The sequence below is a fragment of the Lagenorhynchus albirostris genome, chromosome 7 (genome assembly GCF_949774975.1).
Source record: "Lagenorhynchus albirostris chromosome 7, mLagAlb1.1, whole genome shotgun sequence".
In the NCBI taxonomy this organism is placed as follows: domain Eukaryota; kingdom Metazoa; phylum Chordata; class Mammalia; order Artiodactyla; family Delphinidae; genus Lagenorhynchus; species Lagenorhynchus albirostris.
The window spans coordinates 112,707,456-112,933,501 of NC_083101.1; the positions used below are offsets into that span (position 1 = coordinate 112,707,456).

Here is a 226,046-nt window from a genome sequence, read left to right on the forward strand (position 1 = left end):
AGCTAACCTCCCAACACATAGAGCCATTTTATGTACGGTTACATGAGCAGGTAGAAAGATAGGGATGCTCACGCACGTGGTTACAACACCATACGCTGGTTTGGGGGACGGGTGGATACAGATAAGAAGGAGAAGATGAGTTTTGGTGGTACTGCCCCACTCTGACTCATTTCTATTGCTCTGCACACAGTCCTTACAATCTGGGTTAATTGACTGCGGAGGCGCCAGCTGTTTAGATACATTAATCGAGAAAGATGGCTACTGGGAGACAGTGAGAGGTAAGAGTCCGTAGATCCACTGCCCCAGCTGAGGAGGCCGGGCCGGAACCAGCAGCAGCAGGCAGGACGGGTGACAAGCACGTTCAGGAAAGTATCTGTGCAGACAGAGGTCCAAGGGAAGTGTAAGACGACATCCACAGGTGACGCTTATTTACCAAAGGCGGGTGAGGGGCTGGGGAGCAGGCGGGGAAGAGTCGGGTGTGAGAGGCCAGCGTCGGAGGTCAAGGACGCTCAGACTCAGGGGCGGCTCTCAGCAAAGAATCAGGTCCTGGGAGACGGGTCTGGAGCTCAGAGCAGGAAGGGCGCCGACAGAGCAGGGCTGTGGATCGTCCCCCTCTCCCCGTCCCCTAACCCCTCCGACTTCCAACCCTCACCATGAGAGATTTGGGCAGCTTCTGGTGCCAAGAGAAAGAGAAGAAAGACAAAAACAAAAAAGCTAAACGCAAGACTTAAAACATAGAATTCTGATGTTATTAAGAAAAAGTGCTCCTAAATACCTCAGTGTAAAACAATCATGTCAAAACCAAAAACGGAGCTACCCTCTGACCCAGCCATCCCACTCCTGGACATCTACCCAGAGAAAACCAAAACCTGAAAAGGCACATGCTCGCCAATGTTCACTGCAGCAGTATTCACAACAGCCAAGACATGGAAACAACCTAAATGTGCACTGACAGAGGAATGGATAAAGAAGATGTGGCACATATATACAGTGGAATACTACTCAGCCATTAAAAAGAATGAAATAATGCCATTTGCAGCTACATGGATGGACCTAGAGATGATCACACTAAGTGAAGTAAGTCAGACAGAGAAAGACAAATACCATATGGTATCACTCATATGTGGAATCTAAAAAAATGATACAAAGGAACTTAATTACAGAACAGAAATAGACTAGAAAACAAAGCTGTGCTTACCAAAGGGGAAGGGTGGGGAGGGATAAATCAGGAGTTTGGGATTAACAGATACACGCTACTGTATATAAAATAGATAAACAATAAGTCCTACCATACAGCACACGGAAATATATTCAATACCCTGTTTTACAATGGGAAAAAATATGAAGAAGTATATATAAATATGTATATATACACACATACACATATAGTATATATTTATGTAACTGAACCACTTCCCTGCACACCAGAAACCGACACAACACTGTAAATCAACTATACTTCTATAATAAAAAAATAAATAAAAAAAATAGAATAATCACGTCAACAGTATTACGACTGATAAGACTGCTGAAGCTTTACTGAGCTCTTACTAAGTGCCACGTAAGTACACCAGGTGCTTCAAATGTCTTCTGTCTTTTAAGCTTCACAGCAACCTGCGAGGTCGGTACCGTTATCTCCATTTTCCAGATGATGAAACTAACTCTGACAGAGGCTAAAGAACTTCCTTGAAGTCACATAAGTAAACATTTCCAAAGCCCTCGAATCCAAGTCTGTCTGAGGCCACGGTCCTAACTATTCTGTGTGTACAATTACTGATATTTGTAGTGACGGCCTGGAGTCATCTGTAAATGTTAATCTCTGATTTTTTTTAACGTTTTTATTGGAGTATAATTACTTTACAGTGGTGTGTTAGTTGCTGCTTTATAACGAAGTGAATCAGCTATACGTATACATATGTCCCCATATCTCTTCCCTCTTGTGGCTCCCTCCCTCCCACCCTCCCTATCCCACCCCTCTAGCTGGTCACACAGCACCGAGCTGATCTCCCTGTGCTATGCGGCTGCTTCCCACTAGCTATCTATTTTACATTTGGTAGAAAAATATGGAACGCTTCACGAATTTGCGTGTCATCCTTGCACAGGGGCCATGCTAATCTTCTCCGTATCGTTCCAATTTTAGTATATGCGCTGACGAAGCAAGCACTCTCTGATGTGTTTTATTTCAAAAATCAGGGAAAGGTATAGTATCTCTCAAATATTTTCTTCCAGATAAAAGTTGGTTTTCCAGAGTGACCCAGTTTTCCAGAATTCTGGATAGCTGAAGCTTTAACTGTACTTTGCAGCTTCTTACAAAATTTCAGTAATTACATCTGTACAAATTGGTTGCAATCAAGTTGGAAGTAACATTTTCATGAAATGCTATAAGATATATTGGTTGTAAATTCTGAGTCCTATGTAAGTTCTAGCTATTGCATTTCCTCACACGCATCAATTTTAAAAAGGCTTTTAAATGTTTTTGGCAGAATCTTTTTTCAAAATCATACTTCAATATGGACTTTTTCTTGGCAATCCATGAGATTTCCTGGAAGTTCCTACTGAGTACACTTACTGTATAAACATAGAACTTGATTTCCCAGTAAAAGCATCAACCACCTGCAAATGCCAATAGGTTTTATAAGCAATTTGCAGCCTCTGAGTAAGGCCATCCTCCTTTTTCCATATTTTTTCTAATGCTTGGAGTATGGGCCACAGAACTCTTGGAAAGACTATGTTCAAATTCTTTCTTGCTTTAAGACCTCCCCACCTTTTGACTAAACATTGCTTCATTTTCCTGGAGTAAAGAATCTGACTGAAAATCTCTAGTCAGCTTACCTGATCACATTTCCCCCAATATGTCAGTGTAGCAGTAACTGCTGTGAACATCTAACCTTTCCTGAACCCGTGGCACATTCGTACAACCACACCTAACAGTGTATACAGTTCCTTTTCATTTATCAAAAGAAAGAATCCTTGGGGAATAAAGATTTGACAGCTACTGTTACAAGATAATTGTAATACTTAAAAAAAAGAGAGAAAGAGAGATGAGACAGATGGTGTACGCTGGAGACATGTGGAAGTTTGCTTGAAAAAGAGCTTCAGAAATTCAATTGACACTGAAAAGAAATTATGCAAATCGTCATTTTTGCATAAAAGCATCATGGAAAACAGGGAAATTATGTTAATCTTTAGTCTTCCACAATCTTGTCAAAGAGAGAGAATGTCAAGTGGACTGACACCCTCTTGCTGTCCTATTTTTTAAAAAGCTCTGTACCCACTCATTTTTTCTTATTTATTTATTTATTTATTGGAGCCACTCGTTTTGAATCACAAGGAAAAGAGATTAAATTGAGTGAGATGATTAAGAACATCTTCTGTTTTGCCATGCTGAGGTCTAATTCATTAATATCAACCCTTAATACATTTCAGAAGCGTTATTCAGTACTTTTATTATACATTACATAATAATTTACATGGGCAGTGTTTGTAATAAATTTATTAGGTATTTCATCAGATTAACCTATGTGGCATTAAAGGATGATGGAAAGTTAATTTTTAAAATTATGTTTATTACTTAAAAAAAAGATTTTCCCATTGCCCTTTTAAACTTTATATGCTTGCCTGATTCACACATTACCCAGAATTTTAAAAAAAGGAAGAACGTGTACAAGACGCTATGAGGACAGAAGTTCTAAGGAGCAACGTGAAATGTTGGGGTGAAAATTCTGGCACTGTAGGTCGAGGGGACTGAGGCACAGAAAATTAGCGAGGAATCTGATTTCAGCGAAAGGAGGAAAATCACTTACTGAATTCAGGCAAGTTTTCAGAAGAACAGGTTTGATGCGTAGCACCATTAGTATCTGGTGTCATGATAGTTATGCTTTCAAGAACACGAATAGGGCTTCCCTGGTGGCGCAGTGGTTAAGAATCCGCCTGCCAATGCGGGGGACACAGGTTTGAGCCCTGGTGTGGGAAGATCCCACATGCCTCAGAACAACTAAGCCTGTGCGCCACAACTACTGAAGCCTGCGCGCCTAGAGCCCGTGCTCCGTAACGAGAGAAGCCACCGCAATGAGAAGCCCACGCACCCCAACAAAGAGTAGCCCCCGCTCACCACACCTAGAGTAAGCCTGCGCACAGCAATGAAGACTCAACACAGCCAAAAATAAATAAATTAATAAATAAATTAAAAAGAACATGAATAAACACGTTTATTTAGCGGCAAGAAAGAGGGAAGGTGACGTGTTAGCTGTAGACAAAAGAAAATGTTATGATGGGATCATTTCTGCTTATTTCGAGATCACAGAATATAGGCTGTGTTTGAGTGTGCATGTGAATTAGGGAGAGTAAATGGAGAAAGGCCCATCTTTCACCCAATATTATAATGAAAACAGAAACATGGGTCATACATTATGAATCTCCCGTGAATTCATGCTTGTGTGTGTGTGTGTGTGTGTGTGTGTGTTTAAGCTGGCCTATTTAAATGCCATTAGAAAAGTCAACATTTATATTTACTTTGAACAGAGAAAAAGAAGTCTGAAAATTGATAAACAACCTTTAATATATAAAGATGGGTTGCCAAGAAAGATGACAGGATTTCATTTCCTGGAGATGGTGAGATAAAGTGATGCATATTCTCTACTGGTTTGGGCTGGGCAAAGACTGCTTAGAAGCAAAAAGACCACTTCAAGGTTTAAACTTTTAAATTGAGAATGGAGCTTGACAAGAGAAAGTATTTTTCATAGAGAGGAAGACATCCTATTACATTTTCTTCCCAGAGGTTACGTTTATCTTTGAACTTGGGTCAGCAGTATATTAGAGCACCCAGTGCTCCTATGTGCTTTCATACAAGTTTCCTAGTATAGGCAGCGGGACCTCCTGAGGCTTGATATGGGTGACCCTGGTCCACATTTGGGTCCTGGGGTAACTCGGGGCCAGCCATGTGTATTTCTCTGGGAAAGCTAATCCTCTGGCTCCCTTTTAAACTGATATTCTTTTTTTTTTTTTTAATTTTTATTTATTTATTTTTGGCCGTGTTGGGTCTTCGTTGCTGCGCATGGGCTTTCTCTAGTTGCGGCGAGCAGGGGCTGCTCTTCGTTGTGGTGCACAGGCTTCTCATTGCGGTGGCTTCTCTTGTTGCAGAGCACGGGCTCTAGGCGCGCGGGCTTCATTAGTTGTGGCATGCAGGCTCAGTAGTTGTGGATCGTGGGCTCTAGAGCACAGGCTCAGTAGTTGTGGTGCACAGGCTTCGTTGCTCCGCGGCATGTGGGATCTTCCCGGACCAGGGCTGGAACCCGTGTCCCCTGCATTGGCAGGCGGATTCGTAACCACTGCGCCACCAGGGAAGTCCCTAAACTGGTATTCTTTATAAATCTGTGCAGTGTTTATTAAGAGGAGAGGCTGAGCCCCGGGTGGTGGGGTGGGCAGGAAGGGGGGGCCAACCAGAATGAAGGAAGGTTGCAACACGCAGGGTCTCTCCTGTTGCCCCAGCAAACCAGCAATGGCTGGAGCTCCCATATCCTTCCTTGGTTTTTTTAACGAAAGCCCAGACGGCCCTCGATGGACTAGCTTCTCTAGTCAGCTCTGGGCGACTAGGTTAGCCTTTCCTAAATTGTGGTCCCAGCATCACTATGTGAGAATCACCTGATTCCTCAACCCATGCTGGACCTACCGAGGGAGTGTCTCTAGGTACGAGGCTGGGACATCTGCATTTTTAATGAGCTCTGCAGGTGATTCTGGCCGCACTACACCTCAGGACCCACTCCCTGAAGGCTGGGTTAGAATCAGAGGCACTTAGAGAGCCCCAGCTCCCCCAGGTATTTGGCTGTCAAGCGCCTCCTCAGACGTGCAACCCTGTTTCAGGGATGATGGAGGAAGATGCGGTTCTACACCCACGCCTCGGTCTTGCTCCCCAGCACCCACTCTGATTGAGCTGAAGTCCCCAGGGAGGGCCTATAAATATTCCATCTGCTCAGACTTTTTGCCAGACAGTGGAGTTTGCACCACCTTCCCACTACTGAGACCAAAATACCTCCTCTGGGCTTGCCTTCCTTGAGCTGCTAAGAGCCCTGTTTCTGACAACTCCAGTGCCCCAGGACCACTTGCCTTTTTCCATGGGGATTCCACTGCCCTTAGATGTCCTTTATGCAATTAGGATGGAGATAAATGTTTAATGCTGGAAAGAACCTTAGAGATAATCTAATCTACTCCATGGTTCTGTGGAACAGATGCAAACAGATACACAGAAAAAGAAGCAGGGAACAAAATTCTGAGTCCTCACAACGTGCTAGAAATGTGCTGTGCTAGATTTTCAACCAGTTTTGTCATCAATATTTTTTTTGCAACAAACTTTCGAAGGATGGCATCATATCCATTTGTTACAGATACAGAAGTCGAAACTCAGAAAAGTAAAGAACTTTGCAAAGTTGTTCAGTTAACAGGTAGTAGATCCAGGGTTGAATCCAGGTTCTAAAGAAAAGAACAATATTAGCTATCATTTATGAAGCACTTACCATGTGTTGGGCATAGTTCCAAGCACTGTATTTTTACTAACTTATGTAATACTGCCACAAAAACCTTGAGGTAGGGAGGAGTATTATGCCCCCTTTCCCGGGGGACGCAGGCCCAGAAACTTGCCTGGGGACACCCTGTTAGTAGATGGGGGAGCCCTGACTCTAGTGGTCTATCCAGAATCAAGTAATCAGGGAAGGTAGTTATTGCCCGGATAGGAGATCAACAGACCTGAAGTAATGATTGGGAGGAAGGGACAGATCTGGGAACCCCTTCTGACGATCTCTGGATCACCTGTCTGGATGGGAGGTGTGGGGAGGAGTGAAGACAGCGCTCCCTTTTCTTGCCTCCTCGGGGAACTAAGTCAATGGTGACACCATTAGCTGAGACCCAGAACAAAGATAAACCAGCATCACATTTATGTTCTGGGTTACATAGCTGGCATCTGGCTACTTCTACAGCTTCCCTGTGAAACATAAGAAGAAGAATCACCTGTCCTCATTTTCTACCTAAAAATGTATTGACTGATCGATGATAAGAACCACTCAGTGGAATTTGGAGCACTGTCTGCCTGATTTCCTATCCATAGGGCCGTGAAGTAGTAAGCGAATTTGTAGCTTTGGGATGGCAGTACGTACAATCCCTTACTCGATTCACTCGTAGTTGAGAATTATCCTCTGGCCGCCACTGTGAGTTGCTGTCAAGGATCCCATGGTGACGAAGACAGCCCCGGTCCTCTTCAGGGAGCTTGTGTTCAGGTGAGGGAGATAGGCAATAAGAAAGGAATGAAAGCTTAGCCTGTGAAAAGTACTATACAGATAACGGGGGTGACGTGGTACAGAACTTGCTAGCCCAGGGACCGGGTGACGTGGGGACTTGTCAGACGTGAAAGGCGTCTGAGGTTTACTCCACGTGTGATGGGAAGCAATTGAGGAGTTTTCAGCGAGGCGCTGACGGGATGTTGTGCACGTTTTGCGCTTCCTCTGAATGTCACTATATCCAGGGCAGGCTGTGAAGGCGGGATTGGAGGCAGAGAGGCTGGTGAGGAGGGGCAGAGGCCAAGGTCGGTGACAGCTGAAAGAAACGTGCAGAGATGACAAAGTAAGTGGGTAGAAACTGAAATATATCTGGGGGTGTAGCAGGCAGACCTGTTGATGGAGAGCGGTGGAGAGGAAAAGGGAGAAATCACGATGACCCCTGGGTTCCTGGTTTAAACGCTGGATAAGTAAATCGTGCTGCTATTTACCAATATTGTGGCAACTGGACGAGGAATTAGTTGTTCTTTCTTTTTTTTGCGGTACGCGGGCCTGTCACTGTTGTGGCCTCTCCCGTTGTGGAGCACAGGCTCCGGACGCGCAGGCTCAGCGGCCGTGACTCACGGGCCCAGCCGCTCCGCGGCACGTGGGATCTTCCCGGACCGGGGCACGAACCCGTGTCCCCTGCATCGGCAGGCGGACTCTCAACTACTGCGCCACCAGGGAGGCCCTTTTTTTTTTTTTTTGAATTAGTTTTTTTTTTCAGTAATAAATATTTATTATGAATCAAATCAAGTTACTTTTAACAAATACGTCTTACAAGCTTTTCTTTTTTAAAATATTTGTTTATTTTTGGCTGCATCGGATCTTAGTTGTGGCACACGGGATCTTTCATTGTGGCATGCGGGCTTCTCTCTAGTTGTGGCTCACGTGCTCAGTATTTGTGGCACAGGAGCTTAGTTGCCCCACGGCATGTGGGATCTTAATTCCCGGACCAGTGATCGAACCCGTGTCCCCTGCATTGGAAAGAGGATTCTTAACCACTGGACCACCAGGGAAGTCCCTACGAGCTTTTTGTTTAACCACAAAACTTAAAATCAAGTGTGCAATTGCTGGGAAATCGAACAAATATTTGTTGTTGAAAAAGTTATGTAGTTTTTTCAATTTGTCATTAAATATCAATAAACATAGATAAGAATTGTTAACACAGTAATAATAAACAGGTCAAGTACAGCTTTGCCTCACCTGGATGCTTTCCAAAGTGTCTCTTTGGTTATTAGGTTCTTGTGGAATTACTGAAACAAAAATGTTTTATAACTTTCTTTTGTTTAACTTTCTGAGGTGGTAACTAATGGTACACAATTCTTGATTTCTTAATGTATTTATGTTGGAAGAATTAGTTTATGCCTTTTTAATGTTTCTCATCACACATCATTGCATTTTCATTCATTTTAATTTTAAAGAAGGCTGGTTATAAGTTGAGGCTTCTAATATTTTTATTGAAGTATAGTTGATGTGCAACATATAAGTTACAGGTGTACAATATAGTGATTCACAGTTTTTAAAGGTTATACTCCATTTATAGTTATTATAAAATACTGGGTATATTCCCTGTGTTGTACAAGGTATCCTTGCAGCTTATTTTATACCTAATAGTTTGTACCTCTTAATCCCCTACCCCTGTCTTGCCTCTCTCTGCTTCACTCTCCCCACGGGTAACCACTAGTTTGTTCTCTGTGTCAGCGAGTCTGTTTCTTTTTCATTATATCCACTAGTTTGCTGTATTTTTTAGATTCCACATATAAGTGATATCATGCAGTATTTGTCTTTCTGCATTATTTCATTCTTTTTATGGCTGAGTAATATTCCATTATATATATTCCTATATATATTGTAATATATAATATTAGATTAATATTCCATTATATACAATGTATAATATATGTTATAATATATTATATTAGTATTCCATTATATATATATATATACATATATATATCACATCCTCTTTATCCATTCATCTGTCAGTGGACACTTAGGTTGCCTCCATGTCTTGGCTATTGTAAATAGTGCTGCTATGAACATTGGGGTGCATGAACCTTTTCTAATTAGGGTTTTCATTTTTACCATTTTTTTTGGATAAATACCCAGGCATGGAATTGCTGGGTCATATGGTAGTTCTATTTTTAGTGTTTTGAGAAACCTCCATACTGTTTGCCACAGCGGCTACACCATTATACATTCCCACCAACAGTGTAGGAGGGTTGGAGGAGGAATTAGTTTTGAAGGTAGCTGATCATCAGACACACGTATGTATACGTATGTGCAAGCACGGTACCAGAGCTTACCAAAAAGCACTCTGGACTGGGAACTGAAAAGTCTGATTTGTGTCAGAACGTCATCACTACGAGCAATAACTTCTCGACACCTCATTATTTCCCGTCTGCAACATGGGGATGATTATATCTGTCTTCACCGCTTCAGAGGGTTGCTGAGAAGATAAATGAGATAGCGTTTAGGGAAGCACTTTGAAGTCTTGGTTGGACAAGAGCTGTATAAATCCAAGCTACCATTATCATGTCAGGGTGTGTTTATTTTTCATGTATCTGCTCAAAGTCACAGGGGCCATGAATATATCATGTGTACATTCTTTCCTTCAGGTTCAGTTCCCAGAAATGGTCAGGTGAACATGTTTTTCTTTCCCCAACTCTCCCTTCGGCTGTAGTATTCTCTCGACAGTATTCTGCAGTTATTAGTGTTGTTGAAAACTTTTTAAAGACCCTGGGAAGAAAGGATTTGGCCCAGTATAACTTTTCCCAGGTAATTCTTGGCTGATAAAGATAATGATGATACCTTCCTTTAAGAGAGATGTACAGGTTACAAAGAACAAGTGCACTGTCTCATAGAATCCTCAACAACAGTCTAAGAAAGGTATGATTTTTTTTCACCATTTGACAGAGGAAAGATGACTCAAGAAGTTCAAGTAATTTGCCTAAAACTTCACTGGACAGTTGGAGTAATTAAAGCTAATCAAAGCGTTGCATTCTAAAAAATAGAGTGAATGAGCAGCGGGGATGTTGAAAGAACTGAGCCACGTCCCAGGTGACATTCGTCAGAGCTTCTTCCATCCCGGAACCCTGGACGCAGTCTCCAGGTCTTTGATAATGGGTGCGCGACTAGGCTTTTTCTGGTCCGGAGTTTCAAAAGCTGGACCATTCCACCCAGGACCTTGTGTACTCTTCTCTACATACAAACAAGCAACCAAAATAAGACCAAAATAAAGTAAAATTGTCCCTTGGTCTCCAGAGTCATTACCTGGTTAACTGTCAGCTTTCCCTTGGAGGACACAAAGAGCATTCAGGTTTGCTTGAGGTGACCTGTGAAAGAGGTCCTTGGGATGGTGGGGAGAAAACTGGACTTGGAATCCAGACATGAGGCTGAGTCTTGGTCCAACGTGGCTTACTGTGATGAGTGAACCTATTTGAGTTTGGGTTTTAATAAGTGTAAATGGCATAGAATAATGTTTATCTGTTTAATGTTTATCTGTTTACTGACCTTCCAATCTGTTTACTGACCTTCCAATCTGTTTACTGACCTTCCAATCTGTTTACTGACCTTCCAATCAGCCTCCCCTTCAGGCGCGCAGTTGCAGGTGCAGAAGTTTATGGGCTAAGCAGTCACTTTCAGAGTGACTTGTTGGTGGATTACTGGATTAAAAATGCTCTATTCTGATCATTTCTTCCTTTGTCTTTCTCAACTCAAATGCATGTGTATTTGCTCACTTCTTTTTTTAATCAATGTTTTTAAATTGGAGTATAGTTGATTTACAACGTGGTGTTAATTCTCCTGTACAGCAAAGTGATTCAGTTATACATATATATTTTTTTCATATTCCTTTCCATTCTGGTTTATCACAGGATATTGAATATAGTTCTCTGTGCTATACAGTAGGACCTTGTTGTTTATCCATTCTCTCTATATGTATTTGCTCACTTCTAATGGAGGGGAAGTGGGCTATCCTTTCTGGTACTCATACAGTAGGGCTGTGCACATAGTCATCCATTAGCACAAAGCTAAAGAGGGAAGATGGACAGAGTTGCAGTGGGGACTAGATGACCGCATCTCCAGCGTTGAGCAGGTGACTGCACACAGTGAGGGAGAGATAGCTGTGGTGTCACAGCGGGTCCTTACTCAGGTGATTCTCCTTTGTCTGCACTGGTTTCGCTGTGGCCCTGGCTGGAGACTAGACGCTCATCAACTCCCTTCAAATGGTCAGGCTGGTTAGAGGTCGGCCATTGGTTTCTCGAAAAGGCGTATCTGTCACCCTTTCTCCTTATTTTCTGCACACCTTTGAGGAGGGTATTTGGGAAAACTTTTTGTTATGTGGATTGCAAATGCAAATAAAATGACAATTTTGAGATCAATGACAAATTTTTAACTTGTTTTACCTCTAAACTGAGGCTGAGAAACAAACCCCCAAACCTGTGGACAACGTGTTTTTCCAAAGGACCTTTAGGTTTACAGGTGTGTGCCTGGCTTTACAGGTGTGTGCGGGGGGCCCCCCAGAGGCCGCGGGGCTGGTTCGGGCCACACGGGCCCCGGGCCAGGCTGACCCCCGGGTCCCGGGCGGGTAGGACGGGCCTCCGGGCCGGGCGTCCCGTCGACCCCGCCTTCCGGGTCCTGGGCCGGGTCCCGAGGCTCGCGCCCGGGTCTGTGTCCGGGGTACCTGGTGGCACCCGCTCCTATGCGGGCAGCGCGTCCCCACTCGGCCGCGCTCCCAGCCTCGGCGGCGGCCTCTCAGGTCCCCTCCCCCGTGCCCCCGGGACCTACCCTGGACCCCGGCAGCGCCCGGGCGCGGGAGGCGGGCGGCCGGCCGGCCTGCCTCCCCAGCCCGCCCTCCTCCTGCTCAGTCTCTGCTCTCCGCCCTCCTCCTCCTCCCCTGCTCCTCCCCCTCCTTTCCCCTCCCCTCCCCTCCTTTCCCCTCCCCTCCCCTCCTTTCCCCGCCCCTCCCCTCCCTCCTCGCCCCTCCCATCCCTTCCCTCCTTGCCCCTCCCTCCTCGCCCCTCCCCTCCTCCTCCCTCGGGCCCGGCAGGCGGCGGCGGGAGCGCGCAGGCAGCGAGCGGAGCTCGGTGCGGCCGCGGCGTCTGAGGCCGGTGAGCGGGAGAGCGCGGGGCGTGCGGACAAAGAGGGCGCCGCGCGGAGGTAGGACCTGCCCCCGGCCCCGAGTCCCCGGGCCCCCGCCCCCCCGGGGCCGGGTTAGAGCGGAGCTGGGCGGCCCGGCCCGGCCCGGGTCACTGCGGCGGCGGCGCGCGCCCGGTCGCGCGGCGGGAGGACCTGGCGACGCTGGCTGCGGGCGGTCCTGAGCTCCCGAAACTTCCCATGGGCGCGGGCGGCGGCCAGGCGGCGGGGGGACCCACCCGGCCCTGCCGGCCCTGGCCCGGGGTTTAGGCGGACGGCCCCCTGCACCAGCCCCGGCGAGCGTCTACGCGGGCGGCTCCCGGCACCAGCCCCGGGGTGTCTGCGCGGGCGGCTCCCGGCACCAGCCCCGGCGTGTCTGCGCGGGCGGCCCCCGCCCCTGGCTGCGGGCGCGTCTACACCGACGGCCAGGCACCTGGACCGGCGTCCACGCGGGCCCGCAGTACCTGCGGCGAGCAGAGGGGCGGTCTGACCCCGCCCCGCCGTCAGGGGCAGCAGTTCCTGCCGACCTCCACAACGCCACCCGGTTCCCCTGGACACGTCCGCACTGAACTGGGGGTAGGGGAGAGCGGTGCAGGCTCTGGTTTGAACGCTCTTTTCCTGAATGGCCCCATTTTCGTATTAAGCCCTCGGTTCTCAGTCCAGCATTCCATTCTCAAATTCTTTGGGTGATAATTTTGCCAGATTTTCTGAATGGGATTAACACAGGCCGTTCAGAAATCGTTTCTGAGTTTGGCAACCGCTGCCCTGATGGGTGCTGTTATATTTGAGCTGCTTTCAGGACCGTCTTTAGCGTGTTGTTTAGAATTGTGAACCTTCGTCTCGTTTTGGTTGGGCAGGATTAAACAGTTCTATTTTTAAGAGCAGCGAAGAAACATATGTATTTAATATTGGGACCATGTGCCACAGAAATCACATGAGGTGCGGTTTCTTAACCACCAGAGTGGCTTAAATACTGAGAACTTGGGATTGAAAAGGAATTTCAGGTGGAGGAAACGTTCATTTGCCACTTTCACCTTCTCAGGTGAGTTGAGTTTACTAAGGCAGCAGATTTCACTTTGAGAGCCGAAGAAATTATGTTCTTATTACGTTTCATAAATCCTATTTATGGGAAGAGTCCTGAATAGTACTTGGTAGCTCTTTCTGCACGCTGAACTAGATACCTTTACGGACTCATTTTGAATTGCTTAGAAAGCCTATTTCGACGCTGGAGTTCAGGCCCCATGTTCCAGAGCAAGGCTACGCTCTTCAGAGGCAGTACTTTTGTGTGCTTTTTGGTTCCTGGCTCTCCTCTGCACCTTTCCCCCAGACGATCACACTTTTCTGTCTTTTCTTCCTCTGCCCCGGTGCCCCCAGAGCAGCGTCTGACATGGATGTTACATGAGCCACTCTCAGGGTCGCGTGGAGCGTCTCCCTCGGTGAACTAGAGGAAGATGGATGAGTCGGCCCTTCTGGACCTTCTGGAGTGTCCCGTGTGTCTGGAGCGGCTCGACGTCTCTGCCAGGGTCCTGCCTTGTCAGCACACGTTCTGCAAACGGTGTCTGCTGGGCATCGTCGGTTCCCGCAACGAACTCAGATGCCCCGAGTGCCGGACTCTGGTTGGCGCGGGCGTGGAGCAGCTTCCAAGCAACATCCTGCTGGTCAGACTGCTGGATGGCATCAAGCAGAGGCCCTGGAAACCCGGCCCTGCGGGGGGCAGTGGCACCAACTGCACCAACGCCTCGAGGGCTCAGAGCAGCGCTGTGGCCAATTGTAGCTCGAAAGATCCACCTTGCCCCCAGGGTGGACAGCAGCCTCGGGCGCAAGCCTGGAGCCCCCCGGTGAGGGTGAGTAGCCTGAAGAGGCGGTGCGGTGGGTGACGGTACTGATGGCCGGTGTGTGTTCTTTAGTCTTTGGATATTTTCTAAATCAGCTCATGGCTAAAGGAGTCACGTTACTGGAACAGATAGGAGGAATGAGATTGGATATAAATAATTTTTCTTGTTTTTAAAATTCTCTCCCAGATGGTGGGCCTCTATTACGTTTTAAGATAAATCTTGGGAAACAGTAGCAATTATTCAATGAAATCTAAAATACAGAAGTTTTTTATGCCGAGTTTAAAATGGAAATTTGGTGCGGTTTTACCTTTTTGATGGCGTTGGGAGAGCCATGAGTATGTATGTATGTGCGCGTGTATGTAGACATGTTATAAATATGTGTGTGGGTAGATCACAAGTAGGACATCGAGCTTTAATTTTTAAGTGGCTTGGAGCCATTCTGTTGGTTTTATGAATGCACAGCACAGAATTTTCTGGTTGGAGGAGTTCTTAACAAATCATGGCCACAGGTAGCAGAGTTTTGTTGCTGTAGCAACAAAACGTCATTGAGAGCCATGCTAAGACAGCAGAGGATGTAGCTTTATGTTGGGTTTTATAGGGAGTGAAACGAAATGTTTCCATCAGAAAGATTTTTCTTGGGTTTTGGGTTTGGGCTGAAATAATTTGAAGTGAGGCTAAATATCTGGGCAGTTACCACGACTGAAATTTCTAGAAGGTAAGGTATTTTGAAGAAATGTAAATTATGTTGCCGGTGACGGCACCCCGTGAAGGCATGCTTTTCTCATTTTTGTAAACCTGAAAAGTAGTTGTGGACATTCGATAATTAAAGCAGTTTCAATTTTGTCGGAAGAAACAATCTTGATAATTGGCCAAACTGAGAGAATCCATTTTTAAAGAACAGTTAATCTGGATGAGAATTCTTTTTTCAAATATTCGTTGTAAACACTCAAAACTGACTTTTTTCATGTGAGGTAGGAATAACCCTTTGGGATGGCATTAACCAGTGTAAATTCACAGATGTGGCCCTCTGGGGGCTGTAGGGAATGACTACCTTCTAACCATTCCTTTCCTTTCTTCTCAAGTTTATCTTTTACAAATGATGTATTTACATCACTAGATGCAGAGTACGCAAAGTGTTTTAATTGCTGGAAAACAGTTTTATCCCCAGGCTCTCAGGTTTCTTTTGGGTCATATTTAATTTTTTTTTTTTAAAGTTAGTGAGAACTTTGGGTTCTGGAGGTTTTCTTTGCTTATTTGAAGCCCCCTAGTTTTGAAATTGGTCTGCTTACAGCGTTTTCTTAGATTGCCTTCTTTTAATGGAGTTTACACGATTAGTATCTGTGGCCTCATGAATATTTCAACCTCAGAACCATCGTTTCTGAGACACCCGACCTAGGTCTGCTTCGCTTAATTAGGGGGTAGATTTGCTTCCTTGGAGGGATTTTGTTTCCTTGTTAATTAGACTGGAGAGGCCCAGCTTCTGGCTGTGAATAGAAGTGTCTCAGTTGTTGACACGTTGCCTTACCTGTTGTGAGGAATGTGGTGAATGTTTGATTACTGATAAAAAGGAATTTAAGAAGAGGGCTCAAGCATTCAGCTCAGTGTCCTTTGGATTTTAAGTTTTCTTTCTGATGTGGAAACTGACAGTGTGATGTTGGAATGTTCATTTATTTGAACTGCTAATCTCCCAAGGTTGAGCTTCACATTTCTTAGGTACATTATTCTATGATTTTGATGATGTCAGTATTATTTTTCTGGCTGATATGATTTTCCTGATTTACTTTATGTTTCTTCTTTGGCATGAGAAAAATTACTTGCCAAGAAGCTCAGTTGAGCTTGAGCCTTATAATTTGGATAAAGTAGTTGAGGCCAGTAAAAGCAGGAGATGATCATGTCTGTTACTGTGGGAGGGCGGGGGGCACAGAGAGTGGAGGACAAGACAATGAACAGACAAAATTATTTAGTAATGTGGGTTGATGCAGATGCTGTAATTCTTGTCAAAAGCACTTCTTTTCCCCCCAAGTCTAAAATAATTTCTCATTAGCAATTACTGGTACCTTCTACTTTGAAATATTCAAAACAACCAGGGCTACACAAACAGCCCAAGGACCTGAAAGATATATACATTTCAGAAAACGCTCCTCTTAGTTTTTACTTTATTTTATTTTAAAAATTTATTTTATCGAAGTATGGTTGATTTACAATGTTGTGTTAGTTTCAGGTGTACAGCAAAGTGATTCAGTTATACATACATATATATATATACACATGCTTTTTCAGATTCTTTTCCATTATGGTTTATCCCAGGATACTGAATTAGTTCCCTGTGCTCTATAGTAGGACCTTGTTGTTTATCCATTCTATATGTAATAGTTTGCATCTGCGAATCCCAAACTAGAAAATGCTTCTTTTAAAAGTGAGACCCATGGAGTTGTCAGCCAGCCCCTGAAGTGTCCCCTGGGTGAATGACATCATAAATCCTAGATCCTCAGCTCTTCTGACTCGACCCGGGGGTGTGAGAGCCTGTTCCCACGTGTGGTGGAAGCCAGTGCTGATACCACGTGGGATGTGCTGTTTGGTTATTGGTTATGTTCCGCGTTCCGTTAGATCGTGGCCATGTGGCTTCCTCATGCGTGTACCTCAGGGAGACTGGGTGTTATCAGCAGATACGAACATTTCCAACGTGTGACACACATCTTGTTCCCAGAATTTTAGTGTTTCCTGCCTCATAGGAAGGAAGAAATGGAAGAGTGTTGGGTCGGCGTCACCACTGGAAACCACCAGCTCTTTACGCCAAGTAAAGAATCCCTGCTGGTTTGGCGCCAAAGTGGACCAGTGGGACGAGGTGCAGGGAGCGGGTGGCTGCAGATACTTGCTTCCATGGGCTGAAAAATACCTGCAGAAGGTGGATTTTATATATATAAGTATGTGCAGAGTTCGATGTGGACATGTTTGATTAATCCCTATAGAATTGTGACCTAATGGAATAAATTTCTGCTTTCTAGCTGTGGCTCCACTGGTTCCAGGTCTGATACCTGTGCGTGTATCTGTCTGTCTAGGTGCTGATACTTAATGATTTCACACTGCTGCTCCCTCAGAGCGAGCATTTTCAGCAAACACTGATCATATGACCCCTGATTTACACTGACTTGCACTTGTATTCTTTCCTTTATCTAGCAAATATTTATCAAGCACTTACTAGGTACCAGGCACTGCCCTAGCTGCTGGATAGATAGTGCTGGGCAAACCAGACGCAGATTCTGCTTATGAACCTGTGTGTCTGGTGGGAGAGACACACCTGTAATAGCATGATAACAGTACAGGTAGGTCATTACAGGTGCTAAGTGTTAGGCTGGGAGCTGGGGAGATGATAGGCGAGGGCCTGGTTTAGTGCGTGTGTGTGTGTCTGTCTGTCTTCAAAAGCTGCTTCAGGCCGAGGCATTTGAACTGAGGTCTTAAGGGTGAAATGGTATTAATTAGTTGAGAGGGGTTGGCGGGGAAAGGGGCAGAGTATTCCAGAGGTCCTGACCTACGGCCGGATGAGGCAGAGCTCCCAGGAAGAAACAAGGACAGTGAGAGAACAAAGCGAGGGAGGGGCTAGTGACCTAAGAGGAGGCCTCTGGTGCAGCGCTGGGCCGGGAGCCACCCAGGACCGCGTGGCCATACTGGTCAGTGCCCTGCCCTTGGGGCCGGAAGGAAGGGTCCTTGGGACCGAGATGGCCATCGGGCTCAGGACATGCCTGGAGCGTGCCTCAGAGGCCTGGGGGACGGGGAAAGAAGAGGGGCACAGGGGAGCTTTCCTCCCTGCTGCTTTCATTTCTCCATAGTGCCAGCGCCCTCTCTCCCCGCAGCTGACTGTTAGGGGCTGAAATGTGTCCCCCCAGGCTCATAGGTTGAAGTCCTGGCCCCCAGGTCTTCAGTGTGAGGCTGCGCTCAGGAGTGGCACCTTCGAAGAGGTGCTTAAGGTGAAGGCAGCTTACGCGGGTGCGTCCTAATCCACAGTCTGGCGTCCTCCTAAGAGGAGGTCAGGACGCAGAGCCGGGTAGAGGGGACACGGCCAGCCCTCTGCACGCCGAGGAGAGAGGCCTCGGGGGTAGCCAGACCCGTCGACACCTCGGTCTCAGGCGCGCAGCCTCCAGAATGATGAGATAAACGCCTGTTGTTCAGTTGGCCGGCCTGTGCAGCCCCAGTGCCGCCCGTGGATGGGCTCCTGCGGGTCAGCCCCGCGTGGCCTCGGTCCCCTTGGTCCCCTGCGCGCTGGCAGGGCTGGGCCTACAGGCCTGTGGGAGGGCGGGGTCAGGCCTCTGCGCCCTTGGGTGCTGAGTCACCTCGAGTGGACCTTCAGCCCCTGCCAGCCCCACTGGTGGAGCCTGGCCGGCTGGACTGGCGGGGTCCAGGAGCCGGAGGAGGGCGGGGAATGGGGGGAGGGGGAGGGGCTAACGCCGTGGGGCGGGGCCGCGGTCGAGCGTGCGCGTCGGGGAGAGTGGGCGAGCATGCAAGAAACAGCACGCAAGAAACAGCAAGCAAGGCAGCAGGTGGTGAGGCCCCGAACTGTGCGGTGAGATACAGGATCGGGCCTGTGATGAGGGTCGTGGAGGAGGTGGGCGAGAGTGGGCAGGACCCGCTTCCCCTGGCCAGGGGTGGCTGTCAGGGCACAGCGGGGACCATCCCTCCTGGACCCAGGAAGCAAGACTTCCAGGTAGTGGTTTGGACCGAGGGAGAGGTTTTGATGTTTCCCGGTGGCCGAGTCTAAATAGAAAAAGGTGTTTGTTTTTGCCAAACACTGTGTTGCAGACATTCTTGACCTCTTCTTATTTATTCATCGTGTCATCCTTGACCCCTGCTCAGTCCTCCTGTCCACCTCAACCCTGACCGCTCCCTTGTTCCTGAGTCAGGCCTGCATGGAGGCTCAGGGCTGGGATGGGCAGGGAGCCTGTGTACAACAGGAAAATGCTGAATGAGTTTTCTTTGTATCACATTTGTATCTTGTGACTGTTACCGTGTAAATCTCAGACAACCCTCCGCAGCTAAGGAGTATTGTTATTTAAAAAATGTTCAAAATGTAAATTGCAAAATGAGTTCCTAAAAACATTCTGGCTGTAAAAACGTTCGCCACTTTGGAAGTATAATGTGTGTCCTTCTGTGTCTCTTCTTATGTGTTTATATGTGTATGCATCTGGTTGTTTTGATTCCTGACATAAGTGGGATTCCGTACTCTGCATATCTGATGACTAGAATATATCTGGGGAATCTTGTCATGGCTCAGCACATCCACCTACCTCGTTAAAAAGAAAACACCTGTTTATTGAGTTATACTATACCTACGGAAGAGTGCACGAATTGTGAGTGTACAACTCACTGAATTATCATGCTCCATGCTTTTTAAATGAGTGTATACTGTTTTTCTCTCCATTAAAAAAATTAAAGGTAATATGTGCTCATAGTAAGAAATTTGTGGTAGAGAAGGATGTAAAGGGGAAAATCAAGGCTTCTAATCTGTCTGTCCCTAATCTCCAGAGGTGAGCACTGTGCAGAGGTTTTTTTGTGTGTTCCCCCCCCCCCCCAGGAAAAAACTGAATAGAAATAGGATCGTGTTATACGTGCTATTCTGCAATTTGAGGTTTTCTCTGAAATGGCGTCTCTCTCAGAGCTTCCCGTCTGCTCTCGTTGCTGGTCAGGAAGGTATCCTCGTTTTATGGATGAGGGAGGGGTAGCTGGAAAGGCCTAGAAACTCGTGCAAGGCCCCCCGCTGTCAGGATGGAGCCGGCCACCACCCCAGGCCTGTCTGCTCCCTGCTTCGCCCCCTTAACCGTGTCCCCCTCGTCCTCGCGCTGCTGCGGCCCTGGAAGCTTTCCTCAGTGTAACTAGCGGGGCTAGTTACAGCCACCGTCCCTGGTGCCTGTTTTGTTCTGATAAAAAGGGGCAGGCGGCCCCCGTGCCATGGAGGTCGGTGGGCCCAGCCCTTCCCCGGTGTGGCTGGCACGCTGGGAGGTGTGGAGGTCCGGGTTGTGTTGGCCGCTGCTCGGCTGCTCTGGGCTCCGTTTCCCACCCCCTCCCCCACGCCACGCGGGCTTCTCACTGTTGTGGCCCCTCCCGTTGCGGAGCACAGGCTCCGGACGCGCAGGCTCAGCGGCCATGGCTCACGGGCCCAGCTGCTCCGCGGCACGCGGGATCCTCCCGGACCGGGGCACGAGCCCGTGTCCCCTGCGTCGGCAGGCGGACTCTCAACCACTGCGCCACCAGGGAAGCCTTGGGCTCCGTTTCTTCACAGGAACGCAGAACTGGAGGGCCCGAGGCTCCACGCGGGGCCCGGGGCCAGGATTGCTGAGTTTGGTTCACCCGTGACTCTTAAGAACTTTGTGGTGCCTGGCCCATAGGACACACTCAGGAGAGGTTTGTTGAACGTGTATTAGTTTCCTGTGGTCGCTGTAACGAAGCGCCCCCGGCCGGTGGTTGAGAACAACAGAAGTTCTGGGGCCAGAGTCTGAAATCCAGGTGTCGGCAGAGCTGTGGCCTCCGCTGGCTTCTGGGGGCTCCCGGCACACCCCGCTGTCCTCGGCTTGTGGACGCACCCCTCCCGTCCCTGTCTCCTCTTCACAGGGCCTTCTGCCCGTGTGTCTGCGTCCCCATCTCCCCCCCACAGCCGGGCGGGCGCGGGGTGCACGGTATTGGGGGTCCCGTGCGCCCCTGGTGGAGCCACTGCACGCCGCGCCCAGGATGGCGAGGACTCGGGTGCCACTCGGGCGTGGGTCAGGCGGGCTCTGCGCAGCAGCACAGCGTCCTGGGCAGCACACCTTACCCTCGAAGCAGCCTTGCTGCTGAGGCACCCTCACTGTGGAACTCAGGCTTCATCCTCCCGAGCTTTTGTCATAAAGACTGCGTATATCTCCTCATTTTTTTCTAACCTTCGAGACTTCTGAGAGCCGTGATGCTAAAGAGAGAACCTGTGAGCTCCAAGCACCCTGTGCGCGGCCCCGCCATGCTTGCCCTTGGCCGAGCCTGTGCCCTGTCCGGAGGATGGAGTGCTGGCCTCTTGAAGACTGGCAGACATGCAGCTGCAGACACAGCTGCATCAAGGACGGCCCGTGAGTGGGCTCCTCCTGGTAGTGGGGAAGGGGACGGAGGTGCCGGTCCATGTGGTTGGCGGTAGCAGTTAAGGAGTAGATGATTTGTCTTGTGGAACGTGGAAGAGGGTAGCAGTAAGCAGGCTGTGCAAGTGAATTACGTTGCAGTAAACATAGCGCAGAAAGGCAAGGCCTGCCAAGTTTGAACTTTCTTCTCTTAGCCTAAGGAAGTAAAAATTCCTCCAAGTATTTTTTGCAAGGACAGAAATCCTTTCGAAACACTCTGTGTTCACTGTTTATAATTCAGCAATGAATGAACAGGGGTGAATTTTCATTATTTTAAAATGTAGTGAGAACTGCCCAGGATGAAATGCGGGTTTGCTGTAGGGACTCCATCCCTGGGTGTAATTCATGTGAAGGACCCCCCTCCTTCCCCACAAATAATCCAGCAGCGACGGAGCAGAGCCTCAGTGTGGGTACCAGCAGCCCTGGCATCGGTGTAAGTTTCCTGGAAGGGTGTTTGGACACCAAGGATGAACATTAGATTTCTTACGAGGGGATTAAATTCCTGTAGAGCTAAGAAATCTTCTAACACTCTTCATTATATAACTGCTTGGTTTTTAAACATATATCTTTAAAGAACTTTTAAAAAGTTCTTTAACACGTTAAACACATGGATTAAACAATGTATGTAATAAATGAAACCTCAGAGCTTACATTTTTATTTGTCAGCTCATTTGAAGGGACATTTAGTTAGCGGACGTCTCAGTTTTTTTCTCCCATGGTTGAGTTTGTCTTTTAAACAAACACACTCTTTGATATATTATTTCCGGCATTTCATATGTTTTTAACCTTTTCTCCCCCGCAGCTGAGCACAATTGAAGTGCTTAAGTCTTTCAGGCTAAATACGTTACCACTTTTGGTCAGTCTAATTACCTTCATTCCGTATTACGTATTTCATAGTATGTAATACCATTAGCATTTTCATTTTTCTGTTTTCTACTTATTTTTATGCCAAGTCCATAATATCAGAAGACACGGAAACCCCAAACTCTTGTCATACAAAGGTAGTGATTTTGTTGAAACCGAAGTGTTGGTTGAAGGTCGTCATCAGGTGACGGTGTGAAATATTTGCCCAAGAAAGCCCAGCTGTGGCACGAAAAGCTCTGGTCTCGCTGACCGAGGTGCGAGAATGTAGGAAGTGTGACTTGAGGACCACTTGCGTGGTGGTGAAGTGATGGAGCCTTGGTGTTAGTCCTGGCCTGGTGACTTGCAGCCAATGGTTTCTGTTCCATAGGCAGGCGTTTCCCCTTCTCTAAAACGAGGGATTTCTGTATCTGAGTTCCTGTGCGGCCCTGGAAATTCGGGCACGATCGCCCAAGCCAGGGCCAGCTCTGGCCGTGAGCTTTTAGGACAGACTGAGGCTGGTGTCTGGGTATCGTCTGGGTGCGGTGACCTGCAGTGTGCCTCTGAGTCACCCCGGGACACCGGCATCTCCTCGGTGTCCCCTGGAGGCCCTGCCTGCCACAGGGACCTTCAGACGGACGGTAGGGTCGGCCAGGCTTTCAGCAGGAAGGTGGGGGCAGCTAAGAGCCCGACTTGGGGCTGGTTTGCTCGCTGGGCCTCCTGGGCGGAACGACCTCCCCCTGTTCCGCCCGCAGCGTCATCCCGCTGCCTGAGGCCCCCTACAGCTGGGGACAGGGTGTCCCCATGTCCAGGGATGCTGCCCTTTCGAGGGGCCTGAGCCCATCTCACCGCCGTGCCGTCCCACTCTGACCGGGAGCTGGCGGGCGGCGTATTTTTGCCTAATGCGGGTGGGAAGCAGCTGAGCTTCTCTGGGGTCGCACAAGCCTGGGCAGAGGAGGGCAGTGACTGTGGACTGGATCCTGCACACAGGGACACGTGGGGTGGGAGTGGGGAGGGATGCTGTTGATAGTTTGCAGAGTCCACGGGAGGCATCGGGGACCGTCTGGGGCAGCGGGGGCTTCATCCGGGGTGGGGAGATGTCCCAGAAAACGGAGCCTCCTTCAGATGGGTCAGGGGGGACTCAGGAGCTGAGCCTTCCTCTGAACGATCGCTCCTTTCTGAGCGCTGGAGAGCAGGCCATGGGGCAGAACAGGCAGGGGGTTTGGCACCAGGCAGACTCCCCTCTGCTCCTTGCTACCTGCGAGGCTCTGCACCTTCCTTAGCCCAGCGTCATTCGTGGAGCCGTGAGGGTCCGCCCTCCAGTGCCTGGGACCTGGGACGCTCAGATGCCGGTCCTCTTTCCAGAAGTGAGAGCTTGGAGTGCCCTCTGTCAGTTACGTGGTGCCGTCAACCTTGTGTGCGCGTGTGCGTGTGCACGCGCGCGTGCATGCTGGTGGAGTCTGGTGATTCAATCAACTGACATTTGTAATGTGCACGTCATCAGGCATTTTGTTCTGTTTTAAACAGGCAGCTTAAACTTTAGGTGCACAAGCTGTTCATGAGTTAGTGACTGCGAGTGATGCCAAGTATGGTTTCGTCCAGGTTCTGCCACTGGCTGGGTGTGACCCTGGGCCTGGGCTGTGAAAGGAGCTGGGGCCCTCACGTCTCTCCTCCTGCTTCTGTGGCCCCAGTGGCCGTGGGACTCCTTGTGTGCTGGCCAGCCGTGGCCGTGGCTGTTTCCTCTCCCTCCCTCCCTATCTCTCTTTTTGATGATGTGGGGGAAATAATAGCTGAAATAATTTAAAATACTTATCTTTTGACTTTGTTCTTTGGCATTGTTTTGAAAAGCCTTAGATTCCTAAGACTTCTGTAAGAAAGACTAGGTGTGCTTTGTAGTTTGGTTCTAATTTTTAAAAACTGGTGTTAGGAAAGATTACAGTGGCCTCACAAGGGTCCTTTAATGGATGCTGGACGTAGAATGTGTGTTTTATTCCTTGCGGCCGATTTTTGTTTACCCCTCTCTCCCTTGCCCTCCCCTCCTTCCAGAGCACCCCCGTGATGTTTTTAGATAGACACTCTGGTTAATCTGTCCATGTTTTGGTTCTTTTTATATCTCCTGCCTAGAGCGGCTGATCACTTGTTTATGTGACTAGACCCATCTCTGGCTAAATAAGTACATTTGTGTAGCTGGTAACTTTCTGATGAATTTTGAAAATGCAGCAACAGTGAAGAGCCTTGCAGTGCTTCCACTTTTAATAAGTCTGGATTTTTTTTTTTTTTAAATGGAGCTTCTATTTATAGTTAAAATATTCACTTCCTGCCTTTGTAGGGTAAGAAAGGACACTGAGTGAACATTTTATGAAGATCATGTACTGTATTTTAAAGTCTCTGGAGAAGGACATTTCAAACCTTGTTGACAACTTACTCCAGACGCACGCTCTTCGTAGCCAGGAAGTTCTTTTTTTTTTTTTTTGTATCAAATACGAATCCCTGTCGTTGCAGTTTAATCCCATTCCTCTCGTCCCGTCCCCAATGGGAAAGACGTGCTCCTAACCATCCCTTATCTGGCCTAAACACTGCACTTCCTTTACGTGTCCTCTTAGGACCTGTTTCCTAATGTTTTGATCGTTTTAGTCGCTCTGCTTTGGATGCCCGCCAGCTTCTGCTCGTGCTTGGGTTCCGGTCCAGAGGAGCCCTGAGTCTGGTCAAGAAGTTCTGGGTAGAATAGAGCCTCGCGCTGTGGAAGGACTATCACGTGACCCTCCTGAGTGCTGTGCTCCTTGTATATCTTTAAAAATAACTCACTGCGTTGCTGATTCATGCTTCGCCTGGACCCTCAGATTTTCTCTTCCTGAAAGTTTGGTTTTCTCCCATCTCTTATTTGAGCCCTTAGTTTTGAGTACCTTCGTAATTAAACCACCTCTTGTTTCTGTAATCCTCACGGTGGAGTCAGTAACCATCCATGGGAACTGAAACCTGTCCATCCCAAATGCTGTTTCTGTAATAGAGAATTATCATATGTGGACCCTTGATCTTAAACACATACTTAACTTGTTTATTCCATTTATTTGGAGGATTCTCTGCTCTCATTTGGTATTTGTTCTCTAATTCATGATTTTTTTTTAGCTTTGTCTCCTGTACCAAGTTGTACGTTACTTGAGAGCGGGAATCTTGTGTCTTGTGTCTCTTTTTTGTCCTTTACTGTTGAAAACGTAGTGGGTGTTCATTTCAGGAACTACATCTTGATGGGCTTGACAGCTCAGATTCCAGAACCCCAGGTCCACTGGACCGACCCTTTTGTCTTCATCAGAGAAAGACCTCACCACACGTATCCCTCTGGTGCCCTGAATTGTGTTCATTCTCCATGATCTAAGACAGCTATGAGTGTTACCAGAGGTTGGGGAAACTTCACTGTCATCAGATCCTCTGTGGAAGGTGGCCCTCGCAACCTTTGCGTCACCCCCACCATGGTGGTCTAGAAATAATGTTTCCTAGTTTTTTAGAAAGAATGTTCTGCTGAATTGAATCAAAAGTCTTATGAAAGTTAAAATATGTGATCTGTTATCTCTCACCCCCGACACATTGTCACTCTGACACAGAGGAAAAGGAAGTGGATCTAATAGGAATTAGCTAGCAATGATGGTGTTGATCTTTACCAAACACCTTCTTTATTTTTTTTTAAATTTTATTGAAGTATAGTCGATTTATAATGTGTTAATTTCTGCCGTACAGCAGAGTGATTTAGTTATACATATATACATTCTTTTTCATATTCTTTCCCATTATGGTTTATCACAGGATATTGGATATAGTTCCCTGTGCTCTACAGTGGGACCTTGTTGTTTATCCATCCTATATGTAATAGTTTGCATCTGCTAATCCCAAACTCCCAGTCCATCCCTCCCCCACCATCCCTCCCGCTTGGCAACCACAAGTCTGTTCTCTGTGTCTGTGAGTCTGTTTCCGTTTTGTAGATAAGTTCATTTGTGTCGTACTTTAGATGCCACGTGTAAGTGATATCATACGGTGTTTGTCTTTTTCTGACTTTGATTAGTATGATAATCTCTAGGTCCATCCATGTTGCTGCAAATGGCATTATTTCATTCTTTTTTATGGCTGAGTAATATTCCAGCCTATATATGGACCACATCTTCTTTATCCATTCATCTGTCAGTGGATACTTAGGTTGCTTTCATGTCTTGGCTATTGTAAATAGTGCTGCTGTGAACATAGGGTACGTGTATCTTTTAGAATGATAGTTTTGTCTGGGTATATAGCCAAGAGTGGGATTGCTGGGTCATATGGCAACTCTAGTTTTAGTTTTTTGAGGAACCTCCATACTGTTCTCCATAGTAACTGCACCAATTTACATTCCCACCAACAGTGTAGGAGGGTTCCCTTTTCTCCACACCCTCTCCAGCATTTGTTATTTGTAGACATTTTGATGACGGTGATTCTGACTGGTGTGAGGTGATACCTCACTGTAGTTTTTTTTTTTTTTTTTTGCGGTACACGGGCCTCTCACTGCTGTGGCCTCTCCCGTTGCGGAGCACAGGCTCCAGATGTGCAGGCTCAGCGGCCATGGCTCACGGGCCCAGCCACTCCGCGGTACGTGGGATCTTCCCAGACCGGGGCACGAACCCGTGTCCCCTGCATCGGCAGGCAGATTCCGAACCACTGTGCCACCAGGGAAGCCCCTCACTGTAGTTTTGATTTGCATTTCTCCAATAATTATCGATGTTGAGCATCTTTTCATGTGCCTTTTGGCCATCTGTACGTCTTCTTTGGAGAAATGTCTGTTTAGGTCTTCTGCCCATTTTTCGATTGGATTCTTTGTTTGTTTTTTTGTTATTGAATTGTATGAGCTGTTTGTATATTTTGGAAATTCAGCCCTTGTGGGTCGCATCATTTGCACATATTTTCTCCCAGTCCATAGAGTTGTCTTTTTCTTTTGCTTATGGTTTCCTTTGCTGTGCAACAGCTTATAAATTTGGTGAGGCCCCATTCGTTTATTTTTGCTTTTATTTCTGTTGCCTTTGGAGGCTGACCTAGGAAAACGTTGGTATGATTTATGTCAGAGAATGTTTTGCCTTTGTTCTCTTCTAGGGGTTTCATGGTATCTTGTCTTCTGTTTAAATCTTTAAGCCATTTTGAGTTTATTTTTGCACACGGTGTGAGGGAGTGTTCTAACTTCACTGAGTTACATGTGGCTGTCCAGCTTCCTAACAGCACATGCTGAAGTACCAAACACCTTCTGATTGCTCTGCTTGCAAGTCTGCTGTTGGAGTGAAAATATTACCTGTAATCAAGGCCTCGGTTTTGGTGCAGGTGATGGAGATACTGAGTAATTCCTGTGGTCGGCACTCCTGCGGATGGCAGGAAGCACAGGTGATGATGTGGGTAGCAATGAATGGCACCTCCACACCCTAAATCCCACGAGAGGCATCATGCACGGTCAAAATTAAATTAAAATTCCTGAAAATGAAGCAGAAAGGGGCAGTTAGAAGAATAAAGTAACCCCAGGGGACACTTTCCAGTTCTTGAATCCTAAGCCGGCTCTGGTTCAGATACCTGCAAGGATGAGTCCCTGTGATTGTGCATGTGTCAGATATTTAACTACAATGCGTGGAAATACCTTGAGTTGCTATCACCTCTGTCAGGAGACTGAGCTGTGTGATACTCACAAATAAGTAGCACTACATCGACCCAACATTTCATTGTAGTTAAGAGAGTGGTCCATCTTGAGGAGCAGCCAGCCCATCAGACAGGCTCGGTAATCTCAGAGATGCTTCGCACGGCAGATTCTGGGCGTGCTGTACATGGAGAGTTTTCTGTCAAAGGAGCGTGATGCTCCATCCATGTTTATTATGCAAATTCGCATGTGTTGCTAGGTTTATTTAAGTTTCTTCTTTGTGAGCCTAGCTTTCTTTACTTCCTGGACTGAGAGGCAAGTTTATTTTTCACATTAACCTGATATGTAAATTTCTCACCCCTCTGCTGGCGGCTCTTTTCTCCTTCCAATAGTGGCATCAGGTCCGGGTCTGGGCAGGGAGTCCTGGCATTAACAGCTGGCTGGTGTCTTATCTCTCTTTAGCTGCAGCCCTGCTGCGGTCCACCCATCCCTTCTGTAACTGGGGTGTGTTGGCCAGGGTGGGATCTGTTCAACATGCCTTACATATAAATGTTGGAGTTTCAGAAGGTATGGAAACAGGTTGTGTATTGCTCGTTCTATACACATTTTTTCCTCTGTTACTGGATTGAAAGGTCACAATTTCATGGAAGTTACCAGACACATTGGTAACTTAAGCCAAAGAGTAGAATAGGTGAATTAAAGACAGATTGAGGCCAAGACTGATTTTCAGTTTGATACTTAGTATCAGTTTTTCTAGTCAATTGAGTGTTATCTGACAAGTATGCAGCATTCCCAGTTATTGGCAGCTATGTCCTGATAAGGCAATCTGCAAAGCTGGGAGAAGTTAGATCACAACTATCTATCAGTAACTTCAGGGCGAAAATAGTAGCAGTCGTAGTTCCACGGCAAAGTCAACTTTAAACGGTCTGATATCACTTTAAGAGCTGATCCTATGCAGTAATGTGCGTGGGATTCAAGAGAGTAAATTCTTGACTACCTGACCTTGGGGGAAAAATATGTAGCAAGATGTTTTGTGATCTTGAAAGTGAAGTAATACTTCAGCAACTTGGTGTTCTGTTGGTTGCATCTAGGCGAGCCATGACTGAATGCGTTCTGTGCTCCAAGAACTTGTTTTGCATCGATATCCCTATCTGAAAAAGGGAGCAGTGATAACATTTCATACGCTGGAAAACTCAACGTGCCCTAAAATGTGAAAATGCAGGCCTTCCTTTTATATACTAAGTACAACCTAAAACACCAGCTTAATTGCCTTCCTTCCACATTTCACGTGGACAGGAAACCAGAGTCCTGACCCTGGAGACGTACAGTGTGTCCGTTACAGTCTCTGACTGATAAATACACTTACCTGGCACAAACACATGATCAAAGGTGACCTGAACAATAATATATAGTTTTGATTAATGAATATGCTGGGCTTTCTTTTAAGGTTTGAACAAAGAATGATGTAACACACAGTTTTGTTAATAAAATAAACAGAGGTTAAAGACTGGAGCTGTTTCTAGCAGACTGTGCAGCCCTAAATCATTCAAGAGCAATGAAGCAGTTTTCTGGACAGATTGTGTTTCCTTATGAAGGAAGGAAGCCACCTTTGTTCTGAGTCCCTGGCGCATACCTTACAGGTGAGGTCACCCTGCGTACCTGATACCCCTTTCCTTTCAGGCACGCAGGGGAGCCACGGCCCCTCCCCACGCCTTCCAGCTCTCACAGTCCACAGAGCAAGGCTTACGTGTACCTGTCCATTAAAGGCTTTTGAAGGACGAAAGCCAACCCCAGGGGCTACGTGAACCATGAATGGACAATAAAAGACAGTGTGCTTCTGTTTTTCAAATAGCCTGTTTAAGGACAAAAGAGCTATTCACTCCTACATGACTTTCACGTAGTTACAGTGAAGGAGGGGAGGATGGTCCTTGTGTTTTGTGCTTGATTTTAAGGCTGCTCCACTGAGACTATTTGAAACAACACTTGTCAGTTTTTCAGACTAATAAAGTCGCCGAGGCATGTGTGCTAATACGTCTCCATGTCTTGTTTCTTTAGCAAGAGGTGAATTGAAGAAGTGGGTCGCCACCCCCTGCGAGATCTGAGGGTGAAAGCGTTTAGAGCGTCAGATGAAGCTCTAACTGTTGAAATCGCCTCCCAACTCGCCCTCCTGCCTCGCCGGGTCCCCTGGGGTCCCTGGTGTTTCCGTCAGCGTGACGTGATGCCTGTTGTTCAGAACTGCAGGATGGTTACACGGAAGCCGTGTACCCGAGCCCCGCCCTTCCCGCCACGTTGTCTTTGCCGCTTACTTTGCTCCAGCCACGCAAGCTTGCTTTCTTGCCGTTTATTACATCACCAAGGCCTGGGGCCTTATCACCTGCTCTTTGCCCTCCCTGGAGGGCAGGGCTGCCTTCACCTGCATCTCAGCGTGGCCCGCTCCCTTTCTGCAGTTTGCTGTCTTCCTCAGAAGGTCCTCTCTGACCGCCGTATCCACCAAAGCCCCTCAGCCTCCTCCTGTCACTCTGCTGGCTTTGCCCTGCTTAATTTTTCTTTGTGGCACTTAGGTCCGTTTAAAATCATGGATTACTTACTTGTTTGTTCTTTCCCTTAAATAGACAGTAAGCTCCGTGAGGGCCAGGACTTTGATTCATTTTATTTCTGTCTGTATCCCCGGCAGCTAGAACGCTGCCTGGCCCTCGGTAAAGGCCCTCGGTAAAGAATTTGTTAAATTAAGAACTTGGTGAATGAGTTTTACTTGAAGTATGTTAGTCTCCACCACTCCGCAGATGTCATGCTGAAAAAATGTGGCAAATGGGAAAATGATCGTGAATCATTGAGATGTTTTAAGTTGGAACCGAGAACTTCTACAGATGAGTACATTAAAGTGTCATGTTTGCTTATTTGGCCGTTCATTTTGCATTGTTCTGTTTTATGAGGATAAATGTGGAACGGTTTAAAAAATAATCTTGCTGTGAGCCCTTTTGTTCAACCCAAGAGGTGAGCAACGTGATTTCAGACTAGCGCGGCGCCTCTGCTTTTAGCTTTTGGAAATGAACACGCGCCCTGTATCACTGACAGAGCGCTTCAGCACTCCTTCTGTTGAAGCTCCCAGAATAATGAGAGCACAGAGAGGAACATGGTCTTTTTCATATATTTCTGCAAATCCTGGGCTTCACATACTCTTGCGAGGAGGAGTGACATTGTTTTCTGTACCTACAGCTGTTTAAGGAGTGGGTGGAAACACCTAGTCATCTTCGGCTGTGTCGTGACTCCGGCATATATATCCCTCCTGTGATGCAGTGGGGATGCAAATTCGTTCTAAGATAGCCTGTACTTTCCTTTACAGAATACCCCAGCTGAACGGGGCGTTGGTTCCTGTCAGTTCCTGTCAGGAGCCCCTTTCCTGTTCAGAATCTGGTCGAGGCTGTGTTTGTTACACGCAGGACTCACTGGGGCATCCTGCGTGGTCCCTCGTGTGTCACCAGGGACCACACCAGACCCCACGTGCTTCCTCGGCTCACCGCCTGGGAGGTCGCCGCCTGCTGGAAACTGATTTTTCCCGTCGCTGCCCAGGCGCTCCCAGGAGGGGAACGGGTCTTTGTACTTCTCACTCCCGGAGAATTCTGTGCTTTCCCACGTATTGGCGCACGGTCCGTCTCCACATAGATTTCAAGGATGTCCAGAAACGGTTCCAGGCGGTTCTCCAAGGTCACTGTGAGGCGGCAGCAGGTCACGCTGGGGGGACCGTTGGTGTCCCATCCGGGGGACCGCGGCCCCTGCTGGGTGCGTGGCTGCAGGACCGCGTGGCTGGCTCTCTGTCCCGTTCCCGCTCCCGTGGTCAGCTGCAGGGTGTGCGGAACCCACAGCAAGGGCGTGAGCCTCGTTGGCCTCAGATCCCGTGGGCAGAAGCCCCTCTGTAGTGACAGCCCGTGCTGTGCCCCGCGTGGATCGCCGTCCTTTGTTGGAGTGTGGCCGCCTCGGGAGCTTAGACTTCAGCGCAGATCAGGTGAGCTGTGACCGCTCGCACCTTCAGGCCTGCCGTGCGGGGCTGGTCACTGGTGGTCACTGCGGCTGGGCGGGCGCACCTCCGGCATGGCTGTGGACGCTGCCCTCCGGCATCGGTCCCTTCACAGATGCTGATTCGGGAGGAACCCCCAGCTGGTCCCACCACCTCTCCTTCCCGCAGCCGTCAAGCTTGCTTTTTCTCTTTTCCATCTTGCGATCTCCAGCTCCAGTATCTCAGCCTTTGTCCTCAGTCATCACCTTTTCACAATTTTCCCAATCAGCCAGCCCATCGCACCCGACTCTGTTAAATGGCCCTTGGAGTCCTTTTTTTCTTTTTAGATTAAAAAAAATGTTTTGTACTATTTTTAAAGGTTACTTTCAATTTATAGTAATCACAGAGTATTGGATCTATTCCCCGTTTTGTACATACATCCTTGAGCCTGTCTTACACCCAGTAGTTTGTACCTCCCCTCCCCCTACATAGCCCTTCCCCACTCCCACTGGTAACCGCTGGTTTGTCCTCTATGTCTGTGAGTCTGCTTCTTTTTTGTTATATTCACTACTTTGTTGTGTTTTCCTTAATGTCTTTTTTAAAGTGAACTACTTTTGACTGGGGGTAGAAAAATCTGTGGAGAATAAAGCACGTGGTAAGAGGCAGCTTTCTTGATACTTTAATTTTCCTGTGAAATGGAACTTTGTCTTATTTATTTATTTATTTATTTAATTTATTATGGCTGCGTTGGGTCTTCATTGCTGTGCGCGGGCTTTCTCTAGTTGCGGCGAGTGGGAGCTACTCTTCGTTGCAGTGTTTGGGCTTCTCATTGCAATGGCTTCTCTGGTTGCGGAGCACAGGCTCTAGGCGCGCGGGCTGCAGTAGTTGTGGCACATGGGCTCAGTAGTTGTGGCGCGCAGGCTCTAGAGCACAGGCTCAGTAGTTGTCGTGCATGGGCTTAGTTGCTCCACGGCATGTGGGATCTTCCCGGACCAGGGCTCGAACCCTGGTCCCCTGCATTGGCAGGTGGACTCTTAACCACTGCGCCACCAGGGAGGTCCTAGAACTTTGTCTTCTTTCACCTTCCTTTCTAGGTGGAGAGCTATGAGATTATTCATGTTTTTCACCAGCAGTCTTGCAAGATGGTCATACTTCCCAGGGAATTATTTTATAATAGTGTTCAAAATTTGAATTGGCTTTTAGTTTCAGAGTAGAGTAATTGCTGGTTAAATGACTTGCATTAGTGGATCAGACCCAGTTAATGCACGTGTGTGCCTCTCTTAAAATAAAAGTTGAAAAATTGAATTTGTTCCTTGATAATTTGATCTGTAGGAAGTGGGGAACAAAGGATTCCAAACAGGGCTTTTAAAATCAGTTCTAATTAATTGCGTGTGCAGTTGCATCGGTGGAGATGGTGAGGCAATTAGTCTAATTATGTTTAAAATAACAGTTGCATGCCTCAACAGACGTCACACCCGCAGGCCTGCCTATCTTTTTCTACTTTCTCCTTTAGGCATGTGGTGGATTTTTTGGCCATTAAGCATGACCTCGTCAGAGTCTGTGGAGCAGAACAGAGTGACAGGCTGCAGAAGGGCAGGGTCACAGACTGCCCCCCCAGCTCCGCGATAACACCTGCTCAGCACACTTAGGTGGGAAGACTGAGACGTGCTGGGGACCATTTTTGTTCTCAAGCTGCTACCGCCCCCCACCAACCAAATCTTATTTTTGGAAGGCTGAGCTCTCTCTGAAATATTTTTCTCATGCTCCAATTTGGAGTAAACTATAGCTGAGTCCTGTTCTGCACACAATGAAATGATTTGAGTTTCAGAGTAGAACTTGAATAAGTAGCACCTTGCCTGACAACCTACCCTTAGCATGAAAGAGAGCTGCAGGCCAGGGGGAGGGGCCAGGGGAGGGGCCACCTGGCTTGTGAAGTCCTCTAATACCCGCCAGGTCTTCAACTAGTGCAGCTACAACGGATGTGACACCCCTGACAAAACTGTTTTTCTTTTCGACATAAGCAGTTGGTGTTTGCACAGGAGAATGAACCAGAGATGTTTTCCCTGCCTTTTCATTAAAAGCTAACAGGAGCGCTTTTCTCTTCCGTAGATTCAGTTTTATGGGAAGAAGTATCGAAGGTGGTCTTCTGTAAATCCTCCCCTATTGCCCTTCCTTTGGTTTCTGGTAGCTTTAAAAATGATTTGTAAATTACACGTTCGTTTTACAGGATATCCTGCCGTTCCTTACAAGACTACAGTCTTTATTACCGACCTACCACAGCGATTTTGCTTTTCCTTTCAGCTGCATTTGCTGTATTTCTGACCGTGTTATTTGTTGCAGAAACTGGGGCTTGACTCTCATTGCTCCAGTTATGACTGGATTGTGCGGTTTTCTCCATGTAGGTTTCCTCCTGCAAGAATGGGATCTTGAGGGTAGATGGCTGATGGTGTTAGGCCAGTTGGACCTTTGTTTTCTGACTGTTTTTGCTAATCCTGGTGTAAGAAGACAAGCATACTTCCTCTGTGGCTGTCAGAATGCAGTGGATGTAGGTGAGCGATAGACAAATTTAGATGGAGACATTAACACGGACATTTGACTATGTAGATCATCGGGCAGTGAGCCTTGTGCGCGAGCATTAGGGCCTTTGTTCATGGTTCATCCACAGACACAGGCCTTAACTCTGAGTGGATCCGTTCAGAGGTGACAGTTACATTCTCCTTCCTTCTTGGAGGTGACTCTGTCAGAGTGTTGTTGTTTGAGAAGTTTATTCTTCCTTTAATCTTTGAAACAAAACCACTCTTCTTAACATGGTAAGCATAAGCACATTCCTTTAAAATCTAGGCCAGTCTAGGAATTTGGTTTGTAGTAAAGCAAAAGATAAATGTGTTCTTTTAAACGGATGTTCGACGCCTAGTCACGCTGTCATTATGCTGGAGTATCTGCTCACAGAATACGGGTTGTTGACTGTAGCGTATTCACCTGTGTGTTGTGTCATCTCTATACGTGTATACACGTCTACGTAGTCATCTCTGTATGTGTATCCCGCGTGTTGTATAACCTTTAATAAACACTGGGTAACTCACATTTTTGCTTTGTTATAATATCAGTACCTTTTTCATGCACAGCCTTATTTACTATCCTTTTTGTTTCCTATTAATAAACTGTTAAATGATAGTACAATTTAAAGACATTAAAGGAGTTAGCAGGTTATAAAAACGGAACTGAAAACCACGGGTTAAGTTTAGAAAAGCTTATCACTGGGGTTGCCATTGTGTCTTGGTCAAATATGTGCAACTCAAAAAAAATCATTATTTTGTCCTCTGTATTATTTTATTAGACAGCCTTCCCATATTCTATCTTAAATATTGTCTTAAATATTCCCATATGCATTTTGGTGTTGTTTGTCTTTCCCCTTCAAGTCATTCTGGTTATAGTTAGATGAATTTAAATGATTAACTTGTGGTCTGAGAGAATTTAGATTGATTGACGTTCTGGCATTGGGAGTATAGTTGAATTCTTGAATTCACAAAAAAGAAGATGTATTGTGAAACTGCAGAATTGGGTAGAAAGAGATCGGCTGTGTAGTGGCTTTAAAAAAAAACTGGGAAGAGCTTTTACAAAAGCAGCAGGAAGTTCTTACTGAATCAGCACTAGGCCATTGTGTGGAGGGGTTTGCAGGTTTCTAATTAAGCCACTGAATACACAGTCCTCAATTCACATGGAAAACTTTGAAAATGGTGGTGCGGCTCCTGTCCAGTTTGTGTGTTTGTGTAGAGCAGCTGCATGTAATGACTTGATAGTGAAAATTCGAAGGAAAAAAAAGGTAACATACGTGGAAACAGCAAGAAAATTTGAAATAGAGTGTCTTAAAACAAAACAGTAGGACAAGCACCCAAAAGTCACTCCGTGTAATTTCGAGATCAGACAAAGGGATGGCCAGAGCATGATGGGAGCGTGTAGAAGCCTGTTGCTAAATCACAGACGAGCAGGAGTGCGGTTCAGAACCTCCCTTACTACTCTGTTGCCCTGGAGACAGACTTCACATGTCAACTCCGGTAACGCCAGGGTAGCTCTCCTTGTCTGCAGTTATTTGAGTGAAAATCTGAATTTGTGATTTGAAAATAGGAGTTGACCGTATTCGGTGCAACAAATTACATTTGTGGCTGGGTGGAGATTTCCAGTAGGTTCTCAGTCATCTTGCGGAAAATAATGACATCTAGGATCAGAAATAAAATCTGATTCTAAAGAGTTCCAATAGGAAAGCGTGGTGCATGAAAGCAAGACTTCCTGAAAACCCAGGGCAGAGGCTGCCGAGGCTGATTTAAATGTCAGGCATCCTCTCACTTTGTAGCGGAATGAGGTAACTGGAGAATGGAGATAACAAAATTAATAGTCAGGGGAGTGCTGAAAATATTGTTAAAGGTGAAAATGAGAGACTTAGCCTGGAACGATCAAGATCGCATGCAGATGTAATTTTAAATGATTCCTTAGAGGAGGTGAGCTTTCCTGCATTCCTCACTCTGTCTGCTGTGCCTTGCCTTCTGGTGTTGTGCTGTAGTTGCGGTGAAAATGACATTTCACAGATTTTCCTTGAAAAACACTCATCCAAGTGTTTAAGAAGTGTCAAATGAAAAAAAAAATCACGGAGTTGAAGCCTGGACAGACAGCTCTAATGGAAATGAATTGTCTTCCCTGCGGTGCTATTTTTCGAGACCACCTGCATCAGAAACACCAGGGTGCTTATTAAAAATGCAGATTCCTAGTCCCCCCTCCTCCCCCAAGAACCACTGGTTTCGGTTTCCTGGGGCCGGCCCTCGGGAATCTGTATTTTGAACAAGTTCTTGTGCTAATGGTTGAGGAAAACACTTCCAAGAGGTAAACGCAGATCTTAGCTATTAAGACACAGAGATTGAATATTTTCAAATCTCTCTTAACTTTGGAAAATTCTGGAAGTGGTATTGCATCCTAAAAACATTGCTTGATAGAAATGATTATGCGGAGGCTAGAACTTGGGTCACTGCACGAGCGAGGTGTCTGTGTGGGGAGGAGAGTTTTCATAGAAAGCAGTTGTGTGTTTGGGACTAAATCACAGATCAGATTAATGATCGAAATGGCTTCAGCAGAGTATTTCCCCTTTGGGGACAGTGGCAGAGTCACTTATCATTATAATTTTTACTCCTCTGTTTAAAAAAAAGTCTTCTAATTCAACTAGAAAAAATATATATAAATATATGTATACATATATATATATATATATATTTTTTTTTTGGCCACACTGCATGGCTTGTGGGATCTTAGTTCCCTGGCTAGGGATCGAACCTGTGCCCCTTGCAGTGGAAGTGCAAAGTCTTAACCACTAGACTGCCAGGGAAGTCCTTCAACTAGAAAAATATTTGATTAAGCATCACATCCCTTCCTGTCCCACCAAAGGAGCCTATTTATAATATTTGGGGCCTGTAAGTATTATTGTTTATATGTAAAATTTTCAGATTTCATTGGAAATATTGAAGTGAAATGTCATCTTATATTTTTTTAAAACATTTTTTGATGCTACGCCTTCTGCTGTTTTAATTACCCGGTCGCGAGTTTAGGGAGCGGCCATAAGGGCAGAGGACCGGGTTGGCTCTGCAGGGCGCCGAGGGCCTGCGGAGGGAAGCTGACCTCACGTCCCCGGTCCAGGTGCCCGAATGACACTCCAGTGGGGTCTCGGCCCCAGCTTTTAGAAGGGTAGCCACGTTCTCCTTTTGGTTTGGGTGCATTTCTGGAGCCGCTGACCTTGGATCCCACCCTGGGGCCTGCTGGCTTTCTCTGTGTCTGTGCGTGGAGCTCAGGTGCCCATGTGGGCGGCAGGCCTGCACCAAAGCACATCTCCTTGCTCAGGTGCGTTCGAACCCTTCCTCACCTCTGAGGCCCTTACTGCAGGGGATGGTAATTTAAAGCACAAACGGCACCCCTACAAGATAAGGCCAAACGATCCTACGTAGAAGTGGGGCTGAAGTTCGCTGCCTGTGCCGAAGGGCGTGTTTGTCGAAGCAAATCTGTTCAAGCCCCTTCCAGGTGTATCCAGCCTGCACTTCCTATATTAATTGGAAGGTTTAAACTTAGGTCCGTTTCACATAGACTTGAGCCGTTGGCATAGCTTTAAATTTTTTAGCCCCTAGTAAACATTTCAGAAGGGCTTCACTCTCTTCTGAGGCCTCCCTGCAGTGAGAAGGATGCTAGGGCAGTGTTCAGTTAGGCCTGGACCGTTTACCGAGCGAGCGCTGTGCGCCGGCAGCGTAGGCAGGAAAGGAATAACGCAGGTTGGCATCCCAAGTTGGAGACAGTTTCTGAAACCACTTCCTTAAATAATTGAGTGAAACTGAGTTCATTGTAAAGCATGTTGAGAAGTATTCATTGACTTTCAGAAAGTTGACCATCTTAAGATTCCGGGAGTAGGTGTCCCAGTGTCCACTTGGAGTGTCTGTGCTCTGTGATGCTGACTGTCAGACTTCTTTATTTTTATTTTTTTAAATTTTTATTGAAAAAAATTTTTTTTTTGATGTGGACCGTTTTTAAAGTCTTTATTGAATTTGTTACAATATTGCTTCTGTTTTATGTTTTGGTTTTTTGGCCGCAAGGCGTGTGGGATCTTAGCTCCCTGACCAGGGATTGAACCCACACCCCCTGCGTTGGAAGGCGAAGTCTTAACTACTGGACCACCAGGGAAGTCCCTTCGTTATTATTATTTTTTTAAATTATTTATTTATGGCTGTGTTGGGTCTTCATTTCTGTGCAAGGGCATTCTCTAGTGGTGGCAAGCGGGGGCCACTCTTCATCGCGGTACGCGGGCCTCTCACTGCTGCGGCCTCTCCCGTCGCGGAGCACAGGCTCCAGACGCGCAGGCTCAGCGGCCCAGTTGCTTTGCGACATGTGGGATCTTCCCGGACCAGGGCTTGAACCCATGTCCCCTGCATTGGCAGGCTGACTCCCAACCACTGTGCCACTAGTGAAGCCCCCCTTCATTATTATTATTATTATTATTTTTTACGGTACACGGGCCTCTCACTGTTGTGGCCTCTCCTGTTGCAGAGCACAGGCTCCGGATGCACAGGCTCAGCGGCCATGGCTCACGGGCCCAGCCGCTCCGCGGCATGTGGGGTCTTCCCGGACCGGGGCACGAACCCGTGTCCCCTGCATCGGGAGGCGGACTCTCAACCACTGCGCCACCAGGGAAGCCCCCCCTTCATTATTTTTAAAGAAAAGTTTTTCACTGATGGGTCTCGTGTTATATTATGATTTGCAGTTAATTAATTGCAGTTCTCCCGAGTATTTTAAAAGATTATACTTACTTCATTGAGGTAGAAATATTTGGTAACGAGGCAGACGTTGCTAACGCTGGAGCGGTTGAAAGTTTTAAACCTTAGACGACGCCGTTTCATTTCTTCGAGAAGCCTGTGAACAGCTGTTTGGTGCAAGTGCACGTTAGCCTGTTGCCTGGCTCCAGGGCTGCTCCTGGCACTTCTTTGTTTTGTGTTCTGAACAACGTGTGTGGCTCCGAGCTCACCCTGCTAACCTCCTGTTCGTTCCCCTACGCCCTGCCCCTTGGGCATCAGCTTCTGTCTGCACGTCGCTTGCACACCTGGCCTGCAGGATACCCCTCATGGTTGAACAGAGATGTGTGACCTCGACAAAAACATCCCTTTGTACAGAGCAGGTCGATTGGTTAACCTTCCTTATTGGTGGAGTCGTGGCCGAAAGAGCAACCCACCTATGGTTTGAAAAGGCAAAAATTCCGCTTGAGGAGGGAAGTAGGTAGGCAAAAGATCATCAGAGCATTACTGAGGTGAGCCAGGTGTCTCTGGTATGGTCTTGTGTTTAGGAACTGGCCAAAGTCAGGCTTGGTCTGTAGATGTATGTGGTCAGAACAGACTTTTCGTTTTAATGGACTAACCACCAAAACTTAAAATTCTGGATGTCCATGAAAATGTATTTTTTTCTGGAGAGAGGGCCCCTGAACTTCCCCCGGGCTGTCCCAGGGCTCCACAGCCAGACCGTGCACGGGTCTTGCTGTCCCCTGGGTAAGGCTGCGGGGTGCCCACCCTTTGCGGTCTCAGCACTGATTCCTCACAGGGCGAAGCCTGCATCTGACCTTTGTCCTCACTACCTTCTTCCTGTGGCCGGCCTCTCCCCTTGATTTGTCCAGCACCATCTGTAACTCGCCACCAGCGAGCTCCCCAGATTTCATGGCTCTGCCCGTGACTCAGCTGGTGGACCTCCCACCAGCCACATTCAGGGCCTTGTCATCCAGATCTGCACTTAAACAATGTGTGCGGGGGGGTGGGGAATACAGTGGGAGATTGGGCTGACATATACACACCACCATGTATAAGATAGATAACTAATAAGGCCCTACTGTACGGCACAGGGGACTCTACTCAGTGCTCTGCAGTGGCCTATGTGGGAAAAGAATCTAAAAAAGGGCAGATACATGTATATGTATAACTGGTTCACTTTGCTGTACAGCAGAAACCAGCACAACATCGTAAATCAACTATACTCCAAGAAAAGTTTTTAAAAAATATGTGAAGCTCCACATACACATTTTATCACGCCAGTCCCCTGACTAGGTTAGTTTTCAGTAGCGTGAGATACTTTTCAGTATGTAAATGTGGTTCTTCTCTCTATGTTTAAGAAAGTCTCCCTCTGTTTTCTTCACCGAAATTACGTCTCGTAAAGCCTTCAGAACCTTGCGTTTGTAACAAGCTGGGGGTTGCTGTGGGCGACCTCCCGTGGGTATGGACAATGGTTTCCGCCCTCGAAAGCAGTTTTACTCTTCTCCCAGGTAAATAAAGAGCACCTGGAGAGAATGGCCTTTGGAAGATTATGCTCCTCGAAAGGTTCCCTGACGGTAAGCGCGATCCTCTCCCTGCCTGTCACCTTTCCTGTGTGTCTAGGAACCTCCGCCGCTGGTTCCCCGTCACGTCACTCCTCCTCTGTCTGCCGGTTCTGTCCCCGCCTCCTTGACCTCAGGAGACATTAATTACTGGGCGTGTCACACAGCCAGCTGGCACCACACTCGGGCTCCTGGTGAATCTCTAGTTGGCCGGCGGACTGTCTGCTCACTGAGAAGGGGATGTGTGTGTATTTCTGTTTGTTTCTATGCGTGTTATTGGCAGAGGGTGAGGCTGGTTAAATGCAGTCCTCTCTCTCCTGCTTTCTTTCTTTTTCCATCACTTTGTACCAGAGGACATCATGGGTGTTATTATTTAGTTTTTTTTTCTTAGTTGTTTATTTATTTACTTTTTTTAAAAAATTGCGGTATAGTTGACGTACAACATTATGTAAGTTACAGGTAGGTGTACAATATAGTTATTCACAATTTTTAAAGGTCATACTCCACTTATAGTTTTAAAAATATTGATTATATTCCCCATGTTGTACAGTATATCCTTGTAGCTTTTTTTTTTTTTTTTTTTTTTTTTTTTTTGCTGTACGCGGGCCTCTCACTGTTGTGGCCCCTCCCGTTGCGGAGCACAGGCTCCGGACACGCAGGCTCAGCGGCCATGGCTCACGGGCCCAGCCCCTCCGTGGCATGTGGGATCTTCCCGGACCGGGGCACGAACCCGTGTCCCCTGCATCGGCAGGCGGACTCTCAACCACTGCGCCACCAGGGAGGCCCCTTGTAGCTTATTTTATACATAATAGTTTGTACCTCTTAATCCCCTACTCCCGTACTGCCCCTCCCCCTTCCCTCTCCCCAGTGGTAACCACTAGTTTGTTCTCAGTATCTCTGAGTCTGCTTCTTTTTGCTTTATTCACTAGTTGTATTTTTTAGATTCCACATGTAAGTGAAACCATACAGTATTTGTCTTTCTCTGTCTGACTTATTTCACTTAGCATAATGCCCTCCAGGCCCATCCATGTTGCTGCAAGTGGCGTTATTTTCACCTTTTTAATGGCTGAGTAATATTCCATCGTGTATATATGTACCACATCTTCTTTATCCATTCTTCTGTTGATAGACATTTAGGTTGCTTCCACATCTTGGCATCTGTAGATAGTGCTGCTGTGAACATGGGCATGCATGTATCTTTTCTAATTAGTGTTTTCATTTTTTTCTGATCTATGCCCAGGAGTGGAATTGCTGGGTTGTTTGGCAGTTCTGTTTTTAGTGTTTTGAGAAAACTCCGTACGGTCAGTGAGTTATTTGTTAGCGTCTGAGTCTGTGTATTTATCGTTTCCTTCTTAGAATAGTCGGGAGCAGTACGTATATCTGTCCATCCCTTCTTGTGGCGTGAAGCCCCTCGACCCTGGCGGTGAGGTGGCCGGCGTGCGGGAGGGGTTAGGGTGGACAGCGGGTGCCAACCGCACCGGGTGGGTTCCGGGTCTTCACGCGTGTGAGCCTGCATGATTCTCACTGCAGCACCGGGGGGTGGTCGCTGTTACATCTCGGTTTCAGGGGTAAGGAAGTAGACACGGAGAGTTGAGTGGCCAGGTAAGGGTCCCTCAGCTGATGAGGGCGTGTGTCACTGAGGGCGGGTTAGGCTGTGGCTGGTGACAGACGGCCCTGCAGTCTGAGGGGCCCCCGTGACCCACACTCGGTGCTCACTTGTGCCGTGTGCCCAGCGTGCGGTCCTCTGAGCCCCGGCACCGTGGAGGCTCCGTCTCAGCTCTGCTTTCAGGAGGGGGCTGGGCGGCGGGCTCTGGCTTCCAAAGCATCTCCCACCTGACCCCCGGAAGTGACACATTTCCCTCCTGCTCACATTCTGTTGTGCAGACCCTTGCTGGGCCCTGACCCAGGTTGAAGGCGGCGGGAGGTGCATCCTGCAGGGAGCAGCGGGGTCTGTGAGCAGCCTCGGGACGAGCCTGGTTGGGGACCCAGCCTCTGCCGCAGCGCAGTGGCCACAGCCGTGGGGAGTGCATGGCAGGTGGCCTAACGCGCGTGGTGTCCGCGGCATTTTGTCGCTTACGGTGCAGAGGACGTGTCTTTGAAAGAGATTAAGTAAAATCCCCTTACAGTGTGCTCATTATCATGTGTTTTGTAGTTATGAATATGGCATGCTTTTATACGAGAGGCGGAGGAGCAGGACAGGCAGGAGGGTGGATTCAGGACTGAAGTGCCAGCTCTGTTGTGGATTTCCTGTGTGACCTTGGGTGAGTTACTTAACCACTCTGTGCTTCGATTGCCTCCTGTTAAAATGGGAATAGCAGTAGCACCTGTCAAATAGAGTTACTGTATCATTTATAAGAGAGTGGGGGGCTTCCCTGGTGGCGCAGTGGTTGAGAGTCCGCCTGCCGATGCAGGGGGCGCGGGTTCGTGCCCCGGTCCGGGAAGATCCCACGTGCCGCGGAGCGGCTGGGCCCGTGAGCCATGGCCGCTGAGCCTGCGCGTCCGGAGCCTGTGCTCCGCAACGGGAGAGGCCACAACGGTGAGAGGCCCGCGTACCGCAAAAAAACAAAAAACAAAAAAAACAGAGTGGGTATTGCCGTTAGAATAGCAGGTATGGAATTCATAGTAAATATTGAGTCAATGGCAGCTACTACCTTTAACTGTGAATTTCGTCGTGCCGCAGAGTAAAGGACGTCTCTAGAAACTTAACTCTAAGCAAAACAGACAGATGGCCAGGTTGGTCTGTCAGGGTATCGCTCTGTTGTCATGAAAGCCAGGTTGTCCTGATGCTTGGTGTCAGCAGTGTTTATAAATTTCCATTTGTGTTCAAGAACCAGCGAAGTGTTGCTGCATCGTGTTTCCCACGGTAGGGTTACAGGTGGTATCCTATTTCAAGAATATCAACATTAAAGAACTTGTTGATTTAGTTATTAAATACACTTATACCTAGCAAATCAGTGAATGAAAATGCAGATGTGTAAACCTAAGTGAGAAGTCTGGTGTGTAAGCTCTGGAGCAGAGGTCATCAGTGGAGTGGTCTCGACCCCCAGCAACGTCCGGCAGTGTCTGGACCTATGTTGACCTGGATGGGGGACGTGGGGCTGGCATCTAGTGGGTAGAGGCCAGAAATGCTGCTGAACATCCTACCATGCACAGGACAAGACCCCGCCCTAGATGATTATTCAGCCTAAAATGCCAGCCGTGCCAAGGATGAGAAACCTGACCGAGAGGTAGAAGTCTGTTCACGTGGATGGCTTTCATAGGAAGAGCCCTCCGGGTCCGGTGGGATCCCGTGCAGTCAAGGCCATTGTAACCCCCTACTGGAGACAGTAGGGGTCCGTCTCCAGACGCGTTGGGTGCTCGTCCTAGCAAGGCTGGTCCGTGAGAAGTCTGCTGTCGGAAGTGCGCTGATTCATCCTCCGTGAAGGCGGTGATCAGGATGTCTCTGTTTAGATGCAGTACAGGCTCTCCACCCAAACCCACGCTCTCTGACTGCTGTGGCCCTGTATTGGGAGAGTTGTGTGTAGTTTGCGCCCTGTGAGAGCTCGAAGCTTGCACTGCTTGGCCTGGGATCGTTCTCGATCGGGGCTTCTCAACTGCGAACCGCTGGCATTTTGGGTCCTTTTGGGTGGGTCTGTTCTGTGCATCGTAGGGTACTTACTTAGCAGCATCCCTGAAACCTCCCCACCAGACGCCAGCAGCAGCCCCCTCCCCAAACCCCTCCACCTGACCACGAGGGACCTAAAACATTGGAAGTGCGCCCCGTGGAGGCCCAGTTCCGGAGTGCTTTGGGTGAGGACGCTGCTTTTCCAGGGGTGCTTAGGTGGACTAAGTGGACAGGTTTGGCGGAGTGAGGTAAGAACGGAAAAACAACAGCAGCAGCAAGCGGGAGTCCTTTTCAGTTTGGGGGTCACTTAGGATCAGGGTGGCAGGTGAGGGATATCTCAGGGCACGGGATGGGTAAGCAGGTGGTACTTAACAGGGATGGAAGAGTTGAAGTCCTGCGTTAATTATTTTTTTTTTTTTTTGCTGTACACGGGCCTCTCACCGTTGTGGCCTCTCCCGTTGCGGAGCACAGGCTCCGGACGCGCAGGCTCAGCAGCCATGGCTCACGAGCCCAGCCGCTCCGCGGCACGTGGCATCCTCCCAGACCGGGGCACGAACCCGTGTCCCCTGCATCGGCAGGCGGACTCCCAACCACTGTGCCACCAGGGAGGCCCCTGCATTAATTATTTGATGGGCATGAATCTTATTTGAGGGTTTGAGCACATCACCGGAGAAGGGTAAAAATCTCTAGTAGCAGCCGGCTTTCAGGGCTCAAGCACAGTTTTCCCAGATTTACTACATCAGCTTCATTTGGTGAAGCTGTGATGTGTGTGCCCTGCTGTTTCAATCAGAAGGCATCTGATCCCAGGTCGGTTCATTTGCCCTGGTCACGCCAGGGACGAGATGTGACCAAAGGCGGCCTTTGATCTGACCTTCGAGGGGTGCAGAGGAGGGGCCGGTGGCAGGAGGAGACCTGGATTCAGGGCCGTCTCCGCCGTTGTTCCAGCGTTTTTGTGTGACCTGGGGCGAGGCCGTGACCTAGCTGAGGCTCAGTGTCCCACATTGAAGGGCGTGAGGATGCCCAGTAGGGCTTCCGCTATTGGAGCCTGTGAAAACCATGATGCTCTATGACTTGGTCTACCATTTTTCCTACTTCCTTTATTTTACTGTCCACGTTGCTACAGTGATCTTTTCCAAACGCGAACGTGAGCACTAAGGCCTCTGCTTGAATCTCTCAGGCCCTCTACTGGGTAGAGCACAGAGCCTCACCGTGTTGGCCCTGTCCACAGGCTGCAGCGTTGCTGTCCACTTACCTTCTCCCCTCGCTGGCCCTCACTCGTGCCCTCCCCAGCCGGCCAGCACTTAGAACAGATGCTCAGCACCCTCCCTCCCCTTGTCCACCTGACGAGCTCCCCGGCCTCGGGCCCCTCCCCTTAGCAACGCAGCCAGGCCTGCCTTTTTGCCAATAGTCAGTCCTATGTTTTGGATATATTTCCATTCTAGAATTTTTTAAACTGTTGAAAAAAATTTTTTTCATTTTTTTCTCCTTCTATACTAATAGGTTTTTAAAGACAGGACCTGATACTTATATATCTTTACATTTCTCGTGTCAAACAGTGCCCGACAGGTATTGGGTATTTGGTGAATAAAGCTGAAGGAATCAGTAATTGAAGAGAGATGGTCCAGGCAGACGTAGAAAAAGCCATCAGTTGTTCAGGACTCTGATGGGAACAGAAGTGGGAGTCGGTGCTTATGGGTCATCGGAGGAGAAGTATCCTGTCACGGCTTTGGGGAAAAGCTAATCTTCACAATTTAGGATCTTGAGTGGGGGAGAGATGTATTCTCCTTTGTGTTTGCGAATAACAAATTTGGGGCAACAAGCGTGGTCAGCCAGAGTGTCGTGAAATCAGCAGTAATGTCGTAACAGGGCACGTTGGCTGAATGCCCGTGTGCTGGTGCTGTTCTCAGCATCTGCATCTTTTAACCCAGGGCCCTTTCCTCTCCCGTTTGTTCATGAAGAAACGTGGATGCCGGAAGGTGAGCAGCCCAGGGCACGCAGCTTGTGTGCAGAGCTGGGATCCTGCCCAGGCCACGACCTTGTGGTCTTTATGCTGTATCTTAGCATCTCTCAGAGCAGGTCGCTCATTGACCAAAGACAGTGTTTTTTAACCTGTTGAGCCTAGCGTATTGTTTCTACTCAATGACTATAAACTTAAAGAAGTAGAACTCATTTATGGAATTTTTTAAAAAGGGAGAGTCACTAATATTTGAACAGCTAATAGTTTAAGATTAAAGGTGAGATTTTTAGTTTAGATTGAAATAGTTCTAGACTTTTATTGAAAAACGGTGAGAACCACTTAAAAGCAATTCCCCATCCCTTCAAAATTAACCTCAGCTTATTTGAATTGAATATTCTTTTTTTTTTTCTGGTACGCGGGCCTCTCACCGCCGCGGCCCCCTCTCCCGTTGCGGAGCACAGGCTCCGGACGCGCAGGCTTAGCGACCATGGCTCACAGGCCCAGCCGCTCCATGGCATGTGGGATCCTCCCGGACCGGGGCACAAACCCGTGTCGCCTGCATCGGCAGGCGGACTCTCAACCACAGTGCCACCAGGGAAACCCGAATATTCTTTTTGATTAACTCCGTGGATGAAGAAGAAAACCTTTGGAATGCCTTTTACGAATCCGTTGCTTATATATAGTGGATGAAACATCCATGGCTGTATTTGAGGACCAGCATTTTGAGTAAGATACATTTTGACTATTTATAGACATGGTATGGTTTGTTTAGACAGGGATCATTTAAAGTCATATTGAGTTAAACATTGTTTCTTTTAAATGACCCATGCATATAAATACCATTAGAGGCTACAGTACATTTTCACAGTTGTGTTGTTTCAAGTAAATCCTTTTTTTTTTTTTTAAACTTTTGGCTGTGTTGGGTCTTCATTGTTGTGTGCGGGCTTTCTCTAGTTGCGGTGAGTGGGGGCTACTCTTCGTTGCAGTTTGCGGGCTTCTCACTGCGGTGGCCTCTGGTTGCAGAGCACGGGCTCTAGGCGTGCAGGCTTCAGTAGTTGTGATGCATGGGATTAGTTGCTCCGCGGCATGTGGGATCTTCCCGGACCAGGGCTCGAACACATGTCCCCTGCATTGGCAGGCAGATTCCTAACCACTGTGCCACCAGGGAAGCCCTCAAGTAAATCTTAATCCTAGCTGCAATATGTCATTGATTGTACATTTGATATTTGCAAATAGATCCCATAAACTCTTGGGCTAAGCTGGGGCTGGTTTTGTTCCCACTTGTGATGAGGCTGCTCTGAGTGCTCAGTGAGTGATGCCCTGTGCAGATGTTCTCATTCCCCGGAGGTTCACAGGGGCGTTGGGAAAACTTTCTGAGAACAGTGAGGTTGAACACTTAGAGCTTTCAGTGCTTTGGGACTTGTAAATTTTAAACAGTTAATGTGCATTGGTGACCCTCTAAAAGAGGATAATGTATACATCCTTTCCCAAACACATGTGACCACAGAAGAGGTTTTTTTTTTGTTTTTTGGGGGTTTTGTTGTTTTTTGAGATATACCAATTTATATTTCCAAGTGTTCCAAGGAACACAGTCAATTTGGGGAACAAAAAGGTCATGTATTTTAGAATAAATTATTATTAAAATTGCTCTTTAGAAGATTCAGAAACTGTTCCTCTGATCATTATTTAAAGAAAGTGGCCAGCAGAAGTATTTGAGAATTGAATTGAGTTTGACGAAAGTATTCTTAATTAAATTCACATATTTGTTCTATGCAAGCCTCTTCACTTAATAAAAAAAAAAGAATTGTAAAGATGAGTCCATGTTCCCACAACTGAGGTTGGAATTAAAATGTCATGTTTTATTTTTATTGGAAAGCAGTGACAGTTGAGACAGAGTTCAGATATCTTTGGTTAACTGAATGGAGACCTTGAGAGTTTCTGGAAAAACTCACTCTTTTGAGACACAGTAAAATTAACTTAATAGGAGTGTAGCCATAGGTCAACCTGACTGTAGCAGAATGAATTATACCTCCAGGAGCCTTTGGATCTCTTTTGGAATAAGCCCTTTGAAATGGGCTTATAGGAGGCATCAGACTCTCCAGGAACCTGAAACAGCTCTTTGGTGGGGCTTTGTTGCTTTTATTATTTTTTACATAAAGATAGTTTCTGGTTTGTACTCTAGGAGCCATCTGAAATTTCTTTCAAGAACAGATTTCTTTAAAAAAATAAAGCTTTAACACTACCAAGTTCTACAGATGTTTGTAGAATTGTTCAGCAGAGTCGGTCAAGAACTCATAATTGGAGCAGGAACATCCAAAGAGAGAGGGAGAGAGGGAGAGAGGGAGTGTGTGTGTGTGTGTGTGTGTGTGTGTGGGGGCAATATGTCTGTGTGTCTCTATGAAAAAAATAAAATGGTATGTGTACTAGTACATTATTACAAATTGTGGGGGGCCAGAGCGATGGCCCCCTTCCCCCTCAGTCCTGGGACTGGGGAGCATGCTGTCACATGGCAGAGGGGAAGTAGGGCACAGATGGGATTAAGGTTGCTGCTCAGCTGACCTTGAGGTGAGGAGATGACCTGGGAGTGCCCAGATGGGTCCGGTGGGGTCCAAGGGCCTTTCAAAGGAGGAGAGAAGCAGAGAAGGGCAGAGTGATGCCGCGTGAGAAGGGCTCAGCTTTTGCTGCAACTTTGAGGTGGAGGAAAGACCCATAAACCAAGGAGCGTGGGTGACCTCCGTACGGGGGCACAAGCCAGAGGATGGTTCTTCCCTGGAGCCTTCAGAGAGGAGTGCAGTCCTGTCCACACTTGAGTTTAGCCCAGCGAGACCCAGTTTGGACTTCTGACCTCGGAACTGTTAAGACGATCAATTTGGATGGTTTTAACCCATGAAGTTTGTATTAATTTGTTACCGTAGCCCCAGGAAACTAATACGCATGCGAACTGTGATCTGTTTAGGTTGACTTCCTGTATTTGAAGATCACCTGGTTTTACAGCCAGTGTTTTCTGGTGCAGATTTTTTAGTTCTTATAGAAGATGTGCATTTAGAATATGTGTTCAGTGGTGATCTGCTTACTCCTCCTGGGAACACTTAAAAAGTGACGCAGTGTAACGACTTGTTGAAGAAAAGTAAGAATTGAAAATGTATCCTGTTATTTCCATAGGAAATAAAATCCTTGATAAAGTTCAGATCAGCTGCTTGGGATTCAGAGTCACTTCATGACTCCAGGATTTATAGAGTTCCCTTCATTCCCTCTTGCGAACTACCTTTTAAAAAGTTTTCCTTGTGAGTGGCCTGAATTGAAGCATTTGGGGATGCGGGAGATTCTGCTCCAGAATCCTGGACGCTATGTTTGCCTGCGGGAAATTCCATTGTAGCCACCCTTGCCCTTTGACATTCCCCTGAAAGTGGCCGGGCTTATCTTGACGGCACTGCTCTGCTGCCTGGGCATCCGAGGTCTCTGTTCTCAAGGTGTTTCCACCGGCGGAGAGTAATTACCATCAGTGTGTGGTACAGCGAGATGAGTAGTGCAGAGATGCCGAGGGACCCCCAAGGACCCCAGCTACCCCCGGCAAATGTTGTTTCACAGTATAAAGTGCTCGTTCGGATTTTAAAAGAAACACTGTGTTGCTGTGCTCCGTTACAAGTCGTAAAGCATAAATTCCAACTTGACACACCTGTTAAGAAACCCATTTACTTTTGTCCCCATTGGTGGTCTCCTTGAATCATTTTACTGTGTACCTAGCAGTGAAAGATGGAATATTTGGTGACAGATACATTTTATTCAAGAGGAACATTTTTAAATTATGTGAAATAGGGAATAGTTCTTTGCTTCTCATGTGCCATTTCACATCTATTTAGTGTTTAATACATTGAGTTTTTTGAAAATAGATTATTGATCGATGTTTTAGTCTAGTGAGTTTTTAACTTCCTATTCCTGTTAACATTTTGTAATTGGAATTAATGGAACTACCAATTCTTTTTTTATGTGTTTGTAAAACCAGTTTGGTGATTGAGGTGTGTACCACTTAGATTTAGAATTAAGGGTAACTAATGCTATTTTAACTCATTCAGTTTGTTACCCAGTCACAGTTATTATAAGGCTTTACCTTCATGACAGTTTCGGTGCACTGAATAAATATAGTTATAGTTATATCATTCAGTTTGTTACCCAGTCACAGTTATTATAAGGCTTTACCTTCATGACAGTTTCGGTGCACTGAATAAATATAGTTATGAAGATACACTTTCATTATCTGCAGTAGTTTCCTGTTAAATTGATGGTGTGTCATGGCCAAATATTTAGAAAGATTCTGACCTAAAGCTTTTTGTTGTTGCTTTGTGCTGTTTCTGTACCTCCCTTTGGGGAGGGAAGGATGGTTAAATGAAGCCAGCATGAGCTATGATTTATTATCTCATTAAGTACTTAATTCATCTCGGTATTCTGTTCTCTCTTGCCTTTTTTTTTTTTTTAATGAAGCATCATCGAAATTTTCTTGCTTGTAGCATCTTAGGTGTTTTGCTTTTCACTGCTATGGAATGGGGGTGTTTCGGTGATCAGGAAAAACCTTGAGAGACACGACAACTATGGTGGAAAGCAGAATCCTTTCGATTTATGAATTTGAAGCTGAATTGTAATGTCAAGTGATCGTGAAAAACAAACCCAGTAGGAGTTTAACTTAATTTCAGAAACAAAATATACTCTTTTATGTTCAGCGTGTTCTGCCTTATCTGGAAGCTGCTTCTTCATTCACTTAACACAGGTAATTAACCACCCACCTCTTTCCTTTGCATTAAACGCACAAAACGAGACAAGCGTTGAGTCCCAGCCTGGCCTGTTCTGATGTCGTTACTGGGATAGTGGCCGTCAGGATGCTCTCTCCCCGCTTGGTGGTGACGTTCAGAGTACGCTGCTGGCTGTCTTCTTTGTCTCGTCCCTTAGATGCATCGCCCCGAGGGTCCGTCTCTCCTTAACACTGGGGTCTTCCCTCTAAGCTCCTCGAGTTCATTCTCACACGACCTCTCCCCCGCCCTGCCCCTCCCTCAAGCTACTCCCGCCCCTTACTCCCTTCCTTTGACAAGCGCTGCCCCTCACCGGCGTCCCCCTCCAGGTGTCCCTCACCTGCGTCCCCCTCCAGGCACACAGCTTGCTTCCTGAGGCTCCTCTGCCTCCTCCCGTGACAGCCTTCAAGCCCAGGTTTTCTCTGCCGACCCCCCCAGGTGGTGACATCAGTCTGTGGCTTCAGTGGGGGCCGCCTTGCTGATGGCCGAGCGGTGAGCCTCTCCTCTGCCTGGGCTCTGGGCCCACGTCCAGCTGACTCTCCTGCTGGGGAGGCGTCTGGCCGAGGTGCCTGACGCTGAAGCTGGACGCGCTGCCCTTCTTCTCCTTCTCCGGGTCGGCTAGTTCGTGGCCTGTCACCCTGTGTCCCCGGGGGAGTCTGGGCGGCGGGCATCACCCCACGGCCTGTCTAGGTGACATCTCGCCCCCAGCCCCCCGGGGCTGCTGCACCTGGGCTCCCTCTGCGGTCTGTCCTCGTCCCTGCGCGGCGCGCGCACTGTGCTGGGGTCTCTGCTGAGGGGGTGATCTACCCTGGCACCTGAGGAAGGCCACCACGTGGCCCAGGCCGGCCCCGAGGGACTCAGGGCTCCAGCCTCCTCTTTGATGTCCCCTCTTCAACGCTCTGCCCCAGGCAGTCTCTGCTGGCCCTTTCTTCATGATCCCCCCCGCCCCTTGCTACTCTCCAGCACCCCTGGCATGCCCACCCTGTCCAGGCTGTCGTAACCCCCGATGACTGCAGTGTCCTGAACCTCGTCACCCCAGGCTGCTTTCTCCTCCCAGAGTCAGGTCCTCGAGCAGCAGACAGAGATGTCTTCTAAGATAAGCTTCTGGCCACAGCTCTAGAGGACAGACAGTGTGCTCTTTCCTCTGCTCCCAGCACTGCAGGCCTCGCCCAGAACGAAATCGCACCGACTCTTCATGACGGCAAAGACACATGGGATCTGGCCGTCGGTTCTCAGGGGCGGCTCTGCCCCTTCCTGTCCCTGCAGCGGTGTTTGGCACGAGGGTGGTTCTCTGATGGTTACAGGGATAGTCCTGTGGGCTTCCAGTGCCTCAGGGCCCACGATGCTGAGCGGGACAGGACCACCCTCTCCTACCCCAGTGACAGCAGTGCCCTTGCTGGGAAAGCGCACCCCTCTGCTTGCCTTTGCCGTGGCTTCTGTCTCCCGTCCTTTCGCTTGTTCTTCCCCAGCCTCCCGGGTCCCCCGAGGCTCCTGCCGCCCTCCTGCTCCGGGCCTCTGCACGTGCTCTCCCATTCTTCCTTCCTCTGCCTGAGTCACGTCTCTCACTTGGTTCGGGTCTCTGCTCACGTGTCACCTCCTCCTTGGTCCTCTTGCAGAGTCCCCCCAGCATCACTGCGCCTTTACTCTGCTTTGTCTTTCCTCTTGGTACCCCTCACGACCTGTCGTGAGCTTTTGTGTTTGCCCGCGGGTCTGTCTACCCATCTCCTGCCCTGGAGAACAAGCGTGTGAGCGCGGCGCCTGCCGGTCGAGTTCGTGGTGCACCCCGTCCCCCGCCAGAAGGCGCCGTGACCGCCTAGTGCCCGTGACCTGCACTGACGCGTCCTTTCCAGAGGGGCGCTGTGGGGCGGGTGTGGACGCGGCCGCTCTCGCCCCTGCTGGCTGCACCTGTTCCGGCGCTCCGTCAGCACCTCCACTTCCCGCCGTCTTTCGGGGGCCCTTGCCGCTGTGCCGTGTCCGATCTGGCGGCTCCTGAGAGCGCTCCTGGGCCTTTATCTGCCTACCCCGTCCCCCGTCACTTGAGTAGGTGCCCTTCCGTGTCTTCCTGGAGGAGAGGCCCCCCCGAGGTGTGGGCCGGGAAGTGTGCATATGGCGGGGACCCGGGCCACCCGCAGGGACCTAGGAGGCCACGTCGTGGGTGCCTCCCCCATGGGGGCTGCGGCTGCGCAGGCCGGCGGGCGCGTGGGGCACCTGGTAACCCACACGTGTCGGGCGCGCCGTCCACACCGCGTGCGTCCTGGGGCGCTGCCCACACCCACAGGACCAGGGGTGCCGTCCACACCGCGCGTGTCCTGGGGCGCCACCCACACCCACAGGACCAGGGGTGCCGTCCACACCGCGTGCATCCAGGGGCGTCGCCCACACCCACAGGACCAGGGGTGCCGTCCACACCGCGTGCATCCGGGGGCGCCGTCCCGCCCATTTGGGTTCTAGGTCAGCCCGCGCAGAACTTGGCTGTGCAGACCAATTTCTCAGCAGAGGTTGTGAGTTAGGGGTATGGTGGGGAGCAGGACGGATCTCGGGGAATTAACCCGTAAAAGGTAAAGAGTCGCAAAGTAGAGAGTTGTTAACCCCAGTTCTCTCTCACTTTTAGTTGTAAAATGCAGTTTAGAAGGTGAAAGATTAACAAGGGAAGCAGTAAATGGACCGAATTTTATCCTCAGATTACGATTCCACTTTTATTGAAGCAGACTTTGTTTTTATTTTGTTCCGGTATTTATCTAACGATGTTGTTAATTTGGATTTAAGCTCTATTATCTTAAATTCCTGTTAGGAAGGTGTCAAAATATACAGAACAACCAACGACTTATAATTTGAAAACAGGTAATAATCGTCGCTGATCTTATGTTGCAGAATGTTTTGCCTGAGAGGGAAACAAGTCAGCCTTAAACACCAAACAGATGGATCGGATATATGTTATTATCACACTTCATAACGTCACATGGAGGAGCTAGTGGCGTGTCCTTTGGGTGGAGGAAGGGAGGAAGGCTTACTTGTAGAAGGACGGATTGTACAGTTTATTATATTGTGGTCTGATTATCCAGTAAGCACTATGGTTATGCTTTAGCTTAGCAATTTAGTGTATGTGCTCTACAAAGACTCAGGATCCCTTTAATAAAAAGCTATTGGAGTTGTAGAATGTAGATACTATGTGTGTGATGAAACATAAAATTCATGGCAAATTTTAGGGAGGAAAAAATGAAGTGTTATGTCATCTTGGATTTAACAACTATGCTCTTTATTTTATTTTTTTTTTTTTGCGGTACACGGGCCTCTCACTGCTGTGGCCTCTCCCGTCGCGGAGCACAGGCTCCGGACGCGCGGGCTCAGCGGCCATGGCTCACGGGCCCAGCTGCTCCACGGCATGTGGGATCTTCCCGGACCGGGGCATGAACCCGTGTCCCCTGCATCGGCAGGCGGACTCTCAGCCACTGCGCCACCAGGGAAGCCCAGCTATGCTCTTTTAAAAAATATCTATTTATTCATTCTAGTTTCATTGAGATATAATGCACATAGAGCACTGTATAAGTTTAAGGGGTACAGCATAATGATTTGACTTACATACATCGTGAAATGATTATCACAGTAAGTTTAGTGAATGCCCATCTCATATAGATTAAAAAAAAATTTTTTTTGTCCCTTCTGTGAGAACTCTTAGGATTTACTTTCTTAACAACTTTCATATAGAACATACAGCAGTGTTGATTATATTAATCACGGGGTACATTACATCCCTAGTACTTCTTATAACTGAAAGTTTATACCTTTTGACCACCTTCATCCAATTCCCCCCTCCCTCCACCTCCACCTCTGATAACAGCAAATCTGATCTCTTTTTCTGAGTTTGTTTATATGTTTTTGAAGTATAATTGGCCCATAACACTCTGTTAGTTCAAGGTATACAATATAGTAATTCAATATTTATGGGTATTTCAAAATGGTCACCATGCTCCAACAGCTACATTCTGTTATTATAAGACGTAATTGTAGATTGTGAGGTACATTACCAAGAGTATAGTCTTTTTAGGCTGAAATGAAATGCTGTTGTGGAGAAGGTTATAGCCTACTGCATGTATTGGGCCAAATCTTCTTTTCCAATGTCAATGTTTTCTAAATTTCCCCAGAACAGAGGTTAGTATAATGGATTATGGTAAAGCTTACGTTATACATGATTTTTCTTTGATGGAGATCAAAACCAGCAATCTGGGCAGCTTTTGAGTTTTGTTTTTGAAGCCTTCAGGGGGCTTCCACCGAGTCTGCAGCGTAAGGACTCAGCTGGTTCACTGTTTATCCCACTTTGTTGAAAAGACTGATTTTTTGTGTGTGTTTGGAGGCTTCTTGAAGTTCTGTTTATAAACATTGCCAGGAGCAGAGAGTTAGGAATCTTCCACTCGAAAGAAAAATGACAAAAGGAAAAAAATCATGTCTTGACTTGCTATGGTTTGGTGCCCCTTGTCTCATCCTGATGCCACTGCGACCACTCCAGGTCCCCCGAGGCGTGGAATGGGTGTTGTCAGCAAGTTGGAAGCTGTGTAAAAGGCAGCGTATGCCTCTCATTTCTGACGAACCGCTCGGGGCCCTTTGGAATTTACAGTTAAGTTGTGTGTAAACCATTTTGACACGTGACGTTCTAATTTAACTAAACTTTGAACTGAACCAGAATTGTCTGTCTGTTAAACTCCTGCCTTGAAGGCGCATTTTACATGTGACTGACCTTTGACCTCATTCATTTTCACAATAATGAGCCTCTGCCGTGACTTCCTCGTGAAGCGTATGGATGGTAGACTGTTTCTCCAGTTGCATTTTCACGGAAAGTCACGTTGCCTGTGTGCCACCCACCCCTACGTGATAGGGGGCTGATGGCGTGGTCAGGCGGGTGTGCGTGACGGTGAGCTCGGAGCCGTGTGGTCAGCCGTCTGGCTGCGGAGTCCAGTGTCGTGGAAGCGACTCGCCCTGCAGCTGGGTGCCCAGGTGCCCAGACTGCTGGACGGTGGGCCAGACCTTGAATTGTTAAAATCTCCAAAGGCCACACAGTGGCCACTCTTGAAGCCGAGCAGGTGTCCCCTGTTCCTCAAGCCACCCATGCCAAAACGTGCGTTCCAGAAGTACTAGAAAAAGGAAATTTATCTCGTGGAAGAGAGGATCACACAGAAGTTCACTGGGCCCATTCATGGCTGACCAAGGAAAGCTCGTATAAATGTTTACTCCCAGAACTTGTCAAGTGACATGTATTCAGAATGAAAAGTCTTCCTGTGAAGAGGCAGCCAGCTTTGGGCGTTCTTCTTCCCGTTACAAGGAGTTCGTAGTAAAGACAGAAAATTGTGTCAATTTCAGTCTCATTATTAAAACAGTCAAAATCATGTGCAGTCTAGAACACAAGCTATTTCGTGGCTTAGGTTTCTCTAGTTGTAGACAGGCAGGGAGGCATACTGGCAGACGGACGGTTCACTCGGAGTTGAGGTAATTTTGGTATCTCTTTAATGTATTAATGAAAAGTTCCTCTTTTTCCTTTCCTCCCTTCTGCTTTTCCCCGAGTTTAGATTAGCACAAGCTGATTTGAATTGATTACATGGGTGTTGATTGTTTAAAAAAAATCCAAAACTATCCCAGTATCATTTTTGTCACTGAGACACAATTAAAATCTCGGAATAAAAGGCATGACATTTAGGTGAGCGGAATGCTTTTACACAGGGTGACAAGTAAATCATTGATTCTGGTGATTGCTGGCTTGATAAGAGAACATAGAGGAGCACAAACGAAGAAATATTCCCACCTTCAACGCTTATAAGCCCCTGGTTTCCGCAGCAGGAAATGCAGGGACCTGGCTCTGGGTCAGGGGGCAGCTGTGTCCCGGGTCCCCCGCCCGCAGTGGACACAGGGAGCAGAAGACAGTGGACACAGGGGAGGGAACGCAAGCTGCCCTTGCTCACATCCTTCCAGTACTTGGCGAGGGCTGTCCGGGGAGAATAGGTTCGTTTTTAGCAGGCAGCGTTGGGTAGCCTTGAACTCAGGCAGTGGCTCCTCTGCTTGACATTGGTGGGAAAGAAGGTATCTTCATGGATGAATATTTGTCAGAGTGTTGTTTATGACGTCAGATAACAGAACCGTTTTTCTTTTTGTAATTTTTATGAAGTCTTTCCTTAAACGCATCATGCGCTCCCTTCACTGGTTGGACAAAAACTGCACAGCGTGGACGGCCCTCCCCCGAGGGTTTGGGACCCCGCCCTGTGCTCCCTGTGGCTCCAGGCCTCCACCCAGCTCGGACTCTGTCTCCTCTTCCACGTTGTTATCCTTGCACCTGTCAGATACGCCTTCTAATCTCGTATGCGTTGAGAAATCAGGTAGCTGGGTTTACTGTGAGTTCTCTGCTGCGTAAGGAAGGTTATGAAGGAGTGTGCGTCTGGGGGCTCTGTGGTGCGTGCTCTTTGGGTGGAGGAATCACGCTTCTGTGCTCAAGGCTGTGTGTTACAGGGTGGATCTGTCCAAAGTCTGATTTCTAAATGCTCTAAATTACTGTGTACTTTTTAAGGCACCTTGGAAGAACAGTTAACCCCTAATTAGCCTGAGCAAAATCTACTAGATTACTTACACCTTTTATTCTTACATAATTCCTCCCATTAATAAATTTATGTATTTATTAGGCACTCTACTACCTACTTTGCATGCCTACAAACACATCCCAGTATTGGCTTCAGCCAGCTCTCATTAGGTAGTTAACGCTGCTCTCATTCCCTGATGAACAATAAGTGACCTGGGATTCTCTGCATTTTGGTCGTGGGGGGGGTGGTCCTCTCTGGTCCCTGCCTGTGTCAGAGTGGCTGCAGCCACATCCCCAGGCTCTCAGTCCCAGCTCCAGGGAAATGGTGAGGGGTTTCCAGGTCAGGCTGGTGAATTTCATGGGGGGGAGGGGCACGTGTTTTATATAAATGTGTGTATGTATGTTTATTATGTATACGTATATGTATGTATATGTATAAGTATGTATGTACACACACATTTGAAGTAAAGATGGCTGCATCGAACTTGATTCTGATGCAAATCCTGGCTACCGCGTATTCTCCATAGGGGTAAAGGCATTCATACTTGAATTAATTTCTTGTTGGAAGTTCAATCTGCAGATTATTCTTGCACTGCAGTGATTTGAGGGATTATAGGAATTTCCCAGGGTAATTGAAGAGACCCAGTATTTTTCTTTCTTTTTTTTTCTTAAATTTATTTATTTATTGGCTACGTTGGGTCTTCATTGCTGTGCTCGGGCTTTTTCTAGTTGCGGCAAGCGGGGGCTACCCTTTGTTGCTGTGTGCGGGCTTCTCACTGCGGTGGCTTCTCTTGTTGTGGAGCACAGGCTCTAGGCTCATGGGTTGTGACACGCAGGCTCAGTAGTTGTGGCTCGCAGGCTCTAGAGCGCAGGCTCAGTAGCGGTGGTGCACGGGCTTAGTTGCTCTGCGGCATGTGGGATCTTCCCGGACCAGGGCTTGAACCCGTGTCCCCTGCATTGGCAGGCGGATTCTTAACCACTGCGTCACCAGGGAAGTCCCGAGACCCAGTATTTTTGACCAATGATGATAGAAAGCATTCTTTTCCCTCAGTTTTGAAACATTTCTTTTTATTGCAATAAAATATATGTAACATAAAATATACCATTTTAAGTGTAGAGTTCTCACGCATTAAGTCCATTCATGGTGTTGTGTATCCATCTGCAGAACTCCTCTTCCCCGCAAACAGTCACCCCCTGCTCTGCCCCCCCGCTCCCCGCTACCAGGTCAGTGTTTTATTCCTCACTGTCAATCACATCCGGTCTTATCCAGCACAGCCCTGGTTAGTGCCCAACCAGATGCCCTCCAGGTCTGGGTTCGCTTTCTGTCTCTGGTGCTGCTTTCCTTCCAGCCTCCCCTGAGCTCTGACTAGTGTCTAGGCCCCTTCGCTGATGACTTCCTGACTCGGTCAGCCATCACCTACCCTGCTCCTGTCTTTCCGATTCACCGCCTGGTGACGGACACTCCTGATGGTGCCGCTTTGTCGGGTCATCTGTCTGTTGCCCAGCAGTTAGCGTTCGTGTTTGCCTCCAGCTTTGAGACTTCTCCCAGGCTGCTCTGTTTTTCCTACAGCTGCCTGTACTGGCCTTGGTCCTGACCTGCCTGCCCAGCTCATGGTGGGTGACCAAGGCCTCCCGACCATGTAAGAAATGACATCAGGCAGATTTAAAATTTGACCCTGGGAAGTCTACTGTTCAAGGCACTAAATGGCATATTACTGTGTCATAATATATAACATTGAAAAATGGAATACCAAATGTATTTCATTTACCAAAAATCTAAATAGCAGGAAAAGTACTGAAGACGATGAACTGCTTTTCTAAAAATAATTTTTGAGTTAGCAATTAATGGATAATACAAAAGCGATGGAAGAATAATTCCCATTAAGAAATTCGACAAGGTGCTGAAGAAATCTGTACTAACCCAGGTTATGAAGATACTTTCCTATGTTGCTGTATTGCTGTTTATTGCTGTGTAACAAACGACCACTAAAGCTGATGTCTTAAAGCAAGAGTTTATCATTTCTCCTGGTTCTCGGGTTGGCTGGGCTCGGCTGGGTGGTTCTATACCCCGTGTGCTGTCTGTGGGCGTCACCCTGTAGGCTGCATTCAGCTGGGAGCCTGGCTGGGGCTGGGAAGTCCACGATGACCCCCGCCTCCCATCTGGCCCCTCTCCACATGGCCTCCCAATCTATTCCAGCTCCTTTACACTGTGACAGTACCCCAAGACAGTTTTTATTAACATTTAATTCTAAGATTTTAAAAACTTTATTCCAAAGTTGATTTAATTACTTTACTAGTAAGTCTTTTAAAGAAATAGTTAACTACACCCAAATAATTGTTTAATTGTTATATTTAGTTTACGTGTGTGTGTATCTAGTAGATGAGAGAAAAGAAATTTTGCTTGGAATAGCTAGGCAGTTATACTGTGTTGTACATGTAGATGTAATTTTCAAATGACTTGCCTTCAAGACATATTCTTCATATATTAGAGTGTAACATGACTCTTTGATATGAAAACATGAGGAGAAAGCATTTCTTGATTCTGAACAGATATGATGGTCATTGCATAGATCTTATTTACACTCAACAACAACAACAAAATGAGTAAGGACAGTTATAGAAAAATTTATATGAAAAAATATAATATTTCAAAAATGAGAGAAAGCAGTTAAAAATAGCTGGATGTCTTTAATTCAGGAATTGTGGAGAGGAATGCTAAACTAACTTTTTAAATGCTTAAACCTCTTCATTGTGGAAAGGAATGCTAAACTAACTTTTTAAATGCTTAAACCTCTTCATTGTAAACAGTATAATTTCCAATTTTCCTAAACCTTATACAGAATATGGATTTTTAAAGGATTCTTTAGTTATTTGCCTGGCTTAGAAATAAAGATTTAGACACATTGTTAGCCTACACTACATATACTACATTACTTGACTATTAGAAAACAAGTGATTATCCTGCATATTCAATCATAAATCTGTGAATTTGGTGTTCCTGAGAGAAATAAAATGCAACTTCCATAACAAACAAAAATGATGTCACTGAATAGGCAGTCTGAATAGGGCTGTATCTATTAAAGAAATTTAATCAGTAATTAGCAACATTCCAAAACAGAAAGCAGCATGCTCAGATGGGTTGACTGGCGAATTCTACCAAATATTTAAGGAAGAAATATCAACTCCCCACAGTCTCTCTTTTTTTTTTAACATCTTTATTGGAGTATAATTGCTTTACAATGGTGTGTTAGTTTCTGCTTTATAACAGAGTGAAATCAGCTATACATATACGTATATCTGCATATCTCCTCCTTCTTGCGTCTGCCTCCCACCCTCCCTATCCCCACCCCGCTAGGTGGTCACAAAGCACCGAGCTGATCTCTCCACAGTCTCTTTAAGAAGATAAAATATTTTCTAACTCATTCTACAAGGCCAGAACTACCCTAACATCCAAATCAGGCAAAGACATCACAAGAAAAGAAAACTACAGACCAATATTTCTCAGGAACATAGATGTAAAAACCTTCAACAGAATATCAATATTAGCATATTGAATCCAACAGTGTATAGGATGAATTATACACCATGATCAAGTGGGATTTATCCTAGGTATGCAAGTCTGGTTCAACATTCAAAAGTGAATTAATGTAATCTGTCACATCAACAAGCTAAAGAAAAGAAAAATGCCATGATTATCAGTATATGCAGCAAAAACATTTGACAACATTCAATACCCATTCATGATAAAAGCTCTTATTAAACTAGGAATAGTGAGAAACGTCTTCAACTTGATAATTGCCTACAAAACCGCTACAGCTAACATCATACTTAATGGTGAGAAACTCAAATCTTTCCCACTAAGTTCAGGTACAAGGCAAGGATGTGCTCTCTCACCACTCCTTTTCAACATCATACTGGAAGTCCTTGCTCATGCAGTAAGACGAGAAAAGGAAATAAGAGGTATACAGATTGGGAAGGAAGAAATAAAACTGTCTTGGTTTGCAGATGCCATGATGGTTTATGTAGAAAATTCTAAAGAATTGGTGAAAAAACTCCTAGAACTAATAAGCAATTGTAGTAAGATTGCAAATACAAAATTAATTTACAGAAGTCAGTTGCTTTCCTACATGCTAGCAACCAAGAAGGGGAATTTTAAATTAAAAACACGATACTGTTTACATTATCACCTCCAAAAATGAAATATGTGTAAATCTAACAAAATATGTGCAAGATCCATTTGAAGAAAACTACAACACTCCGATGAAAGAAATCAAAGAAGAACTTAAATGGAGAGATAGTCCATGTTCATGGATAGGAAAACTCAATATTGCCAGGATATCAGGTCTTCCCAACTTGATCTCTAAATTTAATGCAGTCCCATTCACAATCCCACCAAGTTATTTTGTGGATATCAACAAACCGATTCCAAGGTATGCATGAAAGGCAAAAGAATCCAGAAGAGCCAACACAACATAGAAGAACAAAAAAGTTGAAGGAATGATGCTACCTGACTTCAAGACTTAATATAAAGCTACAGTAACCAAGTCAGGGTGGTATTCACAAAAGAACAGACAAATTGATCAATGGAACAGAATGGAAGGCTCAGAAATAGACCCACCTAAATATAGTCAACTGATCTGTGACATAGGAGCAAGGACAATACAATGGAGCAAAGATAGTCTTTTTGACAAAAGGTGCTAGAATAACTGGACAACAACAGGCAGTGAAATGAACCTAGACACAGACCTCACACTGTTCATAAAAATTTACTAAAAATGGATCATAGACCTAAATATAAAATGTAAAATTATAAAACTCCTAGAAGATAACATAGGAGAAAATCTAGGTGACCTTGGATCTGATGATGAGTTTTTTAGATACAAAACCAAAGGCATGACCCATGAAGGAAAAACTGATAAGCTGGACTTCACTAAAATTTAAAATTTGTTCTGCAAAAGACACTATCCAGAGAGTAGGAAGAAAAACCACAGGCTGGGAGCTAATATTTGCAAAGACGTATCTGATAAAGGACTGTTATCCAAAATTTGCAAGAACTCTTAAAACTCAACAATAAGAAAGTAAACAGCAAGGGGTAAAGGGAGTTAAGTGTATAGTGACAGATGAAAACTGAACTTTTGGTGGCAAGCGTGCTGTAGTGTACACAAAATTTGAAATATAATTTATGTGATACTTACATAATGTTTTAAACCAATGATGCCTCAATAAAAAAAGAGAAAACCCTGTTAAAACTGGGCAAAAGACCTGAACAGACACCTCATTAAAGAAGATACACAGATGGCAAATAAGCATATAAAAAATGCTCCACATCATATGTCAGCAGGGAAATGCAAATTAAGACAACGAGACACCACTACACACCTATTAGAATGGCCAGAATCTGGAACACTGACAACACCATCCATAACCTACTGAGGAAGTGGAGCAACAGGAACTCCCATTCAGTGCTGGGGGGATGCAGAATGGTGCTGCCATTGGAAGACACTTTGGTTGTGTCTTTGGTTGTGGAAGACACAGCTGCTTAACAAAACTAAACATACTCTTAGCAGGCGGTCCAGCACTTGTGCTCCAGGTGAGTCAAAACGTATTTTCACACAGATGTGTATAGCAGCTTTATTTATAATTACCCAAACTTGGAAGGAACCTTCAGTAGGTGATTGGATAAATGGTGGTCCATCCAGACAGTGGAATATTATTCAGCACTAAAAAGAAATGAGCTATCAAGCTATAAAAAGACATGCAGGAATCTTAAAATTCGTATTACTAAGGGAAAGAAGCCAATCTGAAAAAGCTGCATATTGTATCATTCCAACCATATGACATTCTGGAAAAGGCAAAACTATGGTGACAGTAAAAAGATCAGTGGTTGCCAGGAGTTATGGGGGAGGGGTGAGGGAGTTCTGGGGCAGTGAATCTATACTCTGCATGAGACTGTAACAGTGGGTGTCATTATACATTTGTCAGAACCCACAGGACGCTCAACAAGGCGGGACACTAACGCAGACTTTGGACTTCGGGTGACCTAGGTGTGTCACTGTAGGTTCGTTGATTGTAACAGGTGTACCCCTCTGGTCAGGGTTGTTGATAGTGGGCGCTGTGCGTGTGGGGGGCAGGGTTATATGGGAACTCTCATACTTCGGCTTAACTGCTTTTGGGGACCTAAAACTGCTCTAAAAGGCAAAGTCTATTTAAAAGGAAAAAAATAGAAGGAAATGATGGAAAAAAATAAAGATATCTGCGTAAATATTAAAAAGAGTACTGAACTTATTGTGTCATTCTGTTGTATCAGACTAGAAATCTTTCCTTTTTCTTCAGTAATGATTAAACATTTCAGAGGCTATTTTAGAAACGAGATAATGAAGGTATCACAGAAACATTTATTTCTCTGCAGTGCTATTCGCAAAAGGCTACGTCGTGGTATGAATGGTGGAAAGATTAATTAGCTACATTTGGGAAAAAGTATCTAAAACTGGATTTTTGCCACTTTTCTTGCATTTTCGGCATTAGGATGTAAAATGTAAGTTAATACCACTTTGAAAAGCCCCATCTGTGAGTGGAGTCAGAGGGGTAGCCATCCAGATGGTGGCTTTGGGTGGCGTCAGCACGATTTTGTGCCCGTTTCCTCAGCATCTGACAGATTCTCTGATATACATGGAAATAAAACTTCTGAACGCTTTTGTCTACCAACCACACAGATAGGTTTATACATTCGTTGTCTAGCCTATAACTGTCCATGGTGCTCTGTACCTTTAGCTATGAAACATGCTGTGGACGCACACAAGGCCGACATTGAAATCGAGGTAACTTGCTAAGACGGGTTTGACCTACTTCCTCATCCGCCGCAGACCCGGCTGATGTGGTACCCAGCCTGTTCTGATTCTCCAGTGAATGATGGCGGCATGGCGACCTTGGACTTAGTTCCTTAGAGAATGGGTTGACTTACCAAACCTGCTCCATTGTGGACAGTAGTAGAGACTTTTTTTTAAGCAATGCATAGATTTTAATAATTTTTCTTTGAAAAAATTATTTTTAATTGAAGTATAGTTGCTGTACAATATCATATAAGTTACAGGTGTACAATCTAGTGATTCACAGTTTTTAAAGGTTATACTCCATTTATAGTTATTGTAAAGTATTGGCTGTATTCCCCTTGTTGTACAGGATATCCTTGCAGCTTATTTTATACCTAATAGCTTGTATCTCATAATCCCCTACCCTTATTTTGCCCCTCCCCCCACTGGTAACCACTAGTTTGTTCTCTGTGTCTGTGAGTCTGCTTCTTTTTTGTTATATTCACTGCTTGTAGTTTTTAGATTAGTGGAGACTTTTTATGGGGCTTAGGAATAAGGATGTAAGTTTTTCGTCTTTTGTTCTTATTTGCAGTGTCTTGTGAAAATAATTCTGTTTTGATGAACATAGTGGTTTTTCTTTTTTTTTCTTTGAGAGTGTAACATTGAAGCAGCATAAAAAATAAAATAATAATTATGCAAAGTTGTGCATGTTATTATGAAAAGAAATGTTTTTCATAAACTACTTAGGCAAATGCAGTTTTATTTCAATAGGCTTAAAAAGTTTTTTTAAACACCCTATTAGGCTTACATCTTTTTTGGAAATAACAAACTGAATTCTGCATAATGTTTCTTTATCATTTATAAAATTAGCATTGCTTCATTATTTGCCTCATATTATGCATAATCATAGGTTGAAAGGTATCTAGACAATGAGGGAAGCGGTCACACAAAACATTTTGCCTTAGTGTGAATTAGAAGGTGAAGCTTGCAGTTTTCAGATGCAAATGATCCTCTGGTAAGAAGATGGAAATAAGGTCGAAGGCAAACACAGGCGGAGGAGCAGGAAGGGGAAGAAGAGGGAGGCGAAGGGTAAAAAGGCAGAGAGGCCCGAGGGAAAGCCTGGAACCCTCCTGCCCGCCCGCCAGCCCGGTGTGTTACATACAATCTTATCTACCTTAGTGTCTCCATTTTGCAGGTAAGGAAATTTGAGTACTTCACGTCACAGTGTTGAGTCAGGATTTGAACACATCTGATTTCCTTTTTCTAGTAATCGTGGCTGACTCATCATGGGCCAAGCTTGTTATTGAAACCACTACAATTACAGGCGCCACATGGTCCCTGTCCTCGCTCAGCTTGAATCCCAGTGGGGAGGGTGGACTAGTGACTGCACGGTGACCTGCAGGGCAATACGTGCTGTAGACAGGGGAGTGCGTGAGGGGGTTCAGGGTGGCAGCACCTCAAACAGACCTGGCATCAGGGAAGACTTCTTGGAGGAGGGGGCTTCTTTTTGAGAACCGAAGGACTAAGGCAAAGACAGCTCTCCACTTCGGAGTTCATTTTTATTTTGTTTGGTGTGGTTTCCGTCTTTCTCCATTTCTATTATTATTTTTTTTTCCAACTCCTCCTTATTTTCCAGCCACAGAAACCAGAGTCTTGAGGAAGTTCTGATACCGTTATTCACGCCTAGGGGTTCGTGCACGGTGGGGCTCACAGCCTACGTCTGGGCTCTGTCCCTGCAATTACATGTGACTCACAACTAATGTCCGGGGCTCTCTAGGAGCTGGCTCGCAGCTGCAGGCCCTACGTTGGACACTGATTCGAGTCTGACTGTCACCTCATTTTGTCCTTGGGTTGTCAGGACACAGCGGACTTGGTGTAGCTAAGGTGGCCGATTGTCATTTACTGGGCCTTCAGGTGTGTGTATTAAATAGGAATGAAACATAAGTGTTTACTGAATCATTAGGAAGGAAACATTTGACTTGATAGCAACATTTCCCAAGTTTTGTTAAAACTCACATAAAATACATCATGTGTATGTTTTTTAGAAACCTTTGTGTTTGTCTTCCTAAAAAGAGGTGTAGCTTTATGCTGTGCAGATTGCTTTTTCATCCTTTTTTTCTCTGCCCAGTGATAACTGCTTCCTTGGTAGAGAGTTTCTTGAGGAATACAGTAAAAGTGGGCGGAGAGTGAGGCCCAGTGGGCTCCATGGGCACAAAGGATGGATGGAATTCCGGGTCAAGCCAGGGTGGGTGGGAAGGCAAAGGTCATTTCAACTCTGGGCAGAAACTGCTAGTACTTGGGGTCAGACAGCGGGGCGTGGGTGAAGGAGGGTTAGTGAAGGAAGGTGGTTTCCTTTTAGGAGAAAAGCCCAAACTGGACGCCTTGAATTAGCACGTCTGAGCTCGGTCTGGGCATTTCTAGACCCGCTTCCTCTGCTGGAGAAGGTGCCACTTGCTCTGTGGTGCAGGAGGGCCCGGCCGGCAGGCCAGAGGTGCCACTCGGCTTGGTTTGGGCCCTGCCACGCCTGCCCGCTCCTCTCCGGTGCAGGGTCCCCCCCGTGGTGTGGCCACTAGGTCTGCGATCTGAGTCCAAGCCACACAGGCTGGGCGCTCCCGGGGATCCCTCTGGAGGGTGGCATGCGTGTCAGCGGCCCTCTCCTGCGCCTCCGTGGGTCCTGGCGGTAGAGGAGCGGTTAAAGAAGGGGGAGCTGTCTGAAGCGGCGTCCTCCACCGGGTGGCTTGTGCAGGAGCTCCGATGACCTCGTGTGTGGACAGAGCCCCAGCTTCTCAGCCTCCCTGGGCGCATATTGGTTCCAAGGCCAGAGGCGATCCTGAAAGGTTGGAGTGTATCGTGATGACTTGGTTTAAAATGTGGGAACCCTGGTGTAATACCCAGAAGCCAGCAGATGCCGTGTCTTTGGATAACTGCCCGTCCGCTTTGTCCCTGCCCTGTGTGTGTCTGCAGCTCGGTGCGTCTCCTGCACACCCAGCGTCCTGAGAGCTTGGGAAGGGGGTTCGCAGTATAACCTGCCTTCACTGCGCAGGGCAATTGCTTGGCCCAGGTGCGTTTTGACTTCATTTTTTAAATTTGATTGAATCCTATGAGCAGTCTTTTTGGACCTTAGACTCTAGGTCAGTGTTGGTCGGGCCTCGGGTGAGGACAGGTTGCGAAATTATTGCAAGAGGTCATGAATCCAGTGGACCTTCCAGCGTCCCTTGTGGCCAGAATCATGTGTGATGCAAAAGGGTATCATTTTCAGGTAACTGGAAGTGTGGTGTCACTTACGTCAGTTAGTGTCTCCTAGGTTTGGTCATGTTTCCTCCACGTTCTCTTCAAGGGGGGTATTCAGGGCCCTCTGCAGATCCGCTGTTGCAAATGCCTGGAAGGACTGATTGATCTGAGAGAGTTCGGGCGCGGTGCCTCTCAGGCTGCTGCATTGGCTGCCTTCCAGGTCCTGTCACTATTTATTCCATTTAGAAACATGAATTAAAAATTTATTTATTGTTCTTGTGTTGGTGGTGAGGGCAAGACCCAGTTGTAAAAGGCCCCAAGTGGGCTGGAATTGCTTTTTCAGGGGCTTTTTCGCCAAAGCGGATTTGAGAACTCCTGTGACTGTGGTTTGCTTGTTTTCCCAAGTCGGGTGTGTGTGTGCATGTGTGTGTGCGTGTGTGTGTTTTGTTAAGAAATTCTTCACATATTCCTGGTGTTATCTTTCCTTTTCTTGAGTCAGAAAACTTTCGCTGAGTGTCAGTGTGGTGTGTTGGCAAATTTCAAGAAGGGGGAAGAGCGCAATTTATGAGTCCAGTTAGGGATGCCACCGGGCTCCTCCAAGAGTTCCTGGCTGTGTTACTAAGTGAAAAAATATGCTGGGAGATTTTTCTGACAGGTGAGTATTTGTCAACACTTTAATGAGGTCAGATGGTTTAACAACAACCCCAGAAGGATGTGCTCAGCGCCTCCGTGTGCCCCTCTGTGCAGGGCAGTACATTTGACAGGCCTGGAAATGGGCCTGCATTTTGGGGTGATTTGATCTTAGTTTTGCAAAATCAGAGTTATTAATATAAAAGAGATAGCACATGGGGGAGTTAGCCATGCTTCTTACTGCCTTATCAGTGGGATTACAGAAATATAAATTAGTTTTTGTGATAGGACTCTGACAAGTCATTTCTTTTTCTCCAAGGTCATCCATGTGGTGTTAATTTTGACCTGATTCATAGGTCCTCTGATACCCTCCACACAGAGTGTGTGTAAAACAGCCGGACTTACTGGCATTCACTTGCAGCTCTTGCCAACAAAGAAATGCTGTGTACTAAATTTGAATCTGGTTTCAAAACAAATGTCAACATTTTCAAACGCTGGATTTACTGGAACGTAAATAGTGCATTTAATGAAGCCATTTCTCCCGACTCCCCCCTTATTCTGTCAGCATATCAGGTAACTGCACGAATTTCCATTTTAATATGTGATTCCCATCTCTCCTTCGTTCCCTGATTCCTGATTGGCACAGAGAAAGGAAACCCAGCCCTGTTATAAAGGCTTTTCATCATCAAATCAACTTCTCAGTATTACAGATTACTTCGGATTTCAGAAACGAGATAAGCATGGAGCCCAGACTCTTCAAAGGGGGAGGTTGATATCTGACAGCTTGGCAAGATACAGTCTTTTAAGAAAAAAAAAAAGAAATTAAAAAAAAAATTTATTTATTTATTTGGCTGTGCCGGGTCTCGGTTGCAGCAGCATGTGGAATCTTAGTTCCCTGACCGGGGATCGAACCCGGGCCCCCTGTGTTGGGAGCACGGAGTCTTCCCCAGTGGACCGCCAGGGCGGGCCCCAGATGCAGTCTTATTTGTGTAAGTTAGGTGTGTGCTCAGTGCCCATCTTCAAACTCGAATTGTTGTTAGCGTATGTGCAGGGCTAAACTTGGCTTATTTGGGTACATTTTTAGGTGTGGATTTGTTGGAAGAAAGAGACAGTGTTTTATGGTGAAAACTAGCTGGTTTGATTTTGAAGTTGTGAAGCCTTCGACAGAGAATAGGGTGATTTAATGAGATGATGTGCTCGGAGTTTTGTTGAATTAGTGTGATTAAAGAAGATGCGCACCTCAAGATTAAAAGACGCTCCAGCACTCAAGACCTTTAGGAAGGCGAACGGGGAGCAGTGTTACAGTCTTTGGAAGCGAATTCCTTCTTGTCTCAGATTTGATGTGGGATTTATTTTGGCTTATTCAGCTCACTCAACAGTCCCCCAGGACGTTTTACTTACCTTTGAGTTGCTGTTTCCTCGGGGTTTAAATTAGGGAAAAGTCAGTCAGAATGAGGGAGAGAGTAGGGATTGGTATTTTTTGAATCCTTCTCTGTGCCACGATCATGCCAGGCACTTTCTTCATAGTAGTCTGTTGGGATAAAAACAGTTTTAATTCCTGTTTTGCAAAAAGTAAGTGCTCCAGGTCACACAGCCCTGTTTTGCACCCGGTCTGTGTTCTTTCTTCTGTCATGTGCTCGTAAGTGTGTGATTTCATAGCATCCCTGGTCCCTGCTTCCTCTCAGGGAGTTTGGAGGGCAAATCAGAAGAGCTGTCTCTTGACTAGAATGAAGAAGAAGAAAGAGGATTATTCAGTCATTCATTCAACACGTATTTTTATATGCCAGATACTGTTCTAGGTGTATCCTCAACCAAACAGGCTTCCGTTCTTTTATATCATTTAGCTACAATTTACCCATTTTTAGACCATAATTCTTATCTCTGGTGGAGGTTGCTAAACAACTAGAGAACAGCACTAGGATGTTTTTATTTTGAGGGAACTACAGACAGCAAAATGTTTTGAGTGTTGAGTTAATACCCTGTGTTGCACTTTCTGTGTCCAGTAACTATGTTACTATGTGGTATTGGAAAGTATTCAACCACAGCATTCCTTCAGGTGTGTTCTGTGGGTATTTGGTCAAATACAAATAGTTTCTTTCCTGCAGAACGTATTCGAGCCCTTAATACACTCATGTGGGTTGTCAGTCTCACGCAGTATTGCCAAGCTTATTTGACCATGAACGCTTTTTTTCTTTCTTTCTTTTTTTTCTGCAGTATGTGAGCCTCTCACTGTTGTGGCCTCTCCCGTTACGGAGCACAGGCTCCGGACGCGCAGGCTCAGCGGCCATGGCTCACGGGCCCAGCCGCTCTGCGGCATGTGGGATCTTCCCGGACCGGGGCACGAACCCGTGTCCCCTGCATCGGCAGGCGGACTCCCAACCACGGCACCACCAGGGAAGCCCAACCCTTTTTTTCTAAGAGTTTCTAGCCCAAACATTGTTCAGGAGAACTCGCATTACTGTCTAGATACAGAATGCTATGTTTTCCTCCTGTAATTTTTTTTTCCTTCCCTGCTCAGAAGGCACACAATTGTGTCTTTCAAAGTTCTTTTTATTGAAGACCACCTCAGTGTTTCTAATTTTTAAATTTTTCTTGGAGCGTAGTTGATTTACAATGTTGTGTTAGTTGCAGGTGTACAGCAAAGCGAATCAGTTATCCGTATACATATATCCACTTTTTTAAAGATTCTTTTCCCATATAGGTCTTTACAGAGTATTTGAGTAGAGTTCCCTGTGCTGTACAGTAGGTCCTTATTAGTTATCTGTTTTACATATACTGGTACGTATATGTCAATCCCAGTCTCCCAGTTTATCCCTCCCCTCCCTTCCCCCAGGTAACCATAGGTTTGTTTTCTGTGTCTGTGACTCTACTTCTGTTTTGTAAATAAGTTCATTTTTATCACTTTTTTTTTGATTCCACATATAAGCGATATCATATGGTATTTGTCTTTCCCCCGCGTTTCTAATGGTAAATTTATTAAGCTTTACTTTAGGTGCACAGATTAAGTATCTGATGACAAATGTATCTAAGAAACGTAAACTGCTTCTCCACTTGTCATGAAGTTGCCTGGTAAAATTATGATGTTATTTCTTTAGAAATAGGCACTTCCACAGGCCTGGAATTAACGGATACTTTGGTTTCTAAAGGTAGATATTTACTTCCATTGTGTTTTCAGAGGTTCAGACAGTTGTCCCTGTGCCTCAAACCCAAATAATAATTATAAGCTGGCTGCAAGCTGAAGACTTTTGTTCAATTTAAATTCCCTTCCGAAAAGAACCACATCCCCTCCTTCGGAGGAGATGGTAAATTGAAATAGTCCTGTCCACCCTGGACTCCATTCTCGTCCACACAGAGGCTCACTGTTTCAGTTATAAACCTGTGCTCTATTTGCCTGGATGTGTGGACACAGGAGAAGATGGGGCCCAGAACCAAGGTCGATCTCATCCCAGGAGCCAGCCTCCTGCCGAAGAGGTGCACGTTAAACTGAAGAAGTTGGGGGGAAAACAGCCTTTGTTGTGGCCACAGCACACGCACGGCCCTCCCCCTTCCCGGCCCCTGGGCACTGGGTGGTGCAGACCAGGCACACAATGGATATCTCCTGAGTGACTGAACCCGTAGCTTCCTGTTTAATTCTGTATCTGGAGGTCAGAGATCCCTGAAAGTTCCGGGGAGCTCAAGGTGGCCTCTGACTTAAGTGGACATTTGCCAGGCGCTGTGCTGTGTCTCCTTTATATCATCTCATTTAATTCTCAGAGCAATCCAATGAGGTCCTTGGCCATTTTACAGATGGGTAAACGGAGGCTGGAGACCATTGGATGCTGTGCCCGAGGCCGGTGTCTCAGAGCCGGGGGAGCTCGGGTACACATCCAGGAGCTGGCTTCTTCTGCTTACAACTTCAGGGTTCTGGGCTACTGGGTTTCTTCTTGCTTCGGTGGGGATGGTAGGTGGGGTTTCGGTGTTAAGACCTTCTCCCTAGAACTTTAAATAGTAACCCTCGTATTTACATTGGAAGGAGTAAAATCAACGTAGGATTTGACGGGGGTCGGGGGGAACGGGGGAGTCGGGGCTGCCGGAGGGACTCAGCTGTGTTTTCTCTGTGACGTCGCAGGAAGTTACCATGGCAACGATGATGGTGTTATGAATGCAGAACTATAACCTCGAGCGGGAAATTAGCAACCTAAGGAGACAGAGGCTGAGGAAAAGCAAACAAATTCAGCAACATGAGGTCTAAATGCTTGCCGCTTTCAGCTTTCCTGAGACACCCGTGTGAAATGATTCTTTTCACTCTCCCTGGTTTTGTTACTACTTTCAGAACTTGATGAAAGTAAAATAATTCCCATGTGTGCGTATGTGTTTTTAGTTTAGCAGATACTGGTGTCTTTCTTTGTTTGTTTTTTTTTTTGGATCCTTCCTGCCCAGCCCCCTCTAATCCCTTCTTGAAGATATTCCCAGTGGAGATAAACTGTTTCCTGGAGTTTTGTTTTTTTTTTAATTTTTTAAAAATTAAATTAATTTTTTTATACAGCAGGTTCTTATTAGTCATCCATTTTATACACATCAGTGTATACATGTCAATCCCAATCTCCCAATTCATCCTGGGTTTTGCATCACCGAATTCCCTGTGGAGTAGTTAGCCTGGGTATTTGTTAATTGCTAATGCTGATTCTGGCAATTGGAGGGAAGAGGTTCATTCAAGAAAACATTCTTTTCCCAGTAGAAACTTGAATTCCAAATTCTGATGTTCCTGTCGCTGTTCAGTAAATGTAATCCTTTCCAGAAAATGCTTCTTTCAGAAACATTGGTCATACGCCTTAAATCTTGTCATAGAAAAGTTTTTTAGATCGCTGGGAATTGGAGGTGGTGAGAGTTCACCGCCTACTTTGTGTGTGTTTGGAATCCTCGCGTGCTCTGTCTCTAACCAGCCCTGTGTCTGCCTGGCTCCAGGGCACCCTGGAGATGTCTGTTCTCTTCTGCTGCCCTTTTACTGTGAAGGGAGCCTCACCGTGGTTCTGGCCCCTGAAGCTCTAGAACCTTGTCAGCTGACTGACTTGCGTTCGTACCACAAATTCGTGTGGGATCAGAAGTATCTTTCTCCCTAGTCTGTTCTGGGATCTGAAGTGTTTTCCTAATCTGTGATTAGGAAGAGACTAGTGAGTAGAAGTGGAGCTTTCTTTTAAATAAAAGAGGATTTAAAATGACGAAAGAAGTACGTAGAGAGTTGAATTGGTCACAGGTGTAAGTGCCTGTCATCAGATGATGGTAACACATGATACCCAGGAGAGACCTTAAGGTGTATGTGTTATGAAACTTGTGTATATGATGAACCTCCTCTGTTGAATTGTCAGAGTGTGTGACCAGTACGAGTGAGAGGTGATGTGTGTTCTTTCACTGCCCCATTCCTCTACCAGGTTGTGTTTATTATTCACTCGTCTTGTAAAAATAGAGTTGTATAAAATTTAGTACACAATTTGGTAAAGACCAAATTAGTACAAGTAGTTTCGAAGAAATGGAAATACACTAGTCATAATGTGTTTTTTTCACTCAGTATTGTGTTTCTTATTCATCCATGTTGTTGTGAACTGTGGTTCATTCTCACTAATCTGTAAATTTCCTTTCCAGTCTTTAGTTTTCACTTGTGGGTTATTTAGAAATGGTAAAAATTTTTTCCAAGTATAGGTATTTCAAATGTATCCATGTATTACTGACTTTTACCTTAATTGGTTTGTGATTAGGGGACATGGTCTGTATAATAACTAATCTTGAAATCAGCTAATCTTGAGAGTTGTTCTGTGGCTTGGCACATACAAAGTTTTTGAAAACGTTTATGTGAAAATGATGTGTACTCTTATTATTGAGTGTACTACCTGTGTTTACTACATTGAACATGTCTTGGGATCTCCTACCCAATGATGGGTTTATTAGTTTCTCCTGTGTTTTTATTAAATTTTATATCTACATAATTGAGGCAACTTTAATAAATATACAATATATAGATTTGTTATACCTTCCAGTTAATTTTTTGTCATTATGTAGAGGCTCTCTTTTTTTATTGAAGTATGATTGACTTACAATATTACATTAGTTTCAGATGTACAACATAGTGATTCATTATTTTTATACATTACAAAATGATCACCATGATAAGTCTAGTTACCATCTGTCACCACACAAAACTACGACAATATTATTGACTGTATTCTGTATATTACATGCTGTATATTACATCCCCATGACTTAACTTATTTTATAACTGAAAGTTTGTACCTCTTAATCTTACTCACCTATTTCACTCATCCCCTGCCACTCATCCCATCTGGCAACCACCAGTTTGTTCTCTGTATCTATGAGTCTGTTTCTGTTTTGTATGTTTGTTCATTTTTGTTTTTTAGTTTCCACATGTAAGTGAAATCACACAGTATTTGTCCTTCTCTGTCTGACTTATTTCAGTTAGTATAATGCCCTCCAAGTCCATCCATGTTGCTGCCTGTAGCAAAATTTAATTCTCTCTTATGGCTGAGTAGTATTTCATGTTATATTTATATACACATACATACGTATATGTATATCTCTCCACAACTTCTTTATCCATTCGTCTGTTGATGGACACTTGGGTTGTTTCCATATCTTGGCTATTGTAAATAGTGCTGCTATGAACATTGGGGTACATGTATCTTTTCAAATTAATGTTTTTGTTTTTTTCACATCTGTGCCAGGAGTGAAATTGCTGGCTCATATAGTAGTTCTGTTTTGAATTTCTTGAGGAACCTCCATACTGTTCTCCACAGTGGCTGCACCAATTTACATCCCCACCAACAGTGCAGGAGGGTTCCCTTTTCTCCACACCCTCTCCAGCACTTGTTTTTTTGATGATAGTATTTTGACAGGTGTGGTGTCTCAGTGTGGTTTTTTTTTTTTTTTTTTTTTGCGGTACTTGGGCCTCTCACTGCTGTGGCCTCTCCCGTTGCGGAGCACAGGCTCCGGACGCACAGGCTCAGCGGCCATGGCTCACGGGCCCAGCCAATCCGCGGCATGTGGGATCTTCCCAGACCGGGGCACGAACCCGTGTCCCCTGCATCGGCAGGTGGACGCTCAACCACTGCGCCACCAGGGAAGCCCTCAGTGTGGTTTTGATTTGCAGTTCCCTGACGATTAGTGATGTGGAGCATCTTTGCGTGTGTCTGTTGGCTGTTTGTCTTTTTTCTGGGAAGATGTATATTCAGGGTCTCAGCCAGTTTTTCAATTGGGTTGTTTGTTTTTGGATGTTGAGTTGTATGAGTTTTGTACATTCTGGATATTAACCCCTCATCAGGTATATCAGTTGCAAATATCTTCTCCTATTTAGTAGGCAGCCTTTTTTTTTTTCCTGTTCATGGTTTCCTTTGCTGTGCAAAAGCTTTTTAGGTTGATTTAGTCCCATTTGTTTATTTTTGCTTTTGTTTCCGTTGCCTGAGGAGACATATTCAAAAAAATATTGCTAAGACCAATGTCAGAGAGAATGCTGTCTATGTTTTCTTCTAGGAGTTTCATGGTTTCAGGTCTTACATTTAAATCTTTCATCCATATTCAGTTTATTTTTGTGTTTGGTGTGAGAAAGTAGTTCAGACTGATTCTTTTGTGTGTAGTTGTCCAGTTTTTCCAACACCATTTATTAAAGAGGTTGTCTTTTCCCCATTGTATATTCTCACCTACTTTGTCACAGATTAATTGACCATTTGTGTATGGATTTATTTCTGGATTCTCTATTCTGTTCCATTGATCTATGTGTCTGTTTTTTGCCAGTACCATACTGTTTTGATTTCTGTACGTTTGTAGTATAATTTGAAGTCAGGGAGTATGATACCTCCAGCTTTGTTCTTTTTCAAGATTGTTTTGGCTATTTGCAGTCTTTTGTGTTTCCATACAGGTTATTAGAATTATTTGTTCTAGTTCTTTGCAAAATGCCATGGGTGTTTTGGTGGGGATGGCATTGAATCTGCAGATTGCATTGGGTAGTATGGACATTTTAACAATATTATTTCTTCCGATCCATGAACACAGTATATCGTTCCATCTGTTTGTGTCATCTTTGGTTCCTTTCAACAAAATCTTAAAGTTATCTGAGTACAAGTTTTTTTCTTTTTACCTCCTTAGTTAGATTTATTCCTAGGTATTTTATTCTTTTTGATGTAGTTGTAAATGGGATTGTTTTCTTAATTTCTCTCTGATAATTTGTTGTTAGTGTATAGAAACAGCTGACTTCTGTATATTAATTTTGTGTCCTGCAACTTTACTGAACTCATTTATTCTAATAGTTTTTTTGGTGGCATCTTGAGGTCTTTATATAGTATCGTGTCATCTAAAAAGTGACAGTTTTACTTCTTCCTTTTCAATTTGGATTCCTTTTATTTTTTAATTTTGTTTTAGTTTTTGTCTGATTGCTGTGGCTAGAACCTCCAATACTATGTTAAATAGAAGTGGTGAGAGTGGGGCTTCCTTGTCTTGTTCCCCATCTTAGAGGAAATACTTACAGCTTTTCACTATTGAGTATGATGTAAGCTGTGGGTTTGTCGTATATGGCCTTTATTATGTTGAGGTATGTTCCCTCTACCCCCACTTTGTTGAGAGTTTTTGTCATAAATGGATGTTGAATTTTGTCAAATGCTTTTTCCACATGTATTTACATAATCATGCTTTTTATTCTTCAGTTTGTTAATGTGGTATATCACCTTGATTGATTTGCCAGTACTGAACCAACCTTGCATCCCTGGGATAAATGACACTTAATTGTATGATCCTTTTAATGTTTTGTTGGATTCGGTTCGCTAGTAATTTTTTGAGGATTTTTGCATCTATATTCATCAGTGCTATTGGCCTGTAATTTTCTTTTTTTGTGGGGACTTTGTCTGGATTTGTTATCATGGTGATACTGGCCTTATGGAATGATTTCAGAAGTGTTCCTTCCTCTGCAATTTTTTGGAATAGTTTCAGAAGGATAGATGTTAACTCTTCCTTAAATGTTTGGTAGAATTCACCTGTGAAGCCATCTGCACTTTTGTTTGTTGGGAGTTTTGTTTGTTTTATTTTGTTTTTTATACTACTGATCTAGTTTCATTACTGGTGGTTTGTTCATCTTTTCTATTTCTTCCTGATTCTTTCTTGGGAGATTATATGTTTCTAGGAATTCATCCTTTTCTCTTCTGTTACTCATTTTCTGGGGTGTATGATTGTTCTAATAGTCTTTTATGATACTCTGTATTTCTGTGGTATTAGTTGTAGCTCCTCCTTTTTCATTTCTGGTTTTATTGATTTGAGCCCTCTCTCTTTTTCTGATACACACTAAAGGTATATTATTTTTGTTTATCTTTTCAAAGAAGCAGCTCTTAGCTTCATCAGTCTTTTCCTTTTTAAAACATCTCCATTTTACTTATTTCTGCTCTGATCTTAATTCTTTGCTTCCACTAACTTTGGTGGTTTATTGTTGTTGGTCTTCTTCTGATTCCTTTAGTTGTAAGGTTAGATTGTTTACTTGAGATATTTCTCGTTTCCTGAGTTGGCTTATGTCACTAGAAGTTTCCCTCTTAGAACTGTTGTCACTGCAACCCACAGAGTTTAGAACATCGTGTTTCCAGGTTTTTGAAAATTTCCTCTTAGATTTCTTCGGTGACCACCTGGTTGTTTAGTAGGATGTTGTTTAGCCTCCAGGTGTTTGTGTTTTTTGCAGTTTTCTTCTTGCATTTGATTTCTAGTCTCATGGCGTTTGTGGTGGGAAAAGATTCTTGATATGATTTCAATTTCCTTAAATTTATTGAGGCTTGTATTGTGGCCTAGCATGTGATCTATCCTGGAGATTGTTCCATGTGCGCTTGAAAAGAATGTGCGTTCTTCTCCTTTTGGATGGAATGTTCTATATATATCCATTAAGCTGATCTGATGTAATATGTCATTTAAGGCCAGTCTTTCCTTATTGATTTTCTGTCTGGATGACCTATCCACTGATGGAAGTTGGGTGTTAAAATCCCCTACTATTGTTGTGATTCTGTCAGTTTCTCCCTTTATGTTTGTTAATATTTGATTTGTGTATTTAGGTGCTCCTATGTTGGGTGCATATATGTATTTGTAATTGCTATATATTGTTGAATGGATCTCTTTATCATTATGTAATGTTCTTCTTTATCTTTTGACAGTCTGTGGGGTTTTTTTTGGCGGGGGTGTTTGGCCTCACCAAGTGGCATGCGGGATGGGATCTAAGTTCTCTGACCAGGATCAAACCTGTGCCCACTGCAGTGGAAGCGCAGAGTCTTAACCACTGGACCACCAGGGAAGTCCCTTTGCAGTCTTTGTTTTAAAGTCTATTTTGTCTGCTATAAGTAAGCTACCCCAGATTTCTTTTTGTTTCTATTTGCATGGAATACCTTTTTCCATCCCCGGACTTTCAGTCTGTGTTTGTCTTTAGCTCTGAAGTGAGTCTCTTGTAGGCTGCATATATGCTGTGTCTTTTGATTGCAACATTTAGTCCATTTACATTTAAAATAATTATTGATAGGTATGTACTTATTGCAATTTCATTGATTCTTTATTGGTTGTTCTTATAATTTTTTGTTCCTTTCTTATTTTGTTCTTTTCACTTATGATTTGCAGACAGTCATTAGTGTTATGTTTGGATTCCTTACTCTTTTTTCTACCTGTATCTATTATAGGTTTTTGGTTTGAGGTTACCATGAGATTCACATAAAACAACATATACATAAATTTAAGTTGATGATCTCTTATGTTCGAACACATTGTAACAATACTGCATTTTACTTCCCCTACCCATGTTTTTGACATCACATTTTCCATCTTTTTGTTTTGTATATCCCTTAACTACTTATTGTGGATATAGATGATTTTACTGTTTTTGTCTTTAACGTTCCTACTAGCTTTATATTGGCTGAGCTACTACCTTTACTGTATGTTTGTCTTTACCAATAGATTTTTTTTCCCTATTGTAATTCTTTCCTACTTAGAGAAGTCATATTTGTAGTTCTTTTCTACTTAGAGAAGTCCCTTTAACATTTCTTGGAAAGCTGATTTAGTGGCACTGAACTCTTTTAGCTTTTGCTTGTCTGTAAAACTCCTTATCTCTCCTTCAAATCTGAATGATCGCCTTGCCAGATAGAACTGCAAACTCCTGGTCTGCAAAGTTTCTGCTGAAAAGTCAGCTGATGGTCTTATGGGAGTTTGCTTGTACGTAACTAGTTGCTTTTCACTTGTTGCTTTTAAGATTCTGTGTTTAATTTTCACAATTTTTACTATAGTGTGTCTTGGTGTGGTCCTCTTTGGATTCATCTTGTTTGAGATTCTCTGTGCTTCTTGGACCTGGATGTCTCTTTCCTTTCCCAGGTTATGGAAGTTTTTAGCTATTATTTTTTCAAAAAAGTTCTCTGCCCTTTTCTGTCTGTCTTCTCTTTCTGGGACCACTATAATGCAGATGTTAGTATGAATGATGTTGTCCTAGAGGTCTCTTAAACTATCATTGTTTAAAGAAAATCTTTTTTCTTTTTTCTCTTCAGCTTGGGTGATTTCCACTACTCTTGTCTTACAGTTGGCTGATGTGTTCCTCTGTATCATCTAATCTACTGTTGATTCTTTCCAGTGTATTTTTTCTTTCAGTTATTGTATTCTTCAGCTCTGTTTGGTTCTTATTTATATTTTTTAACTTTTTATTAAATTTCTCACTGTGTTCATCCATTCTCCTCTTGTGTTTGTTGAGCATTTTATGATTATTACCTTGAACTCTTTATAAGGTAGATTTCTTCTCTTTGTTTAGTTGTTTTTCAAGGGTTTTGTCTTGTTCCTTCCTTTGGAAATACTCCTCTTTCTCCTCATTTTGCCTTTGTTTATTTCTGTGCGTTCAGTAGGTCAGTTAGTATCAGACTTGCTTTCTGGGAACATTTTTTTTTTCTTGAAGTGCCTCCTTTAGAAGCTCTAGTGGATAGAACTCTACTAGTCATAAATAATCTCACATTTTGTCTGTGTGACTATGTCTTTTTTTTCTCTTATACTTTTAATTCTAGGTTTGAAGTGTGGGTTGATGGCTTTTTTTTTCTTTCTTCCTTTTTTTTTTTTTTTAAGCACTTTAAAGATATTTCCACTAACTTTTGGTCTCCATTGTTTCTGTTTGGGTGGAAATTTGTTTTCAGCCTAATTCTTATTCCTTTGTTATATGTTCTACCTTTTTTTCACTTTTAAATCTTATCTTGTGTTTGATGTTCTCCAATTTCATTATAATGTGTCTAGGCGTGATTTCTTTTTATTTATCCTCTTCTTTTATTTCAATGAAAAGAAATAAGGAATTTAAAAAGGAAAAAATATATCTTTGTGATGAGAACTCATAGGATTTACTCTCTTAACAACTTTCCTGTTTATCGTCTGACAGTGATGGCTATAGTCATCACGTTGTACATTAATCTCTAGCAGTTATTTATGTTATAACTGGAAGTTTTTACCTTTTGGTGACCTTCCTCAAATTGCAGTCTTCCCCCACCCCCAAGTCTCCACCTTTGGTAACCACATGTCAGATATCTTTTTCTAGGAGTTTGGTTTTTGTTTTTAATTCCACATATAAGTGAGACCGTGTAGTATTTGTCTTTGACTTATTTCACTTATATGAGCATAATGCCTTCAGGCTCCATCCATGTTGTAGCTTATGGTAGGATTTCCTCATTTTTTTATGGCTGAATAATATTACTCTGTGTGCGTGTGTATGTGTTCTCGTAACTTATTTATCTACGCATCAGTCAGGGAACTCTTAGGTTGTTTCCATGTCTTGGCTATTGTAAACCATGCTGAAATGAACCTTAGGGTTCAGCTGTCTTCTAGAGTTAAGGTTTTTGTTTCCTTTGGGTTTATGTCCAGAAGTGGAATTTCTGGATCATACGATAATTCTATATTTAATTTTTCGAGGATCCTCTATACTGTTTTCCATAGTGACTGCACCAGTTTACAATCCCACCAGTAGTGCATAAGGATTCCCTTTTCTCCAAGCCCTCACCAGCATGTAAAATGATGGCCATTTTAACAGGTTAGGTGATACCTTACTGTGGTTTTAATTTGCACTTCCCTAATTATTAGTGGCAGTGAGCATCTTTTCATGTAGCTATTGGCCTTTCATATATCTTCTTTGGAGAAATGTCTGTTTAGGTCCGTTGCCCATTTTTAAATTGGGTTGTATGTTTTTGGCTATTGTTTTATGTTTTCTTTATATATTCTGGATATTAACTCCATATCAGATATATAGCTTGCAAGTCTTTTCTTCCCATTCTATAGGTTGGTTTTTCGCTTTGCTGATGGTTTCTTTTGCTGTGCAGAAGCTTTTTAGTTTGATATAGTTCCACGTGTTCATTTTTTATTTTGTTGCTTGTGCTTTAGGTGTTGTATCCAAAAAATCACCAAGACCCATGTCAAGGAGCTTATGAGTTTCATGGTGACAGTCTTACATTTTCATGTTTAATCCATTTTGAGTTAATTTTTGTGAGTGGTGTAAGATAATGGGTCCAGCTTCATTCTTTTATATGTGAATATCTAATTATCCTAGCACCATTTGTTGGAGAGATTGTCTTTTCTCTATTGAATGTTCTTGGCTCTTTTGTCAAATATCAGTTGACTGGGTACGATTAGGCTTATGTCTAGGCTCCTAATTCTGTTCCCTTGGTCCATTTCTCTCTTTTTATGCCAGTAGCATATTGTTTGATGACTAGCTTTATACTGTAACTTGAAATCGGGAAGTATGATGCCTCCTGGTTTGTTCTTCTTTCTCAGGGTTTCTTTGTCTTTGGGGTCTTTTGTGATTCCATATAAACTTTAGGAATTTTTTTCTACTTCTGTAAAAAATGGCATTGGAATCTTGATAGAGATTGCATTGAATCTATAAGTGGCTTTTGGTAGTATTGACATTTTAACAGTATTAATTCTTCCAATCCTACTTATTCTCTTTAATATTCATTTTTGCATACTCTATATTTACTTATACATTTATAAAGATTTATACAAATTGGATGATCTAAAAAAGGTCAATTTAAAATTTCTTTCCATAGGGAATGCATTATTTCTAATAACACAGATTTCTTTCCAAATATTGTACAAATCAGGTTGCATGTGTTGGTATGTATATGTGTGTGTGTGTGTGTGTGTGTGTGTGTGTGTGTGTATATATATATTACATTGAATATGATATTAAAAGTAGGGGCAAAAACAAATACATGTATTTTTGGGACATGTACAAAGGTGTGTAATTTTAGATACACATTTATATTGACCAGCCCTATGGAAAATTACAGCATATAAAGAGTTAAGAACTTGGTGTTTTAATACTCTGCTATTTGTAGACCTATATGCATTGCAGAAGGAGAACACTAATATTAATATAACTAAGGATGTTACATATGTATAAAAGTATTCATTTGCTGGTGGTCTAAAAATGAGGCCTTTCATTTGTGGTTTAAAGTGATGAAAACTTGACAGTCAATTTTTGATTATAGAAAGCAAATGAAAGCGGGGGACAGAGGACCTTGTTTTTAACCTTTCCATTAGGTAATTTAACTTTTTCTCCAGTTCAAAAATATTGCCAGAAAGAGTGGAAAATCTTATCTGATGCAGTAACTTTGGGCCATTTGATTTTTCTAAACCACTATTATGGAACATTTTTATTTTTCCTTCAAAGGAGAACTTTCTCATTTTGAGGTGTCAGTTTTTATTTAGCAGTTCCAGCAGGCAAATCAGCTGTAGTTTTCTTACACAGCAAAGAAAACTGTTGGAACTTTTAATATTTTTCTCTTCCTCGGTGTCCTATAGTCAGGAGTTAACTTTTATTCATATTTTAAAAGGATATAATACTATTCTAACCAAGAGGTGCTAGAAAAGTTTCATCATTTATTTGTGGAAAGAGTACCAAGTCTGTGATTTTAATATAAAATGTTAATAATTTCATTTATATTTAAAGGATTATTATGCCCTTCCAAATTCAGTTTGTTTTATAAAACATAAATACAAGCACAGTTATTATGCAGTGGGCCTTCGTGTAATTAAAAGCAAAAGTTACAGAATTACAGATGATTTTTTCTTTTCCTTTTGTTGTTTTTCTTTTTTTGTTTTTTACTTTCTTGGTTCTGGAGACTAAAAGTCCCAGGTCAAGGTGTGGGCAGCGTTGGTTTCCTGAGAGCCGCTCTCCTTGGCTTGTGGGTGCCACCTTTCATGGCCTTCATGTGGTCTTCCCCTCTGTGTCTTCTTATTTTTTTGCGGTACGCGGGCCTCTCACTGCTGTGGCCTCTCCCGTGGTGGAGCACAGGCTGCGGACGCGCAGGTTCAGCAGCCATGGCTCACGGGCCCAGCCGCTCCGCGGCATGTGGGATCCTCCCGGACCGGGGCATGAACCCGCGTCCCCTGCATCGGCAGGCGGACTCCCAACCACTGTGCCACGAGGGAAGCCCTCTGTGTCTTCTTTTACTTGACTTTTGTTTACTTTTGAGTGTTTCTTTTTCAGTACTTTTAGAATAAAATGGTGGAAACTATTTTAAGGACTTTAAATAGTTGATAATAACGTCTTGTTGAGTAAGACTAAAGTTGGATAAAACTACAGTTGAGAATAAATATCTTGTTAGATAGAACTAAAGCAATCGTAGGCAAATTCATGGGTGAATGTATGGGTTGGCTTTGAGGAGATATAGTAAAGGATCAGCTTGTTAAAATAAAACACAGGTCTAGGGCAGTGGGCTGGGTAAGTTGGGTTAACCCTCTTGCTAAGGAAGACTAGGAAAGCAAATTAAAATATAACTTGTTGTTGGAGCAGCAAGATGTCTTTCAGTAGGTGCATGGAGAAATAAACTCTGGTACTGCAGGTGTTAGAATATTGTTCCGTGCTGAAAAGGAACAGGCTCTCAAGCCATGAAAAGACAGAGAGGAATCTTAAATGCATATAGCTACATGAAAGAAGCCAATCTGAAAAAGCTACTTACTGTATGATTTCAAGTCTATGACACTCTAGAAAAGGCAAAACTATGGAGAGAGTATAGAGATCAGTGTTTGTCAGAGTATAGAGATCAGTGTTTGTCAGTGTTTGTCAGGTGGGGAAAGGATAGGTGGAGCACAGAGGATTTTTCAGGCAGTGAAAATAGTCTGTATGATAGTATGATGGTGGATACACGTCATTGTACGTTTATCCAAGCCCACAGAATATACAGCACCAAGACTGAACCTTAATGTAGACTGTGGACCTTGCATGATTATGACGTGTTCACCTAGATTCATCAGTTGTAACACGTATCACTCTGGTGCGGGACGTTGATCATGGGGAGGCTGTATACGTGTGTAGGGGTGGAGGGCATTTGGGAATTCTCTGTACCTTCCTCTCAATTTTGGTGTGAACCTAAAACTTCTCTTTTGAAAAATTGTCTTTAAATTAAAAAAGTATTCTACTTAGAGGCATTGGGGAGGTTATAAGATAGTGAAGAATTATGGGGCCAGGATCAGGGAGGATGGAGGCCCAGCTTCAAATGACCTCTTTCCCTGAAATGAGATGGAGGTGATTCCAGAGTACTAGTCCCATAGGTGTCCAGCAAAAACAAGCTTAAATCCCCTTTGGAAGAATATAATATTACCCTAACCCTCAAATTATTTCTACTAACAATTTGCCAAAAACAACATCTGACAATCAGAAATAAACACTGGATGAGGAAGGAAACATTAGCACAACACAGGAAAACAATAGCAGTGGAAAGATGCAGAGAAGCGTCACAAATTGGTGTCGTGAGAAACAGACTTCAAAATTATTACATTCACTATTTTCGAGGAAAGAAAAGAATTCAGGGGAACTGGAAAGCATAAATAAGAACCAAATGAAAACTCCAGAACTGCAAATTACAATAACCCAAAGAACTCAGAGGTTAGTTTGTCTTTTTTTTTTTTTTTTGCGGTTCGCGGGCCTCTCACTGTTGTGGCCTCTCCCGTTGCGGAGCACAGGCTCCGGACGCGCAGGCTCAGCGGCCATGGCTCACGGGCCCAGCCGCTCCGCGGCATGTGGGATCCTCCCGGACTGGGTCACCGACCCGTGTCCCCTGCATCAGCAGGCGGACTCTCAACCACTGCGCCATCAGGGAAGCCCCTAAGTAACATTTTTAAAAGCACCACAGAGCCATCGTGTTTAAGGATGCAGACTTAGGTAAGAGGCAGGATGGTGGATGCCTTTAGGAAAGATGGGGGAGCTGGTTGTTACTAGGATCAGGGGGAGGCTTCCAGTCCTGACAGGGTCTGTCACTTGACCTGGTGGTGCTCTGTGAGTGTTTCCCTTTGTGGTAAATCTTTGAACTGCATCTCTTGTTTTGCACATGTTTCTGCAGATGATTTCTTTCACAACAAAACGGTTAAAATACACACTCAGTCATACTTGAATTATACAGAAAATATTTTAGATGGAGGACTGTCTTGATTTCATTTTCTCCGAGTGTGTCTGTCTTTCTTTTAATATTTTGGAGATTCTCTTGGGACAGGTTTTCAGGGGCTCTTGTGCTCGCTGCCAGGAGTCGGCCTGTCCCCTGGTCCACTTTACAGCTCTGGCCTGAATATGAACAAAATGCACATCCCTTAGGTTGCCTTAGCACAGCGGATAAAGATTTTTAAAAAGAGGATTTTACCAAACATCCAGGGAGGAGAGGGCAGGAAAAAAAAAACCCAGTAACATCAAAGGAACATAAACCTGGAAAAGACTCTTTCATTCAGACTTCCAATCCTGCAGCAGCTGATTTATTCCCAAAGCTCGTGGGCTGTCCTCTTCCATCACTGAGCGGGTGTCTGTTAACTTCTAAACAGAGACCTTGTCCTCCGTCCAGTCCCCAGGCCCAGGAACCTTCTCTTCCGGTGACGGGCAGGCCGTGGGGAGACCTTTCCACCTCCCCGTGTGCACGGCGGGATGTGCTCGCTGACAGGGCCCACGCTGTAATGATCACTCAGCCACACCAGCAGGCGCAGCACCCTTAGTAGCGGGGCAAAGTCTGTCTGTCCCAGAGGGAACAGTTCTGAATGACAGCTTTAACTTGCAGACTTAATATTTCTGTATACTGAAGCGGAACCTAGCAGCTCTGGAATAGCTACCGGCACTTCCTTATGTGAAAAGAAAAGATATTCCCGGGGGAGGAGTCCTCGTGTTTGGTCTGCTGGAGGCTGACACCGTGTTCCTGCTGAAACTTAAACCTGAATGCGGCTGGGGGAGCACAGCGGCAATCCGTAGCCTCGGGTGCTTTGCATGTTCGTCCTTGCTTCAGCCTAACAACAGGAGCGAAGAAGCTCAGAGAGGTTGAGCGGTTTGTCTGAGAGCAAACAGCTAACTAAGCTTGGTGGAGGGGGTCCACGGCTCGTTCTTCCTCTACGCGCCCCACTTTCTCTGAAGGTACAGGGAGATACTGGTTTTATTTTTAACCTGGGGTATTGTGCTGATGGCCCTTGAAACAGAAAATCTGTGACTCGAAAGGTCCGTAGAAGAGAGGCTGGTAGGGGAGCCGTAGTGTACATGCCGTGACCGAGTCCTCCCCCTGCCCGGATGCTGCCTTGTCTGGCTTTGCAGCCAGAGCTGTGATGGGCGGGGAGCTCATGCTGGATCCCTGGCTCTGCCCGCTTGGCCCCATGTGGGGACCAGCTCTGTAAAGGAGGGGCTTTCATGGGACTGAATACCAGCAGAGTATCAGCCCCGGGTGCTCCAGGCCGCGCTGCTCTACCACGTACCTGATTGCAGAGAGCCTCTCCTGAGTTGATTTAAGTGGTTTGTGGAGGGCGTTGCGTTCATTGTTGTGATCAATGGTCACTTTATTCTGAGGGCCCTTGAGTGTTGCATCAGTGGAAACAGAATTGAGAAAAGCACAGAGTGCTTAGACGGTTGGCAGAGCTTCCACTTGAACCGGTAAGAGTCTCTTCAGAATAACTCCTTAAGCCAAAGCTGTCTTTACGAGAATGAGACAATTTCAGTGTCTTCCCAGAAGTTTTCATTTGTGTGTGTATGTATAATTTTTTTTCTTTTCCAGTTTGTAATTTGTTGAAAATGTCAAGGTAGCTGCATAATTCCATTGAAAAAGTCAGTTACAAGTGATACATTGATAAAGGATTTCCCTACTGATGCAGCCACCAAAATATTGGAGGAGAAAATAACCTGTGTTTCACACTCCTTGCTGAAAGATTGATGCACACACTAGTGTGTGTATGTGTCCATCCCAGTCTCCCAGTTTATTCCCAGCCCTCCCCCCCGCCCGCTTCCCCCCCTGGCAACCGTAAGTTTGTTTTCTACATCTGTGACTCTGTTCTGTAAACAAGTTCATTTGTACCATTTTTTTTAGATTCCACATATAAGTGATATCATATGATCTTTATCTTTTTCTGTCTGACCTACTTGACTAAGCATGACCATCTCTAGGTCCATCCATGTTGTTGCAAATAGCATTATCTCATTCTTTTTTATGGCTGCGTAATATTCCATCATATGTATGTATCCCATCTTCTTTAGATGATTAGTTTTCAGTAAGATCTTGACTGCTTTGTTATTGCTGGATACAGTATATGAAATGTATTCTCATGAAAAAGGAAATAAGCTTAAACATATTGCTTGTCAACCAGAAGAGAGAGCGAAAGAGATTGTCATAAAATAAAACTGTGTGAAACAAGCTAATTTAAACTTTAACCAGAAACTAGAACAGTAGTTGCTAGTAGTTCTCATAGTTAAAGAAATACCGAAAAGAATCCTTTAATGTAAAAGAGAGACCTTGAGATTTTAAAGAGAATCTTAATTTACCCTGGAGTGGAGAGGGTGTATAAACCAAATGTAAAGAACAGATTATTTATTGATAGGAGAGCATATTTTAATAGTCAAGAAAACGTACCTGTGGAAATACTATTTTTATTAGTAACACTGGTATTTTCTAAAGCATGTTTTGGAATATATAAAGATAAAGGGTTCCTTTTAAAATTGTAAGTGCAGTTTTCATTATTTCTTCAGCCTAAAGGAACAGGATACTTGATAATAGAATGAGAAAGAAAATAGAATATGATATACACAGTCATTTCATAGTCAGTCTTTGAGAAGAAATAAGTTCAGTGTTATAAAGAGAGATACCTAAACTGCACAGATGCCTCGCAGTGAGTCGGGCATTCCCAGCGCTCTCTCTTAGGGTAAGCACTCGGGAAATAGGGCCATCAGGACCCGTGCTGGAAGGGGGAATCGTTGCTTTATTTGCACTAAGTTTTCTGTATAACCTCCAGATCCCGACATCTCTCAGCTCTGTGCTCTTTCCTTCCTAGTTACAGAAAACGGCTGGAGTTCCCATCCCATGGAGTTTGGGCGGCCCAGTATGTGACTCGTTTCTGAGGCTCCGAGGAGTAGGTGGGTGGAGGGCCCGTGTGGCCCTTCTCTGGCCTCTGTGGCCTTGGACCCCTGCTCCCGTTTGGCCCTGACTGTCTTGTCCCGTCTCCGTCTCCCCAGCCGTGCCGGCGTCCCTCTCTCAGCCACACTGCCTCAAGCAGGGGAAAGCATCCCCTCTCCTTCCTTCCCAAAGTACCACTTGTCCCAGAGCTGTTGTGTAACAGACTCTGCTGAGGGCTCGGGGATACAGGAGGCTCAGTTGGAAGCCAGCTTAGAACAGACTCCTGGAACCTCGGGCTGGAGGCTGTGACCCTGGTGTTGGACTCATTCCCCCCCTGATCCCCACCTTGACCCGTCCTTCCCTAACTCTGGGCCTCGTCCTGCCCTCCCTCCCCCAGTCCCCCCCCCCCCCTCCCGGGTGAGCAGCGCCTGGCCTGCGTCCTCTGACCGCTATGTGGATGCCAGCTCTTTATTCATCCCTCTTGTTTCCTTTCCACACCAGCTTGGAGAATGGGGGTCAGCGGGTAGTAATCACCTTTCAGTTAATTTTCCTAGAAGAAAAGAACGATGCTCCCTGAGAGTCATAGTTCATTTCTGTGCCTCTAAAGAGGTCAGCTGAGACTATGACTCACTTTAAAATTTTTAGAATTCTTTCTCTCCAGCATATCTAGAATATTCCATTTCCTCCCGGCCCTATCTCTCCTGGGATTTGTTGCTCCCCAGCTGTGGGCTCCCACCTGGAGAGGCCGTGTCTTCTTTTTTTTTTTTTTTTTTTTTTTTTTGCGGTATGCAGGCCTCTCACTGCTGCGGCCTCTCCTGTTGTGGAGCACAGGCTCCGGACGCGCAGACTCAGCGGCCATGGCTCATAGGCCCAGCCGCTCCGCGGCATGTGGGATCTTCCCGGACCGGGGCACGAACCCGTGTCCCCTGCATCGGCAGGCAGACTCTCAACCACTGCGCCACCAGGGAAGCCCGAGGCCATGTCTTCTTCATCCATCATTTTATCTGCAGAGTTCAGCATGAGGCTGGGCACCCAGTGAACACTTGCGGGATGAGTGAGAAATATGAAAGAACAGCTTCTTTATATGTAGGAAAGGAAATCTTGAAATTCCTACCCAGGCTTGTCCCTTTCAGTTGAAACATCATCGTAGGAAGCAGATAACACAAACAACGCACTTAAAAAATGTTTGGAATAGGGAGGCTTTTATCTTGGTGGTCCTGCAACATTGCTGTTTGAAAACTAGGAGCCACCAAGATGTTGAGTCAGGAAGTAAAAGCCTTTATCTTGAAGATAATCCCTCGCGTGTGTGATCTTGTCCACCGCTGTGCGTTTTCTGCTGGTTTAGTTGGAGGAGGTGCTTTCCGAGCTGTAATTTAGTGCACACCCCGGGACACAGACCCTGTCTTGGCATATTCCCTGTGGAGCCAGCGTGCGAAAAATAGAATGGCCTCCCAGTCCGGGTGATTGGGAAGTTAGGGATCCTTTCTGGACCAGCCTCATCATCCAGAGATAGGCATCTCCTCCTCAGTGGCCCACAGGTCATGAGTGGTGGCTGTGGATTGATGGTGAAGGTCGGGAACCTTCGCTCTCTTCAGGATGGCCTCATGTTGTTAAATTTGAATGAATGGCTCAAAAGGAGCAGAAGAGCTCCCTTGCGTGAGGCCAGGGAGGTGAAGAAGTTGTGATGGGGGTGAAGCCCAGGTCTAACGCCCACCACTCGCAGCCTGCGTGGGTTCCCCTACAGGCCTCACTGTCTGGTTTTCTAGAATCTTCCAGGTCAGACCTGTGTCAGTATGTGCATGTGTGAGGTGCCGATGGAGCTGGAAACACGTTAAAATCTAGGGTTGAATGCAGCGCGTTGCTGTGACGCGTCCAGCAGACAGTTGCTGGGAAGACGCAGGTGGCCTGCGGGAGAGCCCCTGCTCCAGCACGTGGGTCTGGGAGGCGGGCTGGGGGTGATGGTCCACCTGCTCGTGGGGCTCCCGGGTCTGGGGCCTCCGGGCATGGCTTTCTGTGTGTCACCAAGGGCTGTGCTCGGGCTTTGGGCCCCTCACCCCACACCTCAGGTCTCAGATTTGGGGAGAAGGAGTGACAGGAGCTAATACTGCTTTTTGAATGAATTTTTTTTTTATTTGGACATGCTGAGAAGTATTTTAAGTGAATGAAAATATCCACATATTTATTAATAACTTTCCTCAGTGCATTAACTTGCCTTGTCATTTCTTTCTTTCTTTCTTTCTTTTTTAACATCTTTATTGGAGTATAATTGCTTTACAATGGTGTGTTAGTTTCTGCTTTATAACAAAGTGAATCAGTTATACATATACATACGTTCCCATATCTCCTCCCTCTTGCATCTCTCTCCCTCCCACCCTCCCTATCCCACCCCTCTAGGTGGTCACAAAGCACCGAGCTGATCTCCCCGTGCTATGCGGCTGCTTCCCACTAGCTATCTGTTTTACATTTGGTAGTGTGTATATGTCCATGCCACTCTCTCACTTCGTCCTAACTTACCCTTCCCCCCTCACCGTGTCCTCAAGTCCATTCTCTAGTAGGTCTGTGTCTTTATTCCTGTCTTACCCCTAGGTTCTTCATGACATTCTTTTTCTTAGATTCCATATACATGTGTTAGCATACGGTATTTGTTTTTCTCTTTCGGACTTACTTCACTCTGTATGACAGATTCTAGGTCCATTCACCTCACTACAAATAACTCAATTTCGTTTCTTTTTATGGCTGAGTAATATTCCATTGTATATATGTGCCACATCTTCTTTATCGATGCATCTGTCGATGGACACTTAGGTTGCTTCCATGTCCTGGCTGTTGTAAATAGAGCTGCAATGAACATTTTGGTACATGACTCTTTTTGAATTACGGTTTTCTCAGGGTATATGCCCAGTAGTGGGACTGCTGGGTCATATGGTAGTTCTATTTGTAGTTTTTTAAGGAACCTCCATACTGTTCTCCATAGTGGTTGTATCAATTCACATTCCCACCAGCAGTGCAAGAGGGTTCCCTTTTCTCCACACCCTCTCCAGCATTTATTGTTTCTAGATTTTTTGATGATGGCCATTCTGACTGGTGTGAGATGATATCTCATTGTAGTTTTGATTTGCATTTCCTTAATGATTAATGATGTTGAGCATCCTTCCATGTGTTTGTTGGCAGTCAGTATATCTTCTCTGGAGAAATGTCTAGTTAGATCTTCTGCCCATTTTTGGATCGGGTTGTTAATACTGCTTTTAACAACAAACAACCCTTCCTGTGAGCCCTGCTAATGGAGAAAACCTGTCAGCTTGAGGTTTGTACTCATCAATTGGTGATTTTACAGAAATGAAACATCCCTTTTCTACATACCTCTTCTCTTGGCCAAGGCTTCCAACACACAGTCATGTCCTAACTCATTTGTTTCTTGTTGACGTCAAAAAAAATTTTCCACAGTTATTAGAAAGTCTCGAAAAACCCTGCTAAAAGTCACCTTTCTCCTTTCCTTTTATGGTAGAAAAAAGCAGTGCCTTGCCTACTGACCTGTGTCGCAGTGTGATGTCTTTAAGGAGGTGGACGGGCCATCTGAGGCCTGGATCACTGCCTCTTCTCCGTCCTTCTGAAGCAAGAAAGGAGTGGGGTTGTTAACGGGGACCCAAATCAGTCACTTGTGTTCAGGAGAAACCTTTCCCGTAAGTCCTTTGTAAGTCATGTTAGACCAGGACTGCACCTAAAGATCCCAAATGAATCTGTGATAGAAACTAATAAAGTGTCTCCTATATTGCAAACTGTGGAGGTTGGTTTTTCTGTTATGTTAGTTTCCATTCTCTCAAAGTCTCCGTCATCGTATTTTTGAGGAATGTTGAACTTTAAGGTAATGTTAGGAAATTAAGAATACTTTGGAAGAGAGAATGTTTTGGCATTCTTAATTATCTGTGTGTTGAAACATGGTCATGCTACTTGGGTCCTCATGTCTAAGCACTTGCTCCAGAAGTGATTTTCTTGGTCAGCCTCTTTTGTAAATGATTGTGTTTTACCTGATTTGAACATGAAAATCAGGTGTATCTAACAAATCAGTTGTAATAACGTATTATCTTTCTTTTAATTGATAGAGCAATGCACAAGTAACTTTAAAATTATTAAATTGATTGTATTCAGTCAAGGATATGTAGTGTATATGGTTTCCTTTGCTGTGCAAAAGCTTTTAAGTTTAATTAGGTCCCGTTTGTGTACTTGCTTTTGTTTCCATTACTCTAGGAGGTGGATCCAAAAAAATATTGCTTCAATTTATGTCAGAGTGTTCTGCCTATGTTTTCCTCTAAGAGTTTTATAGTATTGGGTCTCACATTTAGGTCTGTAAGCCATTTTGAGTTTATTTTTGTTTTTGATGTTAGAGATTGTTCTAATTTCATTCTTTTACACGTAGCTGTCCAGTTTTCCCAGCACCACTTATTGAAGAAATTGTCTTTTCTCCATTGTATATTCTTGCCTCCTTTGTCGTAGATTAATTGACCATAGGTTTGTGGGTTTATTTCTGGGCTTTCTATCCTGTTCCATTGAGCTATGTGTCTGTTTTTGTGCCAGTACCATACTGTTTTGATTACTGTAGTTTTGTAGTATAGTCTGAAGTCAGGGAGTGTGATTCCTCCAGCTCCATTCTTCTTTCTCAAGATTGTTTTTGCTATTCGGGGTCTTCTGTGTTTCCATACAAATTTTAAAATTATTTGTTCTAGTTCTGTGAAGAATGGTAATTTGATAGGGATTGCATTGAATCTGTAGATTGCCTTGGATAGTATGGTCATTTTAACAATATTGATTCTTCCAATCCAAGAACACAGTGTATCTTTCCATCTTTTTGTGTGATCTTCGGTTTTGTTCATCAGCAACTTATAGTTTTTGGAGTATGGGTCTTTTGCCTCTGCAGGAAACCGTAAACAAAATGAAAAGACAACCCGCAGAATGGGTTGGAATGGGAGGAATATTTGCAAATGATACGACCAACAAGGGATTAATTTCCAAAATATACAAACATCTCATACAACTGAAAAACAAAAAAACAAACAACCCAATCAAAAATGGACAGAAGACCTAAATAGACACTTCTCTGAAGAAGACATATAGATGGCCAACAAGTACATGAAAAGGATGCTCAACATCACTAATTATTACAGAAATGCAAATCAAAACTACAATGAGGTATCACCTCACACTGGTCAGAATGGCCATCAGTAAAAAGTCTGCAAATAACAAATGCTGGAGAGGGTGTGGGGAAAAAGGAACCCTCTTGCACTGTTGGTGGGAATGTCTGTTGGTACAGTCACTATGGAGAACAGTATGGAGGTTCCTTAAAAACTAAAAATAGAGTTACCATATGACCCAGCCATCCCACTCCTGTGCATATATCTGGAGAAAACCATAATTTGAAAAGATACATGCACCCCAGTGTTCATTGCAGCAGTATTTATAGTAGCTAGGACATGGAAGCAACCTAAATGTCCATCGACAGAGGAATGGATAAAGAAGGTGTGGTACATATATACCATGGAATATCACTCAGCCATAAAAAAGAATGAAGTGCCATTTGCAGCAACATACATGGATCTAGAGGTTATCAGACTAAGTGAAGTCAGACAGAGAAAGACAAATGTCATATGATATCACTTGTATGTGGAATCTAAAAGAAAATGATACAAATGAACTTATTTACAAAACAGAAATAGACTCACAGACATAAACAGACTTCTGGTTACCAAAGGAAAAGGGTGGGGAGGGCTAAATTAGGATTTGGGGATTAACATATACACATTTACTATACATAAAATAGGTAACCAACAAAGACCTACTGCATAGCACAGGGAACTATATTCAATATCTTGTAATAACCTATAATGGGAAAAGAACCTGAAAAAAGAATATATATAATGTGTATAACTGAATCACTTTACTGTATACCTGAAACTAACACAACATTGCAAATCAACCATACTTCCAAAAAAAACTTTAAAAAGGATGTGTAGTGTAAATGTGGCAGATGTTTGGATTTTCTGGAATAGTCTTCCATTTCAAATATTCTATTTCATTCTCCCACAGAAACTCCATTTATTCATTCAACAGAAATGGTTTGAATATTTGCATCATGCCAGGCACAGCTCTGGGCTGGGGATACAGCGATAGATAAAACAAATATGGTCCCTCTCCTCCTTCTTTTAATAGGCGAGGCACAGTAGACAGCAAAAATAGATATGTCACAGAGTATCGTAGGTGTATAGATAGACATGCAGTGGAATGTGAGTACCGTAGAGAAAATTGAGGCCCAGTAAGAGGATTTGGAGAGTGGTGGGGGTGTAAATATCAGACCAATTTTGTCAGACCGTGGAGCTTAATTTTGAGTTTGAAAAACTTGGTCAGGAAGATGGCTGGAGAGCTGAATGGAGAGATGGCCTCAGTCAGGCCCCAAGGCCACTTGCAGGAAGGGCCGACCAGCTGGGTGGCCTTGAGGTCCCCGGGGTCGTGGTCTCATGCTGGTCTCCGTCCCCTCTTCTTCAGCACCACAGTCATAGAAGAATGGGAGTGAGTGGACCACAGCCGCAGAGTTTTGAAAGGACCGAGTGGGCAAGGGCGTGGGTGTGAGGGCGCACGGTTTCAGTGATGCAGGAAGGATGATGGTTCTGGAGCTGCTAAACAGACTGTGCCCTTTGTTATCAGGACTGCAGTGTGTGCTTGAAAGTGTGTTAACAGGGTAGATCTCATATGAAGTTGTCCTACCACGATAAAATGAAATTAAGAACAAAAATTGGGGGAATTCCCTGGTGGTCCAGTGGTTAGGACTCGGTGCTTTAACTTCCAGGACTGGGGTTCGATCCCTGGTTGGGGAATTAAGATCCTGCAAGCTGTGCGGCACGGCCAAAAAAAATAAAATAAAATGAAAATCATCAACTTGAGATCTCTGTTTAAAAAAAGAATAAAAATTGAATGACATAAGTAGTTAAATTTACGAGAGTATGGTAGATAGTTGTCCACATGCTATAGATGGAAGAGAGCTGGGACGAGGACTCTTACACACTCAGACATCGTCAAGGTGCCTCAGATTTCACCATTAGTTTAACTTCTTTGGTACGTAAAAGATCTCATTAATCTTGATTAATGAGTTCTCTATTAAAAGGTTTGTCTAAAGGGAATGCTTGTGAAAAGAATTTTGGATGTGGGACACAGGTAGGGAGCAGGGAGAAGACGGTGTACCAGGCAAATCAGGGAGGAAAGAAAGAGGATGAATTTCCCGGAAAGGCCATTATTTTCCTTGTGGCTCCCAGGATGGAGCCGGGGCCACAGCGCTGTTTCTGCCCTTGCCTGGAGCAACTCAGGAGGGTCTGGCCCAGCCTGGAAGGCTCCACGTAGTAGGGGTTTGTGGCTGAATTGCAGCAGGGTAGGAAAGACACTGCACTTGTGTTTCTTCTGTAAAACGAGAGGAGTAGAAGAGGTGATCTCTGAACCCCCTCCCAGATAAGAGGGGTACGGGACCATGGTCCCAGACAGCTGTAAAGAAGCACCCCGCGTCCCCGTGGGAGGACTGAGCCCTCCTGCACAGGGTGTGCTTTCCCTGAGCCCCTTGGGTGGGCTCCTTTCAGACTTGATTGACTTCACCCGGGAAAGAGCTCAGCTTCCTCTGTTTCCTGGAGTGAGCGTGTGATTAAGGACAGAGGCAGGGTTGTGGGCAGGTGAGACTCGAGCTGGTGAGGAGAATGCCCATGGGTGCCCGAGTCATTGGAAGATTTGTTTAAATTGTTTGTTGAGATTAGAGATTAAGAGATTGAGGAATAAAAGTGCCTGAAAGCATTGGGTTTCAGTTGTTTTGGGGGAGGGGGCAGTGGTTCTGTTAAAATTGACTGAGGGGAAGAGTCACGTGTCTGAGTTTGCTTCGAATGCGCACGAATCTGATGTAAATTAGTATTTTTCACGATCGCACAGTGTATTTGAGGTGCTTTTGCTGAATCTTATTCACTTGAGTAGGCAACAACCAAAGGCTGAACCAAGTAAATAAAAACAAAACAAAGGGGGTCGGGGAGAGGCTGGGGGCTGGACCATGTGGGTCCAAAGAGCCCCAAGCCACCTGGCGCCCTCTGACTCTGCTTGGAGGCTCTGACCTGGGCAGTGGTTGGTAGCGTCCCCAGTTGTGCGGTGTGTGGAGTGCCCTGCACGGGTGCTGGCTGGTTGGGCGATGCCCACAGCTCAGCGGTGGAGGCTCAGTACTTACACGAGCGGGATTTGGGACTCGAGCCTTTGGAGGTCTGGTTGGCATGCTTTTCTCCTCCGCAGGTGTTCAGTTTGATTCTTTTCCTCCCCCTGCTTTATTCTGCGTGGACAACCCCGTCCCAGACCGAGCTGCACTGGGTTGGATGTTGAAAGGAAAGGACCACTTGTGGCCACCTGGGCGCTCTGCTCGGCCGGCCGTGCAGGGGCTGCAGCCAGGGGGCGTGCAGGCTGTCTCTGCGTGCCGGTGACGTGTCTTCCGGAGCCGTGCCTTCCTCTGAGACGCCGATTGCAGACTGGAGTCGAAGGGCTTTGCCTTCAAGAAGTGATCTGTAGTCACCACCAAGGCTTCTGATGTGACTCAGCGGGAGGGATATGTTTTAGGAAAAAATACAGAGTTCTGACAAGATGCTTTTTGGAAAGTCCAACCAGCCGTTTCAAGTAGAGCACTGTAAAATCTATTCAGAGTAAATTGTATTTCACTTGGAAGCAAATGTAGTTCCAAGAATGAGCTCAAGCAAACAGGGAATGGCCTTGCCCAGCGTCTGTGCGGGGCTGTCTTTGGCCTGGGCCCCCTGCAGTCTGCTCTCCCGGCCCGAGCCGTGCAGTGCTGCCCCGTTATCCTTGTGGGACCCGAGCACAGACGGGAAGTTCCGCACAGGCGGACGTGATGTGAGGCCGGGCCTGTCCCCTGTGGCCTTGGACCTCGGACTGGCCCGGGGATGCGAGTGGTGGCTCTGGATTCGCGTGGTGAGTTAGTTTCCTAGGGCTCCTGTAACAAATCACCACAGACCTAGTGGCTTAAAGCAACACAGATGGATGTTCTTACAGTTTGGTAGGTCCGAGGCCCCGTGAGTCTCCCTGGGCCGACACTGCAGTGGCGGCAAGGCTGGGCGCTCTCCGGATGCTCCCAGAGAGTTTCCTGCCGCTTCCACTGTCTGGAGGCCACGTGGGCCTGGACCGGGACCCTCCTCCACCTTCCCAGCTCGCGACGGGGCAGCCTGTACATCAGCGTCCACAGCGTCAGGGCTCACCCTGAGCACGGCTGCCTCTGACTCCCATCGCAGCCGGGGTGCTTCTGATTCTAAGTACCCTGTGATTACATTCAGCCCGCTCAGTCCAGGGTTAAGCACCCCGTCTGAAGGCTCTTAACTGCATCACACTTGCCAAGTGTCTTTGGCCCCATAAAATCACATCTTCTTGGGTTGTAGGGTCCTGGCTTTGGCACTGATCAGCTGCGTGATGTTGAGATGAGCGTCACCTTTTTTGTCTTGACGTGCCAGAGATGGGCTAAATAATCTTGCAGGTTCCTTCCAGCCCCAGCACCCTGTGATTCTGTGTCTCAAAACAGGGGTCAGGCTCAGTGTTTCTAAAATTTGTTTAACTCTCAAGGACCCCGTCTGTGAGAACCAAGGCTTTAGCTTTAGCACCTTTACGTAGCAACTTAGTATCTGTCTGGATGTGTGTTCAGCCCATACGTACACACGGAATGCTTTCTATTCAGTCACGCAGGGAACTGTATCAGTGAACTATATGTTTAGGGTTTTTCCTCTGTCTTCCCACCCCTTACCTCCGTGGAAACCGGTCTCCATGTATGTAAGCAACTTGAAAATACAGAGTTATTTTAAAACATTTGAATATTTTTTAAATAGTAGATTACACAGTTAACACAGTTAAAATGTGCCTCATTATAAAATTGTTAGCATGTAAAATAGCTTATATTGGAGTAATCCTCTTAGTGATATGGACATATACAGTGGATTATGAATGTTCTTTCATGTTTATTTCATAAACTTTCCTTGCATTTACAGATTTATCGTTCGTTAAGATCAGTGTGGAGATCTTTCAGTGCTTGATTTTATGACTCTGTTTCTGTCCTTGCAAATGCTGTCTTTTGTTTTGTTTATATCTCCTTATTTAATTAGAGGATGAAAAATGTCTCCTTGGTCCAAGTAGGTGTTTATAAAGATCTGTAGCGTACAGGCTGAGGAAATCTTTAATAAAAGATCCGTTTTCCAAAAGAATGTGAAATGGGAGGACAAAGAGGTGAGCAAATGCGCCTTATGAGAACACCTGTGTCCACCAGGTGGCTGGTGCAGGGTGACAGAGGACGGCTGACATCCCTTGTCTCATAATAAGTAAACGAGAGACGCGCGCTGTACTTAGACGTGGCTGGTTGTCCTTTCCAGTGTACCTGGCTCACACCACTGTGAAGAGTTGGAAAAACGACCAGTGTTCTTTTTTGTGGGCTTGGAGTAGATGTTTGGATGGAAAAGGAGGCGTGTCTTGTTGAAGAATAGTGCTGCGAGGGGCCCAGAGCGCATTCAGGGCAGGATGCTGACGAGCAGGCAGCCTCCACCTGAGCCCTCACCTGAGTCCTTGCTGCTGACCAGGAGCCGCTGCTGGGAATATCCTTCCTTCCACTGCCCGTGAGCTTGGCCCATCGTGATGTCCCTTTGTTGTTCTAGTTTTAGGCCTGGGAACTATAAGGAATATCTTATTATAAAGAATAAGTCTAGGGCTTCCCTGGTGGTGCAGTGGTTGAGGGTCCACCTGCCGATGCAGGGGACATGGGTTCGTGCCCCGGTCCGGGAAGATCCCACATGCCGCGGAGCGGCTGGGCCCGTGAGCCATGGCCGCTGAGCCTGCGCGTCCGGAGCTTGTGCTCCGCAGCGGGAGAGGCCACAACAGTGAGAGGCCCGCGTACCGCAAAAAAAAAAAAAAAAAAGAATAATATTGCTCTGTTGCATCAAATGGTCGAGTTTTTAAAAGCTCCGTCCTGATGTGAGCGTGAGCTTTGAGGTGGAACCGCACCAGTCACCAGGGTGCGGCCTTGGTTTCTGCAGCCATTCAGCGGGAGTAGTAGTGATTCCTGCCTCGCTGGCTGTTGTGCGGGTGAGTGTGTGCACCGCCCGTTGTCAGTGCTCAACTACTCCTGTTGTCATCTCCCCTTTCTACTTGTTTTCCCCTAGTTAAGTCCTTCTAACATGATTTCTAGACCATTCTTGTGTGTTCAGAGATCATGTTCCTAATATTCCCGTTAAACCAGGATACACAGAACCAGCAAGGTCCCCCGTGCCATCGATGAGTCAGTCATGGAAGGACTGTCCCTCCCCGGTTGTCACCAGCATCGCACTCATGCAGACTAATGTCCTGATTAGCATCTCCATGGTACTGGTGGCTTATTTTGAACTTGCTGACAGCAAAGCCCTTGAGTCTTTTTCATTCAGTCTGCTGTTCAGGCAGGTCTTCTGTAGTTCCCTGTACCTGTGCGAGTGGTTTTAAACGATGAAGTACACAAATTTGCGTTCGTTCTAGTAAAAACAGTTGCTTGGTTTGGCCCATATCGATCATGGGTGAAAATCTTTCTGTCGTAGCGTATTGGCTGGCCCTCCCTGCTAGGTGTGTGTTGCAACAGATCCATCACACACTCAGCACCTCCATTCAGAGCGTCGATACAGATGCTGGCCACCCCAGAGGATGGGCAGGCGCAGGGCTCTGGGGCACACCTCAGCATTCTCCATCCAGGTTTCTTTCTGACGACTCATTCATTCATTTCACCAGTGTCTTCCTCTGTTCAGGCTGCTGTAACGAAGTACCACAGACTGGGTGGCTTCCACAACAATTCTGGAGGCTGGGGGTTCTGGTAGATTCCATCCTTGGCGGGAACAGAGTCTTCCTGGCTTGCAGATGGCTGCCTTCGTGCTGCTCACGTGACCTTCTTGGTGCCCACGTGTGGGGAGAGGAAGAGGAGGCAGGCTCTCTGGCATCTCCTCTTATAAGAGCACTAATCCCATCACGGGAACTCCACCCTCGTGACCTCATCCAAACCTGTCACCTCCCAAAGGCCCCTCCTCCAGATACCATCACACTGGGCATGAGGGCTTCAGCACATGAATTTTGAGGAGGACACAAGCGTTTTGTTCACAAAAGCCAGCGTGCACCAAGTGCCCACAGCTTGCCTGGTACGGACACAGGCCTGCCATCCTACCTCGAACAAGACAACACGCTGTCTTTAGAGCTTACTAGCCGGTAGGTGACTAAGCAGTGCAGCTTGAGGCGTGATGAATGCGGGGCGGGTGGAAGGAGCCAGGGGAGATGGGGGCAGGAGGGCTCCCCTGCAGTGCCCTGTGGGAGACCCAGATGGTCTGGGGTGGGCGGGGGAAGATGCAGGCACTCAGGAGGCGGGGCAGAAGAGCCTGGGAGGTGTCAGGCCGGAGCCGGAGCCAGAGGGGGCTGGGGAGAGCCAGAGAGGTGAGCAGGGCCGGGTGTGGAAAGCGTCCTGGTGGGAAGGAGTTTGTATGTTGTTTTCAGCGGGAGGGAGGGAACCCTTGGGGAGGCCACGAGGCAAGACAGCCTGGGCCGCAGGCTCCAGGGGCTCGGGAGTGGCCGTTAGAGCGAGGGTCGTCTTGGCTCAGGCCGGTGGCCCTGGGAGGGGTGCCGAGCACACCGGCCTGGGATGGAGTCTGAGGGCAGAGCCCCGGGCTTGCTGATGAGTGGGCAGTCGGGGACAGGAGCAGAGGCGTCGTGGTGAAGCATCTTTGGGCCCGAGCAGCTCAGGGAGCCCAGGCGGGAAACACTGGTGGGATCAGGTGTTGGAAGCAGGCGGAGAGCAAGGGGTCTCCCTGCAAACCTGGGGGCACCTGTTAGACACTCAACAGGGAGACGGGAGAGGCAGGCGCCCAGGGAGAGGTTGTGGCCGAGGTCGTGTTGGGGAGACATCAGTGTATAAACCAGCAGGTCTTGGCCGTCTACATGAGAACCATTATGGAGCTTTAAAAGAACCGACACTTCGGACCCAGTCCTGGAGATTTTTATTAAATTGGTTTGGGATGGGACCTGAAGCAACTTTAAAAGAAGGAAAATAACTTTCTACTTGATCCTAATATACAGTCAAGGTTGGTTGGTAACAGCAGATATACGTGGTTTTAGAAGGCAACGGGTGAGATCACCTTGGAGTGAACTTAGAAAAGATTGGGCTCGGAGCAGCTGAGGAAGGAGAAGCAGCACAGGAGGCTGGGAAGGAGCCTGACCCGGATTCCCCCGCCCCGTGGGGAGCATCGTTCCTGGACCTGCAACCCAGCACCGCCTGGGAGCTGCCAGCCCCACGCAGCCAGAGTGACAGCAGCGCTCGGTGGCGGCCGAGCCAGGGGGGTGCTCGCTAACGTCTGCAAAGCACCAGGTTTTATTTATTGTGTTATCGGGTGTGAGCCCAGGCCCCATTGCTCTGTCTCTGTGTCTGTCTTTCTCTCTCTGTATATATATGCGTATATACACATACGCATACTCATATATATGTATATATGAAGTGTACACAGCATATCAGTAACATTCCCACTTTGCCCCCTCGTCATTCAGGCTCTATGTCTCATAATAAATACAGACTTTTTAGTTTGCTGTCCTAAGTTCCTTGATGGGTATAAAAAAGGAGCACATGTATACCGTAAGTCCAATTGTTTAAGGAAAGAAAAGGACCTAAACTGTATCCGCAGCCATGCTCCTTGCTTCTTTACAAGAACTTGAATGCGCTTATCAGTGTGATTTCACCCTGAGACCCAGGAGAGATTAAAATGAAGTGTGATGCGTGTCCTTGCAGTCAGATCAGTGATGATGGTGTGCTAGGACTGCTCTTACGTTTCCAGAAGGCTTTGTGAGAAAATAATGGCTTTATTTTAAACATAGAGAAATCTCGTCTCTCTGGTGAATCAAGTTTTTGTGACGGTGGTTCTAAGAATTCTTACTCTGTCAGCTTGCTAACTACCACCCTCCCCCACCCCGACCCCGCTGTTTGAAAGTAGCTTGTCAGTGAGTAGATAGATACCCGGTCGTCAGGAACACAGTTTGATTTCTTAAGTTCACACAAGAAGTAGGTATTTTTGAAGGTGACACGTCAGGTGACCGTCACGTATTTCACCGGTTCAGTAAACTAACCCTTTTTCATTTGAGGGAAGGTATGGATATTTAGGTTTTTATTTTCTCCAAAGCTGACATGTTTAACTCTGCTGCATCTCAGGGTCACCATCAACTAGACACATTCTCGGGGCGAAATCATGCTGATTAGCGCATCCAAGTTCTTGTGAAGAAGTGAGCGAGGTTGTGGAGATAATTTAGGTCCCCTCCCCCTTCTTCTAAACTATTGGACTTACTGTATACATTTACTCCTTTTTTGTATTCGTAAAGGAACTTAGCCCAGCAAACCAACAAGTCTGTATTTGTCATGAGATAGAGCCTGAACGACAAGGGGGCAAAGTGGGGACGTTACTGATGTTCTGCTGATACTGCATTGAGGTATGAGAGTCGATTATTTATGCGACTGAATATCCTTATCAGTGAGGGGCGGGCCTGGGGCTGGCAGTGGGGGCGGGTGGCGGTATTTAGGGTTTACGTAGCTTTTCTTCTTTTCATTTCCTTTTAAAGGCTACATGTGTTGGGGAAGAAAAATATAGGGGCACACTGCATTCCTTTTTCTTATGCCTTTTATTTTTTTATTCATGGTAGAAAATAGGCAACCACACAGAAGAGTCTAAAATAAAAAATACAAGTGTCTATCCTTTCATAGCTAGTCCAGCTTCCAAGAGGTAGGTGCATACACTGTTTTCTCTTCTGTAGTGCTTTTTTTTTGGCGGTATGCGGGCCTCTCACTGTTGTGGCCTCTCCCGTTGCGGAGCACAGGCTCCGGATGCGCAGGCTCAGCGGCCATGGCTCACGGGCCCAGCCGCTCCGTGGCACGTGGGATCTTCCTGCACCGGGGCACGAACCCGTGTCCCCTGCGTCGGCAGGCGGACGCTCAACCACTGCGCCACCAGGGAAGCCCTTCTGTAGTGCTTTTGCTGGTTACCTTTACAACCTCAGATAATGTTTCCATTTCTCGATTGCTTAGCCTTAGTATCAATTCCAGATACCCAGAGATAAAATTTAGATTTCTTCTTCCACCTCCCACCTCCTCTTCCACAACTCCTGGTTTTTGTTCAGCATATGACTTTTTGTATTATCAGAGTTTATAACATTCCCTTCTGTAGCTATAATTAATTCTTCTTTGCTGTGTCTGGAGATGGATTACAAAACAACAGCATTTGCGGTATTGCGATTATATAACCATCCATCACTGCAGTGGGTCTGAATCCGTGAGGGAGGACACGTAACCTGTGTCAGGGGTCCTGCCCCACCGCGGTGGGATGGGTCCAGCTCCTGAGTCCGGTGGGTCCTCTTTACATTTGTTTTCCATCTTTGGTCATGCGGGGCTGTCACGTTTCTTGCATCACATGTCATCTCTTAGGAGTCTTCTGTTGGACGGTGGATCCGAGGGGTCGGATGGGAGGTACCTCTTCCAGTAATTTTTTTTTTTTCATTTGAAATGCACAGGGCATAAACCTTCTGAGATTCTGTGTGTTCAAAGATGTCTCTGTTTTGTCCACACATACAAGTAACAGGTTAGCTCGCTGAGATTTTCTAAATCATGTTCCCTTAGAAGTTTAAAGGCATTGCTCTGCTGTCCTCTTTTATCCAGTACTGCTGCCAGGAAGTCAGACTTTAGTTCTGCCACGATAAACTCTTTTGCCCTGAGTCTTTTAGAATTTTTTCCATATCTTTGAAGTCCCGAAGTGCTATAAGCTGTGTCTGAGTATGAATCTTTTTCTTTCTTTCTTTCTTTTTCTTTTTTTTTTTTTTTTGCGGTACGCGGGCCTCTCACTGCTGTGGCCTCTCCTGTTGCGGAGCCCAGGCTCCGGATGCGCAGGCCCAGTGGCCATGGCTCACAGGCCCAGCCGCTCCACGGCATGTGGGATCTTCCCGGACCAGGGCATGAACCCATATCCCCTGCATCGGCAGGCGGACTCTCAACCACTGTGCCACCAGGGAAGCCCTGAGTATGAATCTTTGTTACCCTTACTAATCCTGCTCGGTACTTTGTGAAACTGTTGTAGCTGAGATCTTGGGGTGTCTTCAGTGCATGAAAAACATTTTTCCATTCCTGTATTTCTTTCCTGATGCTCCTTCCCCTTATTGCCTGTCTTCCTTCTTTGTGGATACGGGGCTTTGTAGAGCTCCCTTTCATCTCTCCTAGCCCCCCTCCCTTTGTCTGGGGACATAGCCTTGACTCCACAAGGAGGGCCATCATCTTGGCTGTTAGCCCTGCCGTATGCATTTTTCACTCCAGCCAGTGAAACTTTTCTGATATCACTTGCTTTCATTCTTCTCGAAGTTCCTAAAATTTTCTGGTATGCTAATGGATGTTCTCCCTCTTTTTTTAGAACTGCTATAGTTTATTTAAAGAAAAACAACTCTTAGTAAATTCAGTATGACCTTGGTGGGAGGCCAGTAAGGCAACTAAATGCATGTGTTTAGCCACCACTGCACACCACTGATTTACGACGTCTCTTCCTTGCCTGGATCAGGTAAATTAACCACGAATACAAGCAGGCGCCCGTCTCGCTGCCCTGAACTTTTGTGTGGTTGGTACGTATCAGCAGATACCACCCAGGCTGTCCCACTAACTTCCACCGCAGAGTTCCTGGTTGTAGGACACCCGACGCACGCTGCCGCCTTGGACACAGTGTGCGGGGTGGCGGCAGGTGAGGGAACGTCCTCTTCTCTCTTAGGTTTGTGTGGCAGGTGGGAAGGGGTGCCTGGAGGAGGGAGGGACCTAGTCATTTCAGTAAATACGCTTACTGTGAATAGGGCCCAGTGCTGGACTCTGCAGGTGACTCAGAAAGGCATCAGAGACCATCCCTACCCTCAAGGCGTTTTCAGTCTCTGTACTGTTATCAGTTAAGATCTCAAATGCATATTTTAAAGGTGCAGTAAAGCCAATAGAGAACTATAGGCAAAACCCTGTGGGGTCTGGACGGAGAATATACATCTGTATTAAGGAATAAGGAAGAGGTTGGACAGTGTGGTATTTGAGTTGTGTGTTGCAAGGTGCATAGGCTTCTGACAAGTGGTCTGTGGAAGAGAGCTCCTTAGGTGGAGAGAATGTTGGAAAAAAGTCCCAGGGCTTGGGAAAGAGAGACCATATTAGGGGAACTAGAGGGTCTCTAGTTTGGTTAGAATACTGGATACTTGTTGAGAAGGAGGGTGAGGTATTTGAGATAATCGTTTGGGGTCTCAAGTGCCAAAGAGAGGGGTTTGAACTGAGTTTGCTAGAAAGGGAATTAGAAAAAGGCTGATCAGACAGGTAATCTGATAAAAGCTATTCTTTAAGACGATTAATCTGGTGGATCTCTGTAGGATGGAGTGAAATCTAACGGGTTAATTTGGGGCAGCCGATGTGAAGGTGAGACCTGGCCCTGACCTCAAGGGGCTCGCGGCCTGGTGGACGTGAAAACCTGGTTGCTTTGCCCAAAGAAACATTTAGTTAAACAACTTTTGAAAGAGCATATAGATGTATAAAATAGATTGTGTGTGTATATATATATATATATACACACACACACACACTATATATATATAGAAGTTAATCACTGCTATACAGTAAAAATCAACTATGCGTCAGTAAGATAAATTAGAAAAACATATAGATGTAGTATATTACATTAATAGATTTTTAACTATAATTAATCTGTCGCCATAGCCATCTCTAATGATCAAGTTTCTCATTATCTTAAATTATCTATTTTTATGAATACAGTTAGAATGATCTGTTATGTTTTTATGCCATATATATTAAATGCTTATTACAAGTAGTTTTGCTTAATTTTATATTCACTGCTAGATGTTTAATCATCTAGAAATATAAAAAATTATATATCTATTGATTAATGGTTCATTTTGGTTAAAAATACCTGTAATTCATATCCTACTGTTTAGTTATTTAGAAAAAGAAGAGTTAGATTTGGGCTTGTCAGGAGTGTCTTAGTTAGTAAATCTTTCCCCTTAGGTTTCTCTTATTTCTTATTTTTGGAGATCAATATACTTGAATTGGATTACTGGGGGGGGGGTTTCTTCTTTTTTTGAGGGAGCGTCAGTAAAATTGCTTGTTTTGGATATTTCTTTTCCTCTTACATAGTCAGGTATTTGGAGAAAGTAGGGAATAAAGGCAGTTACTGTTTTTCAGTAACACTCATTTTACTCACAGAACATCCTCAAGTATTTTTCAAGCATCTTTTTACAACAGACTTAGTCAAAGGTGAAAGAGCTTAGCGGAAAGGGCCGTAAGATTGTACTTTTAATGCTTTTTGAAAGCCAGAATCCCGAAGCGTATGCGCCTAGGTAGGGTTTGTGTGTTTGCTGTTTAAAGACCTTGACTGCGCCCTCTGGGTTCACAGGGTCAGCCCTCTGTCCTGATCATAGATGGTTTCCTAGTGAGAGGGTGTCCGTGCTCTGTGATTACACGCCGTCTTTACGCTGCATCGGCCATCAGAGCGGTCCTTTGGAGAGCAGTGACGGAGACACGCAGGTTACGTGTTGCGGCCCACGGCCGAGCCGCCTCTGCTTTCCTGTGAGCTGGACCCTGGGGCGTTGAGGCCCCTGCACTTGGGTCCTGCAGCTCCTTCACATTCCCAGATGTCTTCTTTCCACACGTGTCCTCGGTGTCACCCTCCTGCAGCTCATCTCCCTCCTCATCCCGGAGATTCCGCCCCTAAAAAACAAACAGAGACAGAAACTTCAGGAATAAAAGCAGCCTTTCGAATGATCTGGTGGCTCAGAAGTCATAGAGATCCTAAGTCATCATCTCTTCCGTTGCCTTTGGGCAGAACCCACCTCGTGAGAAGGTCAGAGTTTTCAGAGTCTCCAGTGACGGAGGTGTCATAACCCATTGCAATATTTAACAGCCACTCTTTCATCCCACTTAAATAATGCATGCATCCGTGTTAGCCTGTGTGTTTTCTTCAGTGAATACGGAGCTGACTCACTCTCCCTGTGTGAGACTTTTCTGTTGTATTGGAAGACCGACTGCCCCATGGATACATCTCAGCTTCTGCAGCTCGTTTGTCATAGTATTTTCAAATATTATGTATAGAGAATAGTTGAGGGACTTCCCTGGTGGCGCAGTGGTTAAGAATCCTCCTGCCAATGCAGGGGACACAGGTTCGATCCCTGGTCCGGGAAGATCCCACATGCCGCGTTGCAACTAAGCCCGTGCGGCACAACTACTGAGCCTCTGCTCTAGAGCCCGTGAGCCACAACTACTGAGCCCTGTTGTCACAACTACTGAGCCTGCGCTCTAGAGCCCATGAGCCACTACTGAGCCCACGCACCTAGAGCCCATGCTCCACAACAAGAGAAGCCGCTGTAATGAGAAGCCCGCGCACTGCAACGAAGAGTAGCCCCCGCTCGCCGCAACGAGAGAAAGCCCACGCACGGCAACGAAGACCCAACGCAGCCACAAATAAATGAATAAAATAAGTAAATTTATAGGAAAAAAAAAGAAGAATAGTTGAGATGTAGGCAAAATCATCTGTATCTGTCTCTCCCCACCGAGAACCCTGCAGTTGTGTGTTCCTTTTGTTTGTGGGATTCAGGCTGGATCCCTAGTTGATGGGTTCCTAGCCGTCTGGTGAGAGGCCCCCAGTGCTGGTGTGGGATCAGATGACAGTGGACACTTACTTCCGTGCCTCGGTGATGGGTTTCCTTCCCGCTGGGCCCCGATCTCCGTTTTTGAACCGGGTTTCTTGTTTTCCCAGTTTTGCCGTTCTCTTGATGGCCGGGGTGGCTTGTCACTCACTGTGACGCTAGTGTGGTTTTTCCTCCACGTGCGTACATCGCCACGTGTCTGGCACGTGTGGTCATCTCTAAGGTCTTCCCTCAGTGCCGCCACTGGTTATTTTTAAACATTTTAATATTGAGGTAAAATTTACATTATGTGAATTACAGTGTGGAAATCCTTAAGTGTGGAATTACTGAGTTGTAACACATGTCCACGCCTGGATAACCAACATCCCTGTCAAGGTATATAGAATACATCTGTAATCTCAGGGATTTCCTCATGCCCTGTGAGGATTTATTTCCAGTACATGAGCTTTACCTGTTGTGGAAATCATGTAGATGTAATTTGTATATGTTTATTCTGATACATGTTTATTCTGATTTCCCACGTGTACACATCAGTACGTTGTTCTTTATTTATCTACTTTAAATAGCTGAGGAGTCCAGTGCCCATCTCCCGCAGATGGACGTTTGGGTTTTCGCTTTGGGGTGTTGTGAATAGTTCCGCAGGGAGCATTTCTGTGTGGCTCTGTATGTGGACATGTCTTCATTTCTTGCATTAACACCCAGCGCTGGAATTGTTGGGTTGTGAGTAGGTGTGTTTGTAACTTTATAAGAAGCGGTCGAGCAGTTTTCCGGAGTGGTTGTACCATTTTAGACTCAACCTGTGTGAGTTGTTCATTCTGTGATATTGACAGCATTTTCTGTTGTCAGTCTTTTTCATTTTAATCGCTCTGATGGGTGTGAAATACGATCTCCTTCTAGTTTTATTTTATATTTCCCGGATGACTAAGGATGTTGAGTGCCTGTCTACTTCCTTTTCGACGTGTCTGCTCAAATCTTTTGCCTGTTTTTCAATTGGGTTTGTTGGTTGTTGTTTATTTGCAGTTCTTTATATTTCCGAATTGAGGTCCTTTGTCATGTATATGTATTATAAATATTTCCCCCTATATGTAGCATGCATTTTTATTTTCTGAATTGTCTTTTTTGATGAACAGAATTTTTCGGTTTTGATGAAGTTCAATTTATAAAGTTTTATGGTTAGTTAAGATTTGTGGGGGGAGGTGAGGGAGGTCTGCCTCATCACTAAGATAGTATCCTGTGTGTTCTCCTAGAAAACTGATACAGTTTTAGATTTTACATTTGATTCTGGGATCCATCTCAAGTTATTTTTTGTATGTGATGGTGAGGTAGGGGTCAAGATGCCTTTTTCCTCCACGGGCTGCTAAGTGTTCCAGATCCATTGTTGAAAAGACTTGCTTTTCCCCAGTTGAATTGCCTTGACACTTTTGTCTAATTGTCCATATATGTGTGGCTCTATTCCAGTGTTGTTTCATTTCTGAAACTATGAACTGTCTTTCACATTTGATGTCATGTTTAAATTATGTGAGCATCTCTCTCCACTGCATCAATGAAAACATTGGACACAAACATCTAAACCAGGCAGTTGAACTAGAGGTCTCACCTGACCTTCCCGTTTAGTATGAAAACCTGCTCCTACCCCCGCCCTGCCATGTTTCTGGCTCTCCCTACCTCCCTGGGTTTCTGTGATGGTTGGATGGGGGCTCTGCAGAGCCCATCATGCAGGACCGTTCTTCCCCACGACTCCAGTGGCAGGTGGGAGGTTCAGGCAGGGCTGGGGCACGGGCCTTGCCAGGAATCTAGCTGTCTTCCAAATAGATAGAAAGTTGACTTTTTACCGGGAAGTGTCCCTCATGCTGCCATGAATCCTCAAGATGGCAGCTCAAGTTACTGCAGCAAATTTTCCCAGTAAATTTTCCTGCTCTCTGCAAAATATTATCATAATTATTAAATGTGATGAAACAGAGAAACTAATATTCAGAGCAATGAGTGACATGAATTTCCTGCATTTTAGTTCAGTGACTGTATTCTCAAGAGCTCTCTGCCCTTGGAAACATCCATAAGATTTGTTTTCTTTAATGGTTTGTCTGTCAGTTGTACACTCCCGGTTTAAAGGCCACCCAAGCAAAAGAAGCTGTATATCAGCTGTGTGACTGTTTGCTTATAACCACCAAAAGAGTCTGTAAGGAAGATACTTGTTTGCTGTGGTGTGCTGCAGACTTTGCTTCACGTTTTTCAAATGCCAGCAATTCACTCAGTCCAAAGCCCTCAGCTGCCCTCTTCCAGGGCATATCGCGTTTTTAGCCATGTTTCTAGCACACACTGAAGTGGACACCAGTGAGCGGTAGTGGCTCACGCTTCTCCAGGTTCTCCTCGTGCACCTCGGTGTGCCAGGCTCCCCGGCAGCCCCAGGGGACGGGGAGTGACAAGCCTCCTTCCTCCTGCTGTTCCCCTGTATCTACCTCGTACTGTGCCCCAGAGAAGGTGCTAAGAACAGTCCGCAAGGGTGGGTAGCTGTCCCCAAGCAATACGACGCACGCGTGGAGGCGTGTGGTCCGTGTGTTCACCGCTGGTGAGCCCGACCCACTGTAGAATCGCCTTATTAAGCGGCTTTTCCTTTGGCTGTGGTCTTTCCCACTTTGCCGTCCACACTGCAGCACTCAGCCCACTAGCGATGACGTTCATTTGTTCATGTATTCGTCCAGCAGGGATGTAATCGCAGGCACTGAGCTGGGTGCTCATGATGAGAGATGGCCATGCAGCTCCGGTGCACAGGTGTTGCGCTCTCGTGGGGACCAGGCTGTGAGCCGAGTGATGGGTGGATGTGAGAACCGTGTGCCCGGGCGCGGGATGAGCAGCCCCTTCTCCAGACGAGGGGCAGGGGGTGTCCTCCCCACGGAGGCCGCACCCGCTCTGGTCCTAAAGCAGGCGTGGCTTCTGCGTCTGGGAAACGGTCTGTCCTGTTGACCTGCACCCTGAACTTGGTCTTATTTACATCTGATTCCAAACAACAGAGGCATCCGTCCCAGACAGAAAACTGTAAGTGGGAGAAACCCGACCTCCTTGTCAACTAAGCGCGTGTCCAGGGGCTGGGGGCCCTCTGGGTAGGAAGGTGGGGTTGCGGGGGGCTGCCCTGTGGCCTTCGGTGGAGGGCTGTCTCAGTCCGTTCGGGCCGCTCTCATAAAATACCACAGACCGGGCAGCTTGTAAACAACAGAAATGATTTCTCGCTGTTCCAGCGGCTGGGAAGTCCAGGATCGGGTGTCTGGTGGAGGCCCCCTCCTGGGTCCACAGCTGGTACCTCTCACTGTGTCCTCACAGGGCAAAAGGGATGAGGGATTTCTCTGGGCCTCTTTCATTAGGGCACTGATCCCACTCTCGAGGGCTCCACCCTCTTGACCTAAGCACCCACCTCTACACCATGACCTCTACACCATCGCCTCTACACCGTCACCTTTGGGGGGACGCAGACAGGCAGACAGTAGCCAGGAGGCGTGGCACGTTTGAGGCCGGAGGTGATGAAAGCAGACTGCTTCGCTTGCTGAGGGTGGAAAATATGACGTGAAAGCATCCAAAAGGAGGTCCGTGAAAGTCATGGTGTAGCATGTTAATCTGATTGAAGAGGGTAACCGGGATCATCTTCAGATTCCAGAGACACAGGCGGTGTGGCCAGGCCCACGCTTCCAGAACTGCTCCCGCTGCTGCTGTTGTGGCCCTTTGGTTCTCTTTTCCCCTCTCTAATTCTTAGGGTTTTAATTTTTATTTATTTATTTATGCTTTATTTTTATTTTTTTTTGCAGTACACAGGCCTCTCAGTGCTGCGGCCTCTCCCGTTGCAGAGCACAGGCTCTGGACGCGCAGGCTCAGTGGCCATGGCTCACGGGCCCAGCCGCTCCACAGCATGTGGGATCCTCCCAGACCGGGGCACGAACCCATGTCCCCTGCATCGGCAGGCAGACTCTAAACCACTGCGCCACCAGGGAAGCCCTCTTAGGGTTTTTAATCCCCTAAATACAGGTCTTTCCCTTTGGCCTCCGTCTTCCCTATAGCACTGCCTATGACACTGTGCTCTGGACAAGGCTCTCCTGGACAAGTAGGAGAGGGGACGGGGGGGTGGGCCTGACTGCACCCCACACAGATGTATTTATTGATCCTCAGTATTATGATTCCTGGAGAAACAGTTAGCAGAGTCTCACATCAGTTTTTCTTAAGTTTGGAAAACTCTTCTCTTCACTTTCTCCCCGGATGTTTGAACATAATTACTTGACTCGAACTAACTTTGTTATGTCTTTATATTTAGTTAAGTACTGGTTAAGTAGCCAGTTCTGTGTCATCATTCGAGTCTGTAGCAGCGAGAGTGCAGTCCAGGGAAATTGGTGAGAAAGCTGCTGCTTCGTCTCCTCTCTTTTTACCTTTAGTTTATTTTTTTTTCCGTCTCTCTCTCTCTCTCTCTCCGACCCTTCCCTACAACGTTAATGCCACTAAAACAAGGCTGGAAAGTGTCCCCGGCTGCTTGCTTGCTCAAGAGATGCTCTGGGAGGAGAGGAGTGTGGGAACGCGGGAGGGGTGTGAGGAAGAGGAAGGGGGAGGGTGGTAGGAGGAGGGGCGGCCGCGTGCCACAGAAGCAGGCAGGCTAGCCTGGGCAGCCCTGTTCCATGGTGGGTGGAGGGGCCAGGTCTGGGCAGAGGAGACGATTGGAGGCAGGGAAGGGGACACTGGCCCAGCAGAATAAGGACAAACAAAGAATAAACGCGAGTGAAAAAAAACATAGTTTTCGGGGCTTCCCTGGTGGCGCAGTGGTTAGGAATCTGCCTGCCAATGCAGGGGACACGGGTTCGATCCCTGGTTCAGGAGGATCCCACATGCTGCAGAGCGGCTGGGCCCGTGTGCCACAACTACTGAGCCTGCACTCTAGAGCCGGTGCTCCGCGACGAGAGAGGCCACCGCAATGAGAGGTCCGCGCACGGCAATGAAGAGTAGCCCCCGCTCACCGCAACTAACAAAGAAACCCCTCGCGCATCCACGAAGACCCAACGCAGCCAAAAAAATAAAATTAATAAAAAAAAAAAAAACATAGTTTTCTTCATTTCTGTCTATACGCAGCGGCTGTCCTCCAAGTGCTGGTAGATACGGTTGAAGTCAGTCTGATGAGAAAATGTTACGTGGCAAATGGAGGTGGAGGCTTAAGAAAGTGATCAGATCAAAATGCCCCGGCAGAGTGCCGTCCACATAGAAATAATAAAGGAAAGAGCAAGTCAAATGATGGGCTTTTGTGGGATTATGGCATTCACAGCTCCTTCTGCTGTTGCCTTGGAAAAATACCTTGTAATATTCATCTTGGATGTTTGTTATATTGAAGTGGAAACATTTCAAGTTATGATCAAGTCATATTTGAGTGGTAATCCAACCCAGAGATTCTGAGAACAGCACTTAAGACTTATTCACTATTAAAGAATCAGTATTTTAATGAAATGCTGTTATGTCCAGAGAGATATTTCACTTTGTGGGGGGTAGGGAAAAGCCAACATGTATTTTGTGTACAAGGACCATTTAAACAATCTTTTCCTAAACCATTTTGCTACCTGTTACTCTGTGCAGTGCTTAGTGCTTCCTATCTGGTTATCTCTTTGGGCCTCAGTTCTTTCTGGAAAGTTTTTGAAAGTCAAGTTGCAACCAGCCAGAGTTTATGCCAATTGAAATACAGCTAAACTATTAAATTATACACATTTTATGGCTTTCCGGTGACAAGCATATCTTCTAGATGTTCTTTTTAGTAGGTCTTTGAATCTTTTTTTACTTAATGGAGCAGTAAGAAACGCATGAAGGAATTTGAATTTAGAGAGGCTGTCTTGCGTGTGTATCTGGGCACTGGCATTTAGCGTCTGTAAAATCAATTGGCAGTGAATGTTTTATTTACCTCTTAGGATCTCAGCTAGATCATCAAGCAGCGCTCTGCCAGAGATATTGGAATACAGTCGATGGTACGGAGATGGAGTGGAAAGCAGTGAATCAGAAGTATTTGCGTGCCGGTCTCATGAGGATTTTAATGCCCTGTAAAATACCTGTGCATACAATGGGGAAGCAAAAATTACTGGAAAAGTAGAAACTGGCGTACTGGCATAGTTACTCTTTTGTACACCAGCGAAATAGTCACTGTTTACCGAAACGTTATCACACCTCAAGTTGCCTGAACTGCGCAGCTCTTTGCCGAGGCCTGATTGGCAGCTGCAGGGCGAGGTTGGCCGCAGTGCCGGGCTCTCTGCAGCCTCTTGGCTTCTGAGCCTCCCTTTCATGTGTAGCCAAGTGAAATGTGAGCTCTGCAGATACCGCGGCCTTGGCCGGGCAGCAGCTTGGAGAGGCTGCCGAGGGCCCGGAGGCCAGGGGCCGGGCGAGGCCACGACTCCAGGCCTTTGCAGGGCAGTGACCGAGGGGCTCTGAGGTTCCGGGCACGTTTCCCTGCGAGCCCGGGCCTGGGCTCTCTCAGGCGGTGGTTTGGCTTCCTCCTTCAGACGCTGCGTGAGGAATATGCAGTCTTTATTGCTCTTCCATTGCTTAACCGTTTCTCCTTCACCTTGCACAATCTGTGTGGCGATCAGTCTTTTAAAAGATCAGTGCACTTCACTGGATTTGAAATCAGGGTGGGGTTTGTTTTATTTCATACAGGAAGCCTTCTTTGGGGAAGTCTGACACAACTGGATTTTCAGCCTCTTGGAATTTAATTGGAAAAGCACAGTAGAGAAGGACAGGGCCGGGTGCCCGGGTGTCCGCTGGTGGGTTAGGTGGCCCTTGACCTCGGGATTGCTTCTCTGTGGCTCCCGGTCACTGGGAGAACCCGATTCACAAATCAGTGTGAGTTGGTGCGTTTCCGGTGGCAGTCAGGGATGTAACCCGGCTGACCGTAACGCACATCACTGTTGCCTGAAGTTTTATTCTTGCTGCTCATGTGTTAAGAATGTTGGATGATTTTAGGAACACTTAGTAGAATTGCTTTGATGGGAATGTTAGTAAGTCCATCAGGCCGCCGGTGCGTGGAAATGATCTACGGAGAAATACATTCCTTCCCTCCCACACCAGCACATGAGAAAAGAGCCGTCCTGTGGGTCACTGGGGAGCTGACAGGTCTCCCCAGGGAGCAGTCCAAGCGGTCCTGAATGCCGGATCTGGGTCTCGGTGCTGCGTTTGGCTGGCCAAACAGAGCTAATCGAGGTGGGGAGAAAACCGAGAGGACAGGCCCTAAATGGTGCACAGAGCTCTCTGTCACCGAGCCAGTAATAGGATCTTCAGTTAATTCACACAGCCTTCCAGCTCCCTGCACTGGCCCTGCCAGGGTGAGATACAGCCTCGCACAGAACGCCACCCCCTACTAGACAGGGCGTGTCGGTGCGTCTGTAATTTCTTCTGTTCACCCAGAAGATGAAAACAAACGTGCGCTTCAGAAACGCCCCCCGTGAAGTCCTGACGCCTCCCTAGGAGGAGCAGGCTTTGGGTTGCTGCACAGTGAGTGTGCTCTGGAAATGCCAGTGCTGTGTGAATTCGTGCAAAAGGAGGCGTATACGGCTGCAGAGACGGACGTGTTTTCAGGTGCCCTGGGTCCCTGCTGACCCGCCCTTCCTGCTGGACGGTGGCAGTGATGGCGCGTCTGCCCACCGGCCGCTTGCAGTGGTTTACACGCTTTACTTCTGTTGGTCCTCATGGCACCCTGAAGGTGAAATTAGGCCCGGAGAGGCTCACCTGCTCAGGATCACACAGCAGGTGAGCAGCTGGGCTGGGATCCCGGCCGCAGGGCTACCAGTCATGTCGCGAGGGCTGTGTTCCGAGCGCCGGTTCGCTCCTCCGGCTGTGTCGCTCAGAGCGCTGTTTACTGCTTGTTTATTTACTGTCATTTCCTCCAGTGTGTCTTAGGAAGTATTGTTGAACTGTGACTACCAGACTTCCAGAAACACACGGTAAAGTAGAGGACATGGCGAGGCCCTTCTGTGAGAGGGGACGGGACCTACGACCCTTCCCTGAAGCCAGCACGGCAAGACTGCAACCCCGGTTCAAAGGACTGGGCGGGGCTTCCCTGGTGGCACAGTGGTTGAGAGTCCGCCTGCCGATGCAGGGGACACGGGTTCGTGCCCCGGTCCGGGAAGATCCCACGTGCCGCGGAGCGGCTGGGCCCGTGAGCCATGGCCGCTGAGCCTGCACGTCCGGAGCCTGTGCTCCACAATGGGAGAGGCCACAACAGTGAGAGGCCCGCGTACCGCAAAAAAAAAAAAAAAGCCAAAGAAAGGACTGGGCGGCATCAGCGTCCCGCAGGGGAAACCGAAGGGCGCATTGGAGTAGTCGACGGGGTTCGGTCAGGCCTGCGTGACGGGGGTCGTGTCGTTAGAAGCAGGGTCCGAAGGTCAGAGGGCCTTTGCAGGGTCCAAGGACTTCTGGAAGGCTGGGCTCCGGTGTCCTCTGGAGCAGCTCCTGTTAAGCAAACCCAGCAGGCCACGGGCGAGGCTGGCCAGGCCCCCCGCCCGCAGCAGTCGACAGCAGCAGCCGGCTCTTCCTCTAACGCCAAGCAAGAATACCTCACCAAGCAAAGCTGGGCCAGACGCTGAATCTCTGACTGGAAGCTAAACTAATTATGCAAAACTATGTTAGGAAGTTCTGTTGCCATCAGGGTTTGATCCACTTTTTTGGAGGGGGCAGGGGCAGGGAGAGACTTTAAAATAGCTTAAAAAAAAAACCATCGCCGTCCCCCTGCCTGCCCACCCCCTGCCCATTCTCTCCCCCCACCCCCACCCCCACCCCCACCCCCGGCCGGACTCGCCCTCCTGGCAGGGTTCTTCCCGCCTGGCGCTGCCTGAAGGACACAGCAGTTGAGACGCTTCAGCCTGTCACTTGGGGCCCCTGTAAGCTGCCTGCCCACCTGTGTGCACTCGCATGCCTGCTCCCTCCTGAGCATCGCGTTCTCCGTCAAGCCGGTCCCTCTGCCCCGCGTGCTCCTTGCCTTTGGGGATGCTGCCCCCAACGCCCCTGCTTTTCTCTCTCTTTCTTCTTTTCCGGCTTTCCTGCTGGCTCCTCTTGTCTCCTTGAAGATGTGGCTCATGTGTCCCTTCCTCCAGGAAGTGTTTCAATTTCCCACCCACTCCACCCCAAGACCTCTGCCCTCTGCTGCTGTCACAGCTCGGTCCCTGCGTCCCCGGGTCACTCAGTCCCTGCCCTCTGGCCTAACGACTTCTAGAGCCTTGTCCCTTAAGGGGAACGGCTGTGCCTGTCCCCCTTTCAGTCCTCAGCACTCGCACACACCTGGGAAAAAGGGAAAGCTTGATAAATGTTTTCCGGATGATGAATAAATGAGTAAGTACGGAAAAAGCAGGAGCTCAGGAATCTCCTTCAGTGAATTACTTTGGCTGTTTGACGTGCCGTTTATCCTCTGAATCAGGGGTAGGCAGCCGTGACCCGGAGAGGCCAGAAGTCGTCTTAAAGTGACACCTAATGCTCAGGAAGGGCACCTCCAGTGCCACCGGAGAGGGAGTATCATATCCAGTCCATTTGGTGATTAGATTGCCTGGGGGCACACGCACGTGTTAAAGCCGTCACTTAAAACCATAATGCAGTGTGGTCACATCCAAAACCCCGTCTGTTAGCATCTCAGCCTGACGGTGCTCTCTAGGCAGGAAAGAGCAAAGGGGGAGTGGTCGTATGTAGGTTGTAAAGGCTATGTGTGCATGATCACGGGTTATGACCTCTGAGCGGCCGGCAGCGGTGCCTCACCTCCTCACGGCCGTTCCAGACCCCGGCACAGAGTTGGCCCCAGCTCATCCCTGAGTCCACGAAGGAGAAGGAGCTGCTGCCCACAGTGAATGCCGTGGGAAAAGTTTTCCCCAAAAGCCAAACTCTGATGCTTATCTGTCAAGCTTAAGAGCAGTTAGTAAATGAATGAATTGTTCTGAGTTTTTCCTCCCCTTCTTTTTTTTTTGGTGCTTATCATTTATCCTGCTGAGTAAAGTAGTTAATAGCGGAAATTAAGTTTTTTATGAGTTTTTGAGTTTTACGCCAGGAAGCCAGACACAGCAGCACTTCCATGTACTAAAAACCCCAAATAAGGCAAAAGCCTCACTAAATTAGCCTTAGGAACAGAATGCCAGCTCAGGGGCCGGGGACGGTCTCCTGTTTGTTTTGTTTGCTCTTGGTGACGCGTACGTATACAGTTTTTGTTTTTTTTTCCGGTACGCGGGCCTCTCACTGTTGTGGCCTCTCCCGCTGCGGAGCACAGGCTCCGGACGCGCAGGCTCAGCGGCCATGGCTCACGGGCCCAGCCGCTCCGCGGCATGTGGGATCTTCCCGGACTGGGGCACGAACTCGTGTCCCCTGCGTCGGCAGGCGGACTCCCAACCACTGCGCCACCGGGGAAGCCCAGTATACAGCTTTTTAATGTGAGGTTTTCTTTGTAGGGCAAAGTGTGGAGTTGACCTTGACTTAACAACCATGATAATACAGTTGGATTTTCAGACATGTGGGGACCGTTCTTTCATTAAAACTCTTCTCTTTCCTTTAGGGAATACCTCAGTTACCATGTGCCAAAGCATTATACAACTACGAAGGCAAAGAGCCCGGGGACCTTAAATTCAGCAAAGGTGACATCATCATTTTGCGGCGACAAGTGGATGAAAATTGGTACCACGGGGAGGTCAACGGGGTCCATGGCTTTTTCCCCACCAACTTCGTGCAGATCATCAAACCGTTACCTCAGCCCCCGCCTCAGTGCAAAGCACTTTATGACTTTGAAGTTAAAGACAAGGAAGCCGACAAAGATTGCCTTCCGTTTGCAAAGGTAAAGTGAGAACAGCATCGCCTTCTCTGTACCTGACTGCATAGACTGTGGCTTCTGTTTCCTTGTGCAAAAACATATGATAGTTTCATGTGAACTATCTCACTGTGCTTCTAAAAATATCTGGAAGCAGGCTTCTCAGAGTCACAAAGACAGTAATTTTGTGCACAGACTGTTCTCTGTGAAAGATAATTTTGGTTGATGTGCTGTGTGGTATCATTTTCGTATTTAGGGCCTAAATGTAATTCTGAGCTACGTTTCGGGGTGTGTGTGCGCCATTCGGGGATTTTAATTCCCTGAATTATGGATAACAAAGTGAAACGTCATTGCTTCCTTATTTTATATGAAAATTTCTTTGCTGCAAAGCACACAAGACTATCTACTGAATTGATAAAATGCTTTGGGATTTTGAGCAGAATGTTGTGTTTTTTTTGGTAAAGAAAAACAGTAGGGTGTACACTTAAATGGGTATTTGGTGTATTATCAGAGAAAAAGTGAAAAGAGCCTGAAAATTAATCTGGACCAGGGGTTCAGGGGGCCTGGGTGGGATTTGAGGTTGCAATTTGTGGGTCTAAACAAATTCAGCCGTCAGCCCCTCGGTGGAGGGGCTGGTAGTTTACAGCTGTCTGTTCTGATGGGGGAGGCCAAGCTGACTGCTAATTACCATTCAGTTCATCAGCTTCTTCCATTCACATCCTGAAGACACGTCATGGAACTTCTACTCATGTACTCTTACGACTTGAGTCCCATACTGAAAAGAAAATTAGGTGGCGAGCTTCCTGGGATGAGGTAGAGTAACGTTCCTTGTTTCTTCAGGATGACGTTCTGACTGTGATCCGCAGAGTGGACGAAAACTGGGCTGAAGGCATGCTGGCAGACAAAATAGGAATATTTCCAATTTCGTACGTTGAGGTAAGTCCGTCTGTAGAAACGTCAGTTGTGTTCGTGTTCTGCTTAGCAAATCAGTCTTCAGTGTGCAATTTGAGTATTCAGAAATCCTCAGGATCACTTCTCACTATGTACCTGCATCGCATCATTGTTGCACACCTTGAACTGATACAGTGTTACATGTCCATTATGTCTCAATAAAACTAGAGGGAAAAAAAGAAAGACGAAAACCTAATCGATTAATAAAAGAAAAAAGCCCTCATAGCACAAAGCCCCAGGAATGCAGCTGTTCTAAATCCTGGGATGGAATTCCTCTACCCTGCCCTACAATTCCTGAGGACCAGGAGACTGGGAAACGTTTGAACTCTGCACTTTGTCCCCTGCTAAGGGCATCGGTGTGTCTGTTGAGTGGGACCTTGGGCTCCCTGCCGGCCCCTGTGCTGTCTGCAGCCACTCTTTTCTGTCGGCAGCTGTGTGGTCAGAGGCTGGCGAAGGTCCCGACTAAGGTGAGAGATGCGTGTTTCTGTCTGTTGACGCGTTCTTCCACGTGCCCCACGTCTCAGAACTGCAACAGTGATTTGCACGGTAGCCTCCAGAAAACGTTAAATAAGCAATGAACCACCTTCACCCCATCCCAGCAATAACGAGCCACGCTGCCCCCTTTAACCAGCTTTACTCGGAAAGGCATGGCCCACCCGATTCAGCGAAGTCTTCAGCGAAGGCTTTTTAGGAATATGTGCAAATTAACATGTATTATTTTAAAGAATAACACAAATTAAGAATGAACTAGGAAGTTACATTCTGCCTTATTACATCGTATATCATAAACTTTCTTTTTTTTTTTACATCTTTATTGGAGTATAATTGCTTTACAATGGTGTGTTAGTTTCTGTTTTATAACAAAGTGAATCTGTTATACCTATCATAAACTTTCATGTCCTTTAGTCATGAGACTCTCATGTCAAAAACAAAATTTGAAGGGATTTTCAAAGAATGAAAGACCAGCCCAAACAACCGTACAAGGTTAGCTGAGGTCACAGAAGGCTTCTGGGAAGAAGCGATTTCTTAGTGATGTCTGTGTCCTGGGTAAATGTGCATGGAAAAGGTGCATTGTTATGGCAGAAAGGACACCCGAGCCGCACAACCAGCAGGTGCACAGGCCAGAAAGTAAGAGACAGCACAGATCGGGAAACTGAGAGTAATTCTCTTGTTTAAGATATCAAAGCATGTATCTTAAGATGTAAGAAAAGAAAACCCACACCACTTGTATTCCCGTCTTTTCACCTGAGGCATTTATTTTGGCGTGGTTCTGAGGACAAAAATGACAAATTGTGTCATCGTAGCCAGCGTTCAGTCTCCCCACAGACTGTGAGATGGCCAGCGTTCTCCTAGTAGAACTCCCCTGGACTACCGTGAATCTGTGGAAAGGTAATTCAGACCATGTAAAAAGCCTTGAAGTGTATCCGTATCCTTCAGCTGTTCCTGTTGATTAAAATATGTTTTCCTCCTTTGAAAGTAAACAGTAGAAAAAAAATTCTTAGCTCTCAGGTAATCCTTCCTGCACGTTACTTACATATTGTAACTGCGGTCACAAAAAGTTACACGCGTTCCCAAGCATCTGAATCGTTACAGTGAGGAGTGTGGGTACCGCGAGCTTAGTTGTGAGAGCCTGTCTTCGCTTGCTGGGTATTAGCAATACTACTTGCTAGCACTTGGCGTGTGAGGCGTGGAAGAGGATTGCTGTGCTTTTGTTACTGGGCAGGTGTAGAGTTGCGTGATAGGCATAACAGATCCACCCACGGCAAACCCAGAGTCACCGAGAGTCACCTGAGTCATGAGGATTATTTACTCTGACTTCGGTTGGAAAGATAAACTTCTGCCCAAGTGGAAAATACTTTCATTCTTCTGCCTCTTTTCTTTCACAAGAGTATTTTCCTCATTTGAGCCACAGTTTTGCCAGTTGAGACGAGGTGAACACATCATCTCTCCCGGGGAGACCGTGAGCTTCCCTTTGATGTAAGGCCATAGGATGGAAGTTTCTGGCACCTGGGGATTAGCATGGGGATTCAGCCTTTAGGGGAAGAAGGGGTGGCGGATTTCAGTAGCAACCTACCGAAATTCAGCCATCCATGTAAAGCGTAGACTGTCTTGCAGGGCAGCCTCACATGGAGCGAAGCCAGCTAACCATGGGAATCAAAAACTGGGGCTTTTTCCTGAATAATGTCTTTCTCTTGCTCTGTAAACCCTTTTAGGGTCCAGACCATACCTCACTGTAAAAACAGACTGTGTTACAAAAATCCACTTGCAAGTTATTTTCTTATACCTTGTAGATATACATTTAGGTTTCCGCCAGGGTTAGGTGCTTTTGCTTTTTTTTTTTTTTTTTTTTTTTGCGGTACGCGGGCCTCTCACTGTTGTGGCCTCCTCTCCCGTTGCGGAGCACAGGCTCCGGACGCGCAGGCTCAGCGGCCATGGCTCACGGGCCCAGCCACTCCGCGGCACATGGGATCCTCCCGGACCGGGGCACAAACCCGAGTCCCCTGCCTCGGCAGGCGGACTCTCAACCACTGCGCCACCAGGGAAGCCCCGCTTTTGCTTTTTTCATGGTGCTGCTCCCCCAGACTGTTACCCCCCAAGGTGTGAGAAGGTTGTGTGTGATGGTGTGTCTCAGAGGGCCTGGCCCTGCTGTGTCCTGTGCACCATGGTTTGGAGCTCAGATCGGACCGTGACCCAGAGGATAGCAGTGGTCCTATAAGAGAATCTCAGCGCCACGTCTTGTGAGGAAGTGAGTTCAGAACTGAGTCTGCAGAGTGGCATCTGGGCTTGTCACAGCGGAAGCTGGAACCCCGACTCCTGCTGGGTGGCTGGTTGGTGGAGATGCCCGTGGGACTTGCCTGGGGCAGAAACTCTGAGCAGGATGGGCTAGGGGGTGGGATGCAGGCCTGGAGCAGGACCTCTGGGGTCGAGTTGGGAGCTGAGTGTCAGCGGTGGCTGAGCAGAGAGCCGAGTCGGGGGACCCAGGGCATGAGAGGCAATGGTGGGGTGCTGTGCCCTTCCCATCCCTGCTCCCCACCTCCCTTCCGCCTTCCCCTCCAGCACCAGGACTGTGCACCGGGCTCCCCACCTGTATCACAGGAGGTGAGAAAACGGTGACCTGCCGACAAATGACCTCCGATTAAAGTACCAGATTCTGCAGAGTTTGAGCAGAGAAGGAGAGTGTGGCTGGGGGTGACTAGGGAGAGAACGGCCACGTGAATGTCCTTGAATTCTGCCCCTCGGGTCTCTGTAAAGGTGAGGGGTCTCCTGCCTTGATCACCATCATGCTCCCCTGGACACTCTCCCATCAGAGCCCCAAGGCTGTGGGTTCTGTTCTGTAGGGAAGGTAGATGTTTCTTGGGGAAACCCAGGGGCCTCTTGGAGACAGCGTGTCAGGATATGTGTAAAGGGGTGTATTTGTCGAGGAGTGAGTGCGCTTTTAAAAAGGAATCGGTAGCTTGCTCTTTGTTTTGTTCAGAAATATCGGGCTTCTCCAAAACCGAACGATTTTAACACCCTCATTAATTCAGAGCTGACTCATTCACATTTCCTGGTCATTTGGACAAAGATGACGTAATTCCTAGCAAGCCCAAAGTTTGAATGAAGTAAGTGCTGAATATGGCATTTTGGATGAATTTCAAACATTGTTGTGTATTGTAGGCTTATGAGCTATACATTTTTATTAAATGTGTCGTACAATATTTTGATTCTTAGTCATTCATATAAACTATCACCCAGTTTTTTCAACAAAAAAAATTGGTTAGCAACTCTGCTGCAGATAGAATGTGAACGTGAGCACTCCTCGTGTGCAGGTGGCGTGAGGTGGGTGTGGCCTGGTAGGCAGCTGTCTGGCTCTGTAGTTAACTGCCGGAAGGAAGGGCTGCATCCTCGGGTTAGATCGCTGCCCCGATGTCACCTCTGTGGGCACGCCTGCCCTCACCACCTCGTCTAAAGAGGTCCTTCCTCTTCCACCTGCTTTGCCTCACCCACCAGGTGCTGTGATCCTGGAAAACCTTGGGCTCGGAGCCCAGACGGCCTGGATTCCAGTCTTGGCTGGACCGGTGATTGTGGCGTGACTGGTCTCCTCATGTGTAAAATGGTAGAGCCCTCAGGGTGAGGTCGTCCAGCGGTGCTGTGCGCTGCCTGCAGCTAGCGAGAGGTGTGTAGGGGGGACTGTGGCCGTCACCACCGCTGTCATCGTAATCACTCCACCGCATCTTGTCACCTGTAGTTGTCTCATCTGTGGATGTTACTGTCTCCCAGTGTCCACCCTGCGTGGAACGTGAGCTCCCAGGGTCAGCATCTTGTCTGGTTCACCCGCTCTCCCGAGGTCCCCGCGTGTCACCTCCCCCTGGTTGACCCTCAGTAAACATGGGTTGAATGAGTGAGTGAGCAACCCAAGGACCTTTTGAGCCGACATCAGGAATGAACTGGTTTCAGATGTGGCCAACTTTGACATTTTTCAGCCAGAACGCCCAGCATTCGCTACCCAGCCATGTATTTTCTCATCGGTTTATCTTGGTGATACATCCGGACCCCACCATCCTCAAAGCACAAGGTCTCTCCGGTGACTTTAGGGAGATTGTTTTTTAATGAAGCTGGGTGAATCTTTGGTTATGCCTAGTTTAGAATTTTCCAGACTCAAATAACGGTGGCCGTACTCTGTGGATTAGATCCTGGAGCCTCTACGGATGATCTCCTTGATACGTGCTGACATGAATTTTCACCTGCTTGACACTATTCCTTTGGCTCACTTTGAGCAGACGTAGGGTGGCCTAATTGTTAAGGATACTCATTCTTTTAAAATAACTTTATGGAGTTATCAGTGACATATAATAAACTGCACATATTTAAAGTGTAAAGAGGTTTGCTGTTTTCAACTTTCAGAATCAGACAAATCTTGGGAGATATTTCTGTGCCCAGGGAACAGAACGGTGTCATCAACTTTAACTGTGGAAAGTCACGTGTGTGCGTCTCCCGGAGCACCAGCGGCCTTCAGGGGGATGATAGCTTCCTTTTCTGTGGACATGGGGACTTGGGAGATGTCATCTGTGTTTCAGGGAATTACAGGTGCAGGTTTAGGTATCGGGTTTGAAGTTGCCAAGGTGCCCCTTGAAGGAGCTACGAAGAGCATTGTTCACTTTACTTCTTAGAGTCTTTGTGCTAGAACAGCGGTCCCTAACCTTTTCGGCACCAGGGACTGGTTTCGTGGAAGACAGTTTTTCCATGGACTGGCGGTGGGGTGGGAATTGTTTGGGGATGGTTCAAGCGTGTTACATTGATTGTGCACTTTATTTCTGTTATTATTACATTGTAATATATGATGAAATAATTATGCAACTCACCATAATGAAGAATCATTGGGAGTCCTGAGCTTGTTTTCACTTGCCACTCACTGATAAGGTTGTGACCTGAGTCTGCAGTTGATTTATGACGGTCTCTGTGCCGTCAGACCTCTCTGCTAAGGATAATCTGTATTTGCAGCCGCTCCCCAGCGCTAGCCTCACCGCCTCAGCTCCACCTCAGATCATCAGGCATTAGATTCTCATAAGGAGCGCGCAACCTACATCCCCCGCGTGCACGGTTCACAGTAGGGTTCGCGCTCCTGTGAGAATCTAATGCCACCGCTGATCTGACAGGAGGCGGAGCTCAGGCGGCAATGAGAGCAATGGGGAGCGGCTGTAAATACAGATGGAGCTTCGCTTGCTGGCCCGCTGCTCACCTTCTGCTGTGCAGCCTGCTTCCTAACATTCAGCCAGTTGGGGCCCCCTGTTCTGGAGAGTAATGAGAACCGAGGATCAAAATCGTCATCTTTGATCTCTTCATCAGAGAGAGCGGATGGAACAATGTAAAAAGATATTCTGTCATTCGTATTTTGGGATGTATTCTTTTCCTTTTAAATGCAAAAGTGAAATGTTCAATTCACTGAAATCTTTTCTTTTTAAACGAGAAATGTAGGAAAATTGGGGGCCAGTTGGAAAGAGAATTATGATATTGCTTGGCTTCCAAATACCCCTTCAATTCTGAAGTGAAGTAATTTTTATAAAATACATTTAGAGACATTGTTGGCAAGTCAGGAAGGCAGTTGCTTGCCGCACTAACTTTCTCCCTCCATTTTTGAGGTAAATTAATTTCTATAAATGAAATCTAGAGCTGCTGTTGAGGAACTGGTGAGGGAGGTAAATTAATGTCTATAAATGAAATCGAGTTGCTGTTGAGGAACCGGTGACGGAGACTTACCCCGTGCCCAGTGTAATACATTCGTTCACCTCCACGTCTACACCGGCCCTGCTTTGAGTAGGGCTTTCAGCCCCATGGGCTCTGTCCTGCGCTGCGCTCGTATCCTCTGAGAGCTGTCAGCTTGGTGCAAGCAATAGTTGCATTTTGTTTTGCCACAATGACGGAAGGGGAGAGGATCTCTGGATTCCGAATTTCTCAGGGCAGAGGCAGGTCTCTGGACTCGAGGAAAAACCCCTGCTCGCTGCGGACAGCTCGAGGCAACCTGGCCAGACCCAATCGGAAAAGGAGCCCTGTAGATTAGGAAAGGATTTATTTAGGGCAGTTTGCACCCCATCTGTTATGCAGCAGCCTCTTTACAATTTAAGAGTTTCCTTTTGTTTTCCATCAGGAACACACTCTGGGAGCTGAGATTCCAAAGATGGGTTAATGTTTATCGACTTCTCGCTTCACGAGCAGGCAGTTTCCAGCACTCTGGGTAGTTTCATAGAACATAAACCTGCAGGCGTCCCGTGGAGCCTGGAGCAGAGGCCAAGGGTAATGACTAGTTGGTGTCTAATGTCCGCAGCGCTTTCCCCTAGGAGTCCTCAAATTCTTTAGCCTGGCCGTATTCCCCTGGGCCCTCACTAAATTGGTCTGATGATTGTTCCTGGAAAATTCCATACCTGGGAATTTTCCATACCTTTACAGCTCATCGGGAATGTTTCTTGGTCCATGTGTCTGTGGAAAGCTCACCCTTTCTTCAGGGTCTTGATGAAAACTATCATTTCTCATGAAGCCATTCTTCCCTGATCCTCCTTTGCAGAAACAAAACAGAGCAGCCCTCTCCTTGTGTCAAACTTCCATCGTTTGCAGCTTGTCCGTTCTTAAAGCCTGGCGCGTGCCAAGAGTGTAGTTACGTGTGTATAGGATTCAGTGTTTTCCTGGGAGCCACTTCGTAGATAAAAAAACATTTTTAATGATTTTATGTCTATGGTATAATCACATTCCAGAAGAGTTGGAAAGGAAAGAATGAACCCTTAGGCCCATCACATATCATTTTGGTAAATATCCTTCCATTCTTTCTCCCTGTGCTTTATTTAATGAGACCACACATATGATTTTGCCTTTCTCTACACTATTATAGTGCTACTAACCATCAGTTTTTGTGACTGCATAATAAACGTTTTAGGAGCTAAACTGTAATTTAGTCAATTATTTTTCCATTTTTTAAACAAGTGTCTTGTTTAGGGACACCCAGCCAGTCATTGAGAGGTGAATTGTGGTCTTTCTCAGACAGCCTGTGTCTGCCCTAGACCCCTGCCCCGCAGTTGCCTCTGAGGATATGTGATGATGGCTGGTCTTCCTAAGGTTGGTACAGAATCACTGCTATTACCAAGCTTCGCTTAAGAAGTGTTTAGTTCATTTTGATTTTTCATCAAGACTAGGGACAACTTGTCAGGTTTGAACACGCAGAAGGTTAATTTTCAGAAATGATGAACCATTCAACAATTTCAAAGAACTGAGGTTGCCTTTTTTAAGAAAAAAAATCACACGTTCATTAAAACCACAATATTTTAAGGTCTTAAATTTTATTATTTGAATTTTTATCACATTGCTTTATACACCCTAAATTCGATAGTAACTAAGGTTTTTTAAAGAAGTGAAGTGGGGACTTCCCTGGTGGCGCAGTGGTTGAGAATCTGCCCGCCAATGTAGGGGACAGGGGTTCGATCCCTGGTCCGGGAAGATCCCACATGCCGTGGAGCAACTAAGCCCATGAGCCACAACTGCTGAGCCCGCGTGTCACAACTACTGAAGCCCGTGCGCCTAGAGCCCGTGCTCCACAACGGAGAGAAGTCACCGTAATGAGAAGCCCGCGCACCAGAATGAAGAGTAACCCCCGCTCGCTGCAACTAGAGAAAGCCCGCGCACAGCAACGAAGACCCAATGCGGCCCCCCCCCTCCCAATAAAAGCAGTGAAGTAGGTGCAGTTTAATTAAGCAGGGGTTGTCTTGTGTCCTGGAAGAGACAGAATGAGTGTCCAGCGTATTTGTGTGCATCTGTGGCACCTTGATGAAGCTCCTGGGAAGGAGCTTCCCTGTAGTGAAGTAGATGTGTTTCAGGAAGGGTGTCAGGAGGTGGTGTGGAGCAGCTGCCCTGGTGACAGTGGAGTGGCCTGTCCCCCGGGCCTTTCGGGTGGGTGAGCAGGCATCTCTGCAGGCGGGAAGGGGGAGGAAGGTCCCAAACCCCTGTGCGGGGTCGCCGCATGGCCTCTTCTGTGCCGATCCCTTCCTGGCTCTCTTTTTCCCACCTGCTGCCCCCAACACTTTGGGTTCCAGGGGAGGGGGGCGAAATATCGTTCACCGGTTTATTAACTGATTACGTATCAACGTGGGATTTCTGTCCGTGTGTCTTGTCACATCAACAAATGCTTGCTTAGAATTTAATGGCAGTTCCATATTCTTAACCTCCTGGGATGGATGTGTGTATATTTCTTCCTGCATCTACTCACGAGGTCCTTGAAGACGGAATGTGTTGTTGATCGTATCCTTTAGGTTACCAGACGTTTCTTGTTTACTGTGTGTGTTTGGTGAGAGAGAAACACACCCCAAACCTGGTGTCTTGTCAGATCCAGGAGCACAGGGCAGTGAGCTGGCCCAGGTTTTAAGTCATCCATTGGGCGCTCTCCTGGGTACCGCGATTGATCTGTCGCTGCCGAGGTAATGGTGGGCCTGCCCTTCAGCCTTGACCTTCGGGGTCCAGCTCCCCCCGCCCTCCCTGCGTGGTCACTGTTGGCGTCTCTGTCGTCCTGGGGTCAGGGCTGCCCCTCCGCACCTGCTCCCCCAGACAGGGCTGCATCCGCGCACCTTTGCTGGTTTCCATTTCCAGTGTTTGCTCGCCCAGGCTCCCCTTCCTGTTGGAGGAGGGTCAGCCTCTCGCCGTCTTCGGGCTGTACGCTGTCTGCACGCCCCTCAGTGACGGTGCCACTTCCCTCCTCCTCTCCTGCCAGAATCCCCAGGGTCACTGGCTGTCCCTGCGGTCATCGCCCTCCGGGCTGCCGGCCAGCTGCTGTCGTGCTTTACCCTCCCGCGATGGGGACCCCAGCCGTGATGCTTGCTTCTTCCTTTCCCTGCAAAAGCCCCCGGCCCCCGCCCCGGCCGGCCCCGCCCCCGGCCGGCCCCGCCCCCCTGGTCTCCTCCTAGCCGGCGGTCCTGGGCGCCGTCGCCCCCTCCTGGCCCTGCATGTTCTTCACGCTTCCTGCCCTGTCAGAGCCCACGGCTGGCATGGCCTTTAGGACTTCCACGCTTGGCTTGCAGGGTGCTTTCGTTTTAATTCGTTGTTCAGATGGAAAATCAGGAGATTTTACATAGGCTTAAATGTCTAGCTTTCCTTTAAAAAAGAATCAGCTGACACTGGCAGCAGCTGCAGAGAGAAAGAGAGAGAGAGAGAGAGAGAAAGAGAGAGATGGGAAGAGAGGGGGAGAGAGAGAGCGAAGGAGAGAGGGGGAGAGAGAGAGAGAGAGGGAGAGAGAGAGATGGGAAGAGAGGGGGAGAGAGGGGGAGAGAGAGCGAAAGAGAGAAGAGAGAGGGAGAGAGAGAGATGGGAAGAGAGAGGGGGAGAGAGAGCGAAGGAGAGAGGAAGAGAGGGAGAGAGAGAGAGAGGGAGGGAGGGAGGGAGAGAGAGAGGGAGAGAGGGAGGGAGGGAGAGAGAGAGGGAGAGAGAGCAGAGAGAGAGAGAGATGGGAAGAGAGGGGGAGAGAGAAGAGAGAGATGGGAAGAGGGGGGGAGAGAGAAGAGAGAGAGAGATGGGAAGAGGGGGGAGAGAGAGAGCGAAGGAGAGAGGGAGAGAGAGAGAGGGAGGGAGAGAGAGAGAGCAGAGAGAGAGATGGGAAGAGGGGGAGAGAGAGCGAAAGAGAGAAGAGAGGGAGAGGGAGAGAGATGGGAAGAGGTGGAAGAGAGAGAGCGAAAGAGAGAGAGAGGGAGAGGGAGAGGGAGAGAGAGAGAGATGGGAAGAGAGGGGGAGAGGGAGAGAGAGAGAGAGAGGAGAGAGAGGGAGAGAGAGGAGAAGAGAGGAGGGGGGGAAGAGGAGAGAGAGAGAGAGACCCTCCCTAGGTCGCTGAAGCGTCCACCATTGCTGCCGGCGTCCCCTGACCTCGCCTGCCCCAGCTCTGCAGACACATGACGGCACAGCCCCCGATTACTGCTAGAAACCCAGGTGCCGCTTCCCTGGACCTCTTCTCTGCCGGGTCGAGGGGATGTCTCTCTCCCCGCCCGGCACTGCGCCCCGCTGATAACAGTTGCTCAGAGGAAGTAGGGCTGAGGGGAGGTGTCCCCGAGCTTTAACTCCGGTCACCGTGGACCCGGGGTCTCGGCCTCTGCCTACTGTGAAGGGGGTCTTTCTGTCTGGTGTTGAGAAAAGGCATTTGTCCCTTGTATGGGCATAAGACTTTCTAGATCGCAAAGGCCAGCCTCATGTGACGTCTGAGAAACAGGAGACACGCACCCGCATCCCCCCAGGCGACGGGGCAAGTGAAGGGCAGGCTGGGCCTCGAGTGATGGTGAGAGTAAACCACATTCGTGCGGCGCATCGCAGGTGACAGGCCTGTCCCCGCGCCCCCTGGTGCACAGGACAGAGGTTCCCGTCCTGGTGTGTCAACCTGAAGCCAGGGCATTCAAATGGCCCCGCTGTTCCTCAGCCGGCTAGGGTGGGGGCCTGAGACCGCCTGGGCCTTTCACCTCCAGGCTCGATGGTCCTTTCCTCAGCTCCCCTGAAGGAAACTTCTTTCAGGGTTTCGATGACGTGCTCCATCCCTTCATCCCTTACATTTCATAGTCAGAAACCCGGAAAAGAACATGCTAGCGTATTTATTTTCCAGTCACCGGGGCCACCGGAGGGGAAGGTAAGGGACTGGTCAGCGAAGCAGCTCCTCCGAGCGTGGGGCTGGCAGTGCCGTGTTCCTGGCCAGCCATTCGGGCCCAGGACGCTGCAGAGACGCGGCATGGAGGCGCACGTCGGTGTCCTTCCCGTTCCGCACGTTCTTTGCGCTCGATGAACTCAGGAGACAGGCCCCACCCCACCCCACCCACCCGCGCGCCCCGTGAGCTGCTGATGCGCCTCCGGGGACACTCTCGCTGTGCCTTGTCCCAGCTGGGATGCAGGCGGGAGGCCAGTGCCCAGCGGATGGCAAAACTCATACCAAACAGAGGGCGTACCTGTCTCCGTAACTTTATACTGATTACATGCCGAAGGGATGACATCTTCCGTATGTTCAGTAAGATACGTTATTAATTTTACCTGCTGCTTTTTATGTTTTAAAATGTGGCTACTGGAAGATTTCACATCACACTTGTGGCTCTCTTTCTACTTTGGTGGGACAGTGCTGGTCTTGAGGCAGTGCTCCCTTCCCTCAATGGTTCTGAGAGGCCAGCACGTCTTTATTCGTTCAGCACATCTCTACAGACGCCTGAATGGAGCTGCTACCTGGGGGAGGCTTCCGGGTCCATTAAAGAGACTTCTGACTACGCCCTTCAGTCTCTCCGTTTATTCCTCTGCTGTGGGGAAGTCTCCTTTTATGAATGAAGACTAAGCTTGCTTTTGTATTTAGATCATCCCAAAACAAAAGCCTTGTTACCCAAATTGCAGGGACGGGAAAGCAAATTCCCCGTTGCCCTTGTGTAAAAACAGTTTGCAGAGGACTGTGACGTGAGGCAGACACTCATTTCTGCTTTGAAGGGGTAGTGGCATGAATTTCCACCCAGTAGCATCGTCCCTGGGGACTGGGCACTGGGCCTGGCAGCGCAGCAGAGGGTTCTCCCTTTGACCCTGGCTTCTGAAGGTGGCTTTTCAGAGCTGGCAGGAGAGGATGGGTGCTCTACAAGCTGCTGGGCCACCGGAAGAAAGAACGCACTGTCTCTGCTTCAGTCTTTACACATCCTCGTGGTTCAAAGACACGGACAAAGGGAGGAACCATAAATATACTAGGAGAAAAGTGATTTTATTTTTAAAAATGATTGTAGAAAAAAGATTTTTAAAGCATGATGTTAGCTTGAGATGCCATAATGGAAAAGGTGAATAAATTTGCCCATCCAAGAAAAATGTATATATGACAAACATATCAAGTTAAAAAACAAATTGGAACAATGTTTCTAACTTAATGGAGATATATACACATTCATATACATACATGCATACATAGTATATTAAAGAATGATTTTTGTACTTTGTAGAGAGCACTTATAAATCTATAAGAAAAATACAACTCAGTCGAAAAATGGATAAAGTGTGGGAATAAGGAAATCCTAGGAAAAGAAAAAAGACGCTTAATCTCATTAATAGAGAAATACAAATTAAAAGAAAATACAAATTGCCTCTTCAACTGATAGAGTTCTTTAAAAATGGTTGATAACACCTAGAGATTTAAAAAAATGATTGATAACGTGTAATACCGTAACTGATAGAGGTAACACCTAATACTGTAACTGATAGAGATTTTTTTAAATGATTGAGAACACCTAATACTGTAACTGGTAGAGATTTTTTAAAATGGTAACACCTAACACTGTGAACAATGTGGGGAACAGGGACTTTTATTCGCTCTCAGAGATGATGAAAACGACACATTTTTGGAGTGCAATTAGGCACTATCCTTCCAAATATCCTTTAGGCTACACTTGGACCTGACAGCTTCCCTTTTGGGAGTCTGCCTTGCAGATATGGTTGTTCGGGCAGGGTGCACAAGAGGGGGATGCAACGGGTACCATGCGACCAGCCTGCTCTGTTCGCAGGAAGGGCTTTTCATGAGATGCTGTGAGAGGAGAGAATGTATGTGCTGCTTGGCTGCATTTGTGTTAAAATTAATCAAGCAGGTGCTTAGTGAACAACATCTACATAGAAAGTACATGGAAGGGTATGTTCCAAACTGTCGAGTGTGAGGGAACTGGGAAGCAGGTCGGCGGGGGAGACAGAGGCAGAACCTGGCTGAGGCCCATCACTTTTTACTCACCATAAAGCTACACTATTTCCTGTTCAAAGTAATGATCATGTATTACTTTTGTAATATATATTTTAAAGTCTTTATTTGCCTTTTATTGAAAAACCATCATGTTGAGGAACAAACACCCTAGTGGGTTATGAATTAGAAAAGGTCCCTCTGCACAGACCTGCTATGTGTAGCCTCTGATGCTCAGAACCTAGAGGCCGATTCCTCTGCAAAGCTTTATATAAACAGTGACTATTCAACTTAGCTCTCATTAAATTTTTTTGCTCTCTTTTAGAAAAATTTAAGTACTGTATTTATTTATTTATTATTATTTTTTTTTTTTGCGGTACGCGGGCCTCTCACTGCTGCGGCCTCTCCCGTTGCGGAGCACAGGCTCCGGATGCGCAGGCTCAGCGGCCATGGCTCACGGGCCCAGCCGTTCCGCGGCATGTGGGATCTTCCTGGAGCGGGGCTCGAACCCGCGTCCCCTGCATCAGCAGGCGGACTCTCAACCAGTGCGCCACCAGGGAAGCCCTAAGTACTGTATTTTAAAAAGACTGTATTCTCTTTAGCAAAGAGGCCAGCTGCACACAGAAAATATCTTGATGTTTCTTAAATTGCCTTGTTATGACTGTTGTTATTACTACTATTATGTCAGTATTTCCTTCCTCATGTTTATTTATGCTTCCGAAAGTTCTCAAAGACTAATTCCTTCTAAATTTCAGGGTGTCCCAAAAAGGGACATTTACAATTTTAAGGTCAGCACATCCTGCGGCTCCCTGCTTTGTGCTCCAGCTACTGAATTACCTGGTGTCCGCCCTGAATCTTACCATCTAGTTCTCAAGCAGGGCTGGGAGGAAGGTGTTTTAGGGCACAGATTTGTTTTGTGGGTGGACAGTGAACTTAGGTGTTGTGGCTAGAGAAGGTCATGGAAAGAAAGCCACACTGTAGCTCATACAGAGTTCCTCGAAATTCCGTGAAAAGCCGTCGGGTCCTTGCTTTCCCGTCGAGGTGAGCTCACCCTGGAAGGAGGCATGCCCAGACCCCTGAGCTCTGGCATCGCAGTCCTGCTCTTCCGTCTCACTGGGTGATGGGTTTGGGGTGAGGGCAATGAAGGGACTAGTCTGTCTGCTCCAATTTCAGACCCTCGTCCCCAGCCTGTGCAGGAACAAGGACCCTCGCCCCACACAGTCTGCCGCTCTGTCCCGAGGTCTGGGCCACTCCTGCCATGAAAACAGAGCCATGGCCTTGCTTCCTGGGGCATATGATTCTCTCGGGACCAAGGCAGCATTGTGAACACGGGGTCTCCGGGCCAAATGCCGCCCCTTCCCAGCAGCCCACCCTTAGTCCCTAACACCCGCTGGAGTCCTGATTCCCCTCCCCCTGCCCCTGGCACTCGGGCATCGCCAGCATTACTGGGGCGTTACTGCCTGCGGGTCTTGAAAGTTTTTACGTGGATAGAATCTCTGCGGTCTGAAGGAGGGGTAGGCTTGTGATAGAAAAGCTGTCGGGCCACGTGACGGCGGGTCCCCAGGAACCCTCTGAGTCGGTTTTCACCTGGAAGCACTGGCTTCAGAGCTCAGTCACCAACTTCCTGAGCCGCCGGTGCCACAGCAAGTTCACATCTTTCAGTATCGCGACAGGCTTTCCATCCTTCCGGGAGGACGTCCTCGTCCACGGCTGGGGAGACACAGTTCTAAACCAGTTAGGTGCGAAAAGAGCATTTGATGAAAGAGGCATGTGCGAAGTGCTGGGATGGGAAAATCCCCACCATCCTTACTGTTTCCCCCGTTCTCTTCGAGGAGCTTATTGTTTTTCATCTTCATGGTTGTTAAGAGGTTAAACTGTGCCTGATGTTTCCTGTGACCGTACTGTCTGGGTAAGTACATGTGCGGCTGCTTGTCATGCAAGCTTTCTAGAAATGTTGCATTTGACCTCAGGGAACAGAAACACCCTGTGTTCTTTCTTGCTGGCGTTCCCAACGCCGTGGGCAGCGTTTGACAAACCGTCGGGCCCCAACATTACACTCAGACAACTTTTCAAACAGGCCAAGTTCACTTGGCAGCAGGACTTGGATTTCAGGTCTCAACGTGTTATGATTCAAAATTTAAGCTCAGGAAAATCGCGGGCACGTGATTTTCAAAAGTAAAAGTCATCAGGAGTTTCTGCCGACACTTCTGTGAGGGCCCGCACAGGACAGGGAGGTAGGGGGCGGTGATTCCCGTGGAAGTATGCCAGGTTCATGGTGGCGGTCCTGCCCGCAGTCACCGCCGGCAGCAGAGCCCAGCTGTTACCAAGCAGTAGAGGCTGCCCTGAGACCACACACCCTGCTCCCCACTGTTCCCTGCATTTCCTCGGGGGCTGAAATAAATCTTCATTTGTTAACTGGCAACGTTTAACATTAGACATTCTGAAGATTCTTGGGGGAGAAAAATGTTCTTAATCTTGCTGGTGTTGCATTGGAATTGTTTGTCCTCGGCTTAGCATCTCTCTGTGATGTACGTACAGTGCAGTCCTCGTATCGAGAGAAAAGACATCTCACGTGGGAGGAAAGGTGTACTTGCACCCGCAGACTTTAAAGTGATAGTGCTCAGCTTTAGATACAAGGGTGTCGAGAATCCCTGTCATCTGACCTTCTCGTGTCCTCTGCTGGTTTGCAGTTTAACTCGGCGGCCAAGCAGCTGATCGAGTGGGACCAGCCTCCCGCGGGGGGCGTTGGCGCTGCGGAGGGCGCCCCGGCCGCTGCCCCGAGCAGCGCGGCCCCCAGGCAGCCCGAAGCCAAGAAGAACACGAAGAAGCGGCACTCGTTCACCTCCCTGACCACGGCCGGCAGGGCGTCGCAGGCCACCCAGCAGCGCCACTCCGTGGAGATCAGCCCCCCGGTCCTTATCAGCTCCAGCAACCCCACGGCCGCCGCGCGCATCGGAGAGCTGGCCGGGCTCTCGTGCAGCGCCCCCTCCCAGGTACCTGCACTGCCTCGCCCCGGGGCCACCGTGGTGTCAGCCTTCGGGGGACAGCAGCTCTCCCAGGGCAAAGCCCTCTGCATTTGTGGGTGGAAATGGCGGTGGGGGGCGGGGACCAGCCTGGACATCCCCAGGTCGGCTCAGTCACCTCCAAAGGGCAGAGCGGCAATTACAAGATGACTCCAGTCACGCTGAGTGCTTTCCCCACCAGGTCCCCATTCAGCGGGACGGAGCCTTCTCGCCCCCTGAAACCTCATCTCCACCCAAACTGGAGGTCCCGTGGTCACAGTGTGGGGTGTGCAGCTGCCTGCGTCTGTGTCACTCACCGTGGTGTCTAGGCTTCCAGTCAGGGTTACAGGGAGAGGACGGGAAGAAACATTTAGTTTAAACTAGAAATTGGCCTAGCGTTTTTTTGTTTTTTGTTTTTTTTTGCGGTACGCGGGCCTCTCACTGTTGTGGCCTCTTCCCTTGCGGAGCACAGGCTCCGGACGCGCAGGCTCAGCGGCCATGGCTCACGGGCCCAGCCGCTCCGCGGCATGTGGGATCTTCCCGGACCGGGGCACGAACCCGTGTCCCCTGCATCGGCAGGCGGACTCTCAACCACTGCACCACCAGGGAAGCCCCCTATTTTTTTAACTCGTTAGTCCATCAAGACTTTGCATGGCCTTAAGACATAGCTACATGTTATTCTTGTGTTAATAAAAATACACATGATGATTGGGAACGTTGGTAATTCATCTGGCAAACAGGTCTCGAGTGCCTTCTTACAGATGCTCTGGGCGCCGTGCATGCACCGTGGACCCAGGATGGAGAAGACATAGGCTTCTGTGCGTCAGACCCTAGTTGTGGGCAGACTGAGCCCCGGGCCGGGGGGCCACCCAGGTCACAGGCAGCTACAGTTACCCAGGCAGAGGACAGCTGTGTCCTCTACCACCAGAGGCCAGAGAGCCGGGTCCTGAGCAGCCTGCCGCAGCGGGAGACACTGCTTTCAAGTCTTGTGTTTCATCTTAAAATTCATGCAGGTTTTATATACATTCCACTGTGCTTTGTAAAAACAAACATACTACACAGGTTGACTCATGCCTGTTTTGGACCACGGAATAAAAATGTGCAGCGCAGCGTTTGGCATTCCTTAGCAAGGTTATCGAAATGCCACTTGACCCCGTCCTGCAGGTCCACACGATCTCGTAGTTTCTGAATGGGATTGTGGCTCAGCAGCGTTTTTTTAGGTCGTGTGGCCGTGGCACGTGACCCTGCAGGGGGAGTAGGACACCGACATGCAGACAGAGATACACACATGGACACACACACACACGGAAGAGGGCAGAGGGCTTTGTGTGTTCACTGCTGTTCCCAAGCGTCAGGCAGACAGTAAGCAACATAAACACGTGTTGAGTGAGTGAGTCAGTTGGACAGTGTATAGAGGAGAACCAGGAAGGGGTCAAGCCTGTGGAAATAGACCCGTTCCAGGTCTGAGCAAGGAGTACGAGGGGGGTGACCCCTGGAGGGGTCAAAGCTGCAGGTCCCTCTCTGAGGGAGGCTCTGACGGAGGGGCTGGTGACGAGGGCTCTTCCCTATGGAAAATCGGGTCGCGGGACTGTTTTTCATTTCATGACCTTAGCAGCATTCACAGTGACGTTTTCTTGAAATAAAAGGTGAGCCTCTGCTGGGACTCGGGGCGGCTCAGCAGGGCACAGACTTGGAGGTGTGGACAGCCATCTGTGGCCGTGGAGAAGGTGGAGGGGAAGGCGGGTCACCCAGCGTCTGTCCGAGAGACCCCGGTGTCGGGCATGGCGCTGGGCGTGGGCACGGGAGGGCGGGGCTGTTTGTGTCTTGGGTGCAGTAACTGGGGAAACGGGCTCTCCTCTCTGTTTCCATGAAGACGGCCTCCCCGTGTTCTAACAGGTTCTGTTCTCAGTGCTAACATGTTGCCTCAGGGAGAAGTTATTTCTAGAAGAGATGGGAGAGGTTTGCAGCGCTGCCTGGGTTCTCCAGCCTCGGCTACGGCACGCACGCCCGGCCCCAGGTCCTGGGCCCATCACCGGGCACTGTGGGCCACAGTGAAGCAGGACCAGCCCAGCCCAACCCAGGACGGACCTGTTGTAGACGTGACGGGCCCTAGGCTGGATGTGTCTCCTGCTTTGGGCCTCGTGTCCTTCTTGCTTTTGCTTCACGCGGTTTGGTTGCTTTGATGAGAAAATCCAAAGCACGGGGCCTGCAGCAGTGAACATTCATCCTCTCGCACCTGAACGAAAGCCACGTGGAGGGTGTCAGGCCACTGTGATGTCGCCTCCGGGTCAGCTCCCCTGTCCGGGCTCGTCCTCGTGTTTCCGGATGGCACTTAGAGATCACGCTGTCACGTCGAGATCCTGCAGGACAGAAGGGAGCGGACAGCTTGCTTGTTATCGTATCGGTGACTGGCACCGTCAAATGCGCGAATTGGAAGGTGGTTTGTAGGCTGTGCTGTCAGGCAGGTCCCCAGCACAGGTGTGCACAGATGTCTGTGATGGGCGTCTGTGAAGCACGTGGTGTCACAAGCAGGTAGGCGTCTGTCTGCTCTTCCGGCCGCGCCCTCAATGTTTGTGCCCTCTGCTAGCTGCAGGAGTGATTCGTGATGTTCAGTGCTTTGTAGCATTTTTGTGTTGCCGGCAGCTTCAGGGGAAGCAAGAAGGTCCACCCACTCCTTCCTCTTTGCTTTCCCCGCTCTCCACGTAGCCCTTTCCCAGGGAGGAAGCCAAGCCAGTGTGCAGCCCCACGGGAAGGAGTGAGCACAGTGGGAAGCCAGGCTGCCCTCCCTGCTCAGGGCATTCGTTCTGGAGACCTGCCCCGCTCGGCCTGGTCACTCCTGCCGCTTGCTTCTGCCTTTAGTCATCCTTTGGTGACTCTGTCTCTTCCTTTACCCGCGTGGAACTGGGGCCTGCAGGGTCCTCCACGTCCAGGGCCGTGCGGGCAGAGACCCCAGGCGGCCTGTGGTCTACCCCACGCCCTCACAACGTGACTGTCCAAGTTCACGGACTCGTTCGAGCTCATCACCCTGCCTCCCGGTCTGGGGCTCTTGGCGAGACGTCAGACACTAGTGAGGACTTCCTCCGCGGCTTGTAGGGTCAGGCCCTGGAAGCTGAGTTTTGGCAAGTTTTTCCCAGCCCGAAGGTTCCTAGGTAACAGCGTGCACTTTGAACGGAGCCTCATTTATCTTCGAAGAAAGACTCGTGTTTCCTGTGATGCCAACTTGCATCAGAGTACGTACTTGTCCTCAGAGTACGTACACAAACGGGTTTCTTGAATAGGATAGCTAGAGGCCGCTAGGTTTTATCCTAGGATAAAAAATCCATGTGCGTCTCATTAGAAATTGAATGGAAATAGACTTTGGTTCACAGGAGAGACGGAAACTGAGGTTTGGCGGGGAGCCTTTGTGGAGGTCCCCCTTGGCTCTGCGTAGGTTCAGTCAGTGTATGAGCTGCCAGGTACAGGTGTAGCTTTACAAGAATGTGGATTCCACGTAGCTCAGACTTGACCTGTGAAAATCAGCTGTGTGCTAGCATGCTGGTTTTCCTTGCCTGGGAGGGAATGAAAGTCCTTCAGGCCGTCTGGGAACTGATCTCTAAGCCTCTCTTTGTCTTGATAATCTTTTTCCTAATTATTGGGATTGAGGAAACTAGGTTTGGGGTTAAGTTTTTGTTACAAAAAGCCCAGCAGTTTTGGTGGAACATTGTTTCCTGGGGAGACGAGGTAGCAGCCAGCCACATTCCTTTAATAGTGGAGGAAAGACTTCCCGTTTGTGCAGGAACCCACGCCCGCGGTCTGTAGTCACACCCAGGGTGCAGCGGGAGCGAAATTGGTCAGGTAGCCGAACACCTGCGATGAAATGACCTGAGTAACTAATCAGTTAATCTTGGGTAGTGTTATGGCTAACACACCCATTCTTTTTTTTTCTTTAAAGACATTTTTTATTTTTTGATGTGGACCTTCTTTTTTTTTTGCCTTTATTGAATTTGTTACAGTATTGCTTCTGCTTTTTATGTTTTTGGTTTTTTGGACCCGAGGCTCATGAGATCCTAGCTCCCTGGCCAGGGATCGAACCTGCACCCCCTGCATTGGAAGGCAAAGTCTTAACCACTGGACCGCCGGGGAAGTCCCGATAAGACACCTTTGAAAACAGCTAGTTTGGCTTGACCCTGTCCCCTGAAAGGTTTTGTAAATAGTTGCCTGCGATCGGCGGTCCGGGCAGCTGCATTTTAATTACGCATCCCCACGGAAGGGTACAAGTCGCGGGAAATGATCCTGAAGGTGGCACGATCCCTTAGGCATGTCGTGTAGATTTCACGAGTCGGCGGACTGGTGAGCATTCAGGACAACCCACCGGAACAGGATCCTTGGGCAGGTGTTAACGGGCTAGTTGCAGGCCAGGCAGGTCCCGGCAGCACTCGTGTGAGGCAGCGGCTGTCGGGAAGGCCAGCAGCCGTGGATCCTGTATGTGAAACGTTGTCGTGACCAGTGTTTGTCAAGTGGCTCCCTGGCATCTCACACACATTAGGGCCTCAGTACGTTTGGGCTGGATAACCTGAAGGGGATTCTGCCTTCCCCCAGTGACGGGAGCTGTGCGGGTCTTGAATGTTTAGCTGGGACTCGGTGCCCGGGGCTTAGCTGGTCTCATCTGTTGTGCGTGCGTCCTCTTTTATTCACTCTTTTTTCTTTGGCAGGTCCACATAAGTACCACCGGGTTGATTGTGACCCCGCCCCCGAGCAGCCCGGTGACCACCGGCCCCTCGTGCACGGTCCCGCCAGAGGCCCCCTACCCGGCCGCCCTTTCGGTGAGTGTGCACCACCGCCTCCCGCCGGACCCCCGTGCCTGCCGCTTACAGGTGTGCAGCCCTGTGGGCTGGCTGCCGCCCTCCTGACACCGCAGCTCACCATGATGCTTGGTGAGGGTGGGGTCTCCATCTCTCATCCTCTCTCTATTCATTTTAGCAAAAAATCACAAAGTCTCAGGCCGATAGCCAGCACTTTATTTTAATGGCAAGGGTCGGTGGCCTGAGGCTACAGGAAGAGCTCCGGGGAGAACTTTTAGTTTTCATTAAAGGTCAGCCTGATTTTCTGAAGGCTTAACCTTTGCTTCTTTTGGGTTTCTAGACCAGGCGTATTTATCGAAGTACTGAGGGAGCTGGGATCCTAGAGGCCGTATGGTTTGCCTCGGGTCACGCGACGGGCGGATTCCTGTCTCCGATTACAGTTCCCCTTTTGGGTTCCTGGTCTTCTGTTGGTCTGTGTGACTGGCCTCCCTGGAGGTTATCAGATGTGTGATTCTCCAGAAAGCCCCGCAGCCTGCAGACAGTCTGAACAAAACCGCTGAGTGCTTTCAGACAGCCTAACGGGGAAATGAACAGGAAGAGTGAGGGCAGTCGAGGGAAGCTGATACGAAGAAGAACTCTGTGGGGAGAAAACTGAAAAGGAAGAAACAAGAAATTCAACCTCGGGAAGCAGCGGCACAATGGCTTAAATCCATGTTTCCTAAACCTGCAGGGGAACTGCTAGGAACCAGCCTCTCTCGTCCGGGCCGCTGACTCGCTACACTTTCAGACTGTTTCTTCCAGTGCTGAGTTGAATGAGGATAGAAAAGATCACTAAATCCTTCTCCCCAGTGGACCCCAGCCCCTTAGCTTGCTTTACAGAATCTCTCCCAGTTGTGATGCTCTCAGAGGAAACAGTGTGGTCGGTGATGGGGGTCCAGCCCAGCCTCTCCTTTGTGATACGGCAGTGAGGTCACTCAGCCTCTCTGAGCCTCTGGCCCTCGCGTATAACGTGAGAGTCGTGTCTGCTTCGGGGAGGCGGCACTGCCTGGAACTCAGGGAGGTGACCGTGAGAGAGCATCCGCCTCTGTTGAGGGCCACGGCGGGTGCAGCGTGCTCGCTGGTTTCCTCAGAGCCCCGGGGTCGGTCTGGCTCATTGCTGGGGTTTTCTCCGCTGTCTGTACCGGGAACAGGGAGGCTTCTCCGTGCTGGTTTGTTTTCAGGCTGTGGACTTTATATATGTTGCCAATTCTGTTTCTCTCTCCTCAGCTGCTTAGAGACAGATGTGCACCTCCCCTCACCCCCCAGCAAGGACCTCACTGCACGTTAGTCAGGTTGTTGCCTCCATCTGGTCCTGTCCCCCTCATTGACCTTTTGCCTCGTTTTCTTACGTTATATTTCTTTTGTCTTGATGCATTTTAGGAATAACTGAAAGCCGACTTTGAAATAAGGTGGGATGTATAGTACCTAGCTTGATGTAGACTTTGGAAAGCTTTTCATAGAGTTAAGCGTGTTCCTGAATTTAAATGGACGTTAATAAGTTCCAGTTAAAGTTCTTTGTTAATATTTCTGGAACAATGACAGCTTCCTTGATAGTACAGCTGTTTGGGGTGGGAGAAGTTGCACTGATTCCTTTAGGGAGAGGGTGAAAGTCAGGTAATTTTTATGAAAAGGTGGTTCTCTTGGCCCTGGGTGTTTTGAGCAGAGCTGAGTTGCCCAATCTTCGTGCCCTCTCATCTCCAGAGAAGACCCTTTCCTCCCTTCCCCCCTCCCTCTCTTCTCCTTCCCACCCCAGGACATTCACAACCTGTTGGAATTTCCATCTCCAGATGACTACTTCACGTGGAAAAATTCTGATTTCATTTCTTAAGGGAAAAGAGACTGACTTTTCTATCTTAGAAAAATTAATTAGTGGAAAAGACGAAGCGCTGTCTGAGTTTCAGCCCTTGTGGGCCAACAATTTTACGATACAGTAAATTACCAGTTGATCTTAGCTGGGCGCACTCTAGGGCGTATAGATGCGACAGGTCACGAGAGAGCATGAACACACAGAAACTAATTTACATTCAGCCATTTTATCCCAGGATTATACAAGAGAGCCTGCATGTCCAGCAAGAGGACGGTTTATTAATGCTGTGTCTATGCCAATTCCATTTAATGGAAAACTAATTATAAGCAGATCTGTTGCCTGTCACCCCGGGAGATGTCTAGATCTCAGAGTCCCTGGTCGGCTGGCAGGAATGCTTTGGATTTAGTATGTCAGGTTTAAGTGGAAAAATCTCGGTAACATGTACCCTCTGTGTCTTCCATCAACCTGGCAAGTATCCTGTTTAAAATGTGAAACCTTTCCCAAGACTTTGAGTGCGATCACAGCAAGCGTAGGCGGCATGGTGGGAAGGAAACCAGGCTTTTCCTGGTGTGCATTTTATTTTATTTATTTATTTATTTTTATTTTTTATTTTTTTTTGCGGTACGCGGGGCCTCTCACAGCTGTGGCCTCTCCCGTTGCAGAGCACAGGCTTCGGACGCGCAGGCTCAGTGGCCATGGCTCACAGGCCCAGCCGCTCCGCGGCATGTGGGATCTTCCCGGACCGGGGCACAAACCCGTGTCCCCTGCATCGGCAGGCGGACTCTCAACCACTGCGCCACCAGGGAAGCCCCCTATTTATTTATTTTAATTATTTATTTATTTGTGTTGGCTGCACCGGGTCTTAGTTGCGGCGTGCATGCAGGATCTAGTTCCCCGACTAGGTATCAAACCCGGGCCCCCTGCATCGGAAGCGTGGAGTCTTACCCACTGGACCACCAGGGAAGTCTCCCGGTGTGGATTTTTGGTGATAAGCACCTCTGCTGGACTAGGACGTGAACATTATTTCCAGCACCTTTTTCATAAGTTGAGACTTTTTAATCTTTTATTCAGAGTGGAATTATGAGCATATTGTCCTGTACCTCTCACAAGTAACAGTTAAAATGTTAACTATCTAATAATAGAAGCAAAACTGGTATTACATCTATCGCATTCAGACATCAGACTGTTCATGGCACGGAGGGTTTTTTCCCAGCTAATCCTGTGAGGGGAGGTGGATGAAGAGCTTGCTCTCGTGTCCTGTGCACAGTGTGAACTTGTGAAACAAGTGATGGCTGATCCCTGACCCTCTGGACCAGCTGAGAGGTGTTTAGCTACAAGATGTCACAAGGTAGCCAGGTCAGAAAAGGCCAGATACAGTCCATGGCCAAGTTGAAATCAGATTGCACCCAACAGTGTGTAACCATAACTAAAACAAGTGTGTGCGTGTGTGTGTGTGTGTGTGTGTGTGTGTGTGTGTGTGTGTACACTTAAAGAAACAGAATTAAATGATGTCATGTTCTCAGGATAGCCAAGACGTACTGAGTCCATTGTCGCCCGTGGTGGGAGGGTCCGGAGGGTCAGGGCAGGATTCTGCACGTAGAGACGGGACCGCCCAGCTTGGCAGCGTGAGAAGCAGAAGTTAAGCGTTTGGAATCGGCAGCAGTTCTGATGACCAGGATGGGGACAGGATGTGGACAGAACCTCCACAGCGACCACAGAGAAGGACCCTGGCGTCGCAGGAACCAAGGCCCTTGATCCATACCAGACTGCCCTGAGGGCGGCAGGCGCACGGGACGCTTTCTCGTTCGCGAAGCCCTGGCTGAGGATCTGTCACCTCCCGTGGACAGAGCTGGGTGATGGGGACACGAGGACAGCGAGACGGTGTCTGACTCTGCAGCCTCCATCCTGAGCCTCCGCTGTGCCCGGGGCGCCGCCAGGGCCGCTTCCCGGACCTGCTGCTGCATTTCTGCAAAGTCAGTGAACGGTGTGGGTGTGTCTCCTCACATGTCAAAGGCAATTGGTGAGAGAAAGTCCATTCCCAGAGAGGTTTTCTTAATCTACCAAATTCTTAATTACATCTCCCCTTCTGACATCATCTTCCAAGCATCTGTCTCTGGCATTTTTAAATATACTCTAATTTTTTTTCTTTTCTTCATAGCTGTGCCCACGAGTGACTGACTGAGTTCCTGGGAGTGTCCAGATGAGATGAAAAACTCACTTTTCCACCTTCTTAATCTTACTGAATTCTGACACCTGAGTGTTTCTTTTGACTCGCTGGTTATAAGTGCTTCCGTTTTTCTGTTTCCTACTCATTGTAACACTCAGGTGTCTGCACGCGTGTGGCCGTGTGCAGGCGGTGATGCTGTGGGAGTTGGTGGCACTGCTGCCCCGAGAAGGGATGACCAGCCGCCCCTCCTGCTGTCCCCTCGGTGGCCAAGCACCTGCGTGAGTTCACGACCCAGGAAGACCCTGGAGAGAGGTTGAAAGTGGGTTCATTGGAATCGAATGTTCAGGAAGAAAGGATGACGGGATTGGGGGATATTAAATGGTCTTTGCTCAGAGGACCAGAAATGCCCAAAGTCTATGCCACCGGCCACTTTTCTACCCTGGAGAAGAGGGAGGGGCACACGTGAGGGCAGACACACGTGAAGGACGGTCGGAAAGAACATGGACCTTTTACCGTCAGAACCCCAGGCTCCATCCAGGCAAAGCGCTTTCCTGGTCAGCGGCCTGCAGCCCTCGCCCAGGGTGAGGACCTCGTGGAGCTCGGCCCCCAGGCACCTTGGGGCTGGGTGCAGGGAGGGGAGAGAGGAGGGGGCCACAGTCCGGCCTTGAACTCTCACTGTCCACTAGCGGATGTGGCCCGTCGGCCTGGAACCGGTCACTCATACAGGACACTTCTTTCTTGGAGGGAGCCCGAGGGCGGCCCTCAAAGGCTGAGCCGGCGCTAGCTAGGATCTACGTTTCTGACCCCAAACCCTAGGCGTCCTCCACGGTGTAAAGCTATCTCTTCCGAGAGATCAGTGGGTCGGGGACAGAACCTGGGCAGGGCAGACGTGACCATTTCCCACCACAGACCCTGCCCCCCCGAGCCCTGGTTTTAAGCAAAGTATTATTCAGAGACTGTTGTTCTGGCCTCAGACCATCGCCCCGTGGAGAGGGTAGGAGAGGGTCTGGATCTGCAGAAGCACAAGCAGAGGCCCGCTTCAGCGACAGCGCGGCCAACGTCTGGTCCCCCGCGTTGGACCCTGGTGGCCCGGCCCCGCTCCCCTGGCCCTCAGCTCCTCCCCGCAGCTCAGCACGGGCACGCTTCCCAGCCCCGCTGCTTTAGATCAGTGTCTGGTGACAGCAGTGACAAGAGTGGTGTTGGCTTCTGAACGCTGTCGTGACCAGAGGTGTCCTGCGCTCCCAGCAGCCCGCAGGTGCCTTTGCTGCAGCAGGAGGGTGTGTCCTGGCCCCCGGCGCCCAGCCGTGCGGTGACGGGAGGACGCGGTCGCTCCCGCGCGTCCACGTCCCCAGATTCTCTCGGCGTGGGGTCTTCACCAAGCGGCCCACGGGACCTCCTGGCCGGCCCAGTCCTGGACACGCTGGGGCCCTGGCATCTGACCGGCCCCAGGGGGCAGCCACGCTGGGGAGCCTGAGTGTAATCGCTAGTCTTTCTGTGCGCTTATCCCCCCACGAACGCGCACACGCACGTGCACATTTCTCCGAAGACACGCAGCCCAGCGATGGGGAGAAGTCTGCCCGGTTTGACCAGCACCACCCGTGCGAGAGCGAGCTGCGTTCTGCCGCAGCACCGCCTTTGGGATCTTCGAGACCCTCCTGTCTCGTGCCAGATCTCAGATGCCTCCTGACGCGCTCACCGTAAAAGTCACCTACATCAGACATTCCCTCGCTGCATTCTTTAACTCTGAGAGGTGATGTGCTCTTACATTTGTCACCCCCAGCGTGGCCTGGGTTTTTATCAGGTCCCTGGATTGTCTTTCCTTTTTTTTTTTCCCGTCTCTTTCCGCATAGGGCCAGTTTAGTACAGCCTCTGTGTCACTGACGTGAAGATGCAGCAGACAGTTTTCCTCTCCTCCGTTTGTCAGTGGAATTCTACTCAGAGAGCCGAGTGGGCCCTTGGCTCTGCTCTGAGTGATTCCAGGGGTGGGTGGCCTGGGCTCCTTTTGTCCCCTGTGTCACCTGCCCCCCACGGCTCCGCGGCTCTGAGGTGAGGCCTGGGGAGACTGGAGGAGACAACTTGGGGGTGATTTCACGCCCTCCGGCTGCTGTTCTGTTCAGTGTCCTTGCCCAGGACCCGCCTGGGTCACGTGCGCTGAGTCTTCTACCAGGATTATCTCGATTTGTCTCCACTTTGTCTCTGAGACCAACGGCATGAGTGCTTGGCCTTAAAGGCTGCAGGCCCGTGTGTGCCTCCCCGGAGCTGCCCCCCGGGGCGCAGGGCGGCCTGCTCTGTGAGTGTCGCCACGACCCCGCCCGCCCTGGGACTGCAATGCCCCGTTTATCCTGCACTGGGTGTCCTGCCGCGGCTGCAGGGTGGAAAAAGCCTTCTCCGAGGTCGAAAAATTAAATATAATGTGTGAAACAGTTGCAGCGTGTGTCTGGAAATTTGATATCCTTTTCTACTCAGTTGATTTTGTTTCTGGAACTGTGTACATTAATAGGCAGGTGAAGGAAGCGTTGATGAGATTCAATTTTTTTTCCAAAAAAATAGAAACAAATTGCTGTTCCCTATGTTTAGAAACCGTGGGTTTTTCTTCTTTTAAGCTGATGTGGAGACGCCACGCACACCTCCCAAGGGGCAGCCTTCAGCCTCCTTATTTCTCCTTTGATTCGGTGTTTACGTGGAACGGTTCAAAGATTTGGGGAGGGCAGGCGAGGTAGGGGTTTGGGCAGGTCTTTGTGTGCCTCTTTTCCCAGGAGTTTCGGTACCCAGACCCTAAAGAATTATCCGGGGTGTATAGATCAGAAGGTAACAATTGCTCCATTGATTCTGAAAAGGCACGGAGTCCTGTAGGCAGAGCCCATAAAGGAACCAGCAGCTGCTCACGGTGTACTTGTTAAAGATTACCAGCCTCGATAGTCCTCAATTTCAAAAGCTGGCAGAGCTAAGAAGAGAATAAACAAAAGTAAAAGCAATGGCCCAGTGATCGTGGCTTGCTATTGTGTGTGGTTTTGGGAAACCAGGCATCAAAGGAAATTTTCTCTTGCGGGGATGGTTTGCCATACAGTGCAGCTAAATTGTTTTCCGTGGTGTTTTAAGTTTCGGGTTGCAGAAACAATCACAAATTAATTCCTGGCAAGCAGAGTGACATTATAGCCGCCCCCTTGAAAGGCATTTGGATCCTGGTCCTGGTTTGCAGCCATCCATCTTAAAATTACACGCAGTTGTGTCATTTTTTTCTTTCCCTGCTCCCAGGTGTGATGGCTTACCTGTTTGGGGAAGGGGTCGCTGTGGCTCTAAGATCTTAAAGGGGAACAAAGAGGACTCTTCTCCAAGGAGGCTTTTGCATGGGGCAGCTGCTTCTGCTCTGCGTGGATTCCACCGATGTCTTTTTTCATGGGTTTCTGATTCCTCTTCCCTCCTCTTTGCTGTGAAAGATGTGCATAAATCATTTGTTTCTTCTTTTTTGTCTCTCTCTCCAGACTATGAATCCTCCTCTCCCCCCGCCCCCGCTCCAGGAGGCCACCCCCATGGGCGCTGTTGCTGCTCCCGGGATGGGCTCCAGACCCGTGGCCGGACCCGCTGACCAGACCACACACTCACGGCCGCAGACGCGCCCCAGCGTGTAAGTGCGGCGTCCCTTCTGGCCACGGACGGAGCCCGAGCAGAGACGCGGGGAACGGCTTTCTGGGGGGCGCTGGTGCCAGGGTGGTGTCGCATGCTTGGTCGTGCGTGTCGTTCATTAGGAAACAGAAACTAAGTGGGTCTGAGGATGGGCCACCGGGCAGCCGGCCTGCTGAGTGCGGGTCCTCCCGGCCTTCCTCTGCCGCTCCTGCCAGGGCTTTGTCCCCACCTTCATCCCCTGCGTAAGGATGCCCGGGAACAGGGAGGGGCTGGGCAGAGGCCAGACCTAGCAGAGCGAGCGCGTGAAAAGCTGCAGGTCCCCTACAGTGAAAAGTCTGGACATTATCCCGTCCAGGGGCTCCCCGTGGCTGAATGCAGCTCGCATTGGCGGCTTTTCCCCCGTGTGGGCTGACCCAGGAGACGCTCGGAGCCTGGTTCACGTGGCCCGCCGATCCACGGGCTCCACGTGTTGGGGCACAGTCCCGCGCACGGAGGAGCTGTCGGGGGCTCTCTGCGATCTGCACTCGCCTTGCCTTTGACTCTTGCAAATTCCATGTCTTCCCTGGCTGAGCGCACGGACGCGGGTGAGGCCGGCCTTCGGGTTCAGCCATGTGCCGAGCTTCCCAGCGGGATTTCGGCCCGTATGTTCCTGCCGGGGCTGCTTCCCAAGTCTGACCAGGGCCATCTGAAGGGCTCAGTTTTCCCAGTGGGCACCTGACGCCCCACGGCAGGCTTGCACCCTGGGAAGCTGCAGTGATTCCTTCGCACCCACGAGTACCGTTTGGAGGCACCGTTGCCTTCACGCCGGGAGGGCCAGGTGTGCAGTTCTGAGTCAGGAGGCTTCTGTCTTTTCTGTGTAGGTGGCAGTTCAGTGGACAGTGACCAAGGCTGCTCACAGCTTAAAGACTGTATTTTCTGTTTACTTTTGTATGAAACATCCAAGGCTTTGTGCCAGAGAAGAGTTTGGAGCATCTTGTGGTCTGTCTGTTACTCAGCTTGAAATCAACTGTTTTTTCCTCTTCTAGGTATGTTGCCATTTATCCCTACACCCCCCGGAAAGAGGATGAGCTGGAGCTGAGGAAGGGGGAGATGTTTCTCGTGTTTGAGCGCTGCCAGGACGGCTGGTTCAAGGGCACGTCCATGCACACCAGCAAGATAGGGGTCTTCCCTGGCAATTACGTGGCCCCCGTCACGAGGTAGGGCTCTGAGTTCTAAACAGAGCAGCTTGGTCCTTTCCCATGGTTTTCAGCCTGTCCAGGATTCCTCCTCCCACTACAGTTGCTTGTTACACAGCCGGCATTTTAAAGATCCCTATCTGTATTTGCCGAAATCCCTTCTAATTCTCAACATTTTAGCTTACTCTTCACACGGATGTATGTGCAATTGTACGTTTCTACCAATAAATGTACTGGGTTTTAAATTATTTGCTTTAAGTTACATGTGAGAAGACTCAGCGACACCATTTTCAATATTTTTCTGCCAGAAAATCAAAAAGGTAGCATTTAATATAAATAAAAGCGATATTATTAATATTCCAATGTTTACGTGATGCTTACGAGATGCCAGACACACAGATTTCTAAATGCGTTACACGCGTTAATGCCACGTCCTTAAACAGCTCCCTGATGATGTATGTGCTGTCGCGATCCCCACTCAGCAGTCGAGCCCATAGAGGTGGAGAGGTTAAGCAACTCGTCTGAGGTCACCTGGTGAAGAGGGGCTGAAAGCCAGCCAGCCATTCCAGTAGCTTGGCGGTCACCTCTGAATTCTCACAGTTATTTTCTGTAACACAATCAGAAACAGAATTCCTTCAATATGACATAGCTCCTTCACCCTTCTCAAATGAGGGCAGTTTGGCTCCCCAGGGGAATTTGGCAATGGCTGGACACATCTTTGATTGTCACGATGCGGAGTGGGAGTGCTACTGGTCTCCAGCGCACAGAGACCAGGGACGCACGGGACACCTGCAGGGCACGGCACAGCCTGCGCAGAAAGTAGCTCTCTGGCCCCAAGTGTCACCAAGGTTGAGAAACCGTGTTTGAGGACAGTAGAAAGCAAGACCTTTAGATGTATAGATATATAGTCTTCACTTTATTTAAAGGTAGTCCCCCTTTCTGGGCACTGAGGAAAGTAGCTCTGGAACGAATGCAATGACCTGTAACGGCATCATCATTGAGGAAGCCCCAGTTTGGGGCCACCTGGCTCTTCATAAATGGGCCAGCTTAACTGTTACATCATTTCTCAAAGTCCTTGATTTTAAGTAAATAGTTGAATGAACTGACATGTTGTCAGCTGTTGGCCTTGATTCAGAGGCTGGCCAGCAGCCTAATCAGATGACAATCATTCTCTTTGCAGAAAGTGACAGCATGTTAGCTTTCATTTGACTTGCAGATTTTTCATCACTATAAACCTTCTTCTCGGTATATGTTAAAATCTACACTCACATCCAGAAGATGGCAGCTAGACCTTCCCTGGTGGGAAGAAAACAAACAAAAAGCCACAACAACTGAGGGAGAGAAACCAAAGCAACAACAAAAAATCAAGTTAGCGAAGGAAAACATTTTCATAAGATTCAAATACAAATTATCCAAAAGTCTCTGGAGAGTTGCTTACTGACAGTAAATTCTCTGTTACTCCTCATGGTAAATAGTAAGGAGGTTCAAGTTAATGAAGTATTCTGTTTGGTAGAAAGTTACTATAGAATTGTTGTTTAAATGAATTTAGAATATTAAAAAAATACGTCACGTAAAACTACACTGAACCTAATTTAGTTAAATTCAACCAGTAGATGTTTGTTGATAGCTGGCTGTACCCCTATAACGGTGCATGTACAAGAGGAATGGAAAAGAACCACTGCACATGGCCCCGCTTTCAGGGAACTTTTACTGAGTCAGGAGTATTTAAATAAGGAATTTACTAAAAAAATAACACATCGTACTTTGTAATCAAGGGTCACAGAAGGAAGAAATCCACCTGAAACAGAGTAGAATCCCGAGATCTTAGGCCTGAGCCTTCGGCCAGGCTGCTGGGAATGACAGGATTGAAACATGAGTGAGATTAAGGTAGTTCGAAGGAAGCCAGAGGGGACGTTGCAAAGTGTGTGCGCACACGCACGTGTACACGGGGCAGTTAGGGAGGAGGGCAGGGCACGTGGACACAGCCGTGACAACATAGACCCTGTCGTCTAACAGAGCGGCTTCTCCAGGGCCTGGAAGCTGGTGGGGATGTTTAGCTTCAGGTGGGAGCTGAGACCAGGAACTGTATGTCCTTGAGCAGAGTGACGTGTGATTTTCTCCGATGCAGTTTCCAGACCGTTCTCTGCCTCACGGCCGTCGTTCTTTGAATCTGCTCTTCTTACCCTTGGGCAGATAGTTCCATTCACTTCCTAACGTGTTCTGTTTGTAAGCTCTGCATCGTTTTTCCGGGCGTTACTTGTTCTGTCTCCTGTCTTGCTGATGGACTGGGCTTCTGTCTCGGCAGGGCAGCGACCAGCGCCTCCCAGGGTAAAGTCCCCGTGTCGACCGCTGGCCAGACAAGTCGAGGTGGGGGACCGGCCAGCACTTCCCCCGCAGGAGCGCCTGCCCAGAAGCCCCCGGGGAACGGCATGGCCGGCGGTCCCGGGGTCCCCACCGCTGTGGTGTCAGCAGCTCACATCCAGACGAGTCCCCAGGCCAAGGTCCTGCTGCACATGTCCGGACAGATGACCGTCAACCAGGCGCGCAGCGCTGTGAGGACAGGTAGGGGGGCCGGGCCGGTGGCACCAGGAAGGGGGCCCCGACCAACATCAGACCTTTTACAACAGATGCTGAGAAGGACAGACGGAACTTAAAAATCAATGAAGAGCGTTAGGAGACAGGCAGGCACAGTCTAGTCACAGCCACTTGACTCCGCCTGCGTGGCTCGTGAATTCAAGCCTGATGTACAGGTGGAGAGTCTGAAGGAAATTAGGTGGACCCTAGCGATGTCCATAGTACTTGAAAATGTGACATTTGTGCTCGAGATCAGGTGACCCCGACTCCCACTGCTGCAGCGGCGTGGCGCCCTGAGGATCGCCGTGCCGAGCGTCTGGTATGAGCTTCATCACAGCTCTGCTTCAGACCCAGCCGGACCTTCAATAGCTTTCTTCTTTCTACAGCACTGAAAACCTCCCAAGAGTCTTAGGTAACAGTGGTGGAGAACACTGTTCAGTTCTGTCAGAATAACCAAAGGAAGGAAAACGGTTACTGAGAAAAGGGAGGAACAATGATAATAAAAACGCTCTGGGGCCAGCCTGACCTGACCCTGTAGGGGTGTCGCTGGGTCCCTGGGTGGAGTGGGCTCGCAGGCACTCGGCAGACGTGGGGCTGATCCCGGGATCTGGAAGGGTGGTGTCCAGGGGCCCCGCCAAGACCAAGTAAGCGCTCCTAAACCACCGTGGTTTCTTAACCATTGTGACAGGCGCACTGGTCTGGCGGGGGGTCGGTGAGCAGCACGCAGCCAAGTCACACTCTGCTCTTCTCTCCCGTTCTCCAGTCTCGGCACACAGCCAGGAGCGCCCCACGGCGGCCGTGACGCCCATCCAGGTTCAGAGCGCCGCGGGGCTGCCCCATCACCCCCTGGCCTCGCCCCAGCCCCCCGGCCCGATGGGTCCCCCTGCCCACGTGGCTGCTGGCAGCCTGGGCCGGGTCGGCGCCCCGCTGGCCTGCGCTGCGGCCCCACCGAGCCTCCCCGCCGCCTCCCTGGAGACTGAGCCTGGCGGTCGCCCAGTGACCGTGCTCCCCGGGCCGCCCACCTCTCCCGACAGCAGCTCGGCGGCCAAGCCAGACAAGGACAGCAAGGTGACCACCCCAAGGGCCTGCCAGGCGACCAGGGCCCGGCTCTCTGCAGTTAGACCCTGGTGTGGGGAGCTGGGGTCTGCGTCCGGGGGCTTCCACCCCACCCCCTCGCTGACCTTAACTCCTCCTGTTTAGTGAGCTTTGCTTCTGGTTAACAGTGCTGCAGAAGTGTACTTAATATAGTAAGGGCTAGAAACGGTTGATCAGAAGTGTTACTCGTGGCTTTATTGTTCCTACGCTGTGTTTGATTTTAATCTGTGTGGATAGGTTTTCTCTTGACTTGAAATACAGGGGGGAAATTATTTTCTAATTTGATAGACCTTTTTAAAACCTCTCCTTTGGGCCTGAATTTGAAAGGAGATGTAAGTGGGAAGCTGCATTTGAAAGACTAACTTCTGGTTGCGTTTGGAGACAAGGGAAATGCCTGGTGATTAAACGTGCACAGAAAGAGCAGAGTGACAGCAGATTCTGCGCAACTGTATTGTAATCACGACTTCCCCCCCAGTGTTCGTGCCTTTTCCCCAGAGCTGGCCTGCAGCTCTAGGGTCATCACCAGGTTCTGTGGTCATGTATGTCGCTCTGTTTAAATGGTTAAGGAAGCCCGTAAGCAGGCGTTTGCAAGGAAATAAACTTTACAGGCTACTAAAAAGTTAATATTTAATTGTTGAGTTAACATGAGTGTTTTTGCACAAGATTGGTATCTGTTCCTTGTTTATAATTAACTACGTTAAACTTGTACTCAAGCTGACATGGTCAGCTTTGTCAGTATCTTCGGAAGAATTATTTTACAGTTTAGATCTGAAGGTTCCGGGATGGTGTGTCAGGGCCATTGTCACAGAGGAGGACAGACTCTTCAGCCGCAGGCCTCCCAGGGAAGCATTCACGGAATCCCTGAGGTTGAAGTACACCTGTGCTAGACAGAATAATGGCTCCCCCAAGGATGTCCATTTCCTGATCCCCGAAGTCTGAGAATACGTTTCCTTACATTGCAAAGGGGATCTTCCGGATGGGATTCAATTAAAGGTTGAAAGGTGTTTGAATTATCCGGGTGGGCCCAGTATAATCACAAGGATCTTCATATAAGGGAGGGAAGAGGATCAGGGCCCGAGAAGATGTGAGGTCGGAACCAGGGAGCAGAGTGACCTGAGGAGGGGACCGCAAGCCAGGAAATGCAAGCAGCTCCTGGAACCGGGCAGCGGCGAGGAAACGCTCTCCCCCCGTGCCTCCAGGAGGACCCAGCCCTGCTGACACGGGGTTTTTGCCGTGAAGTTTGGGGTGATTGGTTACAGCAGCAACTGATAAGGCCCTTACGTTTATCCTGCTGAGTCCCCATCCTTGACAAGTGGCCACTGGCCCCTGCTTGGACCCCTGTGGCCCCTGTGCCCTGGCTCCACAGCATCCTTGCTGTCTTCAGGCACCTCCGACTCGGAGAAAGTCGCTTCAGCACACACCTGTCTTCTGTGACTTCAGACCCTCGCTCCGTGTTTTGAGGGGCTATGTAGAAAATGATGATCTCAGTTCCTTGGTGGTCCAGTGGTTAGGATTCCACACTCTCAATGCCAAGGGCCTGTGTTCAATCTCAGGTCCGGGAACGAAGATCCCACAAGCTGTGCAGCAGGGGAAAAAAAAAAAAAAGAAAGAAAATTGACGGTCTCCTTTCTACATGACCCCGGGAGGTAGTTCAGGGTTATCTTCTTTTTTGAAAGGCTACGCTCTACGGTTTTTTTTTTTTTCCTGTTCCTCATGTCACAGATTTCAGATGTCCCTTTCTAAGTCTGCCACCTCATTTAATGTTCCCAGCTCACTAAAGAGACTGTCCCAGTCACTCTAAACTCAGTGATCCCATGATTCGCACGAGTGTCACGCTGCCCCCATTGCTCCATCCTGTTGCCCAGGACATCCAGGGGGAGCTTGACGGATGCCAGATGAGATCTGAGCGTCTCTCATTCCTCCATCCAGACTGTTCCCCGGCTGCCCCATCATCTCTGCTGTAACTGACTATAGCCAGCATCTCCTGGAAGAGACTCTTCCTCGGTCTCACTTCCTCTCCTAAGTCAGCCTTTCATCGAATACACTGTTCTAGGATTTTCCAGATGGTCTGCAAGGCGTGTTGTTGTGTTCTTTATGAAAATGAGGACTAGATGTGCCCTTCTTTGGCCTGTTGAGTTGACCCTGATCCCAGGTTCACCAGGATCTGTCAGATTTTTTTCTTTTTTTGCGGTACGCAGGCCTCTCACTGCCGTGGCCTCTCCCGCTGCGGAGCACAGGCTCTGGACGCGCAGGCTCAGCGGCCATGGCTCACGGGCCCAGCTGCTCCGCAGCATGTGGGATCCTCCTGGACCGGGGCACGAAGCTGTGTCCCCTGCATCGGCAGGTGGACTCTCAACCACTGCGCCACCAGGGAAGCCCGATCTGTCAGATTATTGGTTGCATTTCCTCTGTCCGCTGGGGTGGGTTCAGCCTGTGAGGAGGAGTGGTTTGATCTCTAAATCCCAGTCTCCTCCCCCGTTTCCCTTCTGTCAAGGGGCTTTGTTCTTCCTTTCCCGTCGGAAGGTGGCCCTTCCCTTTCTTCCTGTGTCTGAGGACCTCCATCCACCCCAAACGGCGGCTCCGCGTCTCTCTCGTTCTTCCTTTCTCGAGCATAACTTGAGCCAGCACTCCCTACACGCACACACTTTGTTTTTGGTCATTAGCATTTTTGCCAGTTTAATTTAAGCTCATTCTGGTCTTCAGCGTCTTGAATTGCCACGGCCGTGATATGTTCTTCTTAGGGCCCTTGTCCCGATCCTTCTGTGGAGTCCTTTCGGCCGCTTCCTGGGGCATCACATCAGGGCCTTCAGGTGGCTCTGCATTTTCATCCGCTGAGGTAGTTCGCATTTGTGTACTTAGAACCTCATTCTGGAAAGCCCTCCCACTGCTCTTGAAGCATCTTTCCTTTTGAGTTTCCGGTCGTGCATATATTCTCTGGGAACTTTTAAAACCAGTTCTTTTACACTTCGGAGTTCAAGCCTGACCACGGGCAGTCTGTCTTGTGGGCACGCACTTCGGAGTCCTCACCCGCTAGACATCCCTGCCCCTGGGCTCTGCCTTTCCCCCAGGTGATCAGAGTTAGACCCTACGTTGCAGTTAGCTCGGCTTCCTGTGAGATTAAATTATCGGCAAGTCATGGACTTCCCTGGTGGTCCAGTGGTTAAGAATCCGCCTTCCAGTGCAGGCGATGTGGGTTCAATCCCTGGTCGGGCAACTAAGATCCCCCATGCCGCGGGCCAGCTAAGCCCAAGCGCCGCAACTACCGAGAGAGCCCGTGCTCCACGATGAAGAGCCCGCCCACCACAACAGAAGATCCGGAGTGCTGCAACTAAGACCCGACGCGGCCAAATACATAAACAAATAAATATGAAAAAAAAATTATCAGCAGGTCAAGGGAAAAGTGTATCCGAGATTCTAAGTATATCAGAGATTCTAGTTTTAGTTGGGATTTGCAGCCACTCTCTAGGTTTTTGACAAATTCCCTCATTATTTCTGTCTCCCTTGTCATTCTGTGATCGGCATTCCCCATATACATAAACTGTCCCCCAGGTGAGGGCCCAGCCATCGTGCCCTTCTCTCTGCACATGGGGGCCCTCTGGGGGGCTGCCAGGCTGCCCCACATGGCGGGTCACTCCCACGTGTGCTCAGAGCTGTTCCTCTTGAACAGTATTTTGTCTGGAAGTCCTTGCTCACCAACTCTCAGAAACGTGTTTTTGCCCCGACGTGAAATCTCTAGCTAACTCTGTCGGTAACTGTGTTGTGTGGTTTGATAAACAGGTATTGGAAGCTCTGTCATAGGTTTCCAAACATCGTCTCAGTTTTTTCTTGTTTGAAACTCTGGGCGTTTCTACCACTGTTTTTCTTCTTTCTGTAAGACCTCTGATAGCTTTTACGGTTATCAGTTTAACCGCTTCTCTGGACATTTTTCTAACTTCATGCTCCATTTAAAGGCTTCATTATTTGATCAGCTCGTCTCCAGGCAAATGTATTTCTCAGTCCTTATGAGATACTCACGTATATACATTTTTTATTGTTTTCTAATTATAAACTGTTTTAACTTCTGCATATTTATTTAGAAGTTAGAGAAGATCCAGACATCTAAAACCTAAATGTGATCCAGGGTTTCAAAGAAAACCACTAATATGGTGGTGTATACATGCTTTTTTCCCCTAGATACCAAAATATAGCAGATATTATTTTGGTCTATTAAGCGTTCATCTAGAAATATAATCTTTTTCATTAGCACCAATTATGTAATCGGCTGTTCTTATAAACTCTGAGTTCTGTTGAAATATAACTGAGGCATTTAAAAAATGTAACAGTTTGATTTGAGCAAAAGTTTGTTCAAATCAGGCAGTGCCACAGTGGGAGTGGTCGGGAGACACCAGCCAGGAGCTGAGGGCCAGGCTTTTATAGAGGAGATGCAGAAACAAAGCAGGGAAATTACGTGATTGGCTACAGGTTAAGTGTCACCTTATTTGGGGAGGGTTAGTCCTCTGTGACTGGTTGTCCTGGGTGTGGATTTCTCAACCCTGAGGCGTCTGCAGGAGGAGGCCTGGTTTGCTTAGAGCTTGTCTAATGGTCTCTGATTAAAGCCTGATGGTTTAATTAACTCAACTGTCCTGATCGCACAACAGGAGAAGAGAAGAATCCATCTCTGACGCCCTCCTCTTCGGCCCACCTCCCCAGTCCCTCAGGCGCTGGGAGCATCGTCCCCATATTGTCCTTTGTTCCCAAGCCCCCCAGCCGAGCGGTGCTGGGCCCCAGGCTCCTGGAACACCTTCCTGGAAGGTGGCTTTCCTACACGTCCACTTTAGTGCCCCAGATCCCTAACGACTGTCCCCTTCTTTGTCACTGTGCTGGCTGATGCTTGAGGACCCTTGCTGTTATTCTTGGGTTTCTTTTTTTTTTTTTTTCCTTTTTTAAAATTTTTTGTTTTGCCCTCTGGATCTTAGTTCTCCGACCAGGGATCAAACCCACGGCCCCTGCATTGGAAGCACGGAGTCTCAGCCACTGGCCCACCAGGGAAGGCCCATTCTTGGGTTTCTTGACTGGAGCATCCATCTGGGGTTTAAGTGCCCATTTCCTTCTCTCCTGAACATTCATCCTGAAGTCCCTGCTCATGGCTTCCTTTGCCCCGCGATCTTCCTTCCTCCCAGCTCGTGTTTCGCTGTCAGAAACAAGGGAGTCTGTGGCTTGGCTGTTTCGTTGAAACAGTTTCATCTGAAACTGTTTCGTTGTCTTAAGGAGAAGAAGTTCCTGCCGAGCCGGGTCTGGAAGGTCCAGACCCGTCCGCAGAGCTCGGCCCCCTGGCCTCTGTGGCCTGCAGCCCTGGTGGACGGTCCCCAGAGCAGAGGTGCTTCCAGAGATGTGGCCACACTGAGCTCAGAGCAGAGGGTGGGCTCGGATGAAAGCCCACGTCACCCCTGACAGTGATGACCATTGATGAGCCTTAGGCGATGAGGACAGTACTGATTCCTGTTCCATCAGGTTGGTGTCAGGAACAAACATGGAGACTTGTGGACGCACTGAGCAAGGTTCTTGAGCCCATTGGTGTTTAACCACATCTGGAATCTCACGTGGCCTTTCCCTCTCTCCATGCACGATGCCTCTTGAGCCGCGCGTCCACTGGGGCCAGCACCCCGTCGTCCTCCCCCGGCCCTGCTGTGTTTCCTGTGAGCACCTGTGTGCCCGCAGGGCTGCGTCTCTGCCGGATGGTGTGAGCTTCTTGCTGCAGATTCACTGCTGTGATCCCAGAGCCCAGGGCACTGAGGCACCGTATTCGATGCTCAGTAAATACTCGCTTAAGAAACGAGTGATTATCATCAGACGATGGTGTGAATTAGGTGTCGGAGGTGGCTTTCCTGTGAACGGCACCTCTTATCCTTGGGAGCCTGACGACGTAGATTTTTGATACCAAAGGCCCAGAAGCCTCCCTCTTGCAACGTTCTCTGTGCATCTCAGGGCACAGCAGACCAGAGAAGAAGACCGGCTCGGGTGTGGGTAATGGTGGGTAGTTCAAGTGCGATTCATTTCTGCTTGGGAAGGAGCTCTGACGTGGCGTTTCCATAGTGTCCCCCGCCTCTGCTGTGTGACTAATACAGACTTACTGACTTTATGTTCAGACATTATGTTTATATGTGAAACTCTTTCTGGCTATCTGGTGATGATTTCCTGACCCAAATAGCTTTTTGTTCTCATATGAGATGTGATTTTAAATGATGAAATCTTCTGAAGAGGAATTATGACAGCAAAAACATTATACATCTAGGAATAGTTTCTTGGAAAAACCCACAGGAGAAGAATTATTAAGATTTATGTTAAAAGATATGCCCTTTTCCGTGCATGCTAACATGACATTTTAAAAATTGCTTTGCTGAAGTGTATCTGTTATTAATTCATCCGTAGTTTTCATTTCTGCTGTTGTGTTTTGAGAAACAAACGTGCCCTTAATGATACATGTCTGAGTTTGCAAAATTCTCTCAAGGGGCTCAGTGTTCTGCTAACATGGAAACACTGGAATATGGTATTCACAGCCCGGCTACTGGACCCTCCATGCCAGTGCCCCATCCCTGCCCACATCCCCCCATCCCAGTCCTCGCATCCCCACCCCCACCCCATCCCCACTCCCACCCCCACCCCAGCCCCAGCCCCACCCCACCCCATCCCCTCCCCCTCCCCCTCCCCACCCCATCCGCACCCCCACCCCACCCCCATCCTCACTCCACCTCCATCCCCACCCCACCCCATCCCCTCCCCCTCCCCCTCCCCACCCCCATCCGCACCCCCACCTCCATCCCCACCCCACCTCCATCCCCACCCCACCTCCATCCCCACCCCATCCCCTCCCCCTCCCCTCCCCATCCCCATCCCCTCCCCACCCCCATCCCATCCGCACCCCACCGCACCCCCATCCTCACCCCACCTCCATCCCCACCCCACCCCATCCCCTCCCCACCCCCACCCCATCCCCTCCCCACCCCCACCCCACCCCCATCCCCACCCCACCTCCATCCCCACCCCACCTCCATCCCCACCCCCTCCCCTCCCCCTCCCCTCCCCCATCCCCATCCCCTCCCCACCCCCATCCCATCCGCACCCCACCGCATCCCCATCCTCACCCCACCCCATCCCCTCCCCCTCCCCCTCCCCCACCCCTCCCCCACCCCCACCCCATCCCCCTCCCCACCCCCACCCCACCCCCATCCTCACCCCCACCTCCATCCCCACCCCACCCCATCCCCTCCCCCTCCCCCATCCCCACCCCCATCCGCACCCTATCCCCCAGCCCATCCCCACACATCCCCTGGAAGTCACTGGAGCTGCACTTCATGTGTGTGACCCTTTAGAGGAACAGAGTCATCTTTCTTCTTAATCACTTTCGAGGCTGTTCCCCGAGAGGCATCCAGTTAACGGTTTTCCTGCCATGAGGACTGAGCTTTTAGGAAGTCTTTAGCTGTGGTTTCCTGAGACTGAGTTTATCACCGGACTGTGTTCTCAGTAGACCTGTGGGGCCCCGGGGCTCTCGTGTGCCTCCTGATGTCCCAGCGGGAACCGCTGAGGACCTGCAAGGCTGGACGTTCTTCCCAGCTCACGTATCAGCCCCGAGACCCCAGGCCCCCTCAGAGGAGGGGCAGATGTGCTAGCAGGTGTGTCCTTCCCCCTCACAGGCTGCCGTGTGGATGGAATCACCATTGCCCTGTGGCGCGCAGACCGTCCTCTCCTCCTTCCTCAGCCCTGGGTCCGGCCAGCTTGCTTCCCATCCCCCATCCTCTGCCAGCTCCTCTGTGTCCTGCGCTCGGCACTGGCGCCGTAGGACACGCAGGCTCGGGTTCCTTGAACCGTTCACTGCAGTGCACACACGGCCCTATGGAAGGTGAAGGGGTGAAGCAGAAGCCAGAGAGGTGTGGCTGAGGCCCGGCCTGACCAAAGATGCAAGAGAACCTTCCTCAGGAGGGAGGGGGAGGGTTGGGGGGCTGATGCGCCAGCTTTGCAGCCTGAGCCCCCGACAAACAGAAATGGTCCAGCACAGCCTGCCCCTCCCCCCTTCATTCCTGCCCCGGGGGTTACAGGTGCTGTGGGTAGCGATAGCTAAATGGGGCCTGGGGGTGCAGACCCCCTGGGACACTTGTTCATCTGATACATGATTACTTTTGTTTCTTCCTCTTTCTGCCAGCCTGCCTCTAATGAAACTGTGTTGTTATGCCTTCCCCTAAGGGACTTCTAACTGAGTCTGAACTAATCAGTGTTCAGGAAAAATTCCTCAGTGTTCTGTCTCCTTAAGGGCCCCTCATAATTCTGCTTCCCTGTTAGTGGACCTTAATAATCCCAGCTTGCCTGGCGGGTGTTCTAAAGAATTATTTCTCTGAAGTGTTTTATTCTCAGGCCATGTTTTGAGTCAGAGGACCTGATGGTGTAGTTGACATCTTAGTAAAACAGTTTAAAGTGATGATTGTTAACCTGTGCTTGGGCATCAGAAGAGCATGGACACTTGGGTCTGGGCACGGAGGAGAGCCAGCCCTCTGTCTGGTTTCCTAGCAGAGCAAAGCTGTCGAGCCACGAGGTGGCTTCTGTGAGGCGGTTAGGAAAAATTCTTACTTGTATGGTTGCTTGCAAAAAAGAGACATAACAATGGTTTTTATTATACTGAAGCGCTTTTTTCTAATTTTGTGGAGTTGTTTTTGGCTTTTTAATCAAGGAAGTACTTGCGCAATAGAAATGGTTCGACTTCTGTTATTATTGGTTTGTTTAATTTCATCAAGGTGGTGACAAGTGAACACTTTGATCAAAACGTCACCCATCCCCTCCATGGACTTCCCTGGCGGCCCAGGGGTTAAGACTCCGCGCTTCCACTGCAGGGGGCGCGAGTTCGATCCCTAGTTGGGGAACTAAGATCCCGTGTGCCACGCGGCACGGACAAAAAAAAACAGACATCACCCCTATAAATGATAAGCGTCAGGTCTGTGGCTGTAGAAATGGGAACAGGTTTATGCTAATTCAGCACACAAGGATTAGAGCTAGGGTAGGCAGAATTTCAGGAAATTAAAGCCATAATCTGAAATTTCCATTTTGTCCCAAAGTGCTACTTTGCCTTCACCAAGCCTGAGAGGTGAATAGGTGGGATTTGGGGTTCACATCATTTTTCTCTGCTTGTCTTACCTCCTCCGTGGAGGATGCCGATGAGCAGTGGAATGTCCAGAACTAGGGAAAATGCCCAGGCAGGTGCAGGGGAGGCCAAGGGCAGGTGAACACACGCCCCCGGGATCCAGACCCAGAGTCCCCAGACACCCATAGGCGCCCCTCGAAAGCTCACATCAGAACTTGAAACTGCAGCAACAGAACCATGTCTTCGACTCTCGTGCTTTTTTCTTTTTTCTAGAAAGAGAGAAAGGGGCTGTTGAAGCTGCTCTCCGGGGCCTCCACCAAGCGCAAGCCGCGGGGGTCGCCGCCGGCCTCGCCCACCCTGGACGTCGAGCCGGGGGCTGAGCTGCTGCCCGGGGCCCCTGGCGCCCCCTGCGCCTGCCCCGGGCCCTGTGATGCCGACACCCCGGCCCCGGCCCCTGCCCCCGGCCCGCAGCGCCGGACCTGCTCCCTGGACTCGGCCCCGGTGGCCCCACCGCCGCGGCAGCCCTGCTCGTCCCTGGGCCCGGCGGCCGGTGACGCGAGGCCTGCGGTCTGTGAAAGGTGAGTCCATGGTCATGGCTGCCGGGGAGCCGGCAGGTCTGTGGCGTCCGAGGGGCCTCACGTCTCCTTCACTGGGTCCGTGGTGACGGCCAGCCTAGCCCCCCTGGGGTGACGGGCTCCCCCTCTGCCGTTCGCTCTGTGTTCTCGCCCCGTGGGGCTGTGACCCCCTTTCCGTCCGTGTCTCCAGCACTGTCCCCGACGGGGCTGTGGGTCACCGCCGCCCTGGTGCCGCTCCTTCTCGTTCCTCGTTCAGGGCCAGCCCTCCGCCCTCATTTCGTGTTTGGCATTTTCATCAGAGGTTCACGTCACGACCTGCTAGTTGTGAAGCACCTGGAGCATCTGCCCACTCACTTTGGATGCTTCCTGAGCCAGAGGGCGGCCGAGTTCTCCCCGCCTGACCCCCGCCTGACCCCCTCCTGACCCGCTGACTGGGTTCCGATACCCGCAGGACGACGAGCCCCGTTCCGTGACTGTGGCCCTGAGTCACCGTAATTTACACACGGGAGCCACCCTTTCTGATTCCGCTGCTGGGGCTCTTAGGGGCGCATTAGGAGAGAAAATCTAGTAAGTAAGACAAAAACCTACTAGGATCGTATGAATTAGAAACACGGCACAGTACACTAAAAATAGGGGACTGTTTTCCCATAATGCAGAAATATATAAATACGTGCTTTAAAGGTGCCGTCTGTCTCTGTAAGCTTTATTCCCTCTGTCCCTGCATCTCATAAATAGAGCAAATTTCTAGTTTGTGGAGGTGTTGCCTTTGGGGCAGCATTTTCTGTTACTCATTCAAAAACTACTAGAAAGTGTTATACTTTCAAATGACTTAAATTCACCTTAACTCTATTTCAGGTGAACACTTGTACCCACGAAGATCTGAGGCTTTCATTCAGACGACTTGGGGGGGGGGGCACACTTTATTACTCAAAAATAACCTGGGAAAGAATTCGTCAAACAATCTACGCGCCTTGAGTACAAGGTACACAATTTACTGTGTACTTTTACGGTGAAGTGAAATAACTTCATGTCTTTCTGACCCTTATGAAACCAGTTTTGAAATGAGACGTCACCCTAAAAAGTGTTTCTGTCCCGCCGATAAAATCGTTGTGTCTTTCCCCTCATCTGTTGGGCTCTCAGTAAAGCTTCGAAATCCTGCCCCAAATTCACGTCATCCTTTATTCCGAGAGTCTCGCTCTTTGCGGTGTTTCTCTGCTTTCCAGGGATCGCACCTGTGTGCCATCCGGGCAGCTTGTTTTCCTTCTTTCAGTCTCAGGCACTGATGTGCAGTTTCCCCCCCCGAGCCCTGAGCCTCTCCCCTCCCCTGTCATTTGTGGTGGCGGCGTGACTGTTCCAAGTGACACTTTACTTCCCCGAGCACACGTTCCTTTCCAGATGCCACATGTGCCCAGTCTGTGAGCTTCTGCATCCCAGCTCCTTCCTCTGCAAGGAGCTCCTTGCTCACAGCAGGCTCCTGCTGTCCAGAGCATCTGCAGAGGAGGGGCCGCCGGTGCAGGCAGGTGACAGCGGATCAGGGGCAGGCTGCCCCTCAGACAGGGAGCGGAGAGGATTTACTGGTGGGACGGAGGGGGCACGGTGTGCTGGAATCCTCTTCCGGGTGTTGTATAGCACCATTTCCATCTTTACAAGTGGGAAAGTGCTCTTGGGAGAGAATGTCTGCCCCGCGTTTATATTTTTATAATCCATGTGTTCACTGGAATATTGAATATAACAGCCAGCCTGACCAACTTCTCCCAGCCCTTCTGCGTTCATACAGCGCGGCTGATGTTATGAATCTGACTTGGATTCTTAGCTCTGCCTGACTATAAAAACAACAGGAAAAATGTGTGGAAACAAGCAGAAGAGGAAAACAGTCTATTATCCTGTTGTCCACTGGGAATGAAATTTTTTGGTTACTCAGAAGCTACCGAGGACATCATTTAGGGATTGCCTGTTTCAGTATTTCAGAACTTTCAACATCATAAAAAGTACTTCATGCTAAAAATGCAGGGAAGATTAACTGTCACATTAGTCTAATTCAGGAAGCATTTCATGATCTCAGAGTCCTCGATTCACAATCTAAAACTCACGACTCCAGCCCCCTCAAAGCGCAGAAGCCTGAGGTTCTTTTGGTAGAATTTTTCCTGGTAGAATTTCACTGAAATATTTTTCAGTGTCTAACATCAGTCCAGTATGAGATAGGATTCATCTACAGATGATAATGAGAACAGGAATAAAATTTCCTCTCAAACCATGACCCTGCCCCATAAATCTCAAATGAAAGAATGGGACCAGGGTGCCCAGTGCTGTCAGGCGGAAGAAGCATTCTCAGGAGAGAAAGACATAAGCGCCTCACAATAAGGAAGGAGGAGCCTGGAGGTGTGTTGACAGATCTTGGTGTCAGCTGAGACTGTTCTCTGAGGAACAAAAGGATTCTTTAGTGTTTGTTGGAGAGACTGAAGAAAACAAGCAAGAAATGTTATATCCTGGAGGCAGAATAGAATCGATGACAGTGGAAATAACAGAACAGATGTTTTAGGCTCTCTTTTGGAGGGACTGGGAAAAATATAATTAGGAAATTGCAAAGAGAAAGCAGAAATAAAATATTTCAGAAGGGACGACAAATAAAAGAAAGGGCATGTGACAGTTTTTTTTCCTACTAAAAAAAAAATTACAGATAAAGGGCTTAAGGAGACACAGCAGGTCATCTCTGTATATTTTTAAGTTTAGGAATTAAACTGATAAAACCACATACCTATAAGCCCATCTGCTGAATTGGCAAAGAACCTCTGATCTTTGATGAGGGATTTTGCTAGAATGCTTAGAAACATACAAATTGGGTAGAGATTTACAGAAAGGCAGTCGGGCTTAAACAGCATGATTAATTTGAGCCCGTGACAGTGAATCCACTGGGTGAAGCAATGGACATAATTCACTCGGACTTCAAGCAAACTACAAAGCGAGTGAGTTTGGTTTTGCCAGTGAAGTACTTAATTGGAGAGCAGTTTGCTGTCGCAACTGGCAGAAAGCAGTGAAGGGCACCCCCAGGCCAGGGAGCTGAACAGGGTGCTTCCCAGAGTCACGGGGTGCAATTTGGGCTAAACCAGGAGAGGTTAGAAACAAAAATGCACCAACTACAGAGAACATGAGAGAGACCAGAAAAATTAAGGAAATAGAAAATTCGTGCTAATAAAAGACTGCAAGTGCTCATCTAGTCAGAAGCCAGATACCTTAGCCCAGAGCGGGAGGACTGCCCTTGGGATGTCAGCGAAGCTTCTTGATACAGCAAGCGTCTTTTTCTCAAATTCCACCCTGGTCATTATCACCAAAAATTCATTTAGTGTCACACAGCCACCAAGAGGCCGAGGCCTATTTAGGGCCAGGTCTGTGAGCCACTCTGTACGTCCCACAGTGACCCCAGGGCTCTGTCCAGAGCGGGCAGGAGATGCGTCCCAGCAGCCAAGCACCGTGCAGCTTTGGGTGGTTTTTCCTCTTTCTCTCTTTCCTTTCTTGCTTTCTCTCTCTCTCTCTCTCTCTCTCCCTTTCCCTTCCTCCGTTCCACCCTCCCTTCCTTCCTTCCTTCCTTTTTCTTTCTTTCTTTGCTTTCTTTCATCTTTCCATTAAGTTTTAAATTCACTTATCTTAATTTTTAAATTGTGATCAAATACCATTTTTGCCATTTTTTCCAAGTATACAATTCAGTAGCATTAAGTACATTCACACTGTTGTAGAACCATCACCACTGTCCGTTTCTAGAGCTTTTTCATCATCCCATTCCGCACTAACTCCCCGTGCCCTCCTCTCTCGGCCCCTGACAGCCCCCATTCTACTTTCTGGCTGCATGAGTTTGTTCTGCAAACCTCACAAGTGAAATCGTATATTTGTTCTTTTGCGTGCGGCTTATTTCACTTAGCATAATGTTTTTAAGGTTCATCCACGTTGTAACCTGTGAATGTCAGAATTTCATTCCTTTTTGAGGAGCTTTGTCCATTTAAAAAGTAGTTTTCCTATACGATCAGGACTTTTATTTTTGTCATTCGGCATGCTTATTAAGAATGACCATATGGGGCTTCCCTGGTGGCGCAGTGGTTGGGGGTCCGCCTGCCGATGCAGGGGACACGGGTTTGTGCCCCGGTCCGGGAAGATCCCACATGCCGCGGCGCGGCTGGGCCCGTGAGCCATGGCCGCTGAGCCTGCGCGTCTGGAGCCTGTGCTCCGCAACGGGAGAGGCCACAGCAGTGAGAGGCCCGCGTACCGCAAAAAAAAAAAAAAAAACAAAAACAAAAAAGAATGACCATGTGTATGTACTGTGTTCGGTGGTATGAGGTGTATACAGTGAGTTTACCATCACTTCGCCCCTGAAGCAGCTCATGTTTTGGCCGAATGCATGAGGCCGGGATGCAGCTGGCGGAGATGCAATGTAGACTGTGGGAAGTGCCGAGGCTTCTGGAATGTGGTCAGGTGTGAAGTTACCTGCAGCCACGGGGCAGGTGGGAGCCAGGCTTTGAGAGGCCTGTCAGGCGTGGGCGGGCGCGGAGGTTGTCTGAGAGAGTCCCCAGGGGACCACATGAGCCAAGACATGGGGTGGGGAGAGAGGCCACGCCTGGGGGAGTGTCCCCGTGTGGAGGCGTGCTTGGCACATTCGTGGGGATAATAGTAGCTGTAGCTATAAAGAGACTGAGGCCGGTCACTGAGGGCTTCACACACCAGGCTGAGGAATAACCTGAGAGGCGCTGGGAAGCCGAAAGGAGTTTTGAGCCAGAAATAGCTACAAATAGAGCTGGCAGTTAAAGTTAGTATTTTGCTTCTTTGCAAAATGGAATGGGGACGGGAGGAGATCTGAGGCGGGAGGACAGGCAGGCTGTTTGGTCAGGTGGGAGGGGACGCAGCGGCGTGGCCGGAGTGCAGACTTGCAGGTGGACCCCAGGTCCCGCGGCGGCCACGGGAAAGAAGTGTGGCCCCTGAGGCTCAGGGCTGCCCAGCGTCCCTGCTCAGATCCAGCCGAGCGTCATCCGGGGGCCCGACGGCTGTGCTCTCATCTGCCGGGGGTTGCTGAACGTCCACTTGGCAAAGCACCTCCACACCTGAGACGGTGGCCGGCTGGGCCCATTGTTGGCCTTGAGCGGCTGCCTTGGAAACCTGGTGCAGACACCCTCGAGGCACATCCAGCATCTGAGCAGAGTCTCTGCTGCACCCGCTGGTCTCCCTACACCCCGAGGTCGCAGTTCCCACTCATATCAGCCCTGGAGGCCCGTCCCTTAGCAGTGAAAATCCACTGCCCTGGGGGCTTGGCAGGAAGATCGTGGTCTTAGCCTAGCAGCGATTCTAGTGCAGGAAATGTTTGACAAAATTGGTTTAGTAAAGTTTTTAAAATGCAAATATTAGAACTGTTCACTTTTTTCAAGAAATGTTTTTGTTCCATTTCACCTGTAAGGCAGCTGGCAGAGGACCGGTGGGGATACATTTCATCAGAGAGCTACTGTGAATATGATTTGAGTCACCTGTACGCTTCTTTCCATAATTATAAAGTTTTGCTCAAATTTCAACTTGCCCCAAGTGGCAGCTTGGATTTTTTTTAAAATTTTTTAAAATATTTATTTATTTGGCTGCATCGGGTCTTAGTTGCGGCACACGAGCTCTTCGTTGTGTCGTGCAGGCTCCTCTCTCGCTGTGGTGCGCGGGTTCCAGAGCTCCAGAGCACACAAGCTCAGTAGTTGTGGCGCGCGGGCTTAGTTGCTCCACGGCACGTGGGATCTTAGTTCCCTGACCAGGGATCGAACCCGCGTCCCCTGCCCTGGAAGGGCAGAGTCTTAACCACTGGGCCGCCAGGGAAGTCCCGGCGGCATGAGCTTTCACGTGGATCTTCAGCCTGTTGGCATCAGAGTTGAGAAGTCTTCTCATCTGGGTTCCTTCCTTCAGGTTAGTCCACAGTGGGAAGCTGTCAGAGAAGGGGTTCCAGAGCCCTAACTCTGCCGTTCTAAAGTTTGTCAGTGTGTTGTCTCAGTGAGTCGTTCCTGGGTAGAGGCGGCTGTCGGTCGCCTCCTTGCAGCGCCAGGCCCCCGCCCGCCCTAGCCGGAGCCCCACGATCGTGCTGCAGGCTGGCACTTGGGGTGTCAGCTGTGTGACAGACACCATGCTGGGTGCGTCCCACCTGTGTTCTCCACACATCACCTGATGCCACCTGCTCTGGCCCCTGCGGCCCTAGTTCACAGATGAGAACCCCGAGGCCCAAGCGGAGATGGCCGCCCACGGTGAAGCTGCTCTGAGTGGCCCCAAAGGCTGCGTGGACCCCAGGCCCACTTCTCCCACGAGGCCAGGCCTCCCCCACCTCCTCCAAGCTTGACTGAAGCCTGTCGGTACTCACGTTGCAGTTCTCTGGACCTTTCTTGAGATAATCAGGCAGCCTCTGTGCCACGCTTCTGCTCCAGACCCTGGAGGATGGTTTGGCTCCCGAGCCCAGGGTTGCTGGGAAATGGTGTGGGTGGCCCCTGGGCCTTTGCAGAGATGCCTTTTTTTAATAGAGTCATAGCCTGGGGCTCTTCCTCAGGTCTTAACATGAGTGGATTCTGGGTTTTATGGAATGGAGGCTGGTGAAACTAGCAATCTTCCAAAAGGCCTGGGCTCAGATGGCTTTCATGAGTTTGGGGCAGTTCTGTAGAATCGGTTCTGATGACCAACTCTTCACCCATGACGTTCTCTACTCGCCGTTAAGAGTAATTCCTGTGAGGCTCTAAATTCATTTTCTGACTTTGAGACCCAAAGGAGAGTAGAAACTCAACCACTTTTGTAGCTGAAGACTGACTAATTAGCGTGAGACAGGGAGAGATGATTCGTTATCCTTTGCTGTATAACACATCACCCCCAAAACTCAGTGGCTTAGAATAACTGTAAATACGTATTATTTCGTAGTGCTGTGGGTTGAGAATTTGGGGGTAGCTTATCTGGGTGATTCTGGCTTACGCTGTGTGTTAGGGTGAGTGTCCAGATGGCAGCCTGAGCTGCAGCTGTGTAAAGGTTTGACTGGGGCTGGGAGACCCCTTTCAAGGTGGTCCCGCTGGCTTATGGGAAGAGACGTCTGTTACCCGGCGTGTGGTCCTGTCCACAGGGTGATGAGTCAGCTGACAGTGTGGGACTGGTTTCCCAGGAGACAGCGGGGTGGGAGCCGCACGCCCGTTAGGACCTCACCTCAGGACCAGAGACCGTCATTTTCACAGGATTCTGTTGGTCACACAGGTGGGCGGAGACCACACAGACTGTGAAAAACAGCTCACCTCCCTCTGGCTTCCTTGGCTCTTAACCATAATTTTGCAGAAGGATACGAAGAAGCATGGAAGCAGGGGGTAGATGACCTTAAACCAGCAAGGCTTCTGGAATCTTTCCGTAATAACTACATATTTTTCCACTGATACCTGAGTTGAGAACCAGTGGAGAAACAGACACAGATGTCAGACCAACTGAGTTCTGAATGCCGGCCTCCTTGCTGGTGGTGGTGGATTGAACTGGTCTCCGTCCTCCCCTCCCTGTGTGGACCTTGGGACAACCTGCCCCAGGGAGAATTGGGGTGTTTAGGGCAGGATTTCCTCAATCAGCCCCTGGTCAGTTGTGGACCATTATGCACATCCAAACATTGTTCATGCCAAGTCTGTACTCAACAGGGGACGGTGGCATTTTGAGTCATTTTACCAACATTATAGGCAGACTTGTGCTCCGTCCTGTTCCGTCAGCGTCTCAGGCGTGTGCACTGGCTTTGCTCAACTCTGAGCAGCTGTGACTAAGCCCACTCTGTCTCTCCCCCCACTCCTCCTTGCTTCCCCTCCCTCCTTCTCCCCTCTTTCCCCCATCTCTCTTCCCCCATCTCTCTCTCTCTCCCCCATCTCTCTCTCTTCCCCCTCTCTCTCTCTTCCGCCATTTCTCTCTTCCCCCCATCTCTCCCCCATCTCTCTCTTCCCCCATCTCTCCCCCATCTCTCTCCCCCATCTCTGTCTCTCCATCTCTCTCTCTCTCTCTCTCCCCCATCTCTCTCTTTCTTCCCCCATCTCTCCCCACATCTCTCTCTCCCCCCATCTCTCCCTCATCTCTCTCTTCCCCCATCTCTCTCTCTTCCCCCCATCTCTCCCCACATCTCTTTCTCTCCCCCATCTCTCTTCCCCCATCTCTCTCTTCCCCCATCTCTCTCTCTCTTCACCCTATCTCTCTCCCCATATCTCTCTCTTCCCTCATCTCTCCCCCATCTCTCCCCCATCTCTGTCTCTCCCCACATCTCTCTCTCTCTCTCTTCCCCCATCTCTCCCCACATCTCTCTCTCTCTTCCCCCATCTCTCTCTCCCCCATCTTTCTCCCCCATCTCCCCCATCTCTCTCTCCCCCATCTCCCCCATCTCTCTCCCCCCATTTCCCCCCATCTCTCTCTCTCCCCCATCTCCCCCCATCTCTCTCTCCCCCATCTCTCTCTCTCTCCCCCATCTCTCTTTTCCCCCCATCTCCCCTCCATCTCTCTCTCCCCCCATCTCTCCCCCCCATCGCTCTCTCTCCCCCATCTCTCTCTCTCGCCCCATCTCTCTCTCCCCCCCATCTCCCCCATGTCTCTCTCCCCCCCATTTCCCCCCATCTCTCTCTCCCCCCATCTCCCCCATCTCTCTCTCCCCCCATCTCCCCCATCTCTCTCTCTCCCCCCATCTCTCTTTCCCGCTCCATCTCTTTCTCCCTCACTCCCCCCCTCTCTTGCAGGCACCGGGTGGTGGTTTCCTACCCCCCGCAGAGTGAGGCAGAACTGGAACTCAAGGAGGGCGACATCGTGTTTGTGCACAGGAAGCGGGAGGACGGCTGGTTCAAGGGCACGCTGCAGCGGAACGGGAAGACGGGTCTCTTCCCCGGGAGCTTCGTGGAAAACATCTGAGGAGCCGCCGGGGGCTGGACCTGGCCTATCACCGCATCCGTCACAAGGCCCACAGGGCCCCGGGGCGCCAGGACCAGGGTGCGTGCCGTGTGCCTGGTCCTGTCCGATTCACTCCACAGAGGAACCTTTCCTAAAACGATATCTAGCTGAGACAGACACCTGTTTACAAGGCTTAACTAATTTATTTGCTTTTTTAAACTTGAATTTTTCTTGTAATAGATAAATTCTTTGGATTATGATTTTAAGAAATTATTAATTTATGAAATGATAGCCAAGGAGAAGCTGGAGGATCCCCTGTCGGGAGCAAAAGCGTGTCCTTGACGCAGAGGCAGCCCCTGCCCCCCTGGGCTTCACCTCGGCTTCTTTGAGTCAGAGATGCCCGTTCTCGGGTTTGGTTGTCTCTTTGGGAAACCAGGACTCACAAGTGAGTCCGTGTCGCTGAGGGACCCCGGGGTAGCGAGGCAGGAGCCTCTCTCTCTGGTTGGGGTCGGGAATCACTCCAAGACCTAGTCCTCAGTTTAACCTTGAAGGTCTCTGATTCCCTAGAATAAGGAAGAATAAAGCACAGCCCTTGGACAGCATGTGTTCAGAAATAGATTTAGTTTCATAACGGAAGCGGCTCAGCTCGGTGGCTGGAAGTTGAAGAACCGAGGTTGCCACCTGTCTGAGGATGGCTCTGAATGTCATCGCGCTGTCACCCTGGGGACCTGCCTGTGCAGTCATGCGGGAGGGACCCTGCGAGGCGGCCCAGGCGTCCGTGTGGTGCTTCCCACACCCCCGCCCCCGAGGGTGGTGGACCCCCCGCACAGAGGCCACGGGTGATGCCCACCCGCCTGGGCTGGACTGGGCAGCCCCTCCTCTGCCCCAAACCGGGCCCTCTCCGGCTGCGACCCGGGCTCCCTGTCCCTCCAGGTGGCTGCAGGCGGGGCCTCAGGACGGCGCCCCCCTTGCAGGGTGGTGGGTGGAGGTGGGCGGAGCATCCTGCAGCCCCGCTCTGACAGCCCACCTTCACCCTGTCCAGCCCCGCAGCCTGGGTCAGGGCCGCCCTCCAAACAGAACCAGGGAATTGGGCTTGGCGATGTCAGAGACCGTGGCCACAGTTTTCTCATGAAAAAGCAGACGCAAAAGCCTTTTTCATTTTTTACTTTTAAGCATTGCAGCTGGGGAATCAAAACATGGCCTGCGCATCTTCTCGCAGTAGCTAGCGGCTTCATGGTCTTAAAGAGATCCATTACGTGGTTGAAACGAAATCATTCCTAAATTAACCATTTGTTTTTATAAGACACTGTATATTATGTTCCTGTGTATTGAATTTTTTTAAAAAATACTTTACTGGGATATTCATGTAATATATAAAGTTTTGGTGAAATGAAATTTAGCTAGAAACAAAGCTGCCATCAGCTTTCATCTGTGTAAGTTGACACCAATGTGTCATAATATTCTTTATTTTGGGAAATTAGTGTATTTTATAAAAATTTTAAAAAGTAAGAAGACTACTACTCCAGGATAAGATCATTTTTTTACCTGTCTTTTCTCCATATTTTAAGCTATGTGATTGAAGTACCTCTGTTAATAGTTTCCTGGTATGAAGTTGGTTAAAATTTCATCTGTTAATAGATCACTTAGATAATATAATGTATGGGTTTTCTGTTGGTTTTTTGGGCACTGTAGATGGAGATTTTGTAACAAGGGCTTGTTACACGGCGATTAAGGTAATGATAAAATTGCAATTTATTGTTCCTTTTCATGTTAATAATTTGAAGACTGGAGAAAAGGTTCAAGATTAAAATTTGATGTTCAGCCTTTATGCATCCATTGTGTTCATCCTTAAAGTTTTTCTCTTTTTGTTTTAAACATGGCATAGTTTCTACGGCATAAAAGTTCTTTGCATGTTCCTCAGACAGATGGCATCTACAATAATGTACAGTTTACCTCTCCAGCCAACAAACCTTATTTATTAATAAGGTTTCCCCAGAGAGTTTACAGTCTTAAAAGAGAGCGTGTGGAGTCTCAACCAGGGGCTGCACTGCTTTCCCCCTTCACGGTGGCTAGACCGTCCAGTGACTCTGGAAGTTTCTTCTTGGCCACAGAAGGGAGTACCGGACCTAAACCAGCCGTGCCGTAGCCTGCAGGTCTCGCAAGGCGTGGGCCCATCATCTTCACACTCGCTGTGATTTTAACGCCCACGGAAAGCCAGCAAGTCGTAAGTTTAAAAAGATTGCGTCTATCGGGTTAAAAAAGTATTTTCCTAATTTAACTTTTAGTTGCCATCAAATTGTCAGAATTAAGAATCAGGAATTGTAGGTTGTATGAGAGCTTTTGCCGAAAGCTACCTTTGTAACCACCTGGGCAAGTCGGCGATCATTTAGTTTCCCCCTGTGAAAAGCGCTATTTTAACACGTGCACTATTTTCACCTCTGCTTTCAGATATTTCACTACACTCTCCTGGGGTGTATGCACGAGCCTTTGCTGTGTCTAATCAGATTTAGAAAGAACAAGTTAAGGTGGTGTTTCCAACTGCGGTGCATGTAATTTTCTATTCCTAATGAGAACAGGACAGTGTTTTCATGCCTCCAGAAGCTCAGGTGAACATTTCAATCCAGAGCTCTACACATTAGGATTCAAGTTTGGAAAGCGCGTTTAGTAGAGGTTAGACTGAGTTGTACAACTTGTTGTGTGTATCCATGTGAAATTTTTAAAAACTGTTTTGAACCAGTTAAGCTATGTTCTTATCGAGGTAGCATCCTATTTGAATTGCTTTGCCAACCAACCGCAGTAACAGAGGGGGTGTCACACAAGACTCGCCGTGTCCAGCTGAGCACAGGCTTGCCCTTCCCTGACTCCTGTGAACGCCCGGCTCTGTTCTTGGTGGTAAGTGATTCTCACCAGAGACCAGAAGGAACTGTTGGGGTGGCCTGTGTGAACTATGAATGCCTTAAAATACCCTCCCTCTTTTACAGAGGAATGTTTCTCTCATTTCTCTTGTCTTTCTGATAATAACTTGTCATAACTTTCTGACTTGGCTATTTAAATTTCCATCCTAAACAGCACCTTAATCTCACTGAATGCAAATTCTTGTTGCTCTGCAGCCACCCAAACCCCAGGAACCTTGATGGAAAGACCTGCATGTGGCAGTGGTCTTCAAGTCACCATACTATGGTTACAGGTCAGACTACTTGAGTGATGTCCTTAGGTCTCTAGAGGTAGCAGAGTGGTCAGTGAGCCGGCTGCCACTGCTATGGCCCACAACGTAGAGAGGAAATTCGGTTCCAGAAGGCTTTGACCTTGAGTTGAATCTTTCCGGGTATGAGACCTTTGTAAAAGTCCCAGAAGGAACCAGGAGAGACCTTCCTATATGTGACTCAAAAACCAGAAGCCGTAAAAAAGAAAACGTGGATACCTTCAACTACAGAAAAAATACCTACGTGACAAAAGACCTTAATCAAAGTCAAAAGAAAATAATAGAAAAAATTTTTGTAACTCCTGTGACAGGCAAGGAGAATTTCCTTCATATATAAAGAGCTCCTGGGATTCAATAAGAGTAAGAATGAAAATCCAAAAGTAAAACTGACCAAGAATACGGGACAGAAACTGCCAGTGCCCTCCCAATACCCAGTGCCCTCTACTCCCTTATTAACTGATTCCCGGGCAACGCCCTCAGTTAAAAAGCCCCATTTTCCAGTTTCCTTCACACACAGCCACGTTACTGAGTTGTTGCTGAAACAGAAGCTAAATGTCAAAGGGGGCTTCTGTGAGGCTTCTTAAAAGGGAGGAGGCACACACCCTGTGGCCGTTTTCTTTGTTTTTCCTTCTTGTAGCCTGCAGTGTAGACACGTTAGCTGGTACTCCAGCAGCTATCTTGAGCCTAGGTGACCTTTAAGACCGAAGCTACATTTTAATATGATGGGGGGAAAGAAACGAGGAGCTTGAGACCCTGATAACCTTGCAGCCTTTGTGCCGGCCTGAACTACTCGTCTCCAGACATGATCTGTGTGAGAATAAACCCCTTGACTGTAGTCTGCTCTCTCACCCACACCAACCTGATGCCAGTATTAACTGGCAGTTCCTCAAAAAAGAAATGCCAATATATTAAAAGGTGTTCTACCATATTTCTAATGTAGATGCACTTAATAACTGTGAAATATTTTTCACCTATAAAGTTGGAAACTTTAAAAAAAGTTAGAAAGGGAATCCGCCTTCCAATGCAGGGGACATGGGTTCGATTCCTGGTTGGGGAACTAAGATCCCACATGCTGCAGGGCAACTAAACCCGCACGCCTCAGTGAGAGAGCCCGCATGCCCCGCAGGCTGTGCGCCACTAGAGAAGAGAAAACCTGCCCACCGCAACTAGAGAGAAGCCCACTCGCCGCAACGAAAGATCCTGTGTGCCACAAATAAGACCCAACGCAGCCCAAAAAAAGAAAATAAATAAAATAATAATAAATTTTAAAAATTAGAAATTAGAAGCACTTATTTTACTGATGAGAACGTGATTTGATAAAACATCTAGGGAGAGCATTCTAGAAAATATCAAAATTGCAAATGCATTCACCCATTCTAAGAATCTGTCTTCCAGAGGCACTTATTCATCAAGTGTAAAATGCCTGTACCTTATCCATTGCAGTGTTGTTTATCACAGCAAAATACCGGCAGCTGCCTAAGTGTCCATCGGTGGGGCTCTGGTGACATCTGTGCAGCAGAAGCTACACAACCATGAAAAGCATCCCCGCTGGGAAGTCCATGACGTGCGGATATGGAACATCTCTGAGCTGCACAGGTAAAGGACGAAGATGAGGTAGAGTGTGCTGCCGCTTAGGGAGATGTCAGGACGGGGAAGGATGCACACAGCACGGCTTTTAGGCCGTGTTTGGTGCAGTGTCTCTGGCAGGAGAGCAGGGAACTGCCGTGGTACCGTTCCCCACCACTCAGGACGGGTCTGTGCCAACTTCCTTCCTCTGTCTGAGTCTCCCCTCGGACAGACGGAGGACCTAAGGCCCCGACCTGTGGGGGTCACAGATTTGGAAGGGAGGAGCAGACATCCACAATGTTTTAGGGAGGTGAGAGCTTGGAAATTAAGTGAGAGAGCAAGGGATACCCACTTTGGAGAGAATAATCACTGCTGAGTTCAGGGGCAGATGGAAAAATGACGTCGTTTAGGAAGAGAAGGGCCATCCCATGTTTCCACCACTGCTGAGTATTCAGAGCACATTGTCTTCAAGAGCCCAGGGTAGGGGCTTCCCTGGTGGCGCAGTGGTTGAGAGTCCACCTGCCAATGCAGGGGACGCGGGTTCGTGCCCCGGTCCGGGAAGACCCCACATGCCGCGGAGCGGCTGGGCCCCTGATCCATGGCCGCTGGGCCTGCGCGTCCGGAGCCTGTGCTCCGCAACGGGAGAGGCCACAGCAGTGAGAGGCCTGCGTACCGCAAAACACACACACACACACACACAAAAAAAACCCCAAGCCCTCAGGTAAGCAGGTAAGACGTAAAATTCATAGTGTCTTTCCTGGCCCTGTCCCTCCAGCTCGCTCTCTCTGCAGGTTCTCTAGTTCAGCCTTCAGGGCCTTCCATCATCTCTGCAGGTGGAGTGTCTGAAAAACCCTCTTTGGAAGGAAATCAGTCTGCCACAACCAGCTGGCCTTGAATTCACAAGACTTAGCCGACGAAAGAGGCTAAAGGCGGCTGTACAGTTATCTCTGAATTGCTGGTAAATGTTTGAGATACGGAATATAGGTGAGCGTAGGGGAGAAATAAACGCATCAGTGGTTATTCTCTAGAGCAGCGCTGTCCATCAGAACATCTGCTCTGGGAGTGATGGGATGTCTCATACCCGTGCTGTCCAGTACGGGGGCCACTCGCCACATGTGGCTGCCGTGACCCAGGAACTGAATCTCTAATCTGAGTGCATTTTAATTAATTTAAGTTTAAACAGAAATAATCACATGTAGCCAGTAGCTACTGTAATAGTGTAGTTGAAGAGAATAAAAATCTGTTTTTAGATGATCACCCAAAAAACGGAGAAACGTGCTATACTGGGTCCAGCTTCTCATTCAGGGGCACCAGCCCATGATTTAAAGATAAATCATATTAGAAACCCTCTCAAGGGAATTCCCTGGCAGTCCAGTGGTTAAGACTCCACGCTTCCAGTGCAGCGGGCGTGGGTTTGACAACACTTGGTCGGAGAACTAAGATCCCGCATGCCGTGCAGCACGGCCAAAAAATAAAAATAAAAGAAAGTAGAATTAGAAACCCACCCAAGATATGTGAAGGCATCGTAACTTCAGCAGTAGAGATTACTTCTTTGCTCTTTAATAGTTTCTTCTTCCCTCGTCAGCGAAGAATTGGGCCAAGTGACGGATTCGAGTCACGAAGAGAATTGGGGTTCCCTGAGGCCTTTGCTGTGTGGAGGGAACGCCGCGTCTCTGCAGGCAGAGGCCAGGCAGAGGCGAGTCTTCAGAGGTCAGCCCATGTCTTCCAAGTGCATCTTGATGTGATGCTGAGTCCACGAGGGGCCAGCAGGATGGACACGTGGCTCCATGGGCTGTCAAGGTGATGGTCAGGGGCTCTGCCTCCTGTGAGCCAATGAATGTTCTCAGCAGATTGGGGTCGGGGTTTATAGAGAGAAAACGCAGAATTCGAGCCCTGTAACTCACTGTGAAATGAACCCCGGGAGCAAGGCCGTGCTTCTCATCCCATTCCTGGCGAGACCATTCCTTCTGCCAGTGAAAACTGAAAGCTTGATAGAATTACCTTTTCCCTTTTGTTAAGCACTCAAGGTCACTGCGAGACATAAAGCGAAAACGTCCTTTGGGGTTAAGCCAATTTCCTTATCAGTGATATCCCAGGAGCACGTTCCGTAAAGCCCGTAAAGGCAGATGCAAAGCGAGGACGGAGGCCCGGCTGCCAGCTCCTTCTCCACACCTGCGAGCCCAGCGTCGTTTGTAAGCCACGCTTCTTCCCCTCCCTTGCACACGTGTAGCGAGCTTTCTGCTGGGACCTGATTCTGATGGAGAACCCTGGTTTGGGGGAGGGAGGGTCTGGGGGTCGGACCCTTCTGAGGTTTTACAAGATGACAGGCAGCAGGACCACCAAGTCTGCGAGTCCTTTCTGTGCATCAGCGACCAGCTTTAACTGCTCCATTTCCATAAGCCCACCATGGCTGTTGAAACCCTCCATGTCCAGTAAATAAAGACAGACACAGAGAATAATTGAACAGACGTGGTGCTTAAAAGCACCTCCCCTATCATGTGGGCCCCATGGTGCTCGAGCAGTGGGGTCCACACAGCACAGGCACCTGCGAGGCCGTGGAGTGAGGACGAGCCCTCCATTCCATCCAGGAGGAGATGCCAGGAGGGTGAGGAGCTGCCACTCCCTTTCGTTCTGGCCACGTGGCGCTGGGGCCGTGTCCACATGTAACCTCGCTGCTGGTTCCTCGGGCAGCAACTGTGGGGTTGCTGTGATGTGGCGATGGTGGCAGAAATCAAAGCTGGGCTCGAGTTTCTACCCTCCAAGCTGAAATGATCCCGCCTGTGATCTATTCACCCACTGAGACAGATGTGCAGGACTGGCCTGTTATCACTTGGCCCCTGTAATCACCCCGGAGTGAGTGAAGCTTCCAAGAAGAGGGCGTCGCAGAGGAAACGCACCACACGAGCAGAGCTGTAATGATCTTGCCCAGTGGCTTAGGCAGGAGAGAACAGACACAAAACTTTAAAAATCAGAGTCTTAGCCTTTTTTCTGAACTGTTCCTTAGGCCAGAGAATGCATTTTTTCTTTCCTTAAAAAAAAAAGATCCTATATACACTAATATGTATAAAATAGATAGCTAATAAGAACCTGCTGTATAAAAAATAAATAAAATAAAATTCAAAAAAAAATCCTGTTTTGTATGATTTCTGTCCTATCGCCCTGTCTCTCTGTGTGTCTGCGTCTCTACCTGCCCTGCCCTTCCACTGCTCAGTGGGGTGTTGGGCTCATGGAGCTTGGTGTGTAGAACAATGTCCCATAAACCCGTGTCCTCATATAGAAATGATCTACCAGCTGTCCTCTTTAAACTCCCATCTGAAGAGCCTTTGAGGCTTTTTGTTGTTCTTGTTTGATTGTTTTTACCTTTTCTGTCTTTTCAGTTTTAGTTGTATCAAGTCATTATCAGAGTACTGGGATATAATGAATTATTATTCATACAATAATGAAAAACAGCAGAGCTGAATCAGAATGGGGAAAAAGGCCTAAATGATTCCACTTAAATTCAGATTTTTTTTTTTTTTTTTTTTTTGCGGTACGCGGGCCTCTCACTGCTGTGGCCTCTCCCGTTGCGAAGCACAGGCTCCGGACGCACAGGCCCAGCGGCCATGGCTCACGGGCCCAGCCGCTCCGCGGCATGTGGGATCTTCCTGGACCGGGTCACCAACCCGTGTCCCCTGCATTGGCAGACGGACTCTCAACCACTGCGCCACCAGGGAAGCCCCTAAATTCAGATTCTTAAGGGGCTGAAATACATTTTTTAGTTGCCTGAGATTAATACACATGTGCCCTACTGTTTCAAAATCAACTCCGTATTTGTTGAGTGGGTACTCACAAACCACCTGTGTTTAGCTACGACAACGATGGGTATTATGAAAGATACAGAAGAAATTGTTTTTTTATCCTGCAAAAGTTTGGGGATTGCTTACAAAAATGTACACAATAAAAAATGATAAAAGCAAAATAGATAAAATGTGGGATCATGGAAAACAAGTAGGATACCAGGAGGAGGGGATAATTGGGAGGAAGAGATATAAGACACTGTCCCTGCCCTCAAGGAGAGCACAGTCTGGATGGGGAGAAACATGCAAGCTGAAAATTCTAAGAAATATTAGAAGACAACGCATCACTCTAATAACTTTGCGGCAGAGATTACAAACCCGACATAAGCTTGGAGGAGACGAGGCGAGAAAGGTGGGAGTACGTTTTAGATAAAAAGGTGATGGGGCCTAAGCGATGAAGATGGAGAAATTTCCAATACGTTTCGGAGAAAGCACAGGAGAGGCGGGCACACGGGAAGGACTGCAACACAAAGGCTCAGCGGCAGGCACAAGGCAGCTCGTCCGTGGGGAGATGGAAACCCAGGGCTTGCACAGTACGTGCGTGCTTTGTAGTGAGCACAGGGCCAGATGCCTGCCTGCAAGGCAGGAAAGGCCGGCGGAAGGGTTCACCTGATGCTGCTGAAGGTTTCCCGATACAGAAGTGACGTGGGGGGAAGGCCAGCCCGGCCGTTGTAGGGGAGATCGGATGCGGAGCTGGGGGCCCGGGGGTCAGAGATGAGGAGATGGGAGCTTCCCGCCCCGCGCCCACTGCGCGGGGCAGAGGGGACAAAGAAGCTGGCAGAGACTTTTAGAGAAAAGGGCCGGTAGGAATGATGGCTGAAGAATAGAGGAGGTGGGACAAAAACAGCTTCTAAGATGTGCGTCAGGGTGACCATGGCAACCGCGGAGCCTTTGAGAAGGATGCAGACGTCAGCCGGAAGTGTAGTTCCAGGTCAAGACGGGAAGTTCCATTTTGGAAACGGTGAGTTCAAAATGATGGCGGGACTTTTAAATTTCTTCCTGAAAACATGACATATAAGCTCAAGTGGGGCAACGGTGGGAAAACGACCAACCAGGTGCTTTGAACTCCTTCAAGGACAATGGGTGTGTGAGGTGGACAAGCCAGGACCGACGGCTGCAGTTGGGAAAGGCTCACAGGACAGAGTTGTCGTTTGGTGACGGGGCGAGAAGAGGGTCCCGGACAGCAGCTTCCAGCAGGAGAGGCCAGCAGGACCCACCACGGCAGACGGAGGGGCCGAGGAAGGCGGCGTAGTTCCCGTCTCCTCTGCACGGAGCCCCTGGGGCGGGGGGGCTCCATTTGACCTTAGTGAGTTCTGTTCACAGTGCTTTGGAACCAAACCAAGGAGTTCTTGGCAGCCATGCTGACCCTTTTCCCTCCTCTCTTAAAAAAAATTTTTTTTTAAGCTATTCCTCTTTGAGAAAAGAATGCAAAGACCTTGTAGACCCAGTCAGAGCTGAAATAAAATCCCTGTGTCCTTGCTCTAATGTGACTGTGCGATGACGTGGAAATTCTGCCGGTAGATGATGGGGATTGACGTGTAGGAAAGATGTCTTTAAAATCACAAACATCTCAGTGAACACAGCCCAATAGTTGATATACAAACATGAGAGTGTTTCCTTACATTGATTTTTCATGTGCAAAGTAAGGCCAGATCCTTTATGAGACAGGCACCCACCCCGCTGCCCACTGTGCTGTTCGTATAACTGCGGGCGGAGAACCCACAGCCTGGCTACAAGGAGAGAATTCGGCAGGTGCCACCGCATAACCTACAAGCATCACACTTGCTGTCTGGACCTGCATCCTCTCTGGGCCTTCCCCCGATGCAATTTCTTTCCATCTCTAATCCTTTTCTTGCTTCTTTCATTGCATCCCTCCAGCCTCCCCAGGCACATGGCCACAGGGAGGGAAGAAACACATGTTGTTGATGATTCTGTTAACTCTGCTGGTGATTTCTCAAGGTCAGAACACAGGGTGACTTGAAAATGTTTCCCATCTAACAGGACAGAGGGAGGAGAAGGACCCAGAATTGTTTGTGTTTCTCCCTCGAAGAAAGGAAACGTCCTGGGAGCCAGATGACCACGCAGATCCTCAGAGATGGCAAGTCCAGACCATGGATTCCTGTGTCCCAAAATGCAGAGATAGACCTGGGGGAGGTGTCACCTGATGTGGCTGAAGGTCGTCCTGGGCTGGTACAGACGTCCCCTGTCCTCTGTCCTGTGCTGACGAATCTCCCCCACAACCCAGGCATAGAAATAGAAGGGCAGTCAGAGATCACAGGTACCCGTCCCTGCAGTGCAGGCGGCGTGGAGGGGAGGCTGAGCAGGGCAGTCCCGCCCGCACCCAAGCCTCCAGGGGCTGGCTCTGCTCCTCTGCTGGTGGGCGAGGCCGGGATCTGAGCGGGAAGCTGCTGGTGGGACCCCCGGAAGCGCTGCCCCTCGTGATCGTTCCTCAGGAGTACGAGCGGGTCTCCCGTTTCTTGCCCTGTTCTCGCTGTGTCGGACCCGTCTCCTCTGCACTGTTCGATCTGCTCATGTGCCTGCTGACGTTTTTTTAATTGGAGTCTAGTCGATTTACAATGCTGTGTTAGTTTCAGGTGTACAGCACAGTGAATCAGTTATACATATACAGGTATCCACTCTTTTTTAGATTCTTTTCCCATATAGGTTATTACAGAGTGTTGAGTAGAGTTTCCTGTGCTCTACAGTAGGTCCTTGTTGGTTATCTATTTTATATATAGTAGTGTGTGTATGTCAATCTGAAACTCCTAATTTATCCCTCCCCCCTTCCCCTTTGGTAAACATCAAGTTGTTTTCTATGTGAGTCTGTTTCTGTTTTGTAAATAAGTTCATTTGTATCTTTTTTTTAAATTGCACGTATAAGTGATAGCATATATCTGTCTTTCTCTTTCTGACTTCAGTTATATGATAATCTCTAGGTCCATCCATGTTGCTGCAGATGGCATTATTTTGTTCTTTTTTATGGCTGAGTAATATTCCATTGTACATATGTACCACATCTTCTTTATCTGTCATGTCATGTGTTGACAGACATTTAGGTTGCTTCCATGTCCTGGCTATTGTAAGTAGTGCTGCTGTGAACATTGGGGTGCATGTATCTTTTCAAATTATGGTTTTCTCAATCACGTACTTGCTGACTTTTGTCTGTGATTTTCCTTGTTCTTAAAGGTGGTAGAGGGTGTGGGGTGTCCTGTGTGTCTCTGATCACGGTAGTTAAGATGTGTTCTTTTAGAATGGGGTGGGATCCACCCCAAAGGTGGGATCTCACCTTTGGGAGAAGGGGAACATTTAGATTTATTGCAGTTTTTGTTTGGCATCTTAGTGACAAGGATGAGAGTAGGTGCAGGATTGTGGGAACCTAAGGCCGTACGTTTGGGGCTTAAAGACGTGGAGGAATCATAGGACCCCTTCAGGCCCAGCAGCGTGAGCGCTCCAGGGCCCCTCCCTGACACCGGAACACGGTTGTCAGTCTTCCTGAGACGCGCCAGCCCCTTTCCCCATACCTGACCGTGAACTTCTGGTAGCCTGGGTGCAGACGTAGGTACAGACGGGCTGGGTCGTGGGTCACTAAGTGATCAGGGCAGAGAGGAGCTGGTGGCTGAACAGGGCCTGGTGGTGGCGAGTCGGGACCAGCGCCCAGAGCTGGGCTGGGGGAGGAGGCACTGGGTTTGGGCAGGGTCTCCTCCCGCAGCCTGGCAGGTGTCAGAGCCCGGGCCATCTCCTCCCATCTCACTGGCCACGGACCCTCCGGGTATCTCTATCTCAGTGAAGGGCACCCCCGCCAAACTGGCCCAGGGACTTGGAGCTGAGCCCCTTAATCCCTGCAGCTCCTGGGCACCGGGTGGGGTAGTGGTCAGCACGGCAGCTGAGGCCTGGGGCTGGGGGTCTTCTCAGCAGGGGAGGGAGAGGGGTGGAATGCGTCTCTGAGTCTTGTGTCATCTGCCCCCATTGCTCCACTGGGCCAGAGCAGAGCCCTTTGTAGACGTTCCGGGAACATTGACTCTCTAGGGCTGGCTTGGTCGGGAGGCCCTCATGTCCTCCCAGGCCCGAGCCCAGGGTGTTACAGCCCCAGGGGCTGGGGGCCAGGGGACAGAGCTCCCCTCTCCGTGACAAGACCGCGACCTCGCTGACAGGAAGCCCGCTCCTGTTAAACCCTCAAAGCACAGGGCCTCGGGGGTTGGCCCCTTGCCTACAGACCATGTGGGTCTTTGACGCCCCTCAGCCTCCTGGCAGGGGTCCTCCTCCACTCTCCCCCGCACCCCCATTTCTAGTGGTCTGAGTAGATCATTAACTGAATACTGGATATTTGGGCACAGATACGTTGAACTCAGTACTGTGCTTTTGAAGACTCAACGATTCTAACAGTTTGAAATAATCTTGCTTTTGTTGCCAGAGATACGTAAGCTGTATTAAGTGAGACTAAACGGTGACGTTTAAGAAGGTAAGTAAGGCCCAGAGATTATAAACTATTTTACGCGGCGGCTCCTGTGTGTTTCCGTGGTGGAATCTGAGTCGCCAGTGATGGGCGTGAAGCTTGCAGGGCAGCAGGTGTCTGGGGTGGGCTGCAGCCACTGGTCAGGATGCCCACCCACGCACAGGCTCCTCCAGGCACAAGGACGGCATGTGTAGGCTGCAGGGCACGGGGTTGGGGCTCAGACGTCGGACGCGCAGACAGACGGCTGCACGCTGCCTCATCCTCCAGGGATGTGCGGGGCTGTGAGGAAGCTGCCGTGGAAGCTGGGTGGGGGGTTGTTCACAGATCACAGAGAACGTGCAGCCCCTCAACCCCTGCGTGGCTTCTGTCTTCTCAAAGAAGAGTCCTCTGCAAACTAAAAAGTGCAGATCAAACAGCTGAGAGGATCGTATGAGAGCATGTTCCTAGCCAGGAAAAGGAAATCCCGGGATGCTGAAGAATCCACAGATGCAGTGGAGAAATCCTTGGGATAATCTCGGAGGAATCGTGAAAAATAACGGAGCCCCAGGAGATGGGGAGATGACAGTTGTAATTTTCAAAAAGAGAAAGAGTGCAGGTTCTGTGCAGTTCAGATCAGTGGGCTTGATGTTGACTCTGGGCCAGCATCTTGAAGAACGTCCGCGAAGATGGTTTCCAAGCTCTTGCAAAGGGCATCAGTGACTCTGAAGAGCCAGCCCAGGTCCCGAAAAACACATGGTGTCAGGCTGTTTTCACCTCCTTTTCCGACAGGACCATCCCACTGGCAAATGTGTAAGAGAGGTTGGTGATGACGGCCCACAGTCCAGGAAGGACTCACTCCAGGGCCATGAGGATGAGGGAAGAGGCAGGTCTCACTGGCTGCTTTTAGGTCAAAACAACAGAGACAGATTCTAGTTAGTTTAAGCAGAAAAGGGATTTTTTTCAAGGATATAGAGCCGCTTACCGACTCTCAGGAAGGGCTGGACAGCCGGGTTTGGACATCACACGTCAGAACTACATCCAGAAATCACGGGGCTGGTCCTGTGAGGACACAAGAGCTTGTCAACACCAGCCTGGGCATCACCTTTCCCACTGCCGACACCATGACCCTGGTGTCCACAAGGGCATGAAGCTGTCCCCACCCTCTCGAGCTCCTGGGTCAAAGTTCGGCACGATGCTTCCAACCGCTGGAGCCCGGATCCCATGGCTGTACCCGAGCTGCAAAGGATGCTGGGAAAGCCAGAGGCTGGCATTTTCTGCCTTTTTCATTCTGGGAGTTGGTCTTGGCTCCCGAAAGATTCATAAGGTGGGTAATTGCCCCACATAGAAAAGGGGCTCAGATGATGACGGCCATAAAGACTGGCTAATGTCCTGCTCCCAGAGGTTGAGGGAGAGGGTAATTGGGTAGGTTTATAAATGGTCGAAGGATCATAGGGTTGCTAATTAATCAATCCTTTTTAATCTAAAAGAAGGTTGTTATTGGCATACCGCAGGACTCTGCGTTTTTGTGCTACACAAGATTTTTTTTTTTTAATCGGTGGCTTATTTTATCTGCAGGTGACACAGAACTAGAGTGGAATGCTAATACATTCAAGGGAAAAATCATAATAACAAAAGGTCTCTGAAAGTCTGAATGAACCAGCCCATAGGACAGGACAAAGTCTATCAGTAAGTAAATGGCGGGCTCTGTTTTCGGGTTTTAAAAACCCAACCGCTCAAATGCGTAGTCGCAGCTAAGAAACAAGCCATTGTTTAATGCGGTTGCCAGGAAAGCTAATTAAACTCTAGGCCACGTGAATGGACCGCAGTGTTGAGAACAAAGCGGTCCGGTCCCGCTCCGCACTGAGCGGCCACAGCTGAGCCCCGAGCCAAGCCCTGAGCACCACGGTCCGTGAGGGCCCGGCCAGTCGTAGATGCTCCCAGGGGCTCCGGGAAGGTGAGTGGACTCAGCGCCGGGACAGGAAGAGGGGCCTTGGAGGGAGGGATACGAGAGGGGTCACCAGTCACCCAAAGAGTGTGCACATGGGGGAAGGGGAGATCTCGCCCACAGGGTGTCAGGGGCTGAAACCGAGGCCCAATCCAGCCAATTATAGGGCGTCCTCAGCAAAAGGAAGAAACCATTCTGTTGCAGGAAGGGGGACCCCTTCCAGGGCCCGAGAGTGGGCTCTTGTCTAACACTCGGATATGAACTGTCCTAGGAGACACACGTGCTGACAGAGCAAGAGACGTTATTGGGAAGGGGCGCCCGGGCAGAGAGCAGCGGAGTAAGGGAGCCCAGGAGGACTGCTCTCCACGTGGCTCACAGTCTCGAGTTTTATGGTCATGGGGTTAGTTTCCGGGTTGTCTCTGGCCAGTCAGCTTGCCTGGCTCATATTTGGTCCAACTCAGGGTCCTTCCTGGTGGCACACGCATCTCAGCCAAGATGGATTCCAGCAAGGAGGATTCTGGGAGGTTGGCAGGATATATTATGGGCTGGTGTCTCCTCCCTCCTTTTGGCCCGCCCGAATCCTTACCAGGACCTCCTGTTGAAAGAGAACTCACGCAAGCAGTTACTCCCGGGCCTGGCTGGGGCCGGAGGTTTCCGTCAGTGGTTCCCCAGCAGTTCCGCCTGAGCCAGAAGAGTCTGGGGCAGGGGTGGGGTGGGGCGTGTCACACGTACCTGTCACTGGAGGTGTTCAGATGAGAGGTCGTGGCCAGCAGTAGAGGCGCTGTTGAGGGGCCCGCAGCTAAGCTTAGACTAAGTGAACGTCCAACTTTTTTTAGCTTTAATATTTTTATGTAAACATTTTATTGAGATACAATTGGCATATAACACCACATTAGTGTCGGGTGTATAATGGTACGGTATACGTACATATTGTGGAATGATCGCCACATTGTCGAGGTAACATCCTTTCCCATACAGTTACAGAATCTTTTTCCTGTGACGAGAACCCTTAAGATCTACTCTCTCTGCAGCGTTCAACTCTGCGGTACTGTATTGCTAACTATAGTCAGCATGCTGTACGCTACATCCCAGGGCTTAGTCATTTGATAACTGGAAGTTTATACCTTCCGACTCCACTGTTGGCAGCCAGTATTTATCTTTCTCTGACTCACTTCACTGAGCATAATGCCCTCCAGGTCCATCCATGTTGCTGCATGTGGCAGGATCCCCTTCTTTCTCTTGACTGAGTAATATTCCATTGTGTGTATACACCACATCTTCCTTATCCATTTACGTATCGATGGACACTTAGGGAGCTCCCAAGTCTTGGCTCTTATAAATGGTGCTGCTATGAACCTAGGGGTGCATGTATCTTTTATCATTAGTGTTTTCATTTTTTTCAGACGAGTACCCAGGAGTGGAGTTTCTGGGTCAGATGGTAGTTCTATTTGTAGTTTTTTAAGGAACCTCCATGCTGTTCTCCATAGTGGCTGTATCAGTTTACATTCCCACCAACAGTGCAGGAAGGTTCCCTTTTCTCCACACCCTCTCCAGCATTTGATATTTGTATTCTTTTTGGTGATGGCCATTCTGACAGGTGTGAGGTGATATCTCACTGTGGTTTAGATGTGCATTTCCCTGATGATTAGTGATGTGGGACATCTTTTCATGTGCCTGCTGGCCATCTGTATGTCTTCTTTGGAAAAATGTCTATTCAGGTCTTCTGCCCATGTTCTAACTGGATTGCTTGTTTTTTCTGTTGAGTTGTATGAGCTCTTTTGGAGAGTTACCCCTCACCAGATATATGGTTTGCAAATATTTACCCCCATTCAGTAGATTTCCTTTTCATTTTGTTGATAGCTTCCTTCGCTGTGCAGAAGCTTTTAGTTTGAGGTAGTCCCACTTGCTTATTTTTGCTTAGAACTTTCCATCTTAAGATTCTATTTTCTATGGAACTATCTGGCATTACGAAGGTAATATAAGTCGCTCTAATGTATGCACGAGCATTTTAAGAGATTTGATTTAGTCTCTGCTGAATACTTGAGCTGCACCCAACTTACAGTGGAGATAGGAGATAGCCTCGTTTTACCTGCAGGGTTGGTAATGCTTTCATTTCAGTTCCGCATGAATCGTGACAGTCACGCCAGCCTGGAGCTGCACGAGGGGAGGGGGGTGAGTGAAGAGAGTCCAAAGAAAGCAAACGAAGCCGTTCGGCTTCAGGGCACTTGGAGAAGCACAGTCCGGGCCTCTCACCCACATTCCAGGAGAGAAACAACGCAGGGGACGAACGAACGGAATTGTGGTGCTCAAGTTGGTTGCTCCGGGTGGACGGGGAGGGGTCCCGAGGGGCCCTGAGCACAGTGGGTGCCACGTTGGGAGAACAGGGTAACTCGTGCTTACATGGTCATTCTCTGCCTCCAAGATAACAGCAGGTGAAAGGGGAGAGAAACGAAGAAAAAGCAGACCCCATACTACTTACACAGTAAGTCCCCTATATATGAACGAGTTCCCTTCGGAGAGCGCATTCGTAAGTCCAGTTTGTTCATAAGTCCAGCAAAGTTAGCCTAGGTACCCAACTAACACAATCGGGTATATAGTACTGTACTATCATAGGTTTTTAACACTTTTCACACAAATAATACATAAAAAACAAAGAAACACAAAAAATAGAGAAACCCTTTTTAATCTTACAGTACAGTCCCTTGAAAAGTACAGTAGTCCAGTACAACAGCTGGCATCCAGGGGCTGGCATCGAGGGAACAGGCAAGAAGAGGTACTGACTGGAGGGGAGAGACGGTAGAGCTGCAGGATCGCCAGCAACAGGAGACGGAGGGCAAGCTGCAATGTCACTCACGCCTGACGCTGACGGCACAGGTTCTGGTTCCTTGCTGGAACCAGATGCATATTTGCATCTTTGAAAGTTTGCTACTTGTAAGTTTGTATGTAGGGGACTTACCGTATTACCTTAGATTAGGCCAGCGTGGTGGGAACTGTGATTATGAGGATGACAAGGCTAGCGGTGCTCGTGGCCTGTGACCTGTATGAGAGGCCACGTGTTCCTCTCCTGAATCCTTCCCCGAATTAAGGTCAGAAGTGCCAAGGAACACTGACAGCAGCAGATTTCTGGAAGTTCAGAGTATGTCTGGTCCAGGCCCTGCTAATCCCACCCCAAAGTGTAGGCGAATCCTCAGCACACGAGGCGGCCTTTGTGATTGGACTCTTTGGGGGACGTGGGGCAGGGGGCAGGGATTTCCAACGTGTACAGTGGGTTTCAAATGTATGGTGACACCTCTGATGTGCAAAACGGGCCTTTATTCCTCTGGAACTGCACCGAGATTGCTGGTGAGGTGGTGAAAACCCAAACTTGACCCTTGAGGGTAGCAGACCCCCTCTGGCCTAAAAGCCTCCTCTGGGCAATTCCTCGGTCAGTTCAGGATTTTAACTCGTTCGGGGCCGGTCTCCCTCGTCCTCTCCACCGCTGAGCCTGGGGTGAGGCCTGTGCTTTCTGTGCTCCTGCCCCCAGCCCACCCCCTTGGAGACGTCTTGTCACCTTGCTCTCAGTGTCGGCCTTGGTCCCGTGCTTTCACCGCTGACCACCTGCGTCCCGGCCGGGCTGCTGTCACCAACCCTTCCTCCCGCTCCCGAGGGGCTGTGACTTCCCCACTCGGAGAGAGAGCTGAGGGGGCTCAGGTGGGTGGCCGTCCGCCGCCCTCCATCAGTCCAGGCCTGCCCTCCCCGCGTCCCTGTAGGGCAGGCGGCCAGGGCGGTGGAGACACAGGCCCTAGGCCCTCCGCTCTCACCCTGCGTTCTCTGCCCCCAGCCCGCAGACTCTCAGCGCCGGGGATGCGCCCCCCCCCACCCCGCCCACGCCTCCTGTACGGCTCTCCCCCCGCCTGCCTGTCTAAGCTCCGCCGCCGCCCCCTGTCCTGTGTACGAAATACTTTCATTGCTTTGTTTCTTGACGGGGAAATGACCTCGTACCGTGACCTGCATCCTTTAGAAGCTAACACCTGCTCTATGATCTCCTCCTCCAAGGTCTTAGCATCATCTTAAAGCCAAGCCCTTTTGAAACTCCAGATCAAAGCACCACCTCTCTCTCTCTGTCTCGCGCCGCCCCGCGCCGCCCTTTCCCTTACGCGCGCGCACGCACGCACGCGCACGGCTAGCTCTGTCACGTGTCTTCAGCTTCACGTCCTAAATTGTGACTCCGCCCAGCACCTTCCCTGACTGCTGTGTCTGGCCCGTGTCCTGAGCACATCAGCGCCATCGGACCCACGGGTGGACAGCCAGTAACTCCCCGAGGTAAAGAACCTCAGCTTAAAATTTTAAAATGTTATTTTAATCTTCGAGAACCCCTATGCCTCCACGCCACGTAAGTGAAGATGAAAACGTGTGAGTAAAAGGCAGGGTGACGTGAGTGTGACTTGCCCCCGTCCTGGTGGAGCCCGGGTAAAGGAGAAGCGGGGTCCCTCGTGACCGCTCAGAGCACCTCACCTAGTCGGCGAGTGTTTCTCCGTTTCCAGACCTTCCCCCCGAGGAAACAGGGAGATAACACTGCTGCCCCGCAGATCCAGCGGAGGCTCAGCCACCTGCACTCCTGCGGTCGTCCGTAAAGAGCGGCCGGTTCGTAAGCTGTCACAGTGGTCACGACGGCCCTGTCGCTTCTCGTCGGAAAAGCTTGACGTTTTAGAGGGCAGCTAGGTTTCTGTGCTTCGAGTCTGCCTGGGCCCATCAGGGGTTGTCTCGGATGTACTTCCCGTAAGTGGCGTGTCGGGTGTCGGTGCCGGCCTCACAGCAGGGATCGTTGGGGGGCTGTTCCGACCCCAGGCCCTCTGTGTGCAGCTGTCCCCAGTGGTCTCCCACCTCTGGAGGCCACCTTCTCCCACGCCGCCACCCCCGCCACCCCCCGTTGCCTGGACCTTGTCAGCGCTGGTGGCATCTCAGCAGAGCTGACGGGCATGTGCTGGGGGATGCTGACGGCAGGGGCAGGCGGTGGCCCGGAGGACGCAGCTCTGGGGACACAGCTGGGGCCGCCTCCTCGGGAGGAGGGGAGAGAGGAGGAAAAGCAGAGGGGGTGACTTTCACGAGGAAAAGGGAGCAGCGTTGAATTCGGTGAACATTCAGACCATTTCAGCATTTTCCCTGCGCTTCTCCACGGGACGTGGGGGGCAGAGGTGGAGCCGGAAGTTGACACGGTCCAGGAGCCTCTTTAAGGAGAAGAACACAGAGACACTGCTTGGGGAGAGATCCCCAGTGTTCTCCTGACTTGCTGCAGGTGATGAATCCTTTCTTCTCCTGACAATAAAAAAGAACAAGAATGCAAAATTAGGTTACAAAATTAGTTATGACGTAACGAGTGAAGAAGTCACCGAGAATTATGTGTTGTAAGAAAGCTAACAAATAATACAAAATCATAAAATCCAGAAACATAATACAATATTTGAATTAGCTAACTGGCTGCTATACTTCTGTAAAACTTTTCCTCCCTACCTCCTTTGCCTGTATATTCTTTGGTCTTTTTTTTTTTTTTTTTTTTTGCAGTACGCGGGCCTCTCACTGCTGTGGCCTCTCCCGTCGCGGAGCACAGGCTCCAGACGCGCAGGCTCAGCGGCCATGGCTCACGGGCCCAGCCGCTCCGCGGCATGTGGGATCCTCCCGGACCGGGGCACGAACCCGTGTCCCCTGCATCGGCAGGCGGACTCCCAACCACTGCGCCACCAGGGAAGCCCTCTGGTCATGTTTTTAAACAAAAGATTGAATATCATTCAGTCTTCCCTCTGGCCTGGTTGGTTGAAGTGGATTTATGGATAGTTTCTACGTGTTGTTCTTGGTTAAAGCCATTTAAACTTCTGGGGTGGTGTTAAATCTGGGATCACGTCTATCACACTCCCTTTACTTTTTCTTTTTTTTAAAGATTTTTTTCATGTGGACCATTTTTAAAGTCTTTATTGAATTTGTTACAATATTGCTTCCGTTTTATGTTTTTTTGGCCACGCGGCCTGTGGGATCTTAGCTCCCCGACCAGGGATCGAACCCTAACGCCCTGCATCGGAAGGCGAAGCCTTAACCAGTGGACCGCCAGGGAAGTCCCTATCACGTTCCCTTTAAAGATAAGCTGTGGGGCTTCCCTGGTGGCGCTGTGAGGCTGAGGGATTCTGAGGCTTCGGAGCAGCCGCATCTGAAGGATGAAGGGTGCCGGGCGTCAGGTCCTACCCGAGCAGGCTGCCCGGAAGACCGCCCGCCTCAATGGCCAGTTCCGGGACTTGCTGACAGAGTCATTTTGAAGGAGGGGTGAGGCGTGGGGGATGAATGCAGCACAAGTGGCAACTTGGGGGGTTCTGCAGGCTCTCAGACCGCCCCCACCAGTGCCCCCCTGCAGAGTCCAGTGCCCCGAGCAAACAGCCCCGTCGTGATGAGTTTTAGGAAGGTAAGCAGTGTCTCTGCCTCCTTAGCTCTCTGGATTTTCAAGTGATGTGATTTTTGTTGTCACTGTTTCTCTTCTGTGCTGTTTGTGCTGTGAGTGGGTGGCGAGCGTCAGGGTGAGGGTCGTCCGTGGACTGAGATGGGGGGAGCACGCTTTGGCACACCTGGAACGCGGTCACTGGCAGCCAGAGCGCGAGGAGGGGGCGTGCGTGGGCTGGGAGCCACCAGGGCAGCACGCAGCTGAGGAGCTAGCTCTTCCTGCTTGGGCGTGAATTACTCTGCCCGGACCGTCCGCGTGTTGCGCGGCTGCTCCCCGGGAAGGACGGACGCCCTGGAGACCCTGGACCAACGACAGCTTCTTGTGGAGCAGAGACACCAGCTTCACGGCCACCTTAGGAGCCGCGGAGGAGCATCACAGGAAGGGCACAGGACAGGGCGTGGGCTGCCCTCCTGCTTCCAACTGAGAAGGAAGAAGCCACGCCATCCTGGGGCCAATCATCAAGGCCAGAGTGATGACAGGACGTCGGTACAGACAGTGAGTGTGTGTGGTTATGAAATGATGCTCGTCCTGTTACTGCCGGGTCCGCCCGCTGTGACCAGGACTGTTTCCGACACACCCTTCTATTCAGCGCATCAGAGATTGAGGAGTGATGCTTGGGCCGTTATCTTTTTCCTTCCCCGTCCCTCTTCTCTCTTTCCTCGGAATTGCTGCCACAGCGACTTGAGTTGTAGAACTTAGTGCCGGGAGCTAGGTCAGGGTGGGGAGTGGCTTGTATCCAGATGAACCGGATGTGGAGGAAATGTGGGTAACCCTCAGGTGTGGACCCCACGCACCTAGCCCACGTTAGCTGGTGTTGGCCAAGGGTAGAACTCGAGGGAAAGGAGTGTTGGTTCAAGATAGAAAGGCTCTGGTTCCTGTTTGATGTGAAACAAATCATGCCGTTTACAAGTCCTGTGACGCTCAAAGGTTTAACCAGCATTTACACCGTGCTGTATGGGGTCCAAAGCACAGATGCCAACACGGGGCCTTTGAAGACAAGACACATCTGTCAATGATGCCTGCCCTTTGGGTGTTCCACCTGTGGTTGCTTTTCTTTCTGTTATCTTGTTTAAGGTTAATTTTGTTACGGTATCCTCTTTTTTCCCCCCTTTTTAAAAATTAAAGTGTAGTTGATTTACAATGTTGTGTTAGTTTCAGGTGTACAGCAAAGTGATTCAGTTATACATATACATATATTCATTCTTTTCAGATTCTTTTCCCATATAGGTTATTACAGAATGTTGAGTAGAGTTCCCTGTGCTCTACAGTAGGACCTTGTTGGTTATCTATTTTATATATAGTAGTATGTATGTGTTAATCCCAAACTCCTAATTTATCCCTCCCCCGGTCCCACGTTTCCCCTTTGGTAACCATAATTTTGTTTTTGAAATCTGTGAGTCTGTCTCTGTTATGTTAATAAGTTCATTTGTATCATTTTTTAATTAGATTCTACAGATGAGTCATATCATATGATATTTGTCTGAGTTACTTCACTTATATGATAATCTTTAGGTCCATCCATGTTGCTACAAATGGCATTATTTCGTTCTTTTTTATGGTTGCATAATATTCCATTGTGTGTATGTATGTGTGTGTGTGTGTGTATATATATATATATATATATATATATATATATATATTACCACATCTTCTTTAACCATTCCTCTGGGTGCATGTATGTTTTCGAACCATGGTTTTCTCAGGGTATATGCCTAGTAGTGGGATTGCTGGGTCGTATGGTAATTCTATTTTTAGTTTTTTAAGGAACCTCCACACTGTTCTCCATAGTCGCTGTATCAATTTACATTCCCACCAACAGTATAGGAGGGTTCCCTTCTCTCCACACCCTCTCCAGCATTTATTATTTGTAGATTTTTTGATGGTGGCCATTCTGACCAGTGTGAGGTGATACGTCATTGTGGTTTCGATTTGCATTTCTCTAATAATTAGAGATGTTGAGCATCTTTTCATGGGCTTCTTCGGCCATCTGTATGTCTTCTTTGGAGAAACGTCTGTTTAGGTCTTCTGCCCATTTTTGGATTGGGTGGTTTGTTTGTTTTTTTGATGTAGAGCTGCATGAGCTGTTTGTATATTTTGGAGATGATTCCCTTGTTGTTCGCTTCATTTGGAAATATTTTCTCCCATTCTGAGGGTTGACTTTTATACCACATTGTCTTTATCCATTCATCTGTCAATGGACATTTAGGTTGCTTCCGTGTCTTGGCTATTGTAAATAGAGCTGCTGTGAACATAGGGGTGCGTGTATCTTTTCAAACTGTAGTTTTCGTCTTTTCTGGATACATGCCCAGGACAAGCATCCTCTTTTTGTCCCTCAAATGTATTTGCCAAAATGTATATTATGGGGACCAGAGGAGCATTGGATGGCGTGGTCTGCCTGGATGACCTTGTTCCCCGATCTGTGGCCTTCCTTTAACCAGCAGCTGTGTCTGTGGCATCATAAACCTCATCCAGTGTAAGGGGTGGATGCACATGAGGTTATTCGGTATTTCTGAGCCGGAAAGCCCACACGATGCCAGATGCCTCCGTTGACAGCTAGGACCCAGCTCGTGCACTTCCTCGGGGCTGCGGGAGATGACTCAGTTCCTCTCTGCCTCGGGCTGCTGCCCTACACCTGCCCCCAAGCAAGAGGCAACACCACTGCCGAGAGGACGACTGGTGTGCCTCGACTGACCGTCTTGTGGGCGTGTGGACCTGCTCGGCGCCCAGCAGGCCTCCGTGGCGACGGGCTGAGGCTCCAGCACTATGCCTGCTGGGCAGAGCCTGGCTGCAGAGAAGAGGACCTGGGATCCTTGTGATTGTCCTTGAAGGAAAACACAGGGCCGCGGGGCTCACAGGTGCCGGGCGAGTGGGCACGTGGCGTGATGTTCCCACTCCCTCGACTGGAAACAGAGCCCAGCCCCCAGGAGGCACTGCGACCCCGGGGTCCCAGGATGCCGGGAAGGAGGGCTGCTGTCGGTCCGACCTTTAGAATCTCTGACCCGGTCTTCTCCCACAGGAGGGTCGGGCGCTGTGTGGAAGCAAGCAGATTTTAGGTCTGCTTTCAGGGGCGCTCCCAGGGCTGAATGTTCAGTCTTCCTTATTCCAGCAGGTCCTGGCAGCTTGGTGCAGGGAAGTCACCAGCACACACGCCCGGCTGCTGGTAAAGAGGGGCAGCTGGGGCCCCTCAGACGGCACAGCCCCAGGGGAGCAGGTGCGGGGCCCAGGGCACCTTTCTGGGAGTGGTTCCCGAGGATGGGAGCTGTGGGCTGGATGCTGACTGCTTGCAAGGGCTTGAGAGCCAGAGGGAGCTCTGCTTTTGTTTTGTTGAAAGATACTTTATTGGGAGGATTTCCACTTGGGGTCTGGCTGGAAGGACATGTCCGCTCTTTCCCCTCCCCCTTGCAGAAGTCTAAAGCCCACAGGGGGTCCCCAGGATCCGGTTCTTTCGGCGGTGTTGCCGCTCTATTTGGTCTTAAGAGCTGATGCACTGGAGCCTTGCTGTCCCTGCACTGGGCTCACCACGTGGCTGGTGGTCATGACGCTGTGTTTCCGACACGGGCCTGAATGCAAGAAGCCGGGGGCAGAGGAGGCATCTGTCAGCTTTGGGAAATGCTGGATTTTCCAAAGCCTAAGTCGTAGACAGGCTTTTGTGACACTGCGGAGGAGGCTCTCTGCTTGTCCAAAGGAAGGGAATAGAAGGCTGGAAAGCTTTGGGGAGCTTGGAGGAGCTGTCACTGGGGCGTCTCCCTGGTCACGAAGCCCCGGAGGAGATACCGATCCCCGAGACTCACACCTTGGGTGTGTTTGCTGGGAAGGGCACCGTGACAGCACGTGACATGGTGGCCCTGTCCTGGGAACCGAGCCGAGCTCAGGGGCACGGTGTGGCCTGGCTGTCGAGGAAGTTCCTCTGTCACTCTGCTGGGTTCCACGTAATTGTCAAATTGGGAGTGTGTCATGGTGGGTCTGCGACTTCCCAGGCTGGCGGTGACCTCACAAGGACTATTACAGACCCGTGGGACCCACAGCCAGCAGAGAAAATCGCTACCTCCCTCTCTATCCCATGACCTCGAACGTTCTGGTCACCACCATGGCCTTTTGTTCTTGGAGGGGACAGGAACTTTGCAAAGTGGGGTCACGCTATTGCTTCTGTAGGTCATCTTCCCAGACTTGCCTGATTCTCAGGGTCTCAGTCTTTGGCTCTGTTTCGCATATCTGTTTTTTTTGGAAGTGTTTTTTTAAAAAAAGGATGAACTACTGTGTGTCAAGCATACAGAAGAGTGCAGAAAATAACATAATAGGGATCCGAGTGTCCACCGTCCAGATTTAACAAATACTAGCATTTTGTCCCATCCGTATCAGACATTTTTTAAGTTGCGTTTAGAATTAAATCCCCTGCATATGTATTTTTGGTAGATGGGAAGCATCGATAAGTTCGATTCTAGTTGGTTGCTGGCCATGCACAGAAGCGCCTCTGAGTCTCCGGATACTGGAAACGTTGTACATTTGTGCAGAGCAGTACTGCCCCAGCCACGTGCCTTAAGCAGAAGGATCGCCCTAAAGACTGTCTCAGCACCTGGGCAAGTTTTCTCGGACTTACACCGTGTACATGTTCTCCACCAGTTTGCCATACGTTCACAGGGCTAACGCCCATCCCCGCCGAATGTGAGAACCCTCTGGCTCCAGAGGTTCCAGGTGTGAAAAAGTGCACCCAAACTGCTGAGATTTGCCCCACTTAATAAGAAAGGATACTAAATATTTTCAGAAAATTAAACAACCCTTTAAACAATGTTCAAAAACATTTTGATGTCCGCGTGAGCCAAACTCCTGGAAAGCTAAGTGTTCACTCTCCTCCTGGGACAGAGGCTGGAATATTCAGGCTTTACAGAGCGAGAGACATTTCTCCTAGAGTTTAGCCCTGAATCTCCGGTTCAGTTCATTCTTACCAGACTGTCCTGAGAATGTTTCAGACTTGAAAGGCCTGGAGACAGACTCATGCTCTTTGCACCTAATTATGCCATCTTTGCAGTTTCTCCGTTTTTCCGTGAAAGGCACTGCTGTTCTTCCAGCCACGTGATCCGGCCTCAAGTGCCTTCTCTCCTTTGTCCTCAGTGTCCAGTATCTTCCCTCCAAACGTTTCTCACTTCTGTCTGCTCCTCCCCAATCCCCTTGCTGCTGTCCGAATTGGGGTATTTCTCCTCTTGGGGTTGGGCGGATTCTGTCTTTGTGCTTTCCCCTTTCAGTCCAGTTCAGGACCAGATTATCTTCTGAAAGGAGCATCGTGTGCCATTCTGCTCAAAATCATCCAGTGGTCCCCACAGCTGACCAAAGACCAGTTTTCTACCCAGAACCTCCCATGTTTTCCTCCTCTTCTCTGTCCGCATGTACATGTCTCTCTGTGTCCCACGCAACATCCCACGAAGCCTCTGCCCAGGCACACAGCACTGCTTGCCCTCTCTGATCCTGAGTCTTCTTCCATTATTTCCTCTGCCTCAGTCTTCCCTTCCCTCCTTCATTAAACGAACCAACCGTCACGGGGCGCCTACTAGGAAACAGGTTATGTGAAACAACACCTATGCATACAGACCTTGCAACCTAACGGAGAAAACAAAAGAATAAACAGGCAGTCAGCAGGCCAGGCTGTGCAGGAAGTACCACAGCAAGGAAGGACAGGAACACCAGACCCAGGTGTGGGGAGTCAGGGCAGGCTTCCCAGGGGAGAGGCACACAGAGGGTGATTTCGTCCTGTAGGATGGTTAGCGGGGGGAAGGGGAGGGGGACGGGAGGCAAGTAACTCGGGGACATGGCAACGTTGGCTTGGAGGAAAGCTGGGAGAAGCAGTGGGTTCTGGGCACATCTCAGAGCAGGACCATCAGGACTTTGCCATGGATCAGAAAGTGGAAGCAGGAGGGGCGAACAGATTCTGTTTCTGCAGCTGGAAGAGGGGAGTTGCTCTTTACAGAGCCAGAGAGGACTCTGGGGAAGAGAGAGGTTCAGGCTTTGACGTGCTGGTTTTAGTGCGGAATGATCTAGTGAGGTTTCAGTGAAAGAAGTCCGTTCAGTAAATACTTGAAGGAGATGAGGAAAGAAAACTTGGGTGTTTGGGGAGCACCGAGAAGACGCAGAGTCAGGCAGGCTCAGTCCAGTGGGGCCCACCGTCATCCCTAAAAGATCCTCCATCTCCAGGGACAGCGGCTGGTGCGCAGTCATCCTGACACCCTCCCTCCAGTAGGCAGACTATACCACGTCCACTGCAGTTGCTAAACAGTATTTGCTGGACACATGAGAGGAAGGAATAAGCTTAATCAGTGCAAGAGACTGTTCCAACCGTTTTCCCTTCCAAGGAGGAGATCCTTGCCAAGATGCTGGGGAACAGGACCTGGAGGTCTGCACCCTCCGTCCCAGGGTTACCAGAGCCCCGTGCCATAGAATCAGCACGCCCAGTGGTAAAATGCACCTCTGGGCCCTTCCCCAGACCACCTCAAGCTGAATTCCTAGGGGAGGAGCTGGGACCTCTTGGTTACAGACTCATTGAGTGATGCTTCTGAAACTAAAATTTAAGAACTGCCGACCCTCCGGAAGATGACCGCTGTTGACACTTTTCCTTGGAGGCGGATAATTTCTAGCCGCGATGGGATGAGTTACAGCCACTCTGCCATGTTAACGGTACTCGGTACTCTGTGCTCATGGCCTCATCAAGCTGCCGCAGTTGAGTTGGAGCCGGGCTGGCCCAGAGCCGCACACGCTGTCAGGTGACAGCTTAGGCAAGCGAGGCCTTTTGCCAGATACCTCCCAGTCGAGCTCTGCAGCTTGAGAAGAAAAGTACGGGAGAACACGTCAATGCCAGATCTCATTATTCTGGGAGTTTTCAAACAATAACTACACATCTGTCTCACTCTCAAGTCTCACTCTCAACTATAATGAAGCAACAAGCTCGTTCTTTCATACTGTCTGAGCCACAATAAGGACTAGACGTCACACGTTGACCTTGGACATCATGTTTAGTGAGACCTTTAGGACCCGTCTTCCAGCACCAGGAAGAGGTCAGCTCCACGAGGGCAATGGCTGCCCCCTCGGTGCCTACAATGCCTGGCACACAACAGCCACTCAGTCAGTGTCTGGATGGATGACATACTCGTCCCGCGTCCTGACGTGAAGGGCCAGGTGTTCACAAATCCCGTCTGTGGAGTTGCACTGTTACCTGCGGCTTCCACATCCCTCGTCGCACCAGTTCCCTACCCCCGTAGAAAGCTGTGCAGTTTTCACTGAAGATGTAACTTTCTGCTGACCCCATAAAAAATTGGCAGGAATTCTCAGAAAGGATGATATCGTAGTTGTACTTGTGGGGCTCCACGGAGGGATAAATTTCACATTCTTCATGCTTCCAGATGGACTTTTAGTTCCCCAGGGCACTCATTCCAGAACCTTTTCTCAGCCTTAAGTTTACTCCAAGAAATAAAACGAGTGATTTAGGGCTTGATCGCTCCCACAAGAGGCTCCCCTGTTTTTGGTACAGAGCCGGAAGTAGGGCAGAGGGGAAGGCAGCTGGGAGACAGGATGAGGGGCTGGTGCCCACTGGGGCCCCGTGGGTCAGGGAGACACTGCCTGCCCGGTCTCTGGAGGGCAGGGGGACAGGCCAGAGATGGAATCGTCCGCATGGTCAGGCAGTCCCAGAAGCTTGGAGGAGCAGTGAGCGGTGGATGCTGGTGCCCCGAGGCTGGAGTAGATGTGGGTCCATCCCGCTGTTCCCCGCAAATGGTCTTCACACAGCAGGGCTAGTGTCCAAGGCCACTTCATTTAGCTGGTTGGGATGCTGCAGTACCGAGGTTGAATCGTCGTGTTTCTTGAGCTTTACTAGGCTAACATGTGAACTCTTTCAACAAATAGTTACGTGTCAGCCTCTGTGCTGTGTGCTAAGATACAGCTGTGAACAAGGCTGGGAACTAAGGACCTCCGATCAGTGAATGCTTCTTCTTAGCCTCAGATTCAAGCCCTGGTCCCAGGCCTGTTGTTGTTTTCCAAGGGGCACAGTCAGAGTCAGTGGATCAGAGTGAATTCTTCGGGGGTTCTCAGGACGGGTCAGGGGGACCCCCTGTTCTCAGGATATAGTGATCTAACGCGTGACTGAGAATCAGCCCATCAGACAGGCGCCAGGCGTTGGACTCCTGTAAGGCTCACACTTTCACTGTGAGCTGACGGGACGGCCGCTCCTGGTGCAGAGTGACCAGAGGGGCCTGGCCAGAGGCTGCCTGGCCGGTGGCAAGGCCCCTGCTGGACGTGCCTCGCCCGGGCTCTGTGGCCCGGGCACCCTCGTGACCCGGCTGGGCCCTCCCGGGGCTTCCTGCTGCAGGGCGAGTACACTCAGTGTCTCACCGGGCCCTCCTCCCGGCTCCGTTCCTGCTCTGAGCCCTAGATTTCTCCAGAAGCTTATTCTGGCCTCAGAGCTGGCCTGGGACCGGCTCTTCATCATCGGGGCTCAGCTCACACACCTCCCGGGAGCGGCCCGTCCAGCCACCCGTCTGGGGCCGCTCTGATCTTCACCGTCAGCGTGTGCCCTGCTCTTCAGAGCAGGCCCTTCAGGCGGGTCGGCTCTGTCTGTTTGGTGACATCGTCGTTACCCTCTCTCCCTGCTAGAATGTAGGTTCCTTGAGAATAAGAGGGTAAGCGGCACTCAGGAAATAATTAATGTGGATCACGTTTCCTACACACCCGCCGGCTCTCTGGGGACGCCTGTAACTGTTGTCAGGCTGCCGTGCTGCTTTTGGGATCCTAGTTCCCCAACCAGGGATCGAACCCGGGCCATGACAGTGCGGGCGCCGAGTCCGTTATAACCGCGGGACCGCCAGGGAATTCCCCAGACAGCACTTTTGAAATCATATCTGGAAACACAGTATATGACCCAGAGCCTCAGCACCCAGGAGTAACCTAAGGCTTAAAGTCTTTTTGTTAAATTGAACTAAATTGGCACCAGACCAGTAACTGGGAAAATGGCGTGAGACCCCAGAATCCCCTTGATGGGGCTGGACAGCGGCCCAGGAGGACGTGCTCACGGTGGCCGCTTTTCACCCATGTTCCCTTTACTATGACGAAGGCTACGGCAGAGCCCAGGGAGCTGGTGGTGCCCAGAAAAGGAAGCCCCTCACAGGGGCAGGCTGGTTGAAATGTGATGGAGGGAGACGGTGCAGCCATCCTGCACTCCGTGTCACGTTGAGCCGGGATGTTGGCAGGACGGGGTCCTTCTGCAGCCCACGTGGTAGCCGTGCTTGCTCAAGTGACAGCCTGTCTGTTGAAAACTGACAAGGAGAAAATTAAAGTCTCTTCTGTTTTCTGTGTTACTCAAATGCCCCATTGCTTGGTAGCTGGTTAAACTGCATAGTTCCCTTGTCAGGCTTTTAGCAGCTGTGAAGATCCAGTTAATGTAGGTCCCCCTGCCTTTGTCCTCTTGGCTAACTAGCTGGCCGTACTTGCTTTTCTTTTTGTATAAAGCTTTTCCTTCTGTCCCTTTGACAGCACAGTGTCAGAAACGATGTATTGTCTTCACAGATGTTCCATGTTGCAGAGCATTTGCTCTTCAGTAAACATAGTGACGTGAAGGGACATGTTGCATGTGTCCAACCCTTTTAACGACTTAAGGTCCAAGATCGTTTCTTCTCAGTGGAATGACCATCAACAAAAACGATTGGTCAACTACTAGCAATTTGAGAGTTTGCTAATCCTGCTGGAATGGGAAATTCTACGCGTTCGGAAATAGACGTTTCCATCCGTCGAGATTCACTGACAGATCCCGAACCATGCAGTTCTGACTCGGGGAAAAGGAAGGCTGATTTCACTTCAGCGTGTTTGTCACACCTGGGAAACGCCTGGCGGTGGTGGCCTTTCTCTTCCTGGGGAGGAGAGTGGTCCAGCCTCAGAACTGGGAAGACGGGCAGTCTTGGTCTCACCCTCTCCTGCATCTCTTCTTGGTCCACAGCTAACAGGGACTTGCAGCTGAGAATCACTCACTGGCAGCCGCAGCCTCAGACCTCCCCGCGTCGCTGGGAAATCGCCGGAGAAGGCGACTCAGGGACTCCCAGCTGCATAGACGCTGCCTCAGGAGCGCGCGCCACCACTCTGCTCAGGGCTGAGAACCCAGAGCAGGATGTGAATTTCCCACCCAAACAAACCCAAGGGAGATCCCTCCTGAAGTTTGTAGGAAATTTGTTTCTGACCCACGGGTCACAAAATAGCTTGCTATGAATTTTGATTGGCTGCCAAGTCATTGCTCATTCATCTCTGACTTTGACAGAAAAAACAATTAAGTGTTAAAGAAATGAACTGGGTGCATGAAAGATGGCTGCTTGGAAGAGGCAGTGGAGGGACTAAGTCCTTAAAGACCGGAGAAAAGGAAAGGAGTAAATACCTTGAATATTGCGGTAGAAAACATGTACGGGAAGACAAGAGACCTTCGCAGACAGCTCCGTAAGGCTAGTATAGATCATGTGTCAGACTCCTTTTTGGATACGACGGTCCCACTTTTGGTTCTCATTGAGGCTGCCAAGAATGGCCGGGAAAAGGAAATAAAAGAATATTAAAAGAAAATAAAAGGAAATAAAAGAATACGCTGTGATACTTCGTGAACACACCAGCAGGCTTGTAGAGGTGGCAGATCTTGCTTGTTCCGTGTCAACAAATGAAGATGGAATTAAGATTGTCACAGTCGCAGCCAGTCACCCGGAAACCTTGTGTCCACAGATGATTAACGCCGCACTTGCTTTGGCTGCAAGACCCAAAAGTCAAGTGGTCAAAAAAACCATGGAAACGTACAGATGCACGTGGGAGAATCATATCCATGTCGTCACTGAAGCTGTAGATGACATTCCAAGCATTGATGACTTCCTTGCTGTATCTGAGAGCCGTATCCTAGAAGATGTCAACCAATGTATCATAGCCTTGAGAGACCAGGATGCTGATAACTGAGATCGAGCTACAGGTGCTGTGAGAGGACGGGCCGCAAGCGTTGCTCACATTGTCACAGGTGAAATGGACAGTTACGAGCCGGGAGCTTATACAGAAGGTGTGATGAGACATGTTAACTTCCTGACAGGTACTGGTCATAACCCAGAGATGAAGTGCGTCCTGTGTGACTGAGAAGAGACTTTGTGTGGGCGTGCCTGACAATGTCCCAGGCCCCGATGCTGGCTCGTACACTCTTTCTCCTGCCTTGCTGCATGCTTTATCTTGAATAGGTTTTATGTGAGTGTGTTATACAGCATTTTGCAGACCCTTTAAATTCTTCAACCTTGTATAATTGTTGCAGTCATAACTCATTTATTTACCAAAAAAAAATGTATCTGAAGATACCAAGAAGAAGCACACACATGCACATCTACCTTAAACGTACAGAACAAGGCAAGTGGGCAAAGGGTTACATTTGGTTTTGTTAACTGCTTTTCTTTCCCTTTTTTGAAGGTCTTCAGTAAGTTTTCATAATTGGACATTATGCAGCCAAAAGTACTGGATCATGCTATATGTTCCTCAGAGGACTTTCCAAACTCTGAAACCTTAGTGGCTAAACTTTCATTTGATTTAGAATAACTGACTCACACAATACACAGCAACAGTGAATGGACAAACATTTCTCATCAGTACTGACTCCGTCTTTTATGGCCTGTTTCCGCCAATTGTGAGATCATTCCACCCAATTACCATGTCACTACTCTGCCCCCTTAAAAACTCAGAGCTATAACAAAGCTTATCCTTTCTATATTAATAGTTATCTATTGCTGAATTTTTTAAAATTTCCCTAAAAGGTAGCAAATTAAGACAGCAAACATTTACTGTCCTGTGGTTTCTGAGATCAAGAACCTGGGAGCAGCTTAGCTCGGTGGCTCTGGCTCAAGGTCCCTCATGAGGCTGCAGTCACGCTGTTGGCCTGGGCGCCCTCATCCAAGTCCCAGGCGTGGCTGGACTCATTCACACGGTTGCTGGCAGGAGGTTTCCGTCTCTTGCCTCGTGGGCCTCCCCTTTGTCGCCTGAGTATTCTCCCAACATGGCACCTGGCTTTCCTCAGAGCAGGCAATCCAAATGAGAGAGAGAGTGAGAGAGAAAGAGAGACCCTAGGATGGAAGCCAGTGTTTTTGTATAACCTAATTTCTGAAGTGGTATTCCATCGTTTTTGCTACATTCAATTTGTTAGAAGGGGGTTACTGAATTCAGTGGGTTACTAAGTGACTTAAAGACAGAGTATGAATGTCAGGAAGCAAGGCCATTGAGCCATCTTACAGACTGCTTAGCACAACTGCTAAGTGTTTTGTATTCTGGATGTGCTCAATCTATTTCCATGTCCACAAATAGACTGTACTTTTTGGAGTGGTTCTATCTCTCAACCCCCCTGCTTTCTGGTCTAACATCTAATTTTGGAAACATAGCAAAGAACCTGCCATACAGTAGACAATAAATATATGTTTAATGGGTGAATAAATAACAGAATGCACAGCTCACCTGGGAGCCTTAATAAAGTTGATTGATTGACAAAGCAGAACAATTGGGAAAAAAAAAGAAATGAACTGGGGGCTTCCCTGTTGGCGCAGTGGTTAAGAATCCGCCTGCCAATGGAGGGGGACATGTGTTCAATCCCTGGTCTGGGAAGATCCCACATGCCGCGGAGTGACTAAGCCCGTGCGCCACAACTACTGAGCCTGCGCTCTAGAGCCCGTGAGCCACGGCTACTGAGCCTGCGCTCTAGAGCCCGTGAGCCGCGGCTACTGAGCCTGCGCTCTAGAGCCCGTGAGCCGCGGCTACTGAGCCTGCGCTCTAGAGCCCGTGAGCCACGGCTACTGAAGCTCGTGTGCCTAGAGCCTGTGCTCCACAAGAGAAGCCACCGCAATGAGAAGCCCACGCATCGCGACCAAGAGTAGCCCCCGCTCGCCGCAACTAGAGAAAGCCCGCTCACAGCAGCGAAGACCCAATGCAGCCACAAATAAATAAATAAAAATTTAAAAATGAATTGAGCAGGAAAAAAAATTTTTTTTTTACAGGAGCATGAGCCTACAGCTGCTGGAAGTCTAGCAGAGGGGGTGGTAAATAAACCTGGGAAGCAGGGTGCGTTCATTTTCAGAACTCTCTGCTTGAAGAGGAGTCTGGAAAAGTGCGAGAGATTCATTCTGGACGATCAGTCTTTTATGCTGACAAGGGAGTGAACTGCTACGGCCAAAAACAGGCGAGACCAAATTCACGATGCTGAGAGAAGGACACGTCAAACAAACCCAACAGCGACCTCCCTTGGGTTTGAGAAACTGAATCCCAGGTCCCCGGCTTCCCCTCCCCTCCTGCGGGGTCCCTGGCCTCCCCTGCCGTCCTTTGGGGTCGCCGGCCTACCCTCCCGTCCTCCTGGCTTCAGGGGAGCCGTCTTGGTTTTGTCCCCGCTCATTCCTCTCATTTCCTCCTCCCCCTACTTTTTTCCTGACTTTTCTCTCCTCAGATATTTTCTGCTACTTGATATCTGTTACATATACACATTAAACTATATTTCAGAATTCACAGTTGTTGAATCATTACACATCCACACATCTGAAATGCAACCGCGCATCCTTTCTGGGAATTTATGCTGCTTGACGGGCAATGTTGATCTGTCCTCTCCACCAGCATCCCGGCCACCCGGGCCCCTGCCTTCTTTCATTGTAAAAGTTAGAAAAGAATCTCTCAGCTTCTCTGGCAGCGACGTGGGGCCTGAGGGGTCTGGCTCCAGGGTAAAAACCTGTCTGCGGTTTCTCAGGCCCCATAAGGCCGTCAGAAAGGCTTTTGTCCCTGGGAGACCTCCGACGTGAGCCCTCCCCCACGAGACTGGTGCACGGCCAGGCTGCAGGGTCTAAAGGGAGCATCTCCCCCGCAGTCTGGTCCCTGTGCTCCGGCTCCCTGGAAAGTGAGACCCCCGTGTCTGCACTGACCCAGCCTCTCGCCCAGTGGGAGGGAGGGGGCAGATGGGTGCTTGTAGCATTGCCGTGGGTGATTACAGGCTTCACTGTGGCTCCTGGTTGCCTTCCTTGGCTGGTCTTTAACCCCTGGCAGCTCAGCTGAGCTCCTGACAGCCACGCCCCACAATTTGGGGCAATTAAATGTAAGCGGAAGTCGGCCAGATGGTGTATGAGAAGGCTTTAACGTGCCTGCTCACGCAGGCAGGGAGTTGGGGGTGGGAGACAAACGACATTCTGCCTTCACCCTGCCTAGAAGACGGATGTGATTGCTGGGGAGGCGGCAGCCATTGTGTGAACATAACACGAGAAGCCAGTCCTTAAAGATGCTGAGAGGAAAGGTCGAAGGAGCTGCATTTTGATGACACAGCTGAGCCACTGCAGGGCCTCCGGATGCCTCTCCTGGTACTTCTTGTGCAAAGACCGGAAACTTCCATCATGATTTTAAAACGTATCCACAATCTCTTTGATTCTCTTCCTATCAGAAGGTAAAGGCTAATACCCTTCCCTTCAATTATGGGGCAGCTCTAGCTTCTTGCTCCTAATAGAACACAGCACAGGGTGTGGAGGCCAGGTTACAGAGGGTGATATGGCTCTGTCTCTCTGTCTCTGTCTCTCTCTCCTATGCCTTGGGGGCCCTCAGCGGACACATAGGATGTCCAGCCGTACTGAAGCCGCCATGCTAGAGAGACCACGTTGTTTTTTTTTTTTACCATGAGCACGACCCTACTGCTGCTGACCATCTAGGGGAGGGGACGGTGAATGCGCGTCGGGGCTGGGGACAGATAGTGGAAAGTTGAGAGCTAGGGTTTGGATTACTCAGGATTTAGCGTGAATCATTCTCTGAGGCCTGCGGAAGACTAAGGAAGGCTGCTAATTGGCCTGCTAAACAGTTCTCTGTGACTGGAGGCTATTTGGTTGCCGAGGCAATGATCTCTTTATTATGTACGAACCTATGGACATGATCCACGTGGGCATGTGTGGCCGGTTAGCCCAGGAGCACGGACATCCGGGATAATGACACGCTGCGGAGCCTGGCCCTGCCGCTTCCTTCTGTGCCCGGGTCATCGGCCACCCTGTGGTACGAGGTGGCCGCCCCGTCTGGAAACAAAACTATCTCATTATGTAGAATTAATACATTATTTATCATCTGTTGATCCGTGCTGCCAGAATTTGGTGGCCACCCTGCAGACATTTTGGGGGGTGTCTTTATCAAAACAGCATTCCAGCCCTCAGTGCATCCCACCTTGTCTGAGAAGCGTCCGCTCCATGTGGGTGGAGACGATCACGTGACTCGCCTGCCGGCATTGATGGCTGAGCGGGGGTGGAGCCTGGGTTCAAAGCAGGGCCGCTTAGGAGGAGGGAGAGACAGCCGCTGGGCATGCTTGTGGCAGGAAGAGCCACAGAGGGGCCGGCTGGCTATGGGGAGCTGAGAGGAGGAAGCAGGAGAGCCCGAGGGGACCCTCAGGAAGGCAGATGCTCTCTGCTTCCCAACTGCAGCCCCTCCTGCAGCCTGGCTGCGCCCCTGCCTGAAGCTCCCGGGGACGCTGCATCCTGGTCCCACGTGCCCCGGTGCCTGGGAGAGTCCAGTGGTTTCTGGTACTTTGCCTCCAGACACCCTCAGCATAACTAGCACAGCTTCAGCTGCAGGAGCGGAAAAGTCATTTTCCCTCTGCCCCTCTGAGTTCTTCGCTGAGACTCCTGGAAGAAAAGTCAGGCTAGCAAGCACCACACACAGAAGTTGGGTGACGTGCTTACCTCGTGTGTACTTGGCAGGTGCCGGGGGAACATGAGTGGCTGCCCCAGTGGCTTAGGAGTCGGGCTCAGACACCAGGTTAATAGGGAAGGGGAGGGGGCAGGACTCTGGGGGAGAGTAGGTGATTTTCAGGAAAGATGAAAGGGCCCTTGCAATGGGATGGGAGGGGTGATGGTTTGTGACAAAGTTCTCCCGGGTGCGGTGTCGACTTCTAGTCACCTGCCCTGTGACAAGTGGGACCCCCTGGACTGATGGAACTCCCGGGGAGGGGATTTATGACAGCTGAGGTCCTTCAGGGGAGGACCAGTGTCTGGCGCCAGATAAGGAGGTGCAGGGAAAGCCTCTAGCTGCCGTCGCTGTTTTTCAGGTGCCTGCCTGCAGCTCAAAATAATCAGCACACCAAAGTGGCATGTTCTGGGGGGGCGCAGCATATTCCGCTGTCTCCCCAGGGGCTGCCATGTCTCGAGGGTTAGGAAGGGACAGGGACGTGTAGATAAGGACACATCTGTTGGTGGAAGCGTTTAGGAGCCCCCTCTCCCAGAAAGGCACCAACAGCACCAGCTGCGAACACAAAGGGCCGTGCATCTGTCCTGCTGAGCACGGGAAGTCCCTCTTTCTACTCCAAAATTGACCTTTTTTGTAATAGAAAAGAGCTTCCCTGAGGTACTGAGGGAAGAATCTGCTCTTTGAAAAACAATCTCAAATGCTCACACTCCAGTAGATCTTTACTAAATGAACAGTTGTCCTCAGACACCCGTGGCTAAAGTGTCCTCACCAGGTATTGGCACTGCCCTTCACTAAAACGATCTCCACACAGTATAAACCACAGAACGGCTTCCCCAGGCTTGACGCTGCGTGCAGTACCCCAAACCACATTTTATTTGATGTTTCTGGTGTTTTCAGTGGCGAGCAGAAGGGGGGCAAAACGTGGCTTCTTACTTCTCGTGTCTTACTCGGGTCAACTTCTGCTTTATTGCCGGTCCCCTTATAAGGCTGGGCGAAAGTAGGAAACAATGGCAAAGGGCTTTAAATCTGAATGTTTAAGGCAAGAAGGACGGAAAGAGAAAGGTTACAAGAAGCAGAAAGCGGGGAGCAGGTGGGTGGGTGGGCTCTTTAGGGCGAGACCGCTTCACCCCAGAGTCAAGCATGTGGTCCGGAGCAGAGCAGGAAACGGGGAACGTTTATGGGACTGACAGAGCGAGCGAACAAAGGACTGGTCAAAGGAAGCCCCGACGACTAGCTTACCCGCTGCTAACGGGATGTGGATTCGTTTCCATCGAATTTCAAGTATTCAATCCTCCTGAGTTTGTCCACTCCAAGTAGACTCTGATGTGGCCTCTGGATACAGAAAGTAAACTCCTGAAAGCTTGTCAGGGTCCACAGTTGATGCTCTTAATACTCTCTTGGATGTAGATACAAGTCACAGCCCTGACGCCCCGCCGTATGCCAGAGGAGGCTTCCCTGTGCCTTCAGGTGAGCCCTGGTTGTGACCGCCTGTGTTCTGACGTCTGCCTTACGGCCTCAAGCACACCGGGAGAGGAGTGAGAGGCAGACCTCTGGCCTGGTCTCCAGGGTGACGCCAGCCTTGTCATGGGGCGTGGGGACCACTGCCACCCCTTCAGTTACCGCCTATGGAGGAGGAGGCCAGTTCTTCATTGTATCAACAATAACGAGTCCCAGGGCTGCAGCAGTGACAGACTATTCCCGAAGCAGTCGAGGTGCTTATCTGAGAGAAAGACAGTATCCTTCCATAATGGATGTGAGCACTTCCTCAGAGCCGAGGGTGGGGTGTGTGCCCCCCTGGAGGGGGCACAGCGATGGGAGATAAACCGCTCGGAGGGCCGTGTTCTCAGGATGGCCGCGTGATCATTGTGAGAGCCAGGCGCAGGGAGGGGACGCAGGAGATTTTGTTGTAGTTATTCCGCCTGAAGGAAAACAGTACTTTGTTCCTTGTACACCGAAGCTTAGAGAGTCGTGAAGACGGGATGGTACCTGCCCTTCTCAAACTGGCAGACACGGCCGCCCTCCTTCTGCAGGAGGGGAAACTGAGGTCCAGGTGGGCGGAGCTTCTGTTCTCAGCAGAGTCTGCAAAGGTTCACATAACACCGCATCCAGCAGACTTACATCTCTCCCCTCCTCAACTGCTCTGATCACTGTATCTGAAAATCCACCCGAAAGGGGAGAGATTAACAGAAGGCAGTGAAGAAGGTGCCAACTTCTTGATTCGCCGTGACGTGTGTGTGTGTGTGTGTGTGTGTGCGCGCGCGCGCGCGCAGGTTTGGGTTCTGCGAGGCTGTGGTTTGGTGGTGGGCATCCGTTGCGGCCGGCGACCTGGGATGGCAGACATGGGAGCTGGGGGCCTGGGGGACTGAAGAAAAAGCTCCCAAGTCACGGCTCTGTCGGCCGAGACACACTTGGAATAAAATCTTCAGATTTAAAGGAAAAACCTGTTTCCTTGTTGATACAGGGCCCCTGTCGGAACCCATGCGCTGCCCAGCGTGGCAGGTGAGGATGAATTGTCGTTCAGGGCTCGTGCTGCAGACCACCAGGAGGGCCGCTGCGACCACACGGAGAGGTCACGTCCCCCTTTGCCATGTCTAAAAACTGAAAATCAGATCCATTGGAAATCCACAGATAGGCGTCTGCAGCACTCCCCGCAAGAAGAGCTAAACGTTCCTTGGGAGTCCGCTTACTTACGTTCCCAGGGATCCGTGACGGCAGCACCGCCATCCGCGCCTCTCAGACGCGCTCCTCGCTCAGGGCGACAGGCCATCACGCTGCATTTCTGCACAGCGCTCAGCCCCGTGACACTCATCGGGGCTTGGAGGAGTTCCCCCCAAATTCAGAGGAGCCTTGCTTCAGCTCACTGTTAAAGGAGGAGGACACAGAAATTATTCTCCTTAGAAGAGTTTCTGGAATTTGGTTATTTATATGGTTTGATAGTTTTAAGGGAATCAGGTTGATTCCCTTAAATCACGTTGACGAAATCACTGGCTAGTTCAGTGAAGCCATCAGCTTACGTCATTGTTGACAATCAAATCAATTCACTGCTCGTGTCTGGGTTTCTTGTTTCTGTTCGTTTTAGACCTAGTGTAGGCAGGGCTCAAGTGAAGCAAACCAGACAATCTTGTCAATGCTTCGGGAATAGAAGTGGACAAGAAATTTTAAAATGTGAGAGCCGTGTGGAAAACAGAGCCTCATTAAAGAATTAGATGGGATTCAATGGGTTACGTGCACCAGAAGGAAAAAAAATTAAAAGGCTTTTCTTGCCAGGAAATCAAGTCTCTGCAGAAAGTGATTGTGTGGAGGGTCCCTCTGGGCCTTGGAACAATTAGCTCTCAGAAAATGAGAAGACAGCCTTGTGTTTCTAGGGATTCAGACATAGCGGGTGTGCCCTGCCCCTCAGCAGGCCGTTCACTCCCTCCAGCCTCTCGGTTTTTGGCTGCTTGACCCTGCGGGGCCAAACCCAAGCCCTTGAGAGTTCAAGATTTTGAGTCACGGAGAGTCTGAATTGGATTCTTGGAAGACGTGACTTTGGTAAGAATTCTGCCCCAGATGTACTTCCTGGGGTGTTTTCTGTCAAAAGGATAATAAAAAAATCCCTTCTCGGTACTGAGAAAAGGCAAGAACTAAGAGGCTGTAATTCCTGAGGTGGGCACTGCGGAGGATGCTGTTTCTGTCCCTTCACCGACTTCTCTCTGAGGACAGTGTGAGCGACGAGAGAAGGTGACCAGGCTAATCTCGCCGCTGCTGGGGGATCGTCACGTGTGGAGGCAGCATCTCCAGTGTTTAGAGAAGGGCAGAGGCGAGGTTGGGGGCGGCCCGGGGGAACGTGGCCACGTGGCCGGCCAGGGTGAGTGCCGCTCTCGCTGCACCTGCTGGGTGTAGGCCGGGGTGTGTATCGTTAGCCGATGAGAGGCGGCCTGACAAAGGTGAACAAGGGATGGGGGCTGGGCAGTAAGTCAGACGGGAGGGCGAGGGCCCCCCCAGCAAGCAGGCAGCTCCTTCCGTCGTCCGGTAGGGTGTGAGATCTTGAGGCAGAGGCGCCCCTGAAGCTGGGAGGCCGCGCCGGGCTCCAGGACCCTTGAGCACCTGCCTGGTGGCGGAGTCCCCGAGCAGAGCAGAGGCTCAGTGCAGAGGGATGGCGTGTTCCAGTTGTACTGTCTTGTAATCCGACGTCTGTGTGCGCTGCAGAGTGACCACCAACTACGAAGAGGGCCGTAGGACGGGCGCCGTGTCTCTCTGTGGTCCTCGTGGCCCAGCTCTCACGTGGGGCTCCTTCTCGGTCCCCCCGGGACCAACACGATGGCCCGTCCCTGTGGCTCTGGGAACCTCAGCTTTGTTTCTGAATCTGAACCTGGCAGACTCGGGCCGCTGGTCATCGATTTGGGAATATTTAACGGGCTGTGGAGACGGTGAACAGAAAGCACGGGTCCACCTTCCTGACGAGAAGGAGGCAGTTGTGCATGAAAAAAGACCGGAGTTCTCCAAGCCTTGCAGAATGAGAAGAGAATATTGCACGAGTGCGGCCTTGTCAGTTGGAAGGTTTTAAATCTCAAATGCTGCAGACCCAGCAGAAAAGGAGGCACATAGACCGCATTTTGCTAGCTTATATTTTCAGACACTTAAAGGATGTCCTGTATGCTTGTGTCGATTGAGGGAAGTGATCAAGAAGGGTCACGCAGGGTTTGGCATCTTCAAAATGGCGACGGTGCTTCTGAGAACGCCGCAGAAAAATTAAATGTGTTGTGAAGGATAAATTACAGCTGGACGTGAGTTGTTAAAACGTCATACCTCTTCCCCGGTAGCCTCCTTCCTGTCTCATTAAGCCAGCCGACTGGCTCTATCGAGACAATTACGATGGTGATTTACTGCATTACTGCTCGGTTGTTTCTGGGAGCTGAATGGGGGTGGTGGTGTCCCATCTTCTGTGTCTCGTGGTGGGGGATGCTCAGGTCTCAGCTGCAGCATTAAACACAGCACCAGAAAGCAGAGGCGCAGGAACGCACTTTCCCTGCTGTTATGAGCCGAGACATAAAATGAGATTTATTTGCAACAGTCTGATAGAGAAAACTGAGTCCTGGGAATTGATGTCCCAGAAGGCCTTTCAAGTCAGCCAGGAGTTACTGCAGGATGAGAGTCACAGAATAGGGAGGGGTCAGAGGAGAAAAAAATTGGCCCCTGATACCTTCTGTGGCCACTGTTAAGGGTAAAGGGATTGACCAGTTTGCACAATGTGAGTCACTGTCTCAGTTACAGACTGCCCTATCCACTCTCTCCTAACAGTTGGATGCCTTGGGCCCTCAAATTGGTGCCGTAATTCAGCTTTTTAAAGATGTAATTCTGGGCTTCCCTGGTGGCGCAGTGGTTGAGAGTCCGCCTGCCGATGCAGGGGACACAGGTTCGTGCCCCGGTCCGGGAAGATCCCACATGCCGCGGAGCGGCTGGGCCCGTGAGCCATGGCCGCTGAGCCTGTGCTCCGCAACGGGAGAGGCCACAGCAGTGAGAGGCCCGCGCACCGCAAAAAAAAAAAAAAAAAAAGATGCAATTCTTCCGCAGACTTGATGCCAGATACAACCCCCCGATAGCTCTCTCCTTTTCCCGAAAGTTTTCATCCTAGTAAATCATTTCATATTATTGTGATGGTTCTTCTAGCATTTCACAGTTTAGTTCTTAAATTTTCTGAAAGTTACTGTTGGAATTTGAGGATACAGCAATCCCCAGTTCATGTGTTTAAATTCCTGTGGAAGTTAGACGTTTATGTTCAGTTTTGTTTACTCGGGTGTTTGTTCAGCAGCCAGTATTTGTCACAGTTTTAATGTGTATCTGGCCTTGCTGGACCACGATCAGAGAAGGTACATGGGATTTTTCAGCTGGTGCAGCTTTGCTTCCAGAATATCGTGCCACTCTCTACGTGTTTGCACACTGCCAAAGGCGGCAGGTAAAGCTAAAAAACAAGTGGAGGTTCATGACTGCACGAGGACTTTGCAGAGTCAGGGGACCCCTTCCCTGCAGGGCTAATTTCAGGGCTTTGGAATAAGCCAGCGTCTGAGCTCAGGACAGCTGGAGAGGGAAACCAGCTTCGCTGCTGAATCCTCTGTTCCCCCCGAAGGCAGTCCCACCCCTGCTCCCCCTGCCTGGGCGAGAGAGTCATTGTTTCAAAAGTTACAGCAATCGGGACACCCCCTCCTACTCCTGCGATTTTTGTCCCTAATTTATAGCCACTTCTGTGAATAACCAGATGATGACTTCCAAAGAGAAAACTTTGGACAGCTTTGTTGCCGCCTCCAGACAGGAGTGAGGGTGGTGACAGCCTTCACGGTAGCTGGCAAGTGGGACTGTCACTCACTGCCGTGTCAGCTGCAACCAGGGTGGCCCCGGGAAGAGTCTGTGTCAGAACTGTGCAATCGTTTCTTCTGCTTGTTGCGAATATGTACAATTTCTCTTTCCAGGGAAAGTGCATGAAGCTTTTGTGTAACTTGCCCAGTAGTCACAGTTTGGTCATTTCATCTTATTTTCCCAAGAAAGGTGGGAAAAAAACAGTAAATTGTGTGTTAGGTGACAGGGTCTTTCTTTGGCCCATAAAGGGTAATTGAATCAAGAATTTCTCAGAACATCGATGTTGACTTAAAAATTCAAGTCTGGGGCTTCCCTGGTGGCGCAGTGGTTGAGAGTCCGCCTGCCGATGCGGGGGACACGGGTTCGTGCCCCGGTCCGGGAAGATCCCACATGCCACGGAGCAGCTGGGCCCGTGAGCCATGGCCGCTGAGCCTGCGCGTCCGGAAGCCTGTGCTCCGCAATGGGAGAGGCCACAACAGTGAGAGGCCCGCGTACCGCAAAAAAAAAAAAAAAAATTCAAGTCTGCACTATATTTATGTTTACTTTTTTTTTTTTTGGCCGCAACACGCAGCATGCGGGATCTTATTTCCCTGACCAGGGATTGAACCTGCGCCCCCTGCAGTGGGAGTGCAGAATCTTAACTGAGGGGAAGGCAGGGAAGTCCCTGTTTATCTTATTTTTTGACCCATTGCTCTACTTGAATAAGACCCTCAAGGTCAGTTTTTTCACTAAGAATCTGAAAATATTGAAAATATTTTTCATTGTTTCATTATCGCCCTCCTCTAAGTCCGAAGGATATGTATTGTTCCCTGCTTTCTTCTTCCGTGCCCCAAACTTTGTCTTCCTACAGTTATGCCACGTTGACTTCGTTGACGGAAAAAAATGCACAACCAAAAAGTTGAGGATTATGTTTTATTGGGCAGACAAAACTGAGGACTTAAGCCCAGGACACAGCCTCTCAGACAGCTCCGAGGGTGTGCTCCCCAGAGGTAACAGAGGAGCCAGGATGTACAGGAGGTTTTGCAACAAAGACCAGGTTCAGAACATCAAAAGATTACTGTTCATTAAAGAAAGCCAGACATCTCAAGTTAAGGAACTTAGCGCTTTTCTGTGTATGGGAAGATGCTAGAGTCTGGGCTCACTGGAATCATTCCTTTGATGTGCACCTCAGCTCTCTGGGGCCAGTGTCCTGTGCTTTCCCATCCTGAGTGTCCTCGGGGTGCACCATCGGGAAGTGGGGTAGAGGGAGGTGGGGAGTAGCTGCAGTGGCTGAGGGCTTGATGGCTGGCATCCTGTCTCCATCCTGAGCTCCCTCAGGGCTCACCTTCGGGGCGGCTGTAATGTGATGGCTTGATGGCTACAGCATCCTTTGTTTACTGAGACGGCAGGTGATATTTTTTCATTCACAACTTTAATAAGGCAGAGTTTCTATCCACCTTAAACTGTATGAGAAATTTGAAGGAAAATGATTGTAGATTCCATTCAAGAAAGATATCTGCATAGTCAGTTTTCTTTTCTGCTGATTACTAGGACTGATTTTTGTTTTGTTTTGTGTTTTGAATGTTATTTATTGTTTTATACAGCAGGTTCTTATTAGTTATGTATTATATACATATTAGTGTATATATGTCAATCCCAATCTCCCAATTCATCCCACCTCCACCACCCTCGCCCTGCTTTCCCCCCTTGGTGTCCATACGTTTGTTCCCTACATCTGTGTCTCTATTTCTGCCTTGCAAACCAGTTCATCTGTACCATTTTTCTAGTTTCCACATATATGCGTTAATATACGATATTTGTTTTTCTCTTTCTGACTTCCTTCACTCTGTATGACAGTCTCTAGATCCATCCACGTCTCTACAAATGACCCGGCTTCGTTCCTTTTTATGGCTGAGTAATATTTTTCAGTGTATATATGTGCCACATCTTCTTTATCCATTCATCTGTCGATGAGCTTTTAGATTGCTTCCATGACCTGGCTATTGTAAATAGAGCTGCAATGAACACTGGGGTGCATGTGTCTAGGACTGATATTTTCAAAAGCTTTTGTGTTGAAATAATCATAGGCTCACAGAAAGTTGTGAAACTAACACACAGGGTTCCATGCTCTCCTCTCCCATCTTCCCCAGACAGTGACATCTTAGGTCTCCGCAACCCAGTATCAAAGCAGTCAACTGGTAACAGTCTGGGAGCCTTACTTGGTTTTCACCAGTTTCTACAGGGGTGTGTGTGCGCGTGCGCGTGCGCGTGTGTGCGCGTGCGTGTGTGTGTGTGTGTGAGATTGGCCTTTTCACTCAGCGCAGTGCCCTTGGGTCCATCCAAGCTGTGTGGTGTTCATCATATGGACGGTTCCAGAGTCCATTTAACCACTCATTCTTTGAAAGACATTTGGGTCATTTGCAGGTTTTTGTGATCACAAATTAACCCTCTATGAACATAGGTTTTTGTGTATGTATTTGTGAACATGAGTGTTCATTTCTCTGGGATAAATGCCCAAGCATATGGCTGTTGTGCTTTTGGATTGTATGGAAAGTGCATGTTTAGTTTTATAAGAAACTGCTGAACAGTCTTCCTGGGTGGCTGGACCATTTTCTATTTCTACCAGCAGTACAGGAGAGGAACATATTTTCCCAGGAGCATCTTCTGTTTTGGTCACATGTCCCTGGATGTAGCCAGGTCCCTCCTGGCTCGAGTGGTGGAGGGAGAGGGGTCTTGGAGAACGGCTGAGCCAGGCAGCCCTCTTGTCCATGCAGGGGACAGTCCATATCACCTTTGGGCAGCGTCAGGCCTCACCTGCTGGGATCGCCGTATCCTCAGGGGTTTCTGGGTGTTACGGGGGTCGTTGGTCTGGGTGTGTCTGCACAGCTCTGACACGTGGCCCTGCAGTGATCTGGCGGGCCTGGAAGACGCGATGGTGTCCACGGAGCCCAGGCCTCGGCCATGGTCTCCTCACTGTCACCCTCGAGGAACGAGCCCTCCCAGTGCTGGGCTGCGGTTCTTGCCCACGTGGGAGGACAAGGCAAGCGTCTCCTGGAGACCCTCAGGGACCCGTGTCCTCACATGGCCGGCTAACCTGCACTCCCCACTGAGTCCCACCTCATCCACGAGCTGGGCAGCAGGGCAGCCATTGGCCACCCTTTCCACTGATGAGTCTTTCTCAGTCTTGACATCACACAAAAGTACGTGCTGGCTGCCCTTCCTGTGGTAATCCTCTAATGTGAATAGAAGCTGCGGAGAGAACTCACCTGGCAGACGGGAATCTCAGCTTAAGCCTGGAAAGGACCCCTGTGTGCCCTTCCTGTCTGATCACCCGGGAAAGGACGCCCATGCACCGTCCTCCCACCTGATTACCTGCGAAAGGAGTCCCATGCACTGTCCCCCATCTGATCACCTGGGAAGGGACCCCCGTGCGCCGTCCCCTGTCTGATCACCTGGGTAAACTCGCCTGGTCTAACTCTGTGGGTCACTGACTCACTGCTCCATAACTGCTCAAGGCTCTTCCCCTGGGGGTAGTATTAGAACAAAAAAGGGACATTTTCCATTGAAGGGTGGAGAGCCAGTTGGAACCTTCCTTAAATTCCAGTAGGACAAAGAAAGCTCCTCCTGTCTTAACCTCTACCTTCTTGACTTAGTACCTGTGCCACTAGTTGGGATTTGCCTTATTTAGCTAAGGTGCAAATGCCAGTTGCTGTAACAAAGGCCCCAAGGTAACAGTGGTTTAAGCGAGACGAAATTTATTTTTCCCTCTGGCCGCACACAGGAGAGGACCCAGCTGTGATGCAACGGCACTGTGGTGAGAACCCTTGTCTTAGGGACATGTCTTTAGAAAGCCTTAGCCCACCATGTTCTGGGAAATTTTCTAAGGCTAGTGTCCTCTTAGGTGAAATTAGGGAGGTATCAGTGTGCTTCTAGTAAGTTAGAATTAGAATTTGCTATGGTCTGAATGTTTGTATGCCCCCAAATTCATATATTGAAAATCCTGCCCGATGTGATGGTGTTCGGGTGGGGGGTGGGGTTTGGGAGGTGCTTAGGTCATAAGGGTGGAGCCCTCCTGAATAGGATTAGTGCCCTTATAGAGGAGACACCACAGAGCCGCTCACGCCTTCTTCCATGTGAAGACACAGAGGAAAGGTGCTAGCTATGAATCTGAACGAGGCCCCCCACCCCGCCAGGCTGGCCCGTTGATCTTGGACATACAGCCTCCAGAGCTGTGAGACATAAATGTCTGTTGTTTATAAGATGCCCAGAACGGACTGAGACAGGATGTAAGGTGCTGTGGCTCCATTTGCCATAGGTAACTTTAAGGACGGAATGAAACTTTGCCACCTGCCAGACATAGTTCTGCAACAGCTGTTACCAACCCACCTTCAGTCCTGAAAGTGAAGGCTTCCTTGTCTGGGTTTTCCCAAGCTGTATAATAACATGCAACATCCCACTAACCCAGAGGAAGGAAGGAAATCTGTTCAATTAAAGACAAGTGTAATTTTGTACACTTAATCATAGTCTTCTTAAGTGAAATAAAATAATTTGTTTTTAGTAAGAAGAAACCAGTAATTATTTGGTGAGGGAGGAAAAACCACCCGTTAGCACATTGTGTTTACTTTGAGTGTGCGGAGACACACTGCAGCTTTTGCTGTTAGTCTTGGGCATGAAATACTGTGTGTTAAATCTTGTCATTTCTGGATCTGACAGTCTGCTTGGATGACAGATTAAACATGCCATTTGGCATTTCAAGACATAAATCTCAAATAATCAGCCTGAGAGGACGGCACCAAACCCTCCCTGGAGGTTCCTAACATGAGGCAGTGACCTCCTTAACAAAGTCAGTGTAGTGATGTGACTTGTCTCTGGTTCAGCTGGGAGGAGCAGAAGGTGACCACTCAGAAGCTGTGTCCTGTGAATCTGGAAAACCAGCCTCTGGAAGTTATCCCCTGGAAATAGGACACGCCATGTGTCAGCCGTGCCCCACGGGCACCTTATATTACTTCAGGGGGCTGCTGGGCATCACACGGTTTGCTGTCCGACGGAAACAAGCCGAGTTCCGAGTTCCTGTTTCCCTGGCTCTGAGAGACCTTCAGGTTCTTCATGGGATGTCATGGTCACCTCTATTAAAACATCCATTTCACAGCAAGTCACACACACTTCTACATTTTTGTTCCACCTCTAGCCTCTACTTTACTCTTTGTCTTTCCAGTTAGACAGTAAAAGCCTTGGGAGGAAACTTCTCTTCTTAAGGTGGTACATATATACAATGGAATCCTACTCAGCCATATAGGACAATGAAATATTGCCATTTGCAGCAATAAGGGTGGACCTAGAGATTATCAAAGTGAAGTAGGTCAGACAGAGAAAGACATTTAATATCACTTATATGTGGAATGTAAAAAAATCATACAAATGAACTTATTTACAAAACAGAAAGAGACTCAACAGACATAGAAAACAAACATACGGTTACCAAAGGGGAAGGACAGAGGAGAGATAAATTAGGAATTGGGGATTAACCCATACACACTACTATATATAAAATAGGTAACCCACAGGTCTTACTGTATGGCACAGGGAACTATATTCAATATCTTGTAGTAACCTATAATGGAATATAATCTGAAAACAGTATCTAACTGAATCATTGTGCTTATACCTGAAACTAACACAACATTGTCAATCAAATATACTTAAATAGAAAAAAAAAATTCCCTTCGTATACGTTGTTTCTCCCATGACACCTGGTACAGTTCCTTACACATAGGATACCTCTTTACTGATTGTTATGTTAGCTCGCTTAATACCATGGTTACTAAGCGTGTTCTCAGAGTCACCATGACGCTTAACAACCGTCAGGTGACTATGCAATTAAATTGTTCTTAGTCAGGAATAGAAAAGAATTTGCAACATAATCGAACAGAGAATAAAAGATCCGGATTTTATGTGACGATGAGATGTTTTATATAGGGAAATAATATATACATTAAAACAATATATAGAACTTTAATTTGTTGTATCTGCTGATATGTAGTAAAGGTCCTTCAAAGCAGAAAGCACCTGAGATGTTGAGCTTATGGGGCAACGAAGGGAATTTTGTTTTATTAAAAAGAAATCAATTGACTTTATTTTTTAGCAGGGTTTTAAAGACCTGAGAAGATAGTTCAGAAAGTTCCATATACCTCTGCCCTTCACAGTCTGCTCTATTATTAACATCATGCATTAGTGTGCTGTATTTGTCACAATTAATGAACCGATTCTGATATATTATTAATTTACATTAGATTCATTCTTTGTGTTGTACAGTTTTATGGGTTTTGACAAATGCGTGTCATGTATCCATCATTACACTATCATACAGAATAGTTTCACTGCCCTAAAAAACCTACACTTCAACTATTCATCCTGCCTGCCTAACAAAGGGAACTTTTTAATATCCCTGCTTGTCTGTGAGCTGGAGGAGCCTGGCTCCTGGCATCCAGTGAGGTCCTCATCACGCTTCATCCCTCGTTGGCGGTGTGTCGGTGAGTAAGCGACTCTAACCTCCATGGCCTCTTGTGCGTAACGTGGGATCAGGGTATCTTCCCCTCAAGGATGTTACGAGCACAAAATTAAAGACATTCCCATATAAAGCACCTAGCACCCTGCCTGGCAGTGTCAGAGTGCTCGGGTTACAAGCAACCCACACCAGCACTGCCAAGCTGAAGGGAGAAAAGTGTTAGAATAATACTGGGTCCCCCGCATGATCGAGGAGGAGGTTAACAGCCAAGTGTCAGGACCGGGAGCTCTGGGCGTCCTGGCAGCAGGGGGTCCTGACTGTTTCCTGGGCGCAGCTGTTCCCCTGGGTGAGTGGATTCATCTCCGCCTCTCCTGGCTCTTCTCAGGAGTGAAATTCACGGGAGGCACACGCGTATTTTTGCGGATTAGGTCACCTGACTTTACAAGGCTGGAGGGTTGGCACATCACTGGCAGCCTGGCCAGGACCGTAAGGAGAGTGGGAATGCCATTCTCTGTAGGAAATAGGAGGTGCTGTTGCCAGAAGGAAAAGGGAAGGTGCGCTGAGCAGGCAGACATAGCGCCCCAGTACACCAGACGTACAGGGTGCTAGGAAGTGGTGATCTCCTTTTGGTCTGCCTTTTTGACGACGTGTGATTTATACCTTGGTGTGAAACTTGCAGTGTGTGTGTGTAACATGATAGTTTCTAACCAATTGCACTTGCTGGGCTAAGCACCTTCCCCCTCCCCTTGGCTGTCTGCTGTCTCATCCTTGCTGCTCTCCACCCTCCAGCGGGGACTGTGGCATCTGGCTCACAGCCCCCCTCCTCTGTGACCCTGTTGCTGGTTTGGCTGACCCCCCACGTCCACGTGGTCACCCCACCTCACCAGCACTAGGGCTGCCCCGAAAACCAAGGTCTTGGCTTCGTGCTCAGAAAATAGACTTTTCTCAATTAAAAAATTTTCCTCCAATTATTATTTTTGCACTCTGGTTTGGGTCCTCACAAATGCCTAGGTGATTCCCCCAAATTAACAAAGAAGTACCAATCAAATGTTAATAGAAAACTTGAAAATAGCTGATCACACGTAGTTTTGGAGTTAGCCTTCCCTCCTTGATGTGGACCTGTGTTTGTGATATATTATTTAAAATATTAGATATGCATAATAGGCAGTATGTGCTTTCTGCTACTAAGGTTATTCTTAGAGTATGTAATGAAATTAATATATTGCTGTTTTGTGGTGCTTCCCACAGAAATCCCATGTTTTTGAGGTGCTGTTTATACCACTACTGTAAGGCTGGTTTGTGTTGACATTTCTCCTTTACAGACAAGATGAGGATGAGCTGACCCTTCGGGGAACTCACAGCCAGTGCTCATGGTGTTAAGCACATGTCATTGTTGTTTGATTCACCACTTTATCCATAGCTTCAAAACAGCTCCAAGAACTCTATATAGGGAGGATGTGCTACATGTTAATAGAAAGATACACTTCACCATGTATTTCAGTGTCATTCTGAGGACCAGAACTTTAGACACATATGTGAGATTCATCCTTTACAAATAAAGAAATGTGTCTGAGTTGAGTCCTCAGGAAACAAATACTCTTTTATCCATTGATTTGAAAGGAATGAAAGGGGTAGAAGTTAGAAACCAGGAAGGTGGTCGATACATTTTGTCTGAGATACAAGAAGGAATTGATAGATATTGGAAGAAAAAAAAAAAAACAACTGAGGGAAAGAATGCTTTTTAAATGGAGAAACTAGAAGAATGAGCTAAGGCGAGACCACAAATAGTGATTACAGAGCCGTGGTTCGCAGTGCATGTGCTGGAATTCCCACTGGAAGAAGGTCCTACTAATTATTGATAATGACTCATCTTCTGCTTGTGAATCACCTCTCATGAATGTTATTTTCCCCATTTCTCTGAAGACACTTTTACCTGGAGAGTTTAATAACTTACGCAAGATAACACAGTTTCTGGTACAGCTAGGACAGTCTAATCCTAGTTAAATGTGATGCTGTGTTGCCAATCTCATATTTATGTATCGAGTCTTGTCTGAAATAGCAGACCAAGTCTTCACTTTGACTGAAAGTATTCATATTTCAGTTTGTCACCTTCTACGCAAATTCTTTTCCACTGATTTATTCTCTCTCTATTCAGCAAAAGGGGGAAAGGATATTTTCCAGGGTGTTGGTTGAGGATCAGCCACTTTGCATTTGTTTATTTTAAATTACTATGGTCTAGGGGTTAGCCTAATAACATAGCCAAATAAATGAATGTCACTTTTTAAAATTAGAAGGTGATTTCTGACACATTGTTTTTCCTGCTTATCAGTTGTGTAGGGACCCATAAATATTTGCTCCTTAAATTCCTAACTTAAGCAAATCCTGAGCGCTACTTCCCAGAGGGGACAGATTCTTATTCCATGGAAGAGTTGGCAGCTGTCTCACTTTTTACAAAATTCATGTACCTCTCCTCAGATGTCATCACCTCCTATTCTGTTTCCCTGCATGTTGTATGTTACGTGCTACGCCAGGCCCATTACTAGTTACCTGGAACAAAACATTCATAGATTTCACGGGGCATTGAGCTCAGCTGCTTTGCGAAGAGAACAGCACGGTAGTCTGTCCAGGAGACTAGACGATGTCCGTTTGGCACTGATCACAGAGCTCTTGCTTGACACTCCCCAGGGAGGGTGGGAGTTTGTCTGAGCTGCTGGAGGTGCCCTCCCAGCCCAGCCCGCCCCCTCACACAGGCCCCGGGCCCAGCCCTGCTGGGTGCATGTGGCAGTGATGGCCCCTGAACCCATCACTGGGCTCACATGTGCACGTGGTCCATGTTCGGGCTCCTGGGGAGAAACCCCAGTTCTGCCACTCGCCGCTGTGCAGTGGACTTGGCATGTGGTATTTAAGTATCCAGTGAGCATTAGCTGTTTTTTTAGTAATGGCTTTTACACACATACACACTCACAAACATATACACATATATGTATACATATACATACATATAATGGTGTACACATGCCTATAATATAATAATAATACCTATAATAAAATGTTATCTATTTTATGTGTGGGTATGCGTGTGCATTTGTACATATAATAGATATACACACACACATACCCATGTGTACACATATTCATACATGTGATGTACACATGCCTATAATAATACATGCCTATAATAATATCTATTTTATGTGTATGTAATAGATATACACACACTCAACATATACACAATACATAAATGATAATGTACACATGCCTATAATATAATAATAATACCTATAATAAAATGTTATCTATTTTATGTGTGGGTATGTGTGTGCATTTGTACATATAATAGATGTACATACACATGTGTACACATATTCATACATATGTACACATGCCTAAAATACATGTCTATAATAACATCTATTTTGCGTGTATATGTATGTATACATATACACATGTATACACAATGCATAAATACGATAATGTACATGTGTCTATAATATAATAGTACCTGTAATAGTATCTGTTTTTTGTGTGTATGCGTGCATACATATAGAAGTACACGCACATGCACGCACACCTTCACTCCCTGGCCCAAGTCGGAAGCCCTGTGCTCCCACAGCACCTGGTCCACAGTTATATGAGTGCCTTCGTCGCATGACATCATCACCTACTGTGTACCATCTCTCATCACCTGGGGTTCCCATGGTTGAGGTGGCTGCTTCTCCGTCCTCTCATCCCAGAGCTTTGTGCTGCTGCCGAGAGTAACCCTGAGCTCACAACAGAGTTATGTTGTTGGAAAGGTGGATGCCAGATATTACTTCACGGTTAGATTGTCATTCCTTTAGCTTAACACTGGGCTCTCGGTTAAATTCTCATGTCTCTAAGCAACTTCGTGCCCCGTGCTATTACATTATTTATGACAGTTAGAGGGAAGGGATTTCAAAGTCCTCCCTGAAAGGG

The 226,046-nt window shown here is 48.3% G+C and overlaps 1 protein-coding gene, 1 long non-coding RNA gene and 1 other non-coding gene across 11 annotated transcripts; 2 read left to right on the plus strand and 1 right to left on the minus strand.

Annotated features, from left to right (window-relative positions):
- Nucleotides 1-2,057: 2,057 nt before the first annotated feature.
- Nucleotides 2,058-2,164, minus strand: LOC132523978 (U6 spliceosomal RNA). The gene has a single exon (XR_009541742.1). It is a non-coding gene; the product is annotated as a U6 spliceosomal RNA (small nuclear RNA).
- Nucleotides 2,165-12,332: 10,168 nt separating this feature from the next.
- Nucleotides 12,333-173,947, plus strand: SH3RF1 (SH3 domain containing ring finger 1). 9 transcript variants are annotated; one of them, XM_060155845.1, is made up of 13 exons: nucleotides 12,333-12,415; nucleotides 13,815-14,284; nucleotides 118,940-119,215; nucleotides 120,029-120,124; nucleotides 135,995-136,297; nucleotides 140,998-141,108; nucleotides 145,259-145,378; nucleotides 148,583-148,725; nucleotides 149,750-149,920; nucleotides 152,205-152,461; nucleotides 153,237-153,541; nucleotides 162,948-163,252; nucleotides 172,007-173,947. In XM_060155845.1, exons 2-13 carry the CDS (start codon nucleotides 13,892-13,894, stop codon nucleotides 172,365-172,367), a joined length of 2,841 nt encoding a protein of 946 aa, XP_060011828.1. In that variant the 5' UTR covers nucleotides 12,333-12,415; nucleotides 13,815-13,891; the 3' UTR covers nucleotides 172,368-173,947. The 9 variants fall into 9 exon arrangements, with proteins under 9 accessions (XP_060011828.1, XP_060011827.1, XP_060011832.1 ...); XM_060155844.1 differs by having other exon boundaries at nucleotides 12,345-12,464; XM_060155849.1 differs by having other exon boundaries at nucleotides 12,345-12,464; nucleotides 171,976-172,289.
- A 957-nt stretch (nucleotides 173,948-174,904) lies between these two features.
- Nucleotides 174,905-180,008, plus strand: LOC132523068 (uncharacterized). The gene is made up of 4 exons (XR_009541420.1): nucleotides 174,905-175,015; nucleotides 175,234-175,310; nucleotides 176,769-176,921; nucleotides 178,477-180,008. It is a non-coding gene; the product is annotated as an uncharacterized LOC132523068 (long non-coding RNA).
- Nucleotides 180,009-226,046: the final 46,038 nt, after the last annotated feature.

Bases quoted from the DNA above. Each gene is read 5' to 3' on its own strand.
- SH3RF1 (XM_060155845.1), top strand. From the start codon at position 13,892: ATGGATGAGTCGGCCCTTCTGGACCTTCTGGAGTGTCCCGTGTGTCTG. The intron at 120,125-135,994 runs GTAAGTCCGTCT...GCTGGTTTGCAG, and splicing joins TTCCAATTTCGTACGTTGAG to TTTAACTCGGCGGCCAAGCA. The intron at 152,462-153,236 runs GTAGGGGGGCCG...CCCGTTCTCCAG, and splicing joins GCGCAGCGCTGTGAGGACAG to TCTCGGCACACAGCCAGGAG.